Here is a 288,358-nt window from a genome sequence, read left to right as displayed (position 1 = left end):
TTTAACGAGGGCGCCTCTCTTCCAGCCCTGGAGACAGAAGCCGCCTCGTGTTTAGCCTGCCCTGGTGTGGGGGGCCTGGGGGTGGGTGGAGGCAACGCTGGCGGGCCCATCTTCTGCCCTTGCGTCGTTGCCAGCACGCGCTGCCTCGGCCTCGGCCTTCGGCTCTCCTGGCTTGACGTTGCCTTTCCTGGTCTGGGGTCTGGGTCTCTCTGGACTCGAGGTTCTCATCTGGAAAGGAAATCTTTTTATCATTTCTCTCCATTCACTCGTGTGCGCGAGCACACCCCCCCACCCCCACCCCCACACATACACACATACTCCCTCTCTAAACACATACATACGTAAATACATACATTTAGAAATCAAGGGACTTCCCTGGGGGTCCAGTGGAAGACTCCCCTTTCCAATGCAGGGGGTGCGGGTTCAATCCCTGGTCGGGGAGCTAAGATCCCAGTACCTCTTGGCCAAAAAACCAAAACATAAAGCAGAAGCACTATTGTAACAAATTCAGTAGAGACTTTAAAGAAAAGGTCCACATCAAAAAATCTTAAAAAAAAGTAAAAATCAAACCCAACTTGGTTCTGCATTGTGGACTTTTACCATTTGTGACCCAATATTTCAAAAGGAAAGTGAATGGAATGCTACTGCTACAGCATGGGTAACACAGGAAAGGATTCTCCAAAGTGATGGAGGGGCTGTTCTGTGAAAAGGCAGCTGTCATCAATAAGAGAAACAAGCTCTAATTGTTCTAGGACTTGCTTCCCACTTGCTACCATTCACCCTTACGGATTCACATGGGTGCACACTTTACAGACACTGATGCATCTGCTGATGAGCATACCTCCCCTACCACAACACATACAGGAATGGGGCATACAAACAGACCAGGGTGCACTCCCATGCACACCCCTGCCTTTGCCACCCAGGCCGGAAGGGCTCCTGGAGACAGTCCCCCTTAGCCACCTACCATGAGGAATTTACACACAGCCTCCCCCTGCCCCATCAAACACACAAGCACCCATCTCAACTTAGGCTCACGTTTCCCCCACATCCTCTCATCCTGCTGCCTCAGATAGATGTTTATTGAGATAATATGGTCTAGCCTCCCTTATCCCCTCGAAGACTCAAGATAACAAGGAGACAGGAACTCAATGGAGTGAAAAATAAAGTGAAAACCTCCCCTATTTGAGTTGGGTGGGGTGTTCGCAGGCTCTGGCTACTGAATCCACCTAATACAACAGTCTCACATCTCTGAATCTTTTCCTAGCCCCTACCTCTGTCCCCTCACCAACCAAGTATTGGTGCAGACTTGGAATGACTCTCCATGACCACCTACTGTCATCCATCGGTCTTATTCCTCCACCTGTTCACCAGGCATGTACCCTGATTCCAGACACTCTCAAAGACTGCTGGGGATGGGAAAAGAAAAATAAACCCAAGATTACAAGTCAGGACGTCAACTGCCACGATAAAGCACAGAAATGTTGGGGTGGGATGGAGGATCCAAAAAAACTCCTTAGGAAACTCAATGTCCAATGACAAATGGGAGGTCACAGTCTAGTGAGGAGGGGACAGTGGCTGGATGATATCTGGGGCAGTGGGGGGAGGGGAACACCATCCGAATGCTGTGACACGTTGGCAATGCTGAGTGCTGGGGCTTGAGGACTAAAGGCTGGGAGACAAGGGGTTTATATAGTGAGCCATCAAGGGTCTTAAGCAGTTTCAAATCCAATTTGAATTTATACTTGAGTTTAGAAATATATGAAAGAAACTTTGGAAACCACATCAATATGATGATGATAGGTCCTAAATATTTTAAGACAGCCCCTATTAAAAAACAAAACCAAAACTTTATTCTGATCGAAGTCGAGGCTGTTCAGCCCTAGAACCCTGGCTTTTAATCTCTATGCAGGGATTATTTTATGTGTAGGGGAAAATCCCTAAAAATATGCTTATAAATCATTCATTGTAATGATTACCTGTAAAGAATTGGATAAGTTGGTGGGGTGAGGAGGGGAGAGAACCTTACTTTACGTTATTTGTATGTAAATCTGTTTAAAAAGAGAGAGAGCCGTCATAAAACATTTTTGTGTTTAAGGAAAAGTCAATGAAAGATTAAAATCAGTGAATTTAGTGGCAACAACTTGCCCCAAAGTAACTATCAGGCATGAGTAAAGCTGGAAATGGCATTTAAAGTTCTACGTGTTGAAAAGAGTTTTGAAGCCAGCACCAGGCTGCCAGGCAGGGCTGACTCGTATTATTGGATGATCTTTGTTTCAGGTTTAGTTAAATGGTTCAGCGCTCATGTGCAATGGTGAGACGAGGGGGAAGCCCATTTGAGGAGCTTTTGTGTGCAGGGGTGACTGTTTGTACGCATGCATGTAAGTATGTGATAGGCACTGTTTCATGACACTTTAATCTCCCGTCACGGGCGTCTACAGAGAAATCAGATTGCTTTCAAAATAAAGTGATATCCACGTCAAAACCCACCACTGGGCTGAAAAACAAAACAAAACTAAAATGCACCAAAGCCCAATCTCACACTTGATCTAAACCCTACAGTCTGGAAAGTCTGGAATGAGTTTGGGGCGGGGGCTGGGTACTGGAAGTAAGTCACCTTAGTTGAGGGTTTGGAGGACAGGGTCTCCAAGTGACTAAATAAGAGGCTTTCTCTCCCAGTTGCCAGTCTTAGAAACAGGGCTATAAGTTTAACATGTGCCAGGAATTTACCATCTGCCTTACAAACATTTTCTTATCTACATCTTACAAGAGCTTCTGGAGTAAGGGCAATTAAATCCCCATTTTATAGATAGGGAAATTGAGGCCCAGAGAGGTGAGGGAGCTGCCGAAGGCCATATTCTTTGACTCCAGGATTATCTAAGGAGGTAGGGAGAGGATTCTTAGCTCAGAGCTGCAGGCCCAATGGGGCCTTACGAAGGCATCCGTCTTTGTTGGTCTGTTACTGGTCCCTTGGTCCGATCCATATCTGGCTTACTTCAGAGGTCGTCGATACCAGCAGGCTAGGGAGATTTACTTTGGCCAGTGACTTTTGACAACCTGGTCAAGTTGGAGCGAGGGCTCATTTCATCCTCCCCTCCCCCACCCCACCCACAGTCCCACCCTCCATAATGGAGCATGACTGTAGTAAAACAGGGCTTTTGATCAAGCTTCCTCACATCACTTTCAAGACAAACAATGTCTCTGAAGCCCCCAACTGCTTTTATTTTTCTTATATCTAAGGTTTCACCTTAGGGTCTTTACCCAGCTTCATTGAAAAATGACCTCAATTAAGAAAAGAAAATCATGGCATTTCATTATTGTAATTCACAAAGCATACCTATAGAATTGAAAGAGAGGCTTCAAAGTTATAAAAGCAACCTTCCTAATTTTCTAAAAGGGGTTCCTACCTTCCCTCTAACCCATCAGGTGTCTCCCACATACCACAACGATTTTCCAATCTTTTCTTCGGCATAATTAATTAAGAACATAAGCAAACATATTAATTAAAATACAAATAAAAGTAAATAAGACAGTGGCTAGTCTTTCACCAGCATGGTTGGCGGATATACTCATGTTTCAACACAAGACTTTTCAAAGGTACAATTCATTATGTATAGGATTTTTAGAAAAAATTAGTTTTATAAATTATTTATAAACATATAAATTAAAAAAAAATTTTCCCATCCATGGTAGAGGGATGGATAAGGTTAGAGCCGAGTCCAATGTTTGGGCCCCTGGGTCTCTCCCTACAAAATGATTCCAGTACACTACAGTTTCAGACAAGCATTTCTTTCCTCACACAAAGGCTTAACCATGTTAACTAGTTAATGTAAAGCTTGATTAAACTCGCAAAGATAATCCCTAAAATGCTGGGAGAAGGGCCCTTGAAGTGCCTGGAGGTGGCAGGGAGGGGGCGGGCTGGTAATGAGGCAAGGTTGCGGTTCAAACCTCATTTTCACTTTGCTGTGTTTCAAAAGTGAATTACTGCAGCGGTTCAGCAAAATACATTGAGACAAATGCAAAGCTGCCTTCCTCACATCCTGGAGGATTTGAGTCACCACAGATGAGCCTTTAAATGTAATAAGAGGCATCGTAATTATCATGCCACGGGGGTAAGAAAATCCTGGCAGATCACATTTTATAGAACTCTTCTTTTCTTTCAAGCCCCCAGCCCAGAAAGAGAGGCAGCTACATTCGAGACTAAATGTTTATGGCTTAGGCTGCTTCAACAGCACGAACGTTTACTTCTGAGGTAGTCCTATTGTTCCATGTGTGATTTCAATATGCTTCTTCTAAATATTTTGACAGCTAGGCAAGCTTTGGGGCACTTGTCCTCTTCTAGGGACCACAGGGCCGTGACGACAGATTGTGGGGTGGGGGGTTGGTGAGGTCTCTGACTTGTCCCTGATAGCAACTCTTCTTCATCTCACAGCTATTAGGGTCCTAGGCGAGGCCCTCATCTCTCACCAAAGCTCCCCTAAGTTCCCACAAAGAAGGAGGGCTTGCAAATAGCACTGGCCCGCCCAAGGCAAGAAGCTTTCTATGGAAGTGCACCAAAGTGCCCCTCTCATTTCTCCCAAAGTCTTGGCATTCTTGAAGGAGAAACAGGCTAAAATAACTCGTATATAGAAATGGAATTATTTACAATTGTTCAACGACCTCTGAGGATTCTCTTGGTGACTCTCAAGATAACGTTATGACATTGGATGCCTTTTCCATTCTGACCCTGATCTACCTTCTAATTAGAGAACTCCTTGGAGGTCTCTACACATAGCCTGCTCTGCCTCATCGTTATATGTTCTGTCTACTATCTCCCTCATTTGCAAAATCATGTTTTTAGATTCTGCTTAAGTGTTGCCTCCTCCATTCTCGATTCTTTCTGTACAGAATGAGGTCCCTCCTCTCAGCTCCTATGCCATCTGGACCTTCTTCTAGGTTATGGATTACCAGATGGCATTCTAGGCAGTTGTCTTTCTTGACCACTAGTCTGCAAGCCCTTTATGGGAGTTTATCTCTCTAATCCTGGTGCCTAGCGTTGTGTTTGATGTACAGTAGGTTCCTAGTGAATCAATGACTCCCTGAGCTGCTTAATTTCTTTTGGGGACAACAATGGATGCTGGTAGTGGTTGGAGGGAAACCATGGTGGGGAAAACTATGTCCATGTCTTTTTTTTTTTAATGTAGTTTTTATTTATTTTATTTTTTATTATTTAAAAAATTTTATTTTTGGCTGCTTTGGGTCTTCGTTGCTGTGCGTGGGCTTTCTCTAGTTGCGGCGAGCGGGGGCTACTCTTCGTTGCGGTGGGTGGGCTTCTCATTGTGGAGCACGGGCTCTAGAGCGCACGGGCTTCAGTAGTTGTGGCACACGGGCTTAGTTGCTCCGCGGCATGTGGGATCTTCCCGGACCAGGGATCAAACCCGTGTCCCCTGCATTGGCAGGTGGACTCTCAACCACTGCACCACCAGGGAAGTCCCTCATGTCTTAATTAATGCAGCAAATCCAGACAGCAATGGCTTATGTTTGATTATTTATTTATTTATTTATTTATTATTTATTTATTTATTCAGCTGCACTGCTCAGCTTGCAGGATCTCAGTTCCCCGACCAGGGATTGAACCCTGGCTTGGCAGTGAAAGCACCGAATCCTAACCACTGGGCCACCAGGGAATTCCCTGTTTGATCTTTTCTTATAAACTAGGTCCCTCATAGGTATCTGGAAAATAAAAAGACCAAGTTGACCCAAATAGCTGCTTTATTATTTAACTGGTACACACCAATGACTCGCCCACGCTGAACTGGAGACAGCCTGATTGTTGTACCGACACCTTCAGCAGCCTGATTCCTCACAAATTAGCAGCTCAGTGTCTTGAGGTCTGCTGTCTTTGGCAGCAGAAGCGAGTCAGGGCAGGGGAGGGGGTGAGGAGAGGTTGGCTCTATCCCAGGAAGCTGCATCTTGGGCTGGGGGTCGGGAGTAGTTGAGTGATGTGATCCCAGCTCATTCTGGGGAGGCACAGCTGCTGTGACATGTCAGGCTCAACTCAGTCCATGCCCTTGGGAAGGAAGATGGTGGAGTCCCCCACCCCCGCCCCTGAGACCCCAGAACCCAGTCCTTCTGGGAACTATTTTCTCTCCCTTCTGCCTCTACTGCTCCAAGTCCCTGCTGTCCTCTTAGAGAGGTGGGTTCAGAGGAGTTCCAAAAGGTTGGAAGATCACTAATCTCTCTGAAGACTAGGCTCCCCTTGGTGTCTGATTCTTCTTTGTGTAGCCAAAGAGATTTGCACACCATCTGGCTCAGTCAGCACTCGCTGGGGGTGGCTGGATCAATGGCTAGGTTCACTGTCAACACTGACGAGGTGCAATTCCCTAAACATCTTTTAGGTCCTCGAAGCTGTCATTCCATAGCCACAACTGTCCAGATAACCAGGTCAAAGGCACCCCTCTGGGTATTCTTTTCCCAGCCTGAATGGCGCAGCCCAGTGCAAAAGTTTCTCAGGGGCAGCTCGGCATCACTCGGGTTCTGTCCACCTGGCACACAGGGCAACGCTTTGAAGAAGAAATGGATTAAGGTATTGGATTACAGTTTCTGCAGCCAGGCTCAGGGCCTGAGCTGAATGTCCTCCCCCAAGTAGGGTGACTTGGCAGAACAGTTCAGGCTTTCCTCCCTCCTTCCTCACTTTCCTCCAGTCTCCGTTGCTCTCTGGGTGAGGGGAAGAGGGGGAGTAGGGGGACCCTCACTCCCATAACTTAGATCCACATTTTTGTAAAGGGTAAATCTTACACTTCTGCACATGGTCTGTCCGACCTCGTGGCAGCATGAAGATGTGGGCAAGAACAGTCAGTGGGTGCTCTGAGTGAGTGACAGCAGGGCAGAGGCACAGCTCAACAAGAAAATTGATGTTAACCTCTTTCTTCTCTTCGGCTTTCTTACCGATTTCTGAGTTCTTGCTGTGTGCCTGGTACGGTGCATTATATTTGTTATATCATTTAGTCCTCAAAGCATCTCAGTTTATAAGCGAGGACACTAAAACTCAGGGAAGTCAAGTGACTTGACCAAGGTCACCCAAGTAGAAAGTGGCATAGCTGTGGTTTAACTCTGCCCAACCCCAAAGCACGTGGTCTATTCTTGATGGCCCTTTTTTCGTTTCATCTAGGATTCTGATTCTGGTGTTCCTTATACAACCAGTAAATATGGAAAGTGGTGGTCAAGAGAGACACAAAAATGGAATTCAAGGTGACTTACAAAATAGTAGTATAAATTATTAATGGATGCAAATATATGTGGTAAATCTTATAATGAGTGGGAATTATACACACCAACTTGGAGACAGTGGTTATCTTTGGGGAGAGAGAGAAGGAGGGTGACGCACTTGGTGGGTATTTATGTGTATTTATATTTCTTTAGAAAGAGAAAGAGAGCTATCAAAGCAAACACAAAACAGACACAAATCTCTGGCGTCTCAAACCACAATGAGATATCACTTCATACCCATTAGGATGGCTATTATATGTATATACCATAATAAAAAGAAGTGTTGACATGGATGTGGAGAAACTGGAACCCTTGTGAACTGCTCGTGGGAATGTAAAATGATGCAGCTGCTATAGAAAACAGAATTGCAGTTCCTTAAAAAATTAAAAATAGAATTACCATAAGATCCAGCAATTTCATCTCTGAGTATATATCCCAAAGAACTGAAAGCAGGGACAGCAACCCACATACACCCATGTTCATAGCAGCATTATTCATAATAACCTAAAGGTGGAAATAATCCAAGTGTTCATCAACAGATGAATGCATAAGCAAAACGTGGTGTATACGTACGATGGAATATTACTCAGCCTTAAAAAGGAAGGAAATTCTGACATATGCTACAACGTGGATGAACCTTGAGGACGTTATGCTAAATGAAATGTCAGTCACAGAAGGACAAATGCTGTGTGATTCCACTTATATGAGGTGCCTAGAGTAATCAAATTCATAGAGACAGAAAGTAGAATGGTGGTTGCCAAAGGGGACGGGGAGGGGGAGGGGGAAGAGGGAGTTGAAGTTTAATCCTTTTTTTTTTTTTTTTTTTTTTTTGTGGTACGTGGGCCTCTCACTGTTGTGGCCTCTCCCGTTGTGGAGCACAGGCTCTAGACACGCAGGCTCAGCGGCCACGGCTCAAGGGCCCAGCCGCTCCGCGGCATGTGGGATCTTTCCGGACTGGGGCACAAACCCGTGTCCCCTGCATCGGCAGGCGGACTCTCAACCACTGCGCCACCAGGGAAGCCCGGGAGTTAAAGTTTAATGTGTACAGAGTTTCAGTTTGGGAAGAGGAAAAGTGTTCTGGAGATGGATGACGGTGATGGTAGCACACAATGCTATTTAATGCCAGTTACAAATGGCTAAAATGTGAATTTTACATTATGTGCATTTTATCTCACACACACACACACACACACACACACACACACACACACACACACATCCTTGATGCCCAGCAAGGAGGGAGGAGTAGAACAGCTTCACAGTTCCCTGTCACATGCCATCCTTCTTTGGCTTGGTCCCCATCAGGGGACACCGGACACAGGGTGAAGGGAAGAGCCCCCTCCCCTGGGCACTCCCAGCAGGCAGCCTTCCTGACTCAGGTAGGCCAGCAACTCTGGACACTCAGGCTCAGAGGAAGTTCATCTGAAAATAAAAGCAGTCCTTCAGGGGTCCCTATGGATTGAAAGACTCCCTTCCTCGTTGTCTCAGAGGCTGAAGCGTGACTGCTGCTAGCCCCCTGGGTATAGTAACAGCCCTGTCAGCCCAGGCAAATCTGCCCGACCTCAGAATCCCAAATTAGCACCTGGCCCTTAGATAGGGCAACTTTGGTTTAAAGTTTAAGTGAAACCTTGACAGCTCTACTGCCTTGAGGGGAGGCCGGGGGCTGCTCTCATAGGATGTTCTTTCTTCGGAGGAATGCGGTGGTGTGTACAGTGTGGTGTCTGCAGTCAATTCCTACAACTGCAATTAGGGCCTTTCAATGGAGGTGTCAGCCACATTCAAAGTCTGAACCGTCTCAGCCATGAAATTCATAATGGGATAAAAGTTCCATTCCGGGACTGACAACTTCACCTGGAATTTGAAGTAATCTTTTATTTATTTACGGGGCCGTGGGAGTGGGGGCGGGGGCTATGAAAAATCCCACCTCCCTCCACTCCCTTTCCCCCAAAGCTTCCAAGGATAAAAATGAGGGTTGGGATTACATTTGGAGGGAAGCAAGGCTATGTTTAAATAGGCTTTGGAAAGTGTGGCTCCACGTCTGAGGCAGTCCGGAGCGACAGCTTCATCCAGCCCAATCTGGGACATTCCAAAGAATCATACTGAGACCTTGTGCTAATTGGTTCCAATTTATCAGTTCCAATGTCTCAGTGGACCAGGGCCGGGTCATGATGCTTGACGGTCTGCGCGGACAGCGACGCACTGGATCTACTGCAGGAGCCAACGGAGCCTTCCATACTTTGGTTTTCACTGATGGCGATGGCTGTTTAATTAATTCTCGAATACCTTCTTTTTAACCGAAGCTTACCCAAGCCATATGCCATGAGCTGCCTCTTGGTAGACCTTTCAGTAACTTCGGTTCACCTTATTTACAAAAAAGCAGAGGCTTTTTGCGGTATTAAGGGAGCCGGGAGACCCCGGGGTGGGGGCGGGGGGGAGGATTTATTTGTAATTACAGCCGGGTTCTCGCTTAGTCCCATCCCACCGTTCTGCCCATTCACAGGCTCCGGCCAGGGCTGGCGCCAAGATCTCCAAGTTGCCCTGTGTTTATGTCATTGAGACGAGGACAATATTTCAGTGTGAAGCCAAGCCACAGGGATCCACTCTATAAAACCCTCACTAAAAATAGACGCTCCAACCCCTGCCCAGCCCCCTCCCCGCCTCCGCGACTCCCCAACGCCTGCCCCTAGCGCGGCAGCACCCATCTCCGTACGCTGGGAGACAGGCGTGCCAAATCGGCCGGATCGCGCAGCTCGGGGTGGCGGGGGGCGGGGGGGGGGCGTGAGCTCCTTTCTTCCCGAGGAGTTTTAATGCAGAATAAAAGGCGTCAATTAGCAGCCTTTAGAGCTGACAGGGCAATTAAAGCTAAATTGCAAGACAGAGGGAGAGCTGGAAGAAGAAGGAAGAGAGAGAGGGGGAGGGAGAGAGGAGGGAGATTGCCAATGTATTTTTGATGGCAGCTGCATTTTTGAGAAGGGTGAGCCTCTCAGACTACAACTGGCTGTTTGGATATATTTTCACTTCTGAAGTGATATTTTCAGCGAACACTGATACTCCCCGTTTATTGCACTTTTCATGTTAGAACTGAGCCGCTTGGGAAAATGAAAACAAACACAAAGTGAAAGGATCTTGTCTTTACAAACTCTCCCAACCAGCCTGGGTCCCAACAAACACGTTCCTTTGCAGGCTGAATTAGATGCAGCATGAAATTGTGAGGGTAGACGGATGGGTGGGTGGAGCCACTGCACCAGTTAGCAGCTAATTTGCGCTTTGGGGATCCCAGAATTTAGAGTTGGTGACTCTGTCATAATGCCTTTGCACACTTTCTGTCATCAGCCCAGTCCCCCAAGGTTATAAAACTATTGGAAAATAGTCTTCTTTTGGTCTACTCGGGAGTGACCTTCCTGAAGGAACAGTCAGGCTTTGGTTTGGGATTTGGGAGCTCTGAGCCTGTCTTACGCAGATAGGAGTTGGTAACAACGGTGGTATTGATTTTGATTCAGTGCTGCCACACACCAGTTCCAGGGAATGGATTGGAGGGGTGCTGTGCACCAGGATGGGCACAAGAGAGACATACACCATAATCAGAGGAACAGTCAGCCTGGGGAAGCTAGAGCTCCTTCAACCCTTCACAGGCATCCTACCCTCCCCTGGCCCCCAACCCACGGAGGAAACGGTAACCACAGTTCCTGAGAGGATGCTCCCGAAGTCACCTTTGCTTTGCTGGACCTCACATCTCCCATCCTGTAACTACAATCCTTTTCTCTTTATCCTCCCTCACTCATTAAGAACTACCATTTCTACAGCACCTACCCTGCTCCCGGCATTGTGTTAAGGGCTTGCAGGGCTCTGAGTGCGAGGTAGGCGCTATTACTTTACGTGTTTTACGTAAGAGGAGACTGAGGCTGAGAGACATTCAGTAACTCATTCAAGGTCATCCTTCTGGTAAGCGGTAAAGCTGGGGTTGGAACCAGATCTTGGTCTAAAGACTGTGCTCTTGTACTCACCTTGTACAGGGCCCCCATGCATCTCCAGGAAAACTTAACTTGGGATCGGTGTTCATTTGGTTGGGGCTGAACTTCGAACCCCCTGGAAAGGGGGACTTGCTGTCTTAGGACACTGGTGATGCTGCAAGGACACAGTTCCACATGCTTAGGAGCTGAAGGGACAGGAGAGTGACATTGAGTTGTTCGTGTCCGGAGCTAGGGTCCAGAGCTCCCAGATTTCTGAGAATCTGTTCTCAGGAGCATAATGAGATTATATATTTTGAGACAATATCTAGCTGAAGCCTTGCCATTTTGACAGCTCAGGAGGGTGAGAGGCCAGAGAAGGTCACACAGCGAGTTATGGTGGGCGAAGTCAGAACAAGGATGACAGCCCTGCCCAGGACTATGTCTGCTAACAAGCAACGTTTTCAAACACTGAATTTATAGGTCCACTTGCACTGCTTGATTGAAGCCCTTAGGGGCTTTAATAGATATTTGATGATTAAATGTGTAAGAGCAATTTAGGAGTGGTTACAGGTAGGCAAACACTTGATATACTAATTACAGACTAGTCTTAGCTGCACTCATGAGTATTGGTATTTGGTCACAGTTTGGCCTCCTAATCTCTATTGCTTAAATCCAGTAAAGTTGCCTTTCTGTGTATCTCCTGAGCTCTTCTCTGTTCATTCCACATTCAGTAGTTTTTTTATAGAATGCCTAATATGAGCCAGGCACTGTCCTGGACTGTAAACAAAACAGACTAATTCTCCACCCCGCTCCCTGCTAATCTGCTTTGTAAGGCATTGCTCTGCTGTATTGCTGTGTAATTGGGATTTGCTCTGGTGAGGTTTGGATGGTGAGAGGCCGTCCATTTTGTTTGTTTTTTCTTATTTTCTTCTATTATGCCTAAATGAATGGCTCTTACCTTTAAATTTTTTAAATTAAAAATTACAAAATATGCCTTATGAACAATAAAATAATAAGAAGTATAAAAAGTAAAATCATGGAAGTGTCCTGCATCCCTCCCTAGAGGGGCCAGTGTTAATAGTTTGATGGTATATATTCTCCCCCTGTGGTATGTACGTATAATAGTTGTACAGTATATTATATAAACTGATACATGCAAGTGGAGGGTACACAGCTGGGGCAGTTCAGTCAGCGGGGCAGGATAATCATACTTTTAATTTTGTAATCTGCGCCGTTGGTATCTTTCATAGGCCTCGTAGGATATCATTAAGAGCAGAAACTCCAAAATCAAATTTTAATGATGTTCAGAAAAGAGGCGTCAAGGGCAGCAGCTCACAGCTCTCTCTCCTTGCCTCCCCTTCCCTGAAATCATAGGCCCAGGACAGCCTGGCCATCTATTTGAAGCCCAAGGGGTGGGCCTTGATCTGAGTTTTTTTCCCCCCTTTTGTCTGTTTTTGAAACAGAAGTGTTTGATCCTATTATTCATGTTATCTTCAACTTGCTTTCTTTATTTAACAACGTGGATATACATCCATGACACTACAAGCAGAGTAGCTCATTATTTTTCATGGCTGCGTGCTCTTCCATAGCATGGACATGTCATGATTAAAAAAAAAAGTTGTACGAACAAGGAGCATTTCGGTTTTCTTCAGTTTTTGGTTTTTTTGGGCAAAGTTACAACGGACCAGGTTTGATGCATGTCCTCTGCTCACTCACGTGAAAACTCCTTTCGCATAGATTCCTGGAGGTGAACTGTTGGCTTTGAGGGTACGTACATTTATGATTTTGATACTGCCAATTCTCCTTAAAAAATGTTTCCGTTTGTACGCCAACCAGAAGAGTGCCTTTGAACCACCCATATTACGATGGACATTTTTTGTTCTTTATGAAGCTAAGTGTAAGAGTTGACCAGTGACAGACCTACCAGTGAGGGAGGAAAGCAAACCCCGACTGTCCTAAGGATTCAGCTCTTGTTAAGTCTCCCTTAAACAACCATGCCCAGCCAAAATGGAGCTGAGATGATAACGTTATACCTGGTGATGTAGGAGATCACCCTTAAGGACATGCTTCAAAAATGATACGTCAGAAAAAGGCCTTCGACAAGGAGCTTGCTTCAGGAGAAAGGGCACTAGACTGAGAAGGAGGGATTCGAAGATTGGCTCCCACCTGGTCTTTGCCACTCACTACCTGTATCACCTGGGGCAGGTCACTACCTAGAGTTCCAAGAACCCCAGTTCCCCAACCTGCCAAGTGGGAGCACATCATATACTCTTCAAACTTCATGGGGTTGCTGTGAATTTAACGTGCTCCGGTGAAGTATGAGAAAGTGTTTTGTAAAAGGTGTGTCATTTTGATAGCTGCAGATTCAATGGATCTCTGATAGGGAAGACAACTGCTTCAGTCCAGATATGAGAGTGGCTTGGATAATGGTATTAAATGCCAACAGACTGAAGCCCTGGTATCTGAGTGTTCTGGATTCTTCTAGATCTTGGGTTGAGGTTGTTTTTTTTGTTTGTTTTGTTTTGTTTTTTGCGGTACGCGGGCCTCTCACTGTTGTGGCTTCTACCGTTGCGGAGCACAGGCTCCGGACGCGCAGGCTCAGCGGCCATAGCTCACGGGCCCAGCCGCTCCGTGGCATATGGGATCCTCCCAGACCGGGGCACGAACCCGCGTCCCCTGCATCGGCAGGCGGACTCTCAACCACTGCGCCACCAGGGAAGCCCTGGGTTGAGTTTTTAAACCATGTTTCTTGGGGCTTCAGAGGAACTTTTGAGGAATGTGCTGAGTAATGAGTTGTTTCTGGGGATGCTTTGTGATACAGCTGAGGAGAGCCTGACAGAATGGTGTGTGACTGCCAAGACCGTTAGGTTGACTTTTATGTTTGCTGGACTTAGCACATAGTAGGAGCTTAAGACATCTGGAGCATGAATAGTACTCACACTTATAACCCCAGTATGAGTTTCATCTTTGACCTTGAGTTGGAGACCACATGCTGGCCCCTTACGTTTTGCTCTCTGACTTAATGGATTGATGCATGCCATTGCCTACCACTGTACCTGACTTATGGCAGATGCACAGTCAATGGCTCCCATTTTGCTCCCTCTGCCCTTTATGTCTGAACCCTCCCTTCATGGCACAGTTCACATTGATTACCCCTCCCCTCCCCCACTTTTTGTGTGTTTTTTGGCAGAATAATTATGTATCATTGCAGCCAGACATAATTGTGTTCCAATCCCAACTCTGCCATGAACTTTGTTATATGATATTAGACAAAGTGCTTAACCTAGCTCAGTCTGTTTCCTCATCTGTAGAAAAAAGAGAACACTAGCACATGAAAAGATGCTCAACATGACTAATTATTAGAGAAATGCAGGTCAAAACTACAATGAGGTATCACCTCACACCAGTCAGAATGGCCATCATTAAAAAGTCTCCAAATAACAAATGCTGGAGAGGGTATGAAGGAAAGGGAACCCTCCTACACTGTTGGTGGGAATATAAATTGGTGTAGACACTATGGAAAATAGTATGGAGTTTCCTTAAAAAACTAAAAATAGAGCTACCATATGATACAGCAATCCCACTCCTGGGCATATAACCAGAGAAAACCATAACTCGAAAAGATACATGCACCCCAATGTTCATTGCAGCACTATTTACAATAGCCAGGAGGACATGGAAGCAACCTAAGTGTCCATCAACAGGTGAATGGATAAAGAAGATGTGATACATATTTACAATGGAATATTACTCAGCCATTAAAAAGAATAAAATAATGCCATTTGCAGCAACATGGATGGACCCAGAGAGTGTCACGCTGAGTGAAGTAAGTCAGACAAAGACAAATATCGTATGATACTGCTTATATGTGGAATCTAAAAAAATGGTACAAATGAACTTATTTACAAAATAGAAATAGAGTCACAGATGTAGAAAACAAACTTATGGTTACCAAGGGGGGAAGGGGGGGACATAAATTGGGAGATTGGGATTGACATACACACACTGCTATATATAAAATAGATAACTAATAAGGACCCACTGTATAGCACAGAAAACTCTACTCAATACTCTGTTAATAACCTATATGGGAAAAGAATCCAAAAAAGAGTGGATATATGTATATCTATAACTGATTCTCTTTGCTGTACAGCAGAAACTAACACAAATCAACTATACTCCAATAAAAATTTTAAAAAAAGACAAGAAATGATAGTAACTGTCTCAGAACTCTTGTGAGGTTTAGATGAAATGATGGTGCAGGGTGCTCTTCCAATGTTTATGACCCAACATGTTGAGGTGTTTTAGATCCAATTACCCTTCACATCATTTTAATTGAATGTTAATGACAACAACAACAAACATTTTGGTGTGTTCCAGCTTACAAACCTCTCTTACCACTTACTTTACTTCCATTCTTATAAGATGTCATGAAACTGTGTCTCAGAGAGGTGAGGTAACTTCCCCAAAGTCCCACTGCTAGAAGTGGTGGAGCTACGTTTCTGCACCAGGCAGAATCCCTAAGACTAATTCCATCATGCTTTCCTGATCTGACTCCTGTTCCAGCTTCAGAGGCCCATGGGCACTTGTCAAGTTTGGAAGCAAATAAAACCCATCACTGGGTTGGTGTGAGAAGACCTAGCCTCTTCACTGGCCCTAATCCTACTGAATTCTACCTGGATTCTTTCCTTGGAACTTAGGAAGACCAGGGAGCTAGAAGGGTATGGGGCCCTTAAGTTAACAGGTCTCAAAAGAGTGAAGGCCAATCCCCGAGTGAGCCTCTTTTTGAAGCCTGTGGTGGTAGATGACCTCACGGGGGAGCAGGTCCCTGGGGAAGAATTAGGTTAAAGACAGCCAGACTAGGAATGACCTCTGGATGCTGGCCTCTCCCTTCTGGCCTCCATCCATCACTGCTCCTCTCTCCCCATGTCTCCAGTCTCCTGGGGGATGGCTGTCTCCTTTCTTTTTCTTTAGCATCAGGGAAGATGACTCAAACACTGCCTTAGGGCACCAAAGGCATCCACAAATTGGTCCCAATCCCAGCTAATGAGGAAGGCAAGGGAGGAGACGGGCAGACTGTCCTGTGGCTTGGGCCACAAGAGGAGAGGAGAAGGAGGCCACCAGCTAGGCCCCTCTGACCCCACACAGCTCTAAGGCCCAAGGCCTCCTGCCCTGGGCCTGTGGGTCAGGCTTTTCTAAAATTTCTTCTGTTCCAAGGTGGTAAATAAACCAGTCTCTCTCCAGCTTCCCTCCCTCCTTCTCACACATGCACTTTCTCACATCAGATCAGACAGAATAGAGGAGAGGTTAAGAGCACATCTTTCTGAGTCCAAAAGATCTTAGTTTCCATTCCAGCTTGTCCACATAGAGCTGTGGGCCCCAGGATAAACTGCTTGACCTCTCTAAGCTTCAGTTTTCTCATCTGTGAAATGGACACAGTAACACTCATTTTGGAGAGCTGTGATGAGGAGGTGAGTTCAGACATGTGAATTGCCTGTAACCCAGTCCTTCAGGAAGTGGTGTCTTTGATTAATTTTAAAACCTCCTTCCCCTGACACTACCCCTGCCCTCCAACACACACAGATTAGAGCAGGCAACTATAGCACTGACACAAACCCAAGACCCATTTCTCAAATCATTCCCTTTCTTTTAAAATTGATCCTTATATGACTACTTGTAGCACAGGGACCCTGCCCTCCAAGGCTGAATTTCGACATTAGCATCACTGATTAAATGTGCAATGACAGCTGAAAGGATAAAGAAGATGTGATATATATATATATTTATATATATATATATATTACTCAGCCATAAAAATGAATGAAATAGGGGCTTCCCTGATGGCGCAGTGGTTAAGAATCCATCTGCCAATGCAGGGGACACGGATTCAAGCCCCGGTCCGGGAAGATCCCACATGCCGCGGAGCAACTAAGCTCGTGCGCCACAACTACTGAGCCTGCATCTAGAGCCTGCGAGCCACAACCAGTGAGCCCGCATGCCACAACTACTGAAGCCCACATACCTAGAGCCTGTGCTCTGCAACAAGGGAAGCCACCGCAATGAGAAGCCCGTGCACTGCAACGAAGAGTAGCCCCTGCTTGCCACAACTAGAGGAAGCTGGCATGCCCCAACAAAGACCCAAAGCAGCCAAAAAAATAAATAAATAAAAATAAATAAATTTATTTTAAAAAGAATGAAATAATATCATTTGCAGCAACATGGATGGACCTAGAGATTATCATACTAAGTGAAGTAAGCCAAAGACAAGTGTCATATGATATCACTTATATGTGGAATCTGAAAAAAAAAAGATACAAGTGAAAGTATTTACAAAATCAGAAATAGATCCACAGACATTGAAAACAAAATTTATGGTTACCACAGGGGAAAAGGGATGAGGGATAAATAAGGAGTTTGGGATTAATATATACACACTACTATATATAAAATAGATAACCAATAAGAACCTACTGTATAGTATGGGGAACTATACTCAATATTTTGTAATAATCTCTAAGGAAAAAGAATCTGAAAAAGAATATATTTGTATGTATAGCTGAGTCACCTTGCTGTACACCGGAAACTAACACAACATTGTAAGTCAACTATACTTCAATTAAAAAAAATCATCATCATCATCATCAAGAAAAACACAACCTCTTAAGGTCAGATTGGCTCAGCCCATTCCCTCCAATGACATAGATGTGGGGGAGGGGAAATAAGTAGCCAACTAATGGGCAGGAGTGTTCTGAAATCCTTTCAGCTAACTCTCCTTTCCCCAGCACCCCGTCATCTCTCCTAATTTAAGGTGGTCTGCTTGGTTGATAAACTCAGCTCATTTCCCTTTTTTTTTCACGCCTGGCTTGAAGTTGGAAATTATATTGGTAAGACTCACGATGGTGGATGTTACTAATGTGCTTAATGGGCACTTAAGACAGTTGAAAGATCTGAGCCTTTGCACCGTGCTTTATCCCACCCTGGGGGTACATAATGGAGATGCTGTCTTTACAGTCTGTAAAGGGGAAAGAGCATCCCACTTCACAGGAAGGGGATGCTTTGATGACCTGTCTGCAGGCAGGGTGATGAAATCAGTTTCCCTAGTTTTCATACCCCTTTCAAAAGGCCAGTTCTCCCAACACAATACATATTTCCATGTCGTTTTAAATTTGGCATGAAAATGTCTCCTTTATTCCAGACTAGAGCCAGTGGAGTTAATGGGAAACACACATCTGGGCAGCTGCGCTCTTCCAAGTGAGGAGGTGAGCAATGGGGGGCAGGAGTGTGATGCAGGGATTAAAGGTAGTGGCTTCCAGGCTCCATCAACCAACAGGGATTCAAACCATCCCATTGGAATTGCAAATTTTCAGAGCTATCTATGGCTCCCACCAGTGGCCATGGTTCCCTTCTTTTCCTCTGTGGAGGTGAAGTATGGGGCGGTAGGGGTGTCAGTTAACCTTTTGGTAGTCCATAGTTCCTGGTCCCAGGCTATGGGGGTGGGGGGACTTTCTTTGTTTCTCTACTAAGTGAGTCCAAACGATTTCCTGGCTGGTCCCTCTTCCGCTGCGGACGTTCCCCATGCCTGGCCCTCTGCGTGAGTGCTGAGGATGGGGCATTGGGCACAGGGATAATGGGTAAGGGAAGGCTTTGAGCACACCTATGTCAAGCTTTCAGGATTCCCCATTCCTTTCCCTGCCCAGCTTTACGGTGTGTGAATTCAAATTTGGAATGAATTTGTATCTACGACAATGAGGCAGTGGCCCTGGTAGACAAGTGTATATCAATAGTGACTTTGTCTATGAACGCCTAGGGTCCCAGAGGAGGGTTCCTCTACTTGAACTCATCCCATCATTATTTTAGCCTCAAGTTTTAGGCATACTTTTACCATACTATGGTTTGTGTATTATTGTTTTTAATTGCTCTTTAGGGCCGGATGTGTAACCTGAGGAACCCTGGGGCCTGTGAATTCCTTGGGATTGTCTGCAAAAAATGTGTCTGCCCGTGGCTTTCATCAGATTCTCAAAGGGGCCTCAAAGGCTAAAATTAGGGTTATCATACATCCTGATTTGCTTGGGACAGTTCCAGTTTACATCAGTCGTCCTGGTATAATTGGTAGTAGCAACTCTTTTCACTCATAAAAGTGTCTTGGTGTGGATGATAAATTACAGTTGATCCTCAGTATATGTAGATTCTCTATTTGCAAATTCACCTACTTGCTAAAATTTATCTGTAACTCCCAAATCAATACTTACGGCACTTTTGCAGTCATTTGTGGGCGTACATAGCAGCAAAAGATTGAGTTGCCTGCTGTGCACGTTTCAGCGGAGGTTGAACAAGATGATACTTTGCTTTCTTTTTCAGCTCTCATAGTGTGTCCTTTCCATGGTCTGTTTAGTGCCACGTTTGGCATCTTGTCTTTTGTTGGTGATTCTGCTGTTTAAAATGGCCCCCAGGCATAGTGCTGAAGTGCTATTTCATGTTCCTAAGTGCAAGAAGGCTGTGATGTGCTGTACCGAAAAAAAATAACGCGTATTAAATAAGCCTCGTTTGGTTCTGAGTTATAGAGCTGTTGGGTGTGGTTCAGGACTAATGAGTCAACAATATATATTAAATAAAATGTATTTAAACAGAAACACATGTAAATGCATTGACTGATTGACAGAAAAGAGGCTCACAGGAATCTCACTGTGCATTTCCCCTAGGAGCTGGGGTTCGGTCTTCAATATTCAGGTGTCTTTATAGAACGTAACGACCGTGAATAATGAGGATACCCTTGCTAAAATTCATCGTTTTACGGGAAGATAACCAGACTCAAAGTGAACTGACTTGGTTCTAAATCCCTGCCCTGATGTTACTAGCTATGAAACCCTGAGTCATCACTTCCCCCTGGCAGGCAGTTTTCAGGTTTCTCTCAGTAGGATGAGAATGGTGCTCTTGGGGTGCCCTTCCTCTTTGCCTTGAGTCAAGGAGCCTGTTACTTCCTTGGAGAAGCAGGCTGTCTATGGAAGGTAGCCCCAGATATCAGTTGTAGGTGCCTACCTGTGCCTGGGACATAGTGACCACTCTGTTGTGGACTCTTGTGATGATAACTGGAGTGGGCCCCTCCTAGGGCCTCTTTGTTGGGGGAACTGGTCACCGCATGCTACGGTGGGATCCATCCCCTTCACCATGGCCTCCTTTCTTGGACCATCCACCAATCTGGAGAAGTTCTCAGTCCCCCAACAAACAGTCTTTCCATCCTGGGAACATCCTGGTCTGTTTTACAGGTACACTATAAAGCTGAGCGGGAGGCATCCAAGCGAGCCAGTAAAAACCAGCAAGACAAAGGGGTCAGAACTGTCACGTGCTGAGCGCCCAGATACAGTTGGGCATTGTGCTGTGTGCTTCCATCAATTACCCGATTTCCCATGACAACTATGCTGGTTAGATATTATGATGTCCGTTTAAAAACAGATGTGGAAACTGAAGCTAAAAGAGGTAAAACATCTGCCGAAAGACATTCAGTACATAGTTGTATGAACAATTCAAACTCAAGTCTTTCTTACTCCAAATCCCATCATTTTCACGTCCCTATGGTATTTTATAGTAAAGCCAGCTTTTGGAGGGTAGGGGCTTGCCTTCAAAAGCCCATGATCTCTGACTCCCCAGGGAACTTTGAGAGAGAGAAAGAGGATCCTATTGTATAACGCAAGACCCAAGGGTATCAGTAATTTCTCAGGAACCCTTGGTTCCAGTCGCCCAGCTGCAGAGTGCCATGCTAGGAGCGAGCGTAGACCTCCAAATGCGTCGTTTCCCACCCCCCACCCCGGCCCTGTGGGCTGCTGTCTGGTGAAGGTCACCCTCTTAGCCTTGCTTGCTTTATGCTGCTTTCGAGCACCCTTTTTCAGAACAGGAGCTCAGTTGCAGCTCTCTCTTTTGCTTGGCCCCAGGACAAGTTTTCCACTGTCACCACCCTGTAGCCTCAGCTGGTACAGAAATGCCAAAATAAATGAACGTGTTGTAAATCGGGAGAAAATATTGTGTCCTTGTGGTGTTGCTGTTGATTGCAGCTCAACGGCTCAGGCAGCGATGACCACAGCTCAAGCTGCATATTTCTTTACCCAAACACACAGAGGGCCTAGCTCTGCAGACGCCTCCGTTCAGTGTGCACTTCAGCTTCTAGAAGGTGTGCTTGCAGGGCTGACAAAGTGCCGTTGATCCGCAGCCCCCAGCCAGGCCCGGAGCCCGGCCATCAGAGCCAGGCTGAGACCAGTCTTCAGCCCCGAAGCACCTGGGAACGGAGGGCTGACGATAATACTTGGGCAGGAGACAGCTCCCAAAGCAGCGTGCTGCTGGCCCTCAGAGTGGCCCCCGGGCCTGGGTTTGACTGGGGCTGGCACGACACAGCCTGGAGCTAACCGAGGCCCTGTGCTTAGAGGCTTCTTGGGCTGAGGGTGGGACCTGGGCTTGCTTGTCAGGGTCTGGCTGCAGGCTCTGAGGGGGGTTTGAAAGTTTGGCCACCCAGCGTCATTTCGGTAGGGACATGAATAAGAGAGAAACAGAATCTCCTTTGAAGAGGGCTATGGGCAGGCAGAGGGAGAGAGTGATTTGTCACAAGGATTTTTTCCCCCTTAGCTCAAAGACTGGGCCTGAATTTTCCAGGGAGCAATGGGGATTCTTAGGCAGGTCACTTTCCAGAGAGCTTTGGAGAAGACATCTGTTATTTTTTTTTCTGTCTGTCCAGCAATCCCCCACCTCCTCCTTTAAGATACTGCTCCCAGTTCCCAATTGCGGGAGTCGGTGGGACAGCCAATCACAGTCTCTCATGCCCCTGGATGCAGGGGTGGGGCATAGTCTCGATCCGCCAATCACAGAACTCCATTTTTTTGGCAGGAATGGACATTTGACATAAGGTAGACCCGCCAGGATCCTTCTCTGGGACTTTTTTTCTTTCTCCCTGGGACTTTGGATCTGGAGAAGAAGGTCCCTTGCCTTTTAGGTGAGGGAGCTAAAAGCATATGAACTGAAGATGGCTGCTGGCATCTTCTTTACACTTTAGGAAAGACCGATTTGTAGAATACGTGAGAATGAGATCACACACAGAAAGTGTCAGTATCAAATGGTGGTAAAGAGAGTGAGAGAGGAGATTCTGAGTATCACCCTCGAATTCCTGGATCCAGGTGTGCTTGGAGCCAGGTTCATCCTTCGATTTCCTGGTTAAATGGATCAATATAGTCTCCTTGTCCCTTCTTTTTTGATCCTAAACTAGTTTGAGTTGTTATTAAAGGAGCCTTGTCTAAAACGAAGTGGCTTGTGGCTCAGCCTTGGACAAATAGAAGTGTGTTTCTGAGGGGGAGCAGAGAGGGACCAGGGAAGGAATTGTGGCAATCATTTTATGAAAACCGTGCATCAGTCCCACGTCTGTTCTTTCCCATTCATTTATTCCACATACAGTTATTGAATGTCCACTACGTGCCACGTCTGCCTGGGCCAAAGCTGTGGCTATTAAAATGAATAAGGTGAAATCTCTGCCCTCAAGGAGTTCACGGTTTAGTTGGAAAAACAAACAAAGAGTGGCAACGATGATGCAGTGGGATACGATACAGTGCTAGGATTAGAGTCAATGCTAGGATGGAAGACCCGAGGCTCTGGGAACATGGAGGAAGCCCGCTATCCCAGGAGTCAAAGGAGATCAGGACAGACTTCCCAGACGAGGCAGCACAGGCAGTACGTAAGATGCAGTGGTTGCTGGTGGGATGGGAATGAGCAGTAGCTAATCTCTGGCCTGGAGCTCTTATTCCGGGGTCTGGGCTGAATGGACTGGGGATGAGACCAGCACAGAAACCATGGTAACACATGACCAGGTGGTGAGGTGATGGGGCCTAACTGATGACCAGTCAGGAGCTACAGACGTTCACAAGAGCTTCCAATATGCTTCTCAGGAGATGATCTTTCCAGGCCTGTCGCAATTCACCTGCTCACTCTGCATTCCTCCCCCACATTTACTCCATTCCTTTTGGCTACTGACTTTGCTATCGGCCTGCTCTTTCTAACCGTGGTTTTCAAATATTTTTGATCATGCCCCTTACCAGTAAAATGGTTTTGATGAGACACTGACAATATTTGTGATATTTACTTAGATATTTATAAATTTTATATACACACACACACACATATATATAGCTGCTGTGCAAATATAATATGCCATTAAGAGTATGTTCAGAAGTAGGAAATATAAAAGAATAAAAATCAAATTAGTAGTGTTTGAATCGTCTTGCTAACTGTACTAGCTAAATACACATTAACAAATGTGCCTTTCGCGTAAGGTTAACTGTAAATGAAGGTAGATTTATAACCACTCATTTTGTGAATAGTCTTCTTAATAATTTGATTTTTTGACAATTTTCTTATCATATTTGATGATGCAACTGATGGAGAGCTTCTACTAGACAGAGGAAAAATGAGAGTGTCACTTCCCATTTTCTCATTGGTCACTTGTACTGTTGCTATCAGTATTGTCCTCCATTCACTTTCTTTGCAAGAATTCTTTTAAGCCATTTGTCCATTTTGTGAAGATGAGTTTGGATAAAATTAGGTAATTGTCACAGTCCAGTCAGGCTGCTATAACGAAACACTACACAGACTGGGTAACTCATAAACAGTAGAAGTTATTTCACACAGTTCTGGAAGCTGGAAGTCTGAGATCAGGGCGGCAGCATGGTCAGCTTTTGGTGAAGGTTCTCATCCTGGTTGCAGACTGCTGACATTTTGCTGTGTCCTCATGTGACAGAAGGGAGAGGCAACCCTCTGGGGCCCCTTATATAAGGGCCCCAATTCTGCCCTCATGGCCTAATCACCTCCCAAAAGTCCTACCTCCAAATACCATCACACTGGGGTTTAGGATTTCAACATATGAATCTGGAGGACACAAACGTTCAGCCTATAGCAGTAACAGAAAACATTAGTCTACTTAACCAGGCACACGCGAACTGTAACACACAGAGATGCTCTGAAATCAAGCAAACAAATGAGGACACCCTCACTGTCAGCCTCTATCCTGGGGGAATCCTGCTCAACCCTCAGTGCTGTTTGTGCTGTGACCTGCGGCATATGGAGCAAAGAAGACTGCAATGCCAACCTAGATATTAAGTAGTCATAAAGCTTAATTAATTCATTCTTAAGAGAAAATAAATATGCGCTGAAATGCTAACATTTTTTTCCAGTCCTGGGGATCATTGTGTGTGTCTTCTGGAATGTTAAAGCCAACTTTGGAGACCATTTGTTTACATCATGGTGAGGTAGGTTAAAGGTGGCTGCAGATTCTTTGCTTCTTGAAAGCTAGATCATACGAAGCCTTGAAGCCTTGGGCTAGACCTCTCAGGATACTCTCTGTGGGAGCCCCGAGCAGTCATATTAGATGCTTGATTACCCTGCTACTGCTATGCCCAGCCTAGCCTTCCAGATATTCCTGCACAGGTGTTAGATGTGGGAGCGAAGCGGTCTTCTGTCTACCAGTGGAATACCACTGAGCTTCCTTTGTTGACATTATATGGAACAGAATGACCAGCCAGTTGTGCCTTGCCCAAATTCCTGAGATATAATCTGTGAGATAAAATAAATTGGTGTCGTTTTAAGACACTGCATTTGGGGGTTGTGTGCTATGAAGCAGTAGAGAACCTGAACACATGCCTTTTCGGCCAGATGCCCATGTAGAGTCTCTCTCGATGTTTAGTGATGAAAACTGCATTCTTAGCCTGATTTTTCTCCCTGAATATACCACCCAGTGGTGCTTATAGATTGTGACTGCTGTCTCTGGTGGAGACGGCATCACCAGCAAAACTCCACATCTTCTCTGATTCACAGGCAGATAGGACCGTTCAAATTACTCATGCCTAAGGCTGGATCTGATCTGATCTTTCTCTGGGTCCGATTTTGCCCAGTTTTCTCAATCCCAGGGCTTGGCTTCCACCTCACGGTGCTGACCATCTGCAGAGATTTTTTTTAAAGTCCTCAGTTAGTGGACCCACTCCATCTTTTCTTATCAGTCCCCAGTCCTCTGGATCTTGCTCTTGCATTGATGGAATTCTCTAAAATTGATGGAATTCCAGCCTTACTTGGAATTTGGCCTTCAGTGCTTCTCTGTCCTACAGCCTCAAAGTTGCATTCTTATTTCCTCCCTCCAGAGTGACTTTCTTAGGCCTCTAACACTTGACTTAGATCTGGTTTGGGCCAAGGAAGTCGCTCAAGACCAGTTCCTTGGATGTTGGTCCTTCCTTGAGGGACAGTCAACTTGTCCTCTACAAGGAGTCCTTGCCAACTCCTCCTTCCCCAGGTTCCCTTTCTTCCTCCCCCAAAGCAAGTCTGGCTGGGCAGGCTTTACTTCCTCCCTGAAATGAAAACAAATTAAGACACCGTATCTGTTATCTACTGTCACAATGATGCTGTGTAAAAAACTACCCCAGGGCTTCCCTGGTGGCGCAGTGGTTGAGAGTCCACCTGCCGATGCAGGGGACACGGGTTCGTGCCCCGGTCCGGGAAGATCCCACATGCCACGGAGCGGCTGGGCCCTTGAGCCATGGCCGCTGAGCCTGCGTGTCCAGAGCCTGTGCTCCGCAACGGGAGAGGCCACAACAGTGAGAGGCACGCGTACTGCAGAAAAAAAAAAACCAAACAAAAAAACTACCCCAAAGCACAGTGGCTTAAAAGAATAAATTGGGCTTGCCTGGTGGCACAGTGGTTAAGAATCTGCCTGTCAATGCAGGGGACACAGGTTCGAGCCCTAGTCCTGGAAGATTCCACATGCCGCGGAGCAACTAAGCCCGTGCGCCACAACTAGTGAGCCTGCGCTCTAGAGCCTGCGAGCCACAACTGCTGAGCCTGCGTGCCACAACTACTGAAGCTCGCGTGCCTAGACCCCGTGCTCTGCAACAAGAGAAGCCACCACAGTGAGAAGCCCATGCACTGCAACGAAGAGTAGCCCCCGTTCACTGCAACTAGAGAAGAGCCTGCGCGCAGCAGCGAAGATCCAACGCAGCCAAAAATAAATTAAAAAAAAAAAAGAATAAATATTTATTGTTGCTCATGAATCTAGGCTTTACCAGATGGTTTTTGTGGTCTCAGCTGGGCTCACTCATGTTCTTCATGAGCTGTGAGTCTGCTAGGTGACTCCTCTGATCTTGCCTAAGCATCTTCATATGTTTGGGGGTTGGTGGGCTCTAGGCTGGTATAGGAAGCCTGGGCTGGAAGACTTGACTTTTAAAATAATCCTCCAGCAGGCTAACCCAATCATGTTGAGAGGCTATCACAGTTTCATGGTAATAGCAAAGAAGCAAGAAGAAGTAGAAACATTCAAGTGTTTGTTTTTTTTTTTACAATTCTTCTTCCCCATTGGCCAAAGCAAACCACATGGCCAAGACCAGAATCATTGTGGGAGGAGACTATGAAGTTACAGGGCAAAAGATGGACAAAGAAAGGCCAATAACTGATGAGTAATGAAGTCAATCCAACGATAAGCTAAACTCTCTCTTCTACCAAACACTTGCTGAAATCTCAGCTGGAACAACAGAAAGGCAGTCACTTGGTAGAAGTCACTTGGTAGTCATGAGGGGAATGAAGTTACTGGCAGAAACACTGTGCTGAAGCAGGGAGGAGCAATGAAGAAGTAGACTGATCATTCTCTCTCCCTGACCTCCCATCTCCTCTCAATGGCCAAACCCAACCTGAAGCCAGCCAGTGAAAGAGCCCAGAAGACACAAGCCATAGAAGTCAGTCTCCCTGAGCACAGAGCAGGGCAGAGGGTGGATCTGGGCGTGTGTGTCAAGCAGGTCGTTCTAACTTTAGCTGTACCACTGGGACAGAACTGAAAAACCAGTCTCATAATTCCAAGGTCAAGAACTTTTGATATGGGCTAGTTCCAAACTTAGCCATGCTCAATACCCTCCCTCCCTCTCTTAGTTTCTCCCTCCCTACATTGGTTAGGTTCTCTGAGATGTAGACGCTAAGATGATGGTGAGGAAAAAAAGGGGAAGGGGCCAAAGGAGGCTGGGAGAGCCATTAGACCATGATGCAAGTCTGACACCTGTGGAGAAAGGAAGAAACGCTGGATAGATAGAGTCTTAGATGGCACTGCAGTTCTAAAAATGATTCAGCCAGGTCAATGGGGAGTCCTTGAGCCAAAGTCCACATCAAAGGGGTCCTACATCCCATGGAACCGTGGCCTTAGTACCCTGGCCATGCTTACTCATTGGCTGAGAGCAGTGGTGGGGTGTATGGTCTTGGTGCACACTCAGAGATCAGCAGCTGGACCCATCAGTTAATTATGCACTTGGGAGCAGGAGATCTGAGAAGCACGTTTCATGGCTTCTGCCCTCTTCCCTTCTTCCCTTCCCTCCCTTCCTTCTTTCCTTTTTTTCAGTTAAGATTTTTAAAGTGCTGTCTAAGTTTCAGACTTGGCGCCAGGTATTGGTGATACACAACGAATATGGCCAACATGATGTCTACTCTTATGGAGCTTAATTATGCATTCTGCTTTAGAATTTTGGGGTAGGGTTCTGTTGAAATAACTAAACTGAAATCACTCTTGAGTGGAAGGAGTGAGGCTTACCTAGCTCTATGCCCTCCCTCACCACTTCCTTATCCCACAGAGCCTGATCAGTTGTCTGGTACATCATTAAGATGACCATATTTACTAAATCCAAAACCATTCTTATTCGTGAATTTATTTGCAGAAAAAATCATAAACAAGTGTGAAAGTTAAATCTTATTTCTTTTATAGTTGTAATAAATCCCCTTTCAAGAATTAGGGCAGGGCTTCCCTGGTGGCGCAGTGGTTGAGAGTCCGCCTGCCGATGCAGGGGACACGGGTTCGTGCCCCGGTCTGGGAAGATCCCACATGCCACGGAGCGGCTGGGCCCGTGAGCCGTAGCTGCTGAGGCTGCACGTCCAGAGCCTGTGCTCCGCAATGGGAGAGGCCACAGCAGTGAGAGGCCCACGTACCGCAAAAAAATAAATAAATAAAAAATAAATAATTAGGGCAAATTCATGAAATTGGACTGATCCCAGGAAATCCAGGCTATATGTTAAATATGGCCAAGTAGGTTGATTTAATCAGGCTTGTTTGGGTGAAAAAACAGAGATTCATTCAAATTATTCTTAAGTTCGTCATAAGGTTACGTGTGTGGGAACTCAGGGAAAGCTATTCAGTTGGCCTTGGGAGGATCAAGAACTCCAGCAGAGTGACATGGACATATATACACTACCAAATGTAAAATAGATAGCTAGTGGGAAGCAACTGCATCGCACAGGGAGATCAGCTCGGTGCTTTGTGACCACCTAGATAGGAAGGGTGGGAGAGAGACGCAAGAGGGAGGGGTAATGGGGATATATGTATATGTATAGCTGATTCACTTTGTTATAAAGCAGAAACTAACACACCATTGTAAAGCAATTATACTCCAATAAAGATGTTAAAAAAAAAAAAAAAAGAACTCCAGCATATTCTGGGCCACACAGAGACTGAAAGCGGAATTGTAAAGTCATTTGGAATCCTGGGTGGTTCCAGGAATGTTGGCCTCAAGAGTGTATGGATCGTGACTGCTGTGTTCCATCGTTTTCATGACTCATGTCTTCTTCATGGCTGCAGCCTGATTTCCTCAACCTCTGGCCTTTATATTTTCTTGACTTCCTAGTTTCTGACTCTCGTAACTTCACCTTGTTTATGAAGCACCAACGTCTCACTGCTTTATTTCTGTCTCATGATCTTTTGTCTTCTGCTGCTAAGTGCTTTATTCTCCTGGTATTTCTCAGTTCAACTTTTAGAGAGAAAAATAAAATCTGGTTGGCCCAGGTCTTTTTTTATGACAGTCCATGCGTAATTGGTGCTGGACTGGGGACCTTTGTTTAGAAGTCCGGTTGTGGTCTAATCAACTTGGAGGGCTGGGTGGGTTTCATATGACTCCATGTACACTGCCTAAGGCTTTCTTTTCTCCTGGGGTAATTGGTATGCCAGTTTCCCTTAGGAGAGAACCATAACTTCTTTGCTGAAGATATAACATTTTAAAAGTCTTATTTTGGGACTTCCCTGGTGGCGCAGTGGTTAAGAATCCGCCTGCCACTTCAGGGGACACGGGTTCGAGCCCTGGCCTGGGAAGATCCCACATGCCACGGAGCAACTATGCCCGTGTGCCACAACTACTGAGCCTGCATGCCACAACTACTGAAGTCATGGACCTAGAGCCCGTGCTCCACAACAAGAGAAACCACCGCAATGAGAAGCCTGCGCACTACAACGAAGAGTAGACCCTGCTCGCGCAACTAGAGAAAGCCCCGCACATAGCAACAAAGACCAAACTCAGCCAAAGATAAATAAATAAATATTATTAAAAAAGTCTTATTTTGGTTCTGTACCACAGTCATGGTGAATGAAATAATGTTATTATACACCTGCCATATCCCAGTCATTTTCATATAAACTAATCCACTCTTCCTGTTTCCTAGACCGATGGAGGAGGGATGGACATAATGTTGATCAAGTCTCCCCTACATGCCAAGAATTCTGCTAGATGTTCTGCATTCATTAATTCATTAAACGATGACAATAACCCTATAAGATTGGTACTGTCCACATTTTACGGATGGCAAAACTGAGACTCAGGACGGCTAAGTAACTTGCCAGAAGTTGTAGAACTAGCAAGTACTTTTTATGTCCTTCCAGAGCTCCACTTTGCCTGGCTCGACAGTACTCAAAACATTCCCTTCTCTGCCCTCCGTGGCCTGACACCCAGGTTCCCTCAGGGTCCAGAGAACATGTGCTGCTTCTCTTTGTTCTTTACTTAGCTAAGAATCCCAGTGACCATATAGTTCATGAGGATAGTGACCTGTGCTGTCTGTTCCCCTCTTCATGTTGTGTTGGTCCTCTACTATACAGCTACCTGGGTGGCTGGGTGATAAAATAATTTTGAATTAGAGGCTGTCAGAGGACCTGAGTTCAAGTCTCGGCTTTCCTACTAATGAGGTAGGTGACTTGAGGTCCGATTTTCCAGGTGACAGTTGAGGAGGATATTTAAGCTTCTTTCAGTCTCAATAGGCCACACCCCCAAAGAAAGCGTGGGTTCTTTCTGCTTCTCTCCACTTCTGAGAGGTTTGACTCAGGATCCCAAAGCTCTGAAGACTCAGTCCTTACAGAAGGTCAAGGCTCTTTGCACAGCCCACTGCTGATAGGATTCACTATATGCAGTGTTTGGGAAATTGGAGGATGCTGGGCTGCAACTAAAAAAGGCTTGAATTTTGAGTAAATGCTACTTTCCATTTGATTTGGGGCCTTTAGTGTGGGAGGAATGTGAAATATAACTGAGTGGGAGAGAATAATTCTCCATAGTCTGAATTCATTTTCTCCAGCTGCTTCACAGGACCATGCTTTGGATTCCCCAGAGTCCCAGTTTCACACATACCATCCCAGCCTGCCTGGAGCCCCAGCCCAGGGATGCGGAAGTCAACCCAATGGGAAGTCCATTACCCTCACTTTCATTCATTAAACATGGAGTGCCACCGTATAGTTCTGGGTCCTAGGTTTACAATAGTGAGAAGAACAGATGTGGTCCTTTCTTGCCATTGCTCACAAGCTGGAATGAAATATACTCAATAAACAATTGATAAGTATGTGATTCTAATTTCTTTCTTTTTTTTCTTTTTTTTTTTTTTTTTTAGCGATATGCGGGCCTCTCACTGTTGTGGCCTCTCCTGTTGCAGAGCACAGGCTCCAGACGTGCAGGCTCAGCGGCCACGGCTCACGGGCCCAGCCGCTCCGCGGCATGTGGGATCTTCCCGGACAGGGGCATGAACCCGTGTCCCCTGCATCGGCAGGTGGACTCTCAACCACCAACCACTGTGCCACCAGGGAAGCCCTCTAATTTCTTTTTTAAATTTCTTTTTATTGAGTTAACATTGGTTTATAACATTATGTAAGTTTCATGTATGCAACATTATATTTCTACGTCTGTATACACTACAGTGTGCTCACCACCAAAAGTCTAGTTTCCATCTGTCATCACAGAAATCCCCTTTACTCATTTCGCACTCCCCCTACCCTTTCCCCTATGGTGACCACTACTCTGTTCTCGGTATCTACATGTTTGTTTTGTTTTGTTTTGGTTTGGTTTGTTCATTTACTTTGGGTTTTGTTTGTTTGTTTTTTATATTCCACGTATGAGTGATTCTAATTTCTCAGGCAACCCTTCTTTAGAAATCTCACAGAGAGTAAATCAAATCGGGCTAGTTTTGTTTTACAATACTGCCTCTTAGCATTATGCATTACAACTGAGATCTCACTGTGAAAAATTCCTCCACGTAGCCAACGGGTTTATCGCAGTCAAATTCAGTTCTAATGAGACCTAGTAAATCACAGTCCCATCTTAGAAGCTGATGCTAAGGTTGCAGCAGATATACTTTGATAATCTCCTGAGAAGCAGCAGGATATAGTTACATTTTCTTGGCTCTGTAGTCAGCCAGGCCTGTGTTTAGATTCCCATTCCTCCGCTTACTAGCTGTCTTACATGGGCAAGTTACTTTTCCTCTTTCAGCATATATGTACCATTTATCAAACAGTTAGGATCATTGTGTAGCTTTACATGACATGTCAAATCAACATACTTGGTGCATGTAGTAGGGTTCCTTAAATATCAATCTTCAATCCTTTCTCTAAAGGGAACAAGTTAAGTGACAAGGTGACAAACAGCAGAAGGAGGAAACTATTATACAGATCGTTTTTGGTTTTTTTTTTTTGCGGTACGCGGGCCTCTCACTGTTGTGGCCTCTCCCGTTGCGGAGCACAGGCTCCGGACACGCAGGCTCAGCGGCCACAGCTCACGGGCCCAGCCGCTCCGCGGCACGTGGGATCTTCCCGGACCGGGGCACAAACCCGTGTCCCCTGCATCGGCAGGCGGACTCTCAACCACTGCGCCACCAGGGAAGCCCTGCACAGATCGTTTTGAAGTAAGCTCCATTCAATGATTAGACAATTTTTGCACTTATTCTAATTATTCATTAAATACTTAATTAAGGGCTTACTATGTACCAGGGCTACTAGGTTGTGCTAGGTTATGGGTATGCAGTGGTAAGCAAAACAAACATAGTCCTTGCTCCTATGAAGCTGTTTTAAAATTTTTCTTTGGCTTTGTTGTCTTCCTCCCCCCACCCCATCCTTCCTTCTCTCCCGCCTTCCTTCCTCTCTCTCAGTCTCTCTCTCCGTGTCTCTGTTTGTCTGTCTGTCTCTCTCTCCTTTCTTTTTCTCCCACTAGTGGGCTTTCATGTGGGATCATGCTTTAGCGAGCATGATTAAGATGATGTTTGAAGTTGTATGGAAAGTAGTGAGTATAGAGACAGAAAATGAGGCAACAGAATGAGAAGGCAGTTTTTCTTTCCCTTCCCTTTTCTCTTGTATAATGAAGAGCCCATAATTAGAATACCACTGCTGTAGAGAGTGACTCTTACATAGAAAGGATCTAGAGAGAGTATTTGTCGTATAGGAGCATTAATCACAACCATGTGGGCCAACAGCCTGTCATGGAAATAATCCTGTTATTTACGTAGCTCTTTACAGCAGTGGGATGTACCATCCTGGAAGCTGGCCTGTATCACTTTCTGCAGGGATGCAGGCCAGTGACTATTTACAAGTCTATATATTCTAGGCTGCTCTAAACAACTGGTAACTGAGGTGATGATGGGGCAGGGGCTTTGCATAAATAGAAAAGCAAATGTATATTTGTCGGCACTGCTCTCTTCTCCTTTGTTTTATCCTCTTTCCAAAAATAAAGTGCATTGTTCCCCGGGAGTGGAATTTGAAGTGGCAGCTGTCTGCCTGGCTGACTCCTTCCCAAAGAACAGAGCCCAAGGAGGTAACCAGGGTTAACTTGAGTTTGTTCTGTCCTCTACCAACACCGGGATTCAAGCTGCCAAAATAGCTGCATTCGCAGAGTGTGGCAAGCTGAGCCCCCATGCCCACTGCTCACACAGTTGCAAGTGACACACAAGCCTTGTGGGTGCCTATGTCCTTGGGGTCCACACACGTGTTGCTCATTGGAAAACTTGCCCCCAAATTGTGCCATTTATAAGGAATCATATAACACTACTCTGTCCTTCTCTCTCTCAACAGACAAATGGGGGCTGAAAATCACCTCACTTAGCCCAGGTCAACAACAATTCAAATGAGGTTTGGTTTTGACTGTGCTGTTGATCGTGAGCCTGTTAACCTGAGGGACCAGCCACATTTAGGAAGGTGGACACAGATGTTATCTGGCTTTAAGGAAAACTTAGGATTCGCTAGGTGACAGCTCTAAGGTTTGCCCAGGAGAGGGAACATTTTATTCAGAAAATTCAGGTACATTATCCGAGTTTTCTGGAATTGAGTTAAATTGATACGACTCAATACAGCAAACACTGATTAAACCCTTTGGTGTAGTTAGTATACCAAGATGTCTGTGTAAAAAAATTTATCCTCTCTGCAAATGGCTGTTTCAGTATTTTATGTTAGCAGGGATATGATGGAGGGATAGAATGCGTGTGATCCCAGGAGCGTCAATCTTTAGTGCTAGGAGATAAGTTCCCAAGAGATGGTATTACCGCTTAGGAGAAACTTTTCCCAGCCACGTTTTGCTAGCAGGCATTAATTAAATGTCCTAGATGTGGGTTGCGGCAGAACAACCAACCATCCCATTTTAAAAATTGACTCTATACTAGGTTTTAGGGTGGATGGCAATATGTCTCTACCATAAAAAACGAGCATTTACTGGATTGAATGGCACAAAAGATATACAGGACGTGTCCTAATGCCCAGAACCCGTGAATGTGACCTCATTTGGAGAAAGGGTCTTTGCACACGTAATTTGGTTAAGAATCTCAAGATCATTCTGGATTATCCGAGTGGGCCCTAAATCCAATGACAAGTGTCCTTATAAGAGACACACCAGGAAGAGACACACAGAGAAGAGAAGAAGGCCGTATGAAGACAGAGGCAGAGAGTAGATTAACGCAGCTGCAAACTAAGGAAGGAGTGTGGAGCCGCCAGGAACTGGAAGCGGCAAGGGAGGATTCTCCTTTAGAGCCTTTGCAGGGAGCACGGCCCTGCCGACCCCTTGATTTTAGATTTCCAGCTTCCAGAACTGTGAAAGAACACATTTCTATTGTCTTAAGCCACCAGGTTGGTGGTAATTTGTTATGTCAGCCCTAGGAAATTAATACAGGGCATCCACCAGCCATTTTTTTCCTGGAAGTCCATATTGGGCTCTTTCTGAGGCCTTTGTAATTCATTCATTCACTCCCTCCACAAACACACAACTTGGGGCCTCTGCGTGCCGGGTACTGTTCTGGGTGCTGAGTGAATAAAGGCAGGTAAGACTCAGCTTGGCCCTTCAGGGAGCTCACTGATGCAAGCAAAGGAATAACTACCAACACGGTGAGAGGGACCCTCCAAGGTGTGCCCTGTGGGAGCACAGAGCAGAGTTGGGCATCTCTGTACTTGTGCAGGGAGATGAGAGGTTTACCAAAACAGAGACACATGCCCTGAGGTATGGATGTGCTCAAAACCAGGGGACATCTGCTTCCACAGAGAGCACTTCTGTGGGGTGAGCTATGATTTCTCTCCCCTAAACTTAGGCTCATTTAAAAAAAGGAAAGACTGTGGCTCATAATTTATGGGGGCCCGTGGGGAAGCAAACAAAAGGGTCCTTTCTTGGGTAAGCTGATGTGTGTGGGGTTTATGTGCAGACTTCCCTCTGACATCTCTTGCCCTGGTTTTGAATCCTTTTGAGCTGGAGATGGTCAGGGTTGGTGGTGGATGAAGGAGGAGAACAGGGTGGAGTAAAGGAGGGGGCGTTCTGCCAGAGGAAGACATCCCCATGGAGAGGTGGGCCAGAGCTAGGCGTGTAGTGAAATTTCCCAAAGATGCTGTTTTGTCTGCCAGACTTGTTCAAAGGCAGTCCCTCATTTATTCCCTTATGGAAAGCTGATTGACCCTCATGAGATGAGCAAGATGTTTCTGTGCTAGGGGTCAAGATGGAGTGGTACTTACAGGAGGGCAAGAAAACTCTGAGGAGCTGATGAGTCGTATGGGGAACAAAGACTCTGACGAGCAGTGTGAGACCAGGCATGTTGAGCCTGCATGTGAACTGTATAGACAGACATGGAAATGCTACAGACCCTTACATTAGAAAGGGGAGGCCAGCGAGGCCAGATTAGTTAGGAAAGCCTTTCCGGAGAATGCGTGGCTCAAGGTGGGGGCTGAAAGATGTGTAGGACTTAACCAGATGAGAGTAGATGGGGAGGTCTTCCTCTCTCCCTCCTTCCCTTCCTTAAGCCCCGGGTAGGAAGAAGGTAGTATGCCCAAATGTCTACTATCGAAAAGGATTGTCATCTGGGGGAGAAGGCGAACATGTGTTAGCTGGGATATCAAATTCTGGTAAGAAAAAAAATCTTGGGAGACAAAAAAGTTACATAATTTTTAAAAAGAAACTGTAATTTGTGGCTAGATTGAATATCTGCTAAGGTGTTTGTCTGTGATCCTAAAGGTAGTGGAGAGCCATTGCTTCTTTTTTTCTTTTAAGGAGATAAAATCTATTTTCCATCCTAAAAGTAATAATGCTCATTACAGGAAGTAGAAGGACTATGGAAAAGAAGAAAAATAAATCACTTATAATCTCCCCTTAAAGAAATGATTACTGTCAGTATTTTTCTGGCATGTAAGTTTTAAAATAGTTGTAGAAATCACATATATACTATTTTATATCCTGCTTTTTAATCTTACCATTATAACACAAGCATTTCCTGATGTTATTTCGGTCCTTCAGGAGCACGGTTTTTAATGCCCACATCTAGGAGATGTACATTAATTTACTTAATCTTTCCCTTATGGTTGAATATTTGATTTACTAGCATTTTTCATTATTATAAATCATGCTGGGATGAGTTTCTTCGTGTAATAGTCTTCTTCCATATTTATGATTATTTCCTTTGGCTACATCCCTAGATGGGGAATCACTGAATCAAAGGGCAGGAACATCTTTAAGGTTCTTTGAACATTCTGCCAAATTGCTTCCTTGGGGGTTGTTGAGCTTTGCAAGTACATGATGAAAGATGAGTCTCATAGCTGAGGACAGGCAGGGCTAGGCCAGAAGAGAAAGAGCATTCCAAACATTCTAGCAGAAAGAGACATTCCGGAGTCACTGAAGCCGCAGACCTGGTGATATGCTGTCCTGATATGAAATCGTTGCTGGTGGCCTTGCCATTTTTAGAGAGCCAGTTTTGAATTCTTCCCTACAAGGGTGGTAGTGCTCCAGACACACTGGCCCTTGTTTTTTGTTACTAGAGCACACCAAGCTCGCTTCTACCACAGTGCCTTTGCATTTGCTGTGTTCCTCTCCTGAGAATGTTTTTCCCACATAATTTGTCATGACTGGTGCCTTCTCATCATGTATGTCTCAGTTCAAATGTCAAATGGTCAGAGAGGCCATCTCTAATGACCTGCTCTAAAGAAGCCAGACATCCCCTGCTCCAATCACTTCTATCAAGTTAATTTTATTCAAAGCATTTATTATTCCTGCCCAGTGCCAATGTTCAGTAGCTATCTGTGGAATGATTGAATGAAGTCATTCCCTCATTCATGTAATCTAGACATATTTTCCAAGTGCCACTTTAAAATATTCCCATTGCTCTGAACATAAAGACCAAACTATATAACACAGCCTGTAGAAGGGTTTCTGGAACTGGTTCCCACCCGACCTCTCCCATCTTATCCTGACCCACATCCTGCCTTAGTCTCTGCACTTCAGCCATACTTTCTTTCTTTACGTACTGGCATGTGCCATTCTTCTTACTGTCACAGGACCTTTGCACATGCTATTTCCTAAGCCTAGAACATACTTCTTGTCTTTACCGTGTGAATCCCTCCTCATCTATAAGACTTCCTTGGAAACCTTTCCCGATTCCTCATACTAGGCCAAGTTCTTCTGCTATACACTCTTTGTGGGAGCTAGTCTCCAAAGATGGCCCCCAAAGACTCACACCTTGTAGCATTCATGCGTTTTGTAGTCCTCTCTCTTTGAATCTACTCTGGCCTTGTGACTCATTTTTTTGATTAGTGGGATGTGGCAGAAGTAACACTGTGCAGTTTCCGAGGCTGGGTCATAAGGAACGTTGCATCTTCCACCTGGGCCTCTAGGAGTACTTGCTCTAGGAGGGATACTACTCCCTCTCAGAATCCAGCTGCCATGCTGTGAGAAGCCCAGGCCACATGGAGAGGCTATGTACAGGTGCTCTTGTCAAAAGCCCAGCTAATGCCCAGCTGAAAGCCGGCATCAGCTGACAATCATGTGAAAAAGCCATCTTGGATGTCCAGCCCAGTTGAGTCTTCACATGAGTCCACCTCAGCTGCCATCTGCCTACAACCGTATGAAAGACCCCAAGTCAGAACTACTTAGCTGAGCCCAGTCAGTCCACAGAACCATGAGAGGCAAAAGTGAATATTTGTGTTAAGCCATCAGGTTTGGGGGTTGCTTGTCACATAGCAATGGATAACTGAGACACGCTTAGAGCATTATGTTCCTTACAGCATATGATTCCTCTCTTTCACTGTGGTCATCACAGCTGTGGCTGCGGGTTTCTTGCCTGATTATTTAATTAATGACCTCTTCCTTAATAGCCTATAAACTTTATGAGAGCAAAGACCAGGTTGATCTTTGTTTGTTTGTTTCATCTTGTTGGCTCACCGTGTGTAGTGGACAATTGTCACTTTGTGGACACCAAGAAATGTTTGGGGAACCTCCCATGGTGTGAGTTTCTGGGCAGGCAGGTTTTATCTCCGAGAAAGAGAGCTAGAAAGTCAATAGCCTCTGTATGTCACAGCATGTGCCCCGAGCTCAGCTAACCGGATGCTCCTGCTTGGGTGTTTGAATCTGGAGCTAGGAAGACAGAGAAGCAGCATGGGCTTAGGATTCATTCAAGTGGCCCTAGTAGTGGCATCTTCTGTCCAGCGGTGGCAGCTTGGACACCCTAACTGACTCTTCTGGGTACAGCTTTGGCTGTGCTTTGGCTGCCCGCTTCCCTTAGTCTTGCCTGTCTATCTTACAAGTTGGTTCTCCAAACTTGCTGGTGATCCTCTGGGCTACTCGATACCCCTCCAGAAATTTCATTTCTAGGTAAGTTAGCTAGAGTTGCTTTTTGTTATGTACAACCAAGGATGTTATACCAGCAAGGTAACTAAGGCACGAAAGGCTTTTTTTTTTTTTTCGCGGTACGCGGGCCTCTCACTGTTGCGGCCTCTTCTGTTGTGGAGCACAGCCTCTGGACACGCAGGCTCAGCGGCCATGGCTCATGGGCCCAGCCGCTCCGCGGCATGTGGGATCCTCCTGGACCGGGGCACGAACCCGTGTCCCCTGCATCGGCAGGAGGACTCTCAACCACTGCGCCACCACGGAAGCCCGGCACGAAAGGCATTTAATAAGTATTGTTAAAGGAACGAATGAGTGTGTGCCAGGGACCCAGGTGGACATCTGGGATCCCAGGATAAATAAATCTCTAATTCAGGGGAGTTTATATTTTCCTAAGTTACACCTAAACAAAGACAGCAATTAAAGGTTAGTGCTATAAGAATGATAGGCACAAAATTATGGGAATTAACTATAACTAGAAGAGGGGGAAGGGATCCCCTTGACTTCTGTCAGTGACTATAATTAGATGAACAGTAAAGGTTTACTGATTGATTGAACAGATGGGTAAAAGAATGTAATGTTGAAATAAGGTATACCAAAATTCTTGTCAATTGTAACATTTGATTTCTGTATTAAATAGGACAATTTATGTTGCAAATATCAGAAAACTCCAGTCAAACTGGCTTAAGTAAAAAGATGACTGATTGTCTCATAGAAAAGGTCAGGGCATATAATAACTTCAGGGGTTCAAGCGCTATTATCAAGAACTTCTCTTTGATCTTATCTGCATCGGCTTCATTGTTAGGTTCTCCCGACATGATGGTTCCCAGGCATTCAAGGCTTTCCTGTCTCAGGTTCATGGTCAGAGGAAACAATCACTATTTCAAGAAACTATTTGTAGTTTTCAAGCAGAGCTCCTTGGGTTTGCATTGATTGGACAAGATTGGCCTAGCATGGCTGATACATCGCTCTTTAAATCAATCACCTCTGGAGGGGAATCTATACAATGCTTGCATTGGCCAGATCTAGTTCATGGTCCTACCTCTGGAACTGGAGTAGAGGTCAGCTCTAATCGCTCATGGTTAGGACCACGGCACTGGATGCAGACAGCTTGGATTTGTATATCTTGCTTCTGCCACTTAAGTGAACGGTACATATTTGTCTCTATATTAGCTGACACATCTCTGAAATGGGGATAATAATAGCCCCCCTTTGTATAAGGATTAAATGAGTTAACGTATGTAAAATGCTTAGACCAGTGCCTGGTACACGGTGAGAGCTTAATGCACGTTTGTTATCATTCTAAGCTATTACTTCAGGGACCAAGAATAGGGAAGGGACGGCTCCCAAAGGAAATTTAGGGAACCATTACCAGAAAAAGGTATGAATGAATGCTCCAAAGGCAAAAACAACAAACGTCCACTACACTTCATCCCGAAGTTCTCACCAATAAACCACTGGAGGTGAGAAGCCAATAAGGTCTTGGATGAAGCCAGCTGGGATTCCCAGCTGCATCTTGGTGTCAGTCCTGTCCCCCAGGAGAAGTTCCAAAGCACAATCACGCCCACCTGATCAACACCCCAGCAGGGCTGAATGTCTCCCTGGCAATCAGTCCGCATTTTTCCAGGCTTTACCTTTGGGGCAGTCTTAGAAAATCCATGCCCTGGTCAGCCTGAGTGCATATTAAACCATTTCAGAATGTTGGAAGAGGAAGTCTGCTTGCTTAATGTGTAATTTAGCTGAAAGAACTGGAACAAGTTGCATTTTGGTATGTTCCTCATTTTGCAAATGAATGTTATTTTCATAATGGTCCATAATGGCTCCCTCCGAGTTATTCTGGTCCGTCATATTAATGTGGATTGTGGTGCTTTAAATAAGATTTGACTTTTGACTCCTTAAGTGTGCATCGTGATTCCTTGGATGCCCACACACCAAATCATCAGCCATTATTCTTCTTGTGAGTTGATATCTAGTTCTTATTTTGCTACTTCCATGGGATGAACAAGAACATAAATAATACATCAACAAGCCCAAAGGTATGTCAATGGCTTGAAGTGACAAAGGGCTGGGTTTTTTTGTTTTTTGTCTTAACATCTTTATTGGAGTATAATTGCTTTACAATGGTGTGTTATTCCTGCTTTATAACAAAGTGAATCAGCTATACATATACATATATCCCCATATCTCCTCCCTCTTGCATCTCCCTCCCACTCTCCCTATCCCACCCCTCTAGGTGGACACAGCACTGAGCTGATCTCCCTGTGCTACGCGGCTGCTTCCCACTAGCTATCTATTTTACATTTGGTGTTGTATATATGTCCATGCCACTCTCTCACTTCATCCAGGCTTACCCTTCCGCCTCCCCGTAAAGGACTGGTTTTTAAGTCCTTACAAAATTCTGGTTGAGGAGGCACAGTGTCCATATTGTCTAACTTTGTCTGAGGTCACTATGTCCCCAACATTCTCCACATCTCTCTTGGAGACAGACTAGAGAGATGGTCCAGACTTCCAATTTTCCCCGGTTCAGTTTGTTTCAGGATGGGGATGTTCATGCCATAAAATAACTGGGTAAGAAGGATATTCACAGGCAAGAATTCCTGGAGAGCACTTCTGGCAGAGAAGTGGTTTTGAGCTAGGTTCTTGGAAAGAAAACATAAACCCTTTAAAATTTCTAATAGGAGTACTGGAAAATCTGCAGACCCCTCTGTGCTGAGTCCAACACAACTGCTTGGGGACACTTAGGTGTTGGCTGTGATAATCTATTGCTGTAAAGCTCCTGGGATACACCTTTGCCTCTGCCCAAAACACAACGAGACTCAAGGCTTCCTTTGATCCCTTTGTGCAGCATACCGTGAGTTCTAGGCCCACTTCTAGAAAGTAACTATTTGCTTCTCTGTCTCCCCAGTCCCCAGTCCTCCCTCCTTTCACTCTCCAGTGGATAATACATCCCCAAGACCCCTCCTAAATGACACATCTCACCATCTCCTGCCTGTCCTGTGGCCTCCCACCTCAGCCTCCTCTCTTAGGGCAACTACTTATTTTACATATTCTTAGGCGGATCCAATATCAGGTGTTACATGGCTTTGTTACAATTCATATCACAAAAGCTCCATGTCAATTATTGGTTTGGAATATATGATCACACAGTTCTCCCCTCATCAACCCTGTTACTGAACAGCCCTTAGTTGCTGTCCTGTGGGATAGTAGACAGAGTCTGGTCAGTGCACTCAAAGAGACTTGGGGTCCCATCTCAGCTTGACCATCTCACTGGCTGTGCAATTTGAGGCAAGTTAATTCACCTCTCTGAGCCTCAGTGTGCCCGTCTATAAAATGGGCACAATTATATATACACCAGAGGGCTTTTTATGAAAACTAAATGTGATCGTGTTGCTAACATACTGAGCACACAGTTCGGCACACAGCTGACTCTCAGGAAATAGTTGCACTTGTTATTTTAGAAATCGTTCTGGCAGACAGGAGGTCTTGTCTGTGGAGGACATTGGTGCCTATTCTTCTCCTCCTTCTCTGAGCTCTCCTGGACTCTCTCCTGTCTCCTCTTTTCCTTCTTTCTTCCTCAGCCTCTTGTCTCTTCCACCTTTTTCAATCCCACCCACAACTTTGAGAGGATGGAAGAAGATAGACTTGTTTATTTGGAGACTAAATTCAACATTGACCCTCAGAGAAAACAAGCCCTGCAATACGCTCTATTACCACATAAGCGCCACATTTAAACAAAGCCTTTTGGCCTGAGCTGAAAATTACCATCCCGCTGTGAGGCATAAACTGGAAGGGCTGCCTGTGTGAAAGAGGGACAGGCAGCAGCTGGCAGGGCTATGTCTGTGGGAAGGAGAAGCCGAGCTCCTTGCTTTATGCGTTGATTTTACTTGGAAAATTGCACTCCCCTTTTCCTTCCACAGACAGGGAAACAATAGCAATCTGTTAAAATGTGGGAGGGCAGGAAAGCAGCAACTCATAGATTAAAATCCATCAGAGCCCCAATCAGCTACCAGCTAGAAAATTCTGTTGGGCCTTCAGATGATATAGTCTGAAAACAGTATGTAGATATGATGGCAAAGAATTCCCCTATACCAAAGGAGCAAAAGAAAACAACAGACAACAGTGGAGCTGAGGAATTTCCCTTTGCCTGGGTAATGATAGTAATGCTGATAAAAGCAGACATTTATTGAGCACTTATTATGTACAAGGCACAGAGATGAGGGGAAGCTTTACATCCATGAATTCATTTAATCCTCACAGCAAGCCCATGAGGTAGATCCACCCTCCCTCCCTCCCTCCCTCCCTCCCTCCCTCTCTCCTCCCTCCCTCCCTCTCTCCTCCCTTCCTCCCTCCCTCCCTTCCTTCCTTCCTTCTTTCCTCCCTCTTTCTTTCTTTCTCTTTCCTTCTTTCCTTTCTTTCTCTGTGACTTTTTTTAGAATAGTTTTTGGTTCACAGTAGAATTAAGAAGAAGGTACAGAGATATCCCATATACCCCCTATTATCACACATACATAGCCTCCCCCGTTATTAATATCCCCCACCAGATACTATTTTCATCCTCCTTTTTGCAGATGAGGAAGCCGAGGCTCAGAGAAGTTTGGTACCTTACCTAATGTCACTCTGTTGATGGTCTGTGCCCCAGCATTCTGGGTCCCCAACCGACACTCTTAATCCCCATCTTGTACTGCCTTATTCTGTTTGAGATGCACTTAGCTGATGACACGGAACAAACACAAGTTAAACCGCAAGGACCTCTCCAACAGACTTGCCACTGTGTTGCCTTGGGTGCATGCTGTCTTGTCATCCCCTGAGAGACTATAGGGTCCTTGAGGATCTTTCTATTTCGGTGTCTGCATGCTGTGCCTGGCACATAGAAGGGGCTCCACAAAGGCTTGTTGAGCTGAGAACAGGCAGATGCTAAATTGGGCAATGCTGGCTGTAAATGTGAGCTAGACATTCAGAGAAGATGGAGATCAGGGAGGGATGGAGAGGCTTAAGAAAGGTCTTTGGCAGAGAAAGGAAATGACTTGTAGGTAGGCCTTGAAAATTTGAATAGAGAGAGGGCTGAAGAAAGGTGTTCAGGGTGGGAAATCACATGGTAAAGCACGCCAGAAGGAGGGAGAATGGTGTGGCAGGTGCTGATAGGGAGATCTGGTCAACCAGAGTGAGCGCTCGGACTTGATACAGCTGGCCGTCACCGGGGCTGGCAGAGGTCCTGGAGTTGAGGGGGGCCCATGGGCCAGGCAGTGCTTTCAGGAGCCTGGGGGGCCAGTATGGCCTAGTGGTTAAGCGCTTGGACTCTTGGAATCAAAGGTCAACTCGGCCATTTCCCAGTTGTGGGATTTTGTGCCAGTCACTGGGCATAGGGGCCTCTCAGGGTGCTGAGAGGTTTAAGTGAGATAATGTGTGGACAGTGCCGTATGTTGTCCCATAGTAAAGAGTGTCAACTGCCCTTATCTATCCAAAGCCTTGAGGCAGGAGATAGGCAGGCTGGAGAGAGACTGAGGAAGGGGTGAACTTGAAGGCTCTGGCAATCACAACAGCAACAGTGAATTCTGATATTTAGGGATGTTTACACTCTGGCTCCTGGTCACATAATCATCTAGGGAGGTGAGTGAGCATCCTGTCAGGAGGGAGTGCCTGCTTTGGGGTCACACACCCTCTGGTTTCGGGGCTGATGGACTTTCCCCAACTATATCATGTTGATGTGGTTCAGGATGTGAAGGAGGAGGGGATTTTACTCGTGGAAACATCCCTGGGCTGTGAATTGAGGGGCATCGGGTAAGTGCCCTAACTTTCTTGTAACTCCTTCTGCCTTTTCAGAAACACACAAGAGCCCGCCCTCCACCCCAACTCCTGGAGGTTCTGCCGAAGCCACCGCCCCTTTCCCTCTGTAGATGCCCATCTTTGTGTATCCCCAGTAAGTGGGAAGCATTGTGTCAAGCTTAACTTTCTGTAGTTTGTTTTGTATTTTGTTGCTATTTCCAAGCAAATTTATAATTTTTACATTTCTATGACTAGAAGGTAAGCTTGGTCACCATTTCAGCCTCATCACCTAGAATAGTGCCTACCACATAATAGGGGCTCAATGAGCATTTGTTGAATGAATGAATATACAGTTAACCCTTGAACAATGTGTAGTTAGGGGTGAAGACCCTCCATGTGGTTGAACATCTGCATATAACTTATAGTCAGCCCTATGTGGTCACAGTTCCACACGCAACACAGATTCAACCAATCACAGTTGTGTTGTACCATAGTATTTACTATTGAAAGAAATCTGCATATAAGTGCAGTTCAAACCCATGTTTTTCAAGGGTCAACTGTACTTCAAATTACACACACATCCTTGGGAATGCCCCTGGCACGTGTCCAGAAAATAAACTTTTCTCCAACCTCACTGCCCACAGCCCCAGTTCAGCAGCTAGACTGTCCATTCTTTCCACTGTGTCCTGGGGTCTTCAGGATAGCTTATGAGTTTCTTTCTGAGTTTTGTAAGGGGTGCTGTATGGAGTAGGTGCTCAGTCAATTCTGAGAGTTTGATTCGTTGATCGGGCTTGTGTGTCTTTGTGTGCACGTGTGTGTGTGTGTGTGTGTGTGTGTGTGTGTGTGTACAGGTGGATACGGGTGTGGTTTCCTTACAGGTTCCCCTTCCGTGGGGCTAGAGGATGTTTGCTGAAGTTAGTCAGAGTGGCTGGGACTCAGGACTCTTGGGTCCTCTTCCTATGATTCATAAGCATTTTGGAGAAGTCTGTGAGGCCCTTAAACTACAGTGAAAGCTTGTATTTAAAAAAAACAGGATGACTTCGCTCCTCACTCCCTTTTGTACATTTTTCCACTAGCACACAATCTCCTCCAGGAAATTTTAGATCTTTAACCATCTTTAGAACAAGTCATTTTACTAGTAGTATTTATTTTGACTATTTTTTTTCAGAAGCTGTCTACTAACTGGGCATTTGTTCATAAACATTCATTCATTCATTCATTCATTCATTCATTGTTTTGACTCTCTCTCTGCCCCTACTATGTGCCAGGCACTGGCTGGCACTACAGAGGTGAGATACATCTTTACCTCTGAGGAGCTCCTGGGGCTAGGAGACCAACAAGGGCCTGGGAGCAGAGATCTGGTAGAGATGTGTGTGGAGTAGGGGAGGGAGAAGGTCAGGGGGTCAGGGAAGATTTCTAGAGGAGAGTGGGCTCTGAATAAGACCTCACAAGGTGCCAGGAGTCATGCTAAGCATGCAGACATTATCTCATCCACTCATCATCTGTCTATGAGGTAAGCGCTATTATCCCTGTGTTTGTGTGACCTCGGATGAGTTACTTAACTTCTCCAAGTCTCAGTTTCCTCATCCGTAGAATGGGGTCTGTAAAACCTCAGAGAGTTATGGTGGGAATGACGTGTTTAATAAGACACACAAGAACTCAGTAACATGCTAAGTTGGAGTTACTAGGTGGCTCAGAAGTGTCACCTACTCTGACACTTACAGTGAGGAGATGAGGCCTGGAGAGGATGAATAACTTGTCCGAGTTTCCTTGGAGAGCGTCACAAGTAGGATTTAGATCCTGTGCACTTAAGTACAAGCCACATGGCCATGTATGTGTGGCAGAGGTTTGGAATGGGTTTGGAGAGTTTCTCCTGGATGCAAAGGTGTATTATTGAAAGATTTTCAACACGGAGTGAAAATCATACTTCCTACTCTGTAACCTCATTCCCAGTAGCTAGGCTGGTTACCCAGTCAACCTCTAAAACAGACATGGTCACCATGTCCTTAGTTTCTAAACATGGTAGCTCTTGTTCCAAAGTCTCTCCTTTCTTTTGAATTATCAGGGAATTGTTTAGATTGGAAACCATGAAGCAGGTAGAGGATCAAGGATTCTCACTATGGAGCTCCTGGCTGGCGAATAACAAAAGGAAGTCCCATAGGAGGAGTCGGGGAGGGAAAGAAAAGAGGAGAAAAGAAAAATAAAAGCGATCCATCTCTGACTCAGCACCACTGACTGAAACAAGTTTTTGTCCTGTGTACAGAGTCACCACCCAGCTCTTCCAGGAGCCACCTCCCAGGGCAGTTCGAAGGAGGCCTGATAAAGATTTATGTCGTTTGTTTTCTTTCCCAGAGCCTTTGAAGATCAACAGAGGAGGTAATGTTTATGGCTGGTTGGTTAACCCTACAGCTCTCTGGGGTCTCCTTCTGCGACCCCCAGGCTGGTTCTCAAGGCAGGAGGCAGCAGGCCGTGGCTGCCCCATCTGGGGCACTGGCCGTCTAAAGGCCAGGGTCGGAGAGAATTTCAGACCCAATAGCTCTGGAGGCTTTGCTTACCACAACGGCGTCATCACAGCAGAACGTCCCCACCGTCTTCGGAAGAGGACCAGTTCATCCCACAGGGGAGTGAGCTCTAGAAAATCCGCGTCAAGAGGAAGAACCAGGTTGGGGGGGAGGGGCTTATGCTTGTAAGGTGGGGGCAAGCAAGACATGAATAGAGCTGCTCTGAGGTGGCTGATTCTGGACAGGCGAAGGCAGAATTGTCCAGAGTTCTTTGTTGTGAGGGACGTTACAGGAAGATATGTATATATTTAAAAAATAAATGAATCTCTTCTTTATTTTTTTCAACTCTAATATTTTCCTGGCACTGCTAGTTAGAATTACTTGTCTGGGTGTCCTGAACTCCATATTAGAACCCAGCTGAAAACCGTGGATAGCTGGAGGGAAGCAGACACCTTGGAGATCTGAAATGTGTGGCATGCCTTTCTGACCTCATTAAAAAAATGAATCCGTTTATTTTTTTCACATGTTCTTCCACATCCTAGGATAGCTACTGAAAGAACATTGGAAAAACATGTCTTTTTTGGAGTTAGGTTGTGGAGGAGAGGGCTTCAGCTCTTTGATTCATCTGGGAAACTGTGGATTTCTAGCTCCATATCTGTCATTTCTGTTCAGGAACCCAGGAGCCAGCAGTGGATTCCTCCTCTGAGTAACGGTGGGATTCATTTGAAGAAATGTTTATCTATGTATGGATTCACTGGTTCATTCTTTTAGTCAACAAACTGGCCATGAGCTACTCAATAAATTTGCAAATCATCTGTAAGACCTCTGCTGACCCATGACAGTCCTAGTAAGGGTGATCATTTCCCACTTTATATGGATAAGGAAACTGACACACAGGGAGGTTGAATCATTGGACCACACAGCATTTCTGATTCTTTTCATTTTTCCAGGTTGTTTTCCCCAGAATCTATGGTGGGATGATCCTAAATGTGGAAGCCAGATAGACCTGAGTTCAAATCCTGTCTCTTCTTCTTACTTCGTTTGGGTGAGGCCTTGGGCAAGCTCAAGCCTCAGTTTATTCATCTGTAGAATGGAGATCAAAGCAACAATAACACCCTTGCCAGGGTTGTAGTGAGAATGGAAGCAGACAAGGTGTTTCAGAGCCCTCTACAAATAGGTTCTCCATATGTAGCATGAATTTTGGCATTATTAGGCCAAAGTCATGATCCTTTGCTCCTGGGGCCTGAAAGGAGTCCTTCGAGTTCACAGAGGAGTCTAACTGGCCTTTCAAAGATGTAGGTCCTGCCTTGGGTGCTATGTTCTCTGTGCTAGGCAGAGGTGGTCTTGAGAGCAGTCAGCTTCAGTTTCTCCACCAGGAGGTAGAAATATTTAACATAACAAGGTGACCTCATCAGGGGCGGACCAGATGCTATCATCCATAAACAGCCATTTATTCAAGTCAGGCAGGACCCACATGCCACAGGTAAGCTGGTGAAAGAGAGATTGAATTGTTCAGGTCTGCAGGAGTGGAGGTTGAACAGAAAAGCAACACAACCCTTACTCATAACTTCCAATCGCTACGTGTGTGTGTGTGTGTGTGTGTGTGTGTGTGTGTGTGTGTGTGTGTGTATTTAAAGCAGGTTAAACAGGTTTTCCATGGAAAGGTGTGGAACAGACCCAAAGTAAGGCAATGATGAAATTTTCTTTTTCATAAAATCGTCTTCCTCCGCCCTGTCCCTAAACTCTCTCCCCATCTCAACCCACCGTGCCCCCGACCCCACCTTTCAGCAACCATCAGTCCTCCTGCTTCTCAGCCCTGAAGAAGCATGTAAGGCACAAATCAGGCTGATTGAACTGCATAAAGGCACTCTCTTGCCAAAAAATGAGCAAAAATAGTCCCACTTAAAAAGGTATATAAAATGTTTATGAAATGAGGGAGGAGATTCTGAAGTTATTGTAGGAGCTGGGACAAGGCAGTGCCAGACGTGTGTTCGAGCACCTCTGATGGATCTCACTGCGGTTGCCATTTAAAATATGTAGACACGTTCCTGCTCCCGCGCTGGAAGGCGCCCCACGCCCCACCCCCAGGCCCAGCTGCACATGCACACAAGGGTCCATATATATATATATATATATATGCACGCCCGCTCCGACCCAGGAATCCGGCAAAACACGGGGCTGTTCTTTATAGGCGGGAGCTTGTTGTTTTAGCCTGTTGTTTTCATTTCGGTGCACCTGCACCCCGTGCCTAAGCCCCCTGCCACACTGCCCTTGCCTCGGCCAACAACACAGGGATGTGTGTTTCTGAATAAGCCACACATTATTCAGTTTGGTTTCCTCAGGAATTTGGTAGGAAAACTGGATCCCAGTGAATTGGGCTTAATTGGATCCTTCAGGGTCCTGAGCATGTTTCACCTGCCTTGGGCTCGTTCTGTGGCCTCCCCTGTCCCCATTGATCCCCTCTTCTCCATCCCCCCAGGAGCTGCATGCGTGATGTGGCTGAGGGCTCTGTCCTGAGCGGGAGCAGGGCAGTGAGCTGGGTATGTGGGTAGAAAGGACAGCTTGGGCTGCCCGACATACTGGTGGCTGAAGGGCGGGCAGAGAGGGTGGGCTCCGGGCTCCAGGCTGATGAAGATCTATTCCATGCATTTGACGTCCAGCCGCTACAGAATCCTATTTGCAAATGCTAAGTAACCTAGTCAATATGGTACAGATTATCAATAGCAGCAGGGGGAATGTTGACTGTGGCAACTTGGGCTTTAATTACAGATTACTGTGCTCTTGGTGCCATCCGGGGCCAGTGATGTCTTAAATCCAGTTTCCATTTGGTGGGTCTCTAAATCATGGCAGAGATGGTATTGCAAAAACAAAGCAATGGCATCTTCCTGGTGGGGACAAGCCAATTGGGATCCAAATTAAGAACCAGAGGAAAATCTTCCTAGAGTTGCCTTGCCATAGTCTGAAGGGGACCTTACTTCCGTAGCCAGAGAGAGGAGTGAAGGTCTGGAAACCAATGGTGGCTGGTTGGAATATGAAGGATAAAGATGAAAAGTGAAGAATTTGGGTTCTAAGCTCATCCTTAGGCACCCAGTGCAGACATCACCTTTACAGTATCCCTGAGAGGTGGGCATCCTCCGGGCTGAACGTAGGGAACGCACTACTTCAACTTCAGGTGTTATCATTCATTACACTATCAGACAACTGTGATCATTGGAATTTTTTCCTGTTAAAATTAAATTGGTCTCCTTGCCAGCTCCATCTTGGCTGTTATGTTAGTTATCTGTTGCTGCATAACAAATTCCTCCCAAATTTAGCAGCTTGAAGACAACAAACATCGATTATCTCACAGAGTTTCGGAGGGTCAAGAATTTAGGAGCAGTTCGGCTGCGTGGCTCTGGTTCAGAGTATTTCGCGAAGTTGCGGTCAAGACTGCAGTCAGGAGGTCAGGCAACTGAGTTTCTACTGGGGGTTGGAAGGTCTGCTCGCCAGGTGGCTCACTCCCATGGCTGTTGGCAGAAGGCCTCAATTCCTCATTGGGTAGACCTCTCTGTAGTGCTGCTTGAGTGTCCTCATAGCATGGCAGCTGGCTTTCCCCAGAGCAAGTGATCTGAGAGAGAGCAAGGCAGCATCCACTATGCCTTTTCTGACCTACTCTTGGAAGTCACACATTGTCACTTCTGTCACATTCTATTAGTTAGAAGGGAGTCAGTAAGTCCAGCCCACATTCAAGATGAGGGAATTTAGGTTCCACCTTTTGAAGGGAAGAGTACTGAAGAATTTGTGGATACATTTTTAAACTACTACAGTCGTAATTCTCCTAAATGATATTATAGAATATAAGTCTTTTAAATTATTATGGTAGCCCTCCAGATACCTGACTGTAGTTATCATATATTAACACCTCTGGCTAAATAGCCTCAATTCTTTTAACTATTCCATGCATGACTTGCTATATATCCCCCTACTGTTCTCATGTAACGTGCCAATGAAGCTGAAACATGGTCCCTTGAATTGGGCATAAGACTCAAAGTATGAATACAGAAGACTATGTAATTGTTAGAGTTCATTAACTCATGCTTAGTACAGTGTTTGACACGTAGCAGGTATTCAATTAATGTTTACTATTTTTTAGCAGATTTCTATACTTTTATTTAATTTGAGTTTGTTACGTGAAATGAAATGCCTAACTCAATTTTTTAAAAATCCTTTGTCCAGCTACAATTCTCCCATACCATTCTTGGATTTTTCTGACCTAAACATGAAACTTTAATCCCTACTAAATGACATCTGCTGATCAAGATCGTTCTGAATTATGAGCCTGTCACTAGTATAAGCTATCTTGCCTAGATTTATGTGTTCCAAAAATGTACGTAGAAGTTATTGATTAAGTACTGCTTCTTCAGGCTACCGAGATTGCATCTGTGTATACTTGCTCTGCCACCAGGGCTCCTGATTTCCTCTCTCTCCTTCTCACTGGGCTCTGCATGCAATCAGCACTCCAAAAATGGCAAACCACCCATAACTAACTTGTTCTAACGGCAGTTAAGTCCGAGCCATCCTCCACAGATGTGGCTCTCTCTCAGGAAAGAACTTTAGAAAGGGAGATTCCACCACCTCCCACAGTCACCCATTTCCAGAGTTCACCATCTGGAGTTTAGGGAGAAAAGAGTGGGGAGAATAATTGGGGTGGAAAGCATTTATTCTTGGCCTTTTCCGCAGGGGACCAAAGTCTTTTTTGGGTATGAGTGGGTGGAGGGAGAGGAGGAGGTGGTGAAGGTGGGCCTCAACTGAAGTCTTAACGTCCAGCAGAGGTGGCCATTTTGAAAACCAATGTAGAGAGTGAAGAGTGGATGTATTCCACACAGATGTCAGTGTCTGGGGCCAATTAAGAGAGTGCATTTGGATGAACCCAAAGATGTAAGGGCAGGAATCTGAGTTTTCTTTGGTCAAATCAGGCTTGGCAAAATTCTGGTCTTAATTTATTTTTTATCTTGATCTGCTTTATTATTGTTTTAAATTATAGAAATGATATATGCTTTTTTTACCAAGTCAGATAATTCAGAAGTGTGCAAAAATGTCAATATTCCCTCTGCTAGTCCAAACTCTGAAGTTACGATTTATGTTTCTTTGCATATTTATTTCTATGTATATATATATATATATATATACATATATATATACATACACACACAACATACATATGCATTAATAGGATTTTTAAAAATTACTTACAGCAGGCTGGGTCTTAAAATACATTTTACCCTCTTCCCCTCCTTCCCCTCCCTCCCCTCCTTCTTTTCTTTTTTCCTTCTCAACCCATCATGGATCTTTACAGGTCAATATAAATGACTCTTATTCATTATAATAGCACTACAGATGCAGCATAATTTGTCCAACTCTTCCTGTATATGTGGGCACTCAGGGTGTCTGTAGTTAGTTTTGCCACAACCAGCAAAGCTGCAATAAGCATCTTGTACAAATATTCTTAGCTACTGGTGCTTTTATCCCTATTGGATAGATTTCCCAAGGTGGGATTTTGGTTTTACTTGGTAGCATGTTTTACATTCTTTTATGCTGGTTATTGGTATAATAAACGATGTACTGTCCTCTCTCCCTTAAACCAAATCTCTAAGCCATTATTCTATTTTGTTTATGCGGTGGCCGATTTCTCAAAGTGGCAATGTGGCTGAAGGACAGTCCAGGAAAATGCATCTACTCACTGTTAGAGTCAGGCTGTCGGCTGGGCTAATGTATATGGACCCAGTTTTAAAGTTGGTCTATGTGTGTTGGTGAGTGTATGTGTAAATGTGTGTGTCTGTTGTGGTTTAAATGACTTAGCTGAAATGCAAGGAGTAAGCATATCTAAATATCATTTCATATTAAATAAAACAAATGGAGTGCAATACCGAAGTGCGATATAGTACAGAGAGCATAGGATTTAAAGTCAGAAGACCTGGGTCTGCAGTTCCTGGTTCTCTACTTACTGGCTATATTCTCTTAGAGTCGATATCTTCATAAGAGAAATGGGCATCGTCACAGTGACCACCTTACAGGTTGTGAGAATTAAAAGAGAGATCACCTTGTAAGCCATTCAGCTCTCCACATGTGATTTAAATGCAGTTAAGGCAATCAAAACACTCCAGGGGAAGATGCTTTCTTTTTAACACACAGTGAACACATAAAGTCAGAAAGGGGCCACAAGGACCTTAAGAGTCTTCCAGAAACTCAGGAGGGCAAATCCCAATGGCACCCAAAGACTGGAGAGGGGCTGGCTGGGTTGAGTGGAAGATATCAGAAGCTTACAATCAGTAGTGTATTTCAAAACAGCCATACACAAAAAGCTCCTCAAACATTTTCTGCATTTGAGGACCCAGACTTTACCTGGCTGACCAGAATTACTTTCTTTTGGAGATCTATCTGGTTTTGATATTGGGTGTGAAGATTCTTTCTAATAGGTTAAAGCTGTAGGTTACAGTCCTGGACTAAGAAGCCAGGTATACTTCTCAGGTATTTTCTTCTTTCACTAAGGCACCAACTCAGTGATGTGCCTGGGACTGTCCTCGATCCTGGGCACATTAGATAGCCTTCCTCTCTCTCCTGGATCACTTGATCTGGGGGAAGCCAGGTACCATGCCAGGAGGACACTCAAGCAGCGCTATGGAGAGATACACCTGGTGAAGAATTGAGGCCTCCTACATCTTGACCTTTATTCCTTTTTCTTTTTAACATCTTTATTGGAGTATAATTGCTTTACATTGTTGTGTTAGTTTTTGCTGTATAACAAAGTGAATCAGCTATGTATATACTTATATCCCCATATCCCCTCTCTCTTGCATCTCCCTCCCACCCTCCCTATCCCACCCCTCTAAGTGGTCACAAAGCACCGAGCTGATCTCCCTGTGCTATGCGGCTGCTTCCCACTAGCTATCTATTTTACATTTGGTAGAGTATATACGTCCATGCCACTCTCTCACTTCGCCCCAGCTTACCCTTCCCCCTCCCCATGTCCTTAAGTCCATTCTCTACATCTGCATCTTTATTCCTGTCCTGCCCCTAGGTTCTTCAGAACCATTTTTTTTTAGATTCCATATATATGTGTTAGCATACGGTATTGGTTTTTCTTTTTCTGACTTACTTCACTCTGTATGACAGACTCTAGGTCCATCCACCTCACTACAAATAACTCAATTTCGTTCCTTTTTATGGCTGAGTAACATTTCATTGTATATATGTGCCACATCTTCTTTATCCATTCATCTGTCGATGGACACTTAGGTTGCTTCTATGTCCTGGCTATTGTAAATGGAGCTACAATGAACATTGTGGTACATGACTCTTTTTGAGTTATGGTTTTTTCAGGTTCTATCCCCAGTAGTGGGATTGCTGTTGACCTTTATTCCTGAATGGCTAAAATTATTTAAAGAGAGGAAAATATGTCATGACCACAAAAGTTGCCCTCCATCCCTTACTCCCTGGGGGTTATTCTTGGTTCTTTAAGGCTGAGATTCTCAAACTTCGCTTTTATGGAATATTGATGTTCTATGAACTGGAACAAGGGGTCTTCCATTAAAATTGAATGAGCTGCTTTTCTCAAATATCAGAAAAGAAAAAATTAAAAAAGCAGTAGAAATTTATCAATTTTCAGTCCTCCATCCAAATATGACTTATCACTTTATCTCTTATCACTTATCTATAACCTTATGATTTTTAAATATACAATAAAATTATATTTTAAATTAAAATTTCATATGTGAATATCATAGTATGCCATAAAGGGCTATACTTCCAATGGGCTTCATGATATAGAATAAAGTTTAGGACCGTTTTCAAAGGATTATCTTAATGGAATGTTATATAGGGACCCTTTGGAAAGTTATAGGAAGGGGGATCATATGTCCCAGTTTTCCAGGGACGGTCCCTGGTAAGCCAGTGTCCCAGGGTCAGTCCAGTTAGTGTCCACTCCCACTATCAGAAGTGTTCTGGTTTAGATGATAAATTATATTTTCATCCTAGTTATGGGGGAGGGTCTTCCAGAAACCCAGTAGGAGGGAATTTTTTGTTGCTGTTTTGGACTAACTTTTGCTAGATATATGCCAGGCATTGGTTTGACCACATTTTATGTATTTTCTCAATTAACCCTTATGATCACTAGTAGGTGCTATTAGAGATAAAGAACCCAAGTCCCAGAAAGATTAAATAATTTGCCCACATTCAAAAAGCTACTAAGTGGCAGAGTCAGGATTAGAACGCACGTCTGGCAAACTCCAGAGCCTGTGCGCTTAACTGATGCATATTTGTCTTCATCCTCTGTATTAGCAAGTGGTCTGAGATGTCGGACTTAAGTCCCAGCTGCCTGAAATCCTTAAGAATTACAAGGAAGCAGATGAAACCTCAAGTGGCCAGTGGGGCTTCCTTCTGGGAGAGCTCTGTTCCTTGGGTAGGGAAAATGAGGTGTTTGTATTTATCTGATATTTCAGATAACCCCAAGGGATGCCCTGTCCATTCCTCATTAGTAGAACTGCCTGTTTACAGCCCGGCTGAGATTTTTTTTCCAAATTAAAGTATAACGAATTCGCTAAGACTTCATCCCACATAGCCCTGCCAGATGGGTGTTTTGGGGGCAGATAAAATGAAGAAGTATGAGTCCAGCGGCCTGCCCTAGGGTGAGAAGAGAAAAGAGCAGATCTGTGTGCGTCCTAGCAGCCGGCAGCTCTCCCTCTGCTGTGGCCTGTTCTGGGCCTGTGGGCCAAAGGAGCCTTGGAATTGCTTTAGACCTGCCTCTGTGCCTTTAGCTGTCCGGGTAAAAACATCACCTCTCTGGAGGCCTGAGCTGGAGCACAAACCCACGTATTGTCTGGCCCCTGGCAGGCTGGTCTGTGGAGGGGACACTCTAAGAGCTCTATTTTAATCTTTTGGAGCTGGGCCAGGGTAGGAATTCAGCTACCAGCACAGGCTTCCCACCCCCATGCTCTCGCCCCGGCCCCCATACAGCTACCCCTCCTCCTGGTTTCATTTGCTCTGACCTCCCATCATGAGAGGTGCTGGTGTTCTTTTTTTCTCCCTTTCTCTTTTTTAAACTACCAGGGCTCTTTCATTGATTTGACCTCCCAAAGTGAGGCAGACCAGGGCTGCTCAGTGGGCTACTCGGGGCTCAGAGCTGGCATGGAGCCAGCCCTTGAATCCTGAGATTTACCTCCAGATGTGTGTGCTTCTGTGCTTGTGTGGACGGGTGTGTTTGTGTTGTGTGCGTGTGTGTGTGTGTGTGTTGCGGGGGGAGGGATCTGAGCGTGTTGGTGCGCCTATGTGTGTTTTTGTATCTCTGTGACTGTTCTCTCCACGGGAAAAAGATGTATGGGGTGGAAAATTGAGGGGAAGACCAGATGGCAGGGATAGGCAAGGGTGGCTCTAGTCCATAAGCCCCCTCTTCTCCCTCTGCCAACTGTCCTTCCCCAGTTGTCTCTCTAGGTGGGTCTTCGTGTCCCTCCCCTGAGTCACTTGGGTCCGTTTCTGGGTAGGAATGAATGAGTCTTGTAGTGAGACCACGTGGCAGAGCCAGCACGGGACTCCTTGAATTCTAAGCTCGGCCACTTGCTGGCTGTGGGATGTCAGGCACACGATTCCCCTTTTTTTGAGCCTCAGTTTCCCAATCTGTAAAATGTGGATGGTAACACTACCAGCTTTCACAGAAACTAGATGTTTCAATGGCGCTCAAAAGGTGGCCCATAACATTAGCTCCTTCCCTGCCTACCTAGCCTTTCCCAGGAATAAGCCCTAAGGCAGCAGCAGGGCTTGGCGCCCTCACCCCAGTGAAGAGGCCCCTAGCTGGGAAGGAGGGGCTGTGTTCTTCCTGAAAGAGTGGGAGGGGGCAGAGGGTGTGGACCTCTTTCTCCCACCCGGAATCTCCCATCTTCTCTCACCCCCATCCTTCTGGCCTCTGCCAATGATGTGCATTTTCCCCTCTGCACCGGCCTCCCAAACTGACTCATTACCTCGACAGGGTAGCAACTTCCAAAACAAAACTTTTTCAACCAAGGAAAATATAACTATGGGGAGGAAAACATTTCAATATCAGGCCTCCTGGGACCCGAGGAAATGTACTGAATGTCTGTCAGGGAATGATGCTGTCCTGACTTCACGGACTTTGCTGAGCGCAGCGGGAGAACAATGGCTGGCACCTGGCTCTGGCCAAGCCAAAGGGCCCAAGTGAGGACCAAGCTCATGCTCAAGTTGCCCCAGACTTGAAAGAATCAAATGTGTGTCCAACATCGTGCCTCAAAGCAGGCCCCATTGTGGTAGCGCAAACATCCCACATAAAGGGGGCCTGTGCTCTGTCCCATGCCAATCCCTCCGCTTCCCTTCCACCCCAAAGGAGATGCCTGCTGCAGCCTTGCTGTCTGGCAAAGGGCATGCTTGCTTCACTCCTGGATTCTGGGAAATGGCTATCGGAGTACATTCCACACTTAATAATAGTGCCCCCCGGGGTGATGCAATGCCTTGACCCTTTCTAGGACACTCCGGGGAAGGGATGGTAGGACAGTGATCGGGCAGGATCTAAGAGAACAGCTGGGGGGTGACGTGGATGCCAAGTCAGGATGCCAGGGAAGGTCCAAGGGCTATTCCAGACCCCATCCACTGTGATTCCACAATGGTCTGGATGGCCAGGGAGAGGGGAACTGAAATAGGTGGAACTGTTTTCTGAGAGAGACTGGGGTCAGAGTGAGGCAGAGGGAGGAATCTGGTGGTGGTGGGGTATTGGAAAAGGATGCTGAGCATGGATCTCTCAGTTATTTTCCTTCTCCACTCTCCTTTAGCTACCAGAGACTCAAGGTCATGTCTACTTATCTTCCACCACCTGCCCTCCCCCAGAGAGCAATGGCAGCACAAAAAATATCAACAAAACAGAAACGCTCTGAGAAGAATCCTGATGCATCTCTGATACGTCCTCAATGTGAGTACTTTTGATTCATGAAATTTCAAAGCTGAAAAAGATCCCACACATTCGATAGATATCTTCATCTGTAAGTTCAGAGAGGAAAAGTGCCTGGCTTGTAGTCACAGAGTGCCTGACTCTGAGCTAGAACATGGGCCTCCTGGGAAAGGGTCTGTGTGCTTTGCTGTCTGATTTAGCTTCATTTGTGGTCATTATCTGTGTGTATATAATGTCCCTTGTGTGTCTGTCTATGCAGGGTGTCTGTTCCAGAGAGAGAGAGAGCTTCCAGTGGCCAGTTCAGGCATTGTCCTTCCTTTCTCATAAGACCTAATTCAATGACATGTGGCATACTGGACAGTCAGGAGTCATGGACCCTAGATTTCACTTTATTGAGCCATAAGCTCCTTATTTGCAAAACGGACATAAAAATTCTTGCTCTGATCACCTCACAGGGCGGTTTGTCAAGTTCAAATAGGATGGTGCTTGTGAAAGTATTTTATACACATATAGGAGATCGCAGTTATCAAAAGCTCGATGGGGAAAATGGTGTGGGCAAAAGTGGCCTTTTGGGCCCTGGGACAAGACTTTTGCAGGTTTTTTGCAGCTGGGATGGGAGACCTGCATATATCCATGTTTATGGTGCCCGATCACTGGACGTGATGCTGGGCACACAGATCTAACGGTGGGCTGTCTGGAAGCGCACCTTTCTCCCCAGGCCATTTGCCTCCTTCAGGGGGCTGACCTTAATCAAAGCACTCTGGTGATGGTGTGTGGGGTGGGTGGTGGAGTTTTTCAGGAAATCCTAAAGAAATACATTCAAGGCAGCCTGAGTGGAGCTTCTTCTGAGTCATCATAGAGAGCCTCAGGCTGACAGGCATTTGGAAAGGTCCTTGAGTTCATTTCTTTGTGGAGAAGTTAAGCAAATTATGAAAATTAAGCTGATTTTCAGTGATCTCTTCATCAGCTCATCACCCATTTAACAGGTCTTTGCCAGGAGCTATGAAATGTGTTGGGGAGATGCTGACCAAAAAACAGGCAATTGCCGAGGGGGAGGGGGGTGGGGGAGGGATGGATTGGGAGTTTGGGACTAGCAGATGCAAACTATTATATATAGAATGGATAAACAACAGGTCCTGTTGTATAGCACAGGGAAGTATTTTCAATATCCTGTGATAAACCATAATGGAAAAAAAAAAAACCAAACAGGTAGTTGTTTTTGACTTAGAGCATCTGATCTAGCCTAGTGTACAGCTGGGGCCTAACTTCCTTTAGTCTGTATCTAATGCCAGTCCCTTCTGTGGCAAAATAACAATGCAGTGATTGACAGAGCAGGGATTATGACAGAACAAGGATTATTATTATTATTATTACTACTATTAGTCGTAGTAGTATTGACAGAACAAGGAACTTTATGCAGAGGTGAGCGTGCCATATGCTACCTGAAGAAGAAAGGCATTTTCACAGCCAAGGAATCATTGTAAAGATTTAACTCACTTGACAGATAATATTGGGCAAAAGAATTTCCTTCTGAGTGTTTTTCCCTGCCTTGTAGTCACTGTAAATCAATAAGAAACTCCTGGTTTAAGCTTGCCTAATTCCCTAACATGATTTTCAAACATTTTTATAGAGAAGGAGGAATTATTTCTTGCTGGCAGATGGAAACACTGCATATTGCTTGGCATACCTTATCAAAAGGGCTACCCAGTCAGTGAAGGCACACTCCTTACCTTGAATTTGAAAGGCCTGCTTTTACTCCATTCTGTCCCTCCCCCAACACCTCCCCGGGAGTGTTCATAGAAGAAAGGGGATATTAAAGAGCAATGTCATCTGTTTGGTTTGAAAAAGAAGGTAAACTTTTATTTAAAGACGGAATTAGGAAAAGAAAGTAATGGTTTGCTTAGAAAGATGACAATTTACATAGGGAAAACAGCACATTTGGTCAGGACAACAAAACGGCCTTCTGAGGCTGTCAGGAAAGCCCACCACAAACACGCCAATAAAGAGTTGAATTTGTGTGTGTGTGTGTGTGTGTGTGTGTGTGTGTGTGTGTGTGTATTTAAAAGAATTCTGTAAAACAGCATAAGACAAATACGTGGTCCAAAGCAGCATATTTCCTGTTCTTGGGAATTCAGGAGAAACTTTGTTCAAGTTCCTGGGATGGAAGCAATCTCTTTGTAGTACTCTCAAACACAGAAGAAATCTCAAGTCTCAGCCAGAGGAGGTAGCAATAAGGGAGGAGCTTTGTGGGTGTGGAAATAAAGGCATAGAGAAATAGAGATAGGACAGCACATGCAGAAATGCACTGAAGACATTTAAACATGCACGCAGTGGAGAAGGGCAAAGGTTAAGGTGCCTCAGCTCCTGGGTGCAATTTGGTGAGAGTATTTGCCATGGTAGTCTGCTGCTGTATTTTCAATACCTGGCATTAACCAATTATGCAAGAGAAATAACTCAAATGCTATCGATCAGTTGAGGGCCAACTGGTCAGAATTTTCCAATAATTGTCAAAACAATGCCCTATAACTCTTTCAATAGTAACTCTTTCAGTGTTTCAGCGAGAAGATTTTAAAAACTCAGACTGAAAAATTGTCTTCATTGAGACTTAGAAAAAGCATCAGGTAAGCCAAATACTGACAATTCTATTAGTTTATTATTTAACTGACATTCCTCCACACTGAAGACAAGGGCTTGGAAATTGTCCTTTAAACAACAAAAGATCTTATGAAGAATCAAAAATATGTTTGACTTCTTCACCCTTGAACTAGATTTCAACAACATCAAGTTAGATCTAAAGTAAAAATATATTAGTACTATTTAATGCCTATGAAACAAAGTCATTTCCTCTGACAGGTAAGATTTCTTCTGTTGACAATTTTTCTTTCAAATACAATTAGGCATGTAGGAAATTATCAAAAATACTTGCCGTTAGAAAAATTGTCTTAATTCTTGTTAACCCCTGACCTCTTATAAATTGGTAGGCTCAAGAAGCATGCATTTTATCAGTGCTGTTTTTGATTGAGGGTCCTGGCCATTTACAATGTCTGTTTAAAATGTTCAAAGAGTCTGCAAAAGTACATACTACAAAATACTATCGTTTCAAGATTGGAGGTCACATTTTCACACCACACATGATTCATCTGTACATTTACAGAGGTTTAAAGCACACGAAATTGTGCAGATAACAGACCGAAGTCTAAACTTTTACATGCACTCAGTTGCATACATAGCAATGAGATACAATCAATTCTGAACAAATAACAACCAATAATCAGCTAAATTACTATGTACACATTAGGCAGGAAGCAATTAAACACTGCCTGATAGAATGTCAGTGAAATGACTTTTCCTATAAAACACCCCTACTCCCCCACCCCACACTTCTTTAAATTCTTTTTCCATCACAAACATTAAACTGATGCTGTGACCATATACGTGAGAATCCCCAAACGTCAACCTTGTCACGGGGCAAGAAGCAACACAGCAACTCAAAGTGACTGAACACAACAATTTGCCAGTCTTGTCTTTTATAAATCAGCTACTGGATGGTGGTTACTGTGAACGCATAGTCAGACTTTCATGTCATGGAATGAAGGAAGAGGAACAAAGAGTATTAACTAATACCTTCTTAACATTTACAACTAAGTTAAATACTGGCTTTGCTAAAATAAAGAATGTATATAACTGGAGAGAAAAGACCCTAGGATAATATTTAAAACAAACAACAACAACCTCCTACTTCCTTTATCCAAACAGAATATTGTCACAGGTCCACCTGTCTGACTATTGAAGCAAAACCAGCTGTCCTTTTGAATAACAATTTTACAAATTCATTAGTAATGGAAGAAATAATTTTAAAAAATGTATAACTACTGTGTGCAGATGTGGTGGAAAAACCAGAGACCCGAAATATGGCAAAATCAGTGCTTCATAAACAGTCAATAGATTTTTCTAAAAATAGTTTTTGCTAATGGCAAAGTTCAACACCTCAGAAAAACTCTGAATTAAGATCTTAGAATAAGTTTCCAAGCTGTACAACATAGTTTCAAATACACTACCCTTGTTGTTTGTAAGGCAGCATTGAAGTTTAGCTTAACAGTCATAAGCCATGTGTTTGAACATCTTATGAAAGGTGACCAGCAAAGAAACAGGTTTTTTCCTTATTCACCCTACTACCTGTGAAGAGGTATCATTGCTTTCCAAATAGCTCCTTTACAAATTTCCTTAAAGGTAAAAAAAGAAAAAAAGTTCATATTTGCTTAATTGAATCATCTTGAAAAATATTTAGACTTTATAAAGTGACAATGTAGCACTTTCAATTCGCTAAGAGTGCTCTCTTGTTAATCTATAACTACCCTCTCTAATTCGTATGTTATAGTTCAATAAGCAATATTAAGAGATGCAAGTTCTCTGCTGTAGCTCTGCTACATGCAAAGTTGAGAGAGCCATAGAATAATGGCATCATCTTTCCAACAAGTATCAATTTTAAAGAGCCAGTGAATTCTGTGTGCTGTTGACATAACTAGGGGACTGAAATGCACTGCAGACCCCTTAACAGCTTGAGTTGACAGTTCTCCAAGAGAAAGGGAGTACATCTTGGTTGGAGCGTGATGAACAAAAGAGGGCCAAGGAGTTGAGGTTTTCTGGTGTGCCTACTTGTCTAAAATTGTTGTCTTCGAGGGAAGAACTCAGCATTCATCAGGGTGCACGTTCGTGTGGCAGGATAACAATGAATGAGAGGCCAGTCCTCTTTCCCACTTGTCTGGCATGATCTCCTGGCAAGGATGGGGTAGGTGTTTGCCAGGTGGCTCCCGGACAAGGTCTTTTTAGGGGAGCACAACCAGGCTTCAGTCAGTGCTTTTCATAAAGTGCTTTGGGATCCTTCAGGAATGGGGGTTGGAGGAATATTATTACTAACTGGATTCAACTTTCAAATCAAATGCAACCATTTTCTCCAGTGTAATTATTGCTTTGAACATTAGTGAATGTTCTTAAAATGGAATGGTCCTTATCTTAAGTAACCACTTCTTAAAATACCCACTCCCTAGAGTGAATGTTTTTGATGACTGTCTCCCGAGTACCCTTGCGAAGGAAGAGGATGTGATAGCCTTGTAAATAGTTGCCGAGCATGTACATTGATGAATTGCATTTTCCAGGCTATCCTCTTTTATGAATAGATAGCAAGAGTGAAATCAAAGATGCCTAGCCCAACATGCACTGTGTTGGCCTGGCCGAGGCGACAGGCTCCTGCCTCTTCTAAGACATTGATAAGAAAATGTATGGTGATGACGGCTACACTCATAGCAGAATGTGAGCTCCTTGTGGCCTGGGAATCTGTTTCATACTTGATTCTTTTGTTCTCTGTGGGACTTGGAATAGAGACGGACATATGGGAGGACCTCAGTCAATGATATTTGAGGGTTTCACAAATGACGAGCTAATACAGGTGAGAATTAAGCATGTCAGAAACACGGTGGAAAAGAAGACCTGAAACAGGAAAGTTTCCTCCAGAGGCTCCCCAGTTGGACTTAAAAAGAATGAAAGACAAAAGTCCATCATATCCAAAACAAAACAAAACAAAGCCGATAAGACAAAGCAAAACAAACAAACAAAAAGTCCTCAGATTTTGTAAAGTTTCTATAATGAGAAGACTGGACAAATGAATAAAGGACTGTGATTTAGAGAAAACAATTCTCTCTCACAAGAATGTTTTAATTTAAACTACACTCACAAGAAGTTGCAAAGTGGAGGTATGGGTAGAGGGAAACTTCTTGAACAAATAGCGAATTATTGAGGATATAGCTTTCCTCAATTCCACCTTTCTATAGGAATATCGCTAGGAAAATGCATTTTCAAGTTGATTAAGTATGCCCACTGAAATCTAACGTTCATTATTCATTTCGTGGGCACGCATCTCTTTTCCTCATAGAAGGTGAAAAAATAACCCCATGTGCCTAATATAAATTAGTGGGTTTGAATTTAATGCCATTTTGCTTAATGAGTTATTATTTGGTCCAATGTGTCAAAACGTGCTGACCAAACGCAGGGTCAGAAGGATGGGTCAGTCTTTGCTTTTGCTGCCTGTCAAATGTCTTCCATCTAATTTAGTCACAGACTTCCTTCCTTGCCACCAGAAAGGTCATGATCAGGGAATCACTTGGTTTCTGAGTCCTTGACAATTTCAGCATCTCATCTCACAAACTCATTCAATATATATAACCTGTCTTATAATTAGAAGTAAGTAAGAAACTGAGTGGAGATGACTCTTATTTTCATTTTTAAATGGGAGTTGTATGGTAAGCAATTTCAAATGCATTTCTCCTGATTAGGTTTTAAATTAATTATAATTAATTAGCTTAGATAGCTAGTATATGAAATTTGTAATTTCTGGCAACAGAGAGCTCTGTGATATTGGAAATCTGTTAGGTAAAGGTTGAGAGAAGGATTTGAATTTGGAATTACCTGTAAACTAGGTAAGCAGCCTATAGAAAATCAAAAGTTGACTAGGTGTGTACCAATTCCCACTGGGACAGTCTGCTATAAAGGGAATGGTTGTGGATTCTGACCCAAACTCTGAGACTAAAACCAGCTCTGTGACCTTGAGTAAGTCACTTTATCTCTCTGGGCCTTAACTGCTTCATCTGTGAATGCAAGGACTTAGACTAATTTTAGGTTCTCTTCTAGACTAATTTTAGGTTCTCTTCTAGTTCTAACACTCCATACATATAGAATTCACTCAGAACAGAAGAAAATTGCATTTTAAAATCCTCCCAGGCATGGAAAAGGAGCTGCAGTGATTCTGATCAAGATTCTTCAGCCGGAGTGGGGGGTCGGGGCGGGGGGTCGGTTATTGAGTGTAAAATCTCTTAAAAAAATAAAGACTGAGCTCTGGGCTTTAGTTTTCTAATGACCATAGGCCATGGGCCAAATCTGTACCTTCCCACCAGGGTAATTATTTATGTTTAAATCAAATGTTTTAAAAATGGAAGGAATCGGAATAACATTGTGAACAGGGGACTTTGTGTGAACTCCCATGAGGAGGACTGGTAGAACTGTGAGGACAGAGGTAGGGCCATAAAGAGCAATATTTAACTAAAATGCCTGTGAAGCAGAAAAGGACCATTTAGAATATCAGTGAACTGAATGGGTCTTGGCTCCAGGAAAGGAGAGAAGGCTCATGCCTGTTCTGAATATGCAGTGGGATTGCTCTCTGATTTGGTTTCTCCTTTGTGAGAAAGCCAGGTGGGAGGCAGTGAGACCAAAGCAAGATTTTCAGGTGTCTTTGAGCATAGCCTTGGAACCACTGGCCAGGCCTTCTAAGGAAAGATTTTCCCTGAGCTCAATGGGCCAACTGATCCAGGGGCAAAACTGACTTTGGAAGGGTGGATTGAAAAGGGGAAGGCAGCAACCGAAGCTCTGGACGGTCTGTCCCATGACCTGTTACGTGGGGGAGAGTAGATGTGCCTGTGTCACTGAGAAAACTCCATCCCTGCCTGGCCACATCTGAAGGGCACTTTCTTGCTCAATTACAAATCTATCACCTAAGAATCTGCAGCAGATCCATTATCATTCACAGAGACACAGCCCCCACCATGGCTTTACTTATTTTAGGATTGGAAAGGAAACACAATTTTGCACATGTCTCTCTCCCTCCCCTTATCCTGTGTGTAATCCAGGCTTTCACTTAACTCAGCCATCTCCTTGCACCCTGGAATAATACACGAGCCATTTTCATGCTTGAATGGGAGCTGAGTGTACAGGAAGGGCTGCTTCCCGCCCTATTCTATCTTTGCAAGACAGAGCTAGAAGAGAAGCCTCCTCTACGTTTGTTTCTGGAGGTTTCCACACAGCACTAAGTGAAGAAAAGGCCTGTCCAAGGCCTACTTAACTAGATCAGTGCTGACCGATAAATTGGATTTGGTGAGCTGCTGAGAACGCTGCACTTTGGAACGACTTGGTTTAGCTGACGGGGAACCCAGGACAAGTCCACTGACCCTATTCCCTAGAGAGACAAACTGGGCTTCTTTCCCCAAACTCTTCTAAAGGTTTGGGATGGAGGGAAAAACAATGCTAATCTTATTTTCATCTATAGAATTCCTCCCTGTCAATCACAAATGCATGAAAGAGCCTAAGCTCAGGAGTCAGATTACATAGCCAGCTGCAGAATTGAGGGTGGCCCTTTGGGCTGTCCTACCTCTGCCACAGGTGCCACCAATAGGATGGCATGTTTGAACCGTTGTGTCCAGGACTCCATGTTGACACACAAGCTTTTCTATGCCCTTTATAGGCTGAACTGGGAATGACACTGGCAACTGTCGCCTCCACTCCAACTCTAAAAAAGAGGACCTTGAACCTGTAACCTTTGGGTTTTTAACATTCAAACCATTTAAAAATGGGTGGGGACATGGTGGGGTGGGGGCAGGCTGGGGGTAGGGTGATGGAAAATGCAGGGACGCACAGTGGAACTGTGGACAGCCAGTCGTGGGCCTCCCTAAAGCATGCTGCTGAGTATTTCCGACACAGGGGAGGGGGTCGGGCCCTCTGGGTTCATCTCCGGGCCCGTGAGGCTGGGCAGACCCGAGGGGCCTCCGGCGGGCGGGCTCAAGGATTCCCAAGGCTTGGCGTCCATCAGGGCCGCGGGGTAGGGCTCCACGTAGATGCGGCGCACCGCAGGCCTGGGATCCTGGAGGCTGCCCTTCCGCTCCTCTGGGAGGCTGGCGGCGTGGGCCAGAGCCAGGCCCCGCGGCCCTTCTTGGGCAGGTGCCAGCCGCTCAGCTTCCCCGGGCTCCTGGCCCAGGCCGCAGGCCCGGGACAGCTGCTGCGTGTACACGCCCTCGGACAGCAACAGCGACTGCGTCTCGCTGTGCATGCGCAGCCAACGGTAGTGGCGGCTGAAGCCGCCATAGTGCGGGGACTTGGCCAGCTTCCGCTTTCCCAGGAAGCCCAGCGGCGGCCGCGCGCCCGGTACTACTTTGGCGTGGTTCTTGGGCGCGGGGCCTGTGAGGGTCAGGCTGTGCAGGAGCTCGGTGCACGAGTGGTCGGCCTCGGGCCCCGGGCCGCGGCCCTGGGCATCCTGGAGTGGCCCTGACAGAGGCTTCGTGTCGTGCACCTGCAGGACGTCGGGGGCGCTTCCGCTCAGGCCACTTCGGGCCTGCTGGGCGATGTCGTGCGATGACAGGTAGACCAGGTCCAGGTCTCGGGGGCTCAGGGCGTCACTGGAGTCGTAGTCGCTGTCAGTGGGGAGGAAGACTTCGGAGCAGCCTTCTTCGTCAGAGCAGGGCTGTGAATCTGCAAAGCCAGAGACTGCTGTTAGAGATAAGAGAAACTCCTAGCCAGGGCTCAAGGAGGGTCCTGTGGTTGAGGCCCTCCCCCATCCCTCTTCCGTGCCTAGAAGGGCTTGCGCTTCGTTTAGTGGTCTGCTCTCATTTCTTGACATTTTAATAATTTTTGAACAAGGGGCCACACTTTTTCATTTGGCGTAGGGCCCTGTAAGTTCTTAGCTAAAAGGGAAAGGAAGGAGAGGAACTCGGACAGGACCAACCACCCTTTGCAGCAGCAGAGGGGAATGTGCCCTCCTTCCCCACATCTAATTTTACTGTTCACTGGGCTTGTGGAGAGAGGATGAAACAGGAACAAAGCTGGATGTCATTCATTTATTTGTTCCCTAGTTTTATTTCAGAGATGATTTTTACATTTGATAAAGTAGCAGGAACTTAAAAGGGGGAAGGAAGGAGAGGAGGCGTTATGGTGGTGGAAGTCAGGGAAACCTGGTTTCAAATCCTAGTTGTCCTCCAGATTGCTCTGTGATCTTGGGAAAGTTACTTAACTTCTCTGAGCTTCAGTTTTTTTATCTGCAAAATGGGGATGACAGTAGAACTTCTTACTTAGGGTGACTGTAAAAAAGAAATAAATGGTTTATATGTATAAATACTTACCACGTTGTCAGGTGTTTAAAACGAAAAAAAATTAAGGCCAAAGAAAAAAACAAAACATAAGTAAAATCAGAGGTGAAAATCAGCCTCAAAGGGCATACGACACCAATCATACTGAGCCACAAGTTAGTTCTGTAGATGTTTGTCATTTAATGCACTAGTTGTTTATATCTTTTTCCCAATCAGGTTGTACATTTCTGTAGGGCAAAGACTGCCTTACAATCCTTTGAATTTCCCACAGAACTCAGTCCATAATAGGTACTTGGTAAATATATGCTCATTTTGAAAACATGAAAGTCCTCTTAAAAAGAACAAGAAATCTCTAAATTTGAGGCAATTCCATTCAAAAATCTCCACAGAATTTTCTTTTTTCTTTTTTAGTATTTATTTGGTTGCACAGGGTCTTAGTTGTGGCAGGTGGGCTCCTTAGTTGTGGCTTGCAAACTCTTAGTTGCGGCATACATGTGGGATCTAGTTACCTGACTAGGAATCGAACCCAGGCCTCCTGCATTGGGAACACGGAGTGTTATCTACTGTGCCACCAGGGAAGTCCCCACCATAGGGTTTTTAAATGGAATTTAGAAAATTGATTTTAAAATTTATCTGGAAAAGAAAATTTGTGAGAATAGCTAACTTTTTTTGAGGTACAGTAGGGAGGAGCCTGATTTATGAGGTATCAAAACATATTATAGAGCTTTGGTAATTAAAACTTTGTAGTATTGGTGTACAGATGGACAGATGGATCCGTAGAACAGAAATATAAAGTCCAGGAACAGTCTTAATTCAGTGTGATAATTGAACATGTGGTAAAGATAGCATTTCAAAGTAGGGGAGTGAATAGATTAGTCAGTATGTAGTGTTGGGACAATTGGTTATCCCTTTAGTAAATTATTAGAGAAAGTCCTGCCTCATCTCAAATATAAAAATAAATTCCATGTAGTTTAAATATAACAAGCAAACTGTACAAGTATTAGAAGACAGTATGTTTGTAATTTTGGGTAGGAAGGTCTTTCTAAGCAAGGCAAAACCCCAGAAGTCAGAAAAGAAGTGACTGATAAATTTGACTACATTAAAGTTTAATACTTTGTAAAAACAAATGATCACATAAACAAAGTAAAAAGGTAAGTGGTCGATTGGAAGAAAATAGTAATAACATGTATAACAAAAGATTAATATACAGGATGTATATAGATCTCCTGTAAATCAGTAAGAAGACAATCTGAACAGGTAGAAGATAACCAACAATTCAAAGAATAATTAATACAAATGGCCAATAAGCATAATAAAGATATTCAACCTAGGTAGACTATAATTACTAATTAGGTAGTAATTTGGGAAATGCAAGTTGAAGCAAAAACAAGGCATTTTCTTGCCCATCAGATCTGCTGAAGATAAAAATGATAATCTCTTGTATTGGTGATGTGTGGGAAATCAGGAACCCTCATATAATGGTGGTGGGAATAGAAACTGGTCTGGCTCTTTGGATAACAGCTTGGTAGAATACATTAAAAATGTGCATATCATTTGTCCCAGCAAGTCCTTTTTCAGATATCTATGTTTGAGAAATTGTCCCTATGTGTACATGGAGGCATTTACAAATTGTTCACTGTAACATGATTTATAAAACTAGAAATAATCTTGTGGCTGAGACTACTGTGAAAGGAAGACTTAGAGACACAGAAGCATTAAGAAAAGAAAAATAGTTTAAGAAAAGAAAAATACTTTACTTGGCAAAGTTCTGCAAGGGAGTCCAAATTCAGTGCTGGCTTGCTGATGAAAAAATACAACAGGTATTTAGAGTAAAAACCCACAGTGTTACAAGGTTATAGTTAGTCGTGCATGGTGGAAAATCAGTATGATTATCGTAAGAATACTGTAAACTTAAGGGAAAAAAATTTTGTTAGGGAGTTAGTAATTTACACAAATGGGATTAAGGTTTCTTCTATTTTAGGGACTAGAACCAGATGTAATATATATATTTTTTGCTTGTTTGTTTATATCAGGGTCAGGGTATGAAGTGTTTCTTTTCCTCTTTTCTTTTTCCTGACTGTAGAAGATGACGTTTCTTACTCATTGGCAGGGAAAGATTTCAGTTTTGTTCTCTTGCTGCTGGCTTCTACCCAACATCCATTATCCTTTTTTAGTTACAAAATCTTAAATTTTGTATGAGACAGCAGTGCATTCATGTAAAAGACCACGTTTTTTTCAGCTTCCTTTGCAGCTAGGCATGGTCACATAACTAAATGCTGGCCAGTGAGATAGAACTGAAAGTATGGTATGAAACTTTTGGAAGGCTGCATTAGGGGAGCTGGCTTAGCTGGGAGATAGGCCATTTTGTTTTTCCTCTTTCCTTCCAATTGCCTGTAACAAGATGTGTTGGCTGGGCTCACAAGGCAACCTCGGAAAAGGAAGCCATGTGCTAGGATGGTGGAGCTGAAAAAGGGGGCATGGTATCTGAAGACGATGGAGTCCACATACTGTTGCTGAATTGTCTACCTCTGGGCTTCTTTCACATAAGAGCGAAATAAAATATCTTGTGTTAATGACACCCTTATTTAGGTTTTCTGTAACAAGGGTCCAGACTTAATCCTAACTGATAACAAGCCTAAGTGTTTATTATTAGGAGAATGGTTTAAAAATTTGGGCACATCCATACTATGGAATGTTATCCAGCAGCTACAAAGAATGAGATCAACCCTTATGTGGTTCTTTAAATAATGGCTATCAAAAAGGACTCCCTTTTTATTTTGGGGGTTTCTACTCATCTGTTCAAGGGTCTCCTCAAACAAAGCCTTCTTTAGGAAGCAGCCCCCAACTGTCCCAGAAAGGATTGCCCACTTGTCTGCACTGCTGAAGTAGTTTTTCCTTCAATTATCCTTTGGCACTTACTTAGCCTGTATAGACTTGTATTATTAGTTATCTTTTTAAATGCAAATATAACATCCTGGTTTCCTGGTTGGACCAGAGCCCTCTTAGGGCAAAGATATTTAATTCATCCATTTATTCAACAATGAAGATTTTGTTTTGCTTCAGCTGCTGCTCTAACAGAAACACTGTGTTTGCTGGCTGACTGAATATAAAATTAATAACAAAGGATCTGCTTCAGGGATTTTACTGTTTTAATGGAGGCAGGGGCATATATGCATCTATGAGACTGTGGAAGAACATACCTTTTATAAAAGAAGTTTAGCAAATAAGATGCAGGTTTATAGGAAGGAGATCACATTTTATTGGGACAGGATTGATAAAGTACTCCATCATCTCTATTTTTTCTCTCCATTCATTCATCTCTATTTCTATCTATTTAATTTATTTCTTCACTTTCAAAAAGTGTTTTGAGGCAGCTTTTAATAATAAATATGCAAATGTTGATGAGAGGCTTAGAAACCAGAGAGGAAAATGAAACAATACAGGTAGTTCTGTTTGACTATAATATGGGAACAGGAATGGAATTTTGGGAAAATGAGGCTACAAAAGTAAGATGCCAGCAGTTTCACTCTTGGGAATTATCCTAGAAAAATAAAGTATATTTTCATGCAGGAACTTGTATATGAATGTTCATAGCAGTTTTATTGGTATTAGCTTCAAACTGGAAACTACCCAAATATCCTTCAGTGGGTGCATGATACATCCATACAGTGGAATAATACTCATCAGTACAAATAAAGAATTCCATTTATGTGACATTCATGAAATAATTATAGAGATGAAGTACAGATTTGTACTAGCCAGGGGCAAGGATGTGGGGAGGGGTGGTGGGTAAGGCTATAAAGGGGTAACAGAGGAAGTTTGGTGGTGACGGTACAATTGAGTATCTTGACTATGGTGGTGATTACCCAAGGCTGCACATGTGACAAATTACGCAGAGCCTGACAAATTACATACAAGCGAGCCTGCATGCTTATGTGCATGTGCACACACACACATACATACACACATGCACAAGTGTATGTATAACTGGTGAAATCTGGAGAAACTGTGCATTATACCAGGTTCTTGGTTTTGATATTGTATTGATATAAGAACCGTGTAAGATGTGAACACTGGGGAGAGGCTGGGGGAAGAGAACATGGGAATTCCTGTACATTTCTTTGCAACCTGCTGTTCTTATAATTATTTTAAATAAATGGTTAAAAGAGGTTATTTAATTTTTTTAAAAGGTAGGGTGGAGCCAGAGGAGAGCAGTGAATGCCTAGATAAGGAGTTTGTACCTAATTTTGTCACCAGTGGGTAATTATCAGAGAATTTTGAAGAAGTAATTGACAAGATGAGAGCTGTGATTTAGGATAATTATGTAGCAGGTAGGATGTAAGAAGAACTGGATCAGGAGGAAAGAGCAGGGAGGCCAGCTGGGAGGCTGTTGTCCAAGCTATGTTTCCTTTAAATATTTACATTTTTTAGGTTGTGGGGCTGAGCAAGAGTGGTGGTTACGTGGAAGAAAAGAGAAGTCCAGGAAGGTCATTCATTCAAAGATGTTTACTGAGCACCTATTTTGTGATAGACAGACATGGTCTCTGCTTTCAGGCAGCTCACAGAGGGAGGATTAGACAATAAGAATATACATAAGATTAACTTCAAAGAGTGTAAAGTTCTATGAATAAAATGAAACTGGACTTCAGCTAGAGAGTGACTTGGGAGGGAGGTTCTTTTAATAAGGTAGCCAGGGGAGGAGTCTCTGGAGTCTAGATGAGACCTCAGTGATCAGAAGGAACCAGCTATGTGAACATTTTAGAGAGCAGTCTTCCAGACAACTTGGAGAAAGAAGTGCAAAGGCCCTGAAATGACTAATAGGTTTCAGGCCTTGGTGCCTGGGAGATAGGAGTAGCATTAAACCAGAGGAGTTTAATTGCAGCAGGGTTGGGCAGTGGAAGAGATGGTAAATTTAATTTGGGACAGGTTGAACTTAAGCAATTGGCCAGAGCATCCTGGAGGGATGGAATGGGAATGTGGTAGGGTAGCAAAGTTGAGGGAAGATGTTTGTGGGTAGAGAAGAAGGAACTGTTGGAAAGGGAACTGTTGAAGATATGAGTAGTACGTTGATGGAAATAACAAGGCGGGGTGATCACTAGGGAGCACAAGTGCTGTCATTGGTCCTTAGTGAAAAAGATGTAAGGACTCCTGGTTAGGGAAGAAGACAGACATAGCTTTTCAAGTTAAAAGGAGAGAACTGGATAAAGGCTTGGGCTGAATGACTTTGAAATTCTTAAAACAAATTTTAGACAGTACTTTTCCCTATCTTTAGTGGGAAAAATTGGGAACTGCAAGTAATCGGGTGTCAGAACTGTTGGCTGTTTTTGATGATGGCAGTGGTAGGTGCCACAGGGGTCATAAAAAAGAGAGGTTAACTGAAGATTTGAAACTGGGCTGGAAATAAGATCCATGCAATTAATTGAAAATTGACTTTAGTTGAACTTTCTTCTCTAGCTGATCACTGTTGTCTATTCAGCTATCCATATGTACTATTCATTTGCATCCACAATAGTAATAACAATACTCGCTATTTACTTAGTACGTACTGTGGGCCAGCCATCATGCTAAGTGCTCTAGGTGCTTTATCTTACTTAATTTTTACACCAGTTCCCATTCTGCAGATAAGAATACTGAAGTCTAGGCTTATTAAAATTTCCAATTCGTATAAGCTGATAAGTGGCAGAATAGGAACCTACACGCAGATTTGACTCACTCCAAAGACCTGCTCTACTGCCATTTACCTTAGAATTCCCATGGCTTTCTGTGGAAGCTTTCTGAGGGCTGGGACCTGGTTCATCTGATTCACTTTGCACGGCGCCCACACATAGCTGTATTAAGCTCTTAGTAAGAGAAACACGTTAGGTCTTGTATTAGTTTCCTGTGGCTATTGTAACAAATTACCACACACTCATGGCTTAAAACAACAGAAATTTATTCTCTCACAGCTTTGGAAGCCGAGAAAGTCTGAAATTAAGGTGTCAGCAGGGTTGCACTCCCTCTGGAGGCTCTAGGGGAGAATACTTTCTTGCGTCTTACAGCTTCTGGTGGCTGTTGGCATTCCTTGGGCTGCATCACTCCAATCTCGGCTTCTGTCTTCACATGCACTCTCATCTGTGTCTTATAAGGACACTTGTCGTTGGATTTAGGGCTCACCTGGGTAATCCAGGATGATCTTATTTCAGGACCTGAATCACATCTGTGAAGACTCTTTTTCCACATAAGGTCACATTTGCAGGTTCTGAGGGTTAGGACATGAACGTGTCTTTTTAGTGGCCACCATTTAACCCACTAGAAGTCTGATAGTAAAAATGATATGTCTAGAAGCAACTGCTGAGGAGTTTGTGTCACTTTTTTCCTCTCTCCAGCCCATATCAGATCAAATGCTCTATAAGAACGGTTTGCACTTTGACCTCTCAGCGTACAAATAGTGAGCATTTGTTGGTTGTAGGGGCATAAGGAGTATATGAAGGTATGCTTTAAAGGGCTGACATTCTAATATTTCAGTGGAGCATCATATTTTAAGACTCAGTCTCTCAGGAAGAGCCTGTGCTGATTTCCCCAGGTGGAGTTAGTTGCTCAGTTCTTTTGGTTCATAAAGCATTTTATTTATATCTCTGTTACTGCATTTATCAAGGTTTATTATAAATTATTCACTTGTATTTTTATCTCCCTCATTAACTGTGAACTCTAGAGGGCATGCACTATGTCTTGTTCATCTCTGCTTAGTAAATGTTGAAGAAGCCAGTCAGTGAAGGAATGGGCTAAGGAAGGAGTCAAGCAAAGGGACATGCAAATCCTCTGTTTCCCAGATCATCTGATCTGAGCATGGACATATGAACAGACCATGAGGACTAGAGTGTGAATTAATCATCACTGTATTATTAGCCTCTTGTACGGTATCTGGTACATACAAGGCTCTCAGTAAAGAATGCTGGGTTGAACTGAAACGGAAACGAATATTGAAATCTGAGCGCTTACAGAGCAAAGAGATTTGATTGCCTCTTAAAAGCAATACTGAAAGCAGCCTGAAAAGATCTAATTTACTTCATCTGCCATAGAAATGTCTGAAAACAATCACCTAAATCATTTTGCTTTATTTTATTTTTTTCATTTTGCTTTATATTTGGTGGTACTTGACTTGAGTCAGCCCAGTTGTATCAGGAAGAACAATTATCTTAAAACTAGACAAACCTGGGCTGAAGTCCTGTCTTGTTCCTTACTGTGTATATGATCTTGAGCACATCACTTAGCCCCTCTGAACTTAGCCCCTTCATCTGTAGCATGTAGGTAATTATGTTACCTGTCTTCCATTGGTGCAATGAGAATTAAATTTGTTAAAAATACTTTAAGTGCCTTACAAACAGAAGGTGTTAATATTATTGAAATCCTTTCCACTTTTATTTTTTTATTAAACAAATTTGTTTTTATTCATTTATTTATTTATTTATTGGCTGCATTGGGTCTTCGTTGCTGTGGGCTTTCTCTAGTTGCGGCGAGTGGGGGCTATGCTTTGTTGCTTTGTTGCGGTGGCTTCTCTTGTTGCGGAGCATGGGCTCTAGGCGCGTGGGCTTCAGTAGTTGTGGCACGGGGGCTCTAGAGTGCAGGCTCAGTAGTTGTGGCGCATGGGCTTAGTTGCTCCACGGCATGCGGGATCTTCCCGGACCAGGGCTCGAACCTGTGTCCTCTGCATTGGCAGGTGGATTCTTAACCACTGCACCACTCTTTCCACTTTTAAATAGAGAATAACTAGAAAGCATATCAAGAGGTGACTCATTAAAGTACAAACCAGTAATCAGAAAAACTTCAAGATTTTGCTGTGAGAATGGTGTTGGTAATAAAGGAGAACAGTAATCTCTTGAAGGGTGTCTTGTGTTAGTCCAGTACTGTATTTCTCATCCTAGATTTAGCACTGAATTTGTAAATGATGTGAATTCTTTACTGTAGCTCCCAGGAGCAAGGGAGATAGGAGATAAATCAAGAGAAGAGCTAGTTATAACTGTAGTAACCCAGGAAAGAGATGAAAAAGGGCTTGAGTATGGAGTGGTAAATATTATCTTGTAGGTTCAAAGACCTACACTTTGGAAACACTGCTCTAGTGGGAATCTAAATATTTGACTTTCATGGTGGTTGTATTATTTGTTATAGGACTTAGTGGAACCGATTGCTTAGAGTGGGATACCCCTCCCAGAACAAGCTGGGAAAATCTCCAGGATGCCAGCCAGGGCACTGAGGAGAGTTTCCAGGGATTTAGGCCACTGCCACTCCCTCCCTTCCTGGAAAAGAATGCAAAGTGCAGCTTCCGCCCCCAGATCCAGGCCATATGCTCCATTAAGCATTGTAGGCGCCTTGCCCAGTTGTTATTTTAACAAACCTGGTTGTGCTCCTCAATTTCCCTTAGAGGGCCCACTGGGCAGGCCAGCACTGGTAGAACCTTGCATTTCCCCTCTGGTTGACCCAAGAGCTGTTTGATGGAAGTTCTGCCCATAGTATTAGGGCTGGCTTAGGAAGCTTGGCTTTCTTGCCATTGTAATGGGTGTTGCAACTCCTGGTCTCTGTGGATCAGGCCAACAACAGCAGAGTAGAATTGATGTGGATTTTGAGGGCTTTATGGGGAGATGACATTGCAGGAGAGAATAATTGATTTAAAGCCATTGCTTTTCTCTTAAAGGCAGGGGGCATGGCAGGATGGAAAGAAAGGAATAATAAGAAGTATTTGCCCTAAAAATCTATCTTCACATTTTTAATATGTCACTGTCCAAATTGCTACTTTTTGTGTGTGTGCTTCATTGAATCTGTTTCTACTGTGTTTGAGTAGAATTTAAGTAATTTAGATATAAAGAATTTTAATAAACCTCTCATCAGGCCTTGGGTAGAACCTCAGGGGCTTGTTCACCTTCTAATTTTCCATCTTCAGATTCCTGCTGATATTTTTTTTCTTTGATCTGTTTAGTTTATGCCATAGTGTTCTTAATCTTAACATCATCTGGGAAAAGCTTACCGGAAGATTTACATTTGGAAGATCAGGATAATCTTCACATGCATCTGAAGGAAACAATGCCCCCCTCCCCCCGGTTGCCTCACCCATGTGTCACTAGGAGAAATAGCGGTGTTGGAAAAAAAAAAAAATTGCTGCTGCCTGTGACTACTATACCCACAGAAAAGGAGTGGGAGAGAAAATACCCATGTGATGGACCAATCATTCCACCCCTGCCTTGCGCTGGCTTTTCTAGGAGCCAACTTTCCTCCTTGGGTCCTTGGGAGATGCTTAATTTTAATTGACTCAGAGGAGTTCTACTTTGTGTTTGAAAACCACACAGAAATGGGAAGTAAGTTAAAGAGTTCCATTGCCCTCCCACCCTGTTTGTCCAACCACATACACACACAAACAAATCCAAGGTACCCAACAGCCTTAGAACAGAATCTTGGGCTGGTACCAGAGTCTAGGCTTGTGATAGGCTTTGTATTTCCAGCAGGCTTCTCAGAAGTTAAGAGACCCCTACTCACACAGAATGGAATTGTGTTGCAGACTTTGCCCTGTGAGCAACCAATGGGGATATACTTCTAAATTGGCTTTTTCCCTCTTCATAAATGGTTTCCAAACAATTAAAAATAGTCATACTAGTGGAGAGGACAGAGTATGCAGGAGCAGACTTCATTGCTCTGAAGTGCTTTTGCTTTTGTGAGGGGATGCAGTGCTAAATGTTTCTCCCAGTTATCAACAGTTTCCCTGTCACTGGGTTCCATTTTTCATTTGCTGCCCTCCACGTCTTTGTGTTTCACAGCCCATGGAATCTTGGCTTCAGAGAAATAAATGGACCCAAGAGAGAGTTATATTTTAAGAAACAGAATGATGATTGCTCACATTTTAAGTTAATAATAAAATCCGAGTGTAATTGGCCAGATCTTCCCAGCAGGGAGTGTGTGTAACCCGTCATCTGGCCAACGTGAGAATTTGGCACTTATGTGGCACAGGAGAGGCCACCCTCGTACAGCCAGGGGGGACCCACTTAGGACCCTGTGGCCAAGAGAAGATTAAACACTGGGAAAGTTCTGTGAGTAGAGAGGGCAGACAAGGGCTGTGAAGTGGAAGCAGAGTTGAAGAGTTGTTTGTAGAATTATGTGAATTGGGGAACAACAGAGGGTATATCTATCCTGCCTTTAAAAAATGCCCTTTCGAGCCTATACCTCGCCAGCTACTGCCCTCCCTCCTCCTCCTCTTTCACAGCCAAGATTTTGAAGAGTGTATCCTTGCTGATCCCATTTACTCCCCGATCGACTTCTATTCGGTTTCTATCTCCTTTCCTTCATAAACTGCTGTCATCAAGGTTACTGACGACTTCCTTGTCGAAAACAAAAAAACAAAACAAAAAAATAGAAGCTTTTCAGTTTTATTTAACCTTTTACCATCATTTGATATGTTTTAATTTCTGTGACACTACTCTCTTGATTTTATCTTCTTCCTCTGGTTGTTACTTCTTAGTTTAAGAAGTCTCGCTGTTCTGTTCCACAGGGATCCTTCCATAGTCTCCTCTCTTCCTCTACCTGCTCTCTTTAGGAAATATCAAGCATTTTCATAGCTTCATCATTCGTATGTCAACAATTATTAAATCTATATTATTAGTCCAGTTCTCTTTTCTGAGCTTCAGACCCCATACATCTTGTTTTTTTTTTTGAATGTTTCTTTTTGCATGGGATGTCCCAAAGCTAACCTAAATTCAACATGCCCATTCGCTCAAGCTTGTTTCTTCTCCTGCCTAACCTGTTTTTGGTAAATAGTATCATAATGTCCTGAGGCACTGTCTCCTCTGTTAATAAGCTTCCTAATTGATCTCCTGCTTCCAACATTGGTCTCTTCAAGCAACATACAGATTGGATTCTAAAGAAAATTCAGATTATATCAATCCTTGCTTAAAAGTTTTCAGTGGCTTTCCATCACAGGTAGAGTAAAATTCCAACTTCTTACCGTGCCCTGCCTGATCTGGCCCTTGCCTTTCTCTGTACCCCCTCTCTTACCACTAGCCCCTTTGTTCACTCTGCTCCAGTACTTTGGCTTTCTTTCCACCCTCACCCACCTCAGGGCCGTTTGCTGTTTTGTTGCTTGGAATATTCCAACTCCAGATCTTTGTATAACTGGATCCTTTTTTTGTGGCTGGTTCAAATGTAACCTTCACAGCTAGGTCTCTGCTGTTCATCCTAGTGGATTCAGCACTCTCCCTACCCACCTTGATTGCTGTTTTGTATTATGCATTGGAATATTCACTATTTGAAATGATCTTGTTTATATTTTCATGTCAGCTCTGTGGGAGCACAGACTTTGCTTTGTTTATCATTATATCCCTGTTACCTTGAAGAGTGCCTGGAACATAGTGGGTAACCAATAAATGTTGTTTTAAATGAAAAAAAAAAAAGGCAGTATCCTTAGATCCTGAGTGCAGCCAGACTGCTTGCCGTTCCCTGAACTACAACACAGTTGCACATTCTGCTTCCTCTTCCTATAATGCTTTCCTCTTTCTTCTTTTTCAGCTCAACTCCTACTTATCTTTCAGTACTTGACTTTGTCACCTCTTCCAGGAAGCTCTCTTTGATCTTATGATTTCCTGGTTAACACCTTCATTAGACTCTGTAGCACCCTATGCATGTCCTCATTATAGCACATATGCAATTAGTATGAAATTGCTTGTTAATGTATCTGTCTCCCCTGTTAGATTAGCTTCTGGCAGGGATGGTATTTTATTTGTATCCCCAGCCCACTGGGAATCTACAAAAATCTACTTAATTATTTTGTTGAATTATTTGTTAAATCATAGAATCCTTTGGTAATGTAAATTAGCTGTCCCCCAAGTTCTTGCACTAGCCAAGATTTGATTTTCAGACATTGATGTTTTAAAAATGTACATAACCTTACTTATAGAAAAGGTTCACGTCCCCACTGAAGTTTTCTGTAATAAGAATAACATTAAATACTATACTTACAATTTATTGTCTACTATGTGCCATGAACCTCTGACATAGATTGTCTTATTCACAAATAACTTTTCAAGGTGTATATGTTATTATTCTCATTTTACATATGCAGAAACTGAGACTTACACGTAGTGATCTGTTCAAGCGCATATAGCTAGCAAAAAAAAGCTGGAATTTGAATCCAGGTCTTTGATTTCTAAGCCCAAGTTCTTTCTGCTACGCCATGCTGCCCCCTATGGGACAAGTTCACATTTCAGAACTGTTTATTAAAAATATCAATTATTATCATTGTAAAGCTTATAAAATTTGAGGTTTTATAAGCTACAGAATCAGGAAGGTTGCTTTGAATACCATTATTTTAATCAACTAGAAAAATGGCATTAGTTTTAACATGTTCTAGGCAAGAGCATTATATTGTCTGTGACTAGTATGCTTTCTCTCTGTTTATAAGCATAAGGGTGTTTTGTAGAAGTCTGTATTAACTCAACTATGTTTTTTCAGTTAGTATTTGCTATGTAAACTCCAGTTGAATTCCCGAGAGTGGAGGCGACTTGCTAGGCCTCTCCTCCAGCTTGTCTGTAAGTTGTCTCCTGATTGTTGTATCTATGATGAGACCAGTCTACTTATTTGGCCTCAGGCTCAGGATTCTAGTGTATCCACGGTTTCTCTCTTTCCCAACTCTCACCCCACGACATTGGTGCCATGTGGGTGGGAAGCTTGCCATGAACTTTACCCAGGCTAGGACCTACTTCCTGCCTCATTCCTGTCAGTCCCTCCCTATTTACTGGAGGCTGGGCCTGTTCTCTTTATTACCTGGTTTTGGTTAAATGCCTTTTTTATCTTGGAAGCTTGGACGAGAACTGGACTGAATCTTCCCCACCCCTAAATGGAGGTGATCTCAGGTCATTGCCCTAGCTTCCTACCCCTCCCCATTCTGATTTTGTTTCCTCTGTACTTCTAGACTCTTACCACTGAGTGTTGTTTCCTCCTGCTTGCTGGAACTCATGACTTAGCACAAAAGAACCTCATCAATGGAGATAGGACCAAGAATCTGGTGACTGAAATACAGAACTTTAGATCTTATTGCTTACCGCTCACTGCCTTTCTTCTGTGCATCTCTGGGGATGGGGATGGTGATGGAAGACAGTCTATATGTGATGATGTAGAATTGATCTTCTTTAGGTTCTGCTCATCTGAGGGGTCTATCAGCTTAGTGATGGATAAGCCAGAAACTGGTTGTTTGTATCTTGCATAATGTAGAGCATCCATGATCCACCTCATTTCACGCCAAACTTCATCAATTTGCTTTGGGATAAAATGGTAAAAGACATTAATTATCAAACAGGTTTAAAAAGGTTTAAGTTTCCCTGAGAGTCCAAGATGATACATCTTCCACAGTATTGGTTTTGAGCAAGGGTAAGATATTTTCAACATAGGTTTGCTAAACCAGAAAACACCTCTTCTTTATAATCTCTTGTGTCTTGCATGTTTTTACCTGAGAGGCTATTTCATTTAGTGCAAATAGTGGAAGACCTGGATTCCAGCTGGGACCCACAACTTACTGGTTCTGTAACAACCTTTGGCAAATTACTTGACCTTTTCCAGCCTCAGATGCCTTATTTGTGAAATGTGGACAAGACATTTCCCCTTTTATACCTCACAGGACTGCTGTGATGACTGGGTGAAATGATATATTTGAAGGTCCTTTGTAAAACTGCAGGGTACATTTCTCATACATATGAAGTGTTACTAATTCTCAGCATGTAATGAAATATTCCTCATTAGGATATTATGGGGAAGGCATATGATGAAGTCTGAATTTCAGAACAGGTGAAGAAAGGAATGTAGTTTTAGTTCTATGTGAACTAGAAGAACAAAGCATCACTGGAATAAGCAGAGATTCTTGGACCTATTTTAATAGAAATAACTTTCATATATTAAACTTACTTTCTTACATATAAGTGCTTCTAAAGTACAAAACAGCTTAAACAGCGTATTCTTCCTAAGTAATTTAAACATCCTTGTAATTTTACAGTAGCCCATTTGATTTCTGGGTTACCAAAGTGATTTTAACATTTTCATTATAAAGTATAATAGTTGTTACTCAGTTGTAAAAGTCATTCATATTTTTGTGTCTATCTCTGTAGATGACAGATATTCTCCCAAATCTTAATAGACACTGTCCATAAACTTTCTGGTTATTCTGACTCTCTCCAAGGAGGTTGTTAATGACATTTTTTCATGGGACCCTGGAGCTTGTGATAGGCTTTGCATCTAATTTCACTGGGTGCTTTGAGCAAGCCGTTAACTTCTGACCCACTTACTCAACTGTAAAAAGAAGAGGTCGTACCGAATGTCTAAGTTCCCTTCCAGCTCTGACACTTTATGATTTATCTTTGAAGAACCTTTGGAAAGTTGGTGTCACTCAGTTTCCAGGTAGAAGATGTTCATTGTATGAATACTACAAGGTTAAGGTCTCTCTGATTGTAGAAGGGAGTATCCAGTGTTCTCTTTTATTTTCAAAATTCCTTTTTTAGGGCCTTAATGTGTACTTAAAGAATACTCTTTAAAGAATCCACAAGCCTGGTGCTCCCAACAAACACAGAGTCTGAAATTGAGAGAGTCTGTGGTGTTCAGAGTGACAGGCAAGCTTGAGTGAACTAGTGAATGGCACTGCATCGTTGGTAGCCATTTTCCCTTGCTTTCTAGTAATGTTCTGTAACGAGAGCATTCAGGCTTTGTTAAGGCAGTGAGTTGGGCTGAAGGTTCAGCAGTGGCAGGCCCATGAGGAGGCTCTGAACGATGTAAAGAGAGAAATCTGAAGTTCAGGGCGTAAGGCTAAAATGGAAGTCCAAGTCCAGACTTGGACAGATTTTCTAAATGGGATTGTTGCTTTCTCAGCTAGCTTTTATTGATCCGACCTCATGCAGCATACTCTCATCTCAAAGTTTAAGGCACTGCATGACTATGGACAACTTTTGGACGTACTGCCAAGGGCAGGTACTGTGCTTTTGTACCTTTAACTTTTGGCTGTGTAAAGACTAGGTACTCAATAAATGATTATTCAGCGAATGAAGGTATGAATGAATGGGTATCTAATTCTTTAGATCTCTGCCCTCGCACGGAGTTATTATGAGGATTAAGTAAGATGATGTAGATGAGTGCACCTTGTAAGCTGTACGTTGTTCTAAAGTTTTCAGTTGTCACAGTGACAATCATGGTTATTGTAGTGGACGGAATGTGGCCTCCCGGAATACATGTCCACATCCTAGTCCCTGGAATTTGTATTACCTTATATGATAAAAGAGTAAATATTACATTGTATGGCAAAAGATGTGATTAAGGTTAAGGATTTTGACAGGAGGAGTTCATCCTGGATTATCTGGGTGGGCCTTAATTCCAATGACAAATGTCCTGATAAAGACATTCTTATGAGAGTGAGGCAGAGGGAGATGTGGCAGTCAGAAGAGAAGGAGGCAGTGTAACCACAGAAGCAGAGGTTGAAGTGAGGTGGCCACAAGTCAAGGAATGCCAACAGCCACCAGAAGCTGGAGGAAGCAGAGAACAGACTCTCCCACTCTCCAAAAGGAGTGTGATGCTGCCAACAGCTTGATTTTAGATTTCTGGGCTCCAGAACTGTGGGAGAATAGATTTCTGTTGTTTTAAGCTACCCCGTTTGTGGTAATTTATTACAGCAGTCCTAGGAAATGACTACAATTATTAACAATCTACTTGTTCTCTTTGGATGGATTGCTTTAGCCTTATTGCTGAGGATGGATAGTGAGAGTTAGTGTAGAAATTTAAAAAATTATGTGTAGAAACAATGGTTATTTCTTAACTTTTCTCAGTGATGAAGTGAAAAGGTATTAACTGAAGAAAAATCAAAAACATAGGTACAGGGAAGCCTATGGACTGAGTTTAATGGACTTAGCTAAGTAGCTCTAAAAGAAGTACAATTTTCACCCATTTTTACCTTTTACTGTTGATCTAAAAATAACTGCCAACATAATCCCCCTGATTTTAATGTCCAAATTCAGCTTCTAAAGACTTGCTGACACGTTTTTTAAAAAGAAAGACCATGAACTTACTAGGTCTGTTGGTTAAAAGTTTTGCATCCATTTCTCACCCTGCCCTTTAAAAATTTTGGTTTTCATCCCCAAAATTACACCCCTTTCTCTGTACTCAGGCAAGATAATATTTTTATTTAAATGTGAAGGTGATTGGTTTTCTCACAGCATAGTTACAAGGTGCTTGAGGGGATGATAGATTGGCTATATTTAATGAGCTGTGTTTCTGTTACAGCTTAGGAGCATTTGAAGCGTTACAGTATATAAATTATAGCCTAATTGCCCTTTAGGCTTTAGCAGCTCAGAATATGCCAAGTGCCAAGTCTCAACACTTTGACATTTCTGCTGCATGTGTTGTCTGTAAAGGCTGTATACCTTATCTGTGATTTTCTGCACCTCCCCTGGCCTAGCCCTTCCCCTTTCTGGCTGCACTCCTTGGCTTCTTTTCCTTACTGTATTTACATAGACTCCCTTGCTGTTTACATTGTTTGGTTTGTGTAGTGCCTTCAGCACTGTCTTAGATCTGGAATCCTACAAATGCTCTCACAGTTGTCACTTGCCTCTGCAGATTATGGTGTGTGGTGAGCTGAGCTGTGAATGCCAGTGGGTGAATGGCTGCAGCTGGTTTTCATTCTGAGCAAGAGAGATTGAGAAGCCCAGTATAGATAAGGCGAGAGATGATATTGCATTAGCTCTGGCCAGGGAAGTTATCCATGTTGGATGGAGCAAGGCAGTCCACTGAAGGCTGTGGGTGCAAGGAGAAGGTCTGGTTTCAGCCTGGCCAAGAAGTGCTTTTCTGAACCCTTTGGGAATTAGCTTTTATCCAAGTCTACGTTTACCTGGCTGGCTGGAGAGTATGTAGAGGCCGCCCTCAAGCTGCCTGCTTTGGGAGACCGGAGCAGGCTAGAACTTTAAAGAATTCCTGGCCTGGCCTGCCTTTATCCATCCCACTTACTGGTGTGATGAACGGAAACGAGAAAAAGGCAGTGGAGCCCTAGACTAGGTGAAAGAGAGGAGTGAGAATAGTCATCTGGAAGAAAGAATGGAGCCAGAAACTCTTGGAGTAGTTTGAGACTGTGACAGACTGAAGAAAGTCAGCTTTCTTGTGTTGGAACATAGTGGATTCAGGGGAGCCTTAAGTGGAATAAAGCAGAAGTAGAACTTAAGGTATGATTAGAGAAGTGCTTCTCTAAAAATATTTATGGTTGTTAAAGAAGCCATGAAATGTTAGAGCCAACCAGGTGCTTAGGAAGGCATCTAGTCCAATTCTTTTATTTTATATATGAGGAAATTGAGGCCCCTGGATCAAATGAATTGTCCAGTACTCCAAGGTTTATCAGTAGAAGATTCAGGACTAAAAATGTATGCTAATTGTCTTCTAGTCATTATTCTTCTTACTCTGTTCCACTATGCCTTACACTGGGTTCAAAAGAGAAGCCAATCTTTCATATTCTCCTCATGCTTCATTCTTCCTTTTCCCACCACCTTCCCCCTGTCCGTGTTCTACTTTTACTGGCAATAAAGTAAGTGATGGAAATGTTTTGAATTTTTAAATACTACACTCTCAGGTCAAGAAAGCAAGTAAGTTCTTGAAAGGTTTGTTTTTTTAGTCTAAGAGGTCACCTGAAATATCTCATTTAGGATGAGAGAAGTAGGATAGGATTTGTCTGCTCACACTTTGCAAGCATATTACAATATCTTCTTCCTGAGTACTTAATAAACCCACAATCTTGCATATCATGTTTTAAAGCATTTTCCCTTCTTACTAATTAATAAGTGAATGAATGTATAATTTATTGCATACTTATTATGTGTGGGCACTTTAGTGAATGCTTTACATGCATTACCTTGCTGAATTCTCGCAGTGACACTGAGAGCTAGTACTATTATTATCATCATCCCTGTTTTACAGATGAGGAGATTAAGATTTAGAGAACTTTATTTGCCCAAAGCTCACAGCATTTCCTCATCTTAGGTCCTCATTACTTGCCTGGAGGGTTGCAATAGCTTCGTATCTGGTTTCCCTGCCTTTAGTCTACTTCTCCTTAAATCTAGGAACGGTATGTAAATTATTTTAGTAGCCAATGAGAATGAGTACTTACTATAAACAACCAGTGTGGCCATACCAATGCGAACGGGAGGAATATCCTCCCCTGCGTGAATCTATCCTAAACATCTGTGAGAACCTATAACTGACTTTCTCCAAAACTTTGGCCAGGTCCCTATTGCCTGCAGAATCAAGTACAAATATCTTACCATGGCCTTTAACAAAGCCCTTGTGTGATCTGATCTCATTGCTACTTTCATTTTTACCTAATTTCTCACTACTGCCCTTTACTCAGTTTATGCCCCAGCTAATCTTGACTACTCATCATTCCCCAGATACGACTTTTCTGCTCTCTCTGCCTTATCTGCTGATTCTTTTTCTTTGCCTCTTAGTCTATTTCTCCTCACTACAGACTAACCCATCCCTATAGGCCCAGCTCAGTTACATCTTCTATGGCAACTTTTTTATGCCCACAAATGTAGGTAAATTTTTACTTCCTTGTGTTGGCACAAAACTTTTTTTTTTTTGTACCTCTCTTTTGGCACCTAACTCATTTTACAAATAGTGTTTGTACACATTTCTTGTCTACCCTAATGCATTTTAAACGCTTTAAGGTCAGGGACCATGTGTAATTCAACTTTGTGTCTCCCTTACAGTGCCTGACACCTGGGTGTCCAACAAATATTTATTAGATGGACCTGAATATATGTCAAAGTGATATTTATGGTGGGGCTATTGCTATTACAGAAGTCCACACTTATCCATGGTTTTGCTTTCTGCAGTTTCGGTAACCATTGGTCAACTGAGATCTGAGAATATTAAATGGAAAATTCCAGAAATAAATAATTCATATGTTTTAAATTGCCACTGTTCTGAGAAGTGTGATGAAATCTCCTGTCATTCTGCGCCGTCCTGCCCAGGACGTGAATCATCCCTTTGTCCAGCGTATCCCTCCCATTAGTCACTTAGTAGCCACCTTGGTTGTCAGATTGTTGCCATATTGCAGTTCTTGTGTTCAGGTAACCCTTACTTTACTTAATAACGGCCCCAAAGCACAAGACGTAGTGATGCTGGCAGTTTGGTTATGACAAAGAGAAGCCACAAAGTACTTCCTTTAAGTGAAAAGGTGAAAGTTCTTGACTTAATAAGGAAAGAAAAAAAAATATGGTGAAGTTGCTAAGATCTGTGGTAAGAATGAATCTTCATTCCGTGAAACTGAAGGAAAAGAAATTCTTCGTAGTTTTGCTGTTGCCCCTCAGACTGCAAAAGTTCTGGGCACAGTGCATGATAAGTGCTTAGTTAAGGCGGAAGAGGCATTAAATTTGTACAATAAGATATTTTGAGAGAGAGAAAGAACATTCACATAGTTTTTATTATGGTATATGGTTATAATTGTTCTATTTTATTATTGTTAATCTCTTACCCTAATTTGTAAATTAAACTTTAGCATAGGTATGTACGTATAGGAAAAAAATAGTATATATAGGGTTAGATACTATCTGCGGTTTCAGGCATCCACTGGGGGTCTTGGGATATATCCCCTGAGGTTAAGAGGGAACTACTGTATATTCATTTAGTGCATTGGGTTACTACAGGCATAAAGAGCGTAAGATTTGTCCAAGGGATTTAGGGGCAATTTCAGACTAGATCCAAATTCTCTTGTTGACTAGTCAGTACCCCTTTCTCAAGACCCTAAGATGTCACCATAGGGCTTTTCCAGAAAAGACCATGGACAGGGAACACATTTTTTAACCTCTGTAGCTACACATTAAAGTGTCAGTTCTGCCAGAAAGAAGTCCAAAGAATGAGAAATCTTAGGTCCAGCTGAATTTGGGTTAACATAAACTGATGGGTCGTTCTCTTCTCTTTTTCTCTGGGATATTGAATTAATTAATACAGTTTTTCTCTGTGTTGGAATTATCAGTGGGCTACTGGGTAAGGATAATATTCTGATCTCTACTTCTGGCAGTGATTTTTCTCTCTGGTATGGGAGACTACTGCTACCTACCACAGTGGCTGATATAGCTCTTACTAACACAGTGTTTTACCTGTAGCTTTTTCTTAAGCCTTTGTATAAAAACTCACATTTCCTTGAGCTCTGCATTTTAACCAAATCAACAGGCTGTTTGCACATGGTTGTCTTTAACTTAGCCCAGATTGCTGTTCTTTCTTATGCTTGGTTCTCATCCCCTCCACCATGTCCCTTCTTTCTCCCTTTTACCTCAGAAGAAACAAACTGTTACCTGAATGAAATCTAAAACTTGCTGGTGTCTTTGTTTGGCAGCTGCAACCTCACTGTCTGAGATTGCTTCCCTCAGGGACTGTTGGGTATTCAGAGAATCCAGCTCCACAACAGCAGAAAGGCGGCAATACAGACTAATAAATTTCTCCCTGTAGCTGCAAAAATGAACTGGAAAATGGACAAGCAAAATAAAACATGTTAAGACCTGGTATCAAAATAGAGAAATTCATACCTCAGAGGAAACAAGTTGAATGAAAACATGATTTATTAATCCTATCAGTGGAAAATATTAGGCCATAAATAAATTATAAATGTGCTCTTAAGGGGCCAGTTGTCTGGCTTTAGTCATACAGTATTCCCTTTTAAGGTTTACCAAGTCCTGGTAAGGTATGGGGAAGTGGAGTCGGCTAAAGCTGCAGTTTATGTTCAGCCCCTAAAGTTGGGCTACTACTGGGAGAATAACTTTGCTTATCACTTTAAAGGGAAAAAAAAAAAAAAAAGCAAGTAGCAATTTGAAACCTAGTTTTGACTGCCATGTCTGATTTCCAGTATGTATCTTGCATGTTCCTTTCCAAGGCCAGAAGTCCCAGAAGATACAAGGCATGCTTTTCTCAGCGTATGTTTTGTCTTTTGTCTGGCTGGGAAATGTCTGTAAAGACCTAGTATGATGAGTTTTGCTTCTTCTCCTGCCTCTCCACTCCTCAGCTCCTCTGGAAGGATGATGGAGCTAATGCTCGATAGATCATTTTTGTCTTCACCTTCCTCTCTTGAAAGATAATGGGCCAGAGGCCAAAGGAAACAGTCTAATCTTCATCTCTATCATGGAGGAGGGAGAGAGGAGTGTGGGACTCAGCCTGGTGCAGGCAACCTGAGGTGATCCGATTTTTCATACTTCTCTGACTGGCTCTGATCATATGCCATAACTTCAGATTCCAGTAAGATGAGGAAAGCATCCCAATTCAGACTAGTGTCGTACCAGTCTCTTCCTGGCCATTGCTGAGTTTGGAGGCTCACTCGCCAGGAACCTCACTTACTCTGTGTGCCTCTGACCTGCGTCAGTGTGTTTTGTGCTTTGGAAATAGGGCTGTAATAACTCAACAAATCTGTGGAATGGAAACATTTTTATTTTGGCTTCTTTGGTGAGGAATTCTAGGAAGAACATCTAACTACTGTCCTTGGGCCTCTTTGCTGCTGATTCCTGAGACCTAGACCTGGACATTTAGGGAAACTAAAACCACATACCTCAAAATGGGGCATCTGGTCATCTATGCACCTTACTGAGGGAGCCCTACTTTAATGCACATTGAGAGATTTTGTGTACCCCACAATTCCCGTCTTACCACTGCCTGCTTCCTTACTTGATCTTCTCTCAGGATGAAACTCAGTTGAGTATAAGGGTAACCTGCTCTGTTTGTGTTTCCTCCTATTGAAGTAGTAGAGAAGAATGGAGTGAGGTCTCCAGTGGCCCATCCTTATTCCAGCTGTGCACCATTTCAAGGCAGTGTTTCTGAATTCAAGTAGCTTTGGTTCTGGGTTTTTTTTTTCTCTCTGGTGTCAGAGCCTTCCTTCTCACTTTCTCTGCTCTAACACTTCCTTGTCTGACAGAAGAACTGATCTCATTAAATGACAAACTATTGAGCTCTTCCCAAATGATCTACTTTTCATGCTTTTCCCTGGTTACAGACCTCTGTAGAGCTCCGTCTTGACTCAGGATAAAATCCAAACATCACTATAAAGCAAGCTTCTTGAGATCTAGGATTTTAATTTATCTTCAGTCATATCTTTTGTCATGCAACCACCCTCTGCTGTCTGCCTGCATTGACCCTACACTGTGGTCAAGCTGAACCTACTACAGGCCCTTTTGTGCTTCCATGCTTGTGAACATGCCATTTCCTTCTCCTCCAATACCCTTTTTTTTAACCAGTACCTTCAGGTCAGATTCTTCTGATACTTGAAAATTTTAGTTTAAATAATCTTCTCAGTGAAATCTTCATGGACACCTCTTTCCCTCCAGGCAGAATTAGTTTCTCTCTTTTGTGCTCCTAGACCACTTGTTTTCTAAATGTATCAGGACACTGATCCTGCTTTACTGTAATAATGTGTTTACTTGACTGCCTTGGTATTAGACTGTGATTTCTTTGAGGGCAAGAACCATGTCTCCTGTTAATTTTTATTTCCTCAAAACCTGGAACATTATAACTTCTCAGTTAATGTTTATTGACTGAATGAACAACAACAAAATGTGCACCCTGATCTGAAGAGAGCAGACCCTTCCTCCAAAGTCTCCTCTTTCCCTCCATTCTCTTTTCTCAAGGTGCTTTTGCTTTTCCTGTTTCAAAAGGTGTACTTCAGGTCTGTGATATTTACTGGCCTCTCTACAGGAAAGAGTCACCATTACTTTTTAGCTTACTCTTGACCCTTGTAGCTCCCTGAATGTGTCTTTATGCCTTTCAAGGAGGAATTATATCCTGTTTGCACTTGACAGATGTCCTCTCTTGGCTGGAGAGTGGAGAGAGTGAAGTGTCTCACAGTCTGCCTTTCCAAACCAAGTTGTAAAAAAAAAAAAAAAAAAAAAAAAAAAATCAGCTTTTTTCCTTCTTTCTAAAATATGACTGGGAAGATAGTGAGAGGCACTGAAGAATTTCTTTAAAGGAAATACTATCGGTCCCATCTGAATTCTAGAACGCCAGGGTGTCCACAACTTTCTCTTGTTGTGTCTCCTTGTGGTCAGAGCCTTGGATCAGTGGGTGGTCTCACAGTGCCCACACCACCCGTGCCACTCACCACAGTGAGCTATGAGGACCTTTCAACGACAAGGACAGGGCTTCACTTTCCCGCTCTAGTGGTTTTTATCCAGAGCCTTTAATGTTACTTTAACAAATGTTACTTTAACATAGTCTTTTGTGGTTTAGCAATGATACATTTGGTAGCCATCACTGAGAAGGGGAGGATAGACTGGAAGCTTCTAATTTTTTTCTAATGTGAATCACATGCATTTTACAGGCAAAATGGTATAAGGATACAAAAATGCATTATCCCAGACCACATGATTTGTTATTAATTTACAAACTAAGACTGATTTTCTGTGGTGTTTTCTCTCTCTTTTTTCTGTATAAAATTGTTGGCACCAGCACTGGAAGTCAGATTAGGAGTATAGTAGAGTGGAAAGTACTCAGGGTTAGGTATCAGATGAAACTGGAGTTGAATCATAGTTCTGCCACTTACTACCTTCATAATAATCGGCATATAACCCCTGGGAGCTTCCGTTTCCTCATATCTAAGACGGGGTAATAATATCTACCTAGGATAAGACAACATAATAGTAAACAGTAAAGTGCCCAGCATAGCATGTGGCACATATCAGATATAAAAGAAATTTTTGCTCACATCCCTACCACGTCCCCCTGGGAAGAATGAGGCATTTAGTAGGTAGAATATTAGAATGGGATTGAGATTAGAATATTCTTCCTAAAGATCTCTAACTCAGTAAAGTCCTAATCAATCTGGGCCATGTAGCCTAGTTTGGAAGCTAAGGAACCAACAAGATTACCTCCTAGGGTCAGTTTAGTTCCGTGATTCTTTGCCAAGGTGTCAGAAGGAACCTGGGCATAAGATGCCTCTCTAAAGATTCCTGGTAGTGAATGAGTTGATGTTGGAATTCAGGAGTGGTATCCTAAATCATGAAAAATGGGCATTAGGAATGAGGGTTGAGACCGTGCCATTTCTTATAAGCCTGTGGCCTGGATTCCATTAGGCTCAATGCCTGGATATCCCACAGGCACCTCAAACAAAACTCATCATTTGTCAAACTGAACTAACTCATCATCTCTCCCCTCCCCCCAAACCTGTTCCTCCCCTCTTATTTCCTGTTCTGGTAGATGGCAGCATTATCCATTTCAGCACCCTATTCAGACTCTCTGGCTCCTCCATCTTGCTCTTCAACCACATTAAATCAGTCACAAAGTCCTATTGATTTTAACTTCTAAATTCCTCTTGCCTCTGCCTTCTCTTCTGTACCCCTGCTGTGGCAGTCTTGGTTTGAGTTCTTATCGTTGCCCACCTGGGCCAGTCTCTTAACTGTCTCATTGCCTCTAGTCTCAGTCCTTTTTTTGTTTTCCTGCAATCCATAGAGTTGCTAAAACCTAGTAAGACCATATTATTCCTTTTCTTAAAATCTTTTAATGACTCCTCTTTGCCTATAGGATAAAATCTAACCGCTTTAGGATGGCCTAGCCCTTTGTGATTTTTACTTTTTTAAATTTTAGTTGTATCTTCTGTCACTCTTCCTCAGATGCCTGAAGCATCTTTCACAATGAACTACTAAGAGTGTACTTAATTGAGCTGCATTTTCCCACGTCTCCAAGCCTTCGTGCATGCTATTCCTTCTGCTTAAAATGATTTTCCTTTTCTACCTTTTCTTTCCTTTTCTGAATGTTTATTTATACTTCAGGGTCTATCTCAAATATTATCTCTGTAAGAAAGGATTAGGTGTCTTTCCTCTGAAATTCAACAACCTACATCTTAACAGCAGGATTTTCATTGCATTGGGACTATTGGTGTAGATGTCTGTATCCTCCACTGGATTCTAGACTTCTGGTGGGCAGATTGTGTCCTATTAATGTCTGTATGTCCAGCCCCAGCACAGTGCTTTGCATACAGTGGAAACTCAGTAAATATTTGTTGAATGAAGGATGCAGCCGAGCACTGAAGTATGAAATATATACCAGGCTTCAAACTGTTTCTAAAAACTTCCCCAGTTTCTTAATCTTGCTAGTCAAGTCAGTTGGAATCATAGAGCCAAGGAAATTGATAAAAGTCAACTTTCTTCTTCATAGCCCTGCTCTCAATTGTGACTGCCCACAGGGTCAGGGCAGGGTGACCTCCTCAGTGTAGGCTAGGCAAATCCTCAAGAGACCATATCACTGAACAGAGTTTCTAAGGGCTTTTCCTTTCATTTCTGGGAACAGCATAAATAGTGACCCTTGTTGTTCCCTAGGCACATACTTTATTACTGCAGAGGATTGCTATCCTGCTCCTATCCAAAGGGTCGGGGAGTATCAGCTCTCACGCTGTGGAGGGGGAGTGGGTCTGCAGTTGTACCACTTTGCCTCAGCTCAACCCTGCTCATAGAGGTCTCACAGCATCCTCCTGTATGATGGTCTCTCTCTTTCCCCAACAAGTAATCCTATGAAGGAACATCCTATGGGTCTTCCTCAGCCTAGTCTTTACTCCAGGAGACAGAGGGCTAAGCTCCTTTATCATTTTGTCCTTGCTAGATCTAGTTTGTGCTGGAATAGGCACAGATACAGTTTCCCATAGCTGGTTAGCAAGTTATTTATGATTCACTCGGGCCACTGGCAGGAGCACGGTCAGTGTGCCAAATCTCAAATCTTTTCGTTGTATAAGGCGTGACTTATACAAGTCAGACTGAAATATAGTATAACACTTTATTCTGTTATAGGGTGTATATTCCCATAATTTGCACTTTTCAAGTTTTCTTAGAACTCTTATGTTGTTATTACAATTTTCTGAGTTCTGATTGAATTTTCAACAACATTCTCCTTCTCAGGAATGCTTAGTGTATCTATTGACCTTTTACTATGGACCCGTCTGTGGAATATAGCAATCCCTACCTACCTACAAAAACGAGCAAAAATTGCTTAGGTCTTTCTTCGAGGGGCCTAGGCCCACTGTAGCAAGCTCTTAGGAGTTCCTATAGACGGTATTATGAAGTGCTTGCAGGAAGTAACTGATAATCTGCCTCTTTGGAAGCTCTGATTGCTTGGAAATAAGAGAGAGTTTATCATGGTTCTCACTAAGGCCCAGTAGTATTTAAAAAATTGTTGCTGGTGGTGCTAAAGTACAATAAGCGTAGTACTAGAGTATATTAATTTCCTGATACTGGCAATATTTCCTCCTGATCCCTAGAGAAGACTAATAGGATTGTGTATGCCAGTGGAAACAAGCCCAATCAAGTGGTCTTTTCTGGAAACTTACATGGCCCTCATTAATCAAGTGGGTCACCAACGATATGGTAACAACGGAGAACCAGTAGGATAAGAAGTTATGTTTTACTCTAGGAAAAAACATCTTAAAGTCAGAAACTGTTGACATCCAGGCTTTGATCTACAGCCTGGTTTTCATAGGTGAAGGATAGTACCTGATGGTCTTATACTGCTTTTAGTATTAAGAAGAGGTAAGACGGGTCAAAGAGATAGACACTGTTGGATTCTATTATTTTGCTAACCACAACCCTAGTTTTCTAAATTCCTGAAACGTCTTTTTCTCTGTGTTCTAGGCAGTGCTACTTCAAGTGTGGTCCGTGGATTGGCTGCTTCAGTATCAGCTGAAAGCTTGTTAGAAATGCAAATTCTCCAGCCCCTACTGACTCAGCATTTCTGGAGTGGGACTCCAAGAATCTATTTTAACAAGCTGTCTCAGTGTTTCTTATGTACATTAACGTACATAACGTACATTAACGTTTGAGAAGCATCATATCCTGAAGTATGTTTTCTGTGGGTTTTTAACAGGTGCCATGCCTAAAATGGTTCTAGTTGTTGTCATATGAATTTGGAAAATGTTGGGTTAAACAAAGTTAAGCTTTTTATTTTTTTGTGGGGAGGACTGCCAGATTCTGCAGAGCTTTTAATATGTTACTTTACTGCTCAAAAATCTCTATTGTATTTCCAGCACACTTAAAGTAAAATCCAAAGCCCTTATCATGATCTGTGAAGCCATGCATGATCTGGCCACTGCTGATCTTCTGATATCATTTCCTATCTTTGTTGCTCTTGCTTACTACATTCCGCCTACACTGACCTCTTAGCCAGGCACACTCTTACTGTAAGGCCTTTGCACTTGCTGTTTTCACTGCATGGAAATCTTGCATCTCTGCTCAAATATATGTTCTTCAGAGAGGCCTTTCCAGGTCATCCTATACAAAATTGTAGTTCCTGTCACTTCACTCCAGTCCTTTATCCGGATTTTTTTTTCTTCATAGCTCTCACTACTCTCTGACATTTACAGTATTAATGTTTGTTGATTAGTTTACCATTTGTTTCCACCGCTGGACTGTCATTAGCACCATGAGGAGTTTGTTCATTGCTGATACTTCAATACCTGGAATGGTGCCTGGCACATAGTAGGTTACTTAAATATTTATTGATGAATTAGTGAACAAATGAGTGAAGAGAGGAAATTGTAGACTAGAGAGTAACAGCAGTAGGATAAAGTGTGGTTGCCCAAGAATAGTGTGTGAGCCTCCCAGAAAGCAAGATAGAGAGGATACTTGCAGGGCTTGGTCCTCCAGGGTCTTGAGAGTCAAGTCACTATTATAACTGATACTAAATCATTGATCATTCCCATTCCCCACTGAGGCATGGGGAAATGAATCTCATGTATCTTTGCCTGTAATCATGGAACAGTAATGACCATTTCACACAGAGTGGACTCCCAGTTGGCTCTCCAGTGAAGTGTTTTCTTTAGTTCTTTTCTCTGTCATTTATCTATCCCTGGGAAATCATTCACTTTCATGGCTTCAGCTGTTATCAGTAGACATTGGCCAAATTTCTGTGTTTAGTACCCAACTTCGTCTTCCGCATTTTTACTGCCAGTTGTATATGTCTACTTGGATGTTGAATTAGCACCAAGATATTCAGAGCTAAAAGTATCATATTCTTCCCCAAAGCATTTTCTTCTCTGATTTCCTTATGTCTGGTTAATGGCAGCGGTATCCTCACAGTCTTTGAAGCTAAAAACCATGGGGGTATTCTAGAAGTCTCTCAACTTTGCCTTTTCTCATTCAAACAGTTGTCCAGTCTTGTCGATTACTTCCAGTGTTTCTTACATCTGTGTTTGTTTCCTTTTTTTGTTTTGTGTCTACCTTAACACTGGAATATTATAATAACCTCTGAACTATCTTCCCAACCCTGCTTTCAATCCATCTTAAACAGATTCCTCAGCCTGACTCTTAACAGTACTGCCCAGTATGGCTACAGCTTGTCCATACAGCTTTATGTCTACTGTTTCCTCAGTTCATTTCTCAGATGTAGCCAAATTGGACCACTTGTTCTTTTTTCTGATTCTTTCTGAGTTTTTCTATTCTTACGTCTTTGCTTATTCTGCTCTCCCTCTGACAAAAAAGCTTTCATTATCCATGTTTATTAGCATCCTGTCCATTCTTTAACACCCATATCAAACATCCCCTCTCCAAGACGGCTTTTTGATACCTTTTTTGAGAAAACGTGCTTTCATTCCTTTTTTCAGTATCACTTAACGTGTAAGATTTTGGCACATTATACATCATTTAAAAATTAACTCGTGTGCTTATTTTGCTCCTGCCACTGTACTAAAAAGCCCCTTGAGGGCAGAGCATTAGTCCTAACTCATCTCTTAATCTCCACTGTAGGTACCTAATGTGCATGTAGCGACTTGAATTGAAATACCTTGACTCAAACTGTGTTTTGTAATAGCTATATCATATATATCATAGCTATATCATATATATCATATATCAGTTATATCATAGACTAAAAATGTTCATTTGGATGGGGAACTCATTAAATGGTCACATTCACATTCAGGCATTTTGGGAGTGGCATGGCCAATATTATTAATGATTTGACACAGAAAAGGTACAAGAAGGTTAAATGATGGCCAGTGCCACACAACAGAGGACCCAGTACTCTCAAGTCCCAGTCTGCAAGTCTGATTCAGGCTTCTCTTTATAACTCTCCCTGCTCTGGAAATAGCAATTGCTGTTCATCAGCTTTTGGGCATGTCAACTGCTTGGAGCAAAAGGGAAACTGGGAGACTTTATCCATTTATCCTCAAGAGATAAATTCAGATTCAGATGCCCAGGTCTCAGGATGAGACATCAGGCAGTTGCCTTGTCTGTTTCTAAATCTGGTGGCTGGGGAGCAATCCAAAGAGAGTCTGCCCCCATTCCACCCACCCCGTCACTCACCCTTCCACAAATCCTGCAATCCATTTGAACTGATGGAACTCCTGTTAATTGCCTCTTATTGGCCTGTTACAAAATGAAGCATGGGGAAGAGACAAAGCTTCCCTATTCACATTTTCAGTGGGCAGCAGGGGTCTCTGCAAAAATAGAGAACCTGGGGCCCAGGCTATTCATTTTTGAAAGTTAGGACAAGATCTTCCACCATTCAGAATCCCACATTATAATCACAATATTGCATCCTGGGAGACCCTGTCAACTTCTCAAATGGTCTGCTAGAAATTGAGTCTATTTAATAAATAAGCACTACTTATAGCCTTTTTTCCCCTTTAAAGTGATACACACTTTACATTTTAATTTCAGTATTTTTTTTCCCATTTGGAGGAAAGAGGGGGTGGGAAGTGGGGGAAGAGAGAAGAAAGAAAGAAAGAAGGAAAGAAAAGAAAAGAAAAGAAAAAAAAAGAAAAGAAGGGAGGAAGAAAGAGAAGGGGCAGTGCTTTTCATGAAAACATTAGTTCTTGTATTTATGTTTTAGGAAAGCAAAGGGGAGGCAAGAACTGCAGCCTGATAACTGAACTTTCTGTTTAGAAGTCCCTCCTCTCCATTGGGCCTTAGCTAGGTTTCAATAATTATTGCTCAGGCACACAGTTTTGGAGCTTTGCTTTCTCTCAGACTTGTACACAGTTCTAGGAAGGGTTGTTGCCAAAGCCGTCATGTGATTTATTGACCCTCCACTGGGACAAGGGGGAACAGATATAACTTTGTGATTTTATTATAAGGAGGCTGGGTTAATATTTCTAGGTGAAACAAGCTACTATACCAAGTTCAAACATCTGAAGAGGGAGGTTAAGAAACCCTGAGTGTGGGGTGTAAGGATTATTCTGTCCTGGGGCTGTACAGACGTCGTCTGAGGCAGGGAGCAGGAGAAGAAAGGACACATTGTGACCCATTTCCAACACCTCCTGTGTGTAGAGGCGGAAGTTCCTTGCCTGCAGAGGGACACGCGCGGAGGAAAAATAGGAGAGTTACAGCATGGCACTTACATAAACAACACCAAACTGGCATAAAACATCTAACAAAATTACACAACTTCAAGCTTGGAATTTTTATACAACATAAATATTAGGGTTCAGTCCATTTAATAATGCTATATAAAATCAAGATTTAAGGCAGTAATGTTCCACATAAACTCTGAAAACAACATTTATGCTTCTTATAAAAGCAGAAAATGATTGCATTCTGTGGGCTTTTCAAAATGATGAATATAATTACATGAAGCAACAAAAATGGATTGAATTAAAAATCCACTAGTTTCAATTTAAGTTGGTTAAGGGGGGAAAATGTAGTTTCTGGCCAAGGACTGAGAAAATTTTACAAGTATCCAAAAAAAAAAAAAAAAAAAAAGTATGTACTCTTAGGCAGTTAGGCAGCCTTCTCCCAACATGTATACGTAGCCCAAGAGTCACCAGTGAAATATGAGCTGCTTCAAACTTTCTAAGCCCAAGAAACCCTTTAATGGTATCTACTGTTGCAAGTTGAGCTGGTATTTTTTTTCCTCCTCCTGAGTACATGGCCACCCCCAGAATAATCCAGTTACTCCTCTAGTGTCTTTATAGCATCTTGTGCAATTTATTCTTCATCGGTGTTGGCTGTTTTGGACTAGGCTTGCAATATTGACTTGTAATCAGAGCAGTGCCCCAATGGAAGAACACTCTCAGATAGACTCTTGCCTCCATGGGTCAGAGGCCAATTCATAGCTGTCTTTCTGTTATTTAAAGAGAGCCGGTCACTCCTGTTAACAGTCTTCCTGTTTGCAGGCTAAACTTGGTGTATTTTCTGTGTGTATAGGAATAGTAGTGTGTGTGTGTGTGTGTGTTGAGTGGGGAGAGATGGTGAATGTAGGTCCAAAAAAAAAAAAAATCCAACCTAATGCTACATGACGTTAGCTTACTAGACAGAACCTGATAAACATTTACTCTTCTCTTCTGTGCCTACAGGTTTTTGTTTTTGTTTTTTTTTGAAGTTGCTTATTAGTGGAGGTAAGATTTGCACATCTTGATTTAGACAAGACAAGTGATTTTGACAGCAAATTTTCTGTTTGTGGAAAGATAGCATGGCATAACCTTGGCCACTGCTCTAGACTTAGACTACCAATAGTCTTCTGTTCGTAAGTAAATTATTTGCAAATCTAACCAGACACTTATTTATTTACTTATTTGTTTATTTATTTGTTCCCCTTGCTTCATGCTATCCTGAAGCTGAGACTTGATGTCTTTCAAGGTGGGTTAGGCAATTATTTTTTCTTGTTTGACCAAACCACAGTGAAGTGGGCTCTGGGAACTTTGGAAGACATCAATATGGAGGAGCTAGAGAAAAGGTACAGAAGGGCAGCCTGTGTCCACTTACAGGCATCAAATTGAAAATGTGCATGTATGTGCAAAGTGGTATGTAAATAAATGAACAAAATATGTATACATATATTTTTTTACCTCTTGAGTTTTACCCCATAATGCAGTTTCCATGAGCCATAAAAAGAAGATAAAAATGGTAAAGACTGGTACCTGGTGTAGAGGTATATTGATCTGCTTAAGGAGAGCTTTCACTGCCATCTGGAGCTCGTAGAAGAACAATTGCACAGGGCAGTCAGAAGTATGATCCACACTTTCCATAGATTCAGAGCCAGAAAGCTTTTGGACCAATTCCCACTCCTCTCTGTATGTTGAGTCAAGTTAAAATTAGAAATATTACAAAAGTTCAGAACACAGCTCAGAACATTTTTACTGCATATGTCCAGAACCTGAATAACCAATTTTTGGTGGTTAAAACTTGATGCAATTCTTGAAATTTGAACTTTTTTGCCACCCAAATGGAGTTTAAAATGAACTCTTTCTAAATTAAGCTTATTTCACCTATCAAACCACATACACCTCAGAACAGCAGGTCTGATTTGTAATGAATCAGTTTTTGAGATTGGAGCTTTGAAATATTTTGTAATAATTTCCTGTCTTCATTTTTCTTTTCCTGAAATCCCCTGTAAGTTCTAAGACCCTACATTTTACCACAGGGGCATCTGCTGGTTAATTCAGCAGTTGGGTAACCACAGGACTCTGGTCCAACTCAGGCAAGAAACCACATGGCACGTTTCAACCCTGGCCTGTTGTGATCGTGGGTACTATTTTGGTTTCCTTCCCCTTCCAAAAGCTTGAGAATCACAAACAGGAACAGCAGACAATTCCAATAAAAGGAACCAGGGGACACACATCACTGCTTCCATCCTCCTTTCAAACCAGTCATCTGTGTCTTTATTCTGCATGCTCTACAATCCTTCCTAGTGAACTTTTCCAAATGTCCTGCGGAAGGGAAGGGAAAAGAATGGTGGTGGGAGGAAAGCACATCTGGTTTGTCCCCCAAAAGCTGCTCTTCAAAAGGATCTTGAAAAGATCAAGGTAAAAGCCTCTTGGGCAACATTGTTTCCACAGGTATTTTAGCACAAATCTCTAAACACATTGAGTTGGCACATTTTCTAACTCTGCATGGAGCAGCAGTGTGCTCTCAGGAGCAGGCTAGAGAGGAAAGGAAAGCCCTCCTGTTTTGGGTTGGAAAGAGAGGAGGTGCTAACATATGTTCCCACCCTCGTGAAAATCCTCTGAGGGCTCTCCCTGATGGGTTATACTCACTGGGGCTCCGAGCTATGAGCCAGAAAATGAAATTGATTGTGACATGAGCTTTTCATCAGAATACACTCTCTTTTAACCAGCTACCCTCTTAGAAAAGTTTCTGTTTTCATGATATCAGTTTCATTTCAATTCCCACACTGGAAAAGACTATGGAAAAATCTACCCTTTGTCTCAATAAGAGGAAAAAAAGAAAAAAGAAAATTAAATCCTGCTTCAATCTGGGCATACTGTTGGCCTCACAAATAATTGAAATCTTTGAGAACCTGCTTGGGAACTATATCTTTTCTTCCGTCACTGATACTGAATTAAATGAGGGGTTCTGACTAGCACGAGTATGCACAAAATCTAAAGGACCACATTGCTAAAATATTATCTGTAGTCAAATTAGAAAATAAATTACCAGGAGGAATACCATGAAACATCTACCACTAATCAGTTTAGTCTTTAAGGATGAGGGAGATGGAACTGGCAGAGGGAAGGCTACTGGAGTCTTTTGTAAAAATGAAACTTGGATCCTTGGCAAATGGAAATTGTTGGTACAACCACTAAAAGATAGAGTCTAAACCTTTAAGGCACAAATCTAGAAAATGGATGAAAGTAACCATTGCAAAATCAACCCACAAATGAGCCTCTTGGGAAGGACTGAGATAACTAATGCTGATTGTAGAAGTGGCCACCAGATGGCAGACTTAAGTCTAGGTGTAGTTGGTAAGTGGAAGAGAATATGGCAGCTAGTGAGTTCTCTGAAGAGACCGTTGTCATCGTCATCTCCTTCATTGTCATCAAGTAGTATTTAATAAACATCGTGAGATACTCTCGTTAAAAAGTTCTTCTCACTTTAGTGACCAAATTTTAAATGACCAAATTAGAGTCTCCTTTGGTTAAGCAAATCTGTAGGTGCAGCCTAGAGCCTGAGGATCTAAATTGTACACGGAAGCTTGACAGACTCTTTTTCAAGTTCTTTTCCTTTTCTTGTCTGTTCTTTCTTTTCCTTTTCTTTTTGTGTTGAACACAGTTCAGTTCATTTTAGTAGACCTTCAGAGGTGTACTAGAGGGCTAGCGGTAAAGCTGAGTCAGATTACCAAGACTGGGCAACGTTTTCCAAAGTTAACGGTAATTCACCATAATGCCAAATCATAGAGCAATTTCCAGAAGGTCAGGCCTTGTTACTTCTTTTCTTCCCTAGAGAACCATAAAGAGTGTAGGAAACACACAAAATCCTTAGGCCAGGGGGTTGGGGTGGGGGGAGTGAGGGTAGGGAGGGTCCTTTAAGGTTAAGGGGAGACCAGTTACTCTACTAGAACCCATTTACACAAGTGATTTTTTAAAATGTGACTTTTTAGGTTGTGGAGAAAAGATATTGGAAATAGCAGTGCTGAAAGAAAAGGGCATCTATTCATTAACCTGAATGTCAGTGGTTGCATAGAGGAAAGTGAAAGGATAGTGTCCCCTTTAAATGGGCCCACTCCTTCCGCCAATCAATACTACAAGCCCTCCTTATCCTAACGTTAAAACCGAGCTATGCCTTTGCCCCAATGTGCTGGCCCCTGAGGACATCTCATCGTAGAAACTTCACTCAGAAGTAACATTTCAGTTTCCTTCTGGCACATCAAACCCATCACTTAGCCATTGTTTCATCATGAGGAAAATCTAAACTCCTCACAACTTACTTGGAAACGTTATTGTTCTCACGGATCTTCACATGGCAGAGGATGTTAGGCAACTTTTGGGTAACAAGAACTTTGATTTGATCCACAGAGCTACATAGCTTTAGGTAACCCAGATATAATCCAGGAGAGAGACGCTGATGACTCCTTTTGTGATAGGAGAGAATATCCTGTAGGATGAAAAACAAAACAAAAAACACATTAAAAGGCAATCTCTTTTCATTTCTTAGGTACACCATGTCACGAATTAAAGGAGCTGTAGCTAAGTAATTAGTGAGAAACCTTGGATACCACCATGAACGTTGAGAATGCGTTGGTGGTACAGCCAGTCTTACCTTCAGGAGAATTAGCCTCCAAGTCAGGTACTCAGCCTTTAATATATTCTGCATGCTTATTTTCCTCAGATTTCTGTTCCACGAATAGGTGTGTGGGTTGTGATTGGGAATGGTCTGGCTGGTGGTGGAGGCGGATAGATACTAAAGAAAAATAGAATTCATAATTTCTGTCCTTGAAGGGTTTATTGTTTAGCTGGGGGAAAACAAATTGCAAGTGTAAAAACTGACAAAGCAGTATAGGAAGCCTCATTATTTCAGGATAATTGGTGTCAGGAAAAGGATCAAAATTTTATAGTAAGTAGAAAAAAAAGGATTTGATTGTTATCTTGAAAAATCAAACAAGCAATAGCAATAGATTTATTTATCTTATTAACATTCGAGTTATAATCACTAATTCTGAGAATGAAGAGAGAATCAAGTATTGATTCTTGGGTTAACATTTTAGACTAAATTGTATGATAGCTGAAATGCTGTTCCTCATGTTTGACCTTCACAATGTGATCGTGAAGAGGATAATTTTTGCAAGAGTATTTGAAGGCTCCATATATTTTTTTTCCCTTGCATTAAACAAATTTGATATTCAGGTCATTCTCTTATAAAATCCTTGTTCATTGTGTGGTCTTCAGTTGTTAACTGGCCTACCATTGCTAGATTCTCAGTTGTCAGTAAATTTGCATGTGATTTGATTAGTCTCCATGTCATCCTCATCAGCTTCACAAAATTCTGTATCTTTTACAAGATTTAAAAATTTACCTTGTAATAGATTTGCGTTGAATTTGCATTGTATTGTCACATCACAATATTCCATAGGCAGCGGAGACTGAATAAAGTTGGTGCGATAGGAGGTGCCAGCCTAGTTAAGCACAGAGGGGTGTTTGAGTGGAGTTTTGTTTTCTACGTGGTCAGTTTTCTAGTGAACTTTTAAGGTTGTGACTTTTGCTTCTCTCTATGACTGCAGGAACTCAGGTAATAAATACTTGGTAATACAGACACTCCCTCTCCTGTATATCAGTAAGTAAGACTTTTTATACATTTGGGCAGTGTAGGGGTGAAACAGAGTAGGAGTGATGACTCAGGAAACTGATTATAGGGGAAGGATTTCTATAGGCCAGAGTTTAGCCTAGTTTTCAAAGGGGGTAAAAAAGAGGGAATCAACTCTACCACTAAACATAGGGAAGGCAAAAGAGAAGAGAAAAAAACCAGTTTAAACTTACATAGAATTCAGTATGGAACAGAAAGGTATGAGGTCTTCCTTGACAGTATACTCTGAAGAAATGACCCCTCCTCTGTAGAATTAACCATCTGTAACATCTAACATATGCTATTGTGTATTGTCTCCTTTGTCCTGTCCTTATCAAACATATTGAGTTCCAGGTACTATAGGAGACATTGGGGTTTCAGGTGAACCTTATATGATCCCTGCTTTTGACGAGGTCAAGAAAGACAGATGAGTAAAGGAATGATCACAATATACCGAAACCAGTTTATAATAGAGGCAATGTAGGCATACAGAGGAAGGAGTACTTAACTTATATTTTTCTTCTTTTATGTTCTTTTCTTGAACTAGACTATGAAATTAATGGCAGGGACTTTTTTTTTTCCAATTGCTTTGTCTCCTTAGTGCCCAGTACTGTTTCTATATATAATAGGTTTGCAACATGTGGAAATCAGGCCTTGTCCCTAAAACAGAATGTATGAGAATAGTAGAAGAGGGACAAAATAAGAATGGTCACAATTGGAAGGAAGACATAACTAGCATGTATAGGAAAGCAAAGACTAAATAACTTTTAAGATATTTGGCAAAGAAATAGACTAGAAAAATGTGACTTCACGATTAAGAAGGAGGGAATTCTTATTGATATAAGGAGATTGGTAAGGCTGAATGTTTTCATCTTGTCTCTTCAGAACAGATTGCAGATAATTAGTTGACTAGAGGAAGTTCAGTCAAGGTGAAATTTTGAGAAATGAACAGGTAATCAAAGAGAGAGAAACAGTTAATGAGAGAAGGAAAAATGCAAGTATTTAATCAGCAGAATTTGACGATATGCACCCTAGGGGTGCTTGCTGTACAAGCAGATGTGGCCACAAACCCACAGATCATTATTTTTGAGAGGTGATGGAGAACTGGAAAAGTCCCTAAAGACTGGAAAAGGGCAAATATGCCTATCTTTGAAACAGGAAGGGGAGAAACACAGAATGACACTAGTAATTAAAGACCACCAACTTATAGATCTTTGGGAAAAATGAGAACAAACCATCAGTCAATCAATTTGCAGTCACCTAGGAAACCCTGAGTCACTAAATAGGAGTCAGCATGGTTTTGTGATGGGCAGATCATACAGACAGCTTTAATTTCCTATAGCAAAAGAACAAGATCCATAGACCAGGGAGCTGTCTCCAGTATAATCTGTTTCACTAGATAATCTGGGAAAAGTATCAATAGAATCTTGACCGCATGACTTTAATAAGCTGAATATCAGGGTTGAAGATTTGTGGATGATGGGGATAGTATGGGAATAGTAGGACATATTGAGCGATGGCCCAGTAGAGACTGGTCCTGAGAGCCAGTCGGTTCATCATGTTTATTGATGTTCCAGACAAAGAAATGAAGAATGTGTGTATCAAATTTGTGGGTCCCAAATTTGGTGTGGTTTTGATTTTCTGGAAAATAGTAATAAAGTTCTGAATGACCTTATGCATTGGAAAAATAAGCCTATCATAATTAGGGTTGAAACGTAATAAGAAAATGTGCTTGTAAAGACCCAAACCCAAGAGTACAAATATAGAATGGGTATGAGTATAAGAAAAAACATGTGGGGGTCAGAACTGACCACAAATAGAATGTGAGTTAGGAACATACTGTGGTTATGTAAAAAACAACACCATTCTGGGATGGAGTCATTCACTCTTCCATTCAATTTTTTTAAAGACTATTACTGAGCATCTACTATGTGTTTTCCTGCCTTTACATAGTCATTTAGCCTTCATTAGTCAGAATGTTTTTGGAGCCTGAGAAATGCATGGGAAGAGAAAGAAGCTGTCCTATTCACATAATCTGAGGTACGTTAGAAAGGCCCCCTAAGCCAAATCAAATGCCTGTGGGTTTATATATTGCCTGATTTGACCTCTAACCTGCATTTCCAGTCTCTACTTCCACTGCGGTCCTCTTGTGTCCCTTATCTCCAGCCAAAATGGATTGCTTTTTCCTTCCTCATACATAGCCTAATCTCTCTTCTTTGATTCTTTGTTGGTTCATGAATCCACTCATTCTACCAACTTTTATCGAGCACTTACTATGTATCAGGCATTATGCTGGGATGTTAGTGACATCAAGATGAATAGGACATGATCCTTCTTTTCATGGAACTTGTATTTCAGTTTGTGAGAGAGACATGTGAGCAAGTTGTTCTTAACCCAGTATAATAAAGGTTGTGTAAGGTCCATTGTGGACTCAAGGGAGGGTGGGATCTCCTTTTCCAGCTTTTACCTTAATTTTTTGTACCATGCCCTCTATTTAATTTAATTCTCTATTCAATTAATTCCTTCCTTCCTCCCTTCTTTCCTCTCTTCCTTTCTTCTTCCCTCCCCCTTTCCTTTCTTCTCCCTCCCCCCTGTCTTTCTCTCTTTCTTTTTTTCTCCACCTGGTAAACTTAACTTACCCTTCATGGCTCAGCCAAATGTCACCTCTTCTACAACGGCTTCCCTGATATTTCCAGGTAGACTTAATACTTGCTTTGTCTGTGTTTTCATAGTACACTGTTGGTGCTGCTAGCAGGTTCTGGTTTAATTCTGCCTTGTATTACCTTGATTTGTGTACAAGTCTGTCTCCCTCCCTTGACTGAACTTGAAAGGAAGGACCTTGAGTTATTCATTTGTTTTTCCTATAGCACCTAGAAGAGTTCCTGGCACCTAGCTGGTGATGAAAAAATGTTTATTAACTATGAAGTGAGAGGCCCAGAGGTACTGGGGGTCTGGGGCTGAACCTTCGGGAGAGAATATGTTGTGTTGGAGCAGTGACCAGGAAGGGTATACCCTTCTTCTCTTCATTGATCAGATATCCTAAGAGCTTGTTAGAGGAACAATGTGTAGTTGCTTTTCCAATAACTACAGGGCTTTTGTTTTGTTGGATAGGGTATGGAAGCTGAATTGTCCAGGGTTAACAGAGGTCATAAAATGGTAGCCTGTGGCCCAAGATTATATAGGCTGCCAAGAATGTAAATTTTCTGAATCATTTTCTAACTTTTAAAAATAAAGAGATTTTATCCCAAACTCTGGACTTTCAACTTCTCTTTAAAAATTGAAAAATATTTCAACATTGGGACCACTTTCTTCCACTGCAATTAGTTGAGGCTGAATAGGGCTGTTCTTTAGGTGAGACAGGGGCTCTTCAGATTACTATAGTCTTTGTTACTTCCACTTTTTTTTATATTGACATATAACTCACATACCATAAAATTCACTCTTTTAAAGTGTGAAATTCAGTGGTTTTTACTATAGTCACAAGGCTGTGCAACTATCACCACTATCTAATTTCAGATTATTTTCAACATTCCAAAAAGAAAACTCCCATTCATTAGCTGTCATTCCCCAGTCCCTCCTCCTCCTGCCCCTGGAACCACTCATCTACTTTCTGTCTCTATGGCTTTGCCTGTACTGGATATTTAATTGTGTAGCATTTTGTGTCTGGCTTTTTTCACTTAGCATAATGTTTTCATCCATATTAGCATGGATCAGTACTTCATTTATGGCTGAATAATATTCCATTATATGAATACATCACTTTTGTTTATCCATTCATCAGTTATTGGACATGTAGGTTGTTTCCACTCTTTGACTACTGTGAATACTTCTGCCATGAACATTGGTAAACAAGTTTTGTGTGACCCCAATTGTTTCTTATATCCAGCCCAGTTGACTCATTTCCATTAATCTTCCTGATTCCAGTAGTTTTTGATCCCCACGTTAGGGGTTCCTTGGAGGTAGAGAGAGCAGGAATGTGCAGGAAAAAAGCAGAAAAGGGCAGAAGAGATAGTAGGTCCTGGGCACCTGAAGTGTACGAAGAAGATGCTGGGTCCTTGTAGGTGACAAGAAATGCCTAAGGAGATCAAGGGAAGGAAAGCAGGGATGGGAGGGAGATGGAGGGCAAGCTTCACCACAGCTTCTGTAGGATCACACTTTTAAAAAGGATCTAGAGAAAAGGACGGGGAAGGTGTGTAAAGCAGCATGGCAGAATGGGAAGGGCACCAGGCTAGGAGTCAGAAGACTTGTGTCTTAGTCCCACAGGCTGCTTTTTTGGCTGATAGGACCTTGGTGAGTTACTTCCCTGAAATCCATAGCTTCACTTATGAATTGGACAGATATTTCCCACTCAACCTCACTGGGTTTTCATGAGGATCAAATGATATAGATGTGACAAAGTGTTATAAACTTGAAAGTGTAGTACAAATGTGAGAGATTAATCTTCAGAGAAAACTTTACCTGGAGGTTTCCAGTTATTGAAGTGACCCCTGAAGGTTATGGTCAGAGAAACTCAGCACCTGAGAGGGCCCTTTCTGTTGGAAACACAGTTGACCCTTGAACAACATGGGTTTGTACTGTGTGAGTCCACTTATACCTGGATTTCAATAAATATACAAAAATATGTGTGTGGAACATTGTGCTAGACTTGTATTGAGGTGGATAACCTATCCTTACATAGGCAAAAGGTGAGTAGTATTTAATGTAAAATTAATAATGTTTTAGTTTTCTTACTGTTTTATAACTTTTTTTTCAGAGAATTACATTACCATACAGTATGCCTGTCTCTTGTAGTTGGAGAAACTGCCTATCAGCCTGTCATCACAGGTAAGTGGTTTTTTTAAAAAAGTAACAATGTTTCCAATACTGTATTATGAATGTGACTATAATACTGTATGCCGTAAAAATTTATGACCATTCATAAGCGTATATAGGCTAGGCTACCGTGAAGCAATTGTATCAGTTACACTAGGCTACCATAAAGCAGTCATACTGCTGCTTCTTTATTATCAATGCATGAATTGTTATACCTCCAAATAAATATGAATTTCTTTTTCAAATTATAATTTTGGGGCGTCAAAAGTTATATTTGGATTTACTACTGGGGGGGTGGTGTCAGCACCCTTAACCCCCATGTTGTTTGTTAAAGGGTCAACTGTACCCTCATTGCCAGTTAGTTTGCTCAGGGGGATTCTAACTTGTCTGTAATAACTCTCTTTTCCTTCCCAGGCAAGTGTGGGAAGGATTTCTCTCTCCCTTCCAGATATATGAGAGAGGCCTGTTATGAAGGTCTGGGACTTGAGAGGGTCAGGAATTTGAGCGGGTTAGACCCTGGAGGTTCCCTGGGGCCCTAAAGGATTAGTGCATTAGTTATGGGCCCAGATTTTGTTAAAGCCCTTATCTGTTTTGAAAACTCCATTGTGGATCATTTAGTCTTTATACAATTTTTCCTTAGTTCTTACGAGAAGGTAGAAGTAGTGAAATGACTGAGCCAGTACCTAGGGTCTCCTGGGAGAGTACAGATGAGAAGGAGATGGACTGGGTGTGCCCTGAGGGAGAGCCTAGCATTGGTTGGATTTTTCTGAGTAGAGAAATAATAAAAATAACTAACATTTATAGAGCACTCACTTTGTGCTCCTCTTCTAATGCTTTATGTATTTAACTCATTTACTCTTCATTAGAACCCAGTGAAGTAGGTTGTTTTGCAGAGAAGGAAATACAGGAGGTAAGAAATTAAGTAACTTGTTCTAGTCACATAACCAGAAAAGGTGGAGTCAGGAATCATACCCAGTCGGCCTGAGTCCAAAGTGGTGCCTCAGAATGTGGTGTGATGTAGCAGAAAGAAGCTCAGGCTTCCAGTCAGAAGGCCTGGAGGTCATCACTCTTATGACCCTGAGAAAAAAGAGTGGTTTGTGGCCTGGAATTGTGGGAATTACCCAGCCTGCTTTGGTCAACCACCAAGACCTATCTCTATGTTGAATTGGTGGGGCTGCCTCCTGACATAATTAAATGTTAAGTCTAGGAGTAACTGAATACCGCCCTAATAGTTTTATTCCCCCATTTCCTCTCCAGTGTAAGGCCTGTATGGGAAGGAGGGGCGAGAGAAAAAGTAGAAGGAGAAAAAAGGAGAGTAGGGGGTGGGTGGGAATGACATCAAGCAGGAATGTGCCAGTCAGCGGGGGTAAATGTTCCACTTGGATCTGTGTGGAAACCTGATCTTGCCTCGAGTTTTGGTCTCCTTCTCTAACAACTTTTTGCCAGATTGGAATTTTTCTGCACCTGTAACACATTTTTAATGTAATAAGTCTAGGAGAAGCCAGGTATTATATCATGCTGGGGCCTGTGCTATGTTTCTAGGAGCAAAGGTAGCCCAGACTCCAATTTATCCCTATAGGGGATTAGTGTATTAGTCACCCTGTAAAAGCTCGATTTATTATGATTTTTAAAATGTTTCTTTTAGCACTTACTTATAAAAGGTGAAGAGGGAACCACGAATGCGTCTGTGTTCCCTGCTCCCACCTACACACACGTGCACACACACACACGCACACACACACACACACACACACACACACCCTCACCCTCTATAAATTTCATATGAACCCAAATTCCGTGAAATCAAATCCAGAGGTATTGGCTTTGACCAATTAGCTTACCTTTGCTACACTGGACTTTATCCTGGTCTGGGCCAGAGCAAGTAATAGAAAGGTGAGATTATTGTACTAGCCACCCCTCAGTGGAGAATGAAAGTACGTTAGCAGGCTGGTTACTTAGCTGTTTAGGGTGATCTGAGGGGTTACCGGGCCAAGGCTTGGGTTTGGCTTGTTTGTCTGAGATTGAGCCCTTTCTTCCCCATTACTCCAGATTGGCTGTCTTGTCGATACATGCCATTGGTTGTGTAGGCCTCAAGGTAGTTGTTTCTCCTAGCTTTGCCACCTAACTGGAGAGCTCTATAGAACTCATCCCCATCACTGGATTTAAAAGAAGGAAAAAGAAACAGCTTGAAGCCCATGTTTACATAAGAACACGTGAAGCTGTGTGGTGGCGTGGAGAGAGTGCTAGACTCAGGAGCACGAGGTATAGGTTTGTATCCTAGCTCTGCCATCCAGGTTAAGAGACTGGATCTCAGCTGCCTGGTTTTTGAATTTTGGTGGCTATTTAGTTCTCAGGTGACTCATCTTTTATTTCATCTCCCATCCCTCACTCATTAAAATCCTAACTCCTGCCTCCAAATGTGATATAATATAGCAGAAAGAAGCCTGCTTCCAATCAGAAGATCCGAGTTCAACTTTCAGCTCTGCCATTTTCTAGCTGTGTGTCTAGGGGCAAATCCAAGTTTGGTTGGGCCTTAAGCTGATACAATTTTTTGTGCTTTTCTTAAGGAAAGGAATACAAAATTATGAATGTGAAGTTTTTAGGGCCTTGGAAGGGACTTGTAGAAGTGACGAGCTGATTGATGCTTTTGAATCTTCCCTATATGTGGAATACAAACAATGACATGCCTCCGGACCTCTTCATTCCATTACTGCATATGTAAATGGCTCTTGATACATTTCACTAGAGCCTCAATAAGTGTGTTTGGAATTTTTATTAGGAAAATTGAAAAGACTACATACCTGGATGGTTATCAGTAAAATGTCTAAGGCTGTTGGCTCCTCAGGTGTTGAGAGAGACTTCCTCTGGCTTTGCAGCTTTGAGATCTGCATCCATTTGCCATTAAAAAATGAATAGAGCATCTCCACTTCTCTGATGGTGACTATGAGGATGTTTCCATGCCGGTCTTTAATGGGTTCATAGTAAACTCTTCCCAAATTGTGTGTCCCAAGTAAATTCTAGAAACAAACAGATTTCTGGTAGCTTAGATGATGTGCAAACAAAGCAACAAAACTGCAACAAAAGACACTGAATAATTATCTGATGTTTCTGAGAAGCTGTTTTTTGGTGGTTGTTGTTGAGCAGACTTAACCCTATAATAGAATACGTAGCATCATACAAATGTACTTAACAGAAGCTCAAAGAGAATGTCTTCACCATAAGCCTGCAAAGATTATAGCAAGAGGCACAAAAATTATGTTTTTTTTAAGCAAATTTAATATCTGTAAATATCTCTTACCCACACAGACACACCAGCACATAAACCTCAGTTACCAGCACTTGAAGAGAATCCCAGATGTTTTAAAGAAAAATGCCTGATATTTCAGGTATGCTACTTGTGGAGTTTTCAAGAGATCTACAGTAAGCTGGTATGAAGTGGGGTTGTTTAAAATGAAGAAGTGAATTGACAATGTAGCACATTGTACAGGTCCCCAAATGACTGCACATTCCCTTCAAGATACTTTAATTGGGAGATTGGCCTGGTTTGACTTATCTGCATTTCAGAGAGTTCTGTTTATTTAAAATTTTGTTAAAATTGTTTGTGAACTAGGTCAACAAGGTAGACAATACTTTTAGAAAGGTAAGAAGAGAAGGATGCCACGTTAAATGTGAAGGGGCCCAGGTAGATGTTATTAAAATAAGCAGTTTTACAAATGTGCAAGGATTGAAGATTTCTAACTTGGAGCACTGGATGAATAGGATAAAATACCCTTTTACTTTGCTATAGCTTTTTAAAATAATTAATCATCTCAGATCTCCTGGCTGTTATTTTTGTGAGCTCACATAAGTGCTGACAAGATAACCTGTTAGCAGGAGTGCAAAAATAGAACTGGAATTTGTGAAAGTGATAAGGATGACCTAAAAATGAATGAGCCAGCTGATCAGTATTCACATTTACAAAAACAGTGGAATGTTCCTCATAGGTAGGGACTATGTCTTTTGTTTTCTTTTCTTAATTTGCAAGGACAGAGGACATACATAAGAAATTTCATAAATAATTATTGACATTATAAAAATTCATTTGGAAGGATTACTGTTTTTAAAAATGGCCTAACTACTCAGTCAGATTATCCCTTTCTAACAATTAACTTCTAAATCATAGAGAAGTAATTGGGTAAGGCTTTTAATCCAGCCCTGTGTAGTACTACAGTCTTATATAAAGCAGTTTGCTGCAAAGCAGTACTGGCCAATCAGCAATGGCATGCTGGTAAACTGGCCATCAAAAAAAAAAAAGGCTTGATATATAATATGCCAATTTCTGTGGTGTAAATACTCCCACAGTACCCTATTTCAAGCTACCAAAGGTTGTGACAACAGGCTTTGAAAATCTCTGAGTACTTAACTGTTGGCTCTCCTAAGCGAGTACAAGTTGGCTCCAGCACATTACTGCTGTTAAGCCTTTAGTTAGCCTGGTGTTGAGTTTCAGGTCTGGCTGCTGTTCATTAACACTTAGACTTCTAAAAAATGACTTACTCTTTCTGGCTCTGAGTTTCATCATCTAAAATTAAGAGTCCTTACAGCTCAGACATCCCTTACGCTAATCCTTACCTTATAGAATGATTGGTGGATTAAGTCAGGCAACGTATGAGAAAGTGTTTCGTAAACTTTCAAGCTTGATACAAGTAGGCAGGGTATGGGCTTTCTTTAGTGCTCCAACTGGAATTCCACCCTGGTTTATACTTACTCATTTTCAACACTCAGCCCAGGTTTCACCTTCTCTGGGAGGACTTTCTCAACTCTCACAGGTAGAACTTATCATCTCCTTTTTTGTCCCCTACTGCTTCGTGTACCAACTTGTATCTTAGCATGACTCTGACTTTCCTGTGTATTGACGTACATGTCATGAAATCATGGTTTTTTCATCTCTGTTTCTTTGGGTTCCTTGCACAGTGCCTGGTACATAGTAATAGCTCAAGAAATTTTTGTTGACTGAAGTAGCATCATTAGGACACTGGAAAATTTGATTTGCTTTGGATCAAAGTGGGTGAGTGGACATTGAATGAGATGGTCATTTCATTTAGGCAGAGTTTATTATCAGTGATTCACTGTTAGTTTTGGATATGCTGACTAAACGAGAAGCACTAAAAGTCTTCCTGAAATTCTTTATTGATAGCAAATTGGGTTGGATAGCTAGCTCTGGGAAGAGGCCAATTTAAAAGAGGAATATCTTTGTGAAAATAAGTTGCAACCACGTTCTAAGGGGGCAAATTTGGGGTTCTTCAGTGCCTAAAGGAAAAACATACCATGTTAATACCTGTCATGCTATGCCATCAAGATTAGGAGATCTGGGAACTCTGAGGATTCTACAAGGTAAAGAGAAATAAAAGGCATCTGATGGCTCACAGGAATGCCTCTAGGTTATAACCACAGCAAACCACAGGGCTGTCAGTAAGCCCTGGACAGATGCACAATACTTAGAGACTTTCATTCAGTTTGGGGTGACATGGGAAGTTGAAGGAGGTCTGGCGTAGAGATATGAAGGCCTGGAAAAGAAGAGTAAAATTTCGGGGAAACCTTCTCCCCCCCTTGAAAAATGAAAGAGACATAGTATTCATGAATTGTTACCTGGCTTTAGCTCACTAACACTCGTTTCTAAAAGCTGTAGAGGAGGAAGCTAAAAAAAATGGTACAAATGAACTTATTTACAAAACAAATAGAGTCACAGATGTAGAAAACAAACTTATGGTTACCGGGGGGAAAGGAGAGGAGGGATAAATTGGGAGATTGGGATTGACACATACACACTACTATCTGTAAGATAGATAACTAATAAGGACCTACTGTATAGCACAGGGAACTCTACTCAGTACCCTATAACGACCTATATGGGAAAAGGATCTAAAAAAGATGGGATATATGTATATGTATAACTGATTCACTTTGCTGTACATCTGAAACTAACACAACATTGTAAATCAACTATATTCCAATAAAAAATAAAGTAAGAGTTTGCAGAAAAAAAATAAAATCTGTGGAGGAGGAAAGTTTAATATAACCCAATCTAGTTTCAGGTTATTCCTGTATTTTGAGGATAAGTAGTTCAGGTATCTCTCAGTGTAAGAGGAATATAACCTTCTGCCTCTTGGGGCCTCTGCCATTTTCCGAAAAGTAGGAAAAGCAGTGTGGGGTCCTGGCCACTTATAGGCTTTCTAATCTTATTATTAGTATTTTTTAATCCTAATGCTGGCAGATACTTATCTCTCCTGCCTAGGTCATATTAATTCATACTTTACCTTCTTCCAGATAAAATGTAAGACCACTTCTCCTAGATAGGCTCCAAATGATACAGAATAGACTTTTACCTTTTCTTTTTTAACTATAATGTATATAATTCATTCTGTTTAAGATTTTTGTCTGCTTTTTGTAAAATGAATGCACAATAAGGTGATGAAATATTGGAAAGAATACAGGCTTTGGAGTTATATAGATCAGGGTTTGTATCCAGACTCTGCTACTTCCTATCTGTGCAACCTTGGGCAAGTTATTTTCCCTTTCTAGGCCTCAGTTTTATGCTGTGTTAAATGAATATCAATAATAGTACTTTTTCATCATGGTGTGGTGAAGATAAAAAATGAGATATAGTTTGAAAAGCACTTAGCAAAATGGCTGGCACTTACTCTGTTAGAGAAATGAAAGTTGTTTCACGATTATTATTTATTATCATGTATTAAAGAACCTTCGTATGTATAAAAGAGATAACTAACGAGAACCTACTGTATAGCTCAGGGAACTCTACTCAATGCTCTGTGGTGACCTAAATGGGAAGGAAATCCAAAAACAGGGGATATATGCATACGTATAGCTGGTTCACTTTGCTGTACAGTAGAAACTAACACAACATGGTAAAGCAACTATACTCTAATAAAAGTCAATTAAAAAAAAAACTCCCTATAGAGCAGAAACTGGAAAATAAGGCACAGGGTGTACAGTGGTTTGTATGTACTTGATGAAGGTAAGTCAGGGTGCCATGGAAACAGAGGAGAGGGAGAAAGATGGCAAGGAAGGCCTTTGTGTGCCATGATAAAATGTCTGCGCCACTCTTGAAAGAGTATGAGTCAGGGAATGACATGGTCAGCATCCTTTATTGGCTACTCTGGCAGGAGTGTGGAGAACAGGTTGGAGGGTGTTAAGACTGGAAGCAGGAGGACGACTTTGGAGGCTTTTGACGTATCTGGAGTAATGAAGCAGTGGTAGTGATGCTGGAAAAGGGGGGAGAGTAAAATGAGATCTACCATAGGTAAAGCAATAGGATTTATGTATGGCTGATGCCAATCGAGCTATTTAAGGATGCCTTTTAACGTTTCTCAGAACATTGTAAGACATGTTCGATTAGTAAAGAGACCTAAAATATTAAGCATAAATCTCCTCAAACTTATGTTTCTTCCTCTTCTGAAAAGTTTTTTTCTATACCTTGTCGCCCCCCGCCCTTCCACGCCCCCCCCAAAAAAAAGAGTGGCTTCAGTATTTCTAGACATTTTCATTGTAAAGGTCAGCAAGGAGTTTGGGCAATAGGTATTACAAAAAAAGATGAAAGTGACTGCTGTTGTTTAGGCAGGTGGTGCTCTGACCTTTGATGGGCACTGAAAGGGGTAACTATTAAGTACTACGAGGCACTGGTCACTGTGCAGGGCTGGAGAGCTCTCCAGGTGGTAACTATGGCATGAGGTACGTTTCTGTGATCCCTTTTCCCTTTGGTTAGATAGCGTACCCTCCAGTGTGATCTTAGGGGTACAGGGGTTGGACTGATAAATACAGTTATTTATCCAGCCAGTACTTAAGGATGATCTGCCACATGCCACACATGGGGGATATAGTGGTAACCAAGGCAGATACATTCCCTGAGCTCAGGGACTCACAGTCCACGTTGGTCAGTGACCAGATAACGATACAGATAATTAACTAATGGTATTATGATCACCATTCTGAATGAAGAATGCAAGGTGCTATGTGAGTGATTCACTTAATTGGGAGATCAGAGAAAGGCTCCCTGAGGAAGTATAAAAATGAAGCTGAGATCTGAAGGATATGTAGGAATTAGTGAGACAAAGAAGTAGAAGAGGATTCTAAGCAGAGGAAACAGCATTTAAGCTAGCAGAGGAGACTGAGACAGGCCAGGAAGTTGGAAAAATCTGGAAAGTATGGAGTCATGGAAGCCAAGGGATGTGGCAGTTTAAAAAAGGAGAGCAGGACCAAGTGTATCAAATGCTGCTGAGATGTCAGTTGCAAAGAGGATTTAAAAGTGTCAGTTGGACATAGTGAAACTGAAGTCATTGGCAGGGATGGATCCAGGTTTTGTAGGGGCCTGTACCACACAATTTTGGAGTCCTCTTTAAGATAAAGAATACAAAATTACAAATATGAAAGTTAGGTATAAAAGTGAATTAAAAAAAAAAGTGACTATTTAGACTAAAAAGAAAATCTCCCCCAATACTGGAGTATTTGGAATTTCTGATCCCCTTTCCCTCCTGGGTTTCTTTAGGCAGTTTATCACGAAGACTGTAACCCAACTTCCCCTCCCGGAGCACTGCACGACTCCCACACTCACGGGGTCATGCAAGTGAGGGGCCTTTCGGCTCAAGCTTTACGAGCACCATCTGCCTCTGATTATTGGTGGCCTGAGAGAGGAGTTTGGTAGGCATGGTGGTCACAAAAGTCAGGGAAAGAGCTTGGAACTAAATGGGAAGTGAGGAAGTAAATGCAAAAGGAGAATGTTGGCCACCCTTTCAAGAAGTTTGGTTCTAAAGAAGAGAAGAGAGATTGGTAGCTGAAGGAGGGAGTGAAGAACTGAGATCCAGAGCACATGTGAGGGATGAGCCTTTGGTAGGAGGAGTGAGGCTTTATCTGTTGGAATGGGGGGGGGGGAGGGAAGAAGAGAAAGTAGCATCAGTGCAAGGAGGCCTTTCAATTTGGCAGTGGAAAAAGAATTATTTCCTATTTATTTTCTTGATGAGTTATACAGTAAAGTGTCACCTGATGTGGGGATGGAGAATGTGGGGAAAGGGAAAGGGATGTGGTAGAATGGAAAAGGTTTTAAATAGTTGCCTTGTAATTTGGGAAAGTGAATTTAGTAGAGAAATGGAATGTGATCACAAGGTAACCTTATATGTGAGAATTGTAGTCATGAATTTAACATAAAACCAATCATACCTCACCCCCCCCTTTTCAGTGATGCTTTTTCTGCAGCAGTGTACAACTACTCTAGTGTAGACATGTTGGATTCATCCAGGCTTGGATTTTTTTCCAAATAGATAATATGGAGGGAGACAGTGGCCAAAAATTTAGAGGATTTTCAAGGGAGTGATTATGATGGGCTAATTAATCTAAGCTAGGCAAGGAGGAAAATGACCTCAGAAGGGGGCTGATGCATTATGAAAAGTGATGGGGGTCAGTACCTTGGGGGGCCAAATCCAAGAGCTGTTGCAATGGAAGTAATAGTTGAGTAGGGCACACTGACCATCATGGCTTCCCTCTAGCCCCTCAGTGTTTAACTGCAGTGGCTTGTGACAGACAGCCTAACCCTTCTCATGTTACTGATATCAGATGAAGGTGTTCTAGGAAGCCTCTAATAAACATAAAATAAAGAGCCCTGTTTGAAATTCTAAAGTTGTTCAGTCTGTGATCTAAGCACGTCTGGGCTGTATGGTGGGCTAATGGGAGGGTCCATTAAGGACTCCTGGGAAAGAACTTTACTAAGGGACCAAGGAGCCTACTGGGAATGAAGTTTATCCTAAAGAAAGAGGTGTTCTTGAGGCCTAGTGGCTTGATCCAGCTCAAGCTGGTCAGTGATGAAAGGAAGAGGCTCTTTGAATTCAGCACAGTCATCATGGCCCAGCTCCAAGAACTTCCTGAGTTGAAGGAGAAGATTCTGTAATCAAGAGTGAGTTGAAATGGAGAGCACGGTTTTTTTTTAATCTTACTGAGGACAAAAGGCAATATACTGCCTATGCAATGGAGCATAGAACAGGAGGTTTAAGGGTTACCTTTCAGAATTTATTATAATAGCAAGACAATAATTATTATTATTGCAAGGAGTCAAATTATTGCATGGGTCAAGAAATGAAATTCGTGTAATTGCAGGTGGGGGTGGAACTGTAGAAAATCTTTTTTTGTTATTATGACTCTATTTTTATGCTTCGGTTGGTATGGCCTGGCCGAACACAGCTTATGTAGATTCCTGTTATGTGTATCTCTGGGGTTGATGTAACTGACAGCTTTGTAGGTAGATACCCATCACTGATCAAGGCTTATCGATATCTTAAAGGGCCCAGTTCTATGTTGCAGATGTTTTTTTGTGCTAAGAAGCACGAATTCAGATATCAAAACAAAACAAAACCAAAAACAATGAAAGGGAAACCCAGAAGAGACTGGTTAGAGTTCAATATCATTTCTAGGAGGGGCTCTGGAACCTACAAAGATTCTTGCAGGGCTTGGGGACCTGATCTGATTGGGTTAATAGTACAGAAGGATTAAATTCAGAATTAAAGGTAAGCTTTTAAGTTTTTTTTTTTTTAAATTATCAAAAATGTATGCAAATGCCTTTGCATCATTGATGCCATAAGCATCAAGCCAAGAAACTCCTTAAAATATCTGGGGGTCTCTTTGTCTATCTCCGTATACTCATAGATGCACAGGATGCCAGAGCATCAAGAGGTCTTCAAGGGAGCTAGTCAACCTCTTATTTTGCAAGTGATGAAACTCAGACCCAGAAAGGAGAAATGAGTTGACCGATTAACATCAAATCCAGAATTCAAGTCTCTTTACTCCTTGTTCACACCTAGACTCTTCAGGTTAGACCCCTGTTCCTCCTTCCAGGAGACTGCCAGAAGCACAGGCTCCCTACAAAGGCAGGTGTGCAGCTCAAACTGTCCAAGAAGACTTCATATATCCTTTCCAGGTAGGATTGGTAACTGAACTGCCGTGTTTTTCTAAAATTTCCTTGGAGGTCTGGGTTGAACCCTGGCCCCTCACCTGTAACTGGGCTGTTGCTGCAAGCATCTTCTGCCGAGTTTGTAGTACTGTGGATGAGGACATCGAGATAGGTGTGCTTTGCCTCAGCCACCTTATATCTTCCCACATACAAGACAGCTGCAAAAGAAGTCACGAAGTCATATCATCGTCCAAGCCAGTACATGATTTAGGTTGTGGCATCAAAGCAACGTAGGGAGAAGGAAACCTGACCCTCGATGTTTGTTCTCCAGTCCATTTTCAGATGCATGCGAAACAACTTTTTGATCTCTGTCCAATTGGAAAAAGATCTGAATGTTAATGAAACCATCAGATTCACATTTTAGTCTTTGCCAAATGATCCCATAACTCAGAATCGTGGAGACACAATCTGACAGGATGGAAGCTTCTTTGCTTTGAAAATGTAGTGTAGATACTATTTTGGCATTCTTAACGACATAGGGCAAATCAGGGCTGAAAGAGACCTTTGAGATAATTTACTCCCACCCCAACATTTTGGTCACTGGAGACCCCTCAGCCCCTCAACTAAAGTTTCAGAGATTTATGCACAGACTGTTGGTGCAAAGTGGGGAAGAATAAAATTAGAACTCAGGATACCTTTGTGAACCACAGAAAATCTTGTGCAATGGAACTGGTGTGAGAGTCATCTATTTCAGCAATCGGTATTTGATCTTCATTGGTGACTAACATATTGTCTTTGTAATAAAATATAACAGCTATGTAGAGTCCCCTAAAAAGAAAAAGCAAAATAAAAATTGTCCTCAATCATCTTCTCCTCCAAGCCTGGATCATGGAAAAAATATTTTTGGACATGATAAAAGATAATTTAAAATATACCTATGAGCATATTCTTAAATACAACAAATTTATTGGCTATCTTGTCCAAATTTTCAGAAGAAAAGTGAATTCTGTATTGTCTTAATAATAAAAAAAGAGAAATTTCTACCAAGTTTCCACTCAGAACCAAAAGCAGCAGATTCCTGAGAAGCTAAGACTTCCTGGAAAAACTACATAGGACCCACCGTTTCAAGGTCTTCACAAACTTGTTTGAGGAATGGAATAGGTGTTTCAGGCTCCTAGAGACTGACTGCTTGCGGCCCGTGGTTTGTAATTTTGAACTTTCTGGAACACAGAAAAAAAAAAATACAGTGTAAATTCCACTGGAAGAACAACAGTCTCAGTGCCTTCTTCCCACCATTTTGCCTTTCTGTCTCCTGTCCCTTCAGTGTCACTTATACTCAGTTTCATGTAGGGATTCAGCTCATTCAGTCCATCAAGATGCTTTTGTATCTTGAGATGCCAGTAGTTAATTAATGAACAGCTCCTCAAAACTGTTGGAAATGAGTAACATTTATAACTCCAGGTGAAGTCACTTAGGTGTTTTGTTTATATTCTCCTTATTTATTAGGAGGTGGGATATGAAGAAACGAGATCAACTTTTGTCCCCAGCTCCCATTGCCTTTTAATAGTCACATACTTCTCAATGTTGGCAAAGCTCTTCTTGTTAGTCTGCATATTCCATTAAATTTTTTTTCATTATAAAATTAATATAGGCACATTGCAGGAAGTCTGGAGCATAGAAAAAAAGAACAAAATCCCACACATATCATCCTGCCACGTTAGTAGAACCACTGCTAGCATTCTGGGGTAGTTTTTTTCCAGTGTGTATGTTGGCTTACAAAAATAGTTGTAGGCATAGGTATGATTATCCTTGTTATTCGGAAGAAGAAACTGAGACAGAGAGGTTAAGTGGATTGTCCAAGATAAAAAAGGCAGTACCCAGAAAAACAAGCATTTGTTCACTGAATAAATATTTATTGGTACACTACTATATGTTAGGTTCTATGGTTACAGTGATGAACAAATCATCCATTGCTTCTGTTTAGCTCTTTTATTTACAGCTGGAGCTCTCACTGATAAAAGTAGTAGATTTCCTGTAGCAGTCTTTGCAAACTGTGCTCCCTAGAGCTGAACTAGATGATCACTGAGTTAATTCTCATCTTAAATGTAATTAATGAAGGGAAGCTGAGGTTATTGGGGTCATCACCAGACTCCTGACAGACGTGTTACTGGGGATGAGAACGTGGTCCATATCACTGCTGTTAGACATGGAAACCTGGGCGGGTGGCCCATGCCTGAGGCCCAGTGTGGCTCTGCCCGTGATCCTATAGGAGCAGTTGGGAATGAGCTGATTGACAAAAGCATTCATGCCAGCTTCAAGCTTGTGTTGGTAATGGTTATTCCTGGCAGAACAAAGCAAAAGCATTTTTTTCTAACTTGAACATGTATTTTGCTGGTTATATTCTACTTGAAAATAATGCTGCTGGGACTTCTGATTAAAGGCAGCATATTGAACTTATTTATCACATACTACTCTCTCCCAAAATCTTACTAAAAGCAGAGTAAAGAGATTTAAAAAAGAGGAAGTGACGTAAATCTGTCAAGACAAAGAGATGGGAAAGGAGACAAAAGCACGTGAATTTTGGTAGCTAGAAAGCAGATGGACAGATGGATTTAGCAGGCCTGAGAAAGCTGAGAAGTAACCTGACTCACCCATGGGCACCATATACTGCTGGAAGAGTGGTGAATGTGGAGCTAAAATCAGGGTGTTTTGTTGAAATCTGTTTAAAAAGTAGTTAGACTTCTAAATATCCTCTCCTACCCTTTCCGCACTCTAGAAGAAAGCTAGTAGCATATTCTCTGGAAAGCATAAAAACAGAGATCTTTAGATTGAAAGGTATGGTGTATGGTTAAAAAATGGAGGGAGGGAGTGGTATGTACTCAAAACAGGTGGATTAAATGAAAGTTTCCATACAGAGTATTTCCCCACTGGGCTCTCGGAACAGTGGTACTCAAATTTATATTCTCCAGGCAGAACACTGGAAGAAGCATCTCTGGAGACTCTGATTAGCGTAAGAGTACACCTAAAGATTCTGACATTGGCTTTACTGCTTTCCTAAAGATAAGGCCATGCCAGATCACCCTACAGTGATCTGTGTAACTAAGGAGCCCTATCCATGTGCTCAGAGCTTCCCAACAGCTATTGAGTTCTCTTCTCTTAAATCTGAGTACATATCCAAGGATCACTAGGCAGTTTGAAAAGCATGTCACAGAAAAAACACAGGCCAAAACCAAACAAAAGCAATTTAGAGGGGAGACCATGTTGAGAGAAGAAAACATAAAATGAAACAAAGCCTGTCATTAATAGCCTGAGAGACAAGCAAAGACATTGCATCCTTGTAAAAAAGATAAAGGTCTGTAAGAGAAATATTCAGAGAACAATAGAGAACATTGGAAATTAAAAATATGTTATCAAAGTCTGAAAAACCAAATAGAAAATAAAATTGGAGAAATCTGCGAGAAAGTGGAGCAAAGAGGCATGAGGATGGAGAGTAGGAAGGGTGGGGGTGGAAAACCTAAAGGGCTAGTCCATGAGGTTCAGTGAATAAGAGTTCTCATAGGAGAGAGCAGAGCAAAAGGAGGGGAAGAAATAATTTAAAAAATAATTAAAGAAAATACCCCATACTTGAAGGCTATAAGTTTCTGTATTGAAAGAGCTTGCCAAATGTGCAGCACAACAGACAAAAATAGAGCCACATGAAGGTACATAACAGTGAAATTTTAGAATACTGAAGGTAAAAAGAAAACTTAAAACCTTCCAGGGTAGGAAAAAGTAGATTTCATATAAAACTTCTGGAATCGGAATGGTATCAGACTTTTCAGCACTGAAAGCTTGAAGGCAATGAAGCAACACCTTCAAAATATGAAGGAACATTATTTCAGTTGGGAATACTATACTTATCTACTTCTATACTTATTCTTATTTATCCTAAATAAATATTAAATAGAATAAATACATCTTAAGACACTTAATGTATCCAAAAATTAGCTCCCAAGTGTCCTGACAGGAAGCTACTAGAGGAAAGGCTCCCACCAATGGCAGACAAACCCCAGAAAAAGGAGGAGATGGTAAACAAAAAAGAAGAAATCCAGTATTGGAGAGTGGCAAGAAGAGTGCTCAACATGGTGGTGAAAGGAGATCCTAGGGTGCCAGTAAGTAACAGACATAGAGGCAGCCAGTAACCAGGCTAGATTGGAGCAGGTCAGAGGGCTCTATGAGAGGTTTCTTTAAGAAGATGCCATTTGAAACAGTACTTATGTATCTGATTGTATTGAGAGAAAATTGAGAGAACTGGAGAATAGCTTGGGGATTAATTGGTTATAAGCACATGGAAAAATAAAAAAACACATAGTAAAAGTTGATTATTATCTACAGAGGAAACAAGTTATCCAGGAAAGGAAAATAATCATAAAATTTATATGATCATTATAATGTTAGCAATAAATATTGATCTTATTAAATGAGTATATTAGGAGAATGAGGGAGTAGGAATTACATATACGTAGAAGAGGGTGGAGGGATAAAAAAGAAATAATCATCTTCCTTAGTGAGATAATAACTATATATATATATTTAACATACAAATCATTTTAATGAAGGACCAATTCTACTTTGTATATTTTTTTAAAAATCAAGAATTAGCAATATAAGCCTGTTATTTAGAGATATGGAGAAAATATCAAAATAATTGAGCCTCTAGGGAATAGAAAATGGAGGATGGGAGAAATTGTTTTTTCATTCATAATAAAGTTCTTCGTAGTGCTTTACTTATTTTAAGTAATTCAGTCCTCAGATGGCCGACAGGTTTATATAATTCTTAGGTGCATTTTACAGGTGAGCAAAGCGAGGTATAGAGAAGCTGGCAACTTGCTTAAGGTCATGCAGATTTGTAAATGTCTAGCCTGTATTTGAACCCACATAATCTGCCTTCAGAGTATAGTCACATATAACTTAAATAAAAATGAAAACTAAACTAAAAAAATTAGACTAAAAAAAAGAGAAAAATGAGAAATGCTACTACCAGTTGGGAAAGGGGCCCATGAAAATGTCCAGTATTTCAGGTCTCCTCCAGTTTGGGCACATGGTACAATACAGTTGTACTTTTGGAGCTCTTGTGGTTGGGTTGGGGCCATGTGACCAGTTTTATCAATGAATTTTGAGTGTAAATGATAAAGTCTTGTCCACATGACACCTTCAAGAGTCTCTTTTCCTTTTCCCATGGGTGCTGAAATATATTTCCAGAAAGAGGATCATGACAAGACAGAAGGACAGCCAGCCCTCAGGCAACCGGTGGTAGACCTATAGCATGTGGGAGAAATAAATATTTGGGGGGTCATGTGGATACTACAGCATGATATAGCCTATCTTGACTGATACAAGGTCTAAACTCACTTTTCTCCTAAGAACCACTGTGGCTTCTATTCTCTCTCTGCTTAGTTCAGGGCTCTGGAGCAATGGTTAGTTTTCTGGACTCTGAATGAAGCAGATCTTTAGCTTTTAAGTGCTTGGAGCATAGAGAACTTATGTTATTCATACTGGTATGTCTCGCACCTAACACGTAGGAGACAGTGTTTCAATTAATGTTTGCCAGTTGAAAAATTGGATGATAATTGAAATTCACTCCTGTAGGGGACTGCTTTAGTGAACACAGTTGACTTCTTTATAATTCATTGTGTATGTCAGGGCATCAACCCTGTGGACAATAAAGGCCACTCAACATCTCCATTGAATTTCCGTCCCAGTACTGAAGATGCGAATTAGCTGTGGCCAGTTTTTTAGCCAAAAATAGAGAAATTAATGTGGGTTTTGGTATCTCCCATGCAGGGCTTTGGTAGGAGAAGGGATGTTTTATTATTAGTTCTGCATTTAGAATATGCTGTGTATCTATTGAGTACTCCAGGCTCATTACAATGGAGTCAGTGATTATACTTTAATTCTAGGACATATAAAATGCTGAGGATGAGAGCATCTCATTCTTCATTTGGAAGAACAATGAAAAAAAATAAGCTAGAGTTTGTAAAGTGCCTACTCATGCCAGATGAGTTTAATACATTATCTAATTTAATTCTTGTAACAGTCCTGAAAGATACATATTATTATGCTTGTTTTTTTCTGATAGGGAAGCTACGGCTCAGATAAGTTAAATGCTTTTCTTAAGTACACACAGTAAGTGGATGAACTGGGGTTTGAAGTAATTGTTTTTTCTAATTATAAAATTTGTAAACCACGTAGTATCAATATAGTTTATTTTAAATAACAATTTTGTAGTTTTCTGTATGCAGTACCTAATTATCGTTAATTTATCCTTTTAGATTTAGAGAGATTTATGTTGTGTCATCTCGGAAGGTCATTTCTCTTATCCTGGCATATTATAGGTCAGTGTTCCCCAAAGTTTGTGGCTTGGAACACTAATTCTGTAAAAAATGTTTTACAGTGGCCAGGTAAGTTTGGAAAATGCTTGCTTAACCAAATTCAAAATTTCTTTTTATTAGAGTCTTTAATATTTTAATGTCTATTTTACATTTCCAAGAGAGGGATATATAATGTAACAATATCCAAATATACTTGACTAGAGACCCTTTTCCAGCTGAGCATCTTATAGAACCACTCTTATGTGGAACACACTTTGAGTACTGTTTAAATATACATTTCAATATAAAAATATTCCTCCCTTTTGGGAAGTTCTACCTTATGCCTTTCTTAAATCTTTCTTGATACTGTGTGTATATTTACATCCCTGTGGGGTGAAAATAGGTACATGATAAAAGTTGGATGGAAACCATAGAAATAATTGGGCTGTCTAGACAATCATTTCTTGATTATTGGAATGTAATCCAGTAGTAATGGGGAGAACATCTAAATCCTCAGATAATATAAAAAATAATCCCTCATTCTCATGAGTAGTTTTAGCTTTCCCCCTCTGATAAAGACCAAACACAAAGTGGCTTATGAATTGCAGAGAATAATCTATCCAATTGCTTCATTATTTTAGCCTGCCATGCAGGAACTAACGGGCAGGGAAATGATGGAGAGGCAGAAGAAGAGAAAGGAGCCTAGATAACGCCTGTCTTGGTTAAATGGGCCCTGGATAACTGAGAACTGAGTGTATTTGGTCGGTGTGGAATGTTGAAGGCCCTAGTCTGGGTAAAGTTTTCCTAGAGATCCGAGAATGAAATCCCACTTGGGTTTCCTTCTTAAGCCTCTTCCATGCATATTTACATCTCCTAATGAACCAACCACTCATTAGAACATTATTTTCTTGCAAACAGTTGCCCTCATTTCTAGCTATAGCCAACATTTCTGAAGGGCTCTGTTGTCATAGCTATACAGCAACTGGGAACAACTTTTTGCTAATGCTAAGTACGATTTCTTTATACCTAGTCAAAACTCATTTAGCATTTCTTAGTCTCAACCATAGATTATTAACCTAGCTGGTCCTGCAGTGCCCTGAATCTAGAGAGTACAATGCAGTTAGAGATGTGACGGGTGAAGGAGCATGGAAAATGAAAACTTTATGGAAATTTAATTCTCCAAATAAAACTAAGTGCCTGCTCCACGAATCATTACACAGATCAGAAACCTGACCCTGTCCCATTTGAACAGCCCAAGTAGAAAATAATCTTTTTAAAGCTTCTCAGAGACTTTCTGGGTGTAGTTGGCTAGGTCTAGAGAACTTATGCTCTACTTCCTCTTGAGCAGTAGTATAGGGGAAGATTAAAATCCAGTGCCCTGTCCTGATGTAAGGGTGGGAGACAAAAACGAGGTGTGGCAGGAAGACTGGCTTGGAGACAGAAAACCTACGTTGGTATCTTGATTCTGTCTCTTCTTGGCATTGTGACCTTGGTCAAGTCACTTAGCCTCAGTGATAATTGCCAAAATGAGGATTGAAAAAGAGATATTGGATGTGAATTGTATGTAAATTTTATAATAAATGTACACAGAAGTTTAATATTATTGTTGCTTTTATAATTGGTTGTGCTTCCTCAGGGATGTTCACAGAATTTTTGTTGCAGGTGAAAAGTTTGAGCGTGAATATCCCGAAGACTCAGCACACTGAGAAGTTTTGTGAAGGTACAATTTAAAGGGAAGGGAACTAATGGCAGCTGCAATTTTTCCTGTGCTTGTTTTCAAACTGTTCCTATGGAGTGAGGGTGCAAAAGAAAGAGGAAGGGAAGGAAGGGAGAGGGAAGTCTCTTCTGAAGGGTTAAAGTAAGATAGTGCTGTAAAGTGATTCCAGATGTACAAATATTAATATCTCTCTCCCTCCCTGATGAATGAGAAGGTATGACCCAGTTAGGAAACTGCTAAAATTACCGGCGCCACCGAGACCTCAGTCGATGGCCCAGCACAGATTTTTATCCTTACCCCGGCAACTATAATGCTGATGAAGGGCTCGGACCTGCTGCAGCAGACCTTCCAAAACTTCACTCTGTCCCTTGTGTCTAGGCGCTCTGTCGTCATAGTCTTTCCAGTCTATTGAACAAAAGAAACAAACAGAGTAAAATTTTCAAGTAGGCGAGGCCTCTTGCCTGCACTGCCTCGGGAGCTGAGTTTTGCTCATACTACCCACAGACTGTGTGGATGAGCACCCAGTACTTGCACAACTAGCAGGCATTACCAAGGGTTTGGAAGCTGCCATTTTTCAGGCCCTGTGCAAAACAGCAATTGTGGTTGGTTTCTTGAGTTGGGCAGTTTTAAGGCAAGAGAAAATGGTAATTGAAAGCCAAAAGAAAATAGAGAATTTGGGAGTCCAATTTCCCCTCCCCCAGCTCCTTACCCTCCTTTTCAGCGTCTGTGTCCTAATCAGTTCCCCTGTCACCTCTCCACTCAGCACCCCAAGTCGCCACTGGATTTTCACAGTAGGAAAGAAAGGGGTGGGAATGTGCAGACTAGATGAAATCCACGGTCCCAATGCTTTTATTGTAGGTTTGACACTTTTGGCCAAATTGACATTTCTTTCCAAGGAAAGAGCCCACGTCAGATGCCAAGAAATGGAAATCTACATTTTGCTCTAATGAATGTCTGCTTTGGTTAGCTGGCACAGCAACTCCTGCACATACTCCGAGCCACCAACCACCCTGTCTGCTCAGTCTCTAAATATACAGTATTAGCTTACATGGCAAATTTAAATTGCAATACCCACTGAGATTTTTCTCCCCCTTCTATTTTCATTCCATTTGGCTATAATGATATCAAGAGTAATAACCCGTATGGGACTAACGTCAAGATTATAATTCTGCTGTCTCCAACTCTAGATTTTTTTTTCGGCAGGTCAGTCATTTCATAGTCCATCCCTATTCTCTTTCCCCTGGTTTTACTTTCTGGATCTTTCAAAAGCAACAACTTTAAGTGCTTCTTGGTTGAAATGCTTTCTCTAAAATCTCTAGACATTCTTTTCGAGAAAAGCCCGTTAGTTCACAAGTATATTTGAGGCTTAAATTCTAATCGAACAAGTTTCAAATTCCCTCCACCTAGAGTTATTTTAAAATATGGAGTCTCCCTTGTTTAGAAACTTAAGCAGATGCCATGACAGTTAAAGTTAGGTAAAAGCATTCCACATTGGTCCATCCAAGGCCGAGTAGGACAACATAGTTAGAAAGAATGCAGGTTCTGGAGTCAGATAAACCTGGGTTTGAGCCCTGCTTCTTCTGATTCCTAGCTCAGTGTCTGTAAAACAAATTACTTATACTGACAGGGCCTCTACTCCGTAGTATGAAAAAGGAGTATAGTATCTATCTTGCAGGATTTTTGTGAGGATTAGATGAGAGGTACATTAGCTATCCAGTGCAATGTTATGTGGAAAGCCTTATGTAAATAATAACTTAAAAAGAAGGGAACTCATTGTTGGAAAGTTAACTTCCTGAGTGGTGAGTATGGAAACATCATTTCTTACCTTAGCAGATAATTCCCTTTGAAGAGGAAGGCCTCAGAGATTTTCTAATTCCTCCTCCTTCCCACCTTCCCCCATGTACCCTTCTTCATTTTACCTCTTAGAAGACTGAGGCCCAGAGATAACCATTCCAGTTCTAAATTTTTCAGCTTGGTGGTGATGGTGGCATAGCCAGGACTATAACATAGTCTCACGACCCTCCGTATAGTGCTCATTTCCTTATACCATGGACATGTTTTTGTTTTTGTTTTCTTTTGAGAAGGAGGGTCAGAGTTTGGTTGGAGTCTGTGTGGTGTGGCTTAGTTGTGGTCAACTCTGGAGACAGGGAATTGGCATAGGTGCTTTCTGTGGACTCTGTTCTTTGTTGGCAGAAACTGTGACTTAATTTCTCTTTGCTTCAGGTTTTTTCTCTGTAAAGTGAGCTTTTGAGTCTCTTTTTAGGTTATTTGTGGTTTCAAAGAAATACTGTAAGTAAAGCACCATTCTGGGCACATTGGAGATGCTCATTAAATGTTAGTGAGGCACTGTGACTAGAAGCATGATGGTGTTCACGTAGGATGGGCTAGGAAAGATCTTTTACTGGGAAATTTGGAAATGTTTGAGGGAACGAACTCCAAGTGGCCCTTGGACTATCTATAGTTTCCCTGGTATCTGGACACAGTGAGAATAAACATTGCTCTCATGTATTCCCAGAGGCCGTTATGAGTTTGTTTCCTTAGTTGGATGAATGTATCTGAAGTACTCAGATAAGATGAGCAATGTTGTTGGCTTGAGTAAGACTCCTGGGGGACTGAATTACTATATGGCCCTGAACGTGCTAATACATTCTAATGAGTGTTAATACTGCCATCAGTGCAGGGGGAGATGAAGTGGACCTGGCTGTTTCAGCTGAGGCCTATTACATCAGAGGTGAGCTTGAGCTGATGACTTTATGGTACATTAGAAAATTGCTAATGCTAAATTGCAGCCCGAGTGAGCACTGGACATGATGCCAAGGTTTTTGGAAAGAATGAGTCTTTCTCATAGATGTTTGGAAGGTTCTGATGACTACATAAAATAGGAGACTTTAGGGATGAGGGAGAAAATTGAAAATATATTAAGAAATCAGGAGCCTGACAGGAATAAACTTAGTGTGGTAGGAAAAGAGCAGATCATGCCACATAATACTGTTCACTGTTCTGGTAATGAGACACTTGAATTGCAATGCAGTGCAGAGCTTACATTCACTGGTGATATCAGGGCTTTCCTGATCGTAACTCAGACAAGCCTGTCTGGGTCCTTTTCTCTTATTATGTACCATACCATATAACATAAGTCTATAAAAACACATTCAGGCCTTTTGTAAAAATATTTTTAAAAGTTTTATAGCTTATTGGAACATACTACCAAATTTCCAATTATTCTGTCATGTTAGAATACATTGTCTTCTAGTAAATATCTGAATACTGATATATGTTACATCACAATGTCATACTCTGTTTATAAATAGAACCAGAGTGTTTTTATATTGTTCTTTCCAAGTGACATGGCATGTCTGCAGTGACTGTAATGACATGTTTGGATTTCAGTTCTTTGCCAGATACCCCTACTAATCAAATGTGCTGTTTTAGAAAGTGTTGCCATTTGCTGCGTTAATTACCAAGTAATAAGTAACTCTTCCCAGACCTGGACAACTGTTCTTTTCATTCTGGAGAGAGCTCTTCAAATGGGCTCTGAGGGAGAGTGTCTGAATAGAACTTGAAGTTTACAGAACTGGGACATCTGGTGTTTATAAGTAAATACATCATACAGATCAGAATTTGCATGGGGTCTGCGTTTGGAGTGGGCTTCCCTCTGACCCACCTTCAGGTCTAATTTTTTTTTTTTTTTTCCTGTTCTATCCCTTCTATCCCTCCATCGCTGGTATTTGTGGTCCAAGGCTCTGTATGGCCTGATTTAGCTAGCTGAATCCACCAGAGGCAGTAGTCAGGAACGGTTGGCTGGCTTTTAGTCTGATTGTCTGCCTGATAGCAGGGCATTAGCTACCACAGCAGAGTCTTGACTAGTTCAGACTTGAATCCTGGCTCAGCCATGTTACCAAAGTTGTGACCCCAGGCAAGGCAACACCCTCTCTGAATCCTAATTTCCTTATTAATAGAGGAGGAGGACAGCATAGTGGTTAAGAGCAAGGAACATGGGATTTGGACCTGACTTCAGTGCTGGCTAATTTTCTGTTGTTGGGCTGTATGTATGTGTGTATGTACCTCAATATTAATAGTTCCCTCATCAGTAAAATAATAAAAATCACCTCAATCTTCATAACAAACCTTAACAGGTTTGTTATGAAGATTGAGTTAATCTGTGTAAAGTTCTTCGATTAACATGCAGCATATAATGAGTTTTATCAATGTTAGCTCTGCTGTTGATGGTGATACAGATGATAATGATGACGCTTAGCCACAAGATGGGAACAATGACTGTTGTGAGGATTAAGTGAGACGCTGAATGTGAAAGCCCATAATATACCACCTGATTCATGGTTTTTCCTGGGCAAAGGGTTATTATAATACTTGAAAAATACAAAAATATATAAAATAGGAAACTAAAGAGCCCATAATCTCATAACCCAAGTATCTGCTGTTAAATTTTAATAGTTATATGCAGACACACCTACCTAATTATAGTCAAACTCACAGTTTAAATGTTATATGAAAAAAATTATGATGTTTGTTTACATGAAACTTATAAGAATTTCTTCTATACAATGGATCATTTCTTAAAACACCATTTTTAGGGGTTGCATTTTATTCTATAGTATGGATCTATATATATCATACTTTATTTAACCGCAGAGTTAATATTGGATATTTGTTCTCCCCACCACACATGATATTTCACTATATCAATATATTGCTGCAGTGCACATATTTGTTCATGATTGTGTGTCTGCATCTGTTTCTTTAGGTTAGATTCTTAGATGTATAATTATAGGGAAAAAGAAACGAATGTTCTTATAGCAGCTGATATAATATGGTACATTGTGTTCCACAAAGGATGGAGCAGTTTGCACTTTCACAAGAAGTGTATGATACCATTTTAAATGATCCCATTGGTGAAGATTTTTAAAATAAAATATAAGTCAGAACAATAGGTTCATTATGCAGAAAACTCTGTCATGTAGTATGTCTGGAGATGTTCTTCTTGTTAATTAAATTTTCTGGTTAATAGAGAATTGCCAAATACACCAGACATAAATTATTAAGTTTAAGATAATTAGAAGGGGCTTTGCTGGGTTTTTCAGCCACCGTAATAAATATTATAGATTTCTGTTTGTGGCAGAGTGTATCAGAGTGCCTGTTAATAAGAAAGCTTTTCTTCTGACAGAATGTAAGTAAGATTTGCTAGACTTTTGGTGAAGAAGGGGAGGTGAGGTCTAAAATGGACTGCGTGTACTCTGGGCCAGCCAGTCCTACTGTGCCATTTCAGTACATCTCCACAAAAGCCCTGTGAAGGGTATGATCAGACCCATTCTACAGATGTTGAATTGAGACTCAGAGACTTTAAGTAAATTTTGAAAGTCACACAGCTAATAAAAGGTATAATGGGTATCAAATTCAGTCTTGCTGGTTCCAAATTCCCTCTTCTTTCATTCCACTGAGTTGCTTCCCAGGGGAACATTTCTGCAGAGGAATCATTCATTATGTGGCCAGATGCTACTCTGAGGACATCTTATTAGTCTCAAGCAGTGGGGAGAGGGAATGGCAATGGCATCCTGAGGATGGAATTGGAGTTGGAGTCTGGCCAGGCTTGAGAGAGTTCACAGCCACCACCTACTAGAAGGAGAGGCACATGCTGGTGTCGTGGTCTGAGCAGGTCCCCATCCTTTCATGTTATAAGCCGAGACTTGAACAAAATACTGTTGGCCCTGCAAAGTATCGAAATAGAGAGAATGATGGGTTGGGAATTTTATTTAGTCAGTTTTACCCTAGAAGCTTTATTCTGTGTCTGATGAACTTGTTCATCCCACTACCCATACTTTAACTTTCTAGCTTTTCTTGACTATTATGTTTTTACATGATAATAAACATATTTGGGGTGCCCTCTTAGTTTCTTTGTGCTTTCTTTTTTCAAAATTGGAATATCATAGTTGCTTTTCCTGACCTTCCTCAAACCATTATACACCAATTTTTAAGTCATAGTTCTGTAAGGTTTACCAAAACCTGCAGTTTCTCACCCTTACCTCTTTTTCCTTATTTTCTCCTCCCCAGTGGCAACTACTATTGCCTTTTTCTAGCTGATCAACTTGCTTTACAAGATCAACAAGTTGTAATGAACATCTTTTCAGATTAATAATTAGAGATCTGCTTCATTCTTTTAGTAGTTGTATAGTACTTCACTTTGGGTAAACACAGTCATTTATTTAACCAATCCCTCATTAGTGGACATTTAGATTGTTTCCACATTTTATGCTAAATAAATAATGCTGCAATAAATATCCTTTACTCAGTTATTCAGACATTTTAAAAATTAGTTCTTTGATGCTACTTCAGTTTTAAAACCATTATTAAGACAATGGTTTATATGCTTTAATGTTTTATGACATTAAGAATTAAGGAGTTGTGGCTGTATGGAGGCTCCTCAAAAACATAATAGAACTGCTGCCATGTGATCCAGCAATTCCACTTCTGGGTATTTATCCAAAGAAAACAAAACACCAATTTGAAAAGATATATGCACCCCAGTGTTCATAGCAGCATAATTTACAATAACCAAGGTATGGAAGCAAACTAAGTGTCCATTAACAGATGAATGGATAAAGAAGATGTGATTACACACACACACACACACACACACACACACACAATGGATTATTACTCAGCCCTAAAAAAGAGTGAAATTTTGCCACTTGCAACAACATGGGTGGGCCTGGAGGGTTATTATGCTTAGTGAAATAAGTCAGACAAAGACAAATACTGTATGATATCACTTATATGTGGAGTCTGAAAAATAAAACAAACAAACTAGGGAATGTAACAAAAAAGAAACAGACTCAGGATGTAGAGAACAAACTAGTGGTGACCAGAGGGGAGGGGCAAGATAGTAGAAGAGGATTAAGAGGTACAAACTACCAGGTAAAAAATAAATAAGATACAAGGATATAATGTATAATACAGGGAATATAGCCAATATTTTCTAATAACTTTAAGTGGAGTATAATCTATAAAAATATTGGATTACTACATTCTACATCCAAAATTAATATAACATTATAAATAAACTATACTTCAATTTAAAAAAAGAATTAAGGAGTTGTTTTTTGTTTGCTTATAATATTTTAAAATGTTTTATGCTTTTATATTTTTGTTTTGAGGAATTTTTTTTTTCTGGTGAACCCAAAGGGGTATTTTAGGAGTCAGCACTTGTTAAAGCATTGCTTGCAAAATTTGTAAAGTGGTGTTTGAAGTTAAAAAAAAATAGCAATCGTTGTAGAGCCTTTGCTAGGGATTTAATAGTATTGGCCCTACCATATCGTAAACTTGATTTTTATAACATTAAAAATGGGTTTCTAGGTACCTCAAGGATATGGGGATTCTCTGAAGTGTAAATCTACTTCTAGGCTTTTATGTGATTAGGATAGGGTCTGTGTTGCTCTCATTGGATGACCAACTGCAAAACCTTAATCCCTGTAAGAAATTAGTTCAAATATTAGAGAACCTCTCTATGGAGAGTTTTCCATTTTTATCACCATATCACTTTTTCTTTCAAGCAGCGGAAATTCCCTCGGGTTCTCTCTGCCCCTCTTCCATCATGTGAGCTATAGGGTTGGGAATCAGATGACAATAGCATCTGTAGGGGCCACCCATTCAGGGGTTTGTTTGTTCTGCTAATCCACGGTTTTGGCCCCTGGTGTATATGTGTAAGTAAGACTAAAAGTTAAGATTCTGTGATGGTGACCCAACCACCAAGAATTCTATTAGAATAAGCTGGTTCAAACTTGAAGAGGTGCAACCTAACACAGATTTTTAATTCTGGGCTTCAGGATTACGCTTTACAGATAACTGTTTTAATTGACTAACCTTTTAGAAAAACAACAAGAAAATTCTCCTTCTACCTCTCACATATGAATGTCCTAAGATATTAATTACTTGAATTGGATAAAAAGGTACAGGTTTAATTTAAGTTTACTTAAAATCTTTTTCAGTTGAAAAGATTTTGATGATCCAGTTTTGTTGCATTTAATTGTTTGAGGAAATATAGGGTTTGTTCCAGTCTGGACTGATTTGTTAGGTGTTTTTATTTTCTGCATTTCATATGCTTATATGGTTTATAGTTCTATAAATAATTAACACTTAAGTTTAGATTGGTTAAACAAATAAGCACAGTCTTCCAGTTTTTCATTCACAGTTTAAATTGGTTCAGGTTACTGAGAAATGTAGTGCCACCACATATAGTTTCTTTTCTGTGAAAGCACATTTGGGCAGATTTTTTTTTTTTTTTTTTAATCAAGGGAAAAGGGTTTCTCTCAGGAAATTGTGTGACTCCAATTGATGACTGATCTCAACTGAGGCTGTGGGGATGAGGGTTAGATGAAGCTATTATTTTTACCATCAGACAGGGAGTCAAAATTGGATCTCATAGAGCCTTTGATCCCTCCGCAAAGATTAGCCTGCGATCCAGAAAGCAGCAGCTTTCAAGGCTTGCATGAGGCCGGTCTTTTTCTGATCTCTGTAGAACATGGCAGCTTACAAAGTGGTTCATGCTGTCTGCTTACTCCTTTGTGGGGTTCAGATTATGGGTACCAGACATAGCACGCTTAACGAGTGGCAGTTGTTGCCAGAGGACTGGGCGTTGGCTGTTGCTGGGATGTGTGAATATCCCAGCACAAGCATCAGGGGTAGGGGAATGGGAAGTCTAATGGTGTTTACCATTGTGAGTCCTGTGATTGTGCATCTCAGGGTCTGCAGGTTTTCCATGATGATTTCTCCAGCCAAGGGACAAAAGTCTTTAGACATGCTCCATTCCACTGGATGGAAAGGGGAGGGGGGAAGAGGGGGAGGGAGGGAGGGAAAGAGAAAAAGAAAGAAAGAGAGAATAGTCATCTACCAAGAAGCATCATAGAAACTCTAGCATATAATCTCTCTCAAAAACAGTAAGTTTACCCTCCTTTCCCTGTATTGGCACATCCAACAATTCTCCTCGGCATAAGTCAGTTTCCAAGTTCACCATTATTTTTTAAAACAGAGGTGGGGAATAAAGTAATCATTCAACAGTGAATAATATACCTTAATGTGTATGTATGTATATATGTATATAGACACACGCAGGCACATTATATATAAAAGTTCATTGTATATAGATGTTATTTACTTCATGTAAGAAGTGAAGGGCTCATTAGGATATTACCTTCTGTTTGTTCCCCACGTCTGGTTTCTGTTTCACCATTTTGCTGAGAGTGCTACTTCGAGCTCCCAGGGGCATTCTCATCCCAAATGAAGAAGCCTCCTTTCATTTCCTTCCACATAATTTGACTCCTTTTCCTTCTGGAATCACCCTCTTCCTTTAGTGTGTCGTATGCTGCTCCCCTGGCTTTCATTCTCCTCCCTGATACTGCCTTCCAGGCTTTTTCATTAGGCTTCTTTTCAGCTGGAGAATTTGGGATTTGTGACTGATCTCTTTGGTGGTCCCCACACACCTGACGTCCCCAAAGTGGGTGTTCATTCACAGTTAAATCTTAACACCCAAATTGTAACACCCCATTTTACTGTGAGACACGCTCTTTCATAACATTTTCCTCTGGTTGAAAAAACCGTGATCAGGAGAGAGAAATTGTACATCATCAGTAAAAAGGGTCTTAAGTGACCGTTTACACATGGCAGGATTTGAGGCAATCCTAAATGAAGCAGGAGCTTCAGTCACATGGAAGACAAGGCCTGCATGTTCTAAACCTCATGATGACAAGCTATAGGCCTTAAGATTTAAATTATATTCTCTATGACACTTAAATACTTCAAAATTAAGCCAAACCATCTCTAAATCCTGCTGTTCCCCTAGAGTCACACAATCCCTCTGTTCAGAGTTGCTGCCCCTGCCTCCTCTGCTTCTCTTCATTATGCTCCTGGGAATCTAGCTTGCTATCCTCACTCTCTTGAAATTGCGCTCCTAAAATTCCTAGTGCTTTGATCATCCACAACAGCCTCTTCTTGGGAAATCCTGCCACTTTGGCCTCCCCCCGTGTTTTGCAACCTTCTTTCCCCTTGGTTTCGGTTGCACCCTGTCTTCTGCTGCTTCTGCCTCCTGATTCCCTCTTTTCAGGCTCTCCCTGGTTCCTCCCTTTCTTTGTCCTTTGATGTGTTGTTCCTTGAGGGTTTGGCTCCTTTTTCATTCATGCTTGTCCCAGGTAGTGACCTTATCCACTTTTATGGCTCCAACAATGACTCTTAAAACTGTAATTCTAGGTTTAGCTTCTCTCTGGAGCTCTGACTTCTTTCTGTAAATTTCCACCTGAGTGTCCCCACTCCACTTGAGTGGAAGTACTCCATTAAGTACTTTTCCTTACCAAAATATGTTTCTCCTCTTTTTTTTTCTTAATTTTAGCTCATTTAGCACTGCCACACATCCAGTCAACCAACCCCAAAACTCAGTGCATCCTGCTTCCTCTTTTTCCCCAATTCCTCACAACCAGTTGATTACTAAACCCAGTAGGTTCTATTTTTAAATGTCTCCCAGAAATTTCCCTCTCCTCCTCACACTGAAGCTATTCTAGAGCAGACCCTTATAATCCTGAGCATGAACTCTGCAATTGATTTTTTTGTAGGCCTAATTGATAAACTCTAATTGATTTTTCTGTTCATCTCCTTATCCTTATATACAATCTTCTTACTATAGCCCGAATTATAGTTTTAAAATGCAGATCTAATTGTTTAGTTTCTCCTCATAAAATCTTTTCATAGTGTCCAGTTGATTTCCAAAGTAAAGTTAAACCCTAACAAGGCATTCAAAGACCTTCATAATGTAGTCCCAGCCTTACTCTACTATCCTTATGTCCTGCCATTTCCCAAAGCAAAGTCCTTGTTACCTGTTTATTATTCTGTGCATTTGTATGCCTCTGTCTTGTGTTCATCTTCCAACCTTTGCTTGTCAAAACCCTACTAATGCTCTAAATTCCTCAGGAATAATTGATTAAATACATCTTTTATGTGTTCCCAAGTCCTTAATTTATATAAAAACAAGATTTATTACACATATATTATGCTTCCTTTTCTCGTTAGATTGTGAGAAATTTGAGAATAAGAAAAGTGTTAGTCATTTCTTCCCTCTCTAGATCCACACTTGGATCTGTGTGCTTGGTGCACAGAAGATGCTTACTAAATATTGTACACATCAAATACATATATATTTGTTTTATTGTATGCATATACATATGTACACACACACATCCAGAATAGACTGCTTTTCCAACATGGAGATATTTTTCTTCCATGTGAATCTTCTCCTTCTCCAGACTCTTGCCCTTTGAAGCTCTTAGGCATATTGTAAAATCTAATTAGAATCAAATGATTAAGGTTGTATGTTTACTCTCAAATCAAGCCTATACCTTATTATAAATACATATTCTGAAACATATATATGTATGTATTTTAATATATGTGTTATATATATATAGGTATGTATGTATACTTCTTTCCCCAGTTGTTTTATCATGCCTATGAGCTACTAGCTCTTGAAAAAGCCAAGTTTCTTAAGGTCAAATTAGAGAGGGTTTGTAATCAGAGAATAGTGTTGCATATTATTTTAAGCTAAAGAAAAAAGAGCAGTCGTTGAGGGAATTATCACAAACAAAATGAAAATTAGTAGCACATGTGCAAGGACATCTAGAAAGAACAAAGAATATAGGAAAATTCTAGAAACAAAAATATCTTTGGTTGCCATTGAGACATGCATGGTTCACTGATGTGGTGAAGCCCCAAGCCCAAGACTGAGGATCAAGAGCTTCTGATTTCAGGCTAAGGATTCAGGGTACATCCCAAAAGAAGAGCTAGGGATTAGTGGGAACAAGACCAGATTATTTGAGAAATGATTAAAGAAAAGTTGCTCAAAGATGCAATCTTTAAAATTTCTGAAGAAACAACAATTTATTTTTGAATGAAAGCTGTCATGTTCTATTTTTTTTTTTTTTTTTTTTTTTTGCGGTACGTGGGCCTCTCACTGCTGTGGCCTCTCCTTGCTGTGGCCTTTCCCGTTGCGGAGCACAGGCTCCGGACGCGCAGGCTCAGCGGCCGTGGCTCACGGGCCCAGCCGCTCCGCGGCACGCGGGATCCTCCTGGACCGGGGCACGAACCCGCCTGCATTGGCAGGCGGACTGTCAACCATTGCGCCACCAGGGAAGCCCCTGTCATGTTCCATTGAAATAGTTCTACAAAGCATGTTTCAGGTGGAAAAGAGGGCCTGGCTTCTTCAAAAACAACAACAACAAAAACAAATAGAAGCAGGTTTGTAGGGAGGTGTGTTCTTCTTTAGGAGTTAATAGAAAGTTTTAACCCTTTAAGTCTAATTAGATCTTATAATATGTCGAGGTTTCAAAGGGGGAAGGGTCTAGAGAAAGAGAAGGTCTACATGGAAGGAAAAAAATTCTCCATGTTGGAATGGCCAGTCTGTTCTGGGGCAACCTATAGTTTTTTCCCTCTGTGTACTTCCTTGGGTTGATGGACTCTTGACATAAAGAAAGGAGCTTCTGCTCACTTCTGGAAATAGAATGAGCCGGAATCACTTTGAGAGCCAACTGGGAATTCTAAGAAGGCAACTTAGCATGGTCTCTCTGGAAAGTTATGTGTAGGTAGTTTAAAGACTTAATATTAAAGCCATGAGAAAAATCACTTATAAGTCTGCTCTAAATCCCTGAAAGGTTGGAGCCATGTATATGAAGTTTAAAACTATATAAGACTTACAGTTTTAAGATAAAGATCAGGGCAACTGTTTCTACTTAGGTCTGGGAAATAGAAGCAGGGTTCAATCATACAGTGGCTCATAAGCAGTTGAACGTTAGTACGAAAGGTACCAGACAAAACCTAGGTGTTAGTATTTCTTAAAAATTGGCTCTGGCTCAAACTGTGATTCACTCTATGTGTATCAAATAGCTATGAATATTTTAAATGTGAAGTTCTGTTATTTTAACAAGTATTTCATTTTTATCTAAGCTTTAGAAATGTAGAGCAGTTGGGCAAGAGAGTTTCTACCTGAACCATCACCATTTTCCTGATGGCAGCTGTTATAAACCACAGACCAAGCTTAAGAAGAAAACAGAGCTCCAGAAGGTTTCCCCTCGTCATCTGAAGTCTATAATGTGAGGAGGAATGTCCCAGAATCAGTGAGAAGAGTAGAAAATTCATAACTGGAAGTGTTAGGGCACACAAGCTGAGAACTTAGTCAAAGTGCAGGTAAATTTCAAGCCTCATGGTGTGGACTGTGTGATTAACAAACCCTGAAGAGTTATAACACTCTTCAGTGTAACTGCAGAGTGATAACACTCTTCAGGCCAGCTTTTTGAGAGGTGAAGACTGTGCAAAAGGAAAGGCATAAAGAGATAACGTTGCAGCAATATCTAATTTCTATTCAGTTGATTAAAAAAAAAATCTAAAAACTGCTATTGTCCAGGTTCTCCCTCAAATCTCAAATGCCTCAAAGTCTAGAGTTGTTTTATCCTCTTCACACACCAGGAGGACAGACTGTAAAAGTTATCCTCCTGCCTCTTGCCCAGGCCTTACTCAGGCTTTCCACTTGAGCCTCACTGGTCACTCGACCTCAGACCCATTGCTTATGCTGTTTTCTCTTATAATATGCTCTCCTTCCTCAAAATCTTCTACCCCTTCATTCAAACCCCTGGTTCAATGATCCTTCCTTACCATAGCTTTTCTTGGCTTTCCAAGGGAAGCTCCTTTGCCAGCTTTCCCATAGTAATTTTAATATGTCTCTTACATTGCACTTGCTTTATTGTTTTGTATTTAAGAGCTCTGTCTCCTCTTTAGTCTATAAGCTCTTTGAGAGCATGAACCAAGTTGTATTAATACCAGTTTCCAAAGCATCTATCACAGCACCTAGCACAGTATAGGTGGCTCAGTTTATGTTGCGTGAATTGAATACCTGATTCATGACTTTGGAATGCTTGAAGAATAAGGTAGACAGAAATCTGATGCTGTTACTTAAAGAATAAGAAAACAGTGTTAGAAAAAATACAGTCAAAAGAGAACGGAAGTTGCTTGAGCTGCCCAGTAAGTAGTTAAGATGGAGATTAATTCCTGGCTTCCAGATTCCCAGCATCCCAGACTCCTCACTTGTCCATACTGCCTCTAAGGACCCCCAAAAATAAAAGTTTATTTCCTGTTCCCTATCAGCACTTCTATGGAACCAAAACAGCATTTTTACTGGCCACACTCACCCCGGCGCCTTAGCTAATGAATGGAATTTGGCTCGACTGCCCAGCCCAGCACCAGAGCATTATGAAATCTTCCCCGATCCATCTAATTGTGCAGTTTCTAACCTTTCAGGCCAACCATAGCACAACAAGTAGAAAGAGGGAGAGAGGGATGTGCCGAGAAACCCAGAAAAAGATCAAATGCAGTCATTCCTAGAGATGAGAAGATGTGTCTTGCTGAAGCATGAACCCACTCAACACTTGTGGGTTTTAAATTGGGAAATGACGTGTGAAAACTCTGGATCTGGGAATTCTGTTTAGCTCTGGCAAAACACGAGGTTGGAGCTGCTTGCATTTTTTATTTTAAATTCCCTTGGTAGTTCTAGGAGTAGGGGCATGCATTACTTTCAAACAAGAATCTTTATTGTTTGCATAGCACACAGTCTTCCAGTTAATTAGAAAAACATTTTTTTTCCCCAAATTAAATTTCCCTAGAACAACAATGATTTAAATTAAGGGCAAAAGCCTTTTTTTTTTTGGACACTAGTAAATCCTTCCTGCACCTACTACTTCTAGAAGATTAAAAGCACAGTTGGAATTGGAAGGCTATATTCATTTATTTATTGTCAGTTTCTGCCATCTACAAAAGTAATATGCCCCTACCTATGTATATTGTGTATTGTCTTAGTTTTGCCTGCCATATTACAGAGCTACCTACAGATACAGACATGATTCTAAATGTTCAGGTTTTTGAAAAGTACATAATACTACAGCAAAAGTAACAGCAAAAAGCTGTAACAGCAAAAAAACAGCAAAAAGTAACAGCAAAAAAGTCAGCTCCACAGTCTGATCTATTTGCTTCTTTATTTATCTCCTAATGGCTCTCCTGTTATGGTGGAATTTATTCTTTCTCTTGATTGTCTTTGCTTTCTAAATAAACGATACTATAATTTTTGTGATTCTTACTACTGCTGAGAGTTTTTTCTCTTTTTCCAAGCTTGGCATGAAGTGTTTGTTGAAAGAATACCAGTCTTCTAGAGACCCAGCTGCTGCCAGCCTAATGTCTTCAGTGAGATTCACGGAGCTTCACCTTTGTACTTTTTTGGTCTCTTAACCAGGGGTGACTTTAAACAAAAATTCCTTCAGTAATTTCTGCAATTTGGGTATGAGAAAGTCTGAATGATCTGCACTAGTGGAGTTATCGGAAGTATAGGTAATCCCCAAGCCCCAGATCATATAGAAATCACTTTTTTCTTTGCGTTTATAGGATCTCTTTCCTTAGTAGATTCACCTACTGGTTTTCCTAGAACATTACGAGTTGGGAAGGTCTCAGATTTATCACAGAGTACAAAGTGCAAAATCCCCTCATCATGTCACATCTAAGATTAGGTGGCATAATAGGGCAGCTTTTAGAGGCAGCACAAAGTGGGAGAAGGAGAAAGCCAGAGCTTGGCTCCATCCACATTTAGATGGGATAAATCCAGCGGGTGCTGGAGTTGACCCATATGGCTCGCAAGAGCTGATTGTTAAAATTTTAGGAATTTTGCCAGCTGGTTGTTAAACACAGACATTATTAAAAATTAAATTGTATGAACTTAAAGTTAAATAAGTTGTGTTAAAGAAAAAGACAGTAAATATTCAAAACTCATGACTCCCTAATTTACTGCATTTTACTAGTAATTATGCTCTTGAGATTATTGATACCTATTTTATCTGTAAGGTGGAAATAGCATATTATGATGTACTACTGCACTTATCTTCCCAGTCTGTTTAGTGACATCACATTGGTAGCTTGAAATTGGCCATGGTGGGAATATTTGCAGTATAGCAATGAGCAAATGCTAGAAGACCAAGGCTTGATTTTTTATTTTGTGGACTGTCTAAACCAGGTATCGGCAAACTATAATTCCAAAAGCCAAATCCGACCCGAGGTCTGGCCTTTGCATTTTTAAAGGATTGTAAAAGCGCGTGCACATGCACACACGCACACGAAGAATATGTGACAGAGACCATATGTAGTCCACAAAGCCTAACGTATTTACTCTCTGGCCCTTTGCAGGAGAAATTTGCTGACCACTGGTCTAGACTTAAGAAAGTGATGGAGAAAATGTTAATAATTCAGATTAAAGTTAGAAGTTTCTGTGGCTGTTACATTGCGTGTAGCACCAAACAATTGAGGAAATAGTCTTCCAGTACTCGAAAACTGTAACTTGATTCCACAAAGAATGTCATTGATGAGTCAAGTTATAAGTCTGTATTGTTTCATTTTTGTTTTAATTCCTTAAAGTAAATGAAAATATCAACCAACGTTTACATGGTAACTACACTCATTGCATGAAAATAAACAAAAGCATTTTGGGAGAATTGATAGGCTATGAGGAATTTATAAAAAAGTGTATGGTATATGTTGTTATTATTTGTAAATTGTGTGCTACATATCCTTTCTATTAGTAGAATTTATAGAAGACTTTGTGTGTGTGTGTATGTGTGTGTACTTTTTTTCCCCAGAGATCCAATTGTTCAACATTTACCATCATGCCATTGGGTAAATGCTAGGTGGTTGCTCATATAGACTCAGAGTGGATGTATCCTGACTAGCAGGTTATAGTGTCCAAGGGGAGCAGATTTCTCAGATGTACCTTAGGTAACATTCTGTTACCAGGAGATGAAAATGAGGTACATAAGCCCCTTTAGGAGGCAAGAGTGGCACAGTGAGGGAATCTGGGGCAAAAGTTCATTTACTAAGCAGTCACCATCTGAGAGGTCTGTTCAGTGGCCAAGACCCAGGCACTGGGCAGTACAGGTGCTCAGACCCCCTGCATCAGTTCTTCTTGCCCAAGACAGGGCTGACCCTGAAATTGGCACAGCATACAACCTGTAGGGCAGGCATCTGTGGACTTGACTGCAACAAGGATGGCAGAGTCAGGGGCTGGCCAACAGAAACCTAACATCCAGTAGGTTTGGCAAACATCCCAGTCCACTGCTTCTGATGGCCTGAAAGAGCTCCATACCTAAACAGAACAGTCTGGGCTTCCTTATTATTTTATTCTTTATTATATTTTATTATTACACATTATTATTATATTTTATTTCATGATTATCTGGGTTTTATGAATGGGCACTTTTAAGACACTGTGGACTGAAAATATGAACATTGGTTATTAACTCAGACAAACCTCTCACTTTTCCTTTTTCTTTGGAACACTGCCATATCTCTGAGTTATAAGTTGTCCAGGTAAATTTTCACTTGTTTTAGATTACTTCTTAAGAGAAACTGTCCAGATAATTTTTGTTCATTAAAGAAGTATAAGCTTTTAAAAGGCTGCAATGGATAAAGTGGAACAACTGTGACAAAACCAAGTGACAATTAGAGATCTGAAGGCTGGGACTGCCGCCCCACACTCCTTCTCTGAGAATAAGCAGCATCTGAAATCTGTTCCGTGGGGTAAGAGCTGCTCTGGGAAGCTTCTGGGATGCTGAGATTTTTTGTTTTTGTTTCGTTTCCAGCAGCGTGATGCCCTTCTTGTCTGCAGGGAGAGAACTCTGACAAGCTATTTTACTTTCTAAAGGATACAAAGTAGGGCAGGATCTGTGTGATTTACACGCACAAGGTCCAAGATATGTGATCAATTTGCAGCTTTCTGAATCCTGTTGAGTCCTCGTGGAATTAAAATAACCAGCCACAGGGGCAAAAGCAAAAACATTCCAACTTTTTTGCCAGATGACAACTTTCATTCAGAGAAAGTGACTCCATTTGGCTTTGGGGATGGGGGTCATTTTCCTACCCATTTTTTTAAAAAAAATATTGAGGTAACATTGGTTTACAACATTATATAGGTTTCATGTGTATAACATTATATTTCTACCTCTGTACACACTACAGTGTGCTCACCACCAAAAATTTAGTTTCCATCTGTCATCATACAGTTGACTCCTTTACCTGTTTCGCTCTCCCCCACTCCCCCCGCTTCCTTTTGGGTAACCACTGTTCTCTTCTCCATATCTATGCATTTGTTTTTATTTAGTTTGTCTTGCTCATTTATTTTATTTAAAATTTTTTCATATTCCACATATGAGTGAAATCATACAATATTTGTCTTTCTCCATCTGACTTATTTCACTTAGCATAATACCCTCAAAGTCCATCCATGTTGTCGCAAATGGCAAGATTTCATCTTTTCTTATGGCTGAGTAGTATTCCATTTGTGTGTGTGTGTGTGTGTGTGTGTGTGTGTGTGTGTGTGTGTATACCACATCTTCATTCATCCATGAAGCACTTACGTGGGCACTTACGCTTGTTTCCAAATCTTAGCTGTTGTAAATTTACTATACCCACTTTTAACATCCCATTTTCCTCCTTATAACCTTAACTAATTAAACTCCTTAAAGAAAGGACTCATGCCATATTGATTTTTGAACACCCACCCCACTCTCTTGTAGAAGTATGGAGTATAGTCTCAAATAGAGTGGGTTTGACTTGAGTCAAATTGAATGGGTTTATATGTGGACATTGATGAGTGAGGGACAGTCCTCAGAGTTCTATTTTCTTCCCTTGATCTACAAAATAAGGACTTCTTTGCTGGGCATTTAACCTAATTTCTGAGGCTTGTTTTGCCCTACTCCCTGCATTTGCCCTGTGTTCCAGGAAAAGAAAACTAACACTTAATGAAAATCGACCAGGTTCTTTCACAGATAATTTTGTCATTTTGTTCTCACAATATTCCTGCAAGATAGGCTAAGTCATTCGTTCAGTAATTCTACCAATTTAACAAGTGGCAGAACTGGGAATTAAAGCCAGGTCTGTGTGAACCCCAAACTCACTTATAACTTCTTATTGAGCCTGGGATAAAATCCTCAATCTGTATCCTGGCCTGCAAGGCCCTGGGTGACATGGGCCTTCTCCATCTTCTAGCTTCAGACTCATTGCACCCACATGTTCTCTTTCTCTCTCTGATTTTTAGATCCTCAAACATGTCAGGCTTCTTCTCCATACATACTGTTTGTTTTGCGGGAAATGTTTTCTCCTTTCTGACTTTCGTAATTATCCCTCATTTTCCCTCAGTGTAAATGTCACTTCTGCACATAAGCCTTCTCTGATCCGAAGATAAAATTAACATCCCTGTTACGTATCTCAGAGATATAACACTGTCCCTTTGTAGCACAGTAACTACCTCTCAGTGCAGTTATCTCTTCAATCTTAAAAACTCTTTGAGGACAATTGCTATGAATATATATTTCCTAATAGCTAGCATATGCCATAGCATATACTAGGCCAATAAATATTTATTGAATTGATATTAGATTATTGTCCAGCTAGGTTGTGGGGATATGGAGAGGCAAGTGACATGGTCCCTGGCCTTAAGAAGCTTATGCTTTAATATTATGGTCCACTTTTACAGATGAGGACAGGAGGTTCAGAGAGGTCAAGTCTATCTCAGACCAGAGTTCTTTCCTCATCACCATGCAAACTCTTGGGAAACAAGTTGTCTTTCCAGCCTGATGCCTCTCCCATCTCCTCTTGTTAAAACCTACTTGAACGAAAGGCTCATGCTCCTTCAACCCCGGTCATTCTCCCTGATTCCCCAGAGTAATTTCATCTGTCATTTTTTCTGACATTAATACTCTCTATTTTGTATTATAATGACTCATGCAATGTATTTTCAACTCTACCTGCACAATATATTTCAAGTCTGTTTCCTTCTAATTTTTTTAAACTCCATTATTATCACCCTCATCCAAGCTACCATCATTGCATACTGGAACTTCTAGGGCAGTTTCAGAGCTGAACTAGAAGGTCTCTCTGTCTCTGTGCATACCCACTTCCCCTGCCCCCAGTCTCCTGAAGCCAGAACAGGCTCTTCAAAACATAAATAATATCACAATACCTTCCTTCATTGAAACCGTGTAAGTGCACTTCTCATAAAATCCAAACACCTTAACATAGTCTACAACAGGGGTTGGCAAACAGAGACCCTGTGGGCCAGATCCAGCCTACCACCTGTTTTGTATAGCCTATGAGCTAAGAATGGTTTTTGTACTGAAAAAAAATCAAAATATATTGTAAGTTGTGAAAATTATATGAAATTCATATTTCAGTGTCCATAAATAGATTTTATTGGAACACAACCCCACTCATTCTTTTATATATTGTCTCAATGGCAGATTTGAACAGTTGCAATAGAGACCATATGGCCTGCAAAGCCTAAAATATTTACTATCTGATCCTTTATATGTAGACCCTAGTCTACAAGGAGTCGTGATCTGGCGCCTGCCTACTTCTTTGGAATCCCCTATCCTACTGTTGTACCCATTTTGCTTCATCTGCACTTTCTTTTTCTCTAACTTACTAAGCTATTTCTCCCAAGCTCATCTGCATCTCACTCTAATACATCATCCTTCTTTATTTTTGGTACTTATCATTATCTGAAATTGTCTTGTTTATTTAAATTTACTTGTTTATTCAAGGAATATGAGCTTCGTGAGTTTGTCTGTTTTATCCCCCACCGTATCCCCAGGCCTCGAAGAGGATGTGCATATCGTAGGCATTCAAAAAAACTGTGTTAAATGAGAACTTTTATCTTCCCCTTAGTTTTCTTCAGGGAAGACACTGGGTCTGACTCATTTTTGCATCCCCTACAGTGGCCAACATTGTGTCCTGTGTGGAGTAATAATAGTTCCAAAAATAGCTGTTAACTGAATAAAATGCCAGACATTTACTTCCTCTTCCTCCTGAGTCAAAGTGAGAAAACACTTGTTGTCAGCTGGACCCCAAGAAACAGTGAAATGTGTACGGCACCTTTTCCAGCTTATGTCTATACGGCTTTGTTTGAGGGCACATTTTAGTGAGGGGCCATGAATCCCAGCATGTTCCTCACAGAACGTTAGCTATGGGTGCCTCAAGTGCCCCAGCAAAGGGTGTTTCTAGTTGATGCTGAGTCAGGCTCAGTGTTTTCTGATAATGGGAAAGAACTATTGGCAAAAGGTGTGGTTGGCAGTTTTTCCTATGAAAATAGCTCCAATTATTTTTCAAAAGGTTACATAGATTGCCTTTTAAAATACGGCATGTGTAAAATGTTACAAAAAATAAAAGGTAAAAAGAAAATCCTGAATCAGTTAAAAACAGATAATGGGGGCTTCCCTGGTGGCGCAGTGGTTGAGAGTCCGCCTGCCGATGCAGGGGACGCGAGTTCCTGCCCCGGTCCGGGAAGATCCCACATGCCGCGGAGTGGCTGGGCCCGTGAGCCATGGCTGCTGAGCCTGCGCGTTCGGAGCCTGTGCTCCGCAACAGGAGAGGCCACAACAGTGAGAGGCCTGCGTACCGCAAAAATAAACAAACGAAAAAACAACAACAGGTAATGGTTTATATGAAGCTAGTGCTTAGTGATCTTTGGAGGATACTGGGAAAACATCTATTAATATTTATTGGGGTACTTTGATCTACTTCTAAATATTTTACTTAATCCTCCTAACAATCCTATATCATAGATAATACTTGTCTCATTTTACAAATGAGAAAACTGAGATTCAAAGCTTTTAAATAACTAGCTTAAGGCCACACAGCTTATCAGTGCAGAGTCTGGATTTGAACCCCTGTCTCTTTCGTCTTCCTCTCAAGCCCATATGAGGAGAAAGTGATAAATGGACTAACAGCCATGTTGAGGCCTTTTAAGCTAGAGAAAGCCCCAACTGTGAAGAGTCTGCAGAATTCATAATATTTGACTTCTACTGAGTGAACCTGCGGCAGGGGCTCCTGGTTGGCACCTCTGCCTCCTTTCCCCAAGGGCCAGAGTTGTCTCCAGTACTGTGGTTTCCTTGTTGTGGTTTCAGGGGGGGACCGAGGATAGTGAGTGGCGGCCACTGAGCAGAGCAGGGGACCGCACTGAGGCTGAGGGTCTGTGAGTCTCGTGAAGGTGTTCTGTATTTTATGTCAGCTACGTGTAGCTGTGGTGGCCAAGATAAGTACTGATTAAAGAAAACAAAACAGCAAAAGTGTGAACAGTCACGGAAGACTCGTAAATTGCTGGCATACATTTTGAGCCTGTTCCGTGTTGTGTGTGTAACCTCACTGGTGCCAGATATTCTTCCTTCACCCTCCTCCAGTAGCCAACTCTAGCCCTCCCCAGTCCTGAATAAGGCCCATGTCTTTTTTCACCCGTTTCTCTCTCCTCTGGCTAGAGACGCTTAAGCTGAGGTCAGAGGTAGGATGAACGGCCTGGGAACAAACCAACTCCAAAGCAGGAGCGGTCCCCCAGGATCCAGAGGAATTTGTGGGAGAATGAAATAAATAAGGAAAGGAAGACAGGAAGGGAAAAGAAGAACGAAAGGAGGGAAGGAAGGAAGAGAGAGATGAGCAGGAAGGGAGGAAGGAAGGGAGGAAGGAGGGAAGGAAGAAGGAAGAAAGCAAAGAAAAGGAAGAACGAGACCACCTTAGGTGCAGCTAGCCATAGTCCTCTTCCCTTTGTGTCTCACCAAGGGGAATGTGCTATTTGGGCACTTCCCTTCAGTATTTGTTTTCACGTTCTACTGTAAATTACTCAACAAGGTGCCCTTATTGATCCTGAAAAATTCAGGCTTTAGATTTTCCCATCAAGGCAAGAATAAGCCTTTCAGAGCTTCTCAGGGAGACGGAGCCCTGTCCTCCAATCCCAGTCTCAGATGCTGCTTCTATGTGGATGATCAGACTAGCTGATGTTGAGGGCACAAACCTCAATATGTTGATATGGGGGTTCTTTACTTGGGGTCCAGAAATGCCATATGGGCTTCGGGGTATTAGAGAAAACCCTTCATATTGTAAGCAACATACATGTATTTTTTTCCCCTCAGATCCCTCTGAAAGGTTACACATCACAGCGCACGATGTATATCCTAGCTGGAGCTATTTGAAGGGGCTAAGTACTTTTCTCGGAGGTAGTGCTGTAGTTATCTCTATTTTGTTTGTTGCCTTTGGTTTCAACATTTCTACTTATATGTGAAGTCTCTATATTTTCAACACTCACAAAACATATTTGAATCAGTAGCTTGGACCTAAAATGTTTGTTGAGTGTTTTACAGCTCATTTGTTTAACTGGCAGATCCACCCATGCCTTTTATCTGGGTCCATGGGGGCAAATGGCACTTAGTAGGTTTCCAGTACAGATGTCTTAAATGAATGATTACAATAATTTATTTAATAAAGAAGACTTTGTCACATTCACAGTTAAAAATGAAGAACAAGACTGCTAGTTTGCACATTCAAAAGAGGTTACTCACTTGTGGGAAGATGAAGCTCTCTAGATTTTGAAAAGTCTTTTATCTATTCTAAGATAACAAGGCAAGGCAGGAAAGTCAGTGGCGATGTTTAAATCTTGATAGTAAAGTACTTGGCCCACAGTGAGAGAAAGAATTATGTGGACTTACTGGAGGGATATATACATAATCGGATTTCAATAAATAAACATAGTTGAGTTTATTGAATTTTGTATCTATTTGTCCAACACCAAGTTAATTCCTGGCATGTTTGGGATAAGAAATCAACTTCAACTTTCAATGTAGTGCTGTTTGGCTGACTGACTTATCAGACTTTCAGTGCTGCCCTGTTAGGTACCAGATGATGTAAAGTGCTGAGGATGTGAATATGAATAAGCCTGATCCCAGCCCTCAAGACAATGTGGAACACAGACAAGTCAATATGAGGTTATAATGGAATAAGATAAGTGCTGTGATAGAGGCAGGCTTAGAGTGGGGGCACCCTCAACAGTCGGGGGAGAGGGTGGTTAGGGATAACCTTCTGGACAAGCTGGATCTTGGCAGACTCTTGAAGGATGTGTAGGTCTGCCAAGGGAAGAGAATGGTTAAAGGCACTCCAGGCAGAAGTTTGTGGGTGTGCAAAGGCACAGAATTGTGCTGTGGTCAAGAAAAGGCAGGGAGATTATGGGGAACAGAAGAGGTGAATGGGATGGGGGGTGTGGCTTTAGTTAGAGATGGGATTCCACAGGGAGGCAGGAGCTCATCATGCTAACAAGTGTCAACATTATTCTGAAGGCATTTTGGAGCTATTGAAAGATTAAGCCATTGTATTATCACATTTGCATTTTAGAAAGATCACTGTTATAGCTTGTGGGAGAAAAACTGGAGAGAGGCAAGGCTGTAGTCAGGGAGACCAGAAAGATACTACTAGTGCTGTGATCCATGTACGATGGGGTACCCGCTCAGGGCTGGCATTATCTTTGCCCTTTGTGAGGAGGAGGAAAGTGCCTGACTTCTTGTTAGCCACCACGAGATACCTTTTCCTATTCACTGAGGCATCTGTGAGCCAAATTTTTATGTAAACTCAAGTGTTTGGCATTTCAAGCTCTCATAGGAAATAGTGAATTCTGGAGTTCAACGTTTTTTTTGTTTTTTTTTGTTTTTTTTTAAACTAAGAGCTATTAGCAACGCTGTATACTTAAAAATTCCCAAATCAAATATCGTGGTCATATCAAAAACCATGCCCTCTCTCCAGGTGTATGTAACTGGTTTCAGCTTTACTCAAAGTTCAATTGCAAACAGTAATAAAAACATTGACATCTCTTTGCTCGTTCAGTACTTATGTAGCTGTCCCCATCTCATTTTTACACATGCAAAACCTCAAGAGTTGGTTGAATTTGAGGTGAGCTGAAATCTCCTTTGACAGTGGGTTTTTTGGAGGATACTTTCATCCTTAAGTAGCTTTCAAAACAACACTCAGATAGTGGCAAGAGATCAAAGAAATGCTTTGTTACCACAGGGGCTGCTGAAACTGTTATTTCCCCTGCAGAAGTTCTCCTTTGCGGAGAAGAAAGTAGATCAGACTTACTAGGGGCTCGAGCAAATACTCCTCTCTGCAGAAGCAGACCCAAGCCCAGTGAGATGTATATCTGTACTGTGGGTCCTCTGAAAAGAATCCAGGAGGGAGAACTGGGGGAAGAAGTAACAAAAGAAGGGGAAACTGTGGCTGCTAAGTCTACTTCTCGCCATGGGAATAACAATTTACAGTTCTAAAACATTTTTAGATTGCAATACCTTCTTCCACATTTTTCTCATTTGATTTTCACAACCACCCTGTTATGCATTTTTCTCATTTTAGAAGTGAGGTCACAGGCTCTGCAAGACTGAGTACACCGTCCAAGGCCACACACGGGGAATGAATTGGGAGGGTTAGATTTCGAACCTGTGTCTGTCTGGTCTCAAAATCCAGTGCCTCTTTCCCTCATAGTTAAATGACACTTCAGCATGGACTGAGAGGTGAGGAAAACAGTAGCTGCAGAGAGGAAATCATAGAGGTACACAGGTTCGTGAGTTTTGATTTGGAGAAAGTCTGAGAAATGTGCCTCCTGAATCTTCAGTTAGCCGTCAGATGAAGGTACAGTTCCATGGACCGGCTGTGTCCCACAATGAAGGGTAGGGTGCTGTTATGCCTTGTAACTCCAAGGGGTTCACCTGCTGGTGCACCCACCCATTCCTCTGCAGGATCATGGAAAAACATGTGGCATCTAGATTGAGAAGGGTTGTGATACAAATTGTTTTCAAGTACAAAACTCTGGGACCAAATTCTCCTTATTGCTCAGGTTCTTCACCTTTTATAATGCTAATTACTACGTTAAAATGACACTTTCCAGTTTAAAAACACCTTCATGTATTCACATTTCCATATATGAGTACATAATTTTTTGAGCAGCTTTAAGATTGGAAGGCACTGAGCTGGGTGATGGGATATAAACACAAAATAAGACATCATCCTTGCCCTAGGACCCACAGATCAATGGGCAGATGGATAAAGATACAGGCAATTATAGTAAGATGTGATCTTGCAGGTGAACAAAGTGTTGTTGAAGTTCCAAGGACCATCAAAGTTGGAAGAGGGGTTGGAATAAAGAAAGGCAATGTTTGGTCTGGGTTTTGAAGATCGAGTAGGATTTTACTGCCCAGAGAAGGGCATTGCAGGGGGAGAAACTGAGGGTTGAAAGAGTTGAGCATGATAAGGTAGAGGAGGGATGCTTTGCAGCAGAGGAAAGAAGGATGTGGGGGCTGAGGGATGGGCTGATATGTGAGTCAATGCTGATATGGCATTGATTGCAATGCTGAGGGTTGTTTTTTTTTAATCTCATGGGAGCCAGTGAAGGCTAATGAGCAGGGGAATGACATGATCAGTTCATATTTTAACTTGATGACCAGTGTTGGTGTAAGGAGGGTAATGGGAGACATTTAAATCTCACTAGCTCTGCTGGGTTAATTCTTATTCTTAAATTTCAAGTAAGGGAGCTAATTCTTAAGAGTGTTTCATTCACTTTCAGATAGCTAGTAGGTGCAGGTATTAAAACTCAGCTGTACAATTTCTGACTTCAGTTCTTACACAAACCAAACCACATGTCTGTGTGACACATGGCCCCAAAACTCTTTGTTTTCTGTAGGGCTTATGGTTTATAATGTTTGGGGTGTCTGCCCAGCTCATTCACTACCAACATTGTGCACAGATAACTTAGATTTCCCACGAAGGTCTGGTATGCCTGAGAACAGTGACCTTTCTACACCATTCTTTTTTTTTTTCCCTCACTTCAACTCAGTCACTAAGATGAATCTACTCAGAGTAACTGTTGGATGGTGTTGACAAATGCTGGAATCACATCATCTGACTGCTTCTGCACAAATGCGCTGTTGCTTTTCACCCTCCTAGGCCAGGACTTTGGGAACCTGGACAACTGCAGTTCTAGACCTGAAACATGGAAAAGCTGGTGGAAGGCTCTTCTTGAAGTTCATCTTTGCATCACCAGATCTGCCATTGAGCTTCAGCAGTAAATGAAAGTCCAGGCAGAAACCAAAAATAATTACTCTGCTTTGGCTTTCTGCTTTATGGAATAGATTCTTTCGTGTTTAATAGAAACTAAAAAACCTACTGGAGTTGGATCACAGCTGAATTTAAGTGTTTCCGGCTCACCACTCAATAATTTATTTTGAATCATTTTGAATGGTAAGGTCTCATATCAAGGTGTTCATCATCCTTATTTGTTTATAGATGTCCCACCATTTTTTTTATTTCTTTAAGCCTCAAAATAGAAAAGTAATAAGCATTTCCCGATTCAGGGTTTTGATTTTTAAAAAACATGTACAAACACTAGATATTGATTATTTAGTTACCTAAAAATTTTAGTAGCACACAAAGAGAAGAAATACTTAAAAATGTGGGAGTGGGGGAGGTGTGGCTAAATGCTGCCTGGAACTGGAGAATGAAGAAGAGAAATTTTACTTACTTTAGCCCAAAAAATAAGTAAAATATGTATCCAAAAATCTGGCATAAAATTCCACAGTCCAGTAATTTTACTGAAAACTAATTTGCAAGTCAAAAGCCAAGGACACCCAATAACACATTTAATTGTTACAAATATAAGTGCCATGTATTAGCAAGATACAGTCTCATCATGCTGCAAAGAAATTTACTTTTAAAATGTATTATTGTATATATGTCCATGCCACTCTCTCACTTTGTCACAGCTTACCCTTCCCCCTCCGCATATCCTCAAGTCCATTCTCTAGTAGGTCTGTGTCTTTATTCCCGTCTTACCCCTAGGTTCACTACCGAACGTAAAATCGATAGCTAGTGGGAAGCAGCCGCATAGCACAAGGAGACAGCTCTGTGGTTTGTGACCTCCTAGAGGGGTGGGATAGGGAGGGTGGGAGGGAGGGAGACGCAAGAGATACGGGAACATATGTATATGTATAACTGATTCACTTTGTTATAAAGCAGAAACTAACACACCATTGTAAAGCAATTATACTCCAATAAAGATGTTAAAAAATAAATAAATAAAATGTATTATTTACCTGTAAATTATCTGACTAGTGTTAGGGGATAAGTGATTTTAAAATGATATATAAATTGTATTAAAAGTTTTCATTTTCAGAAGACATTGAAAATATCTGACTTTTCTAAGTGTACCCATTATTTCACCTATTGAAAGGGATATAAAAATGCAGGTTTGAAAGTGGGAGATCTGATATCTTTCTTTTTTTTTAAAAAGTGACATCACACATGGAAAATATACAAACACTACAGAAAGTTGAATTCTCCCTTAACTTGCTTCCCGGAGGCAAAAAGCACGGATACCAGTTCTTGACTTTCCTTCTGGATATTTTTCCATATAGATAGAAATAAAAGATATACTCTGAAAAACCGGCTGATGTTCTGTTTTCTCATGAGTAAGATGACAGGGTGCCTGGCGAATTGGGTTGTTAAATGACATCATGATATGAAAAATACTTGACAAACTTTGGAACGGTCTGCAAATATTAACCAGTCATGGGGTCCTTAACCTGAAGTTAATGGACCACTATGAAATCTAAGTCTTGGCTTCAGAGTGTCTATGAAAGTCCAGAAATTGTAGATAAACTATACTGGGTATATATGCATAAGTGCATTTTTTGGTTTGTTTTGTTCTGTGTTTTTCCTGGGTAGGCAAAGCCATTGTGTCCATGAGCTTTTCTAAGGGAGAATGTTACCAAAGTTGTTTAGAACCAGTATTCTAGAGCCTGAGTTCTGTTTTCTTGAGATTGTGCCCTATTCATTGAATGTGCATCAAAGGAAGGAGAGGATGAAGACTGTGAACAGTTCAGAGTTGTCCTTGGGACCTTCTAACTTGCATTCTCTGGGTCTCTCCTGTTCATCCAGAGCAATGTCTATGTGGTCCTCACTGAGTTATCCTGTTCCTCTAAATAAGCCTAGTCTCTTGCACCACTGTGCCAAACTTCCAAATTACCACCCTGCCTTCTCCCATTATCAAAATTCTGAACCCAGCTGTCCCAGAAGAAAAACTTCTAATAAAAAATAAAAGACACATCTAATAATAAATTACTTTATATCAAAGTATGAATGATGGCTAATAGCATAAAGACATGCCCTGAGACTATTTTCACTTATGTATTTTGATCAATTATTTGTTTTTCCCCCCAAATGTTTTTATTTTTAGATAGGAAATCAGAAGATAAAACAGGGACTTCCCTGGTGGTCCAGTGGTTAAGACTTCATGCTTCCACTGCAAAGGGCACAGGTTCGGTCCCTGGTTGGGGAACTAAGATCCCACATGCTGGCGTGGCACGGCCAAAAAATAAATAAAAATAAAATATTAGCTAGCAAAAAAAAAAGAAAAAGAAAGAAAAAGAAGATAGAACATAGGGTATTATTTCTACTACAGAGTTTCCAAACTTGTTTCCTCTACTGCAAACATAATGGGTTATGGGTTCCCATATATGCTGCACTCCCATTGATATATACAGGGTTGTGCCCAATTACATGCACCTTAGGTATAATTTCACATCTTTTGTACTCAAGACTCCAGTATCATATCCAACTTCAGTATCATAATCATTATTTAAACTACTTACTAGATGCCTCACAGCTGAAAATCACAACACTGTTGTGATCCAGTAGGGAAGCTGAGACTATTCAAATAGTGGGGGCTTATTTTAATGTTTTGAATGGGAGCTGGAGCTGCTTTAAGATGGCAGGTTTTTCTGGTGCTTCTCAAATTATATTTATTCATTCCCTCATTTATTTGCCATCCATCCATTCATCCATCCAGCTATCTATTTGTTCAGTCTAGATGTTGGGAGAAGGTGGAAGGGCATGCCATGCAGGGGGAACAGCATGTGCAAGGGCATGAAGGCATGAGATTGTATGATGAGCCCAAGGTAAGGTGAGCTGCTCCGTGGTTTCAGCTGTAGAATGCAAGATGGAAAGAGGTGGGAGATGCAGCTGGAAGGGAATGTTGGGGCCAGGTTGTGAAAAGATTGTCTACATGTTAAGGAGTATGGACCCATGTCATCACCATTTAAAGCTGGTTATACTTAGAAACCACATGAAGAGCAAAGTCAGTCTCTTAAAGTTGTTTCTTTTTCAGAGTCCTGGAGAGGGAGGGCCAGTGGGCTACTCCCATGCACCGACTGGAGATGCTGACCTGATGTCTTGGTTACCATGATCCCACTCTGGTTAGAAATGCAAGAACCTGAGGCTTAAGTTGTGAACCTCTGATTCCAGTAGAAGTAGCAAGTGTCTAAGAACTCTCAGCATGTTACTCTAATCCCAGGGAGATCAGAATTGAACAAGCTCCTTTTGTTGAGAATTCTCAACTTCTGCAAACTCAAGAAATCTCACCTCAGTGCTACAAATTGCTCAGATTATGGGCTAGGTGCATTAACCCCTGAAGTTCCTAGCCTCGGCTTCAGACCTCTCTGTGGTTTCTGGTGAGATTTTTACTAGGGAAATGATCTGCTATGGGGGAAATAATAGTGAATTGGGAGCAGGAATCTAGATTCTTACTTTGGCTCTGCCGGATATTTTTGTGACGTTGAGCAAGTTTCTTCACCTCTCTGGGTCTCAGTTTCCTGAGTTTTAAAAGAATAGGTTGAACCAAATGATCTCTGCTTTTCTTTGGCTGTTAAATTCCAGGATCCTGGGGTTTTCTTTTATTATTTATTATACGTATCTTATGTGGCTCTTAGTATTTTATTGTTTCGTTCTTGCGTTTTGGAGCTCACCACCATTTTAAGTAAAACTCTTTTCTAAAATTGATTTTCATATGTTTTTATATTTATACCTTTTTATTTTATCCTTTTTTAATCACTCTGTTTTACTCTTCATGTTTTAAAACAAAGGGTCATCTCTTAAGACCATTTAAAAAATCCCAATTCTTTTGTTAACTTTTACTGGGTTTTGATTCTCAAGAATTAGACCATTTTAGCAAAAGATCCATAAGTCCAAATCTTTATCCTCTTATCTCAAAGAACATCCAACCAACAAAACACATTCCTTAGCTTTATTAATTCCTCACCAAATAACAAAGAATATACCACCCCAGTGTTAGGTAGATTGAACTGTTTAAATATGGAAGAATAAAATTTTTGGAAAAGAAAGTAGGTATCATTTAAAATGGTACCTTTATTTGGAAATCATGGGGAAGTTTTGGCAAACTATTTCTATTGGGTAGTTAAAACTATTCAAGTGAAAACCACTCAAGTAGAATTTGCAAGAAATTATATTCCCTCTCCCTGACTAACAAAGCAAAGTATATTCTGATTCAAGAAAACAGTCATGGAGGAAAGGTAAAGTCTACAGGACGTACTCTTTCTCCTTGTGTACAAAACTATCTTAAGACCTAACTTGTTGGAGAAAGAAAAGAACATGGACTTTGGAGAATTCTAATAGGTTCCTGGTTATAACAAGGAGATGCCTCAGGGCAAAGAAAATGTCCTTTGGGGCTTCAGCTCTCAAAACTGGCCCGGCTTTTCTTCTGCTTAATAGTTATTGTGCTCTCAGTTATTTTAAGTTGTGTATTATTGAAATAACTGTGGATCCATTTTTATGACTTCCTAAAATAGGAAGGCAGAAACATTGCCTTCCTATTTTAGGAAGAAACTGAGGCCAGAGGGGTTAAGTACTTGCTCGAGGTCATACAGCTAACAAGTAGAGAAAGTGGGAACGAATTCAGAAGAATGAGGAAGGGAATTGTGATTGCTTATGTTTAAAAAATAGTACCTGTTCTTCCTTTATTAAACTCATGTTTGAGGGAAAAAATAGGCATAACAAGAGTATTAAGGCCATGATTTAGTTATCTGGGGCTAACTTGCTGTAAGGAGGAAGAACAAGGTCATGAAGGCTATTTGAGTCTCTTTGAAGGAGTTGCTGATGAACTTCTATAGAGTTTTCCTCATCATGGAACTGTTAGCTACAGGGATTTATTCACATGCCACTATGAACAGGCTTTTAAGTAAATGAGACTGTAAAACGAATTGTTTCCATAGAAACCTAAAATTTTAGGCGTTCTCAAAAGAGTTTTATAATCATTACTTATGGGAGTCATACCATTCATTGACTTTTTCTGTAGATTTGAAGAAAATATTTATCTTTAAAATAAGGAACATAACACTGAGACAAATATAATCTGATTGCTGTCTTCCTCCACCACTAAGATAATACAAGAGAGTATACCTGGCAGGTCCACATAAAAGCTCCCATCATTTCCACAGGTGTCTTTATCCTAATCCACTAGCAATTTATACCTCTGCTACTTCATAATAGGAACCCAGGTTTAAACAGAATGTCTCAAAGGAAACAAATGGAGGAAACATAGTTAACAAATGTACATAGGGAGATAAAACTCCTGTAAACACCTATGATAATTTTCAGAGAGACACCCAGAATATTATGATGGGCCAACTAATTGACCAATACAAGGAATTTAAGTATGTAGCTATTTAAGCTTAGTAAAATACTTTTCTAGAAAGTTCATATTGAAAATAGTTGTAGTAATTGCAGTCACTGAAGAAAGCATCCAGACATTTTGTTAAAATATGATTCTGAGGATATTCCAGTCTAACTTATTTCCGATATGGATGTATGGAGTTGAAATGATCTACAGAAAATATAGCCTAAAATGATTTGTCAAAGTGTTCTAAATTATTTTCTGTCTTACTTGTAGTCCTCTGATACTTTGACAGTTTGTGCTAGGAGTGGTTGAGATCCCCTTATTTCAAGCCTGTGTTTCAGAAGCCATAATCAAATACAAAGAATCTATTGATCATAAGTAAGCTCTGACCCGCTGCAGAGCAATAAAAGCCTGTATATGTTTTAACATAAATGGAGGTCCAGTGTGATGTTATGAATATGCCTTTTGGAGAAATATGTATATCCTGACTTTATCACTTGCTACCTGTACAACTTGGGCAACTTCTTAATTTCCCTCATCTACAAAATGAAGAGAAGAATAGATCCTACCTCTTAAGACTGTTGAAAGGATTAAATGAGATTATACATAGAAAACATTTAGCTTGGCACATACTAAAAGCTCAATAAATATTTCCTACTATTAGTGCTACCACTTCTACTACATTTCTTCATAAGCCAATCTAAGGGATAGCACTTTGTTCAACGTGCCCTGTTTGGTAGACTGTTTTTATCATATACAAATTTTCTTTACTTGGGTAGAAAAATTAAACCCTTTCCAGATTCCATGTCCATGTTCAGGTTTGAAGGTAGATACTGTTAGACACCTTTAGCCCATCAGATGTTTACTTTTGAAACCCTGAGCTGGAGGATCATCCACATTCCCTTCCCTTTTTTTCTCTTGCCATATTTATTTGGTCTCATGCCAGAAACTTCTTGGAGGTAGTTCAAATTAGCATCCATTACAGATTAATCTAGAAGAGGTTGACTATTTATTATCAGGTGGATACATGAACCTTGGCAGTTTCAGAAACCATAGCTAAAGTGATCTTATAAAGTTCCAGTTAAATCAACACAGTGATGTGCTAGTCTCATGATGACTTTCATGAAATTACCTCTGAAATGCTAAGTATTTTCCCACTCAGAACCTCATTCTAACTCTATAACTTATACCAAAGATAACACTGTACCTGCTATTAGCCTTATAAGTCTTACAAAAGCCCTTGGCCAAAAGCAATAAAATTTGACCTGACCTAATCCTGGAGTCACAATGGATAATGTGTGTATTTTTCATTCAATAATTTAATGTGGAAATTAACTGCATGTGTCACATATTCCCCATCTTAAGTAGAGAGACTTCTATGGTTCTAATGTTACACAAAAATTAAATATGTAAGCACTCTTGTCATTTAAGACTCTTCACTTTCCTGATAGCTTAAATAAGTACTACAAAAGACTCCTTTGGAGAATTTGTTATTTTATAACATGGAAAACTGCTCCATGGGTTTCACACCCTATGGTCACAGAAATGATAGCAACGTATTTTTTTCTTTCCCCTTAAAAGATTTGAAATAATTTTCCTACTCTGGCTTACTGTATTATTCTCTCATGACTGTAAATACAGGAAAAACACTGGAAATTTATAGAAAAATTTTGTTCTCTTTCTTTAGGTGTACTCTTGAGCATTTTCTACTCCTGGGCATGGGAAGAAAAGTGTCTCTCTACCTCGCCCCTTACTTTTTCCATAAAGGCTATCACTTCATGGTATCTTTTGTCTGATATGTCTTTTTCCATTGCCTCACCTTTTTTCCTCTGTATCCCATGAACTTTATTTTTTCTTTTAATATTTTTAATTAAGTTTAATGTTTTGAATAGATTCACGTGGTTCAAAAACCAAAAGGTATAAACAGTGATACAGGGATAAGTCTCCTTCAATTCCTGGTCTGACATCTTGTCGGTTTCCAGACTTGCCCTTCATAGGTATACACTGTTCTTAGTGTCTTATGTATCCTTCCAGAGTTTCTTCATGCATACTCAAGCAAATAGGAATATAGATCCCCACCCCTCCCCCATTTTACACAAAAGATAGCATATTATATGTATTCTTCTAAACTTTTTGTAAACTTAATTTTTCTTAGAGATTTTTCCATACAATACATAATGATTTCCACATGCTTTTTTATAGTTACTTTGTATGGTAATTTATTTAACTAGTTCTCTGTTGATAGATATTCTGTGTTTTACTCTTATAAACTGTATGTGATGTAATTTACTCTTTCAAACAATGATATGAATAATCTTGTGCATATTTTATATTATACATCTCTAAGTGCATCTGTAGGATAAATACCCCTAATAAGGATTGCTAGGTTAAAAATTATTTGCATTTGTAATTTTGATAGATATTGCCAAACTGCCCTCTATAAGAGTCATAAAAATTTTTCTTCCATCATCATTATATGAGAGTGACTATTAGATTAGAGCCTAATCAACAGTTTATGTTAAAACTTTTGGATTGTTGCCATTTGGAAAGGTGAAAAGTGATAGCTCAGGTCAGTTTTTAATTCCATTTCTTTAATAATGAGAGAACTTGAACTTCTTTTTATATGCTTAGGAGCCATCTGTGTTTCTCTATGAACTATCCTTCTCTCATTTTTTCTTATAGACTTTAAAAGCTGTCTGTATGTTAGAAAGATGAGCCTGTGCCAATTGTATGAAGTTTTGTCTTTTTTATGTTGCTAAAGTTCTTCCTGCTGAAGATATTTTTTAATGAGGTTGAATTTATTCTAGATTTTGAGTCATGGTTATAAAGGCTGTTCCTATTTTAGTTGTAAAGGATTTCTCTCATGTTTTCTTCTAGAACTTTTATGATTATATTTTATTTACATTGAACTCTCTGATCTCTTTATAATTTATCCTGGAATAAACTGTGAGACATTAATTCAATTACATTTTATTTTTCTATTCAATAACCCTCTTATTGAATTGTACATCTTTTCCCCACTGATTTGTGATACCACTTTTATCTTATTTTAAATTCCTGCATTTAGAGCTACTAATGGATTTTCCCTTCTAACCTATTGACTTATTATGCTCCACTATTTCATTGTTTAATTATTTTGGCTTTATAATGGGTTAGTATCATGACTTCTATGTTAACCTAATAATAATAATGACAGCATCATCTTACGTATATATAGCATGGTATCATTTACAAAGCATTTTTGCTTATATTACTTCATTTGTTTTGATTCTTATAACATCACACAGGGCAGCCGAGACAGGTGCTTCTGTCCTTATTTTGTACATGAAGAAACTGAAGCCCAGAGGAGATGAACTGTTTTCCCAAGGTCACAAGCAAAGCTAGTAGGTGGAAGAGTGATGGCTTTTCTCTTAGTGTTATCTCTGCCAATTCATAGTACACCTCGCAGAATATTTCACATATTCCCTGAAGATTTCTCTACACCAGAGAGGTTGTTCATTCCCATAGATTAACTCTGTGCTATAGAGTTCTAAGTCTTGCAGATCATCAGCTTTATCTAAACTTCTTTGGATTGAAAAAGGGACAAAATCATGAAAATCGTAGAATGTTAGAGCAGGAGGAGACCTGAGCGATCATAGACTATCCTGGTCACTTTATAAAAGAGGAAACTGAAGCTCAGAGAAGCTGTGAAATCTGTGCCCAAGGTCATACAGTTTCTAAGAAGTCAGGGTCAAGTCAGAACTCAGAGATAGTCGTTTTCACTTGGTATACTAATGAAGAGAAGGACAAAAATATTGTATGTACTTTACTGAAACTCATCATCTCCATGTTTTTAAGCACCTCCAGGACCAGAAATAATAGGTGTGAATTCATTCATTCATTCATTCATTCAACAAATAATCATGTACCACCTGCCAAGCACTGTGCTTGTCATTGGGTTGATAATGGTGAACTAAAAATAGGCACAGTCCTTGCCTTCATGGAGAATATAGTCTAGTAAGAGAAACAGATATCAAGCAAATAATAAATGAATAAAGGTGTAATTACAAACTGGGAAAAGACTATAAGGGAAACTTACATGGTGCTCTGAAAGAATATAACAGGAAGACTTAATTATTTAGACTGTAGAGTCTGGAAAACATCCTGCTGTTCCCCCCACCCCCAAAACTGCCTTGCCACGTTGTCCTGAGGCATCTCTGTGGAGACCTAAGATTCCATGGATCAGTTTGAAAACCACTGAGCTAATCTTATTCCCTCATTTCTTCAGAGGAGAGAACTGTGGCTGAAAGAGGAGACATGACTTACCGAGGGATGTCACTTAGCTAGTTCGAGTAGAACCAGGACTAGAACAGCAGCCTCCTGACTTTTTGGTTAGTACACCGCTTACTGTATAATGAATGACCTCTTAGTGCAGACTCGTGCTCTGCTACCAGAATTTGCAATGACACCATCCTTCATGGATCATGGGCTCCCAGGAGACTGTGTTACTTTGACTTAAGTTATACCATGCCATAATCAGCACACTGTAGAGAACAGGCAAATCAAGATTTGACAAACACTTGCCAATAAAGCTAGGTAGTTTTTATTTTATTTATTTTTTGGCTGTGTCACATGGCTTGTGGGATTTTAGTTCCCCGACCAGGGATTGAACCCAGGCCCTCAGCAGTGAGAGTGCAGAGTCCTAACCACTGGACTGCCAGGCAATTCCTGGCTAGGTGGTTTTTAGAATGCAGTTTATCTCATTTTCCTTGAGTGGGATATCAGTTATTGTACTTAAGGGTGGGATGAATATCCCTAAACCAAATGCACATTTTTAGAATTTAAACCACTTTGTAGAATATCTTAAACCCTTCCTTTGTCAATGGACAACTCTTTTTTGGCAATCAACAGTTTGAAAGTTCTCCTGACCAATTGTTTCACTCCATCAGTGTAGTCCTTAGCACAGACTTAATCAGAAGTAGAAATGGTTGATCAGAATAGAAGAGATTTAACTCCATTTGTTTAGATTTGGTTCCTGTGTGTGCCCTGTGCTCATCATTCATGGATGTGCTTCCATTTACCACCTGGGACAGGGGGATTAGGCAGGGGTGATGGATTCTCAACTTATTTAGATGCTCTTTCTTGTAAATGAGAGCTCCTTCACTCATTATGCCTCCCCTCCTTTTCTTAATTTTATTTTTCTTTTCTTTGGGGATGGGGTAGAGTGGTAGAATAGGAGAGTTTTAATATTATTTCCCACATCCATATTTAGCTATTTACAACTGTGTGACTCAGAAGTGATAGAAAAATCAGGACTGATTTTAAAATGGAGGAAAAATTACCCTTTTTATAAAGGGTTAAAGAATGATTACTGTATTAGATTTTAATTTTGAAAAATCAAAATTTCTTTTGTAGATGTGTTTTTGTTTGCTAACTTTCATGGCTGCATTTGAACATAACTTGATGTTTTGAGAATTTTTATACATATGCAAACCCTTCTCTTAAATACATCCAATAATTATAGTGCTTAATTTTTAAAAAAATGGAGGAAAAATTAGTAGAACTCTCTTTTTAAGAAATATTCCAAAGTGCAGGAAAGACTCTAAAGAGAGAGATGTTCATGACAGCAGCATTTATAATAGTGAAATAGTTGGAAGCAACTTGAATAGCCAACACTCAAGAAAATATATATTCCCTATAATGGTAAATATGGATGAAAACAGTGCTTCAGAGCAGAAGTTGTAACATGGGGATGTGAAGAGGAGAAGGCAGTACAGTATAATCATTAAGAGTAGAGGCTCTGGGCTCGATGACTGAGGTTCAGTTGAACTCTGGCGTGGCCATAGGACCTTCAGCAAGTTCCTCTCTTTGCCTTAGGTTCCCCATTCATGAGGAGAGGATGATAATTATACTATTCCGTAGGGCTGTGTGAGGTTTAGAAGAAGCAATGCTTGTAAAGCCTTGACCCAATGCCTGGTACCTGGCTTGACAAATGTTCACCGTTATTATTAAATATATGATATCAGTTTTAATGGATATGTCAAGAAATACTGGACATTCCTTCAAGGAGTAGATTTCTTTGGGATGTAGGATTAAGGGTGAGTGATTTGTTTCTTTGTTTAAAATTTCTGTTCTTTGCAATGTTCTGTAATTATTATGCTTGATTTTCCTTTTGTCCTTCTACCCTCTTTTCACCCCAGAAGTTTTTTTTTACCTTTACTGTGCTGCTCTGTGTTCCTCTGGGGGCTGACCTTTGTGCATACATTCCCCAGGGCCTTTTGCCCCGCAACTTCTAGTTGGGCTCATCCAGTGCCTCAATCTGGTGGTAGGTGTGTCCTTTCTCACAGCAACTCCTGACTGGTGTCCCCACTCCAGCTTTTCCCCTTACCCCTTCAGGAGTAGGGGTGATAACAGCTTCCCAATGTTGCTGGTCCTGCATGCTTTGCTATCTCTTGTTCATTTATGAGCCCTGATCAATCCTCTGTAAATAATCCCTTTCTTCAAAATTCAAGCTGAGTGTGTTTTCTGCTGGGACCCTGGATGGCACAAGGAGCATACATAATTTTTATAATTGGAAAATTTGTACAAAGGACCACCCCCGCCTCCCACCTCCCAAAAGGAAGCACTCTTCACGACGTGGAGAGGCCTCTCAGTTTCCAGACTTCAGGGTGATTATTTTTGTTTCATTTTTGAGCCCTCACATGAAATTAGGCTTTAGGCTAGAACACCTATTTCTTAGAAAAACACACTTTCTCCTGGAGAGAAATTCTAGAAAGCAGTCGCGGGCTATTGACAAACTATAATGCTGTAAAGGGTTCTGGCCAAAAAGGAATCAAGAGAAAATCTCCATGGGGAGAAGGTGGCTCGGAAAGTGGCTCATCATCTGTGATGCCAACCGTGTGCCCAGTTGGGCAGTCACGGACAGAGCTGTGCCTTGAGTGGAGACCTGCCTCTGTGGCCACTGGAAACTCACCAGCCCCTGTGGCGTCTGGGCTCAGCAACTGCCAGGCTCCTAGGGGGTAAGTGATACAGTTTGTTCAGTCCGGGGTGGGTGTGGTGGTATGAGGCAGTGGTGGGGCTGGCTGACGGGGAAAGCGGGGCTCGGCACGTTACAGCGCACTGCTCCGCTGTTACATCTCTAGTGACAGGCTGACTTTTCCTCAGGAGGAAGTGTGGGGAGGAATCTCACAGTTGCAGGGCAGTAAAGAGCTGCCCGGTGAGCCTCCCTCTCCGCCAAGAGGCTTCGTGGCTTCAGAGTTCCAGAGGGGTGTGTGATGGGGAGGAGGGAGAAATAAGCTTCTGTACTCAATAGTGACGTGATCACCTTTGCAGAAAGCTTCCAGTGGCACGTGTGTTGAAGACAGCGAGCTTAGGGGAGCCAGCATAGTACAGAAGAGTGAAACTGAAGGCAAGCGGAGGGGCTCTGAGAAGAGAATTCTAAACTACTTATAAAGGACAGGGGTGACGGGGGAGGCTCAATAAAAGAGGGTGTTGGACAAAGCCAGTTAAAAACTCCAGCCTCAACACTTTGGTCAGCGGCAGGCCCTATTTTCCTTACACTGCGAACTGAATTCTTAGGTGAGTGAGCTTAATTTTCTACACTAACCTCTAAGCCCCATTATCAAGGGGACTGTGTTTATTGTGTTCATTGTGACAGTGAATTAATTGACTACCCCCCATAAAAATGTTGAGCCCTGTGCCAAGTTCTAGGAACACAGAGATAAACAAAAGTCCCTGTTCACATGAGGCTTACCGTCTGAAGGGAGGGATAGGTATCAAAAAACATGACCACACATTAACAGCCTAGCTGCATATTAGAGCCATCTCATGGCTCTTGAAAAATATCTATGCTTGGGTTCCTACCCCGCAAAGACTCAGATTTGATTGGTCTTGGAATCGACCCTGGTATGGATCCTAAATGACTCTATTGTTCAGCTTAGTCTGAGAATTCCTGTTCTAAATACTCTCAGGGTTTCATGAAACATTATTCCCAGGAAACATCCAATGATGCTCAAGTTGAATTTGGGAAATAATTTATTATATGTATTAGATATTAAAGACTCCAATAAGTTATATAGTAAAGAAACCTATTTAAACTTAAAAATATATCACAGAAGTAAAGATGTTTGCAAACCGAGACCACTACTTTGGAGGAAAGGTGAAAGACATGATAGAACTTACAATAGGCCTGATTTATATTAAATACTTGAAAATGCTTCCCTGAAGAAATTACTTATAATAGAGCCATGAACAATCAGTGGGCAATGGGAGAGCAATGTTCTAGGCAGAGGGATCATTGTTTTTTTAACTGAAGTATAGTTGACTTACAATGTTTTGTTAGTTTCTGGTGTACAGCAAAGTGACTCAGTTATATATTTATATATATATGTATATATATTCTTTTTCATATTCTTTTCCATTATGGTTTATCCCAGGAGATTGGATAGAGTTCCCTGTGCTGTACGGTAGGACCTTGTTACATTTAGACCTATTCTAAACGTAATAGTTTGCATCTACCAACCCCAAACTCCCAGTCCATCCCTCCCCCACCCCCCTCCCCCTTGGCAACCACAAGTCTGATGTCTGTGAGTCTGTTTCTGTTTCATAAATAAGTTCATTGTGTCATATTTTAGATTCCACATGTAAGTGATATCATATGGTATTTGTCTTTCTCTTTCTTAGTTCACTTCGTATGATAATTTCTAGGACCATCCATATTGCTGCAAATGGCATTATTTTGTTCTTTTTTATGGTTGAGTAATATTCCATTGTATGTATATACGTGTGTGTGTGTATGTATGTATGTGTGTGTGTGTATATATATATATATATTACATCTTCTTTATCCATTCATCTGTCGATGGGTCGATGGACATTTAGGTTGCTTCCATGTCTTGGTTATTGTAAATAGTGCTGCTGTGAACATTGGGGTGCATGTATACTTCCGAATTAGTTTTCTCCAGATATTTGCCCAGGAGTGGTATTGCTGGATCATATGGCGACTCGATTTTTAGTTTTTTAAGGAACCTCCATACTGTTTTCCATAGTGGCTGCACCAATTTACATTCCCACCAACAGTGTAGGAGGGTTCCCTTTTCTGCACACCCTCTCCAGCATTTGTTTTTTGTACACTTTTTTTTTTTAAGCAAAAAAGAAATTTATTGGAAGGATTTCTGGGACCTCACAAAATTGACAAGAAAGCTGAAGCACCAGACATGAAAAATGTGCACGAGTGAAGAGGTCAGGCAGCTGAAAGCACAGCCGAGGTCAGGCCCCAGGAGCAGTATGAATGGGAAACCACTTGGCTCTGCTGCTACCACCATAAAAATCTCCAACTGTTTCAGGTTCTTTGTGTCACCAGGTCAAGCTTCAAGTCCTAGGTGGGGGCATCCAGTTGACTAAACTTAAAACATTCCCACAGCCAGGGAGAAGGAAAGAGAAGACATCCTCTTTTTGGTTTTTTTTTTTTTTTTTTTTTTTAATGGGGAGTGGAGTCCTGCCATTCACTTAATTTGTGACTTATTTCAAGTAGCAGAAGTGTTCATATGCCAGATAATCCTCCTCCATTTTGGAATAGTAGACCAATTTCCACTTCGCAGTCAGGATCAATTATGCCAGCTAACACCATAATTCCCTCCTTTGCCTGTTGTTCCAGAAGGCATGAGGAATCTGACGTTCTTGAGTGGCAGCTTTAACTTCCAGTTCAGTGGAATCATGGTTATATTACCTGGTGGAAACATTCTTCCTTCTAGAATTAAAACCACTACAAAAACTCCTCAAATCACAAAGGAAGCCAGCAGCATAGAAAGCAAAGAGGAAATGATCTGCTAATATTGGAGAGTCTCCTGCAGAGGTGGAGGGCAGCTGTGGCTCATTGTATGGACAGAGACACAGGCAGTGGCAGCCCTGGGAAGTTCTCATTGGTGTGAGCCCTCTCAGAGGCCGCCATTTTCTTAAGACCTGGCCCCACCCCTATTTGTACATCTCACACCAGTCAGAATGGCCATCATTAAAAAGTGTGCAAATAGGGGTGGGGCCAGGTCTTAAAGAAAATGGCGGCCTCTGAGAGGGCTCACACCAATGAGATTTGCATTTCTGTAATAACTAGTGATGTTGAACATCTTTTCATATGCCTGTTGGCCATCTGTATGTCTTCTTTGGATAAATGTCTATTTAGGTCTTCTGCCCAATTTTTGATTGGGTAGGTTTTTTTTGTTTGTTATTGAGTTGTATGAGCTGTTTGTATATTATGGATATTAATCCCTTGTTGGTTGCATCGTTTGCAAATATTTTCTCCTAGTCCATAGGTTATCTGTTCTTTTTTTTTGAATTTTATTTTATTTTTTATACAGCAGGTTCATATTAGCTATCTATTTAATACATATTAGTGTATATATGTCAATCCCAATTTCCCAATTCATCGCACACCCCACCTCCCCTGCTTTCCCCCCTTGGTGTCCATACGTTTGTCCTCTACAACTGTGTCTCTATTTCTGCCTTGCAAACTGGTTCCTCTGTACCATTTTTCTAGATTCCACATATATGCGTTAATATTGGTTTTTCTCTTTATGATTTACTTCACTCTGTGTGACAGTCCCTAGGTCCATCCACATCTCTACAAATAACTCAGTTTCATTCCTTTTTATAGCTGAGTAATATTCCATTGCATATATGAACCACATCTTCTTTATCCATTTGTCTATTGATGGGCATTTAGGTTGCTTCCATGACCGGGCTGCTGTAAATAGTGCTGCAGTGAACATTGGGGTGCATGTGTCTTTTTGAATTCTGGTTTTCTCTGGGTATATATGTGCCCAGTAGTGGGATTGCTGTGTCATATGGTATTTCTATTTTTAGTTTTTTAAGGAACCTCCATACTGTTCTCCATAGTGGCTGTACCAATTTACATTCCCACCAGCAGTGCAAGAGGGTTCCCTTTACTGCACACCCTCTCCAGCATTTGTTGTTTGTAGATTTTCTGATGTTGCCCATTCTAATAGGTGTGATATGATACTTCATTGTAGATTTGATTTGCATTTCTCTAATAATTAGTGATGTTGAGCAGCTTTTCATATGCCTCTTGGCCATCTGTATGTCTTCTTTGGAGAAATGTCTATTTAGGTCTTCTGCCCATTTTTTATTGGTTATTTTTTTTAATATTGAGCTGCATGAGCTCAATATATATATTTATATATGTAAATATATAAATATTTATATATTTTTTAGATTAATCCTTTGTCCATTGATTCATTTGCAAATATTTTCTTCCATTCTGAGGGTTGTCTTTTCATCTAGTTTATAGTTTCCTTTGCTGTGAACTTTCATTAGGTCCCATTTGTTTATTTTTGTTTTTATTTCCATTACTCTAGGGGGTGGGTCAAAAAAGATCTTGCTCTGATTTATGTCAAAGAGTGTTCTTCCTATGTTTTCCTCTAAGAGTTTTACAATGTCTGGTCTTAAAATTTAGGTCTTTAATCCATTTTGAGTTTATTTTTGTGTATGGTGTTAGGGAGTTTTCTAATTTCATTCTTTTGCATGTACCTGCCCAGTTTTCCAGCACAACTTATTGAAGAGACTGTCTTTTCTCCATTGTATATCCCTGCCTCCTTTGTCATAGATTAGTTGACCATAGGTGCATAGGTTTATCTCTGGGCTTTCTATCCTGTTCCATTGATCTATATTTCTGTTTTTGTGCCAGTACCATATTGTCTTGATTACTGTAGCTTTGTAGTATAGTCTGAAGTCAGGGGGTCTGATTCCTCCAGCTCAGTTTTTTTTTCCCTCAAGATTGCTTTGGCTATTCGGAGTCTTTTGTGTCTCCATACAAATTATAAGAGTTTTTTGTTCTAGTTCTGTAAAAAATGCCATTAGCAATTTGATAGGGATTGCATTGAATCTGTAGATTGCTTTGGGTAGTTTACTCATTTTCACAGTATTGATTCTTCCAATCCAAGAACATGGTATATCTCTCCATCTGTTTGTGTCATCTTTGATTTCTTTCATCAGCGTCTTATAGTTTTCTGAGTACAGGTATTTTACCTCCTTAGGTAGGTTTATTCCTAGGTATTTTATTCTTTTTGTTGCAGTGGTGAATGGGATTGTTTCCTTAATTTCTCTTTCTGACCTTTTGTTGTTAGTGTATAGGAATGCAAGAGATCTCTGTGCATTAATTCAGTATCCTGCAACTTTACCAAATTCATTGATTAGCTCTAGCAGTTTTCTAGTGACATCTTTGGGATTATCTATGTATAGTATCATATCATCTGCAAACAGTGACAGTTTTACTTCTTCTTTTCCAATTTGTATTCCTTTTATTTCTTTTTCTTCTCTGATTGCCATGGGTAGGACTTCCAAAACTATGTTGAATCATAGTGGCAAGAGTGGACATCCTTGTCTTGTTCCTGATCTTAGGGGAAATGCTTTCAGTTTTTCACCATTGAGAATGATGTTTGCTGTGGGTTTGTCATATGTGGCGTTTATTATATTGAGGTAGGTTCTCTCTGTGCCCACTTTCTGGAGAGTTTTAATCATAAATGGGCATTGAATTTTGTCAAAAGCCTTTTCTGCATCTATTGAGATGATCATATGGTTTTTATTCTTCAGTTTGTTAATATGGAGTATTACATTGATTGATTTGCATATATTGAAGAATCCTTGCATCCTTGTATAAATCCCACTTGATCATGGTGTATGACCCTTTTAATGTGTTGTTGGATTCTGTTTGCTAGTATTTTGTTGAGGATTTTTGCATATATGTTCATCAGTGATTCTGATCTGTAATTTTCCTTTTTTTGTAATATCTTTGTCTGGTTTTGGTATCAGGGTGATGATGGCCTTGAAGAATGAGGTTGGGAGTATTCCTTCCTCTGCAATTCTTTGGAAGAGTTTGAGAAGGATGGGTGTTAGCTTTTCTCTAAATGTTTGATATAATTCACCTGTGAAGCCATCTGGTCCTGGATTTTGTTTGTTGGAAGATTTTTAATCACAGTTTCAATTTCATTACTTGTGATTGGTCTGTTCATATTTTCTATTCCTGGTTCAGTCTTGGAAGGTTATACCTTTCTAAGAATTTGTCCTTTTCTCCAGGTTGTCCATTTTATTGGCATAGAGTTGCTTGTAGTAGTCTCTTAGGATGCTTTGTACTTCTTTGGTGTCCATTGTAACTTTTCCTTTTTCATTTCTAATTTTATTGATTTGAGTTCTCTCCCTCTTTTTCTTGATGAGTCTGGCCAAAGGTTAATCAATTTTATTTATCTTCTTAGAGAACCAGCTTTTAGTTTTATTGATCTATGCTATTGTTTTCTTTGTTTCTATTTCATTTATTTCTGCTCTGATCTTGATGATTTCTTTCCTTCTACTAACTTTGGGTTCTGTTTGTTCTTCTTTCTCTAGTTCCTTTAGGCGTACGGTTAGATTGTTTATTTGAGATTTTTCTTGTTTCTTGAGATAGGATTGTATTGCTGTAAACTTCCCTCTTAGAACTGCTTTTGCTGCATCCCATACATTTTGGATTGTCGTGTTTTCATTGTCATTTGTCTCTAGGTATTTTTTGTTTTCCTCTTTGATTTCTTGGTTATTTTGTAAAGTATTGTTTAGACTCCCTGTGTATGTGCTTTTTATGGTTTTTTCCCCCTATAATTTGTTTCTAATCTCAAAGCGTTGTGGTCGGAAAAGGTGCTTGATATGATTTCAGTTTTCTTAAATTTACCGAGGCTTGATTTGTGACCCAAGATGTGATCTATCCTGGAGAACTTTCCATGTGCACTTGAGAAGAAAGTGTAATCTGCTGTTTTTGGATGGAATGTCCTATAAATATCAATTAAATCTATCTGGTCTATTGTGGCATTTAAGGCTTGTGTTTCCTTATTAATTTTCTGTCTGGATGATCTGCACATTTATGTAAGTGAGGTGTTAAAGTCCCCCACTGTTACTGTGTTACTGTCGATTTCCTATTTTATAGCTGTTAGCTTTTGCCTTATGTATTGTGGTGCTCCTATGTTGGGTGCATATATATTTATAATTGTTATACCTTCTTCTTGGATTGATCCCTTGATCATTATGTACTGTCCTTCCTTGTCTCTTGTAACATACTTTATTTTAAAGTCATTTTATCTGATATGAGTATTGCTACTCCAGCTTTCTTTTGATTTCCATTGGCATGGAATATCTTTTACCATCCCCACTCTTTCAGTCTGTATGTGTCCCTAGGTCTGCAGTGGGTCTCTTGTAGGTTGCATATATATTGGTCTTGTTTTTGTATCCATTCAGCAAGCCTGTGTCTTTTGCTTGGAGCATTTAATCCCTTCACATTTAAGGTAATTATCGATGTGTATGTTCCTGTTACCATTTTCTTAATTGTTTTGGGTTTGTTTTTGTAGGTCTTTTCTTCTCTTGTGTTTCCCACTTAGAGAAGTTCCTTTAGCATTTGTTGTATGGTTTTGTGGTGCTGAATTCTCTTAGCTTTTGCTTGTCTGTAAAGCTTTTGATTTCTCCATCGAATCTGAATGAGATCCTTGCCGGGTAGAGCAATATTGGTTACAGGTACTTCCCTTTCATCACTTTAAATATATCATGCCACTCCCTTCTGGCTTGTAGAGTTTCTGCTGAGAAGTCAGCTGTTAACCTTATGTGAGTTCTCTTGAATGTTATTTGTCGTTTTTCCCTGTTGCTTTTAATAATTTGTCTTTAATTTTTGTCAGTTTGATTACTAAATGTCTTGGTGTGTTTCCCCTTGGGTTTATCCTTCCTGAGACTCTGTGTTTCCTGGACTTGGGTGGCTATTTCCTGGAAATTTTTGACAAAAATCTTTTCAAATATTTTCTCAGGTCCTTCCTCTCTCTCTCTTCTCCTTCTGGGACCCCTATAATGTGAATGTTGGTGCATTTAATGTTGTCTCAGAGGTCTCTTAGGCTGTCTTCATTTCTTTTCATTCTTTTTCCTTTATTCTGTTCTGTGATGGTAAATTCCACCATTCTGTCTTCCAGGTTACTTATCCGTTCTTCTGCCTCAGGTATTCTGCTATTGATTCCTTCTAAGGTATTTTTCATTTCAGTTTTTGTATTGTTCATCTGTTTGTTTGTTCTTTAATTCTTCTAGGTGTTTGGTCTTTAATTCTTCTAGGTCTTTGTTAAACATTTCTTGCATTCTCTCGATCTTGGCCTCGGTTCTTTTTCCAATGTCCTGGATCATCTTCACTATCATTATTCTGATTTCTTTTTCTGGAAGGTTGCCTATCTGCTTCATTTAGCTTTTTTAGCTTTTTTAGCTTCATTTAGCTTTTTTTCCTTTAGCACTTCATTTAGATTTTTTTCTGGGGCTTTATCTTGTTCCTTCATTTGGAACATAGTCCTCTGCCTCTTCATCTTGTCTGTCTTTCTGTGAATGTGGTTTTCGTTCCACAGGCTGTAGGGTTGTAGTACTTGTTGCTTCTGCTCTCTGCTCTCTGGTGGATGAGGCTTATCTGAGAGGCTTGTGCAAGCTTCCTGATGGGAGGGACTGGTGGTGTGTAGAGCTGACTGTTGCTCTGGTGGGCAGAGCTGAGTAAAACTTTAATCTGCTTGTCTGCTGATGGGTGGGGCTGAGTTCCTTCCCTGTTGGTTGTTTGGCCTGAGGTGACCCAGCAGTGGAGCCTGCAGGCTCTTTGGTGTGGCTAATGGTGGACTCTGGGAGGGCTCATGCCAAGGAGTACTTCCCAGAACTTCTGCTGCCAGTGTCCTTGTACCTGTAGTGAGCCACAGCCACCCCCACCTCTGCAGGAGACCCTCCCACACTAGCAGGTAGGTCTGGTTCCATCTCCTACAGGGTCACTGCTCCTTTCCCTGGTACCTGGTATGTGCACTACTTTGTGTATGCCCTCCAAGAGTGGAGTCTCTGTTTCCCCCAGACCTGTCAAAGTCCTGCAGTCAAATCCTGCTAGGCTTCAAAGTCTGATTCTCTGGGAATTCCTCCTCCTGTTGCGAGACCCCCAGGTTGGGAAGCCTGATGTAGGGCTCAGAACCTTCATTCCAGTGGGTGCACTTCTGTGGTATAATTGTTTTCCAGTTTGTGAGTAGCCCACCCAGCGGTTATGGGATTTGATTTTACAGTGATTACGCCCCTCCTACCATCTCATTGCAGTTCTCATTTGTCTTTGCACATGGGGTATCTTTTTTGGAGAATTCCAGTGTCTTCCTGTCGATGATTGTTCAGCAGTTAGTTGTGATTCTGGTGCTCTCGCAAGAGGGAGTGAGTGCATGTCCTTCTGCTCCACCATCTTGAACCAATCTCCTCTGGCCTCTTCTTCTATGCTGTTAATCTTTATGAGCCTACTGGAGGCTGGAGGAGAGAGTTCATTCCTTGGTTTCTCCAGCTTCTAGAGGCTGCTTGCATTCCTTTGCTTCTGTGTCCCTTCTTGGTGTTCGTTCATTTTGTTTTGGGTTTCCTTTGCCATGCAAAAGCTTATAAGTTTGATTAGGTCCCATTTGTTTATTTTTGCTTTTATTTCTATTGCATTGGAAGACTGACCTAAGAAAACGTTGGTACAATTTATGTCAGAGAATGTTCTGCCTGTGTTTTCTCAGAGTTTTATGGTGTCATGTCTTATATTTAAGTCTGTGAGCCATTTTGAGTTTTTTTAGGTGTGTGGTGTGTGGGTGTACTCTAACTTCATTGATTTACATGTGGCTGTCCAGCTTTCCCAACACCACTTGCTGAAGAGACTGTGTTTTCTCCATTGTATATTTTTGCCTCCTTTTTCAAAGATTAATTAACTGTAAGTGTGTGGGTTTATTTCTGGGCTCTCTGTTCAGTTCCATTGATCCATATGTCTGTTTTTGTGCCAGTACTATCCTGTTTTGAATACTGTAGCTTTGTAGTATTATCTGAAGTCTGGGAGGGTTATGCCTCCAGCTTTGTTCTTTTTCCTCAGAATTGCTTTGGCAATTCTGGATCTTTTATGGTTCCATATAAATTTTAGGATTGTTTGTTCTAGTTCTGTGCAAAATGTCATGGGTAATTTGATAGGGATTGCATTAAATCTGTAGATTGCTTTATCAGTGTTTTATATTTCTCAGCATATAAGTCTTTCACCTTGGTAAGGTTTATTTCTAAGTATTTTTTAATGTGATTTTACTTTGTCTTTCTGTTATTTCATTGTTAATGTAAAGAAATGCAACAGAGTTCTGTATGTTAATCTTATATCCTGCTACCTTGCTGAATTCGTTTATCAGTTCTAGTAGTTTTTGTGTGGAATCTTTAGGGTTTTCTATATGTAATATCATATCATCTTCATATAATGACAGTTTTACCTCTTCTCTTCCAATCTGGAAACCTTTATTTCTTTTTCTTGTCTGCTTGCTGTGGCTAGAACTTCCAATATTATGTTGAATAAAAGTGGTGAGAGTGGGCATCCTTGTTTTGTTCCAGATTTTCATGGGAAAGCTTTCAGCTTTTCACCATTGAGTATTATGTTGGCTCTGGGTTTGTCATGAATAACTTTTATTATGTTGAGATGTGTTCCCTCTTTACCCACTTTGATAAGAGTTATTATCATGAATGGATGTTGAATTTTTTTTTTTTTTACAGCCCATGGGCCTCTCACCATTGCGGAGCACAGGCTCCGGACGTGCAGGCTCAGCGGCGATGGCTCACGGGCCGAGCCGCTCTGCGGCATGTGGGATCTTCCTGGACCGGGGCACGAACCCGTGTCCCCTGCATTGGCAGGCGGACTCTCAACCACTGTGCCACCAGGGAAGCCCGGATGTTGAATTTTATCAAATGCTTTTTCTGCATTTATTGAGATGATCATGTGGTTTTTGTCTTTTCTTTTGTTGGTGTGGTTTATCACATTGATTGATTTGCATATTTGGAACCATCCTTGTAACCCTGGGATGAATCCAACTTGACTGTGGTGTATGATCTTTAATTGTGTTGTTAGATTCAGTTTGCTAATATTTTGTTGAGAATTTTTGCATCTGTGTTCATCAAAGATATTGACTGTAATTTTCTTTTTTGGTATTTCCTTTTTCTGGTTTTGGTATCAGGGTGATAGTGGCTTCATAGAATGACTTTGGGGGTGTTCCCCCCTTTTCAGTCTTTTGGAAGACTTTGAGAAGGATCAGTACAAGTTCTTCTTTGTATGTTTGGTAGAATTCCCCAGTGAAGCCATCTGGTCCTAGACTTGTTTGCAGGGAGTTGTTTTTGTTTTTTTAAACAGATTCTGTTTCACTTCTAGTGATTGGTCTGTTCAAATTATCTGTTTCATATTGATTCAGTTTTGGTGGACTGTATGTTTGTAGAAACTTGTCCATTTCTTCTAGATTGTTCAATTAGTAGGCATATAATTGTTCATAGTATTCTCTTATTTTTTTTGTATTTCTGCAGTATCAGTTGCTATTTATCCTCTTTCATTTCTTTTATTGTTTATTTGGGTTCTCTCTCTTTTCTTGATGAGACTGGCCAGAGGTTTGTTGCTTATGTTTACCCTTTCAAAGAACCAGCTCTTAATTTTATTGATTGTTTTTCTATTTCTTTTAATCTCTATTTTATTTATTTCCTCTCTGATCTTTATTATTTCCTTCCTTCTGCTGACTTTAAGTTTTGCTTTTTCTAATTCTTCTAGGTGGTAGTTTGGGTTGTTTGTTTGAGATTTTTTTTGTTTTGTTGAGGAAGGTCTGAATTGCTATGAACTTTCCTCTAAGAACTGCTTTTGCTTCATCCCATAGATTTTGTATGGTTGTGTTTTCATTGTCATTTGTCTCAAGGTATTTTTAATTTTGCCTTTGATTTCATCACTGACCTATTGGTTTTTTAGTAGCATGTTGTTTAGTCTCCATGTAATCTTTGTTTCTCATTTCTCTTTTTGTGGTTGATTTATATTTTCATACTGTTATATCAGAAAAGATGCTTGAAATCATTTCTACCCTCTTAAATTTGTTGAGGGGGTATTTTGTGTCCTAGTACATGGTCAATACTAGAGAATGTTCCATGTGCACTTGAAAAGAATGTATATTCTGGTTTTTTGGGGTGTAGTGTTCTGAAAATATCATAAGTCTTAACAGTTCTGTTACATCACTTAGGATATCTGTTGCCTTATTGATTTTCTGTCTGGAAGATCTGTCCATTGATATGAGTGGGGTGTTTAAGTCTCCTACTACTATTGTATTTGGCAAAGGGATCATCATGTGCAAAGAACATGCAGCGGGGGAAATGGTTTAAGATCGGAAAGAAGGCTAGTGCCGCTGGAATGTAGGAGGTGAAGGGAAAAAAGAAAAAGACAAGATTTCTGCCTTCAAGGAACTCCTCATACCTTAGAGAAAAATATTCCAAAAACTCCTTATTACTCTATGGATCTATGCTTTTCCAAATATAACAGGAAGAAGACATCAGTGTCAGGAATAACCCTTCACTAGCTGATATAAAAACCCAGTTTCATGTTTGTCCTTACCTAGCTTACATAATTTTTTGAAATAGCAGATATGCTTTCATAAGTTGTTGGCTTAGGCTAATGCTAGTATTAGGTCATGTTTACTGAGCATACAGCCTGGCTAAGAAAGAGAACTGACTTGGAGATTGAATCAAGATGCCAAACTGACACATGCCTGCCTACCCTTTTTCTCTCCAAATCTCTTAAAAGATAAACAAGGTATGTAAAAATATATCAGTTATTTAGAAAACAAAAAAGTGAGCCATACATACCCATTTCTCTCCTCCTCATTTCCTCCTTAATTTCTAGCAGCCACTAATCTGTTCTTTACTTTTATAATTTTGTTATTTCAAGGGTGTTATATAAATGGAATAATACACTGTGTAACTTTTGAGGATTGGCTTTTTTACTCAGCATAATTCTCTGGAGATTCATCCAGGATGTTGAGTATATCAATAACTTTGTTCCTTTTTATTGCTGAGTAGTATTCAGTGGCATGAAGGTACCACAGTTTGTTTAACCATTCACCTGTTGAGGGACATCGGAATTGTTACCAGTTTGGGGCTATTACAAATAAAGCTGCTGTAAACATTTGTGTACAGGTTTTTATATGAACACAAAACTTTCACTTTTATAGAATAAATGCCCAGTAGTGCAGCTGGTAAGATGTATGGTATTTTCATGTTTAGTTTTTTAAGAAATTGCCAGACTGTTTTTCAGAGTGCCTGTATCATTTTACATTCCCACCAGCAACGTATGGGTGATCCGATATCTCTGCATTCTGGCCATTTGGTGCTGTCACTATTCTAAATTTTTTGGTACTGTGATATGCATGTAGTAATATTTCTTTGTGGTTTTAATGAGCCTTTCCCTAATGGAAACCTAATGAGTTATTATTATACAGTGGAACATGAGCAGAGAGTATTCTGAGAGGGAAAGTAAAAACTACTCTTGGGAAAATAGGTACCACCCTGAAAGGATCATTTGAAATGAATTTTGAATAAGATAATGGTAAGTAGGGTAAGAAAGAAAAAAATATAATTAGAGATTAGAGGAAAATACATAGGAAAGGAAATGTAATCAAAGTATACTACTTGAGTTTGCAATGTCAAAAACTTACACTCATAATAGTATAAGCATTGTTGCCTTAACTAAAAATAGAAATATAATTATATTGAGAGAATAAGAAAGTGTAGATGAGTGTGGTATTGTGAGAGAGTTAAATTCTTTTCTGTTATAATTCTAATTGCATCCATAAGACCTGCAATTGCTAAATCAAAAAATAGCCATAGAAGCTTATTGATTAAAGTAGACAAGTAACTATGAGAAGTGGAGGAGTTAAAAAGCGGCTGGCTCTGAGGGGAAGAAGGATGGTAATAATGGAGCAAATAAGGGTTGTTTTTTCATTATAAATAAGCCTTTCAGTACAAATTTGCTTTTTAATACTATTCTTATAAGGATATATCACTTTGGACAAAAAACAATTAAAAGTGTATAGAAAGAGACTCTCAGAGTAAATAAATTTAACTCTATACTTTTTACAAGAGACAAATGTATTTCAAATGTCATGGAAAGGATGAAAATGAAAAGATAGAAAAGACAGGAGGCAAATGGAAGCATAGAAAGCAATGTTAATTACAAACAGAAACTGAGTCAAACAGCATTAAGCAAGACAAATAAAGCAGCTTCTCAGAGATCAAAGATTAAAGGGACAAGTACTTTAGAAAAAAAACAGGGATTTAAATAACACACACACACATTCCGGCTTTATACCCAATGGGGTTTACACATTCTTTTCAAACACCAAGTATGGTACATATCCACGATTCATTGGTTAGCCACAGGTAAGAATTTTAAAAAATCTCAACAGGGTACAGTCCACATTTTAAATTTTTCTTATTGTAATAGAATACAATTAGAAATTAACAATAAAACTATGGCAAAAGATATGGCCAGTTAGAAGTTTAAGATAACTCATCTAAAAACTTTGGTTAAAGTGGAAATGAAACAAATTGTAAATTATTTATAAATAAGTGATCATTATAGCAATGCATTTTAAACTTTTTGGGTATGGACAAAACAGTAATCAGGGAAAAATTATAGCCTTAAAATCCATGAATTAGAAACAAAAATAGAGAAGTAAATTAAGTTTTCAAAAAAAAAACTAGGAAAGAAGTAATAAAGTAAATCCACGGAAAGCAATAGGAATTGGCAAAGCTAAAGCCAAGCATTAATAAAATAGAAAATAAGCAAGAAACACATTTTATGAATCAGAAAAGTTAATTCTTCAAACAAACCAATAAAATAGACAAATGATCAACAATTCTAAAAAAAAGGGCACAAATACATGACTTTTGAGGTTCTAAAGGGTCTCTAACCACAGGGGAGATTTAAAAATTGTGTTCAACAGTATATCAATAATCATAATCCAAATGAAACGTCTGTAATTTGGTGAAAGATATCTACCAGAAGATTACAGTAGACATCATACTTAATAGTAAAATATTAGATGCATGTTGACAAAAGCAGGTAAGAGAGAAGAACACTTACTATCCCAGTTACTATACACAATATAATGGGAACTAGAATTCACATTGATTCTGGTTAATGAAGTGAGATCTGAAAAAGAATGCAAAGTATTAGAAAGGAAGGGACAAAATGATCCTTTCTTGAAGATGAAATGACAAAAAGTATTCATGAGGTGCAGGACAATCTACTGGGGAAAAAAAGGCTGTTACTAAGAGAGTTCAGTAAAGCAGTCAACTAAAGATTGTTTTAAAATTACAATAGCTCTTCTACTGTCCCACAATAGCCCATTAGAGAATATCTTGAAAAGAGAGTTCATTTATAATAGCCACAAAAACTGTAAAATATATCCAGCATGAAACTTTACAGGAAAGAAGACCAATAAATAAATAAAATTATTAAACTTTCCTGAATATATAAAATTCAACTTTATTAGGAAGATATGTCATGGATGGGAAGTCTTTCCAAATTAATTTAGGAGTATGATGGTATCTCAATAAGATTTAAAAAATTAAAGTTGACAAGCCAATTCTAAAATTCATTTTGAAGGGAACATATTACCACAGGGAGGGACTTGCTATACCAGATGTTAAAATATACTATGAAGTTATTATATGGCATTAGCATGAGTATAGGCAGATCAGTGAGACAGAGTATATGAATACATAAACATTTCCACTTCCAGTTTACAATCCCAGAAAAAAATATTCTCACAGGTAAGAGACACATACTAGGATTGCAACATTATGTAACAGGAAAAAAATTGAAACCACCTATGTTCATCCGTGGGAGAATGATTAAATACATTATGGCATCTCTGTCTATGGAATAGCAATACTATACAGCTATTTAAAAGAATGAAGATCCAAACACACTGACATATATATATTGTTGAACTGAAAAAAATCTAGCTGTGTAACTAGACAAATAGTATGATATTTATATTAGAGCACACAAACAAAACTATACATCTGTGTGTATATACATACATGTGTACGTGCATCAAGAAAGGATTTGTAAGGGTATACATTAAACTCGTAATAGAGATTAACTTGGTGATAGGGATGTGACCTTGGGGGAAGGGTAAATCTTGACCTTTTATTTTTCATTGGAGTATAGTTGATTTACAGTGTTGCATTGGTTTCAGGTGTACAGCAAACTGATTCAGTTATACATATACATATATCTATTCTTTTTCAGATTCTTTTCCCATTTAGGTTATTACAGAATATTGAGTAGAGTTCCCTCTGCTCTGCAGTAGGTCCTTGTTTGATTATCTGTTTTATAAATAGTAGTGTGTATATGTTAGTCCCAAACTCCTAATTTATCCCTCCCCACCACTTTTCCCTACAACGGATTTAATAATTTGCTATTAAAGCCTTTGTAGGGAAGAATTAGGGTGGCAGTTTCTAATTTGTGAGGGAACAAGATGAGAAGAGAGGTGGGGAAGGGCATCATCCAAACCAGGGTGCTGCCCACATGCACTGGAACAACTACAGCAGCATCACGTCATTGGCAGACTCCAAAGTGTGACCACTTCAAGGCCTGCTTTTGAAAAAAAGCTAGAAAATAATTCATCCAGTAGATGGAAAATAGATGCTGCACTGCACCTGTTAAAGGATACCTTCCTATCCACCCCTAACCCTGCAAAGAGCAGTAAAATCACTTTTGAAAATGTTTTCTGCTTTGGGACTACTGGGAAATGACATATCCTCTGCAAATGAGAGCTCCAGGTAGGTCACCCAAGGCAGCGAGGAGAAAATGTGGAATGAAGTTCTGGCAATTGTCCAAAGCATCAGTGTATCTGAAATAAGTCTAGTTTTGCTCTGTAAGCCATGAAACCTGGTGAGATGGGACCAAAAGATGCAAGCATTCTTTGAGTCCAAGGAGGAAACACCTAGAAACAGACTGTAGCTCTCTTAGCTTCATTTCTCTGTTTTCAGGGAAGATGCAGGCAGAAAAGTCCAGGGGGTCTCACTCAAAACTGTTTTCTGGGTTTTAAGCTGAAATTTACACCTTTAATCTCCAAATTGTGATGGCAGCTGGCCTGGTACATTGCCCTCAGGGCCTGAAGAAGGTGTATAAAGAGATGCTCTTTAAAATATTTCTGGATATCAACAAACGTTTTTTGAAAAAAGAAAACCCAAACCAAACCAAAACAAAACCGGACATGTTGATGAGTTGAGTGTAAATAAGAAGAAACAGAAGGATTCAGATTTTCTTTCAAAAACTGGCTTAACATGAAGGGGGAGAACATCCAGGTGTCAAAATAGGCTTGAGGTTTTGCTGAACCCAGAAGTTCTGGAGAACAGTATGAGATGTTTTTGCCAAACCCTAAATACTGCAGGGTTAAACCTTCCCTCTAACCCATTAGATAATTGCCATTTCATTCTGTGGATTTCTTAATTGTTTCGTCTCTTTTAATGCAAACAAAATAGCCTTGTCTCAATGTAATTTTGCTAATATTTTCATAATTAAATAATTACTTCGACCCTGAATTAAAAACTGTCCTGCTCTCTCTAGGTACAGTAGTCTGGCAGCTGTTTTAAATTTAAATAGCCCTTGAGAGCAGTCAGGTTAAGGACTCAATTTATAACCTTATAAATTAACAGAGGGAAACCTACTCCATAATGCAACAGACAATTCTATTTATAATGCTTAATTAAGCCCCTCCAGTCACTAACAAAACCCATTTGTGACCTTTCATTTCAACCTCCCCCAAATGCAAGTCTCCTGAGATGATATGTGTTAATATGTGAATGTTGATAGAATTTGCTGGCATTATGGTCAGGTATTATATACCTGATGGTCTGGATAAATTAGCTCCTGATAGTTCACTAATCAAATGTAAGAAAATGTCAAGTTGGGCAGCATTGATGAAACCCTTTAGCAAAGCCCTGGAGAGAGGTAGAAAGAAAGGAAAATGCCCATGTCTAATATTGCCTGCAAGCCCTTGCTCTGAATTTCAGAAAGTCTTGGCAACCAAGAGAAAGTATCAGAATTGTATTGAAGGATAGCTGTGGGCAGCCATTCTTGGTGGCTTCATTTATTTGCTATAAATGAAGGCAGCTTCAGCCTGCCTTCTCTTAGCTTAATACAGAAAACCCGAAGTGATAACCAATTCAATGCTGTTTTACCTAAGATATTAACAGAGTGGAGTTATCTGGAAAATTCCAAGTAACTCAGAAAGCTACAGGGTATGGGTAGACTAATGTTTGTAGACATAGGAGTGTCTCCTGGGAACAGGCCCTGGAAGGAGAAAGGAAGCACATATACTACTTGGACACTTTTGTGGCCCAAGGGAGTAGTAGGGACCTGAACACAGGAATTCTTGGAATATGGCCTGGCATCTTGGAATATGTGTGGAGAGTCTTATCAGGTTTTAGGACCGTTCAGGGTATTTCCATATGTAGAGTCAGCATAATGTGATACTTATGGCTCTGCTGCAAGTCTTTAGGCAACCCTTAATTTCATTGCTTCAGTTTTCTCATCTGCAAAATGGGAACCATACAGTACCTACCTTATAGGGTTGTTGTGAAGAATAAATAGAGTTAATACATACATAGGCTTTAAACAGTGCCTGGTGCATAGTAGGCACTATGTAAGCCTTGGCTGTTATCATCATAGCATCTCCATAAAATCTTTCTCCTGTGGGCTCTCTCCTTTCCCAGTGCTGCTATAGCAGTCAGGTCAGGCTGTTGTGACCTCTCTCCTGAATAGCTTCCTAATTCATTTCCTTATTCTAAATCCATATGTCTTCCAATACATCATACACAGTGTTTGCACTTAAATCTTCGAAAAGTCTACTTCTGATCTTGTCCCTATCTTATTCAGTGGTCTGCAGAGTTCATCACATAAAGTCTAAATTCCTCATTCTACCCCTTCGTCCTAACCCTAGTTTCACTTTCTAATTACATTTCACTGCTGCTTCTCACGAACCCTCCCCTGGAGCCACTGCAAGCTCCGTTACTCTCTTCTACTTGTTCTGGCATGTTTTTGCTTTTATACCTGTGCTCACTGTTCTCTCCACTTGGCGTTCACTTTCCTCCCAATATCTTCTGCTTCACCTCCCAGCTGTCCTTGAAAACAAGGCCTGATTGCCACTGCTACCCTGGGGCCTTTCTGATTCTGTCATTTAACCATCCCTCTTTCTTTTCTGACCTCCAATGTTGTTTTAGTTCTCAACCCTAGTTACCTGCTATTACAGCTATTAATTTATATGCCCCCTATTTAGTATGTTCCATATCTTAGCCTCTAAGCCCTGTAAATGAAGGCTGATTCTTTAGTGTGTCCTACTCAGTCCTGTCCTGAACCGTATGCTATGCACAGAGCAGGCCCTCTGCAAACAGGAATTAAATATTAATACTAATATTAATTGGGTCTGTGACTTATTCTTAGTCACTTTATTGCTCTGTGTTTGACTGCCTATGGAAATATTTCAACTCCAAAAAGTAAATAGGATGAAAAAATACCATCAGCAGGAAAAACAAACATACAAAATGCACAATTGATCCCCAAACAATGGACTGTTTTTTAAGAAGGAGCAGTCACAAAAATATTTGGAATCCAGTACCTTTATATCTGGTTACTACAGCTGCGTTGACACTAAGAGGCTCATGAAAGCTGACAGTGAGTGATGTGCTGCTGGTTACCATGAGACAAGCATTGGTTGGCACCTCAGGGGCTCCTGGGACAGAAGGAGAAGCACAAGGACCTTAATATAGCAAATCCTTTTCAAACAATGTTCCTGCCTCTTCAAAGGGTACCCCGAAACACACACTATGGAAACATTTGTTTGTAGAGCCTAATAGATTTTGCTTTTGAACATTTTCATTAGAAGTCTCAATGGCCTTTATTCATTGCTAGTGTGGTCTTATTTGAGCATTAGAACATCTTCTGAAGGGGTAAATAATACCAGTTAAGCCTTCTCAAATTATCTTAGAAACACAATAGGAGATTGGGCTGGACCAGTGGAGAGGAGGCCAGAAAGTGTTAGCAGGAACTGACATTGTAGATAGAGACTGTTACATTTCATAAAGTACTTTCATGTAAATCATTTCGTTGGAGGCTTTTTGCAAGCCTGTTGGGTAAAAAGAACGAGTAACAGCATCCCCACTTTTAGGATGAGGAAACTGCAGCCCAAAGAGGCCAAATTACTGGTTCAGGGACACAGTGAAGACATGGCTAGTATGGAAGCCCATGGCTCCAGATGCCCAATTCTGGGCTCTTGCCAGTATGGAATGCTAACTTGCCTTGCTCTCAGGCTGCTTCCAATTACATCAGGTACTATTTTTCTAAGAAAGACTTCATGGGCAAATGTCATGTCCACTGACCTCAGGTTTTAAAGGACTTCTGATCACTCTAGGTACTTTTTAACACCCAGAAGATGTTTTTAACATCCAGAAGATGTTTTAAAACAACCCAGAAGGGTGTTTTAACACCCAGAAGATGCAAATGTCATGTCCACTAACCTCAGGTTTTAAAGGCCTTCTGATCACTGTAGGTACTTTTTAACACCCAGAAGATGTTTTGTAATTTAGAAAAAATTTAAAAAATGGCATCAAGCCTAAAAATGTGACTGATTCTAGTATTAATCTGTCCTAAAATGAGGTACCATAGTAAATACATTTATTGAAACAATTGCTGAATATCTTTTTTAAAAAAACGTGTATCAGCATTGCTAGAGATTGTTAATGTTAAAAGCAGCCTTTCGTTAATGTTACTTAAGGTATTTGCTTCAAGAGAAAGGATTAGGCCTAGATTTGGCATTTAGTGTACAATACTACAGAAAACAAGAATTTCCCTGCCTTTGGTGTTTATTTATATCACAAAGCAGAGGCGGATAATTCCTAGCCTAATGAACCCATCTTTCCCTTATGTTTAAATTTTCAAGCCTAGTTTTTAGTTTTTGTTGTTTGAATAAGATAACCTGTTGGAATAAGAGTTTAATGTTTCACAAGTGTTCGGATTTTATATGAATTTTTATATCAAGGTCGGCACTAAGCAGTACCTTCCAGTGCTAATGAGTATTATCCAGAAACAAGGCTTTTCTTAAACTAACAGAAAGAACTGGTAAAGAGAATGGAAGTGCAGACAGCAGCGTAGTTCATGGGTTGATTGTCCTTCTCTGTTGCCTGTATTAACCGAAGGTCAGTTTATATAAGCTGTATATAGTAGAGAGTTGAAAACAACTTAAACTGGAGCTTGAAGCAGAAACTGGACAAATAGGCAAACAAATGGTTTTCCACCTCCACATCCACAAAATATAGGCACTTCGGGCATCAGACCATCCAAGTCATTAGGCATTAGGGTGTAGCGGGTGGAAAGTGCTAGATGAGTGTGACATGGTGGAGGGAAGCCAGCAGCACTAAAGCCTCACGGCTGTTGTCACAGAACCTATGAGGAGCCCGAAAATCAAGCAAGACACAAGATCCTTTTACAGCCTCCCAGAGCCCTTGCTCCACATAGGCTGACAACGGCCATCCATGACCCTGTAGAGCTGCAAAAAATCAGTGCAAGAAGGCCTGGCTCTCTCAAACCAGGGTTCAGTCTAGTTAAATGTACAAGTCCTCTGCTTATACTCACTGGCATGTTCAAAGCCTGTTTTCATGCGTCTGTAGAGTCGGTACCTCCACTCCCAAGCTTTCAGTTGTTTCTCTTTCTCTGTGTTGTCCAGGCTGAATCTTTCATTCTCCACCTGAGCAGACAGTTCACTCACCCTCTCCTGGGCTTCCTGCACCAGCGTGTTGAGGTGCATTGCTCGGCTTTCCAGGCTGACAACTGAAGGGAAAAAAAAGGGGTGACTCCCTTTTCTTTCTGGGGAAATGCTACTTCGTTGGCAGGATATCTGAGAGTCTACTATGGGTTTTTAAAAATGCCTGGGGAAAGTGGAATCTGTGTTCATTATTAACTATCTTACTATGATAAGGTCTAATTGGTGACACCACTAGTTGATAGTACACCTATCAGCTTAAGAGATTCCCATTGCTCTCTGGCCGAGACAGCTGCCTAGCAGAGTTAATTAGAATTCCACTAGTATGAGGCCCACTTCTGTTTCACATCGCACACGTTCGTTTCCGTGATCTTCAGAGGGACAAACACTAAGGGGCAAAAGCTTTGTAGGACTAGGAAGGCCTTAAGAAAAGTTGTCCATGAGGCAAGTTGCATTCTGCTGAAGAATATGTTTGTTTTTTTTGTTTTTGGTGTTTTTTGTTTGTTATATTCTTCCCAGCTCATAGAGATTTTTGTGTGTGTGTCTTAGTGGTAATTTTGTTCTTGTTAATCAATTTACTTATTGCTAACAAAGTGTTCCACTATTGCTGCCCCAGTAGAGCTAGTGAGCCCTGATGGTTGGGTGACTTGGGTGCGATCAGACATTGATCTTTGATCAGTTTGATCTTTGATTGTGGTCTGATTGGAGGAACGGTTTCTGGAGATGCCCATGCCCAAGAGGGCAAGTTGTACTGGCTCCTCTTGCAGAGAGAGGTTGTCAGGCTTGATATTTCTGTTTTATTCAGTGTGTGATAATCTTTATTTGATTCACATCATATTGTTTACCCAACCTTCCCTTGTGTGAGTGAACGTTCATGTTAATGATAGAACATTTCAAATTCTTAGGTCAGGTTGGGAGTCTGCTTCTTGCTGTTTACTCGCGGCACTCATGCATGTGAGGGCCTGCCTAGGTGGTCACTTGGTTACTTCAGTGGAGCCCTTCCTGGTTGGTGACAGAGACAGAAGACAGCCTTAGCATGGGCATGTGGTAGAGGATCATACAAATAATGAAACAGATCAGAGTCAAGTTCTGCGGATCTGTCACCAACATGTGGTTGACATTCTGCATGACCAAAACAATATTTCCCCCTGGTGGGTGGGAAAGAAATCCAACCATTTCATTCTTCTAATCCAGAGAGAAAATATTATGAAGATAATGCAAGTGAAAATTTGTTAGATATATTTTGAAATGGAAATTAAGTGGTTATATAGGCATGTTTGCATTAATTATAGGAAATGAATACTAATTTATTATTGCCCCTGCTCACCATCAGTCTAAATTTATTTATAGATGAGGTCAATGAAAAATTAGTTGAGTCTTTTTCTTTTTCTTTCTTTCTTCTTTCTTTTTAAAGGTGCTGTTTAGAACACTCAGGACTGTGTTTTGCTGCAGATTTGTCATGGTTAATGAATGTTGCTATAGCAGTCAATCATGTACTCTAAATACTGTCACACTTTTTTTTTAAAGCCTCAGTCATGAGCCATGACAGAAAAATAAACAAACAAATATAAAGCTAAAAAACTCTTTCACTGAGCAGCTACACTATGCAGAATCCCTTGGGAAGGCTAAAGGAGGCCAGAATAAATGATAATATAAGTGCTGTGGATGTAGGGAAGCAATGATGGTGTATGAACACAGAGGTTCTGGAGAAAAGAAATACACATACACACACATGGGCGCATACTCCTGTGGAAAAATTGGCAATATTAGCAGCCTCAAGGTGCAATTTCCTGGAGCAGTGAGATTGACAGGTCAGTACTAAATGCTGTTAATTTAACTAACTTCAGATTAATGCTAGAGTCTGCTGTGACTGAAGCCCTCAAACACAGTCTCATTATAGCCTTGCTGGGAAGGTCCTAAATATAGGCATTGACAGTTTAAAACAAATTCGTATACATTTGTGTATTTTTAGACATAGGTTAGGCGTCAGAGTTTGTGTCACAGTTTTCAGGTTGATTAATTGACCCAGTAACTGCACCCTCTACACTCTCGCCCCCTCCTTCTTCCACTACAAATTATGGAGAAAATGGGGGAATTGTCTTTGCTAAGTCATTCAGTGAGCTTTTTATTGAAAGCCTGATGTTTGAATTGCATGCATGCGTCAACACTTGGGTGATAGACACATGATTTATAAAAATAATTTTTCTAATACTATGAAATCCCCCCTATTAATTTTTATATCCACAACAGTTATTACTGGTGTGAATTCCAGGTGGCATTTCAGATGGACAGCTTCTCTTGAGCTATGCTTGGCTCCCCCTGGAAATTTTTCCTGCTTTCCCTAGCACAAAACATTTTGTTTCTAGACTTTGCCTTTACTTCTAGACTGTAGACCTGATGCTATTTGAGTTGTAGTGGTAAAGGGATTCTGTATCTTTAAGAAAAGCATTCACCTCTTCATAGAATAACAAGGAAGATACACAGAATTTTATAGCCAAGTAAGTTTTCCAATCATTTAGATCCCTGTGCTTCTCCAAGTGAGATACCTAACATGCAGCATAGCATGGTGGTGGTGTTGATGGGGTGCAGTGGGCATCTCTGAAGCCTCAGAATAAATATGTGTGTCTTTCTGGAGCATCAAATTTTCAATGCAGATTTTGATGAAAGCAAGTTATTTAGAAGTTAAAACAAACACTTCTATTATGGAGAAGAATGGAACATTTTCCTAAAAAATGAAGATAAAAAAAGAAAGTTTATAGATCTCTCGCTTCCCCCAGGCTAAGTTCCCAGATGCCCCTGGGAGTATACCTACTCACTTGCTTCTGTTAGAAGTAATTCCATGCACGAGTTGGAGAGGCACTAACTGAGCCAATGGTTTCAAACCATTTCACCAAGCAAACCTTTTATTATTTTTATCCTATGGATTTTTAAATAGTTTAATAAAACACTCTCTTTTGAAGGATTTTCTTTATTGACTGCCAAATCAGCTGACTTAAAGTAATCATTTTTCTCCCTATTAATAGTGACCTATATAACTGCCAATAGAAGCATCTCTTCAGTATTAGATAATCAAACCTAACAAACTGGATTAATGTTTTAAGGAAAATCAAGTAAATATGATAATCATATTAGAATTTGTAGTTTTATCTTGAGTAATGATGTGTTGGTTAAGTTTTTGACACCTTGGAAATTGTTTGGGGAGCCCCATTCCTATTTTTTCCACCCCAGAATGAGAACCTTTTCAACCCCCTTATTTTTAAAGGTAAAGAAACTGATACCCAGGGAGGTGGGATGATGATCCAAGGTTTCCTTAAAAACCTTAAATTTAGTGAACTTCCTCTAAACCTAAATGGAACGCAAATTAACCTATTCTTTATGTATTGCAGTGTTCTAATTGCTATCTATTTGGCACACGATTGGTGAACTCATTTTGGTTGGCTGTTTGGCTATAGAAACTAGAAAGGTTTATGTCAATTTTGTGATTAATTTTCCTGCCCATCCACTTCCCTTTTCCTTGGGTCCATTCTCTTTTCACTTCTACCCTCTGGATAGTTTGAGTCCAGAACTCCTGTATCTGTTTGCAAGGTTTGGTCTTTTCACTCTTACTGCAGTTGATCCCTTCTCCAGGCAAGCAGCTATCCCTCTGGGCAGTCATAGGCAGCACAATAGAGGGTCTGTGAGTGTGTGGTGAGCTGTCCGGCTGGGGCAAGACCACTTGGCGGCTCCTGAAATAGGCTCCGTGCTATTGTGGTGTTTAATTATCAACAGCATTTCTACCACCCAGTGTTTCTGAGTGGGCATTTGTTATAAGACCTGCTCAGCTAATTAACTACAGGGTGGGAGTGGGGGGAGGGGCAGGAACTTGGTGTCCAAAGAATACAATTATGGCTACTGTTTAAATCCTCAGATAAATAATAATCAGACCAAGTGGATTTTCTTCACCATCAGAATCTAACCTGTTGGACTTCCCTGGCGGTCCAGTGGCTGACTTCACCTTACAAGGCAGGGGGTGCGGGTTCAATCCCTGGACAGAGAGCTAAGATCCCACGTGCCTCATGGCCAAAAAACCAAAAACATAAAACAGAAGCAATATTGTAACAAATTCAGTAGACTTTAAAAAATGGTCCACATAAAAAAAAAACTTAAAAAAAAAAATCTAACCTACTGATTGCCAACTACTTACTATCCTTACATTTCTTAATTTTGCCTTTGCCCTGCAACTGGTGAATTTGGGCCTAGCTGATAATTGCTTAAAGCTTGAAAAATATAATGAGGGTAAAATGTAAACTAATTTTAATTTTTAACTGAGGCTTTTAGGGAGCAGTTCATTTGACTTGCTTAAAGAAATACCTTTGCCCATTACTAATGATACACCATTTTGCAATGTAGCAACAACTTTTCTATTGTTATTGGCATTTTCCTTGTTTTCATTGATGAGAAATATGGGGCACCAAGACAATCATTTAACCTCAGTGTTAGAAGGATCCTTACAATCAGCCTCAAGTGCCTCTTCCTATAGTACCTTTGGCCCTGTATGATTTCCTTCATGAGGGGAAGTCACTGTTCACCAAGGCGGCCTTGTGATAATCTTACATAGAAGACTGTCAATTAGCAGAGGTTTGTATTATTATTATTAAACCTATTAGTCTGTGTTGTATTTTTAAGAGGCACACAAAAATAAATCAAATACTTGTTTTTGTAAAATAGCTCTGTGTTCTTCCATCCAAAAAAAAAAAAAAAAATCTCTTGCCCCAGATAAAAATTTTCTGTTCTAGCTACCATCAGAAATATATTATATACTAAGTCATGTCAGTTTCAACCCTGTTATTTCAAAGGAGAAAACAAGGTCACTTAGGTATAACCCTTGATTATAAGCCAATATCCTCTGGGCAACCAAGAATAGCAGTTAATAATATTTATCTTTGCTGATCATAAGTGACAACCTCCTAACAACCTCACAACTGACTTGTTTTCAGCTAGGAATGTCAAAGGAAATAATATGGAGGTATTTTAATAATTAAATGTTTTTTAATTCAAAAACTCAAAGCGTAAGTTGCAGTTTACCTGTCCTGATAAGGTTCAGGGCTCAAAATTCACTTTGGTTTCACCTGGGCCTCAACCTGTTGTCTTATTTTCAAGTTTTCCCAAGGACTTTGAGAATGTGGTTTCCGAAAGGTTTTAGTGATTTGGAGATTAAGTGTTTCATTTTAATTACTGTGAGCTTTCTTCTCCTAGAACTCATTACACCTTGGACATAGGGCTCTGGAATGTTTTTCTTTGCTATTTTCAGCAGAATGTGGATTCACGAAGTCCATATCATATAGTTTAAGTTGTAATTGTTGCTCTTTAAGAAGCCAGAGCCATTGACATAGAAAGGGACTTGCTGCCCAGGTCTCCCCAGCTCCAGGGGGGCAAATGGACATTTTCTCTGAAACAAACACACAAAACACTTGAAGAAATTATTTAGAAAATCCAAAGCAGATTACCCAATGACATCATAGGGAGTTTAAATATGAAATAAGATAGCTGTATCTTCTGCTGATTTTTCGATGCTGTCCAATAGAAATACAGTGTGAGTCACATCACTTAAAATTGGCTAGTAGTGACATTAAGAAAGCAAAAAGAAATAGGTGAAATTAATTTGCATAATATATTTTAGTTAACAGATCCAAACATTATCATTTCAACATGCAATCAGTATAAAATTATTAATTAGATATTTTATATATTTTTTGGTACTTAAGTCTTGAAAATTCAGTGTAAGTTTTACATTTAAAACACATTTTAATTTGGACTGGACACATTTCAAGTACCAACAGTCATATGTCTATGTTAGTATAGTTTTAGAACACAAAATCCTACAAACTTCAAAAAGTGCCTATATTGGACAGTGTTTTCACAACACTAGACAACAGATGGGTAAAATATTTAAATTCTCTACCAGGAAATCTTGGGTTTGTTTTATTTCGTTTCTGCAAGTTATATTGGCTAACAATCTTTTTGACCATTTACAATGTGCCAGGGAAATGTTTTAAACCTATTACATTTAATTCTCAACCATCTTAGATAGGTAGTGGAGTAGCCAGCCTTCAAGAGGGCCCCTAGTGATCTCTGTCTCCTAGTTTTCACACCCTGTACCAGGGCTGATCTATGTTGGTCATCGAGATAACAAGATTCAGCAAAAATGATAATATATCACCTCTGATGTTAGGTTATAAAAGAGACTGTTGCTTCCATCTTGGTTGGTCTCTTTGTCTTTCTTAAATCATTTGCTCCGGGAAGCTAACTGCCGTGTTAAGCAGCAGCCCTATGGAGAGGCCCATGCAGGAAGGGACACAGGTCTCACCAGCAGTCACTCTGAGTAAGCCTGGCAGTGGATCCTCTGGCTCAGTCATGCCTTCAGAGGATAGCAATGGTTACGTTGGCAGAACTGAGGGACAGGAACCTCGATAGTGAGTGTGTGCATGTGCACATGTGTGTGTTGGGTGGGCCAACAAAGGTATCTTTAAACTTTATATGTTTTAATTTTTGGCAAGGACAATATATTCTGTGTTGCACGTATATTTAAAATTTAAAAATAAAAGAATGAAAGGACAGTTATCATCTCTTGATGAGCAAGTGACTGGAACTTAGGCTATGGCCACCTGATGTCTAAATAATTATTTGGAAACAAACAAAAAGAGATAAATTCACTTGATATTTACTAAAATCATTCCCTTCAAAATTAGTAATGTATTCACACCCTTCAAAACAAGTGCAAGTAGCCTTGGCATTTATTCAGTTCAATTAAACACACATTTTTTGAGTGCCTTCTGTTTGCTGGGGATACAGGGACACATGAGACCAATTTTGCTCTTGTGGAGTTTACATTCTAACACAGGGGAGGCAGAAAATAAGGAAATCAAAACCTGGAGAAGAATATCATACAGTGATTTCAGCGCTATACAGAAAACTAAACTAAAGTGATGTGATTAGAAAGTGACTTTAGACTTTGGATTTGGTGGCCAAAGAAAGCCTCTCTTGAAGATGTGACATTTAAGGTGAAATGTTAAGAAGGAGTTAGACCGAGTAATGATCAAGATTAAAAGCACTTGATCATTTCAAGCATAGGGAATAGCAGTCCAAAGGCCTTCTAATAAGATAGTGAGGAGTGTTCAAGGAATGGAATGGAGGCTGGTGTATCACGGGTGAGGGGTGAGCAGTATGAGATGAGGTTTGAGAAGGAGCAAATTTGTAAGTCAGGGTGAGGATTTTTACACCTATTTTAATGAAGCAGATAAAAATATCTGGGGACGTATTCTAGCAACCCGCCTAAGGCTTGTTCTTTACGTAGTCTTAATGGTTGCAAATCTTTGTCTTTTGAAGGTGGATTTGATTTCAGGAAACCTCTCTAAATCATTGGAAACCACGACTGGTGAACATGGAGGGTGATGACGCTGAGCAATGCTGTTTTGGAACAAAAATCAGATGTGACTCTAAGCAATGAGTCAGATTTTCTCATAAACTGGCTCTGAGGACAAATCCAAAAGCATTTAGAGCAATGGCAGCACTGTTGGAGCAAGTGTGGGGTCTCCCATGTGGACCCTCTTAAAGGATAACATTCGAGTGGATTGTAGACTTTCTGGTGTGTTTGTTTACATAAAGCCAGCCTCATTAGTTTATAGTCACACCTCTTAGACGTGCCCTGAACCAGTCCCAGCACCAACACGGACCCTTGACTACTGCAGAAATAGTGGTGCATCCTGACCAGTCTGCCAAAATTTTAACATTGGTGTCTGCACCACACTCAGCTGACAGCTACTCTGCGATCATATTTTATGAAGTAACTGAACATAACTAATTCTGGGAGACATTTCCTAGTTCCACAGGCAGTATCCAAGGGAAAGTGAGAGAGAGGGGTTCACAAAGGATTGCAGAGAGAGAGAGGAAAGGGTCTAGAGAGAAGGGAGAATGCAGCTATAGGGAAGGGCAGAAAGACTAAAAATGAGGAGCATTCTGCCATATTATTAATCCGTGTAGAAATAAAAACAGTCAGGCTACGTCTGCAACCAAATTTCAAAACAATGCCTGGAAAACACAATAATGGCAACAACAACAGGTTCCCCACAGTGTAACTTACTTGAAGACAAAGTTTTCTTCATACATTGTGTGTGCAAGTGCATGTATGTATGTGTGCATGTGCACTGTATACATAGTGTATGTGTGTGTGTGTGTGTGTGTGTGTGTGTGTGTGTGTGTGTGTGTGTGTGTGTGCTAAAATTCAATACCTGCAGTTCCCAGCAGTATTAGGCAGGGCTTAAAATTCAACTGAAATTTCAACTGAAAATTTATCAGCACCTACATATGTGCCAGGTATTGGGGTCAAAAGATGAGATAACATCCATGTGAGTGACCAGATTTGCACATGGTAGGTATCCAAAAAGAACTAGTTTCTTTACGGTTACTGTTTATAGAGCCGAAATGATGCCAAATAGATAGCAGCCTCAGAAAGGCAAGGACCTCATTGATGATTCGGTGTGTTCGTCCTGGAGACTGTTGAAGTGTGATTCGAGGGTAGAGGCAGGATATGAGTTAGAATAAGGGAGGGGTTTATGACAAGGGACTTTCAGTTATGGAGCAAGTCTTTCTCAGCCGTTGTTCAACTGAGTATGAGTTATGGCAAGTGGGATACTGAATGGATGAAAAAATCAAAAGTATAGCCCCCAGGTATCCTGTAGTAGCTTTGTACATTAACTTTCCTAGCGCTAGTCCTTTTAGATTCTGGGCCTGTTTCCTGAGCTTGGCACACGTATGTGGGATTCTACTTCAACCATGGCTAAAGTTTTCTCCTAGAAGGAATGATATTACTTTGTGCTGCTTACCTAAAGGTGGGAGGAACAGAAAAAAGTTGCCGAATAAAGATAGTAGATTCATCTAATGAGCAGGCTGAGGTTCTGTGTATATTTAAACTTGGGGCAGTGTGCAAATTTGGGTGGCCACTTCTGGAACTTTCCTTATGAATAAGGAAATGTACATGGTTGAATTTCAAGCCATGTTTATTCAGAACACCTTCATATAGCTCTATGATTTCAGGGGCTAAAGCCCAGAAGACATGCCTGACCAGTGGCTTAGGAGGTAAATCCCTAAACGTATCTGTGTCTTTGTGATTCCTGTTACGAAAGGGAGAGAATTACAGAGGACTTTCTTCTGAGTTACGTCAGGATCTTTGGTTGGCATAGTGAAAAGAGTATTGAGCTGTTTTCAGAAGGGAACACACAGGGGAAGGGAAGACAGAAAATTTACCCTATTAGAAATCCTGAAATATTTAACAGGCATTAGAAGAGGACAGATGGAGAGTCAGGGAAGGAAGGGATTGAACATCTGCAGCGTGACAGTGAGTGTGCTAATGCTTTTCCACAAATACCAAAACAATACAGAAGATCTGGGTTCAAATCATGGGTCCACCACTTATTAGCTTTGGAGCACTGGATGAATTATTTGTCTTTATTTCAGTTTCCTCGTTGATCAAAACGAGGAAACTAACTCTCATCTCACAAGCCAGTGGTCAGGATCAAGTGAGATGACGCAAGCAAAAGCATTTTTGCAATGTGTAAAATACTCTGAGAACTTAAGACCTCATTCCTCTATCCTGCCTCTGCAGCTTCTGGGGATCAGTTTGCAGTGGGTGCTTGCTTATCTGGTTCTAGCTGGGAGACTCTGGTTTTCCTCATGGGCTGGCTCATACTCAGGCACAGAAGCAATTTGATTTCTCTGGTACTTGATACATAAAGTGAATTAAAAATCCCTGAAAACAGACTGTGTTCTATCCTGCCTTTTTTCAACAGGAATGGCATCTCAGCTCATAGAGCAGCACAAAGAAATACAGCATAGGATTTTAGCAAAGGCACAAAGGGAAAGGTACAGGGGCCCAGCGGCCACAGCCTTCTTTATTAGTTACTTGGAAAGACAGTGAGTTTGCACAGCAGGATTCCAGGCGTGGTATCTCACACACTTGGACTTGAATCCTTGACATCCCTATTCATTTGCTAGATGTGTGACCTTTGGTCAGTCACTTAACCTCTCAGAATCACGAATTCCTCTTCTTCAAGATGGAGGTAATAACATCATCCTGAAGGGCTAGTGTGAAAACTGGAGATAATGTATGTGGAGATTTCATAGTTTCTCAATCAATAGTCCTTTGCCATTTTTACACATGTGGGAGTCTATACATGATCCTATCTCTTTAACTTTTTGGGTGGCCAAGGTGACTTCGGTGTCATATTTCCTAGAAGCTAAAACCTGGGTTTCTCTCTCACTGTCCTTTACAAGTTTGTGATGGTAATGTGGTTACCGTCCCACAGGGAATGAGAAAAACCAGGGATCTTTTGAATGAATTTGCTTTCGGTTTAACTAAATATTTAGTACTTGGGTTATTTTATGGAGATTTAATTATGCACAAGGGGGATTGGGGAGATTGGGAGTATTACTGGTTTCATGGAAAATGCAGAAATTCTTTGCAGCGTCTCAGGTAAGTAAGACTAATGTTTCATCCAGCTCAGTGCAGGCAACATCTGGATGAATGGTCTCCTTGTTCCTATAGAATGGGGCTCAGTCTGCATTCTCTATGTTCAGACCCCTTGATTCTCTCTCCACCGCTCTCTCACTGCATCTTTAGGACAGACGTTATTGCAACATAAATTGGAAGGCAGCAAATAAACCTTTTTGATTTCTTCCATCCTTATTTGCCCATCCCTCCAAATCCTCCAATTCCACTAAAAAGAAGCAGCACTTTGATGATGGAGCTCTTATTGAAGAGCCCCAATGCTACTGAACCCAAGTCCTCATTCTTTTTGACATGGATGTGGTGAGTTTAGCATTTTTAAAATAAAGAGTTTTATGATACAAGGTTCTGCCTCTGTACCTAGTTTTTGGGTGGCAGGGGTTTATGAAATTTAGGAGCAGAGATGTGACCTCTAATTATATATTTGCTTGCTTCTCTTTCAGCCTTCTGGGTCTCACCACTTGGAAGTGAGTGAATCAGTATTAGTGAAACTAACAATTTGATGAGTTTACTTTTTTCTTTTAGGAAACATAAAAACTGTGGCTCAGAGCCATTGTGGTCATTGGGTCAGAGAGTTTGCACCTAAGGGAATATGAGTGCCTCCCTCAGAACGTTGTGTGAGGATTCAAGGAGTCAATACATGTAAAGTGCTCAGAATAGTGCCTGGCACAGGGCAAGGGCTATATGATTTTATCCCATCCACTCCTGGGCGGGGTCTATGACCTGAGAGCAGTTCCCTGTGGTAAGTACTATCAGCTCTACTTCAAAATACATCCAGAAAGAAGCCATTCACAAAAGACCACATACGATGTGATTCCGTTTATATGAAATGTCCAGAAGAGGCAAATCTATAGAAACAGAAAGTAGATTCGTGGTTGCCCAAGGCTGGGAGGAGTGGGGAGGTTGGGGTGAGATAGCCGAAGGGTATGGGGTTTCTTTTGGGGGGATGAAAACGGTCTAAAATTGACTGTGGTGATGGTTGCACAAGTCTGTGCATATACTAAAAACCATTGAATTGTACACGATAAGTGAGTAAATTGTATGGCATGTGAATTATATCTCAATAAAGCTGTTAAAAAATACATTCAGAATTCCACCGCTGCTCACCGTCAATGTCACCATCAATGTCACTATGGTGCTAGTCCAAGCAGCTGGCATCTGTCTCCTGGACCATTAGAATAGCCTCCTAATTGGTTTTCACAGTTTCACAGTTGCCCTAACCACTGTGTATTCTCCACAGACGGCTGTAGTGATCTTTTATTTTTATTTACTTATTTTTTTTGCGGTGCGCGGGCCTCTCACTGTTGTGGCCTCTCCCGTTGCGGAGCACAGGCTCCGGACGTGCAGGCCCAGCGGCCATGGCTCACGGGCCCAGCCGCTCCGCGGCATGTGGGATCTTCCCGGACCGGGGCACGAACCCGGTCCCCTGCATCGGCAGGCTGACTCTCAACCACTGCGCCACCAGGGAAGCCCTGTAGTGATCTTTTAAAATATAAAGCAGAATATGTCTTCCTTCCTCCCTCCCTCCCTCCCTCCTTCTTTCTTTCCCATGCCACGCGGCTTGTAGGATCTTAGTTCCCTGACCAAGGATTGAACCTGGGCCCCAGCAGTGATGGCACCGAGTCCTAACCACTGGACTGCCAGGGAAGTTCCCAGAATATGTCTTTCATCTGCTTAAACTGTTTCACTGTCTCCCCATCACACTTAAAATCAAAGTGAAACTTCTCACCTTGGCTAATCTGCTCCTGTATGGTCTGGTCCCTGTGACTTGTCCCTCAGCCATCACTCTCCCCTATGTTCATTTTGCTTTAGCCACACTGGCCTTCTTGTTCTTCAGATATGGCAGTCTCATTCCTACTTGCCTCAGAACCTTTCTGAGTGTTTGCCATTCACTCTGCCTAAAATTTGACCCCATGTCTTCTCATAGCTCATTCCTTGATATTGCCTAGGACTAGGCTCAAATGTCACTGCATTAGAGAGGCTTTTCTTGCCCAACCCTATTAAAATAGTCCCCACTCCATCAATCTCCACCCATTCATTCACTTTATTTTCTTCATAGTATTTATCACTATTTGAATTTATATATTTATCTATTTACTTGATTGTTGGAAATCTTCTCCCCTAGTACGTAAGTTCTTTGAGCGTAGAGATTTTTGTCTTGTTCACCACTGCATTCCTAGTACTTAGAACATGCCCTTTCCTCATTGTTTGTTGAATGAGTGAATGAATGAATGGAACCACCATGTTGACTGTGGACAGAAAGCCATTAACACACACATACTCATTCTCTTTTCTATCTCATTCTTTTTTCTATGTATATGTGCTGTGCTATAGCCTCACTTGGAGTCTTTCACATATCTTAAAACTTGCATTCAATTCTTACGAGGAAGTTCCTTTGAGGTTCCTTTTCAATAACATTCTGTGTATTCTGTTTAGAACGTAACTTGATGCTTAGACTGAGAAACACTATCACTGTTTGCATGAAAGTTCATGAAAACATGTAAAGGACTTCAGAGCCTATGCTTAGTCAACCATTCACTCTAAGGGCCAGCAATGGCTATTTCGGTCGCATAAAGCTGCGGTCTGGCCTTAATAGTACATGTTTTATTCTTGAGTTTACTTACAGTGTGGACTTTCTTGGGCCCCTGTTCTCAGAAGAATCCTAGCAATGGGCACATTGTTGGTCATGATGGCGATATCCAGAGGTGTCAGCCCCTCACTGTTAGGTGTGTTGAGATCTAGTTCTTCCAATGTGTACTGATACAGGAGGATCTGCACAGCATCCATGTCTTGCTGTTCAACTGCTTCAAACATGGCTTCATTGCCCTGGAAGTTCTGGAAGAGAATGAAGCAGGTTCGCACAGTTTCATAGACCAGCTTGTCTTCATGGCCTAGCTGTTTTGAATTTTAGGGACTGCTTCAGTGACTGCATTCCCACTTATAAGTGGTATAACTGCTATTTATTCCAAGGTCTCCAAAGTAAACACTATTGGACCCTCCCTCCATCTTTTTTAATGAACATTGAAAAGATCTGTATATTTAGATGCATTGAGACAATATAGTATACAGTCTACAGATAAGAGCAAACATCAGTTTTTCTCAAACCAGTCTTCTGTGGAATACTGTTCAGTAGGCCATCATAAGGTGTTCTATGAAGAAAGTAGCATGTGGTCAAGTGAATTTAGTAAACATTAGATTAAACCAAGTTACTGCATTATTTTATTGTAAGACCTCTCAAGCCCTTTAGTAATTTTAACATGCAATTATGACTCTCTAATAGGTGAGAAATATGACCTGTTTCAAATATTTTTTCACAGAACATATTTTTCATTATATTTGTTTTAACTGTCCTGGAATAAGGTTCTACCAAACACAGTTTGTAAAACGCTGGCATAGATAACACAGCACAGGTAATTTAAATTATGACTAGCTTGGAATACACTTTCTCTGTTTCTCAAACTCATCCCCTCCCTTTCCGTCCCCGTGTTTTGACTGTTTCTCAGACTGTTACCAGATCATGGCAGTGACCTACCTGTTGCTAGTCTTAGTCTCCTCCATCCCTACTCCATATTGATACGAGTAGTCTTTCTAAAATTTACACTGCTACATGTCCCTTCCTTATTTACAAATCTCTAGTAGGTCCACACTGCCTGCAGGCTGACTCCCTAACTCCTAGACTCCTTTATACTAACCTCTACACTTTCTCAACCCTGAGCCCCAGCCACTGAATACCTGGCATTTCTGAGACCTCAGGTGAGGGGCTCAAGAGGTGGTGTCCAGGGAAGGTTTCAGTGAATGGGTGGCAATTGCTTTGGGGCCTGAGAAGGCCAAAAGTTGAATATTCATAGGATACAAATCACCTATAGAAGAGAATAGCTAAAGACAGTATCTTTCCTTTGAAAGGTTCTTTCAGGGGATTAATAGTAAGCAAAGGAGAAAAGCTTTAGAATTCTCTCAAATACATATTTCTGTAGCTCATGGGATAAGAGCAACACATATACTATTCATACATTTATCTGGTATCTTCTCCAAGAGTTGCCAGGTGTTTAAACATGTTGAAATACCAATGGTCCTGAGCTAGCATAGGGGTTGCCTGATTAAAATGTGGAAGGTCTTCAGTAACCACATATTTAGGTAGGCAGGTTTTATTTTTAGTCTCATCAAAACTCAATTCTCCCATTCAAAGGCTACAGGTCGACATAGCTGAGTGCGTAACACATGAATGAAATTGGAGGAAAACACAAAGCTATTATGCAAATGCTTGTTTTGACAAAGGGGACCCAGGGGATAGAACTGTTTGATATGCAGCTCTCTTTGCTACATGGCAGTCTGCTGAACCGAAAAGTGTTTTGTCGACAATCTGCTAAGCTGAACAGCCTCTGATGCTCAGGCCGTAACTCAGCCACAACCAAGCCCTCCCAGAAGATGAGTTTGAAATGAGAAAACAAACTAGAAAACAAATGAGTGCAAAGTTAAAATGCTGCCCTGTCCAAACAACACAGTTGTGTATTTGTTTGTGATTCTTAGTCTGTCTAATTTCTCATGTGCCATACTTGCTCTCACTCTTAAGTCATTCCCTTCGCCATATGCTTTTGTTGGCAAACTCTGGTACGCTTCTATCTGGAAAGGCTAGGGCTCATTTCTGTTTTAAGCTCAAACAAATGGTGCCATTACCCCCTGCAGAAATACCCTTGCTGAGCATGATAATATTATGCCCTCAGCTTTTACTGAGGGGCAGTATAAGAAGCTGCTATGTGAGAATGTTTATAACATCCCCAGTGCCACTCTTTATTCTCCATTACATAATTCACTATGACATCTTATAGAAGCCGGAGGACTTAGCAACAGGAAGATATTCATTTGGTATACTTGCAGTTATTAGCTAATGGAATGCTATTACCAATTGTCCTTCCCCTTCTGCTTTGACTGACTAGGAACTCAGAGGTAAATGTAATGACAAATTTTAGGTACTGTATCTGCCTAGGTTTTTGGTATATCTATTTCTCTTTCCATCCCCACTATTTTCTTTTTCCAGTTTTTTTCCTTCCTTCCTCCCTCCCACCCTCCTCCCCTTCCTTCTTTCTTTCTTTTTCCCTTTCTTGCTCCCTTGCTGTCCCCCACAATCACCATCGCTATTGATTTATTTACCATTGTATAATACATTTGCATTTTTTTTTGTTTTTGCCTGGATTCTGTCTTGAATGCCTTTGGAAAGCATATGGGGTATACATTACAAATAAGTAAATAAAATATTGTTCATTGTTCATTCAATATTTGAATGAACACTGGATTTGAATGAACACTGGATCTCTCAGAAAGCCTATTTAATCTCAAACTCCGTATTTGTCAAGCTGCTATTTTGTGGGCTGTTTGGTCTATTAGAGAAAGAAAAACTAAGGGAAATAAAGGAAAAGAAATTAAGAAAAAGAAAGGGAAAATCTCACAGTCACTTAAACTTCGACTAACATATGTGCAGTTCCTACCTTACCTGACTTTCAACATTTATAAACTTGCAAACATCAGGTTCTGGAGTAAACGTGGATCATCGTAGTATCTCCTTAAATCCAAACACAACTGCACTAATCAAACCAAGATGAGAATAAAGAGTTTTATTACCACCGAAGTCTTTCTGAGACTCAGCCGGTCAGTTCTTGTTCTAAAAGAGGCTTCATCAAACGAAGAGTGGCTCCCTTTCAGTTTCTCAGAGAGGTTCCGGTACAGGCGTTTGGCAGCACTGGGAGACGATGGGGCGCTATGTTTTTTTGACTGAGAAAGATGTAAATTCTGCATTTGTTGGGTCATTTTCACACGGCAGTTCCTAAGAGGAGAAAAATCTAATGTCGTAATAATTTTACACAACATAATTATAAGTTGACAAAAAATTTTATCATCCCCAGTAACCATCTGGAATCCTAATAAAATATTATAGCTGGAAGGGACCTTAGAGATCATCAGATCCAGCTTTTTCATGTTATAGATGAGAAAGCTGAAACCCAGGGAAGGGAGGCAGCTTGTTTATGGCCAAATAGCTAATTGGTGGCAAGAATGAAATGACAACATCCATTTACTATACAAACATATGCATTTACATACAAACATATATGACTTGAGCCTCTACGAAAAATCTTTTGATCTCTGTCCCACTGGGAGGAAGTATCTCAATTCTATAACCCAGGGAGTCTGTTCAATTATTCTTGGCTATATATAATTGGAATTTTGCTACTTATACTCTAGATGCTGTCTTCTGTTGGGTATATAAAAGAGTGTGGTTGTTTCCTGCAGATCCCCCTTCTCTCAAAAGTGTTAAACTGTGCCTGTTGTCTGAGATTTGTTGGACTATCACAGTGCCCAGAGCTTTGGGGAATTTGTACAGATAGGCTCATCCCTGCTCACCCCAGATACTTCAGATAGTGTCCTCCAGGACACTTACTACTGGCATTCTCTAAGTAGTATTTGACTGCTGTTCCACAAATCTCTAAACAGGTCCTCACCAACGTCATACCTGAAGTCAATTTCCAGGAGGTTAGCTATGGATTTCAAAGGCTGTCCATCATTATGTTGGGTATTGCTATTGAAATATTGATGCTACCAAGGCTATTGCTGCCTAGCATGTGTGTATTGGATGAACAAATGTATGAATGAAATAATTGGCTAAGGCAGTTATGTGCAAGGTGTCTCCACCCCTGGTGCAGCCTCTGGTGCATTGGGCCCAGGTCTCTGGAGCATGCGGCTGCCTTCCCACCACCTGCCCTCAAATACCCAGTGGAGTCTTCCATTTGTAATGCTGCCATTGCCACTTAGCCGTGACCCTTAGGACATCTTCAGTCCTTGAGTTTTTATAGCTTTATGGACTCTGATATAATACCATGTAGAATCTCTTTTATTGACCAAACCCTTCACAGCACTGACTTCAGTGATTCTCCAACTCCTACAGGATATAACCATATTCTTTAGCTTTACATACAAGTGCTTGCCTCTCTAGCTTCATCTGATACTGTACTTCTACATTATAGGTTTCAGTCTTTCTGATCTCCTTTGAGTTTCCTAAGTGGTTCAAACTCTTTGCTACCTCTGGGTCTTTGTATGCACTGCTCTGTATGTATTAAAATTCCATCTGTGCCTGCATCCCCTAGGAAACAATTGTTGATCCTTAAAGTCTATGCTCAAGTAGTTTCTGACACCCCAGGGCAAATTTGGGTATTTCTTTACTCATTCACTCAGTATGTGCTTGTTACAGTAAATACTTTATCACGTTACAACTGTTTGTTTGGCTTTCTGTCTCCCAGCTAGTCTATATGCTTCACAAGAACAAGGACTGCTAAATATTACTTTTTATATCCCTAGTACCTAAAATGTGCCTGTCTCAGGGTAAAAGAAATATAACAGAGATTAAGATGTGAATCTCCTCTTCCACCTACTGAATATGGGATCTTGGGCAAGTTACGTAACATGTCTGCATCTCATTTTTCTAATTTTTGAAATAGAGAAAATAACAACAACTACATATTATGGTTGTGAGGATTTGATGAGATAATGAATGTAAGTAGCTTAGAATGTAGGCAGACTTCTGGCAGCTATCATATTTATTATAGAAGATACTCAGCAGATACTTCAGAGTAAATGAATGAACATTTGAGAGTCTATTACATATAATATAGTAAGGGTCTACCCAGAAAGCTCATTTCCTCTCATGCTTCTGAACTGGGTTCCATGTCCACTAGCACCAACTAACCTTGACTTCCTTGCACTTTAACAAATGGAGATCCATCTTCATTACATTGTTGAATGTCTTTAGGCACCTTTTAAGTCTTGCTTGTAATTTTCTCCAACAGACTTCCTGGTGCCTTCTGAGGAGGTCAGACCTATTCAATATTAGTCATGTTCATCAGGACCTACCCATTCTCAGCCAAACGGCCACATTTACATTTGGAAGGAGGATGTAAAGCACTGTCTGTAGTGTGTATGTACATGTGGGTATATTTTCATTAATTTTTAATAATCTTTTAATTTACACAAAAGCAGTAGGTGATTTGGCATCTTCCTCTTTCTGCCTACAAATCTTTTCCTATAATTCAATAGCAGCCCTAGCACTTCCTCTATGTCTTAACCATTCCCACAGAAATTCCAGATTGATATGCAAGCTAGCTTACATGGGGATTGCCTTTACTTATTTACTTCTGCCTCCTGTCTCTAGCCTTTTCCTTCAGCATTAAGCCATCTGTCTTGTCTACACCATTATCATTCCCCAAATAACTCTACATTCTTTAGTATCTCCCACAGTGCCCTGGAGTCCAGTAAATAAATTCTTGTCGATTGATCAAATTCCAGTGACTTGCCCTCTAACTGATGACACCTACCCACACGGTCTCTTTTGTCTTTGCTCATCTCCTGTCTGTTCCCTTCACTCAAAATAGGTTGACTTTCTCTGTCTCTTTGACGTCCTTCTCATACCACCCCAGCTGTCCCTTCCTTCCAGGCCATCCTTTAGCACGTTTCTGTTTTTCTAGATTTCATCTATCATGATATTTTCTTTTCCTTCTCTATATTTAAAATTTTGTCTGATGAGAGATACTGAGAAAGACAACTTTCTATTATCTGTTCTCATAAACATGCACACCCCTCCCAGCTAAATGTGCTCTTACATTTTTACCGTGGAAAGGGAAAAGCGTTTGAGAAGCAGAGGAGCTTTGGCTCTGGAATTTGGCAGACCCAAGCTTGAACCATGATATTTTTATCTGTAATCTGTGTAACTTTGGGCACTTTAATAAAATTCTCTGAGTCTGTGTAGTATATAAAAAGGTTTATTACAGAGTTGTGAAGATTAAATGAATTAACAAAAGGTATGCATCCTGTTTGGTGCATAGTAGCCACTCAGTAAATAGCAGCAATTATTAAGGTTACTCCAAGTCTTCTTCCCAAACCAGAAACACCAAAGTACACTGTAATAATCTAAATAGTTTTGTTTGTTGTAAACATTGTTTTGAATCTGATTTTATGTATTTACTATACTTCATTTTTATTTTGATAAAAATATGTTTAGATATTTTAGTGTGTATGTTTACAGTAAGTTATGGTAAAACAGAAGCACCAAGTAGAGCTTCAGACGGTTAGAGGGAAGAGAGGAATAAAGATGTCTAAAAATACTTGAGAAATAAAAAGAAACAAAATTAGGAAACATAATAAATAGAAATGTAAAATGAAGGAGTAGGGTTAAGACTGAATATGTGGGCACAATACATTCAGATGGTTTACTTTTCCTAATAAAAGATAAAACTCTCCAACTGAGATTTTTAAATGGCCATTTACCAGTGGTACACCTAATTAAACATTTCACAGAAATATTAAAAACAAAAGAAAAGTATGACAGTGGGAATGGCAAAATAAGGACCTCTGAAAATCCTCTTCTACATAAAAGCAATGAGAACATCAGCAAAAATTGTCAGAATTAATTTTTCAGAACCCTGGAAATTAACCAAAGGTTTGAAGCAATCCAGGAAGTGTTTATTCAAGAAAAGTAACTGAATTTGGTAAGAATAGTAAGCTTTGTGGCATTTTTAACTTGCTTCATTCCCATATTCCTCAGCTCTGTGGTAGCCTTGAAGACTAAACAGCCTACATTCATAGTAAAAACCAGTAGCCTGGCAGCCACTGGATGGTGCAGAATAGTAATGGAGCGTCTTTAAAACCCCATTTTGAGAGAATCATCATTATTTGACACTTCTGGTGGTTCCCTGGAAGAACTCACTCACAAGACTTTTTTTTTTTTAATTTATTTGACTCTGAGTTCACCAAGTGCAAATAACCTTTTCCTCTGGGGCATCTGTTGAAAACAAACATCAGCAATGGCTTAATATCACAGCTGCCTGAGGTGGTGGATAAGAATGGTAGCAAACAGTAGATAACCAAAAAGCGTAAAAGGAAAAGTTGAGGAATTAGATGTCCATAGAGGACTTTGAAAAGTTCTGACACATTCCTGGGGATCTAGCAGATCACAGGCATGCCCAGAGCTGAGAGCATTCTCATAAAGTACCTGAGAAGGTCCTAAGCTCTCATCTCTGTCTGACTTTGAGGCTCTGTGCAAGCAGGATGTGAAGGCTAAGGCAGAGCTGTCAACTGCCTGATGAGTATTGAAGGTGTGCCCCAACATAGACATAGAACCTCTTTGCCAAGATCAGTTCTAGGCCTTTAAGGAAATTTGTGTTCAGTCATTAGCTGACCACTGAGCTAACCAAGCAAAGACTTCAGTGGCCACATATGACAAGAATACAGACTTTACAGATACAGTTCTGTACTCTACAAATTCAGTTAGAGGACAATCTGATTTCTAGAGTTGCCACATTACATTATTTAAGATGCCTAGCTTTCAACAGAAAAAAATATGAGACATGTAAAGAAACAACAAAAAATTTTTCCATTCACAGGAAATAATGCAGTATATTAACATTGCCCTTGACGAAGTCCAAATGTTGGGCTTATTAGACAAAGACTTTATTTTTTTTAATATCTATCTATTTATTTATTTATTTGTTTGGGGTACAGTTGTTTTACAGTGTTCAGTTACTTTCTACTGTGCAGCTAAGTGAAGTAGAGTTCCCTGTGCTGTACAGCAGGTTCTCATTAGTTATTTTATACATATTAGTGTATATACGTCAATCCCAATCTCCCAGTTCATCCCATTTACCCCCTTTGCCCCCTTGGTGTCCATACATTTGTTCTCTACATCTGTGTCTCTATTTCTGCCTTGCAAACCAGTTCATCTGTACCATTTTTCTAGATTCCTCATATATGCGTTAATATATTTGTTTTTCTCTTTCTGACTTACTTCACTGTGTATGACAGTCTCTATGTCCATCCATATCTCTACAGATGACCCAATTTTGTTCCTTTTTTTGGCTGAGTAATATTCCATTTAGACAAAGACTTTAAATTGTATATCTTAAATATGTTCAAAGAACTAATGGAATTCATGTCTAAAGAAATAAAGGAAATTATGAGAATGATGTCTCACCAAATAGAGAATATCAATACAAGGTAAAATTTATAAAAAAAAAACCTGCCAGAATCAAGTAGAAATTCTAGAGTTGAAAAGTACAATAACTGAAATGAAAATTGACTGGAGGAACTCAACATCATATTTGAGCAGGCAGAAGAAAGAATCAGCAAACTTGAAGATAGGTCAATTGAAATCAGTTTTAGGAGCAAAATGAAAAAAAAAAATGAAGAGAACCAGAGTCTTAGAGATCTGTGTGACCCATCAAATGTACCAACATATATATAATAGGCATTCCAGAAGGAGGAGGAGGAGGAGAAAGCATATTGAAAAAATAATGGCCAAAAACATCGCCAAATTGATGAAAAACATTAACCTACACATCCTAGAATCTCAGTGAACACCTAGTTGGATAAAGTCAAAGAGATTCACACCTAGATACATCATAATTAAACTGTCAAAAGCTAAAGACAAAGAGAAAATCTTGAAAACAACAAGCAAGAAATAACTCATTATGTACAAGGAATTCTCAAAATGATTTACAGCTGGTTTTTCACCAGAAAATGATAGAGGCCTGAAGGAAGTGGTTTTAAGCACAGTGTCAAAAGTAAGGACTCTGATACAAAAGTAAGGACTTTGATACAAGGCTGATCTACTTTTAGGTTTTGTTTTTTCTACTTATTAGAAAATTATTCAAATAATTTTATTAGATATAATTAGCTGTATGATATTTAGCAAAATATTAGCTTCAATTTCCTCATCTTAACAGTGGTCCCATCTCAATTTTAATAGTCATGTCTAAAGGGATATTAAAGTTTTAGATAATACATACCAATTGTTTAACAGAGTGCCTGAAATAAACAGATGTTCAATAAATATTTTTTGAACATCTATTTATTTTAGGCCCGCTGTTTCCAGGCAACTACTGGTCTGCTTTTTGATACTATAGATTAGGTTTCATTTTATGGAATTTCATACAAGTGGAATCACCATCATTCACTTTTTTTTTTTAACCTAGATTCTTCTTTATTTGAGGGTCAATTTTTAAAAATAAATTAATTTATTTTGGGCTGCATTGGGTCTTCGTTGCCATGCACGGGCTTTCTCTAGTTGGGGCAAGTGAGGGCTACCCTTCATTTCAGTGCATGGGCTTCTCATTTCAGTGGATTCCCTTGTTGCGGAGCATGGGCTCTAGGCATCTGGGCTTCAGTAGTTGTGGCACGCCAGCTCAGTAATTGTGGCTTGCGGGCTCAGTAGTTGTGGCTTGTGGGCTCTAGAGCACAGGCTCAATAGTTGTGGTGCAGAGGCTTAGTTTCTCTACAGCATGTGGGATCTTCCCGGATTAGGTATTGAACCCGTGTGCCCTGCACTGGCAGGTGGATTCTTAACCACTGTGCCACTAGGGGAGTCCCGAGGGTCAATTTTTTTTTTTAATGGTAGCATTTCTTTCTTTTTAATTTTAATTTTTTTAAATTGAAGTATAGTTGATTTACAATGTTGTGTTAGTTTCAGGTGCACAGCAAAGTGATTCAGTTATATATAAGAATATGTATATTCTTTTTCAGATTTTTTTCTGTTACAGGTTATTACAAGGTATTGGATATAGTTCCCTGTGCTATACAGTAGGTTCTTGTTGTTTATCTATTTTATATACAAGTAAGTCCCCTACATACGAACAAGTTCCATTCCAAGGGCGTGTTCATAAGTCCAATTTGTTTATAAGTCCAACAAAGTTAGCCTAGGTACCCAACTAACACAATCGGCCATATAGTACTGTACTGTAGTAGGTTTATAATACTTTTCACACAAATAATACATAAAAAACAAACACAAAAAACAAAACATTTTTAATCTTACAGTACAGTACCTTGAAAGGTACAGTAGTACAGTACAACAGCTGGCATACAGGGGCTGGCATCAAGTGAACAGGTAAGAAGAGTTACTGACTGGAGGAGGGAGAGGAGGTGGGAGGTGGTAGAGCTGAAGGATTGTCAGCAATAGGGAATGGAGGGTAAGCTGCAGTTTCACTCACACCTGACGTTGATGGCATAGGTTCTGGTTCCTTGCTGGATTCAATTCTATCTACCCTCTTGAAAAAGCGATCCAGTGATGTCTGGGTAGTAGTTCTTTTTTTCTCATCATAGATAATATGGTAGCACTGGATTGCATTCTGACCGGCTGCTGCAACCTTTGTGTACCACTCTACATTTGGGTCCTGTGCCTCAAAAACTAACAGTGCCTTCTTAAATAAAGAAAATCCCCTTGCCATTTCCTGCATTGTGAATCTCTTTGGTTCTTCAGTTATTTCTTCTTCCTCTTGTCTCTCTTTGTCCTTTCTCTGGGCCTCCAACTCCATCAGGTCTTCATTAGTAAGCTCCTTGTGTTGCACAGCAAAGAGTTCAATGAAATAGTCCTCTTGCAGATCTAGCTTGAAATAAAGGTACTGTACTACTGTACTCTATACAGTACTGTACAGTAAAGTACACAAAAGCACAACCACTTGTAGAGGGTGCATGAACATGACAACGTACGCCAGACACATGAACTAACTTACGTGGTTGGACATACTAATGCACGCTTGCATCTTTGAAAGTTTGCAACTTGAAGGTTCGCATGTAGGGGACTTACTGTACAGTAGTGTGTATGTGTTAATCCCAAACTCCTAATTTATCCCTCCCCCTCCTTTTCCCTTTGGTAACCATAAGTTTGTTTTCTATGTCTGTGAGTCTATTTCTGTTTTGTAAATAAGTTCATTTGTAGGATTATTTAATATTCCCCGTAAGTGATATCATATGATATTTGTCTTTCTCTGACTTACTTCACTTAATATGATAATGTCTAGGTCCATCCATGTTGCTGCAAATGGCATTATTTTACTCTTTTTTATGGTTGAGTAATATTCCACTCTGTGTGTGTGTGTGTGTGTGTGTGTGTGTGTGTGTGTGTGTGTGTATAAATATATATATAAATCACATCTTTATCCATTCATCTTTTGATGGGCATTTAGGTTGCTTCCATGTCTTGACTATTGTAAATAATGCTGCTGTGAACATTGGGGTGCATATATCTTTTTGGATTATGGTTTTCTCTGGATATATGCCCAGGAGTGGGATTGTATGTGAACTCTAGTTTTATTTTTTTAAGGAGCCTCCATACTGTTCTCCATAGTGTCTGCACCAGTTTACATTCCCACCAACAGTGTAGGAGGGTTCCTTTTTCTCCACACCCTCTCCAGCATTTATTATTTGTAGACTTTTTGATGATGGCCATTCTGACTGCTGTGAGGTGATACTTTACTGTAGTTTAGATTTGCATTTCTCTAATAATTAGCGATGCTGAGCATCTCTTCATGTGCCTGTTGGCCATCTATATTTTTACCTGGCTTCTTTAACTCAGCTTTATTATTTTGAGAGTCATCCATATTGTAATGTCTATTAGTAGTTCTTCACTTTTTATTGCTGAATAGTATTCCATTGTATGGGTGTACCACTATTAATCAATTTTAAGGTATTTTAGTAATAATAAAACTTTAATAAGACTTGGCATTTGCTCTAAAGAAAGAAAATATATATATTCTTCTTCCATGAAAGACGATTAGGAGACCTGAGTTACAAAGAGAAGGGGACACAGATTGAAGATGTGCTGGTCTCTGCAACATGGTTACAGGACTAGACTTTAGGAGATAGTTAACCAGGCAGAGATTCTCTATGGGAAAGCTAATTTCTAGTTTTATGATTTTTTTATTTTGCATCCTAATAATGTTTTTATCCCCAAATCTTTAATAAAAGTCATGTTAAATGTTATGGTCTGTCAAACCTTTAGGAAAGAAATTATACCAATCCTACATAAACCTCTTTAAAATTTGGGTTCATTTTTGAAGCCCTGATACCAAAACCAGAAAAAAAGGCATTACAAGAAAAGAAAGCTATTGCCTGATGTGTCTCATGAACATAGAGGCAAAAAATGTCAACAAAATGTTAGCATATAAACTTCAGCAATATACAAAAAGGATAATACATCATGATCAAGCAAGGTTTATTGCAGGAAAGCAAGTTAGTGTAGCATTCAAGCATAATTTATTACATTAACAGAATAAAGGGGAAAAAACCATATGGTCCTCTTAATAAATGCAGATAAAGCAGCATTTGACAATATTCAACATCCGTTTATGATTTAAAAAGTTTCAGGAATATAAGGGAACTTCTTCAACCTGATAAAGAGAATCTGCAAAAACCTATAGCCAACATTATATTTAATGATTAAAGACCAAGTGCTTCCTCCTAGGATCAGAAACAATGCAAGAATGTCCACTCCTACCTTTTCTAGTGTTCTAGGTGTTCTTGCCAGTGAAGTAAGACAAGAAAGATAAAGTCATATAGATTGGAAAGAAAGAAGCAAGACAGTCTTCATTTGCAGATGACATGAAAGTTTTGTAGAATAATCTAATAAATCCTCAAAAATCTACATAGAATTAAATGCAGCAAAATATATGCAAGACCTATACATTGAAAACTACATGACATTAATGAGTGAATTAAAGAAGACCTAAATAAATAGAGATATACCTTCTTCATGATCAGATCAGAAGAATTAGTATTGTTAAGGTGCCAATTCTTCCAAATTGAGCTATAGATTCAATTCAGTCTCAATCTAAATTCTAGCAGCCTTTCTTTTTCTTTCTCTCTCTTTCTTTCTCTCTTTCTTTTTCTCCCTTTCTCTATTTCTCTCTCTCTTTCTCTCTTTCTCCTTCCCTTCCTCCCCCTTCCTCCCTCCCTCCCTCCCGTTCCTTTCTTCCTTCCTTCCTCCCTCCCTCCCTCCCTCCCTCCTTTCTCTCTTTCTTTCTCTCTTTCTTTCTTTCTTTCTAGAAATTGATTGACAAGCTGTATGAAAATGGAAAGAATCTAAAATAGTCAAAACAACTTTGAAAAAGAACAAAGTTGCTTACATGACCTGATTTCAAGACTTACAAAGCTACAATAATCAAGACATGGTACTGGTGTAAGGCTAGCTATATAGATAAAGACAGTGGCATAAGGATAGACACATAGGTGAATGAAACAGAGTAGAGAGCCCAGAAATAGCCTGCACATATATTATCAATTGATTTTTGACAGAAGTGTCAAGGTAGTTCAATAGAGAAAAAGAATTTTTTCAACAAATAGTGCTGGAACAATGGGATATACATATGCCAGAAAAAAAAAAAGAACCTCAACTCCTACTTCATGTCATATGTAAAAATTAACTTAAAATGAAGTAGATCATAGAACTAACTACAAAAGCTAAAACTGTAAAACTTTTAGAAGAAAACTTAGAAGAAAGTCTTTGTGAACTTGAATAAGACAATGATTTCTTAGAGGAGGCACAAAAAGCACAAACCGTAAAATAAATTGATAAATTGAACTTCATGAAAATTAAAGACTTCTGCTCTTTGACATATTGTGGCCTGATCTCAGTTACACTTTTGGAGGACCTGTGAATATACCTGGAGCCAAGCTGTAAGGAAAGAGTGACAGCCTGATCAATCCAGGTACAAAATGGCGAGAATAACCTGTGGAGAGTGGAGTCTCTTCAGATTTATTTCAAAACTACCTGTTCCCTGGGCTTTGGCCACTTGCTCAAATAGAGAGCTTTGGCTGTTGCCATCATCCCGTCTCTAAATGCCACCAGCTGTCTCAAGTGAAGGGTGGGTCCATCATGCTTGCTGTGACAGAGCTGCAACAGCTCTGACCCAACCAGACCCATGGAGGGAGGCTTCAGCTTCACTCATGTCTCCTTGGAAGGACTGGGTAATACTATCTGGAAATGGAAAAAACTGGACCAATGAGAGACAGGAGACTGGAAGTAGCCAGCAGATAATTTCCTCTCCATTCCTTCCCTGTGGACTGTTTTGAAGGCTTCTTGGAAGCAGTCGCAGGCAAACAAACAGCCATTTGTGTTTTCTTATGATGCCTTGGCTAGTTCAGTTACAAGCCATCTGTATTTGTTTTCCCTCCTTCCTTGACTCATTTCCCTTTTTTCCTTCACTCTTGATGCCCTGAGGTTATATCTCCCAATACCTAATAGAATATTTGCAATTGACTCTGCCTCAGGCTAAGACAAAATGTAATAACAATCCTATGAGAAAGTCAGTACTGTTATTACATCCTCATTTTACAAGCAAGGAAACTGAGGCCCAGAGAGGTGATTAATTTGTACAAGATTCTACAGTCAGTAAATGGAGGAGGTAGCATTTGAACTCTGACTCCAAAGCTCGTGCTCTTAGCAACTCTGCTGTTATTCTGCCTGAGGGATCTTGGTCTGGCTGCCTGTCAGCTTCTTCCTAGACCATGATTCTGAAGACAAGATCTTGCCCTCATTATGAGTTCCGGCATGTCCAGAGTCCCTGTCTCACAGGATCTCGGTTGTGGGGCTTTCTTACTGTATTTGTACTGTGAAAAATGATCTGAGCCAGTTTGGGTGAGGAGCGGTTGTAAGACAAAGCATATCAGAAACAGGAGCTACCATTCTTGACAACTGGGTAGACAGATACATTTAGTGAAGGGAGCATTTCTGACTGGGACAAGGTTACTCTTCAGGCTGTGATGTGAACTAGGGACCTTCAGACTTCAACCTGCCTGTCACTAGATAGAAAAGAAAGTATGACACCCCCGTTCTCCCCTGCTGTTAACACAACAGTTATGTCTTCGATTGCTAAAGGGTGGCCAATTCTATTACACTGATGATATATAACAGGGTGGAATCATCCTTTCTAGTTCCTGTGCATTTAAAAAAAATAATATATTCAGTTATTCAGTGACAAGTTTTGAAAAGTCAGCTGTGACTTCACAGCAAGAAGAAGACTGATTTTTGAAGTTTAACAGCATCTTTATGAGGTAGAAAGTGAAAAGGCAATTAATATTGGTTCTGTAGTTCAGTAAACCCTTATGGATAGCCTACTCTGTAACCTATGTATCCTGTGATAGACCCTGGTGATTCAAAGGTGAATAAGATAGGGTCCTCATAGGGTGACCAGCTCTCCTGGTTTGCCTGGGACTGAGGGGTTTCCCTGGTTGCAGGACTTACAGTTCTAAAACTGGGAAAATCCTAGGCAAATTGAAACAAGCCGATTACCCTACCTGTACCCCAAGGGGCTCATAGGCTAAAAAGGAGGGCAGTTATGCAAGTGCCTGTGGCTATGAGATAGTGTGATATGTGAAATTATGGAATAATAATATCTTTTACTTCTATGACACCTTCTGTGAGCCAGGCACTATTCAAAATAATGCCTTTATATATATCAGTTCACAGAATCCCTTAACAGCCCTGTGAAGTAGGGACTATTATCATCCCCACTTTACGCAGGAAGAAACTGGGACACTTCTAAGGTGCAGATCTGGGATTCAAGCCCAGGTAATATGGGTCTATATCTGATAAATTAACCTCTAGACACTGCTCTCAGATGCCTAAAGCAAAGAAGTAGCAAAAGGGATAATTGATTAACTTCGTGGGTAACAGGAGGTGGTCATGGGAGAACGGGGTGTGGGGAAATGGATTAGAGAAGGTGATGGCCGAGCAGGAATTTAGGAAGGAAACAAGAAGTCATTCTAGGTAGAACAGCTCAGGTTGGGACATGGAAATGTGAACTGTCATGGTGCTGCTGGTAAGTCAATGTCCACAGGAACCCTAATGGTATTTTTCTGGGCTCTGACACGTTCACTGGTACGTTTCATCCACCATGCCAGGAACTTCGGAAAGGAGCCTGGAGAGGTAGCAGGGCCAGGCTATCAAGGACTTCGCGTACCATTCTAAGAAGCGTAGATTTCAACCTGTTCACGACAGGGAATCACTAGAGAACTTTAAGAAAAATCTGATATTTGCATTTTTATAGAATTACTCTGGAGGCATCCAGAGGGTGATTTGAAAGGGAGAGGGTTGTGGTGGGACCAGTGACAAGTGACAACCAAGTCTGAAGGTCTTGAAGAAGTCCCTGTGAGAGCTGGTGACTTCAACTACAGTATGTGACAATAGGGATGGAGAGGGCTGGACAGATAAAAAGATGAAGAAAGTAAAATGGACCAAGCTTTGTTAGTGATTGGGTGGAAGGGCTAAAGGAATCAGGAAATATGAAGGTAACTTCTATGAGCTTTGCTTGGCTAACTAGCCAAATAATGGTTCCACCAATAATTTAAAAAACAAAACAAAAGAACACAGGAAGAAGAGTGGATTTAAAGGAGAAAGATGGTAAGTTCAGCTTTCCACAGTGTGACTCTCAAGGGCCTAGAAGAAATCTAGATGATATTGTCTAAGCCAAGCATTTCACACAAAAAGGACTTGGCTTGTCCTAAAAACTACTTAGTTTTCTGATCAAGAGTGAAATAATAATTATGAGGGAAGTTCTTGGAGACATGTATGAAATCAAAAGAAAGCAGGATAATTAATATGATATTAATGTAGCATTCTTTGGGTTTCCCCTGAGGTAGAAAACATTTAATACATTCATTTATGATAAAGTATTGGTGGCTTAATTTATTACTCCTCCTAGAAATATCTGTATTTAATAAAAGACAGCAATACTTAACTGAATTCCTGATAAAAGAATTTCAGGTACCTCAGTCCTAGAGATGGAACTTTTTTTGTGTGTGATTTTTTTGTAAATGAGCCTTCTAGAATGAAATCACAGTACATTTACAGCTGCTAATTCCATGTACATGGGGGTAATTTGAACATCTGAAAGTTGTCATAAATTCAATACATAGGTTTCTCTCATCCCTGAGTTAACTCCGCCCAAATATTTCCACGTTTGTTTATTTCAAACATTTAAGACCTTCAGTATCTTGCCGTCCTAAGTATAGAAAATCAGTTATTATTGACCAATAATGAAAAAAATTATTTACATGACCTATTTATTTTAATTATTATTTTTTTTTTTCCGGTACGCGGGCCCCTCACCGCTGTGGCCTCTCCCGTTGCGAAGCACAGGCTCCGGATGCACAGGCTCAGCGGCCATGGCTCATGGGCCCAGCCGCTCCGCGGCATGTGGGATCCTCCCGGACCGGGGCACAAACTCGTGTCCCCTGCATCGGCAGGCGGACTCTCAACCACTGTGCCACCAGGGAAGCCCAGAATTGTAAGTTTTTTAAAAAATGACATTTTTCATCTCTATTCTCCCCTTCTAATTCCCTAAGGGTAATCATGGTCCCTTCAGACTACTCCATACCCATTAGATGGGGGAAGGGGCAGGCATCTCCTCATCCCCACATAAAATCTCATTTGTGGGTTTCTGATGCATGATCTCTGGATTAAAGTGTATGAACAATGATCTTAATTACCTACTACATCCTTTAACAAGAAAGATTTAAGTAGTATCTCATGGATACATTAGTCGAGCTTAGCATATCTTCTTTGAAATCAGGAATGGAAGGAGTGGAGGAATGGAGATTCAGGGAGAGTAAGTGAATTTCTCAAAGACACACACTTAGTCTCAGAACCAGCAAAAGGGACTTGCTTTCCTGACACCTCTAACCACGAAGCAATGCTGTCTCCTTTCTGTTAGGATGCCATCATTTGTGAAACAGCCAGATCATGTGGGAGAATGACCCTGCTCTTGTGATTGAGTGGCCTGGGGATACTTTCTACTAGGCAAAACGCCACCCATCTCTCAGATTTCTTAACTTTGGTTTTTATTTAAAGAAGCATGCTGCTCACTGTTCCAACGTCATCCATCCTTGTCAGCACCCAAGGCCACAACTTCATCTGAATAGCCAATGATATACTGCAGATAGAGTGCACCAAAGACATTAAATTCTATATAACATTTATGTGGACCCTGAGCCCACCAGAGATGGATTGATGCTGCCATAAAGTCTTGCAGTAGCCAGGCAAACAAAAGACTAAGGAGACATGGTGGTGGTGGTAGGAAAAGCAACAGCTTCCTCCGTTCACTTTCCCCCTCTGCAGAAACTGGCTTACATCTTATTTAGGAAATGAGAAAATTAAATGAGAGTGCAGGGATTTTGGGGGGCCCAGCATAGGAGCAAACTTAGCCTTGATTATCAATGGTATTTCCAGCAGCCTTGGCTGGGCCAACAACCAGCATGGGTAACAGGGAACTCAAAATATCCCACTTGCAAACCTAGGGCATCCTCCCAACCATATATCTTCATGGAGTAAAGGACTTCAGAAACATGGGGTAAAAGTGGCAGTGGATCAAGCAAGGGTTTGCACGCATGTCTGTTGTGTCCCCTTGGCGGGTATCCTCAGCATCACTATCATGATGTTGTTTATGAGCATGTCCACCCAGGATGGACGGAATGCTGGCATTCCTTTCTGGGTGTCCACCCCGCAGACTGGATGAAAGACCGCAACATGCCTGGATTTGTGTTCGGGATTATCAGCGTGATGGGATCCATCTTTACCTGATCCAACAAGTATTTGGTAGGCACTCAGGAACCCGAGTGGAAAGTGATCTTACACAACAAAAGCGTAATGTATTTTTCATAGCTAATGCTAATCAGTTATGCAAGCACAAAATGTCCTTAAGCTTGCTGCAAACAAAATGACCAATTATCAGAAATGGGGCTTCTCTACCCCCATCCTCACCTATCCACATAAACGTGTATGTGCTATTGCAGAACCACTCAGTATGTCTTGTGTGCATTCTTCATGGACTGCCTGCAGCTAACTTTGGAAGATGCAGAGTTTTAAAATCATTTAAACCGCAGCAACACATACACATTTAAAAAAGAATCGGTAACTAAGAAAGCCCCACATTCACACAAAGAAAGACAACAATAAATTGGACTTACCAGTTTAGGTTGTCTGAGGCAGCAGAGGAACAAGTTGTTGGTAATTGTCCAGTGCTTTCATTCAATAAATCACATTGGCTTTGCTTTCTCCTGTGGCTCAGCCTCTGCGCAAAGCAAGCAAACCTCCTTCCTATTCTGTGTAAAGAATAAAATGCGAGGAGGATCACTGCAGGCAAGAGCTGAAGTCCATGATCACTAAGCTACTCTTAATGCAAAACAAAAGAGCAAATGATGCACGGGGAGACAGTAGGGGAAGGAAGCAGCCTGGCTCAGAGTCTAGGTGTGCTCGGGACTGCAGCCCTGGGAAGGCTTGATTTCTCAAGCCCTTGTGCATGTAGTAAAATGATGCCATGACTTCCTTGCGTCTTTAGCCTATGGTAACTGTGAGGCCCATCAGGAAAGGCTGGCCTGGACGACAAGCTACATGGCCAACACGACTGAATCGAAATGGATTGTTACTCAAGGATGAGCAAAGGGGCAATGAGGCAGCCAGTTAGCTTTGCACTATGTTAACTGCCGGGGAAGAAGTATCGCCTGGCGTCCAGGAGCCCATCCAGCAACCTGTAACTGCAAATGGTCCACAGCTCTCCTGGGGCCAGGCACTCCCTTACTCCCACAGCTGCTTGGGACCAGAAGCACACAGGTGGCAGCCACATCCTCTCACCTTGTGGCACACGTGCAATCCTTTACAAGCTCCCAGCAGGAGCTAGGGGCATCTTTAGAAAGCTCCCAATCCAGTCGGGGCGGCTCAGCCAATGCTAGAGTTTTTGCCTGAGCAGGTTCTGAGAAAGTAGTCAGCAGACTTGGGACTTAGGACACCAAAAGGCTCAGTCTTAGGAAAAAAGATTCCAGTGCTTCCATTCCAGCCTCATCTGGATGCACCTGGCTCCTTTCACATCGTTATGCTTTATATGACTAATAAGACACACAGAATGGATTTCCTAGAAAGCCACTTATGTAGGCACTTTTCATGGTTCTCTCTGAAATAAAATGGCAGATGACCTTCACAGCTGCTTATTAAATTTAGGGCATATAGGAATACCACACATGCACGCACACACATACACACATAGATACACACACGTCCCTAGCAACAGCACTGAGAATCTTTTCTAAAGCTCTATTCAGATTCTCTTTCTGTCAAATGAAAGCTTAGCTTCTGTGATGCCTTCAGAAATAATTTTGGACCCTTTTACTAGGCACTGATGCTGGTGTGTGATTTACACCTGGAGCTGAATCAACTCCCCTATGTTGAATGTGACCCTGTAGCAAATCAGGAGAAAATCTCTTGGTTATAAACCAGAGGGTGGAGTGTTAATATTTGGCCTGGTAATTCATTAGGATCCCGGGAATGGTATCTTGTATTCCTGAAAATCTCCCCCTTTCTAGAGACAGCATCTTACCCATCCCTAACAAGTGGCTCTTCTAGAGCTGGGATCCGAGGTAAGGTTCAGTGACATGAAACCTGGGTGCCCAAAGGAGGAGTTCCGTTAAGTTTTCCACAATTGTTTTACTTTTTCTTTTCTCATTCGAAAGGGAAATTCTCTCTCTGGCACATTTTTTCTCTCTTTCTCTCATTGAATTTATTCGTCCATGGAAGCATTGCTAGAAATAATCTAATTTGGGAATATCATGCCCTTGAGGTTGAGAAGGCTATTTTTTCATCAAGGATTAAGAAAGAGTCAGGCTACCCTTTCACAGCTTAAGCCTAAATGATTGCCAGGTAAAACTTTACCCTTATCTCCAGGAAAGCTTTGACTTTAATGCAGATTGACTTAAATTCCATCTGCTGGGGTAAGCCAGGTGACTCTGAGTAATTCTACTAAGGTTAGGGGCTGCCTCACAGGGGTCATTAGTTTAATCTGCTATGCAAACCTAAGGGGATGATGCCGCCTGTAATAGTGGCATTGCTTTCTGGAGCAAATGCTCAAGACTGAGTCATTTCATGAGCCCGTGTCTATTGCAAAGGAGATCCATTCATTCATCCGTTCATTTATTAATCCACCCCTCAACAGACATTTATTATTACTTAGTAGACTAGGTACACTGTGCCAAATACTTTAATGTTATGAAAAGCCTGCCAATAAGTATAAACTCCCAAACATACTTTAGCAAAATTCTCCATAATCTGGCTCTGCCTATTCCTCTAGCCTAATTTCTTACCACCTTCCTACTTGCCTTCCATGCTGTAGCCTTTTTGAATGTCTTTCAGTTCCTTGGACATGCCATACTGTCTCTTAACTCCAGAATTCTGCATATGATTTTCTCCTGTCTGAATGCTCAGTCCCTTTTGTCTGGCTAACGCATGTACGGTCTTAGAGTCTTGACTCAAACATCATCTCTCTGGGATATTTTTCTAGTCCCTGGGCTATTAGGGTCCCCACTCTGTGGTCCTCTAAGACCTTATACCCTCCCGTCATTATATCCATCACATTTTCTTGCACTTACTTGTTTAACATCAATCATCCCCATTTTACTGTAGGAGTTTAAGTGCAAAGTCTTTTATTCACTGCTCTATCTCCAGTGTCTAGCACAGTTCCTGGCACATAGAAGGTGCTCAAAAAATATTGAGTGAGTGTTTTGTTGAAGGGCTTAGCATGAATTTACTGAATGATGAATAAACCATCTCAAAGAATAACAGAGGTCTGAGAATTGAAAGGAACCCTAAAGTTCACTTAGTACCTCTAATTTTTCTTGCCAAGTGGCCATCACTGAATGCTTGTCTCCTCTGATTATTCCTTCTCGATTAATCTCAGCCCATACCGATCACACATTTACTTTGTCCCATACCCCCTAGCACTTTCACAGCATGTTCTTGCTTTTTGTTTTCCAGCTGTTTCCTGGAGTTTGTCTCATTTCTACAAACTGGTATTCTCCATAACACTTAACATAAGCCTGCAATTATTTGATGCTGATTCATTCAACAACAAACATCTGAACAGGGAATTAAACGATCAGAGTCTTGCTTTAGGAAGATTACTCTGGTATTGGGGGAAGGATGGGTTGGATCAGCCAGACCTAGACAGGACTCGAATAATGACCACAGCTCAGAGATGGCGTTTAAAAGCAGCCTTGCCCTTTCTTTCCCTCTGCCCCTCCCCCATCGCCCCACCCTCCACATCATAATATCAGTGTTCTCATTTGGAACATTGAGAATGTTTGTTCCGTGCTCAGCACTTCCCCTCCACCCAGCTCCACCCCCATGGTTAGTTCACTTGCTTAGGTTATTCGTGAACATGTCTCACTGATTAAAGTTCCTTTGAAGACAGGGATTGCATTTTACTTATTTTTCAAATTTTCTTCCTCCAGCCTTTACACCGCCTGGCCTAATGTCTTGCAGATAGTAAATGCTCAATAAATATTAAGAAAGAAAAGCACTTATTATATGCAGAGCATTGGATAAAACAGTATGGTGAGGAGGGGTACAAAGTTGAATGAGACATCTTTTGAAAGATAAAAGAGATCTATTTAGTGAGAGAGGTGAAACTTATTATAATACAGGGCAGAAGTAAATGTGTCATAAAAAAGTATGAGCAATGTGCTAAGGGAGCACAAAAGAATTACCACTTCCTTCCGAGATGCTTAGGAAAGATTTACAGAGAAGGTTGCATTTAAACTGGATCTGGAGGAATGAAGACCTCTGGAGGTTGAAAAGAAGAGAAGGGAATGGAGACAATGCACAGAATTCCTAGAATATTTGGCGATTGACAAGTAGTCCTGTTGGGCTGGAGTAAATGGTGATGGGAGGACCTAATGGAATTTAGGTTCCAAAAGTAGACAGGGGCTAGAATGGAGAGCACTCAAACACTGCATTAAAGAGTTTGGGCTTTATCGTATAGGTGACAGAGATTTGAGCAGGAGAATGTCAGTGCAGCTGATTAAAGATCCCTCTACGTCTAGCCATCATGGACCATGAACTGAAGTGGTAAGAACCTGGAAGTAGGAGGACATTGATGGTGAGGGACTGTGAGTGTGTAGATTAGGAAATGAACATGGGACACTCTTTGGAGGTAGAACTTAAAGGATTTGTCAGCAGGTCAGGCAGAGGAAGTGAAATGGAGAAAGAAGCTGGGTTTTAACTTGCATGATGGCAAATGACGGTGATATCGATCCCTGTACACAAACATAGAGATAATTTAGGCATTCATGTAGTGCTGTGAGCACCTTGTGAAGACAGAGGAGAGAGCAGGAGACTGAGTCCTGGGAGCCAGGTGAATGTGCCTAGACTGCTTTGAAGAAGCCATTCAGCAGCAACTACAGAAGTCAGTAGAGGATGTGGCAGATGAACTACCTCTGGCAACACACAGGGCCATTTGCAAGGGGAAGGGTGTAGAATTTCCCTTGAAAGATTTCCCGATTAATTGTGAGGGTTTGCAGTTTCCCATCTTGGAGTTGTTTAGCTCAGTGGAAAGAACCCTGGTTTGGGATGGGGACTTTGAGCTTGAGTCCTTGAGCTCTCCTCACCAGCTGTGTGACCTTGGGCGAGTACTTTCTATCATGAGGTCTCAGTTTTCCCACTTGAAAACTGGGAGTTGGGCCAGTTAAATTCAAAGATTCCTTTTAGTATTGGACTGTTCTCTGATTTGTGAAGTGCAACATTTAGAATTTCAGAACACTTGTGAAATTAGGCCAAAATCCACCAGCATCAGAAGCTACTAATGTCCACTGTCTCCTGCAAGAGCATGCCCATATTTTGAGAATGTCCATTGCAAACGCCTGTCTGCCCTGCGGTTAGTTCCATGTGGTTTGTTTGTAAGACACATTTAAATTGATCACTTTCTGATGACCATTTTCTAACAATTTTTCACCCTTTTTATTCAGCGAAGATTTTTTTAAGGGGGTGCCTTTTCATCAGAGCCCCAAAATTAAGTTATGGGAAGAAAGCGGCAGTCCCTTACTGTGGTCGGTAAAGAGTTTGGCCAGCCTACTTCCGCTCCCTAATCTCCTGACCTTCCTTAGGGCGAGGCTGCTCAGTAACGGCTCTGATTCTTTTTTCAAAATTAAAATGTGCTACTTATCGAAAGCTGCTAAAAAGGAGACAAAAAAATAGGAAAAGAAAACTAACACCCCAGGGTGTATCTGAACATGCTTATTATGTGTGAAGTTGTTAGTAATGAATGTGAAACTCTTCCTCCTCCTCCCTCTCAATTTCTAAGCCCCAAAGAAAAAAGAAAAAGGGGTGGGGGAGGGCATTGGCTATTCAGTCCCAAGCAGACCTTTTCAAAAGGTGCAGACTGTTCATAGGCATGGTATTTCTTGATTATTTTGTTTTAAGCGCCAGTTGACCTTTCAGACTAAAAGTAAAGGTCCTCAAATATCCTGAGAAACCCTCCTTTGGATTTTTTTTCTCTAAGTCTTGGAAACTTAGATTCATGACATTCAAAAAGACTCTTCAAAAAGAGATGGTCCGTATGACTTCTAGTATGATTTGATGACAGGGTGTTTATCTGAACTAATCATGTGAGATTTTCCAGAGTTGCATTTTTGAGAAATGGGATTCTCTTAAGGAGGTTACAAACACTTCACTGAAAGCTTTCCAAGAACGGCTTCATTCGGCCTCTCTGCAGCCTCTCGCTGGGCTGTAGCACCGATGTGATAATCAGGGTCCTGCTTCTGAAAAGTCTTCTTGTTCTGGCTGCCACCCTCCTTTCAGTCATCATTAGAATTCTCAAGCTATGAATCCCCTATTGTCTGTGTGAGCCCGGGATCCCCACACCATGCAGAGGAAGGAATGTGAACCTCCTAGGTCTGGCTCTAAGTCTCAACCTTATCCAGCAGGTCACAAAGCCCCATTTATACGCAGCTCTAAAGTTTTATCATAATTCTTTATCTGCTCAGCCCCATATATCCTCTAGGGCAGTCCGGAGACGTTTGGTAATGAAGCTCATTTATCCTCATTTTCTCAATTGGCACACTTAAAGTTCTAATATTTATGTTCACACTGTCCTAATTTTGAATGTCAAAGATACTATGCTAGACAAGTAGCATTGCCGAAGGATAACTGAACCACGCAGAAGAGTTCACCAGAGTCTGAAACATGATGTGGTTTGTCATATTACCAATCATTGCATGAGAAATAGTTACTTTTAATAACTCAGTGAAAAAATAATAATAAATGCTGCCATTTATCAAATACCTCCTGTGTGTCATGCAGCAGTACCACTGAATCCTCACACAAAGAGGATTATCCGCTTTTTACTGATAAGGAAACTAAGGTTCAGAGAGATTAGTTAACGTGTTTATGTGCACTAAGGGGCTGAGCTGGGACTCAAACCCAGATCTCTGTTTGCAAAACTCATGGCATTTGTACCTCACTCCTTTGCCTCTTCCCAGAAATACAGTTTGTGGGTTGTTTTAAACTAGTATAACATACTTATTTTTTAATGACAAATACATGAAGAATTATGAACTTAGGGCTGTTAAAATGTTTTGGCCAACTGAGTAATGAGATTTGCTCTGATAAACATTGATTAGCACAATACCATGTCAGAGTAGGAATTTGCGGCATATACTTCACCTATCAATAGGTGGCAGCATTCACCTAAATCTCTCCAAGAGGAATTAGCACAGGTTACTTCTCCTCGCAGCCACCCCCAAGGCCATCTACATTCTATCATAAAGAAGAGCATTTACAGTAAATGGGTAGCTAAATGGATCGTGATCACGCCTCTGTATAGTGAAATTTGGACTGTACTGAGGCTGTAGGGGAGGACAGTGAACCCTCCCGGAGACCCTGGGACTCCACTCCATTCACAACATTCATTTTGGCTATTTCTCTGGGGAGGTCTTTTGTTTGCAACTCAAAATTAAAGGGACTTTTGTGTCTTTACTTACTTTAAGAATGTTGTGTAGAATCCTAAAATAATTTAAAAATGAAATTGTTAATGCCCTAGAATTTGATAGTTCATGTGTTTATCATTCAGAGAAAGAGTTTGCTTAGATCGGGACAATAAAGCAACTGGCAGACTACATGGTTTCAAAACCTTACGTACAAGGCTTCCCTGGTGGCGCAGTGGTTGGGAGTCCGCCTGCTGATGCAGGGGACGCGGGTTCGTGCCCCGGTTCGGGAGGATCCCACGTGCCGCGGAGCGGCTGGCCCCGTGGGCCATGGCCGCTGAGTCTGCGCGTCCGGAGCCTGTGCTCCGCAATGGGAGAGGCCACAACAGTGAGAGGCCCGCGTACCGCAAAAAAAAAAAAAAAAAAAAAACCTTACGTACATATACACCTACCCATCAAATCATATGAATCTTCACCAGGAAGCATGGAAACTGGAGTCCATAAGGACTTTTATAAGAGTTCAATATGCAAGTCAGAGTAGTCAAGCTGATGAGCCAGAATACTGAAGGATAAATGACTTCTGAATTTTAGGTGTATTCTTCCTCCACTTCTTCCTACTCCTGTGTCTTCTCTTTCTCCTCCTCCTCCTTTTTATTTTATTTTTTTTGAAAGAAAATCTTAATATAAAAAATATGTAGTTAAAAGTATTAGCACAGAATCTATCTCTATTTTCTAGCTGCCAATAAGAGTCTGCCTAGTAGGATTTACTTTTATAAAGTCAAGAAAACAGGTGTGGTGGTAGAAAAAAGGGCAAGCTGAAAGATGCTTAGACCTATCTTTTTGTTGACTTCTCCATTTTTGTTTGGGATACTTGGAACTGATCATCATCAATGACAACTGAAAAGCACTTAGAAATCAGATGAGAGGAAGAGTCCTAACTCTCAGAGCTAAGAAGTTGACTTAAGTAAGATTCTCAGGAGAGCAGCGTCTCTCAAAAGAATTCAGATTGGAAGGGAGAAGGCTTTGGAGACTGCATGTTAACTTTCTCTTTTACGTTCCCCAAATGGAGTGTCTTTCTCTTGTTTCACTGTGGTTTTTGTAACTGCTTTAGTGCTCTCAGCTCAGACTAACATTGTTAGAGTTACTTGGGGCTCTCCTTTCCTTACTGGATTGAGATCTCTAGGAGGGCAGGACTCAGACCTCACTGACCATTGGATTTGCCTCTCAGCTCAAGGATGGGGCCCCTGTGCATCGTCATTGATGATCATTGATGTTATTCAATGCATATATGTTTAATTCAACTGAATTAAAGAGAACTCAGAGGAGTGCATTTTATAGTTTGTTCCTAGTTTAAAGAAAAATTGCAGCTTGGGTGTTGGATACTACACATCAGTCACATTTCTTATTTCTCATCTAGTTCTTCCATTTCAGGACAGCATTGGTAAGTGACTGCCAAAGCCCATCACATCCCTGGAACCGTTAATTAGCTAATTTTATATCCTTGGCAAGACCACTGTATTTTGTAGAATGCCTTGGCCATAGGAAGGTTAAATGCAGAGGCAGGCAAAAAAGCCATTACAAAGGATATTAAGTGACCCACATCTAGTGTATCATTCCAGTCACTAATGTTTCCTGCCTTTGTGGTTTGGAGACCCAACCTGCACTAAAAAGCAGAATGCTACAATGCTGTTTCCTAATGGTGGCTATCATTGTTTCCCATATTAGGACAAAGCTAAGCACGAGGGTAGACATTCATCTTCAAAAGCTTACAAAATTACATTCAACTCATTCGGCATATCAGGAGATATAGCCATGCTTGGGAAATGAATTACCCAGCTGAATATCACAGGCATAATGAAGTTGTCAACAGCAACAGTGCAGCTGTAGATTGTCTGAGTACATGTTGACTGTGCTGGCCATTCAGGGACATCCCAGGAAGGAAATTGTTGTCATATTATCCACCACATTCCCAGACTCGACCTGATATCCCCAGAAGCACATGGAAAACAACAGTAACAATAACAAACCAGAAAGAGCATCCTCTTATTCCCAGTATGGGCGGATTCTCTCTCCTCCTGCAGCTCCAGTCTGTCATCTTCTTAAAAAAAAAATAACCATGACAAGGGAGTGTAAGTTTAGATTCTAACCTTCCAAACAAACACTTCACAATGGGCTTCTTTAACTCTGTTAACTTCAAAATCAGCCACAGTCCAGCAGGAAAGCCAACGATGAGGCTGGAATTTACACCTTTCTTATGAGTCAAAGATGAAGGCATGTTGAGTTGTCCCTTTCTGCAGAAGTGTCTGAGCAGGTTGATACGTACTGTCTTGACATCAACTAGAATCTTCTGAAAGATTTTCTTGCCCCCCCCCACCTTTTTTTTTTGGAAAAAAGAACACTTTTAGCTTTCTCCTCTATTAGTTGAAGGGGTCGGACTAGAAGATCCTGAAGGGCACTTCTGGCTCTAGCATGCTATGATATCAAAAGGCTACTAAGAGCACTTAGCACATAAAAGAGTATCTCTGATGCAAAGACAAATTGCTTTATTTCTAAACAGCTGCTCTTGGTTTGTACTGGAAATACAGTTGTCTCTCTGTGTTCACAGGGGATTGGTTCCAGGACCCTCCCGCCCCCTCCATGCTCCAGTCCCTTATAAAACATGGTGTACTATTTGCATATAACCTATGCACATCCTCCTGTATATCTTATATCATCTCTAGATATTTAATAATATCTAATACAATGTAAATGCTATGTAAATAGTTGCTGGTTCATGACAAATTTGTTTGCTTTTTTGGAACTTTTGGAAATTTTTTTCCTGAATATTTTTCATTGGCGGTTGGTTGAATCCACAGATGTGGGACCCACAGATATGGAGGGTCCACTGTGTGATCTGATACTTCAGAACCAATATAGGTGAACTTTCTTTCCCTAGAGTGCATTGAAATCTGCTTATAACACATGTGTTATTTATCAGGAATGTTTTCTTTTTTAAAAAATAAATAATGTAGATGTGCCTCCCTCATTAATAGAACCCTATATCTATTCATGTTTTCTTTGGATAAAGACAACAAGATGTTTCTATTGGTAAGACTGATGCTTTTGTATATGCTTACCATATTGCATGGGAGCATTTGATCCTTTGATTACCCTAGGTCTTCACTCAGTGAAGAGTGATTTGCATGAGTAATACTCTGGGCAGTTTTGGTGGTCAGTCAAGCCATAGAGAAAATTCTCCTCCTCCCACCCTCATTTATTTTTTTCTCCTGAGTGCCAGCCAAAACTGGATTTTCATAAACTCTTCCAGGAATATTTCTGTTTGGAGTTTAAGTCCAGGTTTAAGTTGAATTGTTGGTGCCTAAGACCAAATTTCACAACAGGTCCTCTTATCCTTGGTTAACTGATAAATAAATAAATCTCTGAAGAGGCCTGCCGTCTTTTCCAGGTTGCTTTCTCCGTTTACTTTGTAGCCCAAGAGTTTCTTAGATGATAGCTGTGTGGATGGCCTGGGATCCAGCCCTCACCAGATTGCTTACCTGCCTATCCCCACAAGGAATACCTCACCAGTTTGACAAACGGTTTATTTCCATAATTTCACGACATCGGAATTTTAGTAGAGAAGACATAAGTCTTTGTAAATAATCACAAAGAGTTGAGAATTCAAAATACTTAGGTAAAGGAGAAGTGAAGACGTTAATTGTATTTGCTCATTCAAACATAATAATGAAGACCTATAGCTGTGGGACAGGACCCAGCAATTATAAAGGTAGTATACACTGTCACTTAAACACTGGACCGTAAATGCCGCTTTACCCATTAAAATTACTCTCAGCAGAAGAGAAAAACTTCTTTCCCTTTCTCCTAAAAATGCCAGATAAAGTTTGCTGTGCAAATGTCAGTAGCATCTGACCCAAAGCACACAGCACCAAAGAAGTACTTAAAGAGTTGAAGAAGAAAGAAAAACAGGAAGAAATAAAAATAAAGTTAAAGAAGTTGTAATAATACTTTTAAAGAAGGCTTTATAGATTCATCCTGTTGTTAAAATTTAGCTTCATCTCTATTATTCCCACCTTCCCCTTACAGATGTTGGCACAGCCCTTTTATTCCTGGCCTAGTTCTGTCTTCAGACTTCTGTCCCACGTCCCTTTCTTTACTCCGTCCCAGACTCTGAAATCCCATGAGAGCAGACACAGGAGGGGCCAAATGGGGTGCCCTGGCCACTTTGTAAGTTTGCTCAGCAGAGCTTTTTCAAGGACTACATACGCCAAATACTCAATGTAATTCTTCTATGGCATTGTCAGACCTACCGGATGCACCTCGCAAGAGAGCAGAGGAACTGAATGGAATTAGAGGCTCAATGGCTTATTCACTTCATTCATTATTTGGGGGGAAAATCCAAGACTTTGCTCAGAGAGGATTAAAAGGACTGCAACAGGCATCTTCCGTCTGCGCTGCCAATCTAGCTAGGATAGTCTCTGCTTGGTTTGAAAAGGAGGTCACAAAGTTCCACTTATTTCTCAGATCCTCAACACTTAAACTCAGCATGTCAAACACAACCAAAGCTAGTTATTCATTCTCACCGCTCGTTCAGTAATTCACCTTCAGCATCAAAGAAAAGTAGGGATTTTCCTTATAGTCCACCTCCAAAAAGCATTTACTTCTTAAATTAAAACACACACGCACATACAAACACTAACACACACCACACTACAGATTCACCATCTCCTCTAGATATATAAGGGAGAAAATCAAGCACTTAGGAGCGTTTATACTTCATCAACCAAATATTAATTTAGTGCAATGCAACATATGGGTGGGAGAAATTATGGCTATATTTTAACTGATTAAATTAAGACTACATAGGCTGAAGAGAGTTACATGTAGCCCAGTGAAACGCACTTGCCCTTGAACAAGAAGAATTTATTTTGAGCTTGGTAGCACTGAGCGGTTGAGACTGAGAGTAGATTCCTTTCTGAGATGGCATCAGGCATCACACAAGGACCCCAGAGTTAGAATGAAATGGTTTAGAGTTTTGTTTGAAAAAGGACCACGGTTGCTTTCATTTAACCCAACATCATTACTGCTTTCCTTTCCCCACATCTATACCTTCTTCTACCACACCCTTGTCTAACAGGCCCTCAGGCACTATAGACTGTTACAGATGAGGGAAGCTGAGGTCAGGGATCCGTTGAAAAGTACAGTACTTGGGAAATGAAATACCAGCTAGAGTAAGGAAATGTGACTAAAGGATTTTGAGTTTGCTACTTTTTAGCTGTGAATCTTTGGTAAGTCACTTGACTTTGGGAGACTCAATTTTCTTATCTATAAATTGGAATTAATAGTAGTTACCCTGCAAAATGCTTGAACAGACACATCACAACAGAAGATATACAAATGGCCACTAAGCACATGGAAGGGCGCTCAACTTGATTAGTCAACAGAGAATTGCAAAATAAAACCGCAATGAGATACCAGTTTACACCTACTACAATGGCTAACATCAAATGTTAGGGAGGATGGTGAGAACTGGCTGAATGCACGTAGATTGTTAAAGGGAGTACAAAATGGTATAATGACTTTGGAGAACGGTTAGGCAGTTTCTTATAAAGTTAAATATAATATACCTTATGACTGCAATTCTACCTTGGTTTTTACCCAAAAGAGAGGAAAATAAATATCTACAAAAAGAATTGTATGAGAGTACATATAGTAGCTTTGGTCAAAATAGCCAATCTGGAAACAGACCAAATGTCATCAATAGGATAAAAGATCAACAAATTGTGGTTTGTTATTAGTCATTCTGAGGAATATTACTTGACAATATAAGTGAATCTCAAAAATATTTTTTAATTTTGAGAGGATCTATTGCTGATGCAATTATTACTGACCTGTTAAAAGTATTTTACAAGTTATAATATTTGGATAAATTTTTTTTTATGTTTAGAATTTTTTTTGAATTTTATTTTTTTATACAGCAGGTTCTTATTAGTTATCTATTTTATACATATTAGTGTATATATGTCAATCCCATTCTCCCAGTTCATCCCACCACCACCCCACCCTGCTTTCTCCCCTTGGTGTCCATACGTTTGTTCTCTACATCTGTGTCTCTATTTCTGCCTTAAAAATTGGTTCATCTGTACCATTTTTATAGATTCAACCTCTATGCGTTAATATATGATATTTGTTTTTCTCTTTCTGACTTACTTCACTCTGTATGACAGTCTCTAGGTCTGTCCACATCTCTACAAATGACCCAATTTCGTTCCTGAGTAATATTATGGCTGAGTAATATTCCATTGTATATATGTACCACATCTTCTTTATCCATTTGTCTGTCATTGAGCGTTTAGGATGCTTCCATGACCTGGCTATTGTAAATAGTGCTGCAATGAACATTGGGGTGCACGTGTCTTTTTGAATTACAGTTTTCTTTGGGTATATGCCCAGTAGTGGGATTGCTGGGTCATATGGTAATTCTATTTTTAGTTTTTTAAGGACCCTCCATACTGTTCTCCATAGGGCTGTATCACTTTACATTCCCACCAACAGGGCAAAAGTGTTCCCTTTACTCCACACCCTCTCCAGTATCTGTTGTTTGTAGATTTTCTGATGATGCCCATTCTAACTGGTGTGAGGTGATACCTCATTGTAGTTTTGATTTGCATTTCTCTAATAATTAGTGATGTTGAGCAGCTTTTCATGTGCCTCTTGGCCATCTGTATGTCTTTGATGGAGAAATGTCTATTTAGGTCTTTTGCCCATTTTTTGATTGGGTTGTTTGTTTTTTTAATATTGAACTGCATGAGCTGTTTATATATTTTGGAGATTAATCCTTTGTCCATTGATTCATTTGCAAATATTTTCTGCTGTTCTGAGGGTTGTCTTTTCGTCTTGTTTATAGTTTTCTTTACTGTGCAAAAGCTTTGAAGTTTCATTAGGTCCCATTTGTTTGTTTTTATTTCCGTTACTCTAGAAGGTGGGTCAAAAAAGATCTTGCTCTGATTTATGTCAAAGAGTGTTCTTCCTATGTTTTCCTCTAAGAGTTTTATAGTGTCCAGTCTTACATTTAGGTCTTTAATCCATTTTCAGTTTATTTTTTTTAATTTTTAATTAATTAATTATTTATTTATTTTTGCAGTACGCGGGCCTCTCCCTGTTGTGGCCTCTCCCGTTGCGGAGCACAGGCTCCGGACACGCAGGCTCAGTGGCTGTGGCTCACGGGCCTAGCTGCTCCGCGGCATGTGGGATCTTCCCAGACCTGGGCATGAACCCGTGTCCCTGTGTCCCCTGCATTGGCAGGCAGACTCTCAACCACTGTGCCACCAGGGAAGCCCTTCAGTTTATTTTTGTGTATGGTGTTGGAGAGTGTTCTAATTTCATTCTTTTACATGTGGCTGCCCAGTTTCCCTAGCACCACTTATTGAAGAGACTGTCTTTTCTCCATTATATATTCTTGCCTCCTTTGTCATAGATTAGTTGCCCATAGGTGTGTGGGTTTATCTCTGGGCTTTCTATCCTGTTCCATTGATCTATATTTCTCTTTTTGTGCCAGTACCATGTTGTCTTGATTACTGTAGCTTTGTAATATAGTCTGAAGTCAGGGGGTCTGATTCCTCCAGCTCTGTTTTTTTCCCTGAAGATTCCTTTGGCTGTTTGGGGTCTTTTGTGTTGCATAAGAATTTTAAGATTTTTTTTTGCTCTAGTTCTGTAAAAAATGCCATTGGCAACTTCATAGGGATTGCATTGAATCTGTAGATTGCTTTGGGTAGTATAGTCATTTTCATAATATTGATTCTTCCCATCCAAGAACATGGTACATCTCTCCATCTGTTTGTGTCATCTTTGATTTCTTTCATCTGTGTCTTATAGCTTTCTGAGTACAGGTATTTTACCTCCTTAGGTAGGTTTATTCCTAGGTATTTTATTCTTTTTGTTGCAATGGTGAATGGGATTGTTTCCTTAATTTCTCTTTCTGATCTTTCATTGTTAGCATATAGGAATGCAAGAGATTTCTGTTCATTAATTTTGTATCCTGCAACTTTACCAAATTCATTGATTAGCTCTAGTAGTTTTCTGGTAGCATCTTTAGGATTCTCTATGTATAGTATTATGTCATCTGCAAACAGTGACAGTTTTACTTCTTTTCCAAATTGTATTCCTTGTATTCCTTTTTCTTCTCTGATTGCCATGGGTAGGACTTCCAAAACTATGTTGAATAAGAGTGGTGAGAGTGGACATCCTTGTCTTGTTCCTGATCTTAGAAGAAATGCTTTCATTTTTTCACCATTGAGAATGAAGTTTGCTGTGGGTTTTTCATATACAGCCTTTATTATGATGAGTTAGGTTCCCTCTATGCCCACTTTCTGGAGAGTTTTTATCATAAATGGGTACTGAATTTTGTCAAAAGCTTTTTCTGCATCTATTGAGATGATCACATGGTTTTTAATCTTCAATTTGTTAATATGGTGTATCACATTGATTGATTTGCATATATTGAAGGACCCTTGCATCCCTGGGATAAATCCCCCTTGATCATGGTGTATGATCCTTTTAACATGTTGTTGGATTCTGTTTGCTAGTATTTTGTTGAGGAATTTTACCTATATTCATCAGTGATATTGGTCTGTAATTTTCTTTTTTTGTAGTATCTTTGTCTGGTTTCAGTATCAGGGTGATGGTGGCCTTGTAGAATGAGGTTGGGAGTGTTCCTTTCTCTGTAATTCTTTGGAAGAGTTTGAGAAGGATGGGTGTTAGCTCTTCTCTAAATGTTTGATAGAATTCACCTGTGAAGCCATCTGGTCCTGGACTTTTTTTGTTTGTTGGAAGATTTTTAATCAAAGTTTCGATTTTATTACTTGTGATTAGTCTGTTCATATTTTGTACTTCTTCTGTTTCTTTCTTCAGTCTTGGAAGGTTATACCTTTCTAAGAATTTGTCCATTTCTTTCAGGTTGTCCATTTTATTGGCATAGAGTTGCTTGTAGTAGTCTCTTATGATGCTTTGTATTTCTGCGATGCCCATTTTAAGTTCTCCTTTATCATTTCTAATTTTATTGATTTGAGTCCTCTCCCTCTTTTTCTAGATGAATCTGGCTAATGGTTTATCAATTTTGTTTATCTTCTCAAAGAACCAGCTTTTAGTTTTATTGATCTTTGCTATTGTTTTCTTTGTTTCTATTTCATTTATTTCTGCTCTGATCTTTATGATTTCTTTCCTTCTACTAACTTTGGGTTTTGTTTTTTCTTATTTCTGTAGTTCATTTAGATGTAAGGTTGTATTGTTTATTTGAGATTTTTCTTGTTTCTTGAGGTAAGATTGTATTGCTATAAACTTCCCTCTTAGAACTGCTTTTGCTTCATCCCATATGTTTTGGATCATCGTGTTTTCATTGTCATTTGTCTCTAGGTATTTTTTTATTTCCTCTTTGATTTTTTTCAGTGATCTCTTGGTTATTTAGTAAAATATTATTTAGACCCCATGTGTTTGTGTTTTTTACGTTATTTTCCCCGTAATTTATTTCTAATCTCATAGCATTGTGGTCAGAAAAGATGCTTGATATAATTTCAATTTTCTTAAATTTACCAAGGCTTGATTTGTGAACCAAGATGTGATCTTCTGGAGAATGTTCCATGTGCACTTGTGAAGAAACTGTAATCTGTTTTCGGATGGAATGTCCTATAAATATCAATTAATTCTATCTGGTCTATTGTGGCATTTAAACTTGTGTTTCCTTATTAATTTTCTGTTTGGTTGACCTGTCCATTGGTGTTAAGTGAGTTGTTAAGGTCCCCCACCATTTTTGTGTTACTGTCAATTTCTTCTTTTATAGCTCTTAGCATTTGCCTTATGTCTTGAGGTTCTCCTATGTTGGATGCATATATATTTATAATTGTTATATCTTTTTCTTGGATTTATCCCTTGATCATTATGTAGTGTCCTTCCTTGTCTCTTGTAACATTATTTATTTTAAAATCTATTTTATCTGATACGAGTATTGGTACTCCAGCTTTCTTTGATTTCTATTTACATGGAATATCTTTTTCCATCCCCTCACTTTCAGTCTGTATGTGTCCCTCGGTCTGAAGTGGGTCTCTTGTAGATAGTATATATATGGGTCTTGTTTTTATATCCATTCAGCAAGCCTGTGTCTTTTGGTTGGAGCATTTAATCCATTCACATTTATGGTAAGTATTGATATGTATGTTCCCGTTACCATTTTCTTAATTGTTTTGAGTTTGTTTTTGTAGGTCTTTTTCTTCTCTTGTGTTTCCCACTTAGAGAAGTTCCTTTAGCATCTGTTGTAGAGCTGGTTTGGTGGTGCTGATTCTCTTAGCTTTTGCTTGTCTGTAAAGCTTTTGACTTCTCCGTCAAATCTGAATGAGATCCTTGTTGCGTAGAGCAATCTTGGTTATGTGTTATTCCCTTTCATCACTTTAAATATATTGTGCCACTCCCTTCTGGCTTGTAGAGTTTCTGCTGAGAAGTCAGCTGTTAACCTTATGGGAGTTCCCTTGTATGTTATTTGTCATTTTTCCCTTGTTGCTTTTAATATTTTTTCTTTGGCTTTAATTTTGTCAGCTTGATTACTATGTGTCTCAGTCTGTTTCTCCTTGGGTTTCTCCTGCCTGGGACTCTCTGAGCTTCTTGGACTAGGGTGGCTATTCCCTTTCCCATATGAGGGAAGTTTTCGACTATAATCTCTTCTAATATTTTCTCAGGTCCTTTCTCTCTCTCTTCTCCTTCTGGGTCCCCTATAATGTGAATGTTTGATGTGTTCTGTGTCATTCCAGAGGTCTCTTAGGCTGTCTTCATTTCTTTTCATTCTTTTTTCTTTATTCTGTTCCATGGCAGTGAATTATACCATTCTGTCTTCCAGGTCACTTATCTGTTCTTCTGCCTCAGTTATTCTGCTATTGATTTCCTCTAGTGTATTTTTCATTTTAGTTATTTTATTTTTCATGTCTGTTTGTTTGTTCTTTACTAGGTGTTTGTTCTTTAATTCTTCTAGGTCTTTGTTAAACATTTCTTGCGTCTTCTCGTTCTTTGCCTGCATTCTTTTTCCGAGGTCCTGGATCATCTTCACTAACATTATTCTGAATTATTTTTCTGGAAGGTTGCCTATATCCACTTCATTTAGTTGTTTCTCTGGGGTTTTTTCTTGTTCCTTTATCTGGTACATAGTCCTCTGCCTTTTCATTGTGTCTGTCTTTCTGTGAATGTGGTTTTTGTTCCACAGGCTGCAGGATTGTAATTCTTCTTGCTTCTGCTGTGTGCCCTCTTGGATAAATTTTTGATAACTCATTTTGAAGTATACATATTAGTATATCTACAGGTGATGATTCTTGCAGATAAATTTTTCTGAAAAGATATAATTCTTTATACAAATTGATTTTGTCTGTATTCAATTTTAAATGTACATAATTGTATACAATGACATTGTAATGTTTCCTCTAGTATTTCCTGTAACTTATGGAGGTCATATAAGAAACTAAAAGTGGCTTCATGATTCATCTATCAGTGTATTTTTAATTATGAAAAAAATTTTAAACTTATGTTCCTCATTAACAAGTGGTTCATTTTTCATATGAAAATAATGTTCTCATGTTCAGTGCAATGATATTTGAATTTAATTTCTATTTCTAGAAAAAGAAGAGCAAAATAAACTAAGCAGAAGTGAGGAGATAATAATGATAAAAGCGTAAGTCCATGAAACTGAAAATAGAAAAACATTAGAGAAAAATCAATGAAACAAAGAGATGCTTCTTTGATAATATAAATAAATTGATACCTCTATTAAGACTGATATAGAAAAAGAGAAGACACAAGTTATCAATATCAGAATTAAATGGGGAACATTATTGATATTAAAAGGATAATAAGGAAATACAATGAATATTCTACAAACATAAATTTGATACCTTAGATGAAATAGATTGCTTTCTTAAAAAACAATGACTACCACAGTTCAGCCAATATGATATAGATCATCTGAATAGCCTTTTATCTACTAAGGAAATTAAGTTCATAATTTAAAAACACCAAAAATTGAAATCTCCAATCCCAGCTAGTTTCACTGGAGAATTTTACCAAATAATTAAAGAAGAATTAATGCCAATTTGACACAATCTCTTTCAGAACACAGAAAAGGAAAGAACACAACCCAATTCACTTTATGAACCTAATATTACCCTGATAAAACCAAAGACAGTACCAAAAAATAAAATCATACAACAATATTCCTCATAAATGCTGATGCAAAAATCATTAACCAAATATTAGCATTCGAATCAAGCAATGTATAAAAAGAATTAAACACCATGACCAAGTGGCATTTATTCAACCATGCAAGGCTGGTTCAATAATTGAAAATCAATCAATGTAATTCATCATATTAAGAGACTAAAGAAGAAAATTCACATGATCACATAAATTGATGCAGAAAATGTATTAGACAAAATTCAACACTCGGGGCTTCCCTGGTGGCGCAGTGGTTGAGAGTCCGCCTGCCGATGCAGGGGATGCGGGTTCGTGCCCCGGTCCGGGAAGATCCCACATGCTGCGGAGCGGCTGGGCCCGTGAGCCATGGCCCCTGAGCCTGCGTGTCCAGAGCCTGTGCCCCGCAACGGGAGAGGCCACAGCAGTGAGAGGCCCGCGTATCGCAAAAAAAAAAAAAAAAAAAAAAAAATTCAACACTCATTCATGATGACACTTCTTAGAAAAATATAGGTATAGAGGGGGCATCCTCAGCTTGATAAAAAACATCTCCCAAGGAATCTATTGCTAACATTATAGTAAATGCTGAAAGACTGAATGCTTTCCCCCTATGATCAGGAGTAAGCCAAGTAAGTCAACTCTCACCACTTTTATTCATCATAGTAATGGGAGATTTTGCAGTGTAGTAAAGCAAGAAAAGGAAATGAGAGGCATACAGATGAGAAAGAACTAAAACTGTCCTTATTTGTGGTCAAAATGATTGCACAGAAAATCCCAAAGAATCTTCAAAAAGAGTCCTAGAACTAATACGCAAATTCAGCAGGGTCACAGGATACAAAATGAATGTGCAAAACTCAATTGTATTTCTGCATATTAGCAATGAATATATGACATGAATTAAAAAATACAATACCATTTACAGTTGCTCCGAAAAAGAAATCTTAGGTGTAAATCTAACAAAAGAGGTACAAGATTTCTATGATGATAACTACAGAACATTGATTTAAGAAAATCAAAGATCTTGATAAATGGAGAGACATAATGTGTTCATAGGTTAGAAGATTCAACATAGTAAAGATGTCAGTTTTCCTCAAGCTAAGCCTCACACCTTATGCAAAAATTAACTCCAATGGAATGAACTTAAATGAAAAAATATACCACTTCTAGAAAAAATATAGGGGAAGTCTTCAGGATCTAGGACTAGGCAAAGAGTTCTTAGACTTGATGCCAAAAGCACAATCCAAAAAAGGAAAAATTGATAAACTGGACTTCATCAACGTGAACTTTTATTTTGTGAAAGATCCTGTTAAGAGGATGAAAAGACAAGCTGCAGGGTGGGAAAAAATATTTTCAAACCACATGTCTGACAGTAGACCTGATGTCTGGAATATATAAAGAATTCTCAAAACTCAATGATTAAAAACCAAACATTTCAATTAGAAAATGAGCAAAAGGTATGAAGAGACATGTCAACAAAGAGGATATAGATAGCCAATAAGCAATAAACACAAGAAATTATATCCAACATCACTAGCCGTTAGGGGAATGCAGATTAAAACCACAATGAGATATCATTACAAACTTATCAAAATGGTTGAAATTAAAAAATAGTTGACAAAACCAAATGCTGGTAAGGATACAAAGAACATGGATCACATATATTGCTTGTAGGAATGTAAAATGGTACAGTCACTCTGGAAAACAACTTACTCAGAGATCAAAGGAATTATAAAGCCAAAGGAAACCAAAGGAAGTGGCCTTGTATAGTAGACAGATTATACAATAGGTATACAATACAACCTATATACAATAGGTTGTATATTATTTCACCCAACAAATTCATTTCTAGGAAATTATTCGTAGTTACCATTCCATAAATGTGCAATAACATATAAACAAACAATGCACATTTCATTGCAGTAGTGCTTCTAGTTGCCAAAAACTGGAATCAAAATACTTGATAGATTTAAATAAACCATATTTGTAATGGAGTACCATGTAGCTATTAAAAAGACCTGATAGATATGTATTATTCTAATTTTTGTGTAAAAAATGGGTATGTATGTCTTTAGGTTTGGTAGTATATACATAGAAAAACTAGAAATATATACTCTATGCTATTAAGGTTATCTTGGGAGGGGGTAGAATTATGAGGGACTTTAACTCAGTACTCTATTTCTGTATGTTCAAATAGGTTTCTATGAATGTCATTAACTTTTAAAAAAATTAACGGTAGTTGATTTACAATGTTGTGTTAGATTCAGGTGTATAGCAAAGTGATTCAGTTATACATATCAATATATACATATATACTTTTTCAGATTCTTTTCTCTCATAGGTTGTTACAAAATACTGAGTATAGTTCTCTGTGCTATAAAGTAGGCCCTTGATGGTTATCTATTTTATATATAGTAGTGTGTATATGCTAATCCCAAACTCCTAATTTATCCCCCACCTTTCCCCTTTGGTAACCATAAGTTTGTTTTCTATGTCTGTTGGTCTATTTCTGTTTTGTATATAAGTTTATTTGTATCATTTTTGTTAGATCCCACATATAAGAAATATCATGATATTTGTCTTTCTGTCTGGCTTACTTCCCTTAGTATGATAATTCCTAGGTCCCTCTGTGTTGCTGCAAATGTTGCTGTATATTTCATTCTTTTGTATGGTTGAGTAATATTCCATTACACACACACACACACACACACACACACACACACACCACATCTTCTTTACTCATTTGTTGATGGACATCATTTATGTTGCTTCTATGACTTGGCTATTATAAATAGTGCTGCAGTGAACATTGGGGTGCATGTATCTTTTTGAATTATGGTTTTCTCTGGATATATGCCCAGGAGTGGGATTGCAGGATCATATGGTAGCTCTATTTTTATTTTTATTTTATTTTTTATTTTATTTATTTATTTATTTGTGGTATGTGGACCTCTCACTGTTGTGGCCTCTCCCATTGCGGAGCATAGGCTCTGGACGTGCAGGCTCAGCGGCCATGGCTCACAGGCCCAGCTGCTCCACGGCTTGTGGGATCTTCCTGGACTGGGGCATGAGCCTGTGTCCCCTGCATCGGGAGGTGGACTCTCAACCACTGCGCCACCAGGGAAGCCCGGTAGCTCTATTTTTAGTCTTTTAAGGAACCTCCACACTGTTCTCCATAGTGGCTGTCCCACCAACAGTTTAGGACGGTTCCTTTTTCTCCACACCCTCTCCAGTATTTATTATCTGTAGACATTCTGATGATGGCCATTCTGACCGGTGTGAGGTGATATCTCATTGCAGTTTTGATTTGCATTTCTCTAATAATTAGTGATGTTGAACATCTTTTCATGTGCCTTTTGGCCATCTGTGTGTCTTCTTTGGAGAAATGTCTATTTAGATCTTCTGCCCATTTTTTGATTGGGTTTTTTTTTTGTGATATTGAGTTGTATGAGCTCTTTTTATATTTTGGAGATTAATCCCTTGTTGGTTGCATTGTTTGCAAATATTTTCTCCCATCCTGTAGGTTGTCTTTTTGTTTTGTTTATGGTTTCCTTTGCTGTGCAAAAGCTTTTAAGGTTAAGTAGGTCCCACTTGTTTATTTTTGTTTTTAATCCCATTACTCTAGGAGATGCAGCCAAAAAGATATTGCTGCGATTTATGTCTAAGAGTGTTCTGCCTATGTTTTCCTCTAGGAGTTTTATAGTATCCAGGTTTTCATTCAGGTCTTTAATTCATTTTGAGTTTATTTTTATCTATGGTGTTAGGGAATGTTCTAATTTCATTCTTTTACATGTAGCTGTCCAGTTTTCTCAGAAGCACTTATTGAAGAGACTGTCTTTTCTCCATTGTATATTCTTGCCTCCTTTGTTGTAGATTGACCATAGGTGCGTGGGTTTATTTCTAGGCTTTCTATCCTGTTCCACTGATTTATATTTCTGCTTTTGTGCCAGTGCCATACTGTTTTGATTTCTGTAGCTTTGTAGTATAGTCTGAAGTCAGAGAGCCTGATTCCTCCAGCTCTGTTTTTCTCTCTCAAGATTGTTTTGGCTATGTGGGTGAGGTCTATTGTGTTTCCATATAAATTAAAAAGGTTTTTGTTGTAGTTCTGTGAAAAACCATTGGTAATTTGATAGGGATTGCATTGAATCTGTAGATTGCCTTAGGTAGTATAGTCATTTTGACAATATCAGTTCTTCAGTCCAACAACACAGTATATTTTTCCATCTGTTTGTGTAACATTTGGTTTCTTTCATCAGCATCTTACAGTTTTTGGAGTACAGGTCTTTTAGCTCCTTAGGTAGGTTTATTCCTAGGTATTTTATTCTTTTTGATGTGATGGTAAATGGGATTGTTTCAATTTCTCTTTCAGATCTTTTGCTGTTAGTGTATTTATTAACTTTTGTATTCAGTCAAAGGTGTTTTAAAGAAGGAGCTTTGGAGTTTGACTGACTTGTTTTTAAGTTTCAGCACTTTCATTTGCTAATTTGGACAAGTTAGTTAATTTCCCCAATAAGTAAATTTAGGATCCCCAGTTTCCTTATCTGTAAAATGGGGATAATGATACTTAGCTTATAAAGTTATGTGAATTCAGTGAAGTAAAATAAACATTTGATCCAGAGTCTGGCTCAAAGCAGTTAATTTATAAAGAGCACTTGTATATGTTTGCCACTCCCTAGACTGTTGAAGAATGGTAGATTTCTGACTAGCTCACTTGCCTAAGCCTTATCAATCATGTAAAACCTTGATACCCACCAGGCCCCATGGACTCATTGAATTTCCAAAACTGGCCACTTTATGTCAGTTCTTACCCAAGATCCAAAATAAAAGCTACAAGCAGTGTCAGTACACTGGTTTGGTGTTCATGTTCCTTGGACTTGCCCATCTTTTACCCTTCAGTCAGCCATCCAGGTCCAGAATTTCACTGTTCCATCTGTATCAGAAGCTAACTTAGTGATAGAGAGAAATACCTCTAAGCTTAGAATCTTTATCATTCAGTGAGTTGAACACTTCTGCACTTATCCCCATTTGAAAATGACAGAGCCACCAGGACATTCTTTGATTGGACTTCCTATTTGCAACTTTGTTTTGGGAGTTGAATGTCCATGTGGCTTTTTGGTCCATAGGGCAGAGAGTCTCAGCTTGGGCCACTGTGTTACAGAGTTCTAATACTATATAGTGAAAGTGGGATAGGATAAGCCAGCCATATGATTTTAGGGCATTTTGGATTAAACCGAGCCACCATGGGCTTCCCTGATGGCACAGTGGTTAAGAATCCACCTGCCAGTGCAGGGGACATGGGTTCAAGCCCTGGTCCAGGAAGATCCCACATGACGTGGAGCAACTAAGCCTGTGTGCTACAGCTACTGAGCCAGCGTTCTGGAGACCACGAGCCACAACTACTGAGCCCACGTGCCACAACTACTGAAGCCCATGCACCTAGAGCCCTGTGCTCCATAACAAGAGAAGTCACTGCAATGAGAAGCCTGCGTACCGCAATAAAGATTAGCCCCCACTCGCCACAAGTAGAGAAAGCCCACACACTGCAATGAAGACCCAACACCACCAAAAATAAATAAATAAAATAAATAAGTTCAAAAACAAAAACAAAAAGCTGAGCCACTGTGGTTGATCTGTCCTAAGCTATTACATGCCGTGCACTGTGAGGCTCTGTGATCCTTAGCATCCAGGAGGACCCGATCCAATCCAGCAGTGAACATGCTGCCAGAAAGAAGCCTGACTGGAGCTAACTCCAGCTGATGGCAGAAGCTGTGGCATCGCTACGAACCTGGATCTGATGCAGGTCAAACAACCCCCGATGATCCCTCATATGGCTGCGATGTAGTAGCGATGCATGGCGTATTTCTGCCTGGCCTATGGATGTCTGGGGATTGCGTGAATCTTTCCTGTAACAGCAGACTCACTAACTCTAGGGGAGTGCTATCTTCACAAAACTTTGTGCGAACACTTCCTCTGGCTATTAATACAAGCATGCTGACTCCTGTTTTCTTTCTCTAGGGATGATGATGTGGAAAAGTAGATTAGAAGACAGGTACTGTGTTTTAGAATTAGTGGTCTCACTTCTCTTAGACTACCTCTGTGCATGAACTTCTGATACTGAACTTCAGGGTATGACAAAGGTGGAGGGACCCAAATTCTAAGGAGCAGATCTCTCAATACAGAAGTACAGATGGGAGAGGGACTCTCAGCTTGATGGGCAAACAATCAAATATTTGAGTACTCTATCACAACACACTGCCAACTACTGCCATCTGCCTGCATGTGAAATTGATCTTTCTCTCACCCCCAGAGCCCTGCAGGAGCAGCAGTGGAAGATGCCATATTTGCAAATGCTCAGTTCCTTGAGCTTGTGTGTCTGACCCATCAATACTGACCTTGAGACTTTCAGTTTGATTCATTTTCTTTTAAAAAACGCAATTTCCTGTGTCTAAGGGAGGGAGGAAAGGTTAAAAAATATCATTATAAAGGCTCCAAGGATTTTTGGGACATCAAATTGCTCTGACAAACCATTTTTATGAGTTAAGTGTAAAGGAAACAGAAACATACGGATTAAATTTCCCTTAAAATACACATGGGCTTAAAAATTAAGGGGGAAAGAAGGACTTGGCAATGTGGGTTTCAGGCTTTGCCAAACCCCAGCTCCTGAGAAATAACTTGAGATGCTTGACAAACCCAAAAAGCAGCTGGTTTTGCCCTGTGCCCTCATTGAGCGACATTTAGAGTCCCATGTGATTGGAAGCTCTCTGAAATATGCTAATTTACAAACTCATGCTCTGATTCTTCGGATTACCTCAAACAGTCTCTGTTTATAAAATTTCTCCCTAAAGGCCTAGTCCTCCTCGGGTTCTCATTGTGTCTAGGCAGAATCACAGACCAGCGTTCTAATTCCCATTTCATGGATGAAAACACAGAGCTTGATCAGGTATAAGCTAGATGGTTGGGGGCAGCTTCTTCAAGACAGAAAATTTACCCATATGTACCCCACACCTGCCTTGAGAATAAAAGAGAATCTTTGGTTCATTAAGTTCTATAATGGATTCATAGACAAATGGCAAGTATAAACTCCCCATTGAGCATTGAGGATTCAGAGGGGTATGTATGAACTTAACTATAGTATTCATTCATTCATATATTCAATAAGCAAATGCTTATGGAGCAAAAAGGTACTATTGATATCACAGTGGAGAATAGAAATAAAAGCAGCTAACATTGATTGGGGGTTACTATATTCTGGTTATTGTGCCGACCCATCCCTGTGCAGTATCTCATTGAATGCCCGCTTGAACTTTCAGAGTTTGGTACTGTTGACTCTCTCCATTTTATAGAGGAGGAGGGAGGTAGAGAGGGATTTAGTAATTGACTTAATATTGACTAGAAAGGGAAGATCTAGGAGTCAAAACCAAGATTGGTGTTAAAGACACTTGGATGCTGCCCTCAAGGACCCTAGAGTCTCCTGGCCAAGCTAAGCCACACTCAAATGCAAATACAATAAAGAGTGATGAATGTCCCAGAGACGTTCAGAGCATGGAGGGATCACTTTCTACTGAGATTAGGAAGGCTTTGTGTAGGAAGAAGTTTTTGCAAAAGATTTTGAAGGATGAGTAACATCAGAATACCAGGGGAGAGGTCAGAGTCATTTCTGCCTGGAGAACACCCACGAGGAGGATGAGAGGAGGAAGCCTAGAGCACAACAGGAGATACTGCAGAAATGCAGGGAAATCGCACTGAATGTACATTTTACTTAGGCAAATGCAATTATGTATCATCAGCCAAAACAAAAGAAAACAAACTCTCCAAAATAATTTAAATAGCTCAGGCAATTTAATCTGCCATTTTCTAGAAAATGAGTGTAAGATAGGAGGAGCAGTCTGTTATTTTCTCATTCGGGTCCAACTCTGAGAGCCTCTCATGATGTGAGCGTCTCACAGCGCTTAGTGATTCTAGAGATGAAAGGTGTACATTTTTGCATAACATGGTCCCTAATCGTGTGAGCTAGCACTCAGGTGAAGTCTGTTCCAGGGCTTGAGGAATAACAGTCTATTACTGAGATGGAATAATTTTGACTGTATGTGATATTTACCTTATTTGCTCATTTTAGAACTTAAACCCCCTTTTATGAGTGCAAATCCACAATAGCTGCTTACCTTGTAAGTGAACTCTTGAAATTAGAAGGTCAAGTTGTTAAAAATGCTTTGAGTTGATGTAGTAGAAAAAAATCAATCCAAACAAAATGTAAATTGTGCATGAAAATATATGAAGAAGCTAAAAATTGTTACTAATGCATGAAAATATATTAACCTCTAAATATATACAAAAGGAAACACAACTATTTAAAAAAACCCAACTATTCACCTGTTTGTGACAAACCAAGCATACAGACTTCTGACAGTCTCCAAAATGCTATTTGTTATTAATAGCAGGGACTTCAAGACTTGAGGGTGAGAAAAATCAGTAAAAAGGCAGCAGGGCTGAGAAAATGTATTAAAGAAAATATAAGGAGGTTGAATTGTAAGAGTAAGAAATGGAAGAACACTGAAGGTGCATGAATAGTTAAGTCTTCAAGAAAATGTTAATATGGTATGAGTTGACATAATATACACGTAAAAGAAATATCTGATAACTTTACTCCTACTTTTTCTCTAAATATAAAAGCTGTATGTGCTCATTTTAGAAAAAGTAGGATATATAAAACCCACAAAAGATAAACGGAGAAAAGCAAAAATCATCCATAATCCTATCACAGACAGAGAGAACCACTTTATCTTTTTTGTGTGTATTCTTTTACATGCATATATTTTACATAGTTACATTGATTCATGCTCTCTATGGGCGGTTCTCAAACTGTAACATACATCAGATTCACCTGGCTGTGAAGACACATTGCTGTGGGCTCACTCCCTGAGTCTCTGATTCAGCAGGTGTGGGTGGGACCTGGGAATGTGCATTTCTATCAAGTATATAGGCACTGCTGCTGCTTCTGGTCCAGGGACCATACCCTGAGATCCACTGTTCTGTAAGGCCTTCATTCTTGCTATTTTCACTTCACATTGCATCAAGAGTATTAAAGTTATTTGAAAATACCTTTTCTCATGCCTGCATAGTATTACACGATTTGTTACCCCTGCTCCTATTGTTTTTCCATACCCATTAATTGGAGGATGTCCTACTTAAGAAAACAACACTAAGATGTACCTCAAGCCTTAAGACAGAAGCACACACACCTAAGGCTGTGAGATAAGAGGAAACATTTACACTTAATGGTTACTTTGCATTTTAGAGGACCATAATGATCACATCCCCGATAGGAATGGTCCTGATAAATCATTTTAGCTGCGTAGCAAGGACTTTGTAAGCCTCCAGAAGCTGTATCTCTCACAAAGCAGTTATCACTGACTTCTGAAATGGGCCAAGTGGTTCTTTTGAAATATGTAGAAAAAGAGAATCAAGATAACAGTCTAGGAGACTGATGTTATGACATGCAGCCACCTAAAAATCTTCTTCCAGAAGTTGCTTGATAAGCTTATGGTTCCAAAGAAACCTTTGGCACTCTTGGTGAGCAGGCTCTCACCACGAACAGAATCCCAGTGTGGAGTGCTTTGGCCCTTCTGCCTTTTTCTCATCCTCAGCAATGAGCACCAGAAACAGTTAAACTGCCAGCAGCTCCCAAACAGTGGTTTCCGCCCTTAGCGACAGCCAGCCCATGCAGGCTCACCACACACAGCCTCAGAGGTCTGGCTCCAAAGCGCCTCTCTGCCCAGACGCCATTAACAATGAGAAAGGAAAACTGTGGCCACCACAGAGCTTCAGAGGCCAAAGACACACAGTAGCCTCCACCCTACCAACGAATTCCCCTCACCCCACGCCTGCGCCTTGCTTCTCATGCCCTACCTTTCCCCAGACTTTCACAAAAACCTAGCGTTCTCTTCCTCATTCATTGGATGGTCTCACACTGTCCCCGAAGAATTCCAAGGAGATCCAATGAAGCTGCGTTTCACAGTGAGGAATCTCTGGACACTTTGATACTACTTGCTGTGGGTGAACTGAGTAAATTGGTACCAATGAGACCAAATGTTGTTTGAATGGTGTTATTTATCAAGCATGCTACAGATGTGTATTATCCAACTTAATCCTCACTTTAGCCCTAAGAGCTCAGTATTCTTCTTCTTCCCATTTTACCAATGAAGAAATAAATGGAAGACCAGAGAGGTTAAGCCACTTGCCCAGTTTCACTCAGCTGGCAATGATGGAGATGGACTTAAACCCAAATCTACCCGACTCCAAAGCCCATGTTCTTTACCACTGTTCTGATCAGCTTCTTTTAAGAAGATATCTAATATTTGTTTAACTTTCTGTTCACCAGACTCATCTAAGTGCCCAAGAAGGCCAAGCATTTTGCTTTTTTAGAGACTCTTAAATGGTAGATCAGATTCCTAATAGCCTATTTTAAATCAGCCAAAAGAAAGTCTTCTGATTTCCTGGGTTATTGGTTTACCCTCTGTGGCACTCAGACCACAGGAAGCATGTGAAGATGGTCTACAGAGGACTCAGTTACCACAGCAATTAGCCTGAGGTGTGAATAAAAGTTACTATCGTATTAAAATAAACTGATTTTTAAAAAAATCCATAATTTTGGTACTTACATATATGCACGATTGTATGTGTGTATATATATGGCGGCCCTAGGTATACATACACACATGCATATATACACTTAGTCCTATGCATACTCAGTTACGTAAATATGTCGAGTAGTGGTTTTCAAACATCAGCGTGCACTGGAATCACCTGGAGGGCTGTGAAACCACAAACTATTGGGCCCCTCCCCCAGAGTTTCTGAGTCAGGATATCTGGGAAGGACCCAAGAATCTGCCTTTCTGACAAGTTCCAGGTGATGCTGATACTGCTGGTCTGAGTAGAGGGGCCGGGGATCTGCCAAAGCTTTACCCTACAGGGAAAGAAGTGTTTGCCACAATATTTTATTTTATTGTATTATTTTTTTATGGGCAAGGGGACCTGGAGGCGGTGGCTTGGTCTGTGGTCTGTGGGGGCATTGGGCCACCCTTTATCCACACCCTAGCTTTAGTGTCACAGTATTTTAAAGGAAACTACCTTTCTTTCTTGAATTCCGTGCCACGTTGTCAGTCTGCTGAAATGATGGATTGGTGTATTCAACCGGGAAGCACAATCACCTGGAGAATCGGGCCCACTTCATACTGAGTCTTCCATGTCATGACACAGGGGGTTTCCCAAGGAACAGCTGTGACACTTGAAGTCCCAAGGGTGGTCGTTAACAGATAAAAGCCAGAGAAGGCCAGTGTTTTTTGATTGTCTCCTCTACATTAATAATGGGAAACGATATCGACTCCTTTGTTACTTGATGTAATTTTAGAGATGTTTGCAAACAAGCTTATTCATTTTCTGTAGCTGTCCTAGGAACTGAACGTTCCTCCTGCTGCTGGAAAGACCATGCTCCCTTGCTACAAGTGTGATTGATTTCTCAGATTTGCCTGTCAAAATGCCCTGTGAAATGTTCCCCAGCTCCCTGATAGCTCAGGTCTTGTCCTGTGTACGTTGCTCCCGGAAGTGTCTTGGCATATTGGAGTAGAGGGAGTTTAGCATCAGTGTTCACTCAGTAATATTTTCATCTAAATTAACGGGTTGAGTTCTGTGGCAGAGAACTTCAGCTATTTCTGCCAGATTTGGGTGTCCCTGAATGACACAGCCATGAACAAGCAGGTCAGGTCCTTGCTCCAGTTTGAAATTCTTTGTGTCTTGAGCTGTTTTGCTAAAGTAGAACAGCATATACAATGCTGTACCAGGCCACACATTCAGCGCTATCAAAGAATAAAATTCTCAAATTTCTGCTATCTCTCCCTGGGATGGAGAAAGCCAGGCTGGCTTCCAACCTCAAATTCTGAGAGCAGACCAGAGGGCCAGAAAACGTCGGTCTGTTTTCTTCTTTGATAAACTTCCTTGGCAAAGTGAGACGACCTGAATTACGGTGTGGCCTGTGGCCCAAGAATCTTGAAGTCGGCTCTGGCTTCCCCTGCTTCTTGCCTCTCTTCAGGCAGTGGTGTCTGGCCCACAGTGCTGTAGATCAGTCACTCGGTTTCCAGTGTCAATCATGTATTCTCTTTATGATTACGGGTGCCACCGGAGGGAGGGAAACAGCCACAGATAACCCCAAAGAGAGCTACCCCAGAAGCCAGTTCTGCTGTTTGCTTTGGGAAGGCATTATTCAGTTTCTTTATATAGCTATTTTGCCTTTCTAGCTGATAGCAAAACAAATTTTTGTTCCCGGAGTACCTAAGGCCTCGTGGTGGGGGAGGTGGACCAGCAATTTGCTAATTGGGAAGAAAACAAAGCTTGGGGTTTAAGGAAAAGATGACTGAGTATGCCTGTAAAGGATGCTCTCCTTGCTGAGAGAATCTGCCAGGTAGCTAAACCACAAGCAGAAGACGTTTCTGCCTAGAATTTTGAAAAGGGAGCTTGGGTGTCCTCCAGTACGAAGGAGACTGCAGACTGTTCCGTGGAGCCCTGGAGAGGGCTGGAGCCCTGGGACTGCAAGGGATGAATAAGGCCCGGCTCTTATTATCAGGGACCTCAAGGTCCAATAAATGGCTGAATGCTTATTTAGTCATTCATTTGACAAGTATTTATTGAATACTTAGAATGTGCCCGGGAGATTGTTTTGGTACTGGGATCTCAGAGTAGAAAGAGACTCTAGATCAGAGATCAGAAGTCCCCTGGGTAGCAGCATCTCTTCTGTGCTGTCCTTGGCAGATCGTCACCTGACCTCTGACCACATACTGGGGTGGGAAGCTCGCCACGTTGTGAGGCAGCTTATCCCATCGCCCCACAGCAATCACGGCTCAAAGGTTCACTTTGTGCTGTACTGAATCCGTTATCTGCCTTCTTAGATTCCACCCTGAATGGAACCAATGTCTCCTCGCATGAGCCCTGTGTAACTTGATACCACTGCCCACCCACCTGAAACCCTCTCACCTCTCCCCCTAAAATAACCACACACACAAATACGCACATGTAAAACCCCCAAAACCGCTGGGTATGTTTCTGCTTCTGTGCTGAGCAGTGGCGGTGGTGGTGGCATATGGGTGATACAATGAGTTAAAAAGAAGGTCAAGAATAAGATGAGGATGAATGTGTTTGTCCCAGTTCCTAATGCAGTACCTGGCACACAGTTGGTCTCCAGCAAATATCCATCAAAGGAATGAGTGAATGGATGAATGACTGGACGAGTGACTAGAGTATGAATTACTAACTAGGCTATAAACTTTTCATATTATGAACTGTGTCTCATACATTTAGTACCAAAGACAGTACTTGGTCCATAAGTAGGGGTTCAACAATAAGTAATTTCTGAATGAATGGATGGATGCATGAAATTGAAAACCACTGGAATATAAGTGGATGCTAAATAAGTATTTGTTATCAGAACAAATGAATGAATGAATGAATGTTCAAGCCAAAGAGTGAGGCTTCACTGGGAATAGTTATTCTGCTTCAGCAGTAGGGAAGTTATAGTGGGTGGGTGAGAAAAGCATGACTTTAATAGGGCTGTTGGTTGCCTTTTTCAGCATGAGAAGCTCTTTCCTACCGTTGACTCAGCAGCCCAGGCGGTCTGCCTTCATTCTGCGGTCTTTTCTCACATGTTAGGGTTAGCTAGGTGAGATGGCAGTGTTTTGTCTTGTTTCATTTTTAAATCGAGCTCTGCTTTGCTTAGACATTCTACATTTATTTGGTTGGCTTTCCAGTTGCTAAAGGGAATATGGATGTTAACTGGAAATGGTTACAGATGCTAACAGAGAGACTGTCTGATTTGGTAACAGAGAAAAGAAAGGTCTAGAGAAGATGAACAACATATACTGCTGTCTGCACCCTTATCCTCCTAAGACCACCTGGAGAACCCCTGCAGACAGAGAAGAAGAGTGGACACTCCGTTTCCCCCAGGAGGTCTTCTTCTGGATGTGGCACGCTGTGCTAGAGCAAGTCTGTTCCCCCAAACACGGGCCTTAGCTTCTCAGAGCCACACTCTATGAAGAGGAGACCACAGGTTACTTTTGATCACATCACCTCTGTTCCCTGGAAGGCAGCCCTTAGATGGTACAGGACCAAGAGGACTGAAATTTGGTTTGTTTTTCCTTTTCTGATTGTTAGATCATCAGCCTGTGAGTCAGTTCGACTGTACCCCTCAGGAAACCAGGTTTTATTTTGTTATAGTAGGAATCTGACTCAGCCTCTGCCTCTTTGGAAGGTACCATGATTTCCATGCCAGTGATGAAAGGGAAAACCAGGGAGGTACAAATGATGCCCACTATGTAGCAACGTACGTTCTCAGCAACATGCTTCTTCTAAGATGCCACCTGATTGGCTCTCTTGCCTTCTACTGAAATGAAGAACGAAATACTGGCAGCAGCTCTAAAGAAGATAAAGAATTTGTCACAAACTGTAAGGAAATTTCATGTAGCCTAGTGAATTAAGTACCCATCTCTTAAGCTAATTAGCTCCTGATTCTTCGTTAAATTGGGTGTTAAATTGGGGTCACTTAATTACTTTTCAAGGCAAGTATCTGGCTCTAAGAAGATACTTTAGAGAAATAGGTGATCAGACTACGGAAGTTCAGCAGATGCCTCTGGACCAAGTGTCAGAAGCCACAGCCCTTCCTTGTTTCAGAGGAACACTGGAGAATTTCTGGATGGCCCATGGGAAAAGCAAGTAGCATGCTGGGTGGCCAGGTCTTCTGCTGGTCCTGCTATTAGGTTCTAAGCTCTGCAGCAAAGGACTATAGGCCAAATTGGGCAAGAAGTGAAGGCTACCCAAGGCCACTGTAATAGGCAGTTGTCCAGTGTTCTGGTCAGTCCATTTAAATGAAGCCAAGGTTAAATTAGCTGGACTAAAATCAGGAACAGTACAATTAGGTCCCTAAATGTGCTTTGGGCTGTTATACATCTGGGCATCGGAAGGTCAGTTCTAGGTAGTAGGATACCCCATGCCCATTGACACGGTCTTGACCTGGATTGATTTGCCCTACCTGGACAACACCCATCACTTTCAGCAGGTACCTTCCAATCTTCTGATGATATGAGTGAATCTATTCAAAATAGAAAACCCCCATATGTTCAGTCAATTAATGAGTTAAAACACATCCAGGGCCTTTACAGAGAGGAAATCAGATGAGCAATTTAAGGGAGATGTAGAACAGATTTTGAAGAAATATGGGAATAGGACCAAAATACACACAGACACTTGCAATGATCCAGCGATATTCTCTTACAGACATTTTGCCCCTAAGGAATTATTTGCAGTCTCAACAGGGTTCTCCAGGCTGTGGTCATTTGTCAGGGTGGAATGATCCAGACTCTTATTTACAAACTGGACCTACTGCTTTTAAGAGTCAAGGGGCATGGTTTTGGGATATTACCTTTCTTTGATGCTCTGGATTAGATTGGAGTTATTTAAATCCTCATAGAGAGTCAATGTTCTCCAAGCATTACAGCCATCACAGCCTAGAGGCCGGAGACAGGCCCTCATGAAAGCCTGTCTTCACGTCATTAGTTTTCACAGGAGGGGAGGAAATGAGATAAGACATTGTTCCAAGTAATTTCAATATCAGATAGTCCTCCAAACATCTGCAAATCGATAGAAATTGAGGTGAGAGGGGCTCTTAGGAGGCATCGGTGCAGTGACTAATGAGACTAGTTACCATCTGCCTAAGTTAGACTGTGAATAAAAAATTGCATGCTTTTGTTTTGAATTGCTAAGATATCCTTATTTAGAGCACCAGGTAGACTCAACTCTTCGCTGGACCTTTGGAATATTTAGTTTGTGTGTCTCTTCAAGTAGAAAGGGCGGTGTGGTGAGAATGCCCCAGGTCTGGCTGCAACTCAAGTGCTCTAATCAAACATAATTCCAAATTCTAAAAGAGAAAGTGAAATTTCTACATCAAGGCACACATGAATTTTACCTAAAGAGATACAGGTTGTATGTATCTCCTACAGCAGTATTTCTTTGGGCACGTCTCTGGCTTTTAATTCTGTTATCTTGTAATTATCCACATAGCATCCTTATTTCATAGATGGAGAAAATGAGTCACAGAGAGGCAAAGAGATTTCCCTTGAGAGCTGTTTAAGTTCCTATTAAAATTGCTGGATTAATGGTGAAGTTGGTGCTATGATTTTGTAGTGTTCACGATCCTGCCTGAAATCCTTGTCGGAATAAGAGAGTAGAGGAAAGAGCGTAGAGAAAGAGATTGAGAGAGAGGAAGGAGGAAAAAAGGGAGGAGGAAAGGTGGGGGGAGAGGGATGGGAGAGGTAATGGGAAGGGGGAAATCAGTAGAGAAGAGGGAAAGGAAGAGACGTAAACCTTCAGCCGTTGTGGGGAAGATGCAACAGCTGGGAGGTTAGGACCCAGTTCCACAACTCACCAGCTGCATGATTAAACTGTCTGAATCTCAGTCTTCTCATCTGTGAAATGGACTAATTACATCTGCTGTGCCTCCCTTGCAGGGTTTGCCAGACCACAGGAGACCACAGCTCCTTTAAATGTAAGAAGAAGCTTTGGAAAACACAGAGTGCTGTTCAACTCTAAGCAGCATGGTGGCAGACAGTCAGTTACTCCTTTGGGGAATTCAGGGTTTTGGTTACCCTGGAGGGTCACTTAAGACATTTGAACTCCCCCTTGCTACTGAGTGAGGAGTGCCACACGTTACAACAGGGCCAATGTGGGCTTCGTTTATAAACAGTGAGAATTCCAAAGCAATCCCGAAGGGAGGGGATGAGCTGCTCCAAAGAACTGGCTCTAGGCGCCAGGAGAAATGGAGCTGTCTCCCTGCTTTTTGATGCCAAGACATCAACACTTAAAGCAGCCACAGGGCGAGTTTGATTGAGAACCAGCAAAGCAGAGAAAGAACTCAATTGAGGTGCCCTGCCCTGTAGGCAGCCTTCCTGCTGACATGAATGAGAACTGTACCCTGGTAAGGAGATCAGGACTGGCTTGCACACTTTAAGTATCCCATGGGCTTTCTTATGAGTGAATCTGCTGTCCTTTTGGCCCTGGAAGCAGAATTAAGTCCTCAGAGCCTGGCCCAAGTGAAGGGACAGAAGAAAGAGAAAAGCTATTTCTGAACTCTAACAAAAATGTCTTTTTCTCAGAGTCTAACGAGGCATCTTCTGGGACTCTAAAGTGAGGCTCCCCGCCCCTCATGACATATTTCTCAGATACTGTAAACACAGACTAATTTAGTCTCTTCACTTGTCACTCATTGATGACGAATACAATAGTAGTCTTTGCCAGTAGAACACTGTTCTCTTGAAACAATAAGAGCAGAATGCAGGGCTTTTAAATGAATGGGGATCCACCTTCACAGAAACGGATGCAGTACAAAGTTACATTTAAATAACACAGGAGAGTACCTTGCTCAGAGCCTCGGAATAGTGTTACCCTTGCACTCTGCCCCAGCCACCCAGGGCTGGCAAACTCCAAGATCACCTACCAGCAACACTGATTCCTGCTCTGCATAACAAGGAAACCTCCATATTGCCAGCAGCCTTTTGAGTTGGAGATTTAACTATTAGCCTGTATCCCATTTAATAATGTTCGCCTAGATGAGTTTGAGAAATGACTGCCCTCTGTAAGGTTTCTTCTTCGAACTACCGAACAGCATCTATCTCTCTATGAGAAAGATCTAAGATGACCAGCTTGCAGAGGTGATTTGAGGATGGTTCCCCATCTATACTCAGATGTAGAGCATCTCCCTTTTGTTTTTTGGTTTGGCCAGGATTAGCACTTACTTCTTAAAGAGCAGCTTCTAAATGGGTAGTGTCACCTGTTATATCACACATCATCATTAAAATGAACTTCCTAGCTACTGTCTAAGTGCCCAAGATGCGTTAGGCACTGCACTAGGCACTTCATGGACAGCATTTAATTCCACGGCAGGAATGAAACACAAGGTAGGTTTTATTGCTTTCATTCTAAGGGTGAGAAATTGAAACTCAGGGACGTTAAGCTCTTTATCCAAAGCCACCAAGCTGTAGAACCAGAACTCAAATTCAGGCTTGTTTTGTCCAAAGCCTAGGCTCAGACCCCAGTGCTGCGCTGTTTTCCCATTGGCAGAGGTCAGTTGGTGGCGGAAAGAAACCTGATTCCATATCAGACTGACTGCACTGAGTCTCAGCTCGGTGACTGTGGGTAAATTATTTACCTGGCTGTGTTCCCCTTCTTGCTTAAAAAAATGGGAAGAGTGAGGCCTGCCTTATCTTCCTCACAGGGTTGTGAGGATCAGATGCAAAGATTTGTGAAACTGTAACAAACCTCACAACTATGGGGGATTGTGGTAGCATTTCTGATTAGAAAATTATCGCTCCATGTCATTATATCAAGGGACTTATCCTTGGAAAATTTTGATAGAAGGCATTAACAAGGATGATGACATTTCGCCTGTGGTTGGTCAGGTGCTTGGAAGAAGTGGCTTGTTATTCTCCAAACATGGATATATATATATCTCATCCCACATGATCTTTTTACAAGGTGACTACATTTCTCCTGCTGAAGGACATGGGAATCGAATGTCCTTTGCCCTTGAATCTTGGCAGTGGTTAACATCTTCCTTGGGACTTGATGTGAAGTGAGCCTAAGGTGATAAAGAAGATCAGCTTCCACCTGGCTCAGGTACTTGTCCTTGGAAACCTGCCACCGTGTAGTGAGGAAGCCCTAGTCATGTAGAAAGGCCAAGTCTGAGTGTTCCCAGCACCAAACACAAACCAAGCCTTGACTGACAGCTGCATCCGTGTGTGAGTGAATATGCCTTCAGATAATTGCAGGCCTCAACCTTTAGAATCTTCCAGCTGAGGCCCCAGACACCTTGGAGCAGAGACAAGCTGGCCCCAATATGCCCCATCTGAATTCCTGAACCACAGAAACCATAAGAGATAATAAATGATTATTATTGTTTTAAGTCACTAATTTGGGGTGGGTTGTTAAGCAGTAAAAGATACCTAATATAAGAAAACATTAAAACAGGGTCACAAAGACTCCAAGATAACATCACAGTTTTCTCTAAGGTTCATTTTGCCAGGGGAGCTTTCCATTCTGGAGTTCAAGAAGATGCTGGGAGACAGGAAATGTTGAGTCTGGGCCCACCTGGAACCATAGACCTAAGGGATGGGCCACTGCAGCCCACAGGAAGAGAGCTAACCAAGCAGGCCAAGCTGGTGTTAGGTGACTTTTCCCACTAGGATGCTTTTGAAAATGAAAGGACGTGTTAGTAAGTGTTACTCTGGGGCAACAGGTGTAGATGAGGGTGTCCTAGGTAAACTGGGATTTAGACACTGGGCTGACGCCAAGCAGATGATGAGAGTCCCGAATGGCTTGCTGACTAGCTGGGCTGGTGGGGTGGAATTTAGGAAGAAAAGTTGGGAGATCTGGACAGGCAAGTCTGTGTTTGTAGCAGTAGGACACAAAGTCACAAAGCTGGGTGTAGAGGCAGGATTCAAGTCCTGGGTAGGGAGAGGGAGGCTTGTTCTTAATGACAGAAAGACAAGAAGGAAAAAACATCAGCATTATACTGCTCCAGCTCTGAGACCTCTCTCTTTTTTTTTTTTTTTTTTGCGGTACGCGGGCCTCTCACTGTTGTGGCCTCTCCCGTTGCGGAGCACAGGCTCCGGACGTGCAGGCTTAGCGGCCATGGCTCACAGGCCCAGCCGCTCCGTGGCCTGTGGGATCCTCCTGGACCAGGGCCCGAACCCGTGTTCCCTGCATCGGCAGGCAGACTCCCAACCACTGCGCCATCAGGGAAGCCCTCTGAGACTTCTCTTAACCAAGAGTGTGAACTTCAACTATTTTGTTTTGAGAAACTCTTTATCTAGAAGTGGAATAAAGATGGAGAGAGGCATGAGTCATCTGGAGTGTGTGTGTGTGTGTGTGTGTGCGTGCACGTGTTTGGGGGTGGGCATGTGTAGAAAAGACAGGGAAATAAGAAAGGGGGTAGAATGAAGTTCTGGAGGGAGGCTGTTTTGGAGCAGAACTGGGTTCCGGAGCTGGTAGCTCCTGACCTAAAGACCCTAAGGATGGCAGTGAGGGTGGGAGGCCACCTCCAGCCCAGCAGCTTGAGGGCATAAGCCTTTAGCAGCCTGTCCAGTCTCTGCCTCATACTCTTTAAAGAATAGGAATTTGTCTGCAAGGGAAAGACCACACACAGTCCCCAACCACACCCCTGCTGTCACCCTAAATGACACTGGCATGGCTCAATTAAAATCTTGTGAGAAGGGAACAGATTATAAGGGCATCGTAGTTGTAGATTTCTCCATGAGATGATTTACTGAAGGAGTCAAAGATTCCTTTCTATCAAAAAATAGCGTAATATTTATATAGTCACAGAATAAATAGATCCTGACTTGTGCTTTATATTTTACGTGGCTCATTCCGGGTAACTTGGGTTCTTTCTGACAGTTATGGCAGTTGTCCCTCTTCTGGGAAGTAGAGGAGAGTTTGCCTGCCCCTCCCCACATCTCACTAAGCTTGTCTCAGTGTACTAAGTGAAGCCTCTCTTTAGTTTGCCTGGGGATTCCCTCTTGCCCTTCCATACACTGACCCCTAAACCCCTGTTCTTTTACTACATTTGGACTTTCTCACCACCACTGTTGCCTGGGCATTTTATGCTGTTGTATAGAGTAGTGGCTTTCAATTTCTTTGACCATGACTTACATTAAGGGACACTTTTTACATTGTGACCCAGTAAACACACACATCACATATATAAAACTGAAACAGAAATTTCATAAGATGGTATTAATACTCACAAAGCACCCTGCTTTGTACTCTAATAGCATCCATCCCATTCCTTTCTAAGATGTGCTTCCCTATGCTGGCCTGTTCTATTAGATCAAGCAAAATTCAATCAAGATAAATTGGAAATCATTAGCTTGCTTAGATACTTTTTAGACTTAAGAAGATTGACTGTGTTCATTTGTGAAGAAAAAGAGGGAAAATGAGAGATCTTATGAGTATTTTTGACAATGTACCTTCTAAGACAACTTTAAAAGGTGGATTATAATTGGAAATTTTATAATACTTTTTAGTTTTCTAGGAATGGAATTTATAACAGTTAAATCCATTGCTGGAATTTTACAAATCAATCTTCCTCATACACAAACACGTGCACATGCATTCGAGCCCATTACACACACACACACAGACACACACACACACACACACACACACACACACACACAATTTCCAGATATCTCTGGGAACTTTTATCAAATATCAGGGTATAGTGTATTTTGTTCTCCAATCAGAAGTGTCTAAAAGTCCATTGCTGGGTGAGGAAACATAAACCATAATATAGGTACATCGTTAAAGCGTCATCAGTCTTTTGACAGCTGTAAATAATATCAGATTATTTCCTCTTTTTGAAAGGAATTGGGTTATGGTGGTTAAAAGGAATAAGATCTAGTCATCTAATAAGAGGGAGTAGCTCCCCGAAGGGGGGAGAAATCTGGGTAAAGAGAAAGAGAAAAGGAGCTGAAGTTCAACCTAGGTGTTAGGTACTCTGCTAACACTTGGAACATGTTCCTTCATGTAATGGTTAAAATGAACCATTACCGTGGGGTCAGCATCCATTCACCGAGTCACAGTCTACAAGATGCACTCGGCCCCTACTATGCTTTAGATGTCGGGATTAATAGTGAGCAAAGCCCACAAAGAGCTTGCCCTCTACCAAGAGGTACCCCTTTATGCCTAGTTAAGTGCTTAAGGAGAGGCTCCTTGTGTTGTGTGTGAGACGATCTGAAAAATTTAGTTGAGATTTTGTTGTAAAATAATATAATTAAATCAGTTTTCACCTTTTAAGCTTCATGCACATACTTTTATATTGTGCAGTTATTAATAGAATTTGGTTTACAGAATGTGACTTCTAGTGTCCTGTCTTAAACTTCTATTTTTATCTGCTTCAATTCAAGGCACTTCTCCAAAATTACCAGCAATTGCAATACATAAAATGAATGTGCCAACACTTTGTCAAGGCTCAGGGTTCTCTATATTTATACATAGATCACTCTTGGTACCAAGCTTTTTAAAAAAATTGTTAGCTAGGGTAGTTTGAAGACACTGTATTCATTTTCTAAGTAATGAAACAAACCCATCATATTTGAGCCAATCACATCAAATATCCAGATGAAAATGGGATACTCATTGCCATATGATTGTTTAGCATCAGTTCAACACTCTAACCATCACAGACTCATCTTGGAGAACTTTAAAAACTAAAACACTTTCTAGTACTTGTATAACACTTTGAAATTTACAAAAGTGTTTTTTTAATGTTAATTTTTGAGGTATAATTTACATACAGATCTTAAGTATGCAATCTTAAGTATATAGTTTCAGCAAGTGTTTCGACAAACATATACACCCAGGTAACTACCACACTGCAATCAAGATAGAACATTTCCTGCACCCTAGAGAGTTCTAGTCTATTGCATACCCTCCCCACGTCACACACAGAGGCGACCATTGTTCTGATTTTATCATTATACACATTTTGTCATATTGTATGTATTCTTTTGTGTCTGGCTTCTTTTATTCCACATGTTTTTGAGATTCATCCATGCTGTTGTTTGTATTAGTAGTTCCCTCCTTTTTATTGCTGAGTATGAGTATACCACAGTTTATTTATTCATGCATCTATTGATGGACATTTGTGTTATTTCCAGTTTGGGGCTATTATGAACAAGGCTCCTATGAACATTTTTTGTGCTAGTTTTTGTATGGCTAAGTGTTTCCATTTCTCTTGAGTAAAGAGTTAGGAATGGAATTGTTGGGTCATAGGAGACATATATGATTAACCTTACAAGCAATTGCCAAACAGTTTTCCCGTGTAACTGTACCATTTTATTCCCCCACATGCCATTTATGTGACTTCCAATTGCTCTACATCCTTGCCAACATTTGACATTGTCAGCCTTTTTAGCCACTCTAATGTGTGTGTGGAGTTTTCATTTCAGGTTCATTGTGAGTTTTATTTGCATTTCCTTGATGTCTAATGAGTTTGAGCATTTTGTTATGTGCTTACTAGTTATTTTTCTATCTTTTGTGAAGTGTTTGTTTGCATATTTTGCCATTTTTAAATTGGGTTGTCTCTCTTTTTGCTATTGAGTTTTAGGAGCTCTTTATATATTCTGAATACAAATCCTATGTAATGTGAATATTTTTTTCCCAGGCTGTGGCTTGCTTATTAATATCTTTTAATGCAGCCTTCTGAATTTTTAATTTACCCTTTTTTTATGGTTAGTATTTTCAGTGTTCTGTTTAGGAATTTACAAGTATTTTATCTTATATTTTCTTTTAGAAGCTTTATAATTTTAGCTTGTACAATTATGTCTGTGATCCATGTAAAATGAATTTTTGTATTTGATATGAGGCAGGGATTGAGATTCACTTTTTTCCAAATTATTATCTGGTTGTTGCAGTATTATTCATTGAAAAGATTTTCTTTTCCTGATTGAATGGTTTTGGCACCTTTGTTGAAAATCAGTTGATTGTATAAGTGAAGGTGAAGTGTTGGACCATCCATTGATCTCTTTGTCTATCCTTATACTAATACTGTATATCTGGATTGCTGTAGTTTGATAATGTTGAGACCTTCAACGTTGTTCTTTTTTTTGCAAAATTGCAAAATTGCTTTGACTATTCTAGATCCTTTGCTTTTCCATAAAAATTTTAGAATTAGTTTGTCAACTTCCACAAAAAAGCCCACTGGGATTTTGATTGTTGTTGCATTGAAGCTATAGAAAAGTTGTTGATAGATTGAGCCTCATGATAGAGATGAGCAAACTGAAGCTCAGAGAGCCATGGAATTTAGAATACTACAGCTGGGAAAGACATTGGATAAATCGCAGTTTTCTGCAGTAGTTCTTTAACCTTGTTGCACACTGGAATCACCTGCGGATCTTTAAACCACATATATGTGACTCCCACCCTGAGATATTCTGATTTAATTGGTCCTACTTGCAAACTGGGCATCAGGATTTTTAAAAGCTCTCCTGGTGATTCTAATATGCAGCAAACTTTGGGGACCACTGGTTTAGTGCTCAAATTTATAGATGTGGAAATTGAGGTCCAGAAGTTATAAGCGAGTTGCTTAAATTTACAAAAAAGTTACAAATTGACTCATTCTAAACCCACTGCTCTTCACCCAATGTCATATGGCTGTTTAAAAAAAATTATGTAAACCTTACAAAACAACCACCACAGCAGCTCCCGACCAAGACTAAATAGCTGCCACTTTCTTGCCAGCAGAGAATCTTATCTTAGCTCTTTGTGTCACACTGAGCAAAATTCTAAATGTGAATTTATTTCCTCAGGGAAGTAACAAAGAAAAGGAATGGCGAGGGGGGAAGATTGAAAGAAATAACACAGGCATTAGGGCCAGGTGTGTTATTCTTCCCCTGGATGCCAAGTCAATAGCTGTCTTTGTGTTGTCAATTTTCAAGCTATAAAAATAAAAGATTATTTGGAGAAACATGATGAAGCCTGAAGTCTTATGCTTCTTGGGTAAAAACACAGAATATCTGATAATATTACTAATTTCAATGTTAGCAATTTCTATTTAAATTTCATTTAAAGAAAATTGCTTTTAAACGTCGTAAGAAAAAGAACATTGCTCAGCATGCACATTTATTTTCTCTCTCTGTGGGATTCAATATCTTTCTGTTCAGAAAATAGAAATTTAGGACAATAAATAGAAAAACTGGTGCTATACAATTATTACTTCTTTAATTGAGTATATTTGAATTTATAGTGCCTCTTTTTCCAACTTAAGATTTTTAAGGTCTTTGAGGGCAGGAAACGTTTTTCTTACTTGGTAAACTCTCATTAGCACAGTGTATGGCACGTAGAGGTCTGTCAATGAGTGTTAAACAGAACAATCCTATGGAAGAAGAAAACCTAAGGGCCACATTAGATGGTCTCTAACAAAAGTCCCACAGTTCTTATTTTAACAATAAGACACTCTTCATTTCAAAGCTTTAAAACAATGCATACTAAGTGGATCTTTCACCTTTAAGCTTCATGTTGAACATCTTTCAGAATAAATGTCATAGTTTCACAATTTTTCTCATTTCAAGGTGTTTCAAGACAAAAGAAGGCTGTTCCAGTGTACCTTTTATTATTATTATTATTAGCTGCTTTGGGTCTTCGTTTTCTCTAGTTGCAGGGAGCCGGGGTGGGGAGAGTGGGGAGCTATTCTTCCTTGCGGTGCGCGGGCATCTCATTGTGGTGGCTTCTCTTGTTGTGGAGCACGGGCTCTAGGCGCACGGGCTTCAGTAATTGCAGCGTGTGGGCTCAGTAGTTGTGGCTTGCGGGTTCTACAGTGCAGGCTCAGTAGTTGTGGTGCACGGGTTTAGTTGCTCTGTGGCATGTGGGATCTTCCCGGACCAGGGCTTGAACCCATGCCCCCTGCATTGGCAGGCAGATTCTTAACCACTGCGCCACCAGGGAAGTCCCCCGATGTACCTATTTAGTTAGGAAATTTTCTAACTACATTGGGCTTTTCTAAATTGTTTATCATTATTTGTGTTTTATCATAAGGCATCTTTCAAGCTGTCCTTCAAGCTGCCTATTGGTCATCAATTCTCAGAATTACTGTTGTCAATAAATAACCTATTCTCTAGTTTTTGAAATAGAACCAGTTTTTTAAAAAAAATACGAGTGATGTGCCAGAAACATATTCAAAGCCAGTCTGCATGTTTCTAAAGCAACAGTAATTTTTCTATGCTAGAGCGGTATGTGGGGTCCACTCTTAGAGCGATCCTGTTTGGACTGGGCCAAAAGAAGAAAGAGGAGGCAGGAGATGGGCGACATTCCGAGTTTACTTTAGGGACGGTAGAGGATAAAATGAGACTACAGACATGTCTTTCTGTTATTTTTATCTCCCAGATTAGAGGAGAAAATCATGATGGGGTAAACATGTATTTAATACCTAATTTGGGGATTTTGGAAAACTTAGATCCAAGGGGACGATTGAGGGAGGGAGTGACTACGGGAAGAGGAGGAGGGCAGCAGGGAAGGGAAGGTTCCTAGGGAGCCATCCTGCCAGAACCTGAACTGTACTTCACCACCGTTATATTTAAGAATGCTAGAGAAGTTGGCCAAGAGCCATTTAGAGGAGATAGGCTTCAGCATGAGATATAAGCTACTTTGATCATTTCGATATTGCTGTGGAGGGTAATTCACAGTGGCTTTTAGTTGAAAAACCCTTGCTTCCTTATTCGAAAAGATACATGCACCCCCATGTTCATTATAGCACTAGTTACAATAGTCAGGACATGGAAGCAACCTAAATGTCCATTGACGATGAATGGATAAAGAAGATGTGGTACATTTGTACAATCGAATACTACTCAGCCATAAAAAAGGAATGAACTAATGCCATTTGCAGCAACATGGATGGACCTAGAGATTATCATACAAAGTGAAGTAAGTCAGAGAAAGACAAATATATGATATCACTTATATGTGGAATCTAAAAATATGATACAAATGAACTTACTTACAAAACAGAAACAGACCCATAGACTTTGAAAACAAATTTATGTTTACCAAAGGGGAAAGGTAGGGGGGAGGGATTCATTAGGAGTTTGGGATTAACATATACATACTACTATATATAAAATAGATAACCAACAAGGACCCACTGTATAGCACAGGGAACTCTACTCAATATTCTGTAATAACCTATGTAAGAAAATCTGAAAAAGAATGGATATATGTATATGTATAACTGAACCACTTTGCTGTACATCTGAAACTAACACAACATTGTAAATCAACTATATTCCAATATAAAATAAAAATTAAATTAAAATTTAAAAAGTCATTGGTTGGTAATAAAGAGCCAGTTGATATCTGCTTGATCAATGATAACTTCCTTAAGGGAGCAAGGGTTTTTCAACCGCCTCGTTTCAGATATGCTGACACAGAGTGGGTATCATCCCTTGCTTTTATTGGTAGTGGTATATTGAAAAGTGTGAGGATGCCACTGACAGTGACACCACTGTCCCGTGTTATTAGATGCACTACAGATCATATGACTCAGTATTTTCTTCCATAAACACTTATCTACACCACTAGCTTTCAGGCTTTAGTCAAATCATTGTTACTTCTTCGGATTGAGCATTTGGACTTAAAATATGATTCTATGATGGTGAGCCAACTTTTTAAAACTCAGACTCTGAAGGACTGCAATCTCAGTTCTAAAGCAGGCTTTGGAGTTAGCCATGTTTGGGTTTGGTTCTGGTCCTGTTCTTATTATCGTGAGAGTTTGGACACAATTTTTTTTAACTTTAATGTCATTCTCTTTAAAATGGAGATACAAGTACTTAGTTCTCAGGGTTACTGTGAAGATTACATGAGAAGATGTATATACATACAGCACCCAGGACAGTGCCTGGCACATAGTAGGCACTCAAGACATGAGAGCTACTACTATTATTATTATATCATTACCATCATCATCATTATTCCACTACTACAGGATAATTCTGTAGGGCAGTAAATGAACAAGAAATGGTCTTAAATAAAAAAGGACATTGATATCTTGCAAGTGAAACTTGTAGAATTTGGAACTGTAAATTCCTATACTTCTCATTATCAAAGTTTGTCTAGGATTTGTTTAGTTATCACTTAAGAATGAGATGAAAGTTACTTTATTAATATTCAGTCAAATAGTTATTTTCTTACTGAATATTTTATGATGATACTCAACTGAATATTGTATATGACAATCAGGATTAGGTAAAAAATATGACATTTGAATCTTAGGAATAAAAAAATCCTGGAATTGACTCCTGAATTTAAATTTGTTCTTGGAGAATTTCAAGAAGAGAATCAATTATTTATAAATAAATCTTTAAACAAAAACCAGACCTACCAAACAGTCACCAATTGGTGGTTTGGAGCCCTGAATTGCTCCTATATTCTATATCGTTTCTAGATTTGGGATTTTGGGAGTTTAGGTGTGGTTGTTAATTTTATGTGTCAACATGACTGAGCTAAGGGATGCCCAGATAGTGGGTAAAACATTATTTCTGAGTGTGTCAGGGTGTTTCTGGAAGAGATTAGCATTTGAATCAGTAGAACAAGTAAAGAAGATCACCCTCTCCAGTGTGGGTGGGCATCATACAATTAGGAGGGCCCTAATAGAGCAAAACAGAGGGGGAAGGGTGGATTTGCTCTTTGCTTTAGCGGGAACGTATGTCTTCTCCCGACCTAGGACACTGGTTCCCATGGTTTTCAGATGTTCGGGTTTGGATTAGAAAGAAGTACACCACCAGCTTTCCTGGCCCCCAGCTTTCAGACAGCAGACTGTGGGACTTCTCCTTCTCCATAATCCTGTGAGCCAATCCCTCATAATATATCTGTTTTTATATATCTATATACTGTATCCTGTTGGTTATATTTCTCTGGAGGACCCTGACAAAGCGTAACCCACAAACATTACTGCTATGTGCACAGAGTGCACTCTTTTAGAGAAGCCTCCTTTTCCTCGAATAAACCTTGAAAGTGAACTTGCCGCAATTCAAGGAAAATGGAGTGAAGCTGGGGCTATCAGCCAAAAAAAAAAAACTACCTCATCTGAGGCATGTAAACATAGCCTATGAGATGTCAAAATATAATAATGAATAAAAAAGAATTCAGGAGGAGAGAGAAGCTATTAAGAATAAAGAGAGTGAAAATTTTGTGAGTTAAGAATAAACTCTCATAACATTCACCTCCTTAATAATCAGCAGAAATTCCAATTTGGAATGGGTTAAATCCTGTGGTATGAAAGAATGATCATTCTTACTTTAGTTGTCTTACTATCATGTATCACATCCAATTTTTGATATTAGATTAGAAATTGTAAGCAACCGTTTCTGAGGATGAGTAGGCATGGTGGTTATAGCCCATGAGGAGGTGGGGACAATGCTCTTTCATGGCCCCTAATGACTGATCATCACTGGGTACCAATGAGGAGCAAATGTGGATCTCAATAGGTTTCATGTACTAGCTCACTGAATTCTCAAAACAACCTTGTGAAGTAGGGACTGTTAGTTATTGCACCTATAGATGAGGAAACTGAAGCTTAGCAAGTGAGGATACCTTAGATATCCTCAAGGTGCATTGTTCAGAGACGAGATATGAACCCAAGTCTGCCTGTCTTCCAACTCCCCTGTTCTTAACCATGAGTCCATTGAATTGGAAGACAGAATGAGAGGAAGCCTCCTCTGCAAGCTGAATGAATGGATGCTTTCATCCTGAATGAATACATTTATGTAGACACCCAGAGCTGAGGGAAGAACCCAGGCAAACTGTCAGCCTCAAAAGGGATTAGAGTGAGGTTACCTTTGGATCAGAGATTTGGGGGCCCCGTCAAGCTCTTCAGTGCTTCTGCTAGGGTCAGACAGATGGAGACTGCATTTGGATCACTCTCTGCAGCATATTAGCTGTGTGATCTTGGAGCAGTCAAATAAGCTCTCTGAGCCTGTTTCTTGTCTGTGAAAATGTAGTTAGTAAGAGCACCTGCCTACAGGAGAGTTACTCTTGCTGCTCAGCATCCTTTACGCTTATCCTGGTCAAAGGATCCCAAATTTCCTTCAGAGCTCTGTCCTCTACCCTATTCTCAGTTCATGTGCTTTGGATGCTGTTGTATGAGACAAAGATCTAGCCAATAAAGGTACTGTATTACACAGCCATAGAAATGTGGTCTGGTGAGAGTCAGTGAGATGGGATGAGACTTTGGACCAGGCTCTTGGGCAACCATTCATTGCTGAGAATGAAGCAGACATAGAGGAAGTCAGAGTCAAGAAACAGAAAAAAATATCATCTGGGACCTCGAATCAAGCTGTACCTGATGCCAAATGTATCCCAGATCTTTGAGTTAAATGACTTAGTTACTTCATACCTTATACATAATACTATACATAATACTTTATAGTTGAAAATGTCCTAACCATACTATCTACTTGTTATGAGGATAAAACATAGTTCAATGTAAACAATTACCAAGTTTCTGATGCATATTAACTACACCATAGTATTACCTATTTTAATTTTTCTCAGATTCTAAGCTATACTTTGGGAATTTAATTATTTTTATGCTTCTATTTTTTCTTTTCTATACATTTTTATTTCTTTAGGTCTTAGTAATTTTCTTCATTTACCAATCTAGTGTTGTAGCTCACAAACATGAAAAAATTCAGCCTAACTACTAATCACATATGTAAACAAAACTGAGATTATCTGATTATAATATATAATTGTATTATATTCTTGAAATCAATTTAACAATACTATAAAAATCGATTAAAATGTCCGTTGTTTTTGATCCAGAAATTCACTTCTGACACACTCACTCTTATGGAAGCTACATAAAATTCAGGCAAGAGTTATGTATCACGTTACTAATAATAGTGAAAAATTGGAAGGAAACACCTCTTTTTTTAAAATTAAATTTAATTAATTAACTTATTTATTTTTAACATTATTATTGGAGTATAATTGCTTTACAATGTTGTGTTAGTTGCTCCTGTATAACAGTGAATCAGCTAACGTATACATATATCCCTATATCCCTCCCTCTTGTGTCTCCCTCCAACCCTCCCTATCCCACCCCTCCAGGTGGTCACAAAGCACCAAGCTGATCTCCCTGTGCTATGCAGCTGCTTCCCACTAGCTATCTAGTTTACATTTGGTAGTGTATATATGTCAATGCCACTCTCTCACTTTGTCATAGCTTACCCTTCCCCCTCCCCGTGTCCTCAAGTCCATTCTCTACATCTGCATCTTTATTCCTGTGCTGCCCCTAGGTTCTTCAGACATTTTTTTTTTTAGATTCCATATATATGTGTTAGCATACGGTATTTGTTTTTCTCTTTGTGACTTCACTCTATATGATAGACTCTAGGTCCATCCACCTCACTACAAATAACTCAGTTTCATTTCTTTTTATGGCTGAGTAATATTCCATTGTATATATGTGCCACATCTTCTTTATCCATTCATCTGTTGATGGACACTTAGGTTGCTTCCATGTCCTGGCTATTGTAAATAGAGCTGCAATGAACATTGTGGTACATGTCTTTTTTTGAATTATGGTTTTCTCAGGGTATATGCCCAGTAGTGGGATTGCTGGGTCATATGGTAGCTCAATTTTTAGTTCTTTAAGGAACTTCCATACTGTTCTCCATAGTGGCTGTATCAATTTAATTCCCACCAACAGTGCAAAAGGGTTCCCTTTTCTCCACATCCTCTCCAGCATTTATTGTTTCTAGATTTTTTGATGATGGCCATTCTGACTGGTGTGAGATGGTATCTCATTGTAGTTTTGAATTGCATTTCTCTAATGATTAATGATGTTGAGCATCCTTTCACGTGTTTGTTGGCAATCTGTATATCTTCTTTGGAGAAACGTCTATTTAGGTCTTCTGCCCATTTTTGGACTGGGTTTTTTGTTTATTTGATATTGAGCTGCATGGGCTGCTTGTATATTTTGGGGATTAATTCTTTGTCAGTTGCTTCATTTGCAAATATTTTCTCCCATTCTGAGTGTTGTCTTTTCATCTTGTTTATGGTTTCCTTTGCTGTGCAAAAGCTTTTAAGTTTCACTAGGTTCCATTTGTTTATTTTTATTTCCATTTCTGTAGGAGGTGGGTCAAAAAGGATCTTGCTGTGATTTGTGTCATAGAGTGTTCTGGCTATGCTTTCCCCTAAGAGTTTGACAGTGTCTGGCCTTTGGACCTTTAATCCATTTTGAGTTTATTTTTGTGTATGGTGTTAGGGAGTATTCCAATTTCATTCTTTTACAAATAGGTGTCCAGTTTTCCCAGCACCACTTATTGAAGAGGCTGTCTTTTCTCCACTGTATATTCATGCCTCCTTTATCAAAGATAAGGTGACCATATGTGCATGGGTTTATCTCTGGGCTTTCTATCCTGTTCCATTGATCTATATTGTTTTTGTGCCTGTACCATACTATCTTGATTACTGTAGCTTTGTACTATAGTCTGAAGTCAGAGAGCCGGATTCCTCTAGCTCCGTTTTTCTTTCTCAATATTGCTTTGGCTATTCGAGGTCTTTTGTGTTTCCACACAAATTTTGAAATTTTTTGTTCTAGTTTTGTGAAAAATACCAGTGGTAGTTTGATAGGGATTGCATTGAATCTGTAGATTGCTTTGGGTAGTAGAGTCATTTTTACAATGTTGATTCTTCCAATCCAAGAACATGGTATATCTCTCCATCTATTTGTATCATCTTTCATTTCTTTCATCAGTGTCTTATAATTTTTTGCATACAGGTCTTTTGTCTCCGTAGGTAGGTTTATTCCTAGATATTTTATTATTTTTGTTGCAATGGTAAATGGGAGTGTTTTCTTGATTTCACTTTCAGATTTTTCATCATTAGTGTATAGGAATGCCAGAGATTTCTGTGCATTAATTTTGTATCCTCCTACTTTACCAAATTCATTGATTAGCTCTAGTAGTTTTCTGGTAGCATCTTTAGGATTCTCTATGTATAGTATCATGTCATCTGCAAACAGTGACAGCTTTACTTCTTCTTTTCTGATTTGGATTCCTTTTATTTCTTTTTCTTCTCTGATTGCTGTGGCTAAAACTTCCAAAACTATGTTGAATAAGAGTGGTGAGAGTGGGCAACCTTGTCTTGTTCCTGATCTTAGTGGAGATGCTTTCACTTTTTCAGCATTGAGGACGATGTTGGCTGTGGGTTTGTCATATATGGCCTTTATTATGTTGAGGAAAGTTCCCTCTATGCCTACTTTCTGCAGGGTTTTTGTCATAAACGGGTGTTGAATTTTGTCAAAAGCTTTCTCTTCATCTATTGAGATGATCATGTGGTTTCTCTCCTTCAGTTTGTTAATATGGTGTATCACATTGATTGATTTGCATATATTGAAGAATCCTTGCATTCCTGGAATAAACCCCACTTGATCATGGTGTGTGATCCTTTTAATGTGCTGTTGGATTCTGTTTCCTAGTATTTTGTTGAGGATTTTTGCATCTATATTCATCAGTGATATTGGCCTGTAGTTTTCTTTCTTTGTGACATCCTTGTCTGGTTTTGGTATCAAGGTGATGGTGGCCTCGTACAATGAGTTTGGGAGCGTTCCTCCCTCTGCTATATTTTGGAAGAGTTTCAGAAGGATAGGTGTTAGCTCTTCTCTAAATGTTTGATAGAATTCGCCTATGAAGCCATCTGGTCCTGGGCTTTTGTTTGTTGGAAGATTTTTAATCACAGTTTCAATTACAGTGCTTGTGATTGGTCTGTTCATATTTTCTATTTCTTCCTGATTCAGTCTGGGCAGCTTGTACATTTCTAAGAATTTGTCCGTTTCTTCCAGGTTGTCCTTTTTATTGGCATAGAGTTGCTTTTAGTAAGCTCTCATGATCTTTTGTATTTCTGCAGTGTCAGTTGTTACTTCTCCTTTTTCGTTTCTAATTCTATTGATTTGAGTCTTGTCCCTTTTTTTCTTCATGAGTCTGGCTAATGGTTTATCAATTTTGTTTATCTTTTCCAAGAACCAGCTTTTAGTTTTATTCATCTTTGCTATAGTTTCCTTCATTTCTTTTTCATTTATTTCTGATCTGATTTTTATGATTTCTTTCCGTCTGCTAACTTCGGGCATTTTTTGTTCTTCTTTCTCTAATTGCTTTAGGTGCAAGCTTAGGTGTTTATTTGAGATGTTTCCTGTTTCTTAAGGTAGGATTGTATTGCTATAAACTTCCGTCTTAGAACTGCTTTTGCTGCATCCCATAGGTTTTGGGTCATCATGTCTCCATTGTCATTTGTTCCTAGGTATTTTTTGATTTGCTCTTTGATTTCTTCAGTGATCACTTCCTTATTAAGTAGTGTATTGTTTAGCATCCATGTGTTTGTATTTTTTACAGATCTTTTCCTGTAATTGATATCTAGTCTCATAGTGTTGTTGTCGGAAAAGATACTTGATACAATTTCAATTTTCTTAAATTTACCAAGGCTTGATTTGTGACCCAAGATATGATCTAACCTGGAGAATGGTCCATGAGCACTTGAGAAAAATGTATATTCTGTTGCTTTTAATATTTTTTCTTTGTATTTAATTTTTGATAGTTTGATTAATATGTGTTTTGGCCTGTTTCTCCTTGGATTTATCCTGTAAGGGACTCTCTGTGCTTCCTGGACTTGATTGACTATTTTCTTTCCCATGTCAGGGAAGTTTTCAACTATAGTCTCTTCAAATATTTTCTCAGTCCCTTTCTTTTTCTCTTCTTCTTCTGGGACCCCTGTAATTCAAATGTTGGTGCCTTTAATGTTGTCCCAGGGTCTCTGAGACTGTCCTCAATTCTTTTCATTGTTTTTTCTTTATTCTGCTCTGCAGGAGTTATTTCCAGTGTTTTATCTTCCAGGTCACTTATCCATTCTTCTGCCTCAGTTATTCTGCTATTGATTCCTTCCAGATAATTCTTAATTTCATTTATTGTGTGGTTTATCACTGTTTGTTTGCTCTTTAGTGCTTCTAGTTCCTTGTTAAACGTTTGTTGTATTTTCTCCATTCCATTTCCAAGATTTTGGATCATCTTTACTATCATTACTCTGAATTCTTTTTCAGGTAGACTGCCTATTTCCTCTTCATTTGTTTGGTCTGGTGGGTTTTCACCTTTCTGCTTCATCTACTGCGTATTTCTCTGTCTTCTCATTTTGCTTAACTTACTATGTTTGTGGTCTCCTTTTCACAGGCTGCATGTTTGTAGTTCGCATTGTTTTTGGTGTTGGCCCCCAGTGGGTGAGGTTGGTTCAGTGGGTTGTGTAAGCTTCCTGGTGGAGAGGACTGGTGCCTGTGTTCTTGTGGATGAGGCTGGATCTTGCCTTTCTGCTGAGCAGGACTGCATCTGGTGGTGTGTTTGGGGGTGTCTGTGAACTTAGTATGATCTTAGGAGCCTCTCTGCTAATGGGTGGGGTTGTGTTCCTGTCTTTCTAGTTGTTTGGCATGTGGTGTTGTCCAGCACTGGAGCTTGCTGGTCGTTGAGTGGAACTGGGTCTTAGCGTTGAGATGCAGATCTCTGGGAGAGCTCTTGATGCTTGATATTACATGGGGCTGGGAGTTCTCTAGTGGTGCAATGTCCTGAACTCGGCTCTCCCACCTCAGAGGCTCAGGCCTGTTACCTGGTCAGAGCACCGAGACCCTGTCAGCCACACGGCCAAACTTTAGGCTTGATTTATTTATTTAATTTGAGTGTCCATCCTTGACTCTGTTTCCATATGAAATGGATCTTGATGTTATATATCCTATTCTTAATCCTCCTTGGAAATATTAAAAAGAGAGTAATGTATCACTTCATTTCCATCATAGAGTTCACTGTCGAAAATCAGCAGTTCACACATCAGAAATCTTACCTTGCCAAAACCTTTGTGCAGTTTACCACAGAGTAAAGGGTTGAAGGGTTGAACTTTTGGGAAGTCTGAGGTCTTCTGCCAGCATTCAATAGGTGTTCTGTAGGAGCCGTTCCACATGTAGATGTATTTTTGACGTATTTGTGGGGAAGAAGGTGATCTTCACGTCTTACTCCTCTGCCATCTTTAAGGTCCCCCTGAAAAGCCTAACTCTTGAACTGTTGTTGAACTGTTGTTTCTTAGCCAGGGGGATGGCTAAGAAATTATGAGCCAGTCATAGAACTGAGTATTGTATTTGCATTAAATAAAGATATTTACAAACAGTTGTTTATTACAAGGATAAATGAACATGCTATTATGTTAAATGACAAAGGGGTACTAAAATTACACATACTAAAAATTTAGTCATGTAAAATATTTTATGTATATTGGTCATATATACACAGAGAAAACGAAGGAAAACCCCAAAGTACTTGTCAGAGAGGTTCAGATTTCCAGACACGTGCAACGTGTCCTGTAGGAGTTAGAATTTGCTGTCTTTTATGTCAAAGTGATGACTTAGTCTCTTAAGATGCATTAACAACTATTTCTAGAAAAAATATTTGGGCTTTTGAACCAGGGGCCCAATCCAGGCATCATCTATCAGTTTTCCCTGGCAGGGATTTAAAGAAAACAAACTGAAGAACGTTTTCCCACACAGTTGGGGTGAAGTGTTGAATTAGGATCCCTTCTACATGGTATTCCACTCACCTTTTGCATTTCCCTTCTTGAGCTGCCAGTTAAAAATATAACTGGTGGGTGGAGACATTCCCCAGGTCACTCCAGTGTGTACAAGTACATGTCCTAATATTGTAACAAAGCCATGTTTCTCTGCTTCATCATTAGGATTTTTTAACCTCTACTTTTTCCAGTAACAATAGTTCCCATTTATTAAATAACCTTTTTATATCAGATTCAGTGTTTGGTACTTTATTCATTTTATGTAATACAACATTCTGTGAGTTAGATATTATTATCCTATTTTACAAAAGAGGAAGCAGGCTCAGGGAGGGTAAATGACTTGCACAAAGGCACATGGCCAGTGAATGTCACTGGTGGGATGTGGGCTGTGGTTTACCTGGCTCTAGCTGCATCTTTTAAGAATTTGCCTTAAGGAACAGATGCTTGGGAGCAATGGGCTGATGCTACCTCATCTAAGACAGAGGCGAGGCTCTGCTAGATCTGCTTGCTCCTGCTGCTCAGGACTGGAAGACATCTCCCTGCCTTCTTGAGGTTATGTGTGATTCTGAGTTAAAGTAGTTGTCAAGGACATTCATTCATTCATTCATCCACTCAATAAATATTTATTGAGATACTACCCCATGCCATGTACTATTCTAGGCATGGAGATTTAGAGGTGAGTAATCTCCCCAATCTCCTGGAGCTTACACTCTGGAGGTAGTCAACAGAAATAATTATATAAACAAAGACCCAATTAAGGCCATTTCAGGTGGTGGTAAGTGCTAAAAAAAAAATTAAACATTAAAGAGCAAGTTAAGGTGAAAGTGCCACTGGAGGCAGAATTAAGGAGATGTCTAAATGAAGAAACAAATACGAGATGGAGCCAGCCATATGATGATCTGTAGGAAGGGCAGTTCAGGCTGAGGCAAATGCAAATGCAAAGCCCCTGAGGTTCAAATGAGTTTGAGACATTCAAGTCAGAGAACAGAAGCTGTTTGGCTGGAGTGGAGTGAGTGGGGTTGAGCAGAAGGGGCTGAGGTTGGAGGGGCAGCTGAGGTGTGTTTCTGATGAATATTTTGGCCATGACAAGGAATTTGGATTTTATTCAAAGTACCCCAGGAAGCCACTGGAAATTTCTAAAGCAAGGAGGGACAAACTCTGATTTCTGTTTTAAATGATTATTCTGGATTCTGCCAGAGTGGAATATGGGCTGTAAGGGGTCAAAAGTGAAAGCAGAGACCCTAGCCAGGGGCTGTTGCAGGGGTCCTGGCAGGGGATGATGGTGGTGAGGGATGCTGCCTTGTGAGCAGAACTCTCTTTCTTTGGATAACCATCTCCTTCTGGGCTATTCTGTGGTATTTCTACCCTTCCAGATCTCTGGAGCTGGGAAGGACAGGGTAAACCCTTTACCTCAAGTCTGCAGCCCTTGTCTGCTTCTTGTTGGTTCTGGTGACAACTACATGGGCTTGGCTCTGGGCAAACTGCAGTGTCTCAAGCTTCTTCTGGTTCCCCTAGTGGGGTCCCATTGCTATGGAGCCCAGGAGACTCTGCTAACCAGCGTTGTCTCTCTTGGTCTCAAAGCAGACTGGGACCTGCATGCCCACTAGGCTCTTCGGTGTCCTACTTTGTTTACATGTGCTCAACTCAAGCATGGCCATGCCGGTAAAAAAAACTTTCAATGGTTTATTAAAAAGGGGGTGAGGGAGAGACTCCAAAAGATTTTGGGACACTAGATAGCTCTTCCTAAACAGAGCTTGATGAGTTAAGTGTAAATGAATCAAAAACATGTGCACTGGATTTCTTTTTGCAGGCACTTTGGTTTAAAAATGAAAGGCAAGGGTTAGGAGAATAAGGGAAAGCATGGCTGAGTTTGCAAGGACCTGAATGAGAACTTCACAGAATGGAGGGCCCCAAACATGGTGAAGTTTTCCCCTGCTCTAATTTCTTTCATCCCTAGACCATGAGAGCTGCTTGATATATATGGCATTCTGCTGCATTTTCCTTGCAGACACTATGTTCCTGGTATTCCTTGTTTCCTTGCCAAAGGTCTTATTATGCTGTGGGTTAAAACATGCTTCACCAAAGCCCTTTTGACTTAAACATCCTAAGAAGTTCACAGACTTTGTTCTCATGAGATCCAGGCTTTTGATGGCAAGAACTGACTATCTTTTAGGCTGTGCTGCAGCCTTATGGGCTTGAGAGAGGGCACTGTCTTGGCACCATTCAGAAACCCTTACCAGCTCCTTGACTTTGAGCAAGACAGTAGTTAAATATTTCAGCCTTAGCTTTCTCATCTGTAAAACGGGACAACTCCTTATCTAATGTGCTTCCAAGAGTTGTTTGTGAGGGCCAGGTAAAATTGCAGAGTACTTTTAAAATGGCTAATTATAATGAATGTGCCAGAAGGTTGTGAATGGCTTTAAGATGGTACACCCAACTTATCTGGAAGTGACATGCGGTAGAGGGAGCAGTGAAATGAATTTGTTTTCTTCTTACCTCTTACGCTGAGAGGGGTGAGGATGTAAGCTAAGGTGGAATGAGATCATTAGGGACGAGTTCAAGAACAGCATCTCTTCTGACCCATAGTATCTGGCTGTCCACGAATTAGAAACCTAGAATTTTAGAGGTTGGAGAGCATCTTCTTAATCTCTTTGTTTCACACTTGAAGAATCTGAGGCCCAAAGGGGAAAATTACTGACCCAAGGTCATATGGTTATCTCACTAAAAATGTTATGATGCCTATGCTGAGAGAATAAGGTCCACTCTTAGCACTAGGAAGGTCATAAGGAATGAGGTTCAGTTATTTGTAAAGCATCTTATGAGCATCCTATATATATATATTTTTTGTCAGTACGCGGGCCTCTCACTGCTGTGGCCCCTCCTGCCACGGAGCACAGGCTCCGGACGTGCTGGCTTACGGGCCCAGCTGCTCCACGGTACGTGGGATCCCCCCGGACCAGGGCTCAAACCCATGTCCCCTGCATTGGCAGGCAGACTCCCAACCACTGTGCCACCAGGGAAGCCCCAGCATCCTATATTTTTAACTAAAAAAAATCTCCAGAGCTTAGCATAGTCCTTGGAATGCAAAATACATTCAATACAATTTTACAGAATGAGTAAAAGAATGAAGAGTACCAGGTAGATAAGCAGGGAATAGAAAATAAATAGGAAGCGTGATTCTTGTCCTGGAAGAGCTGTGGAGACAAGATGTAATAAAAACAAAACAAAACAAAACAAAACTGAAGCACTGTAAGTGATGTAAGTAATTGTAAGTAAAATGAAATAAGGTTTTTTTTCTTAAGAAAGACAGATTTTAAAACAAAATAGGATAATTCATGCCTCCAAAACAAGCAAGACATATGCCATATTCAGGTGGTAAACCTGCAATTTTTCTCTGTCATTAAGTCCTCCTGGAGTAAGTGAGCCTATGACCCATGCTGGGCAATCACTCTAGGGCAACACTCTGATTTCAGCTCTTTGTACAGGGATGGGCATGTGACCTTGTCAACAAGGTCAGCCACAGTGCTTCCACGTTATTTGGTATATGAACAGCAGACAGAGAGGGTCCGTCTTCCTTCTGCATTGTTAGTTCATAGCATGTATGCAGAGAGTAGTCAGCGGCCTTCGTTCCCAACATGAGAGAGATACTAAGGTGATGTCAACGAACAGTCAGAAATGGAGCCAAGAGAAGGAGAAAGGAGCAGATATGATGACTGAATTCAAGTCCCTGGACTCGGCCATGCCTTAATTCCAGTTACTTAAGCCAATAACACTCTTTTTTTGCAAAAGGGTTTCCGTCACTTTTATTAGAAACAGTTGAGAATTTAGAGCTTCAAGATGGCGGAAGAGTAAGATACAGAGATTACCTTCCTCTCCACAAATATATCAGAAATACATCTACATGTGGAACAGCTCCTACAGAACACCTACTGAACGCTGGCAGAAGACCTCAGACCTCCCAAAAGTCTGAGCCATGTGGATGCAACTCTCTTGGTGCTCTAGCCAGGCACCAGGGCTGTGCCTCTGAGGTGGGAGAGCCATCTTCAGGACACTGGTTCACAAGAGACCTCCCAGCTCCATGTAATATCAAATGGTGAAAAACTCCAGAGATCTCCATCTCAACGCGAAGCCCCAGCTTCACTCAGTGACCAGCAAGCTACAGTGTTGGCCACTCTATGACAAACAACTAGCAAGACAGGAACACAACCCCATCCATTAGCAAAGACGCTGACTAAAATCATAATAAGGCCACAGACACCCCAAAACACACCAACAGATATGGACCTGCCTACCAGAAAGACAAGATCCAGCCTCATCCACCAGAACACAGGCACTAGTCCCCACCACCAGGAAGCCTACACAACACACTGAACCAACCTTAGCCACTGGGGACAGACAACAAAAACAACAGGAACTATGAACCTGCAGCCTGTGAAAAGGAGACCCCAAACACAGTAAGTTAAGCAAAATGAGGAGACAAAAAAACACACAGCAAATGAAGGAGCAAGGCAAAAACCCACGCGACCTAAAAAATGAAGAAGAAAGAGGCAGCCTACCTGAAAAAGAATTCAGAATAATGATAGTAAAGATGATCCAAAATCTTGGAAGTAGAAAATAGAAAATACAAGAAACGTTTAAAAAGGACCTAGAAGAACTAAAGAGCAAACAAACAGCGATGAACAACACAATAAATGAAATTAAAAATTCTCTACAAGGGATCAATAGCAGAATAACTGAGGCAGAAGAACAGATAACTGACCTGAGAGATAAAATAGTGGATATAACTACTGCAGAGGCAGAATAAAGAAAAAAGAATGAAAAGAATTGAGGACAGTCTCAGAGATTTCTGGGACAATGTTAAACGCACCAACATTCGAAGTATAGGGGTCCCAGAAGAAGAAGAGAAAAAGAAAGGGACTGAGAAAATATTTGAAGAGATTATAGTTGAAAACTTCCCTAATTTGGGAAAGGAAATAGTTAATCAAGTCCAAGAAGCACAGAGAGTCCCATACAGGACAAATCCAAGGAGAAACACACTAAGACACATATTAATCAAACTATCAAAAATAAATTCAAAGAAAAAATATTAAAAGCAGCAAGGGAAAAACAACAAATAACACACAAGGGAATCCCCATAAGGTTAATAGCTGATCTTTCAGCAGAAACTCTGCAAGACAGAAGGGAGTGGCAGGACATATTTAAAGTGATGAAGGAGAAAAACCTACCACCAAGATTACTCTACCCAGCAAGGATCTCATTCAGATTTCATGGAGAAATTTAAACTTTTACAGACAAGTAAAAACTAAGAGAATTCAGCACCACCAAACCAGCTTTACAACAAATGCTAAAGGACCTTCTCTAGGCAGGAAACACAAGAGAAGGAAAAGACCTACAATAACAAACCCAAAACAATTAAGAAAATGGTAATAGGAACATACATATCGCTAATTACCTTAAATGTAACTGGATTAAATGCTTCAACCAAAAGACATAGACTGGCTGAATGGATACAAAAACAAGACCCGTATATATGCTGTCTACAAGAGACCCACTTCAGACCTAGGGACACATACAGACTGGAAGTGAAGGGATGGAAAAAGATATTTCAAGCAAATGCAAATCAAATGCAAAAAAAAGCAAATGCAAATCAAATGCAAAAAAAATGCAAATCAAAGGTGAAGGGCTTCCCTGGTGGTGCAGTGGTTGGGAGTCTGCCTGCCGATGCAGGGGACACGGGTTCGTGCCCCAGTCTGCAAGGATCCCGCATGCTGTGAAGCAGCTGGGCCCGTGAGCCATAGCCACTGAGCCTGCGCGTCCGTAGCCTGTGCTCCGCAACGGGAGAGGATACAACAGTGAGAGACCTGCGTACCGCAAAAAAAAAAAAAAAAAAAAAAAAGAAAGAAAAAAATAGAAAGCGGGAGTAGCAATTCTCATATCAGACAAAATAGACTTTAAAATAAAGACTATGAAAAGAGACAAAGAAGGACACTACATAATGATCAAGGGTCGATCCAAGAAAAAGATATAGCAATTGTAAATATTCATGCATCCAACATAGGAGCACCTCAATACATAAGGCAAATACTAACAGCCATAAAAGAGGAAATGGACAGTAACACAATCATAGTAGGGGACTTTAAAACCCTTCACCAATGGACAGATCATCCAAAATGAAAATAAATAAGGAAACACAATCTTTAAATGATACATTAAACAAGGTGGACTTAATTGATATTTATAGGACATTCCATCCAAAAACAACACAATACACATTCTTCTCAAGTGCTCATGGAACATTCTCCGGAATAGATCATATCTTGGGTCACAAACCAAGCCTTGGCAAATTTAAGAAAATGGAAATCATATCAAGTATCTTTTCCGACCACAACGCTATGAGACTAGATATCAATTACAGGAAAAACATCTTTAAAAAATACAAACACATGGAGGCTAAACAATACACTACTTAATAACCAAGAGATCACTGAAGAAATCAAAGAGGAAATCAAAAAATACCAGAAACAAATGACAATGAAAGCACGACGACCCAACCCTATGGGATGTAGCAAAAACAGTTTTAAGTGGGAAGTTTATAGCAATACAATCCTACCTTAAGAAACATCTCAAATAAACAACCTATCCTTACACCTAAAAGAACTTGAGAAAGAAGAACAAACAAAGCCCAAAGTTAGCAGAAGGAAAGAAATCATAAAGATTAGATCAGAAATAAATGAAAAAGAAATGAAGGAAACGATAGTAAAGATCAATAAAACTAAAACCTGGTTCTTTGAGAAAATAAAGAAAATTGATAAACCATTAGCCAGACTCATGAAGAAAAAAACGGAGAAGACTCAAATCAATAGAATTAGAAATGAAAAAAGAGAAGTAACAACTGACACTGCAGAAATACAAAGGATCATGAAAGATTACTACAAGCAACTCTATGCCAATAAAATGAACAACCGGCAAGAAATGGACAAATTCTTAGAAATGCACAACCTTCCGAGACTGAACCAGGAAGAACTAGAAAATATAAACAGACCAATTACAAGCACTGTAATTGAAACTGTGAATAAAAATCTTCCAACAAACAAAAGCCCAGGACCAGATGGCTTCACAGGCGAATTCTATCAAACATTTAGAGAAGAGCTAACACCTATCCTTCTCAAACCCTTCGAGAATATAGAAGAGGGAGGAACACTCCCAACCTCATTCTACAAGGCCACCATCACCCTGATACCAAAACCAGACAAAGATGTCACAAAGAAAGAAAACTACAGGCCAGTATCACTGATGAACACAGATGCAAAGATCCTCAACAAAATACTAGCAAACAGAATCCAACAGCACATTAAAAGGATCATACGCCATGATCAAGTGAGGTTTATTCCAGGAATGCAAGGATTCTTCAATATACGCAAATCAATCTATGTGACACACCATATTAACAAATTGAAGGAGAGAAACCATATGATCATCTCAATAGATGCAGAGAAAGCTTTTGACAAAATTCAACACTGATTTATGGTAAAAACCCTCCAGAAAGTAGGCATAGAGGGAACTTTCCTCAACATAATAAAGGCCATATATGACAAACCCACAGCCAACATCATCCTCAGTGGTGAAAAACTGAAACCATTTCCACTAAGATCAGGAAGAAGACAAGGTTACCCACTCTCACCACTGTTATTCAACATAGTTTTGGAAGTTTTAGCCACAGCAATCAGAGAAGAAAAAGAAATAAAAGGAATCCAAATAGGAAAAGAAAAAGTAAAGCTCTCACTCTTTGCAGATGACATGATACTATACATATCCTAAAGCTGCTACCAGAATCCTAAAGATGCTACCAGAAAACTACTAGAGCTAATCAATGAATTTGGTAAAGTATCAGGATACAAAATTAATGCACAGAAATCTCTAGCATTCCTATACACTAGTGATGAAAAATCTGAAAGTGAAATTAAGAAAACACTCCCGTTTACCACTGCAATAAAAAGAATAAAATACCTAGGAATAAACCTACCTAAGGAGACAAAAGACCTGTATGCAGAAAATTATAAGACACTGATGAAAGAAATTAAAGATGATACAAACGGAGAGATATACCACACTCTTGGATTGGAAGAATCAACATTGTGAAAACAATTCTGCTACCCAAAGCAATCTACAGATTCAATGCAATCCCTATCAAACTACGAATGGCATTTTTCACAGAACTAGAACAAAGAATTTTACAATTTGTATGGAAACACAAAACACCCTGAATAGCCAAAGCAATCTTGAGAAAGTAAAACGGAGCTGGAGGAATCAGGCTCCCTGACTTCAGAGTATACTACAAAGCTACAGTAATCAAGACAGTATGGTACTGGCACAAAAAATATATATAGATCAATGGAACAAGATAGAAAGCCCAGAGATAAACCCACGCACATATGGTCACCTTATCTTTGATAAAGGAGGCAAGAATATACAGTGGAGAAAAGACAACCTCTTCAATAAGTGGTGCTAGGAAAACTGGACAGCTACATGTAAAAGTAGGAAATTAGAACACTCCGTAACACCATACACAAAAATAAGCCCAAAATGGATTAAAGACCTAAATGTAAGGCCAGACACTATCAAACTCTTAGAGGAAAACATAGGCAGAACACTCTATGACATAAATCACAGCAAGATCCTTTTTGACCCACCTCCTAGAGAAATGGAAATAAAAACAAAAAGAAACAAATGGGACCTAATGAAACTTAAAAGCTTTTGCACAGAAAAGGAGAGTATAAACAAAACGAAAAGACAACCCTCAGAATGGGAGAAAATATTTGCAAATGAGGCAACTGATAAAGGATTAATCTCCAAAATTTACAAGCAGCTCATGCAGTTCAATATCAAAAATACAAACAATCCAATCCAAAAATGGGCAGAAGACCTAAATAGACATTTCTCCAAAGAAGATATACAGATTGCTAACAAACACATGAAAGAATGCTCAACATCATTAATCATTAGAGAATGCAGTTCAAAACTACAATGAGATATCATCTCACACCAGTCAGAATGGCCATCATCAAAAAATCTAGAAACAATAAATGCTGGAGAGGGTGTGGAGAAAAGGGAACCCTCTTGCACTGTTGGTGGGAATGTAAATTGATACAGCCACTATGGAGAACAGTATGGAGGTTCCTTAAAAAACTACAAATAGAGCTACCATACGACCCAGCAATCCCACTACTGGGCATATACCCTGAAAACCATAATTCAATAACAGTCATGTACTGCAATGTTCATTGCAGCTCTATTTACAATAACCAGGACATGGAATCAACCTAAGTGGCCATCAACAGATGAATGGCTAAAGAAGATGTGGCACATATATACAATGGATTATTACTCAGCCATAAAAAGAAACAAAACTGAGTTATTTGTAGTGAGGTGGATGGACCTAGAGTATGTGATACAGAGTGAAGTAAGTCAGAAAGAGAAAAACAAATACCATATGCTAACATATTTATGGAATCTAAGAAAAAAAAAAAGGTCATGAAGTACCTCGGTGTAAGACGGGAATAAAGACACAGACCTACTAGAGCATGGACTTGAGGATATGGGGAGGGGAAAGGGTAAGCTGTGACAAAGTGAGAGAGTGGCATGGACATATATACACTACCAAATGTAAAATAGATAGCTAGTGGGAAGCAGCCACATAGCACAGGGATATCAGGTAGGTGGTTTGTGACCACCTAAAGGGGTGGGATAGGGAAGGTGGGAGGGAGGGAGATGCAAGAGGGAAGAGATTGGGAACATATGTATATTTATAACTGATTCACTTTGTTATAAAGCAGAAACTAACAAACCATTGTAAAGCAATTACGCTCCAATAAAGATGTTTTTTAAAAAAGAAAAAAACAAAAAACAGTTGAATATGATTGGTAAGGTGCTCTGTAGACCTGTTAGTACTGGATGGGGAAGCTGTGTGAATTGATGAAGATAAGCAGATCATTTGTGGAAGCCAGGAATATTTGAATGGCGTTAGCATCTGGAGAAGTAATTTAGGGTTGAGTGATGAGTCATGAAGGAGAGAGCAGTTACCTCTGGTCCAATCTGGGGAGCAGGAAAGCTACCCCTCCATTTCATACTGACCCAGTACCTGAAAGAGCCACACTGGAATCCACTATTTGGATTAAGTCAGACAGTCTCAAAGTATATTCTTCTGAATACCACATATAAAAGGACTGTGTGTTCAAACACATTTATTTTCTTTACTTCAGGACTTTTTTAGATTTAACTCTCCTAATATTCTTTGAGAATCTCCAAGAGGCAGCTGGAGCATATATTTCCTACCTTTTTTGTTCAGAGAACTCTTTGTTTTGTTTTCCTTTGGCTGGAGGAGCCGCTCATAAGAACATCCTTTCATGGGTCTTGGATTAAGGCATTGTTTCCCTGGAAGACCCCTGCAAAGTAACATACTGCGGGGGCAAAGTAACATTATCTTATCCTCTCTTCTGTCCACAAACCACTGGAGGTGCAGAGGAGAGAAGAATGGAACAAATGGCTAAGAGACCAAGGATGGAGTATGGAAAAGACGAGGAGGGAGGAAGCGTGTGGGGCCCATTCAGAAAGTAGGGTAAGGGAAGTGGTGACAACAGAGGGAAAGACTAGGCCCTGAACCTCTTGGTAAATACGGCAGACAGGAGGGGAAACCGTGATGACTCTCCTTCCCGAATTGAGTTTTGTGGCTTTAATTACCTCCTAAAAGCGAGTAAAATAGGTACTTGAGAGAGACAAAGAATTCTTTTTCGTTTTAACACTTAATCCTAAGAAATCGTTGATCATATGGCTTCTTATATAAGAGACACTGAATAACATATTAGATGGTCTTCAACAGCGAATTTACAGAAGGCATAGAAACATCCTTCGTATGGCTGTTTCCTCTATTAACATATAACAAAAACCAAAGACTTAGTATGAAGTCACAGCCCTTCGTGGGAATATCTGCAGTGAACTAAGGTCTTGTAGCCTGACACGTTACTTAGTGATCTCAAGTCACACGGGGAGTAGACAGCTCAGGGACTCTCCCAAGAGGGGGAGTTAAGTTAACCAGGCGGACATCACTGATGTGCATAGAGTAGGTTATTACCTTAGTGAAGTGCTACTGGAGAAAGCTGAGAATAGGGTTCTGAGTGAAAGGTGTATAGGGTGGGAACATTTTGAAAGTAGGGGGAGGAAGAGTAGAGAGAAGGGCTCAGGTGGAAGCAGCGTACAGACTCATGATGATTCAGCAAGGATGTGTCTTGGAGGCCACAGAATTAGATTCAAAAGTGGGTAAAATTCTCAGAGAGTAAATGGCCTAAGATAGTGCTGGTACAATGAAGCCTAGCTCTGAAGCCCCAAATCAAAAATTGAAGGAACAATATACAACCCAGGGTTCAAAATGATTGATTGTATTTCCAAATGGAAGAGACCCCCAACACTCAGATTAAGTGTAATTTACAAATGACTCAAAGCACAGTTGAAAAATGTCAAGAAAACCAAATTTCACTGTAAACGTTCTACACTCTGGTTGTTTCAGGGAAAAGCTAATAACTTGACCATCCTAACAGTTACAACAGCCATTTTCATATGTCCCTCCCATCAAATACTGTGCCCTTTGGTCACTTTGTCCAACACTTGGCCTCCAGGTTGTGATGGTCCTATTCAGGCTCCCCAAATCCCTAAACTCTAATTTTATTAAACATTGCGCCATTTGCTCAAATATTGGGTTTCTTCTCAGAATTTCAGGGAATCTTTAATTCCCACAAAACCTATGAGCTCTAGCTCTATCAACATTTGTTTATTTATTTTTAATAATATGAAACCAGCACAAACAGGGAAACGTGGGCAGAGAAAGAAGCAACGGAAGCTGCTCAGTGGCTGTGATTTAGATGGGCTCCTGTAGGAAAATGCTGGAAAGGATGTGAGGATGGGGCCAGAGGGGTAGGGGGAGAGCTTGGAGAGGATAATGCTGTTTACTCCCCCCTACGAAGGCTTTGTAGAGGGGAGAGGAGAGTATTAATAGGTTTTTTTTGGTTCCAAACCAGAGGAAATATGTAAGATAGACTGTGAGTCATGGATGAGTCACTTACAAATGAGAAAACTGAAGGCCAGAAGACTGTCATTTCTCTAAGATCAGATAGTGGCAAGGCCAAGGTTAGAATCTAAACCTCTGGGGACTTCCCTGTCAGTCCAGTGGTTAAGACTCTGCTCTTCCAGTGCAGGGGGCGTGGGTTCGATCCCTGTTTGGGGAGAACTAATATCCCATATGCTGCACAGCGTGGCCAAAAAACAAACAAACAAACAAAACCCACCTCTGGACTCCCAGTTCAGTATTGTATTTGCCACATGACACTTGGACGGACTGCAAGTGTGGAGAGAGCTGTTTTGCTGTCCTGAGATCTGGGCTGACTTTGAGGGGACAGAAGAGCACAGGGGAGATTGGTTACACTTGGGAAATTTCCCCAAATCAACAGAAAGAGAAGGGAGGCGTGTGTATGTAGACTGCAAACTTTTTGAAATTTCCTTCCGGTGTCCTAACGAGCTCCTGAACACCAGGAAGGTCTCTCCATGCGGGAGGTCTAA

General features: G+C 40.7%; 1 protein-coding gene across 1 annotated transcript; it reads right to left on the bottom strand.

The window, feature by feature from the left end:
• Nucleotides 1–66,050: 66,050 nt before the first annotated feature.
• ANKFN1 (ankyrin repeat and fibronectin type III domain containing 1) lies at nt 66,051–204,622 on the bottom strand. Its single transcript, XM_060134735.1, has 17 exons — nt 204,422–204,622; nt 201,430–201,640; nt 188,139–188,333; nt 186,127–186,240; nt 135,973–136,070; nt 132,881–132,971; nt 127,543–127,650; nt 120,299–120,398; nt 119,874–120,006; nt 119,280–119,396; nt 111,053–111,268; nt 102,088–102,254; nt 99,302–99,452; nt 97,561–97,729; nt 87,783–87,949; nt 80,517–80,730; nt 66,051–66,847 (listed from the first exon to the last, which is right to left on the bottom strand). The coding sequence occupies exons 1-17, from the start codon at nt 204,605–204,607 to the stop codon at nt 66,051–66,053; spliced, it is 3,234 nt and encodes a 1,077-aa protein (XP_059990718.1). The 5' UTR covers nt 204,608–204,622.
• Between the last annotated feature and the right edge of the window lie 83,736 nt (nt 204,623–288,358).

This window comes from Lagenorhynchus albirostris, chromosome 20 (assembly GCF_949774975.1).
Source record: "Lagenorhynchus albirostris chromosome 20, mLagAlb1.1, whole genome shotgun sequence".
Lineage (NCBI taxonomy): Eukaryota > Metazoa > Chordata > Mammalia > Artiodactyla > Delphinidae > Lagenorhynchus > Lagenorhynchus albirostris.
This window is presented reverse-complemented; position numbering and strand designations above follow the sequence as displayed.

Excerpts from the sequence above, each read along its gene's own strand:
- ANKFN1 (XM_060134735.1), bottom strand. The coding sequence starts at position 204,607 with ATGACCCAACAAATGCAGAATTTACATCTTTCTCAGTCAAAAAAACAT. Across the intron at positions 119,397-119,873 it reads ATTTTCTGTGGTTCACAAAG|CTGTCTTGTATGTGGGAAGA; the intron begins GTATCCTGAGTT and ends CTTCTTTTGCAG. Across the intron at positions 111,269-119,279 it reads CAGCAACAGCCCAGTTACAG|AATTTACTTGGGACACACAA; the intron begins GTGAGGGGCCAG and ends GTTTGTTTCTAG.